This window comes from Zootoca vivipara, chromosome 2, assembly GCF_965207765.1.
Source record: "Zootoca vivipara chromosome 2, rZooViv2.hap1.1, whole genome shotgun sequence".
NCBI lineage: Eukaryota > Metazoa > Chordata > Lepidosauria > Squamata > Lacertidae > Zootoca > Zootoca vivipara.
In genome coordinates this window covers 1023926-1310665 of record NC_142584.1, presented here as the reverse complement: position 1 = coordinate 1310665, position 286740 = coordinate 1023926, and the positions used below count along the sequence as shown (strand labels likewise).

Sequence of the window (286740 nt, the reverse complement as noted above, 5' to 3'; positions counted from 1 at the left end):
GGTCTTTGACCCAGGTGAAATAAAGCCTAGTTTCGCCCCTGTCTGAGGGTACTTCTGGCCAGTATATTGCAAAGGGCATTAAAGTGTTGGGAATTCAGTTCCACCTTAAATTACAGACATGTAGCTGTTGTATGTCACATGTCTGTGGACTTCCGTTGTGTATAGCTTTTGCTTCTGCGCTGATCACGAAGGAGAGCAGACATGTTTTTCTCTCTCTTGAGATATGCTTAATAATTATGCCAACACCACGTCTTTCTCTCGCCTGTTGTTCCTGCTGCACAGTGGATCCTGCTGCTATAGTGTGCCCTGGCTTCTAGCCTGGGTTGTTATCTTAAACTGCACCGGAGCCCAAGGCTATAATCCCACCAAGAGGTTCCTTTGTGCAATCCCCATTTCTTATGGGTGGGAGCTGAGCAACCAAATAAGTTTCATAGCTGTGCAAAGATCTGAAGGGCAGGTCTGTGCCATTCAAGCCCAATGCTTGGCTACTCTGCTACATTGACGTGATATAAATATATTATGGATATACAGAATAGCTTCATCCTGAGCTGCTTTCTTGATGCATTAACACTTTTTTCGTTTTTATGTGTGTGATGGTGTTGTACCATGGTAACCTCAAGATTCGCTCTCTTGAAGCATAGACCTAGGAGGAGGAGAATCATTTGCAAGTGGGTTTAAAGTAAGTTGAGTCTAAATACTTTGGAAAAGCTTGCTAAAAATAACTAAGAAGCACAACAGATTCGTAAATCTACTTTGGCTTGTTTGAAAAGAGCTCTGCTTAACTCTCATGGGATGGCTTCTTTTTGGAAAACATGTGGAAGGGCACGTCCACAAGATAATTTTAACATAGAACGGCTACCGTATAACATCATGATGTACTCTCAAGTCAGGGGCTATTTACTATGGGTGAAGTGTACAGAGCCTAATCTGGGCTTGGGAGGTGTGTGTATGCAATTCGGATGCAAAGCATTTGTCAAGTGACAACTTTCCACAGTGTACATTTAACCAATCAGCAAATGGATTATCTCTGAGCCAAACTAGATGTTAGAAGGAAATGCATGAGCAGCATGTCTCCCAGTGGAAGTCCTAAAGCTGAAAAGGCATCTGTGGGAGGCTGTCAGGTTGAGCAGAAGACATCAAGGGTGGTGTGCTTAGGGTGGCCACGGAGTCCTACTTTACAAAGGGAAGTTCTCTATTTTGAAGGGCTGCCAGAAAGCTCCCCTCCCCATTCCCAAACTGCCTACCAGGATTTTGCAATTCCTCTTCTGGATTTCTGATGTAATGCAGAAGGATGGCAAGGAAGTACTTTACCACTTGGCAGGATGGTTGCTTTATAGGAGTATAAACCACCAACTCATAGAAAAATATGGCGGTGTGCATCATCATCGAACTAAAACATCCTTCAAATTTATAAAAGGCAGGAAATGTGTTCACTGGATGTGCCCGGTGGAGTAGAAGTACACCTTGGGTTTTAATGCAGGGTTTGTTTTTGGGAAGTGGGGACATCTATGTCAGCTGTGGAAGCTCTAGGCTCAACATGGTGACATGCCAGGGCTTGTTGTTTTTCATGAGTCCTCTGAAAACCTTTTGACTTCCCTGCCATAAACCTCCAGTCCCTCCACCCACATCCCTAAGGAATTAGCTCTGGCATCAGCTTTCTTTTCCTGACTTGGGTGGAGCTTCGCCTCACCCTACCTGCACTTTGACCTTTTTCTTTTAATCATGCAAACTCAGTCCCTTTAAAAGCAGGTGCACCTGCGCCCGGTTGCCAATTGACAATAGAGGAGGTCTGATGGAGCTGGCCTGTCACATCGAAGCCGATGGAGCGAGCTCTGCTACCCAGCCATCCCACTGCATACTTCACAGTTGATGTATGTGTCCCTATCCAGCCACCGACCCAACTAAGTCTGTGCAGGAAAAGCATCTCTGTTGCAAAAAGCCTTTGGGAGGGAATGCTTAACCCTTCCCCTTCTGAGATTCTCCTCCCAAATGAGTTACTCATGGGTCCAGAACCCTAAAGCAGCTTGTGCAGGGAGTTTTAGGGGGAAATGGGTAGGGAGGAAAGTCGGAGGTGTTATATTATTTATTTATTTATTTATTTATTTATACCCCGCCCATCTGGCTGGCTTTCCCCCACCACTCTGGGCGGCTTCCAACAAATACCAAAATACATTAAAATATCACAGATTAAAAACTTCCCTAAACAGGGCTGCCTTTAGGTGTTTTCTAAATGTCAGGTAGTTGTTTATCTCCTTGACCTCCGATAGAAGGGTGTTCCACAGGGTTCCCCTGTAGCTTTGCTTCTCGCAGTGAGGGAACCACCAGAAGGCCCTCAGCGTTGGATCTCAGTGTCCAGGCTGAACAATGGGGGTGAATATGCTCCTTCAGGTATATAGGACCGAGGCCGTTTCGATGGAGAGCCTTCCCCTGTTTGTTGCTGAACTTCAACTCCCATCATCCCTGACCTTTGACTATACTTGCTGGCATTGAGGGGCTTGTAGTCCAGCAACAACTGGAGGGCCAAAAGTTCCCCAGTTCTGGGTTAAGTATTTCCTTCTTCCGCTCCTTCTGTTCCGCAGCCCATTGTGGCACAGGGTTGCAGTATAACATGGAATTTGCAATCCTTGATATTTCCTTACAAGTCTTGTTTTCTTTTCTTACATATTTGCATCCCATCTTTTTTCATCATGGGACCCAAGGTGACATGTATGTGATGCACAGGCCCAGGCGCTGGGTGACCAGACCCAGAACTGCTTAGTATCAGCAAGGTGCTAGCTTCATAGAATCATAGAATTGTAGATTTGGAAGAAATCTTAACTAAAGCATCCACGGCAGATGGCCATCCAACCCTTGCTTAAAAACCTCCAATGAAGGAGAGTCCACCACCTTCCGTGGGAGTCTGTCCACTGTGGAACAGCTCTTACCATTAAAAAGTTCTTCAAGATGTTTGGTCACAATCTCCTTTCCATTGGTTCAGGTTCTAGCAGGAGAAAACAAGTGTGCTCCATCTTCCATGTGACAGCCCTTGAGATATTTGAAGATGACTATCATACCTCCTCTCAGTCTCCTCTTTTCCAGGCTAAACATACCCAGCTCTTTCAACTGTTCCTCATAAGTCTTGGTTGCCAGATCCTGGATCATCTTGGTTGCCCTCCTCTGCACACTTTCCAGTTTCTTAATATCCTTCTCAATCTGTGATGCCCACAACTGGACACAGTACTCCAGGTGTGGCCTGACCAAGGCAGAATAGAGTGGTGCTATGACTTCCCTTGATCAGGACACTCTACATATGTTGATGCAGCCTAACTTTATTTGCTATTTCCCCACACTATTGACTCGTGTTAAACTTGTGGTCTATTAAGAACCCTAGATCCTTTTCTAGCTCCTGTGCCTTCAGACCAGACGCTAGGATCAGTATGCCCCTCCTTCCCTCTTTTCATGATTTTTGGGAACAGCTTGGCTAGTTCCTGAGCCAATTGAAGCAATTGGCAGTGGAGTGAGGAGCTTCTCAGGGTGGGAACTAGGTGGGGTTCCAGAGTGACACAGGGTTTTGCTGTGTGAGACAGTGTGCTGGATTAGATGGGCCTTTGGCCTGAACCAACAGGCTCCTCAGAGGCAAGAGATGAGGCAAGGCAGTGCAATAAGCTATTCAGACTGGAGAGTTACAGAAGTTTATGTAGATAGGGTTGCCATGTAGCCTGCAGATGTTGTGGTTTCTTTGTCCACAACTCCCGCCCCGTCTCCTTCCTGTTGTGTGACACTTGCTCACTGCAGCAGCTGTGGAAGGAGTAGGGTGGAAGCGGGTGGGGTTAGAGGTGCAGATGACAAGACTGGAGGAGGAACAGACTTCGCTGCATTGCTTTCCTGATGCATTTGGGGGATTTAAATGTACAGGACAGATCTCTCTGGATTCTACCCTTGTAACCTTGTATGTATGAGTGAGTAGCATGGTACATCCTAACCCAGAAGAAAATAATCCTAGATTCTCCTTTTTCTGTCTTACTATATTGGGGCTGATTGGGACGCGGGTGGCGCTGTGGGTTAAACCACAGAGCCTAGGGCTTGCCTATCAAAAGGTTGGCGGTTTGAATCCCTGCGATGCGGTGAGCTCCCATTACTCAGTCCCAGTTCCTGCCAACCCTGCAGTTCGAAGGCACCTCAAAGTGCAAGTAGATAAATAGGTACCGCTACAGCAGGAAGGTAAACGGCGTTTCCGTGTGCTGCTCTGGTTCGCCAGAAGCGGCTTTGTCATGCTGGCCACATGACCTGGAAGCTGTACACTGGCTCCCTCGGCCAATAATGCAAGATGAACGCTGCAACCCCAGAGTTGGTCACAACTGGACCTAATGGTCAGGGGTCCCTTTACCTTTATATTGGGGCTGAGGGAGTGGGGTACTGATACCTGTTTTCCTCAGTCCTTTACTCCATGTACAGAGTGTACACTTAACACACTATTTGCATCGACTATTTATCTTCTAAAGTGTTGCTTCCTAGTGTGTTAGTCCTCCCCTCCCCCCTTAGAGTTTCCTAGTGGGACAAAGCTGGAGATCTAAGAGATCTGCTACAGGACAATAACAGGAGCTTTTATTTTACAGTATTTTAATTGATTTTATTATTTGCTCCTCCAGGCAAGGGTGTGCAACAGGCTCAGAGGAGGGTGGTGGGGCAGGAGAGACTATTGCTGCATCCTATTTTGCTGGTACAGATCTGTTAAATCTCCAGATTACAATCTGGCAGCTCTACTCTAGTTTTTCTTCTTGTTTACACTGGGAAGAGCTGCCCCCTGCTCCCTAGAGAGAAACGAAAAACTGCTTTAGTGCTAAACTTCTGTCCAGGAGTCCTGAATTGTTTGGTTAGGTGTCTTTCAAGGAGTTATTTGTGCTCATTTCCAAGAGCTGCAGTGTGTGCTTGAATTGCTCTTCAGCTGAGGGATGGTGTGGAACTTTGCCTGCTGATGTACATAATTTGAGAGGTGAATGTCCTCTGTGGAATCAAGCTTGCCATGTTTTGTTTAGATGTGCAGTCTTCTCTCTTAGATCCAGCTACAGGGAAACCAGCTTTTTCCAGCTGTGCATATAGGGATGCCGGGGATTCAGTTCAGTTCACATTTTAATACAAAATTCTCTCATCTGCACTTTCTGGGACATTGTGCAAAGAGAAACTCAGTTATCCTTAAAATGTTGCGCTTGTCTGAATTTGTGATGCAGTTCTCCAGCCAAGGAATGTGTACAAAAATGGTAATGGGTACATAAAAATTCATATGTTAGTGAAAATAATATACGAAATTGTATTGCATATGGGGGAATTACTTGCAAAAATGTGTATATTGGAGGATTGTATACAAAATTGTGTGTATCAAAGAAATAAACAATCTAATGCTGATGAGTTCTCATGAGCTTTTTTTAAAAAAAATGCAAACTGATGTGGAAATGCGGAGAACTCCATTTAAGATTAGAACAATTAAAAAAGCTGAAATTGACAGATTCGTCCACACCCTGGTGTAGAGAACCAGCTGATTGTAAACTCCATGATATCACTAACTCTCCCCAGAGACCACAAACAACAGCAGTTTTTCATGATTTTAAAAATGAATTCCTTGTCATTCAGACTCTGCTGGGCAACAGCATGGCACAAAGGGCAGCAGCAGCTCTCAATGCATAGGCAGGATAATAGGAGGTGCTGCTTAAGATAACGGGATCCTAAGTTATTTAGGGATTTACACACGAGCATCTTGAATTGGGCTCAGTGATGAACCTGGTGCAGTTGGGCGGATTTGCTGTGCTTTGTTCATTAGCTTTCTGCAGGGCATCCAAACCATTATCCTATCCATACCATCCTGAATTTTTCCTTTGCTCTTCCTCGTCCTTTTTTGGATCACAGACAAATGGAAGAATATCATCTGTGCAAGTGTAAATGCCTTTAGCACTACTCATGTCTTTTTTTAAAGGTGAGGTTTTAACATGGGCACTTGGCACTGGCCTGTTCAGAAAGTGAACTCATCATAGCTCAACACACATTCAGTATTACCTTTGGGGGGGGGGGCGTTCCATTTGATAACTGTTGTTTGGTTTCTTTAACCTCTTTTAATTATTTCTAGAATGCTTTTCTGGCATGTGTGTGTGTATGTATATATATATATGTGTGTGTGTGTATTGCTATAACACCATCACACTATAGCATTGTACATTATATAGCATTATAAAACTATAGCAACGTAATAATTTAACATTAACATTAACCCAGTATGGTGTTATAGTATTATACTATATGTGGGAAAGTAATCATTATCTTTAATTATCTTTTAAGATAATTTAAAACTCTTCATGTGTGTGTTGTTGTTTTTTTAAAAAACTAAGTTTTACTCAGAATCGACCCACAACAATTAATGGATCTAAGTTAGTCATGTTTATTCAATTCAGTGGGTCTCCTCTGCGTTGGACTAGCATTGTATACAGCCTTCAAGCCTCAAGGAGGTTATAAAATGGCTCATAGAAGGGGAAAGGGTTATAGTGAACTTAACTGGATGAAAAATAGTTGAAAACCTACTAATGCAGTTGAAAACCTACTAATGCACGTATGCACTATTGTTGTTATTGTTGTTGTTTGTTGTTGTTGTTGTTTTCAGTCTGAGCTGTTGAGGGAAAGGATGACATTCCACTTCTATTACTGCCAAGTGTTATAAACTGGACAGATTTGTTTTTCCAACTAGGAAATTTACAGACTTTGGTGATATTGTTAGTGACTCAATAAAACATCCCTTGGAAAGACTTTGCACTTGGATTTGTAAACCGATCCATTTTTAAATACAGGGTCAGTCACCTTTTCATAATAAGTGTCCTTTTCCCAAAGTAGTTCAGATTACAGTTTACATAAATGCATTGATACCGTGAGACAGAAATAAACTAAAGGAACTCATATATTTAAAAAACAGGTTAGGGATTATCCATCTCCATTTGTCCCTTTGCTTTCCTCTAGGAAAATCCACAGTTTAGCAATTGGGTTTTCAACGGATTGCCTTTAGGTCGGCAAAACCACTCATCCCTTGCCTAGAAAGCACAGAGCAAGCGGAAAACTCGGACCTGTGCTTTCTAGGCATGAGACAAGCAGAAATGTGGACCAGCCCTTAGTTACAACAGGACAGAATGCTAGCATCAGTTTTCTGTTCCCACTGGGCAGAGGCTTACCAAAGGGTTGGCCAGGTTGGCCCCCACTGACACTGCAGGTCCGGGGTTACACAAAACCCACACCCCTCCACTTTGGCTTGGAGTGGCTAGAAGGGTGCAAAGGATGGGGGGGCACCATCTAGCTCCTTACTAAGGGCACAAGGGAGCCTAGGTATACCTCTGCTGCTGGGTAAACTAATGCAAGAAGGTTTTCACCAGCTGCATAACCGCATGCAATGAAGGACTTAAGCAGGCCTTTGTGGGGAAGGAATTCCACAGGATGGGTGCTGTCAACAGCAATGGTTGTAGCCTGTGTCCTTAGCAATCAACAGATAGGTTACCTTTGCTGCCATTCTGAGGAACTTGCTTTCAAGAGAAATTTACCAGACTGCCTTCCTTTTTTATCCACCAGAACTGTTATTATTATTGTTATCATCATCATCATTATTTGCAGTGAGCTGGCAATCTTGGAATATTTTACAAGCATCTTATTAAAAGATGATCTCAGCTCACTGGTAAAGCATATGCTTTGCAGACAGGAAGCCTGATGTCCAATCTGTCCATTTCCAGTTGAAGAGAAGTAGGAAGCCAGAAACCTTCTCTTCCTGAGACCTTAGAGAACGGCTGCTAATTAAAAGTAGAAAGTGCTGATCCATTAAGGTATAAGTGCTGACATTAAGGTATAAGTCAACCTCCCGTGTTCCTATTGTTGATAATAAACACTGTCATAGATAGTCTATTTGGGGGGGGGTGATGTTGGGGGAAAAGGCCCTTCTTCAGCAGTAAACAAGACATTCACAGATTGGCCAGTGTGCCGTAGCGTCTCTTGAGTGTGGTGACAGCCAACTTCTACTTTTTCTACTGCAGATGACGAATTCCAAGATGTCCCTGTGGAGCCTTGTCTCTGACATGCCTCCAGAGCTATTCAGTGGCCTCTTTGAAGAATTCCCTCGAAGCCTGAGATGCCTTCTGGGGGACTGGTTAGAAAACCAGCCTTGGTAAGTCTGCAGAGGAGCTTTGTTCAAAAACAGCTTTGTTTTCTCCAGACTAACTCCCAGCACTGCTATTAATCTCATCCTGCACAACTGTTCTTCATATACAGATTAAAAGCCCTTGTAGGGCTTCCCCTCTTTGCAGTTTATTATTTTATTTATTTATAGAAATATTTGTATACAGCTGTATCATAAAAGTGTTTTACAGCAATATAAAAACATAAAACCAGTAGTTTTACCATCAGTGAATTAACTCAGGGTAAGATGTTCCCATGGGATGGCATCCCTGGACCATCTTCACATTTCAGGTCATAACACAGAGGTTAGGTCAGTTTTCTTAAAGAAGCTTTCCCCAACCTAGTAGCCTCCTGATCTCGTTGGACTCCCAACTCCCATTGGCTGCAGTCTGGGGAGGTCTGCTGAAATGGCTCTACAGCTGCACAAGAAGATTATGCAGGTCCAGCTTCTCCAGACCTGCTCCTTTGGCCAGACAAAGGCTGTAATGCTATTCAGGTTTACCTAAGAGCAAGTCCCATTGAAATGAAGGGGGGGGGCTTCTTTTTTCTTTCTTTAAAAATATTTTTTATTGATTTTCCAAACAAATAACAGTTATAAAACAACTGCAAACAGAACAACAAAGTGCAGTACTCCAGTTCCAAAAAACATACATTGTAAAACTTTTTATAAAAGAATGGTAATGGTTTATTGAATATTTACAGATAAATTGTAAACAGATAAGAACATTGGCAGGATTATTGTAATAACCTGCAGTTTCATAAGAGTATATATTTAAAGAAGTTGAATAAATGAGCAAATTAAACTAATTTGAATATGCAGAAGATATTAAAAGTAAATTTAAGGAACCACAGAAAGGGGGAAGGAATTTAAGTTTTGAAATGTCAAAATGATTGTAAAATTAGTGAAATGTATAAACCTGAAAAGTATAAATATTTATTTAAAAAGCCCGAAAAATATGCATTCTCAAAGTTACATTCCTGTAAACAAAAAAGCAGTCATTTTAGCTCCCTCAAAGGTAGGCCATTAGGTCCATAATCTCTCCCCTGTGCATGAATTTGTTTTATGTGTGTAGATCAGTGCACGCTGACCAACGCACAGTCTTCGCAGTAGGGCTCTGTTCCAATGGCATGAAGTAGTCACGACAAACCGGTAGATTCCTATCTGCTGCAGCCTTCATCCGCCTTCACAGTCGTTGTAACACACCACTTGTTATCATCCGCCTGTTCTGCCGTTGAGGACTTCTTGGATCATTCTTTGTCTAGCTCCTTCCCTTTGACCTTACCGCCTTGGGTGACCCTGCTGGGAGTATGAGATTCCCGACGGCTTCGCTCACAAGGGTCATAGGAACATGCAAGCCCACTCACCATGACATTGAAATGCAGAGTATTTGAGGACCGGGACTTTCACAGGGAAACCAAAATGCTTGCTTACAAAGCTATTGTACTACCAACCTTACTATATGCTTGTGAAACATGGACCACTTATAAACGCTATCTCCAACTGCTCGAAAGATTCCATCAATGGTGTGTCCGAAAAGTTTTACACATCACTTGGGAAGACAGGCGAATGAATATCAGTGTACTGGAAGAAGCAAAGATCACCAGTGTTGAAGCAATGATTCTTCAACATCAACTTCGCTGGACTGGTTATGTTGTGCGGATGCCTGATGTCTTCCAAAGCAACTACTCTATTCCAAACTTAAAAATGGAAAGCGTAATTCTGGTGGTCAACAAAAGAGGTTTAAAGACTGTCTCAAGGCAAATCTTAAAAAATGTAGTATAAGCACTGACAACTGGAAAACACTGGCCTGCGAGCGCTCCAGTTGGACACAAGGGAGAAATGTGCTAAGAGGAAGGCACGCTTGGCAAATCCACACCGTTATCAACTCCTGCCTGGAAACCAATGTCCCCACTGTGGAAGGATGTGTGGATCCAGAATTGGCCTCCACAGTCACTTACGGACCCATTGTTAAAACCGTGTTTATGGAAGACAATCTTACTCGGCTACGAGTGATCACCAAAGAAGAAGAAGAATCTCTCCCCACAGATACATGCGAAGCTGGAGGAAGGCCCAAATAACCTGTTTCTATTTACATAACTGAAAAGGGAAACCACACTTTTTTCATACTGGTCCTTCTTTGAGTGGGATTTACTTCTGAGTAGACAGGTATAGGCATACTCTTAGTGTTATGTAGCCTTAGGCTGTGTACACATCATACATTTCCCTTTTGAAATGAGGACCTGACAGCAATAATACTACTTGAGCCTAGAGAGGGCAATAATTGTGGGGGTGGGGTGGGGTGGGGGTGGTTATTTTTTTGTTTTGTTTTTGTCATTGATTTCATTATGTACTTTGTGGTGTTCTGTATTTTTATGTAAACCACCCTGAGGTCTTCAGATGAAGGATGGTATACACATTTAGATAATTGATTAATAATTTTGAAGACATTTAAAGAATCCTAGGAAAGCCACAATTCCCAGCACCCTTAACAAACTATAGTTCCCAGGATTCTTTGGGGAAGCCATGTGGTTTATCATGGTGTGTACAGAGCCTCAGAGAGTTGTCTTTTCTCCAGTGGCTGCCTGTATAGTAATGCCTTTGGCAAAAAACAAGAACACTCCATGTTTTGTTGCTTGAGAGAAATGGGGCCTATTAGGTGATGTGGTGGCTTGGACAAAATTCTGAAAAGGAAGGAGTGGGTGGATTTGGCTATTGGAATAATGACCTACAAGTCTCCAATTCTCCTTCTCTCTTTCTCAACCTGTCCCCGCTCCTGCTTGCCTGGTCTCCTCAGGGAATTCATCAACAGCTCAGACTCCTTCTGTGCTGTTCTTGCAGACAGGCTCCTGTCTGCCATGGTGGAGAGACTTCAAGACCTAGCCAACAAAAACTGCCAGACTGGTCCGATTCTTCAGGTCATTGCCAATATCGAGGTATGTAGGAAGCTGATGTCTGTTGAAAAAGGCCCACACTGGAGAGGGGCAGATCAAAACAGGGCCTTCCGCTGTGCCAATTTTATCCTGTTACGTTACCTTCTTGTCCCTCTTTGTGGACAACACAGCAGTTTGTTATACAGGAACACCTAAGGAAGTTGTCTTTTTCAAAACTTTAGGAAAGAGGCAGTAAGGATTGGGTTTCATCTGCTAGGCTTTGGTAACTTAGCAACAGGGTGGATTTGATGACTGAAAAGGGTTGCTGTCAGGATTGCTGAACACCTCCCCAAGCAACCTCAGGGAGGGCTTTCATGAGGGAAGGAAAGGCCCCAAGGCAGGTCACATAGATTGCAGAGCCCCCATGCACGGTTTCTGCTCCAGAGAGATGAGGCCATGAGCCTGGTCCACACATGTGGCAGAATTCTGAGGTGACAGAATGGATTACGCTACATCAGAATGGAGATGAGGGGCCCCAGTTTTGAATGCTCCCCAACATTTTAAAAACACACACCACAAAACTTCCAAGTAAGTAGAAAAGTGGGACTTTTCAGCCAACTAAAGTATCAGTAAACCCACTGAAATAAATGAGCCTAACTTAGCCATTTTAGTGGGTCTGCTCTGAGCATGACTAGCATTGGATACAGCCCTTCGTCAATTATGTGCTAAGTTTCCAGGCTTTTGAGAGCCAGTTTCTTAGGCAAGTTGGGACATAATAAACTCTGGTGGGCTTCCAGCTTGCAGTATGGATTCACTTTTGGGGAACATGGCCCACCCCAGCTTGTTGCCTCAGAGTGCCCTTCCTTCACTGGCTTCACTTCCCAGGGTCTCTAAGGCAGTGCTGGAGAAACTGTGGCCTTCCAGATGTTGCTGTACTCCAGCTCCTTTCAGCCTTTGTCAGCTTGCCCAACAGCCAGGGATGATGGGAGTTGTAGTCCAACAACATCTATAAGGCTGCAGGTTCCCCATCCTTGTCTATACAGCAGTTTCAGTCCATTCTTGTGATGGGGATAAACCATGGAACAACCTCACAGGTGGCTTGAGGCACAAGCATTAACAACATTGTCTTCTTCCCAATAATTATAGAATAGATACCGGAGAGAGCCACTGCAGCTGGTGGGGGCTATAAAAAGAATCTTAGAGGGAGAGCAAACAGCAGCCCAACAGGTAAGAGGATTCCCAAAAGTTGTTCTCTGCCACAGAGGCACTATGGTCATAATATCTCACCCTGTTATCTCTACATAACAGTCACCAATGACCATTGCAGACTAGTTCAGTCTGACCTCCTGGCAAGTGCATTTGCACAGCACCAACCTCCCCACTGCCTTGCCCCTTCCATTCTCCTTCCAGGTAAGCTGCAGCAACTGCGCTGCCAGGTAAGCCTTGACAGCTCCCCCCTGCCCACTACTGTGTGATACAATGAACGTGTTTTTGGTTAAAAAGCATGCTTAAACCTGACCACTTTTATTTTGAAGGAAAAGCAGTTGCAGCCCTTCAGCTCTAAGCTGGTTTGTGACTCCGCACTGATCCCCTGCTGGAAACTTCTGAAGGTGCTGTTTGTAGGAAGCAACATTTTCAGGGGCAAGTAGCAGCTGAGGAGAGGGAGATATATATATATTGTTGGCAGGGAACTGATGCAGGGGCCTTGATCCATCCAGCTCAAGAGCATGCTTGGGATCAGGGCCCTACACCTGTTTTCCCCCCTTCCTTCAAAATAAAAGAGATCGATTTAAGTACACTTTTTAAAATGTAACACCCGTGCCCAATGTTTACCATAAGTTCAGCCCCCAGACACAGTGGGTATTGCTGTTGTCCACTCTGACTTGGTCCTCGTCTGGTCTGGAAACCTTTTGTGCTTCAAGGGGAGCCAATGGATGAGCAAGGTAACGCCAGAGCCTAGAAACACTTGCCCATCCTGGCCAGTATTCCAACCTGCAGCCAAGGTGGTTCAGCATAGAGCAGTATCCCTCAGGGCAAAGGGCCACCTGTCCTATCCTGGCATCTCCTCACCTTTGCTCATCTTCCACATGGTCCTGTGTCAGTGTCTCCTGATGACATGGACTTCTGCCTGTGCCATCACAAACATTCCTCTCCTCATCCCCAGAGCAGTTTTTCAACGGGATCTAAAATGCTTCTGGGTTTTGTTTTTGGTCAAGTGAAGTATTCAAATACATCTCACTTTTTTTTTATTTAAGGTAGGCAGCCACCCTGCTTTATGATGGGCGGGACAAGATTCAGGGCTCCCACACTTTTACATCAGAATCAAATTTGCTGAACCAGCATTTGATTCATTGGCACATATGTCTATAACTTACTGCAAAATTGGGTTCACCCTCTGGGCAACCAACATGTTGTGATAGCTACACTGCAGGCAACATCTGTTTCTACATTGATCCATGCAAAATATCCAACATGTGGCGGCTGGCCCTTTCTTTCTTTTACATCTGGGCCCTCAGGCTGAGTCTCTGCTTCTGATTGCTGCCCTTTGCAGGAAATGTCACCACTGTTTTGCAGGATCACTGCCATTTCACTGCCCAGTCTACTCCAGTTCTGCAGTGTGGGACGAAGCAATAGCTATTTAGCTATTAAATATGTAGAAAATGGAAGCAGGAAGTGCTACATCTCACTTTTGCTTCTTATAGTTTCAGAATGTGGCCCTCTTCATCCAGCGCCAGCGGGAAGAACTGAGGTTTATATTCAATCTGCAGAAGCTGCAATACAGAGTGCAGGAGATCCAGGCACTCCGGGAGAGCTTGAATCAGATGAACAGCAACGCAAGAGGTGAGGAGGTTGAAATGAACACTGCCAGGTTTGAGGGTACACAGGGACAGGTGCCTTCTTCCACCACGCCCACCATCTCACTTTGGCCACCCTGTTCTTCTCTCTCCCTGATGCCGCCCCCTCACTCCTCCAGTGCCCTCATAGGCCCCACAACCCCAAAGGTGGTGCCCGGTTGGCTGAACAAACTGCCACTCTTGCATTGGGGTCAGAAATGGCTTACCTTAAAATGGCAGTTGTTCCATGCTAATGCTGCTGGCTTTCTGTGCTGTATGGGAACACCCTGAGTTGCAAAGAGTCCTGGAACTTGATCACTGTAGTCAGTCCTAATGTCACAATTGTAGAGATAAAACTGTTGAGAGGTGTGGAAGGATGGCATGGATGGGCAATGCTGATTTTGATTTCTTACTCCCCCTTCACCATAAGGTTACATGCAATTTAAACAAATTACTGAAGATTCTAGACACTGATAGGGTTTCAGAGAGAGGCTTCCCTTTCTAGCTATGCTTGCTTGACCACAAAATTAACCAGATCATCTTTTGTGACAAGGTTTGCCACCCTTTCAACCTGTAAAAACAAGTATGAAATCAAGGAGCTTATTGTGAACAAAATTTATTGGCATCCATCTCTCTCGGGAGACAATGGAAGAGTGCACCTTCAGGGGTAAAGTCAAACTGTTGGGAGGTTACAGAGCCTGCTGTGGCTGCAGAGATCAATACAGGAGTGACATGTTTTGTTGCAGCTGGGTCAGATGAAAGCATCAGGTTTTGCTGTTACAGATGCACCGTGGTGTTTCTTCCCTCTGTTGTCCTCTCAGCAGTCATTCCTCCCCTGGTCACTGCTGTGGGTACACTGTCTGTCTGTCTGTCTGTCTGTCTGTCTGTCTGTCTGTCTGTCTGTCTGTCTGTCTCCAGGCCCTGTGATCATCTGTGAACAAATATAATAATGGCTATCAAATAATACCACATTATTTTAGATTATTAAATATATAGAGAGAGTACAGGGCACAATTGTTGAGCAGTAATCATAGCTCCTAGTTAGGGAATTGGCGTGGGTTTTTTGGTCAGTATAGAGATAGCAAGCAAAATTCCAATATAATTAGACTTCTGTAAAATATATCTCATGGTGCTTTTTGCTGACCTGCACAAGCCTTTCCCTGCCACAAAGGTATATTTTTGAAACAGAATGTAATTCTGAACCTAGTCATGCACCCACACATTTTTCTGCTTGCCCAGCAGAAAACTGCTACGCTTTGCCCACAGAGTATTAGGAACATAGGAAGTTGCTGGGCAGAGCAATCATATATGCCAGTTATGCTGGGGAAAGGGGGGGGGAGAGACATAGTTACCATATCCTGCAGCTGTTGAGCTACAACTGGAGGGAAGGAAACAGAAATTCCTAAAACATCAGCCAGGCATGTAGCATCACTGCCAATGCCAATCAATCGGGCTGTGATGGTGGATGCCCACACGCCACCCACACATGGAGGGGGGTCAATGAATTCAAGTCACATAATTATAGAATTGTAGAGTTGGAAGGAACTGCGAGGGTCATCCAGTCCAACCCCCTGCAATGCAGGGTTAAAGCATCCATGACAGATGTCCATCCAACCTCTGGCACGCACTTATAGAACACCTCCCTGTACCACCACCACATACACTGATGCCTCAGCCTCCCCTCCTCTACACAGTCTGTGAGCTCCTCTGGCACAGACCACAACGACCCCACTGCTCACAAACCCTCAGGCACAACTGCATCTCAGGGTCCAGATCCCCTCATGCCACACAAGCACTCTTTGGACTGTGTAACTAACACAGCAGTCACACAGACCCTTTGGCTGGAAGCCTGCAGAGAGGCTACCTAGCTCTCCTGGGCAAGGGTCCCAGACCCACATTGCTAAGGAAGATAGAGCACTGGGAGCCCTAGCCAGCTCACTGCTAAGGGAACGAGGCTGGGAAGCGAGATATGTGAGTTCAAGCTCTTCCAGGGGGAGGCAATGACCCCACTCAACTTTTTCCATGCCTTGGAAAAAGATAAGTTACAGGTAGGTAGCCGTGTTGGTCTGAGTCGAAGCAAAATAAAAAAAAATATCAGTCTGGCTCTGTTGATCTGTTGTTTAACTTCATCAGGTGGATATTTTAGTTCTAAAAAGGTTTGCTGTAGATCTCTTAGGTGAGATTCTCTGTCTGTAGAGTTGGAACAGATGTGGTTATAACGTAGGGTCTGGCTGTATACGATGGATTGTTTGGTATGTTTGGGATGGTAGCTAGAAGCATGTAGATATGTTTGTCGGTCAGTTGGTTTTCTGTATAAGGTGGTGTCCATATGTCCATCCTGTATTTTTATAGTAGTGTCCAAAAATGTATTTCTTGCATAGATTGGTTCATTGTTAGGTTGATGGTGGGGTGAAAGTCATTGAATGTCTGGTGGAAGGTTTCCAGGGTCTGTTGTCCATGTGTCCAGATAATAAAAATATCGTCAATGTATCGTAGGTACAGGAGAGGTTTGGAAAAAGATAAGTCATCTTGGGGGCAAAAGAGATGGGGTTCTCTGGACTCAGACTCCCACTGCAAACGCCATGGAGCAGTTCCCTACCTGTTCAGCCATTGAAGCATACAGGAATCTGGCACATCATGGGGCCATTTGACTTCCTTTGGGTCACATGGGTTGCAAGAAGAGCCTTACCCTGGTGGAAAGAATCCGGGTCTCGCCAGCAGGAGGCTCAAGGTTCCCGTTCACTGCATTATTCTGGGAAACATATAGGGACCCTTTCCACAAACGGCACAGCTGAGCCAATTAAGAGTGCTGCATGGACCAAACCCCTGGCATTTGCAAGGGCTTACCAGCCCTTTGGCTCTCTGCTCCTGCTAGCAATCCACGTAACCAGTTTCTCCCCTTCTCCCATTTTGTCTCCCCCTCAGCTTTTGATCCATACAGTCTTTGCTCATGAAGAGCAGCAAATCATATATGCTTGTCAGTATCAAATTTATTGGTGGGTGAGGGTGTGTTGTAGACTGAGGAGAATGCAGCTGCTGCTTCGTTCTGCATATGGAGAGGCTTGTGACAAGCTGATTTCCATGAATTCAGAGAATTCATAGAATTGTAGAGTTGGAAGGGACCACAAGGATCATCTAGTCCAGTTCCTCCAATCCAGGAATCTTTTGCCCAAAGTGGGTCTCGAACCCACGACCCTAGGCAGTAAGTCCTTGCCTTTTCCTTCTGTGATAACTTAACTTAGGCCTGAAGTTCTTCTGCAGATGCTAATCGTGATTTTACAATCTTCAGTTCCTTTGCAGCTGAACCTTCAATTTTCACCACAGGAGAACCTGCAAGAAAGTGTGAGTAACCCATTCATGATGGTGGCCCATTCATTCTGCAGGCACCGTTCTTGTTTGATGAATGGATTTTGTTTAAAAGATTTATATCGTTCCATCACCTAGATTGGGGAGAAGGAACCTGTGGCCCTTCATAAGAAGTGAGCCACAGGAGTACTTTGCCATGGAAGTCATGGGCCGCACACTGCCTTGTTGCATGGTGTGGGGAGGAGCAAGGCCATAATTCGATGCCCCTTCCATCATTCACACAGCCTTCCCAAAGCCGGCTAAGTGAGGTGCCAGGCTTTGGGAAGAAGGCATGAGGCTCTGACAGGGTCCTAAAGTCCTCCCATCTCCTTCCTCAAGCTGCTTTGGGAAGAACCAGGATCTCTCACACCTCCTTAACAAAGCCCAGCACCTGGCTTTGGGAAGGAGGCACAAGGGCTGGGGCAGGGGAGTCATATGTTGCTGAGAACCTCCAAAAAAGGTTTCAAGGGCCGCATGCAGCCCTTTGGGTTGTGCCTTAAACCACCTTGATTTAACCTCTGGACACACAACATGCATGCAGATTGGTGCAGAATCATTTACTTATTTATATCCCTCTTTTTGGGATACAGGTCCTGTGAAGGTGACAAGTAACTTTCAGATACATTCTTTAAAGCCACAATAAATGATACCAACATACCATAAGTCACCAGGACCATAGCTGCCAAGTTTTCCCTTTTCTCACGAGGAAGCCTATTCAGCATAAGGGAATTTCCCTTTAAAAAAGGGAGAACTTGACAGCTATGACCAGGACTCTCCCCACTGGGCACTTGGTGGCAGATGGATCTGTGGTTGGGGGAAGTAGTCCACTGGGAACACACTCCAAGATCTTTTTTGCCTGACTCCCTTTCTCTGAGACCACCCCCCTGTTCTGTGGCACATCTGATTTATGCCTCAACAGCATTTGTTGTCTTCTTCATCCCTACCAACCTATTTGTCTCTTGCTTCAGTCTCTCCAAAATCTTCAAAATCTGTTCCTGAAAACAGCTAATGAGCTAGAAGGTGCAAAGAAAATGGTGCTGATAAGACTTGTGATCTGGAAGAGGCAGCAACAGCTGGCTGGGAATGGAACTCCCTTTGATGAGGACTTGGCTCCACTCCAGAAAAGGTGAGTAGTGCAGGGAGAGCTTAGTTAGTGCATAACTTCATTTGGGGAACTACTATTTTGGCATTGTTGGGAGTTTCTTCCAACTCAGGTTGCAAAGCCAGTCATATCGTTAGTGCTGATGGTAAGGAAGCTCAAGGTCTAAATGTGCCAATGGCCCTTTGGTGCTGCTTAAACAAACCCCTAAGATATAAAAGGGGCAAAGCAATCTCCCTTGTTGGACCAGTCTGTGTCCAGACGAGCCTGGTATATAGTTGTTGTGGTCTAAATTATTTTTACACGATATGCAGGACTGTGTATGTCCTGTGGCTAGAGCAAAACAGTCACAAGTGCTAGAAACTTACGTGCATGAGCCTTAAAGTTCTGACACTCTAGAGGCTGAATTCCTCACCTGGTACCACGCTGCACACTCCCACAAAATTGCAGCATCACATGCAGCCCTGCCTAAACTCTGCATCTATACATATAGCCAGAGAAGCCCTTGCTGATCAACTTGGGTGTTTCTCTAACCCAGGGATAGGGAACCTCGGATCCCAATACTGTAACTAAATTCAGCCCTCCAGGGCTCTCTGCCTGGCCTCTGGAATTTGCCTCCGGTCTCTCCCAAATCTCTTCCAGCCACACTCCTCACTGGGCCTCCTTTGCCCCTCAAATATCTTTGCCTGGCTGGAATGTGCCCTTGAACTCCAATCATGCTTCTTACTCGTCTGATGAGGGGTGTGCAAGTGTATGTAGAAAACTAGCCCACTTTACAAAGTTAAAATTCATTGCTCCACCCACTTTTGTCTCTGGTCCTTCCCACAACCGGCATGTGGCCCCCAGAAGGGAATGTGGCCCTCAACCTGTGACTACCCCTGCTTTAGCCTTTTGATAGACTTAAAGGGAGGAACACTGTTGCCGGTTGGTGTGAGGGCGACTGCAGCACCTTTTTGTCCAATCTGTTTGGTTCTTAAAGCTTATGTAATCTTGGAGGAGTTGTGGGATTTTGGTTGTTGGCAGGGGAAATTAACCCTCACCTGGTATGTTTCCTGGCAGGTTTGAAAGCATGGTGGACATTTGCTTCCAGCTCCGCCTGCAGTTGGTAGCCTCTGAAATTGAGCTGAGCTCTGAGCTTCAGGAACGCCTGGATAATGTATTTAGTGCCCTCGTCAAAAAGTAAGGATAATCTTTGCCAGAAGCACCAAAGCCATAGATCTGAAGAGAATCAGAAGGCCACTGAGAGCAATTGCTTGCCCCCTACCCACATACCCACACCTCAAAGATTGGCTTTCCCCTTACCAATTCGCAACAGGTTAAACAATGCAGTGTATGGTCACATCCACACAATACATTTAAAGCACAAAGCTTCCCTCAAAGAATCCTGAGAATTCTGGTTTGTTAAGGTGCTGGGAATTGTAGCTCTGTGAGAGTTAAACTACAGTCCCTAAGATTCACAGAAATATGATTTCCAGAGTGGTTTAACAACCAGTCCCTCTTTACAGGGAACTCTAGGAATTGTAACTTTACAACACCTCACAGCACCCTTAACAAACTACAGCTCCCAGAATTATTTGGGGGAAGCCCTGACCATCTAAAATGCTGCCATAGTGCTTTAGGTGCATGGTGTGAATGTGGCCTCAATGTAAATGTGGAATAACTGTTGCTGCCTCCTGGAGACTGGGACAGGACTCTTGAGATAAGTCCTTTCAGCCTTGAGATCTGTGCTTCCACCATTTTCTCCTCGTTCCTCTCCCCCATCACTGCCATTTAAACGCTACCCTTGGGTCTCCATACATTAGCCGGCAGAATTTAGTTCTAAAGAAGGGCTGCTTTGCGGGGGTGGAGGGGGAGAGTTACAGGCCACTCACACCAAGGTAGGCTACTGGCAAGTCCAATGCCACAGCCATGACATTCCTCCATAAATCACTCTTGTCTCTGTGCTGACAACTGGGGAAAGATAGATTGGTCATACTCTAGGGGCTAGTTTTGTTCCTGGCGCCTTCAGTTGCTGATTCTTCCTTTAGCTCCATGTTTTCTGTCCATCATACGGACTGGGGAGCAGGGAGAATGATGAGGCTGGCTGCAGCAGGGCTAATAGCCAATCCTTCTCACTGCTTCATGGCTCTCTGACCACTGCTTGTGTCTCCCCTTCAGCTCATTCCTGGTGGACAAACAGCCCCTGCAAGTTCTGAAGACCCAAACCAAATTTCAAGCCACCACACGCTTCCTGCTGGGCCCGCAGCTGCTGAAGTCTCCACACTCCTTCACGGTCACCGCTGACATTGTGACGGAGAAACAGGCCCGGGAGCTAGCTACTAGCCACCTTGAGACTGTCCTCAGGTGAGCGGAACCCTTGCAGCTGAACATGCCACTCTCCCTCTTGCTTTATTTCTCCATTTTAGCAATGTTTTGAGGTTTTGAATAATAGGCGTAGCAAAGAGGTCTGGTTGCCTCTCCCCCTTTTGAACAAATGTCTTTCCCAAGGTGAATCTGACATATTCTAGAGCGGAGATAGAAGACAAGAGACATGGTGAGCCATTCTAGGGGAAGCATTTCCTTTAAAACAATCCTGCCAGCCTTTCTGCCCCCATCTTACTCCATTCTGTGTCTAACATATTCCAAAGTCCTATTTCTGAGCATCAGTGGGGAGAACCCTCTGCATTAGGGCCAGGTAATATTTGCAGACCTCCCCCATAGCTCCTAAAGGACTTCTAGGGAGAGAGCTCACTGGGCAGGCTTATTTCTTGTGCCGCTTCCACATTGCAGGGGCCCTTCACTACAGAGAGTTCCTGTCCACAGGGACAGGGAACCAGATGTTGTTGGGATTTGTCAGTCTCAGTCAGCATGTCAAGGGTCAGGAATTATGGGGGTTGTGGTCCAGCACCATCTGGAAGGTCCACAGGCTCCCTTCTCTTGACATAAGTGGAGGTGCTGGTTTGGATCAGGTCCCAGCTCTGCTCCTATCACACCTTAGAGCAGGGATGCTTGAAGAGTTTGATGCCTCTGTTTTCGGATCCAAAGTGACCTGATCCATACCTCCTGGGCTAATGTGCAGATTGGAAGGTAATTATCCATCATTTTTCTCTTTAGATAATTAAATTCTGCTCAGCATAGACCCACTGAAATTTATGGACCCGTGTTAGTCTTGTGCAGTATGGGTCTACTAAGAGCAGGACTAGCACCGAAAAAACCCTGTTTCTGTGTTGTTTGTGTGAAATGTTTCTTTTTAAGGCTGACCAGGGCTGCTAAATTGATGGGGTGTTTGTGTGGGGTGGCCCCACCCACTCTGGCTTTGTCCCTGCTCTCTGCTGCCTGTAACCCCTGGCAGGTTAGCCATGAGGGAATGCTACTCATGGACTAAAAACTGTTTCCCACCCCTGATTTGAATGATAATTGCAAGTGAGGACCAGTGACAATTTGCAGAAGATGAAGAGGATGGGGCAATTAATGGAGTGCACTGATAACCCACCCCCGCCCCATTCTAGGTTTTGGAAGGATATTGGAAACTTCCTAGCCAGCCAGCCACATCCAGAGAAGTTTTGCAATTGTTCTTTAAATACATGTATTTATTTTTATTCTATGCATATGTACATAAAGCCACACATCTCTCTAAGCCCCCCCCCCCATTTTTGATGTGCAAGGCCAGGACCACCCAAGCGAGGCAACTGCTTCTGGTGGCAGATGTTGTGGGGGGAAACAGCAGCAAATAACTGGCTGTTCCTCCTAAGCCGCCATTTTCAGAGAGCTGTATTTGCAGTGTGGCTTGTCTTTGTCCTTTCCTAAAGTAACCTGCTGCCCCCAGGCACAGCAGAGAACGCTATCCTGCCATTGATGTTAAAGTCAGAGTCAGCTGTCCGTCCAGTCGGTATATGGAATGAGAGGAGGCAAATCTTGTCCTTTCCTGCAGGCAGCAAATTGTCTTGGGCCTGCCCTGTGCTTTTGCCCCTCCAGAAATTTGTTCACAGTGCTGTTCAGTGGATGCAGTGCATTTCACCTCTACAGGAACAAAGCCAACATCTTCTGCTATTTCAACTTTTAAGAGAAACAATTTTTAAAAAGTAAAAGGATGGCCATTCCACAGAAAGACCATTCCTCTTGGTCACCTGTGTTACATTTGTTGGTCTGATTCCAAGATCAGATTGTGATCTGTCACTCTGAAAATGTTGTGTTTCACCTGATACACCCACAATTATTAACCCCTAGCTCAGAATGGAAGTACATACTCATGTTCACTCTCTCTCTTTCGGTTTCAGTGAAAACACTGGAGAAATTCAGAACAACACAGCACCTCTGGAGACAAACGCAACAAGCAATGCCTGCTGTGCTCTCTTTAAGAATATGGTAACTACAGCAGTGGAGTGTGTGTGTGTGTGTGTGTGTGTGTGTGTGTGTGTGTGTGTGTGTGTATGCACACACTTGAATGCTTGCGATGGGAGGGGGAGAAACCACCCATGACGTTCGGCCCCCTGAGCCTCCCTCACAAGTTGGTGCTTCTCCCCTAGGTTGTATGTTTGGGAGAAAGCTGCTTTGAGGCTTTATACTTGACAGGGTAATTTTGTTTGTACAGTCATACCTTGGAGGTTGAGCAGAATCTGTTCCAGAAGTCCATTCGACTTCCAAAACGTTCGAGAACCAAGTCGCGGCTTCTGATTGGCTGCAGGAAACGGGTTTCTAAAGAACGTTTGCAAACCAGAACAATCACTTCTGGGTTTGCGGCGTTTGGGAGCCAAAACGTCCGGGTTCCAGGACGTTTGACAACCAAAGTATAACTGTATGTTCTACATACCCTGCTTTCCTTCAGAAACCCTAAATTGGCTTATGAAGATATCGCTAAAGCAATCTTCCATCCAGGCCACGAGCAGACTGCATCACACACATACACAGTTTTAGAAATGTCACAGCATTGTGTGCCATCAAACCATTATCCAGGATTGCATAGCTTTGGGTGGGGGTGAGGGACCTGTGGCTCTCCTACTCCAAGTCTCCAACTCCTATCAGCCCCCAGCCAGAATGGCCAACAGTCAGGGATGGTGGGAGTGTAATCTGACAACATCTAGAGCAAGGGTCAGCAACCTTTTCAGCCGTGGGCTGGACCACCATCCCTCAGACCATGTGGTGGGCCAGACTATATTTTGAAAAAAATAAATGAACGAATTCCTATGCCCCACAAATGAGATGCATTTTAAATAAAATGACACATTCTACTCATGTAAAAACACGCTGATTCCCAGGCCGTCCGCGGGCCGGATTGAGAATGTGATTGGGCCGCATCCGGCCCCTGGGCCTTAGGTTGCCCTACCCCTGATCTAGAGGGCCACAGGTCCATTACCAATGCTCTAAGGCTTAGAACCTGGTATATGCAACAGATACCTGCAGCAGGATGGGATGACGAAGTTATGAGATGATAGGAATAGGCTGTTCCATTTCAGATTGCAGGGGAATCTAAAAATAAAATAAAATTCTTGTTTCAAGAAGAAAATTGGCACAGCAGGGAGAAAAGTTCTAGCTAAATCCTTGCCATTCTGTGCTAGTTTTCTGCTTATTGGGAGTATTTAAAAAGAAGAAGAGCAGCTTCCTACATTCTGAAGTAAGGCACTCTGATCTTCCATGTCAGAACGCTACTTCCCCATTTTGTCCTTGTCCTTTTGTGTGTTTAGATGTAGCCGTAGACTCTAGTCTCTGAATTTGGACTCTGTGAACGATTGGACCACTGTAGCTCCATGATTCAAGATGGCTGTTGGATCAGAAACAGATAAAAGGGAGGCTGAAGTATGGAGTAGAATTTTCCCAAGCAGTAGCTGAAGTTGTTGCTTTGACCCCACAACTTTTGTGACATTTTCTAGGTTAGCCAGGTGTGATTTTGCCTTTCTCTTCCTTCAGCTCCTAAAGAAGATCAAGCGCTGTGACCGCAAGAGCACCGAGTCTGTGACTGAAGAGAAATGCGCTATCCTCTTCAGTGCCAGTGTGAGCCTTGGTCCCAACAAAACAATATTCCGCCTGCAGGTAACCGCCCTACTGCTTAGGTTTATCTCATTATTTGGCTTGCGGATTGTGGCCTGTTGGTGATTTTGTTGCACAAATGGATTCCACAGAGGCTCCAGAGATGACCCACTTCCTAAGTCGGAACAGGCTGTTCTGTGTGGTAGACATGAAGCCCCAACCCCGCTCAAACAAGGTGGCCTTGGTGGAAATGTTGATATCCCCCAAAACTACAGCCCACCTCCAAGCCTGCTCAGTTGCCTCAGGCAGATATAGAAAGAAAGGTTGGGGGTGTCCTTGCACATCTTTGCTGCTCCCCCTCCAGCTGTGGATAGGAGCTGTCACCATCTCAGTCATCCCCTGAGGGGAAAGATCTCCTCACCACCTCAGAACCAGATCATGGAACGAGCTCTGAAGGCCCCCCAGGAAACGCACCACTTGTTGCGTCCTGAGCTTATCACCCACAGCCACTACCTGGAATGAGTGGGGCAGTACTCCTCTCTGGCCTCCCCCTCCCCCCCGTGCCATCTTCAGTGTGCCAGGGCTTCCCCAGGCTGCCTCCAGTCTGGTGGTGTGGGAAGGGCCACCATTTTCTGTTTTGCCTCAAGTGGCAAAATTTCTTGGGCCAGCCCTGTAATGGGAGGCAATTTCAGATGAGCTGAGGGAGCTGTGGGCAGCAAAGGTTTTCTTGAAAATCTTGTAAATAAATCTGTACTGAGCCCCACATCTGAATTATACTAGTAGATAGCCCAGTTTCAGATACCTGGGAAAGGAAAAAAAGTTGCTCCTTTTCCTCCTCCCTTCTGAAGCCAACTCTATATTACACACACAACTCCTTTTCCACTTAAACAGGAGCACTCCTGTTAGGGACTTGGGGATACAGTGCAACATTTTGTTGCAGGTCACAACTTTTGGTTTCTAGAATTGAAAATTCTTCATTTTCGGCAGTGAATTTGGAGAGGGCTGTGGCTCAGTGGTAGACCATTGCTTTGCATGCAGAAGGTTCCCGGCTCCATCCCCATCGTCTCCAGGGAGGGCTGGGAGAACTCCCTGCCTGAGACCCTAGAGAGCCACTGCTAGTCGGTCCACTGGGCAAGATAGACCAGTGGTCTGACTCTGTCTGAGGCAGCTTCTTGTGCTTCTATGAGAGATATGAGGGGCAGGAAGAGGGCTCTGGCTGTAAAGAAAGCAACCCCCCTGCTAAAGTGTGCTTCCTCTTTCCACTTCTTGTGTTCCAGGCCCTGTCACTTCCTATTGTGGTGATCGTCCATGGCAACCAGGAGAACAATGCCAAAGCCACCATCTTATGGGACAATGCCTTTGCCGCTACTGTAAGTGACATGACATCAGCTGACATATAAAGCTGTCCATGTCCCCAAGGTGTAGAAGCACTTGTTGTTGGGGGCGGAATTAAAAAGTACGGTGTGACGTCAAGTGAAATGGATAGTTCAGCTGGTAGAATGTGAGACTCTTAATCTCAGGATTGTGGGTTTGAGCCCCGGTTTGGACAGAGATTCCTGCATTTCAGGGGGTTGGACTAGATTAGGGTTTCCCAAACTTGGGTCTCCAACTATTTTCTGACTACAACTCCCATCATCCCTAGGTAGCAGGACCAGTGGTCAGGGATGATGGGAATTGTAGTCCAAAAGCAGCTGGAGACGCAAGTTTGGGAAACTGCACTAGATGAACCTTGTGGTCCTTTCCCATGCTACCCTTCTGTGATTCCATTATTAGTTGCACTTGAACAAGGGGGTGCCCCACACGTGGCTTTTGCAAAGTGAAGAGGTTTGGTAACAGTACAATGTGTTTGTGTTTTCAGATGGGAGGGGGCACTAGGATGAAACCAAAACCAAAGCAAAATGCTTCTCATGTTATGGCAGTGATTTGGGACCCACTGCTGCCCCACTCCTGTCCACGCTACTGAAGCGGCACGAAACGCTCTGGGTCACAGGCTGTGACTCCTCCCCATGCCAGCATTATCCCAGGTTCTGGGAGGGCGATCTGTAGCATGCATGGACTTCTTGCACATGACCTGTAGCTTCTCACATTCGGGACAAAAGAAGAACATGGCTGGTTCAGACCAAAGACCCATCTTGTTCAGGACTCTGTTATGCCTATGAGAAGATCATAAGCAGGATTTCACTGCAGAAAATCTCTCCCCACTTGTGATTCCCATCAACTGGTATTCAGAGCCAGAGGCATATCTAGGCTACCTTGCACCCTTGGCCAGGAGATGTATTGTGGGAATGTTGTGGGTAACAGGAGAGAAAATATTGATTGATATAATCCTTCCTAACTCGCACTAGCAAGTTTCTTTATACAGCAGAGTGCATTCCCCCATTACACAGCAAGAAGCTGGTTGCAGACTCGCGTGAGTCTCTTAAGTTAAGAAGCAATTCAATCTGGCTTGCCCAGATTGGATATGTAGCTGATATGATCCCTTGAATCCCTCCTAAAAGAATAAAGACACAATAGTCTTATTCATAAGTAACAAAAAGTAGTTTTACCCACAATCAGGCAGAGCACAGTGTGATCCCTGAAGGCAGGCTTTAGGCTTAAAGTTACAAATATGTACAAATAGGTTTACCCCATATGGGAGATAACCTAGGTCAGTGGTTCCCAACAGGGGGTCCGCGAGCTATGCCAGAGGGGTCCGCAAGATGCTATTAGAATAAAAAATATATTAAATATATTTCGTATGATAACAGATTTTTTGTTTTGGCCGCTTCCTGCATGAGCAGAGTCTAGCGCAAAACTAGAATTAGATAGAGGCAGTAGTTCTGCTGTATGCCATTAGGTGGCGCTTTACAAACACTACTGTTTTGCAAAGAGGCAGCGCGCACATTCTACTAACACTCACCTCCCCAAGATGCTTTGTGCGCGTCGGCTTCATTTGTGCGCTACTGTGCAGGTACCCTGTCTTCTCCATTCCCCTCCCTCCTCCCTGGCGCGCGCTGCCTCTTTGCAAAACAGTAGTGTTTGTAAACAAAGCGTTGTTTTTCGCGGAAGCTACAGTTCGCGTAGTTAAAAATGGACCGTTGGTTAAAAAGTGGTTCATCTCATTAAGAACTGAAAATTAAAACTAACTGTATACTGATGGAGTACTCTGTTGTAACTGTAAAAATCGTATAAATATAAAATATAAAAAGACTCTTAATTTGGCTCTCACTTTTTAATTTTAGGATTAGGAATTAATGGGGGTCCTTGTCACGATAGCGGCTCGATGAGGGGTCCTCGAGAAAATTTTGTTGGGAACCTCTGACCTAGGTGAAGCAGGAAGTCCAAGTGAAGCAGGACGAAAAAGAAGGGAGGACGAAAAAGAAGGGAGGTGGCTGCATGAGTTGACCTTTTACCAGGTCACGCCCACCTACTAGTCACATGCAAAAGGAAGGATGCTCCAGCCAGGTGTAACAGGAAGCTCAGCTGGCTGGACCAACATTCCCCATGCATGTTCACTCTAGGCAAACAGGAAATGTTGTACTTGACTGCTCCAGAGTATTACACCCCACATGTATTGGAGTGGAGGTGTGATTGGGGGGGGGGCTGGGGCCTGTGTCCTTGGAGGCTAACCTAGCCACCCCCTAGGTGCACTTCTGTTCAGAGGCCTATCGCCTCTGATCCTAGAGGGAACATGTAGCCACCATGACTAGTAGCCATTGATAGCACTGTCCTCCATGAATTTGTCTAATCCCCTTCTAAAGACATCCAAGTGAGAGTGAATTCCATAGTTCAGTTATGTGAAGAGTTTATTTTACCTGCCCCAAATCTTCCTGCATTCAGCTTCATTTGATGTCCCCATCTCTCAATATGATGAGAGAGGGAGAAAAACTTCATTCTAGGCCAGTACTGTAATGTAACATGGAAGCTTAGTCCTGCCCCCATGGGTGCAAAGTAAGTGAGAATATTGGCTGTGCAGGGGAAGTTTGTAGGTAGGACATAATAGATTCTGTTCTTAGTTTGGGCTACTTCTTTGCTGTTATTTTGTGTGCGGTTGCCATTGTGAGGTGGGCGGGGAAGACCACAGAGTGGGAGAGACTATGGATGTACATTCTCCTCCTGCTGCTGCTGCTTCCGGTGGTTTGTTCTCTCTGTGTGTGTCTCTGTATAGCTATGAGGTTCTGTCTCTCTGGCTATTCCAGAATCGCATCCCTTTCATGGTAGCGGAGCGTGTCAGCTGGGAGTCCATGTGTGAGACTCTCAACCAGAAGTTCATGGCTGAGGTGGAGACAACTAAAGGGCTGCTCAAGGAGCACTTCTACTTCTTGGCTCAGAAGATCTTTGGTGACAGCAACACCAGTCCTGAGGAATTCCAGAAGCGCCAAGTGTCGTGGTCCCAGTTCAATAAGGTCCCTCACTGGGTTTTGTAAGGAGGGTGGGATGGCGGTGAGTGGGGCATCCCTGGTTCCGTTCCTTCCTTCCTTCCTTCCTTCCTTCCTTCCTTCCTTCCTTCCTTCCTTCCTTCCTTCCTTTACTCATTTGTCCATTTACAGGAGATTCTTCCTGGCCGAGGATTCACATTCTGGCAGTGGTTTGATGGGATTCTCTACCTCACCAAGAAGCACTTGAAGGATTACTGGTCTGACCGGTAAGAAAGCAACTGGATTGAGCCACTGTGTGGTGTAATTAGCCAGTAAAAGTGTTGGACTAGGCCTGAGGAGAACATCATGGGGTAACCTTGGGTCAGTCACTGTCTCTCAGTTTAGCTTACCTCACAGGGCTGATGAGGGCGAGGGTCCTCCAGGGTGCTAGGAGAAGGCTCTGTGGCACCACTTCTTAACTCGTGATCCCTAAACTGAAAGTCTGTCACAGCTGGTGTTTCCTTCCCTTTCCCAGACCTGAGGAAACTCACAGGCCTCAAGGTCATCGGGACTCTTCTGACTGGGGTGTTTCCAGGTGATTTGTTTGTTCAGCATTCATGCTGATTCATTTGCAGGAAGATTAGACTTTGTACTGAGCAGTCATTCTAATTCGCTTGTGGGGAGATGAGATGACATTTCATCAAAGCAAGTGATATTCCACACTTTCCAGTGCTCCCCTCCCCATCATTTTTTCTCATCACAAAAAGGCTGATCTTTTAAATCCCTATCCCCCTGCCCTTCTTTCTCTCTTTGTGTCCATCTGTCCCACACAGGCTCATCATGGGCTTTATCAGCAAGCAGTATGTTTTCAATTGCCTGAGCAATGCACCACCCGGCACTTTCCTGCTGCGCTTCAGCGACTCCGAGATCGGGGGCATTAGCATTGCCTACGTCACATACTCTCCGGACGGTACGGCTGGCTTCCTCTTGCCTCAGCTAGAGCTGTAGGGGGTTGTTGTTTGGGGGGGTTGATTCACTTTGCATTTATAAACGGACCTACCTAACTTGCAATTTCTGAAACAAAAACAACAACAAATTGAAGCACCGCGGTCTTTCGCCAATCACACTTCTCTGAATTTTGCAACATAGTTCTCCAACCACGAAATGTGCCCACTAGGGCAACGTGTGTATAAATGCATATGTGAGTGAAAACAGCATACAACAAAGCATTATATAAAGGGAAATTGTTTTGAAAAAGAAGTGCATTGAACAAAATAGCACACAAATATTATATTGAGAGAAATGAGCACTAACATGCTGCTAAATTTTCACAAGGACTTAAAAATATACACAAGCTGATGTGGAAATATAAAGAGCTGAACTTAATGAACTGGAAAAATGAGGAAGTGAAAGAAAGCAAAACCGACAGATTTGCCCCTCCCTGAGGATCCCCTGTCTAAGCCCCCACCCTAGAGTCAGAGGGGTTTGTTTTGTTTTTAAAGTCACCTTGGCTGCAAGCCATGCTGTTTGTCTGCCAGTGCTGTAAAGACTAGCTTTCTCCCTTGCTGTTCTGGTTTGGAAATGGATTTGTAGACAAGAACTTACGCCTTCAGCCCTGGTTCTGATTTGGGCAGGGGTCCAAAGGCATTCTAGCTTTCTGCCAGTCAGCTTTCAGTTGTGGGATTTATCCTGTGTGATTCCTGGCCCGTCCTCACAGTGTTAAGATAGGACTGGTGTCAGAACAGGGCTGGGGAATTTGAGGCCCTTCGGACGTAATAGAACTCCAATTCCCATCAGCCCTGGGCAGCGTGGCCAATGGTCAGGCATGATGGGAGCTGGAGCCCAGTAACACGTGGAGAGCCATAGGTCTGTGTTACAAGTGTTGCATTAACTGAGAGCAGGTTGCTTACAGGAGCACAAGGTGTCGGCACGAACATAAAATGTTGCTCCGTTTAGAATCGGCCCATTGAGTCTCGTATGGTTTTATTCCCAGTTCTGCTAACTGAAATCTTTTAAAGATGCCAGAAATTAAACTTGAGACCTTATGCATGCAAAGCAAATACTCTTCCCTGCCCCCCAACACCCACTCTGTCACAAATCCCTGACAGAGGCTGGCCAACGAAATGGTGTGAGGAACAGAGCTTATGTTATGGTGTGCTTTCTCTAGCTTTGTTTTTATAAGAAAATAATAACAATAATAATTTTATTTATTGTACCCCACCCACCTGACTAGGTTGCCCCAGCTACTCTGGGCAGCTTCCAGCAAAAATACACAAAAACACACAAAAAAATCAAACATTAAAAGCTTCATAAGAATTGCCTACTGGATCAGGCCAATGGCCCATCTAGTCCAGCATCCTATTCTCACAATGGTCAACTAGATGTCTGGGGAAAACCCACCAGCAGGATTTCAGCACAGGAGCTCTCTCCCATCCTGTGGTTTCCTGCAACTGGTATTCAGAAGCATTGCTGCCTCCAGCTGCGGAAGGCGTTGTCAAGGGGAACGAGCTAGTGAGTTTGTACCACATCCTGGGTACGGTCACTACTGGTGCTTCACTTCCTGGTTTTGTGGTGTGTCCCTCATTAAAGAGGAAGCTGCTTCCCTCTGAACTCTGCAGCATTTGAACAAACATCTCAAGGAGACGTGGGTGGCACTGTGGGTTAAACCACAGAGCCTAGGGCTTGCTGATCAGAAGGTCGGCGGTTCAAATCCCCGTGACGGGGTGAGCTCCCGTTGCTCCGTCCCAGCTCCTGCTAACCTAGCAGTTTGAAAGCACGTCAAAGTGCCAGTAGATAAATAGGTATCGCTACAGCGGGAAGGTAAACGGCGTTTCCGTGTGCTGCTCTGGTTCGCCAGAAGCAGCTTTGTCATGCTGGCCACATGACCTGGAAGCTGTACGCCGGCTCCCTTGGCCAATAACACGAGATGAGCGCCACAACCCCAGAGTCGGTCACGACTGGACCTAATGGTCAGGGGTCCCTTTACCTTTTACCTCAAGGAGTACTAGATTTCCTCTTGTTGAAGGGCTGGGGGAGAGTGGCTCCATCTTTAAGGGGTAAGGCTGCACTCCCTCCTCCCAGCTCTCCTCCTGAGGAGCTTACAGTGTGTCGCCACAGGAAAAAGCATGGAGGGCTTGTGGAAGCTGCTCTTACCCAGCCTAGATTCAGCCAGGGGCCCTCTTTTCTGTGGCATGGGCCTGGGGGCTAAATGCCCTTGGGACTCTTTGTAGGCCACACCCCTTGCCAACCCTACTCCTTGCCCTCCTTGAGTGCTTTTGCCTGGCTGAAATGTGTCCTTGACCTGAGATACTTTTGCTTGCTAGGATGGAGAAATTTGTGTGTGGAAACCTCTGTGTGGCTGGAGATAATATTTCCAGCCTGGTGTAAAGAGATAATATTTGCACTCATAACTCCACCTGCTTTCCCTCTGACCCCTCCTAACACATGGGCCTGTTGGGGAACCCCCCTGGTGAACCTGTCACCCATTAGTCCCTTAAGAGGAGCGGGAAATTTTTCCTACAGATGACTGTAGGACTGTGAGCTTGAACTGGGTGTGTAAACCCAAGAAAGTTGATCCAAGACGGCTAATGCTAAGCCTTCTCTTTTTTGCAAGAAAGGGGAAAAATAAGAGACACGAAGTTATTGGGGTGCATTTCAGCATTAATTATTAGCATTCTAACCCATTCCTAACTCTAAACTTAAGAGATAAAAGGGCCCTGCTGCTATAAGAAATGACAGGTATCAGAAATTACCTCATCACGGCCCAAGGGGATGAGGAGCAGTGGAATACAGTTGTATCTTTGTAGGAGCTCTGACCAAGAAGCACTGATGGACCTTCTGTGCCTCCGGGCTTGCACCAAGGCATTAAAAAAACAACCTTTAGGCCTGTGGTCTGAATCCAACAGAGCTGCTTTGAGAGTGTAGGTACATAGTTGGAGCTCAAATTGCCCTCATTTCTGTCTAAACCCAGCTGTTAAATACGTTTTGCTCTCACCAAATTCATGTAAAAGGGAGGGTTTCGGAGTAAGAGGGGATTCTGTGCTGGGAGAATAGAATTGGAGACACTTTGGGAAAGTACAGTGGTACCTCGACTTACGAACGACTCGGCAACCGGATTTTTTGACTTACAAATGGCTGCGCGCTTACGAATGTCTCGACATCTGGAAAAAACCGCGGCGGTTTTAAATAGGGATTTTTTGACTTATGAATTTTTAGATAGGGTTGCTTCGACTTATGAATTTTTCCGTTTCCAATGCATTCCTATGGGAAATCGTGTTTCCAATGGCGTTTTTCGACTTACAAATTTTTCGACTTACGAAGGTGTCTTCGGAATGGATTAAATTCATAAGTCGAGGCACCACTGTAACTAGTTCTGCAGTCTGAAACAGTAGAACTTCCTGCTATGCGTGAGGGACATTTGCCAAGGAAGTAAGATAACAATTCTTCTCCTGTGTGCAGTAGATTTTGGGAAGCTGCTAAATGCATTCATTTGTTTATTGCAAAGTACATGGTCAAAAATGCATGTCATGTTAAGTGAGTGAAACACGCAATGGGTCAGAAAGTGGAGGAGATGCAGTCCAGTCTGAGGCGGATTTAGGGCAGTGCGGCTGGTTCTCCTGCCCTGGGTGCTGAGCTCAGTGGGTGCTGCAGGGCGTTGCAACTATGATGTAGTGAATTGAGCAGAATGGAAGGCGAGAGGTTGAGAGGGGGCACCAAATGTTGGCCTTAGCTGTGGGAGGGCGGGGACCGTCAGTCTCCACAACTGCCTTATAGAGGCAAAACCTACCGAGAAGAGTTGCTGTGCTCACTAGGTATGGTTCCCCTGTGCAGGCCTTGTTTCTTCTAATAAAAAGTTAGCTTCACTTACTGCATGTGATTTATTGCTGGCTGGCTGCCTGACAGAAAGGATGGATGGCAGTGCTCAAGATAGCAGGCAACTGCTTTCTGCAGTGGACTGATATACTGGTTTCTTCCCACCTGGCTCAGGTTCCACTCAGGTGGAGAACATCCAGCCATTCACCACGAAGCAGCTGACCATCTGTAACCTTGCTGACTGTGTTCTGGATCTGCCGCAGCTTGAGATGCTGTATCCTGACAGGCCTAAACACGAGGCTTTCAGGAGAGGTGAGTGAGGGCAGGGGGAACTTTATTTGCTTTCAGCCAGAGGCACTTGACCTAAGCTTTTTAAGGCCAGTAGAAGGCCCATTATTTCATTTATTTCTTTATTTTATTCATTCAGTCATTCATTGCTGCAAAGTATTTGCACCTCAAATTCTAAAACAATTGGAAAATTGTATTCCCTTGTATATTTATTAACTTAATGGCAACATTCACAAGTCACAGCTGAAAACTAGCCTTTCCCCTGCTAGTCCTTCCTCCTCAGAATATCCACTCCCGGGCAAGGGGCTACGCTGCCCTTTCCAAGCCAGCCCTATCTTTTGATGGCACAACAGTTGTGCTTGCACTAGCTGAGCTCATCAAGTTTTTTGAGTCAGGCAATTTTTTAACCTTGATTTCTGTATGTGTATTTTTAGAGGGCCTCCATGGTTACCTCTCTTCTCCCCAGCCAACATATATTCATTGGGGCTGAGGTGGGATGGGCAGGGGATTCGCTGAGGTTTTTTGTTTTTGTTTTGCTGAACAAATTTCTTCCACTGTCGGCACACACTCATGTGTTGGACCATGTGTCCCTGGGGGCACGGGAACAGCGGGTGGGTTCTCCTCTCCTCCTGGGGCAGATGAGCCACCCATATGCTGTTTCCACTTTTTGGCCTAGCTCCCTCTGCCCTTCCCCCCGGGTCTGACAGGGTCTCTTGGGCCACTTGAGCACCCGATGGTTAATCCTGATGTACTTGAGGTAGTGGGATTGTGCGCAGTTTCTCCTCACCTCATCACGTGGCAATGATCCGCCAGCCTTGCCCTTTTCACTCTTTCCACCCAGGATGTGCAAGGGCTGAAGGGCTGTGTGTCATATGCACACCTCTTTCCTTCGCCCCAACCTGGACAGTAGCAAGCACCCCTTTTGTTATATCTAAAACAACAGAGACCTCGTTCCACCGAGGAGAGAAGGCCTTTCATTGGTGGTATCGTTATTCTACAGTAGTAGTTGATTGTTTTATCATTATTACTTTGTGAAAGTGCCTCAAATGGACATTTTTTAATGTTTCCCAAAAACACACAAACAATTGAACCAAGAATTAGAACAAGAATAAAACGAGCCACAAATGCTCATTTGTAATTGTCAGGGAACCTCCCCCCATCCTGCTGACCAGCACTTTGCCCAGTGAGAGCAGCAGCAGTGGGTCAGGTGGGGGAAATGAGGAAGTTAGCGGGGTGGAGGAGGCAAGGCTCAGCGATGTGGGAGAGCCCTTGCGCCGCCTTGACCAACAGGTGGAGGGGAATAGGCAGCCCCTTCCGGCGCCTGAATTAAGGCGCGCCACTAAACGTAAGGTCGGGAGGAGGCGTTTCGGGGTGCCTAAGCTCTTATGCTGGTCACACAACAGGAAACGTCCACTCCCAGATTCTGTGAGTGACTAGGAGGTCATGTTTTCTGCTATCTCTGCACTGTAAATATTATGCACAATAAAACCGTTAAAGACAAGCACAGACTTGGGCGTCTTTACTCGAGAGTAGCCGCAACAACACCATTGCAGCAATATATTAAAAAGGACATAACTCAGCCCACCCTGCTAAAAAAAGACGACCAGAAGAAAAGTCCATTGACCCTGGTTAAGACAGGTTAGGATGCCCCCCCCCAATTTAATGTAATTTTACTCAATATGGTTATTTCCTGTTTTCATGTCTCTTCATTCTTGCTGTTTGTACATGCAAATTTAAATAACAAAAAAAAATTCTTAAAAAGGAAGAGGCTAAGAACATACCCATGTACCATTCAAGTTATGGGTCAAAAGCCTGGGTTATCTTGGGATGTTGGGCAGAAGTCCAGCGGCATTTGGAGGGTCACAGGTTCCCCATCCCTCCTGTAGAGGGATTTAGAAATCACTGCGAATCTCATCTTATAGAAAAAGGGGGGAGGGTGATACCTGTTTGTGTGTTGAGAGGAATGAACACTGAGTGTGTTTCCTCCCACAGTAGACCCACCAAAGAAGAATAAAGAGTACCAGCCAGCGAAGATGAAGATGACCGTGGATGTGTAAGTGGATGGATTTTTACACTTCTGGTGAAAACTGCCCTGCTTCTTCTCACGAGGCTTTCTTGTCTTGGGTTGCAATGTATATGTGTTGGAAATATTTTCCTTTCCAAACTAGCAACCCTACTTCCCTAACAGGGTATTCCTAAATAGGTGAAAGGGCCCAGGGCACAAATATGCAAAAAAGTATGCATACGTTGATTTATATGTACAGATGTCACTGGGAAACTAAAAATAGTAGGTGGCAAGCAATATGCTCAGTATGGATGGGGAGAATTTTGATTCAGTTTACGTTGCAAAACAAAATGGCCTAATTTGCACTTTTTGAAACAATGAGAGAACCAGAGCACATTTGCATTTTTCTGAATGTTGCAATGCAATTGTAATATTTACAAAACTGCATATACTGAGATAAAGTGTTCATAAAAATGCATCTATTAGTGAAAACAACATTCACAAATGAATTATATTGTTGGAAATTGCTCTGCAAAAAAAATGTTTGTATTAGACAGAATTGCATACAAACGTGTAAGAGAAATCAACACTAAAATGCTGCTGAATTTCCATGAAGACTAAAGAAAAGCAGACCGATTCTGGAAATATGAAGAACTGTATTTAATATTGGAAAAATAAGAAACAGAACCAAAGAAGTACGAATTCTCCCATCCCTTGTGCTCAACCACTCTGTTTACAGGGGGAAAGTGGGAACAGGAGGTCTAGGCCTCACTGCAAGAGACTTGGGACTCCATCCCCTGGGCCACCACCTAGCCCTCCTGCTTCCCAACTAGCAGGCAGCGTCTTAATGGGATCAACAACTACTGTATTGACTAGAAGTTTATTGTTCTTGGTGGTTCATCATTGGTGTACATTGCACTTTACAGCATAAGCCAGGGGTCAGCAACCTTTTTCAGCCGTGGGCCGGTCCACCGTCCCTCAGACCAAGTGGTGGGCCGGACTATATTTTTTGGGGGGGGGATGTACAAATTCCTATGCCCCACAAATAACCCAGAGATGCATTTTAAATAAAAGCACACATTCTACTCATGTAAAAACACAGTGATTCCCAGACTGTCCGTGGGCTGGTTTGAGATAGCGTTTGGGCCATAGGGGCCTTAGGTTGCCTACCCCTGGCATAAGCTGTAGTCTTAATTAATTCATGGAGAAGGGAAATGAGGGAGGCCAGAGCAACCTCCACAGTTGGTCTCTGGCTTCTCTTATATATATTTTTGAGCATTTTGGTACTGTATTTAGATGTCAGAAACAGGGCAATGGGCAGATAACTGTGGTCAGATAGTAAAACCCTGATTTTGTCTCCAAACTGCCATCCTAATATGTAGCTTTGATTTGTATCCTAAAGGGTGGGAAATAAATAAATAAATAAGCAAGTAAATAAAGGTATTTTGATACCAAAACTATGTTGAATTTCAGACCTTGCTCATTCGCTGGTTCATTGAGTCACACCCCAGTCGGCTCCACGAGCAACCTTAGCATGAATCCTGGAATCCCATCTGGCCCTGCTTATGAGTAAGTGCTCTGCTATGGATCCTGCCATTTTTGTGCAGTAGCTGTGCATGTGAAACAGCACTAATCTCTGAATAACTTTCCATCATCTTCTTTTAGGAGTGGGGAGGGCCTGTGTGCACCTCACTCCAACCATACACTTATGCACATTTAAAGCACATGACCCCCCCAAAAAAAATTAATCATTGGAACTGTAGTTTGTTCAGGGCGCTGGGAATTGCAGCTCAGGGGGGAGGGGCTACAGGTGCAAAAGCACCACCATTGAAACTGTCCCAGATTTCTATAGGAAGGGACAGATAAACATGCAATGAATAAATAAGTAAATAAATAAATAAGGGTGGGTTTTTTATTATTATTACCCTCGCAGTCCCTTACAGCTCTGTGATTCTCTGACCCCAGCTCTGCATGTCCATTCCAGAGTTTGGGATAGGATCGGATCTCCAATCTGCTGTTCCTTTGGGATATGTTGAACATACCCTTGCTCTGTCTTTCCACAGTCCTCAGCTGATGATTGCACAACCTATGGGCATGTCTCCCTCCATCAGTACAACATACGGAAGTCCGAACTTGCTGCCGTAAGAATCATGCCCTGATTGCAGACATCTTTGCTTTGTGTGTGTGTGATTGAGTGTCAGGTTGAATGTTACAAATGCGCCCCACTAGGAGGCAAACACACCTGGCGAAACCTAGAGATCCGGGGCAGTGTGCCTGTTGTATATTTGCACTGCTCCTTTGCCATGTTGCAGCTCATGTGGCTACGCAAACTGCAACAGAACAGCAGGCTTGCAGCCCAGGCAGGCAGATGAGCCCAGGAAGCTGCAGAGGAACAGGACAGGCTGGGGCAGCTGTAGGAACTGCTGTGCTGCTACACACTTCACACCAGTGTTGGTTTTGGCCTCAGCAGTGTCAAGAGGTTGAGGAGGAGGAGGAGGAGGAGGAGGAGGAGGAGGAGGAGGAGGAGGAGGAGGAGGAGGAGGAGGAGGAGGAGGAAAGCAGCAGCAGAGCAGGGTGGTTGCTGAAGGAGCTGACCTGTCTTGTCCTTCCTGTTCCTCTTTGGCTTGTCTAGGCTGCAGTTTCGCTGAGCTTTATAAGGGGAGGGGGTGTTGTTTGACCAAGCAGGCAGGTGTCTGAGGCCAGCAAGGGAGCAAGGAGGAGGTACCGGTAACTGGAGGCGAATGGAGGCAGGTGGGCACAATACAACATAGGAGGCCAGATCACTGCAAGCCTTCCCACAGTGCCACTGCTGGAGGGGGAGGGATTTTGAATGATGGTCCTTGAGATTAAGTTTTCATCTGCAAGTGGATGCCATTTTGAATCACAATGGGCTGGACCTTTCAAGCTTACACTGATTTTAACCACTGGTTTCAAAACCATGCTGTGTTTCTTGGTTTTTTAGAATTCCCAAGCAATGCTGACTGCAAGTTAATGCATACAATATGAAAGCAAATGAAACAGCACCATGTGCAATATTAGCATATATGGAACCCAGTTTATATACCTCATCTATTCATCGAGAGACATTCGCTGCATTCAGTGAATGCATTTTGGCTCCTCAGCATAATATAGTGATGTTGGGAACATTCTATATATTAAATAAATGTATTTCTGTGTGCATTTTCCTAACACTAAGGCTACTGAGAGTTTTGCCCAGTTAAGCTACTGCTTCTTTTGGTTTTCCAATAAGAAACAGGTCGGATCCAATACTGCTTAGAAGGCAAAAGCCCTGAACATCATTATCAGCCCCACTAGCCAGCCAGCTTTAGCTTAAGCTATTGCTTTGTGGGAGAGTTAGAACAGGACTTCTAACCCATTAGATGCCCCTCCCAGATGTTGTTGTACTGTAGCTTCCGGAATCCCTGACCATTAGCCATGCTGGCTACGGCTTATGGGAGTTGGAATCTAATAACTGCGCACTCACATGCGCACACACACGTATGTTCTGTTCCTTTCTCCATGACTCTCAAGTTGGACATGTTTCCACTCAGTTCTTCTTTTGCTTCCTATATATAGTGAATTAATGGGCTACCCTTACTCCCTGGGAAGTCCTTCACCCCTTGGCTCAATGGATGCATACCCCATGCCTCATGACGTGGAAATGCCACTGGACTGCTCGCACAGTGAGAACTCCACATCCTACGCTAGGGATCTTTCGTTCCCAGTGCTACCAAATCTGATAAGGTAAGTGTAGCGGGTCATAGGCAAGGATAAAGGTTGAGGAAGTGAAGGCTCCTTCTCTCCACTGCCTGCAGTTGATAAGCTTTTGCTGTTGTGCTGCCTCCTCCTGTGACCGAGTGCCAAAGAATCCTAGGAATTAGTAGCTTGCAGCACAACCATTACTTGCCTTTTCATTGACCTACGGTTTGCAGCATTTCTTAGCTGGGAGCTTCTGAAAGGTTAAGGAGGTGGGGAAGTAGTTTAAATATATAATGTAGACATGCTCCGATTTTAGGAGGGCTGTGTGAGGGGGACGGTTGCAAGTGTGTGAGTAGGAAATTTAAGTGTATGGGATGATTCAGCAGCATGTGGGTGGAAGGGAGAGGTGGGAATAGGTCCGAGAGGGGCAGTAGTAGCTTTGATGGGCCTAACCTGGCTTCTGATGTGATTCAGAGTAGATGCCATGCTCAGTCCTGGAACCTAGTGAAGCCAAGTGTCTCTACAGATGGTGGGGCATGGAGACAGAGCATGAAGGAGATGCTTTGCCACTACTGTACATCTCTTTGTGGACATGTTTAAAGAGGGCTGCATCCTGCTTTTGCCAACCTTCTCTTTTCCCTCCCTAGGGTGCCTGAGCACATTTCTCCACCTTCTGACGAAGAGCTGGCCCATCTGCTACACCCCGAGTCAGAAATGAATTGCTATCGTCAGAATCTGGGGTGAACAGCATCAGTTCATAGCCTTTACATCTAATGCTTTGTGGGGGCTTTTATGGACCGCACAGCAATCACACTGGACATGCTCCCAGAGCAGTGATGGTTGATGCCCCCTAAATCCTTAGGGGGCACAGTAAGCTCCTCCCCTGGCTCCAGGCGTGTCCTCCCTCTCCAAGGACCCTCATATCCTTGCTTTAATCAAGGGCAGCTTTGATTCTGTGCTGGGCCAGATCAGCAAAATGATATGTTCTGTCAATGGATTCTTGCCAATTATGCCTATCCAGGGAAGTCACATAGGAAGCTGCCTTACTCCAGGTTAGACCATTATTTCGTCTAGCTCAGCATTTTCTACACTGACTGGCAGCAGCTCAGACAAAGGGCTTTCCCAGTCCTACATGGAGATGCCAGTGACTGAACCTGGGACTTTCTGCAGCCAAAGCTGGTGCTGTATTGCTGAGTTAGGACTGCACTCATGCCACTGCTTTGAAGCAGGGCTGAGGCTCACATTTGCTTGCTGCTTGGCACTGTCCTTTGGGGGAGGGGCCAATATAGCCCTGTATGCTTTCCTGCTTGCCAGCTGCTGCTGGAAGTGGTTCCCTTCTGCAAAACATGGGGTGGGTTTCTTTCCCCACCAGCAGCCCAGACAGAAGGGAGAGGGTATTTTTCTCAGGAACTACAGGGGATACTTCATTGGACTGCTGCTGCTTCCCTATAGCCACTTTGGGCAGGTGGGATTTCTCCACCTGGCTCTTCTATCTTGGGGCAGGAGAAGACTCCCAGAATTAAAAACCCACAAATGCCACTTCTCCCCCTCAGACCTTCTACTTTCGCCTGGTTGGGTGGGGCCCAGATCCACTACCAAGCGCATATTCCAGAACTATCCCATTCCCAAGCAGTGATGGTATGAATGGCTGTGAGAGACCCGGGTGGGGTGAAAATTCCCTGTCCTTTCTCATTCCTGGGGAAGTGTCTTTTGCTACTCCACATGATAACAGGATCTCACACCCCACCTTTCCCATTAGGTTCTCTGTTGTTCGGGCTCCACCCACCCCGTTTGCCAATGCCCCATAATCTGATCTCCCAGCTTATGAAGAGGTGGAAATAGATGGTAAAATAAGCCGTAAAATAAGACTTTATTCCAAAATAACAAAATAAATAATCTACTGTACACATTACAAAGGAAAGGGTGCTAATTTTCTCTAAAAAGACACCAAGGCTCTATGGGACAAGATGAGGAACCGGAAGCAAGAGCCTGTGGGTGCTAATGTTTGCCTCAACAGGATTTCATGGCCTTCCTTGGACAATCCATGTTTTGCACCTGTGTGTTCAAACAAAACCACACTACAGTACAATTAGCTTAAATCGTCAGCAAAATACAGAGCAGTCACTGTTCTTTTTTCTCCATCCTGACAAGCAGTGGTTATGCCAGGCATGAGGAGCCAGGAATCCTCCAGATGTGGTTGGATTACAACTCCCATCAACGGCAGCAGCCAGCATGAACAATGTCCAGGAGTGACAGGAAGTATAGCTCAGCAACATTTGGAAACCCAGAGGATCTCTTTCCCTTGGCGACACCATATTCTCTTGCACTGCAGAAATGGACTATGTTGCCTTTTCTTCAAACTACCCCAGACTACAGACTCACTGAAATCCATGAACGTGTCTAAGTTAGGCCCATTAATTTCAGTAGGTCTACTCAGTAAAATTTAAGCAGAATGCCACACGTGATGGATTCCCCACCCCACCCCAGAACCTTAGGGAGGTGTCCCCTTCCCTCCTCGTTTCCTGTTACAGCCCTTTCCTGTTACAGCCCTTCTCCATTCATGTGGAGAGGAGATGGGGCTGCATTCAAGAAAGCCCAAAGGAGGGATTAGCGCTGATTTATCTGACCCACGACACAATGCAGGATTGAGGCGGAACAATTATTATCTTTGTTTATGGCAGAAGTACAGTTCATGCATTCCTGGCCTCCTTAAAGGTCACTATAATCAATCCTCTGCCCCGGAAGTGGTTGAGCTCTACTAGAAATGTGTCCCATTCTCCCATTCAAAGATTCCAAGCGGTGCCGTGGGAAGTACTGCAGAACTTCCAGAACTGGAAATTAAACCACTTGTCAAAGTGGGACCCTCAAATAAATAGGTGGCATTTTCAGTGTCTGCACTTGGGGCCTTCTGCCTTTACCTGTTTCTCTATGGCTGCCTTTTGCTAGAATATTATAATTTATTCCATTTCTTACTCGGCCTTTGCCATAAGGTCCCAGGGTGGGTTACACCAATTTAAAAATGCAATTGTGCACCAGCTTCTTGCCTATATGCAGTTGCTCCAAGATGGAAGATCCACACAGCAACCCAGGGGCATTCAAATCATCACGTTCCCCTTGAAGTACCAGAGGCAACGCTGGTTCTGAGTCGTCCTGTATCGTACACCACCACCTCTTGGTCTTGAGGCTACTGGCTTCTCTCAGCTACTGGCTTATCTTCCTTGGAAGGAGCAAAAGCATTAGATGAGCCCCAAGAGTATGAGCTGATGGCCTCAGGAAAGGAAAGCTGCTCACAGTGAAGGAGCGAGCCTGACGCAGCTCCTGGATCCAACAGAGAGAAGACTCACTCGTATTTCCTCTCCCTTCAGGGGGCTACTGCAGATCACATAAAACTGGGGTGGACGCGGTAAGCCTTTTTCAAAAGTCAGTTCTAATTCCTGCAACTACACAATTTTAGTAAAGTAAGAAATTAAAAAACAAATCTGCTGCTGGAACGGGATGGAAGTGTAAATTTCACCAGCATGCCCCCAAAACTAATGGCAGTCACTAAATAGATCCATGTTGTTTAATTGGTCAAATTCTCGGACAGATTCCCTCAGGCAGGCATGGAAGCAAATACCTCTCAGGATTCCAAAACACGACTGAGCAGTGAATCAGTACCATTGGTGACTGATGTTGGAGCTATTTTGAGCATTGTATACGCAATCTACAACTGAAAGTGTGACAACCGATACACAGTAATGTAATTAATATCATGTCTGCCACTTGTCCATTTGCATGGCAGTGTGTGTGTGTGTGTGTGTGAGAGAGAGAGAGAGAGAGAGAAGGGCAATGGAGAAAATGTGTTGTATGTACACGTATGGGATGCAAGTGTAAGCCAGTGCGTTATCATAAGAAATTTGGATGTGGAAAGATAATCAATGCTTGTGACTGAGAAATCGAATGAGCTTTCTGTTCTATTGGTGTGGGGTTTCATGTTTTTATGGCTATGTACCCCAGAGTTCCAGGCTTCATGAGAGGGGAAAGGCTATGCGTGAGGCTGACCTTCCAGTAGCCTTTCACAGGGCAAAGCCAGCCACAGATTGGGTCTCCCTGAGCTCATGGCTATCGCCTGTAGTGAGGATGGCCCCCAACATCTTACATAGTTAATAGGGAGGGGGAGAGGCAGGTTCTCCATTTTGTGACGAGAACCAGGAGTAATAAAATGTGTTGTGCTAATATGGTAGCCTTGCTCTGTTGAGGAAACCAAGCACGCCTCCTTGTGGTGATGGGGAGAATTGCGCCCCTCTCCCCTGCCAGAGTCTGATGTTCAGGGCTGGTCGACATGTTATTGCTTGGCGACTGAGCCACAAGTCACCTGCTGCTCATTGCCGGCTGGTATCTGGTTCCACCTTAATGCTGTTTCTTCTAGCTTCAGCCTGTGCTGCTGGGGGCTGGCACCGCTCAGAAAGATTTTCCCCGAACTCTAAAATGAGAAATTGGAAGTCAGGCAGAAATATGCAATTTCCTGTCCTTGGCCTCTTTTTTCTGTTGTTATTAACTTCAAGCAGCAAGGCGCTCCTGCCACAACTGTGGGCTTCCCTTCAGTTGCACATCCCCACAGGCACAAGGTTATATGCTTAGCATCTGAGCCCCTCAGCTTTCCCTGCCATTCTCCAGTGACCACAAGGAAAGATCACCACATGATGATCTTTGCTGTCAAAAATTATTTTGCTCCTGTAAGTTTACACTTAGGGTGCTTCCAGACATTCCTGTTCTTGAGCATTCGTTCTGATTTGTTTGTGGGGAGGTTATACAACATCGCACCACCCAATCATTATCCCCACACTTGGCAGTGCATTTTCTTGTCGCATTCCTTATTGCAAAACATCCAACCTTTTGTGCAAGAGATCCAAATATGCTTTAGTTGCACAACCTGAATTTGCCAGTATTGTGACTGAATCCCACCCTAAAACAGCATCAGCTTGGAAGCCCCCTTAATGAAACAAAAAGTGTTTGGCAGGCACAAAATCTATGACACGCTGCTTTTATTCCTGCCATCTCCTTGTGACACAGTAATAACCAATATAAGGTAGCATGGTGATCTTGAGCTTAATATGGCTATTGACATTTTGCTGTGCCCAAAACTGCGTTTTGGAAGCCATCAAAGTTAGTCTTGCCAGACATTCATGTATTTTGCATTTTCTTGATTTAATGATGTCTTTCCTGGCTAAGCCCACCTAGGCAGTGTTTGTGAAGACTCCTTGTCCTTTCTGACTAAGCATTAGGAAAAACTTTCTGACTGTAAGAGCTGTTTGACTGTAGAACAGTCTCCCTTGGGAGGTTGTGGACTCTCCTTCCCTGTAGGTTTATCAGCAGAGGCTGAATGGCCACCTGTCATGGATGCTTTAGCTGAGATTCCTGCATTGCAGGGGTTGGACCAGATGGTCCCTTCCACCTCTACAATTCTCTGATTCTATAGGCCCGTTGCAATCCTAGCTGTGGTGCCCACTTATTAGTTTATCGAAGCTGATGGGCAAGGCTTCTCTTGCTACTCCAGGCCTGTGCTGCCCGATAAAGTCCTGGGAGAGGAAGCCTCTTACCTTGGCTCGGGGGCTTCCCTGGCAGGCAGGGGCTGAGCCGCCCAACCCTCTCATGCGATACCAGCCGGGCCAGACGCAGCCCTTCGTCCATCAAAGTCTGCTGCAGGATATGACGACTCCATAGTCCATGGGGCGGGAGGCTCAGAAGTGTGTCAGGGGCAGCGTTGGGGGGTGGTGTAAGCCGAGGACAGGATCCTGTTGCTGCAGAAAACAGGGAGGGGGAGAGTGAGAATCAATGGGGAGGTTCTTAAAGACTGGAATCACTGAGGGAGGCAGATTGAGTAGGGATTCTGCAACACAGATGTTCTTCCTTTCACACTCATGAGAAGGACGTGCATTCTGCAAGTGAGATACAGAGCAGAACCCTGTTCTTCAACTGGTGGGAGCAGCCTGATCCAAGGTAGATCGCAACAGGAATGCTAAGCACCATGCAAACATACGGAATGGGTCCCCAAATGCATGTTTGGGTCAAAAGTGGGTCCTAAGTCTAAAAAGGTTGAATATGCCTAGAGTAAAATCAGGCAACACTATTTCCTGGATCAATTTATGTTTGGTGGGACCAAAAATACAAGCGGAAACACACCTTCCAGCTTCTTTTCAATCCTGTCAGATAAAGAATTCCCTATATAGGGGAGCTTTTAACGTGTAATGTTTTATTATGCTTTTATATGTGCAGGAAGCTGCCCAGAGCAACTGGGGCAACCCAGTCAGATGGATGGGGTAGAAATAATAAAATTATTATAGTACTATTATTATGAAACTCTTGCATGCAATTCAACCAGGGCACATCAATAAAAATCACAGGGGGGAGGGAGTGGACCCAGATGATTTGAATAATTTAAACCATGTTTTCCACTGGCACTTCATGTATTTCCTAAATTATGCATAGTAATTAGTTGATCTAGTCACTAAAACCTATTAATCTACAACTAAACAGCACCTGCATTATCTAGGAGAAACCACTAAAGGGCACTGTGGTAACATTTGGAAGGGGACAGGTCAACCACCATGGTCTAGAAGACACATTATCCTCTACTCAGAAAACAGAAACCCATTCACATAAGCTGGGGATGTGACCAGGCAGGTCCCCTATTATGGTGGGAGCTGCTAAGGAGAGCAGGAGCAGCACCCCGACACTTGCGCAAGGCAGGGGCAGGAGCACATCACATGCCTTTGCAGACCTCTGTGCTCACGGGAACTCGGCTGCTGTTCAGCTGCCTGCCAACACGAGGCCTTGCCCCAATGAACCCGATCCCGTCAATGACGTCAGTTTGGCACCTCAGAACGATGGCACCCAGGGGCACCTCCATGCTGAGACTTGCAAAGCTTTGCTGTGCTCTTATCGGAATTGCAGGAGGAGTTGCTGGAATGCCAAATCAATAGTGGCGATTGAAAAGTGCAAAACAGGAAGGGGGAACTTGTGGTTTTGAAAGATGCTGTTGAACCCCATCTCCCATCAGACCCAGCTAGCTGGGTCTGGAGTTATAATCCAGCACTATGTGGAGAACCAAAGGTCAGAAAGGCTTAGGTCTTAATATGCCCATCTTTATTTTCTCTGGCTGTGTCTGAAGGTGAAGCTGCCCTGAGTCAGATCTGCAAAGCCCAGCACTCCATTCTAGCGTTACCCATCCTCTGGCTCTCCAGATGTTTAGGGCTACAACTCCCATCAGCCTTGGAGAATGATTCAGGGTGTGGGAGTCACAATCAAAACCGCCGGGTGGGGGGCAAGTATGGGAAGGCTGATCTACTCTGACAGGCGGTGACTTTCCAGGATCTCAGGCACATGTCCTGCTACACAAGGTTATTCTAACTCAGCCTTCTCTAGATGCTGCTGGACTCTTGACTCCCATCGGCCCCAGTGGCCACAGATGATGGCAGCTGTAAGCCCAACAACATCTGGAGCAGCAGATTCGAGAAGGCTGTCCTGCAAGACAGCTGCCCCGGGACCTTCTGCAGGTAGAGCGGGTGCTCTATCATGAACTATGGGATCCCTTTCTAATCTCTTGGAATCTTATGAGATTTGCCAAACAAGTCTTGGCTGCTTTATGCAGAAAGGTGGAATACAAAGTGAGTGAATAAAGTCTATGGATGTACATGACATGGTTTGCATTTCAGAGAGAAAGTTGTCATAGTTCTGGGAAGGAAACACAGGAATGAAAAGCTGGTTTTAAAGCCAACATACTGTATGTATATCCCTCTAATAAACACTCTGGGGCTGCTGGTTTTGTCAGGGTACTGAGAATTTTCTGCCCAAAATCCACAGCCCCTCTGGAAAACAGCAGTTAGGACACTGATAGCTTTTAGGAAACACAAATATGCCTAAAAGAATAGGTTTTGATACCGAAGGGTTTAAAAAATAAATAAATCAAAGCTCAATATATCTGTATTGTTTGGTGAGGGAAAGGTCTGTGCGTATGAAGAATCTGAGGGGGCAAAATGTGCAGAAAGCATTCAGGATGAAGTCAAAATCAGACAGAACTTAGTGCTGTTGTACAAAGTCTGTGGGCCACAGAATACGATTCCAAATTATGTACAAGTCAACACATGTTCCAAGTTTAGAAAGAGCAAACAAACATAGGGCAAAAGAATCAGAGCTCCAACACAAAGGAGGGTTATTTGAGCCTGCCTGTAAGTTCAGGAGACTTCTGGCCTCATAGTCAAAGGGCATGAGATCCGGGTGGCCTGTTCATTCAGCATTCATCCCAATTTGCTCACCCAAAGCTTACGTGGAGGTTAGATTATATCCAGTTTCTATTGAGCATTTGTTCTGATTTGTTTGTGGGGTTATTATATGACAATGAACATTCGTCCTGCATTCTTCCTGATTTCCTGGCATGGTGTTTTATATGTCCTCCTGTTACGTCATTTGTTCATCCCACACTTTTCAATACATTTACCTGTCACTTTCCAAGCCTCAAAAAGTCTGATACTTTTTTTAAAAGTGGATTTGTTGCACTAGGGAAACAGATTGGATTTCAGCCATTTCTGGACTCTAATCCATCAGGCCACCTGCCCCTCAGCTGTTTCCCTGACAGCTGGTCATTATATGAGCTACTATGTAGGAATTGGCGCCTGAGTTTGCTTTTTTCTTCTTCCCTCTTTGCCCGTTTCCTTATGTGTTGTGGTTTTTAGATTGTAAGTCTGTAGGCAGGAACTACTTTGTTTGAATTAACTGCATGTAATCCACTCTTGGAGCCTTTCTTGCTAAAAAGCAAGGTGAGGTAAAGGTAAAGGGACCCCTGACCATTAGGTCCAGTCGTGACCGACTCTGGGGTTGCGGCACTCATCTCGCGTTATTGGCCGAAGGAGCCGGCGTACAGCTTCCAGGTCATGTGGCCAGCATTACAAAGCCGCTTCTGGCGAACCAGAGCAGCACACGGAAACGCCGTTTACCTTCCCGCTGGAAGGTAGTTATCTACTTGCACTTTGATGTGCTTTCGAACTGCTAGGTTGGCAGAAGCAGGGACCAAACAAGGGGAGCTCACTCCGTTTCAGGGATTCGAACCGCCGACCTTCTGATCGGCAAGCCCTAGGCTCTGTGGTTAGAGGCTCGAAATAAAAATAATAAAATAGAAAATTGTGCAAACCTAAATTTACTTGCACCCGCCCCACAAAACAGTGACAGTCTTGAGGCACCCTAATTTACTACTCCATGCAGTTGGAACATTTAATTGGAGCTCAGTCCACTCACCCTGTGGGTGTCCGTCTAAGCTTTCGCCTGACAAGCTGGCTGTGTCTTCCTCTACGCTGGACCGGTACTGAGGAAGGAAGGGTTCGCAAACCAAGGGAAGTTCAGGACGGCTGTGCTCAGCAACCTGCTGGAAGGATAGGGGGCAGGCATTAAAGCTGGGCATATAGTCCTTTGGCGAAAGACTTTGCCTCCACTGTCAACACATCCCCCACTAGGTTTCTCAGATTCAATGCTGGAGACCATTCACTTCAAAGTGACGTGAAATGCATGCAACTGTTCAATGTGCATTTTATTTTATTTGCAAATGTCAGCTCAAGCAGAAATGGGACTGTGGTGTCTGGGGAAGGGAATTAATGCTCCACCAGAAGTTGATATGATGGAATCGTCCCACATGAGACTAATGGCTTCAGGGGAAGAGATTTTTCCCTCATGCATGGAAAGGTTAACCGCCCCACACACTGCAGCTGCTATTAAAAGATAAAAATGCACATTAGACCCCCGTACATATTTAATGACCTGTTTAGTTTGGCCCCTAATCTCCTGATGTCTCCACTGTCTCCTGTGTCCCCCCTTCCTAGTGCTGCAGTCCACAGAAGCCAACCTCTGCCGCTTGCTGTGCAGATGCCCAGAGCCCTGAATCAGTTAGGTTGGGGGAGGGGTGTTGGGAGGCAGGCCCAGGATGGGACAGGGCAGGAGAGGCCAACTGGGAGCTTTAAAGGTGGGTTCTCTAGCTTTGAACCTTGCTAGGTAAAGGTCAGTTAGAGCCAGGAAGCTTATCTGGGCAGAGGCTCCAGCTCGAATTGAATTGCCACTATGACCAGTACTTTTTGCATTTAATTATCCTCTAATCCACTGCTTATGATTCCACCCCCACATGTATACCTGCAGCTGCAGCTTACGTTACAAGGGAGGATATTTCAGAGATCTGATGAAATGGACTCTAAACTACTACTACTACTAATAATAATGATAATAATTTACTTACTTACTTACTTACTTACTTAAAGGTAAAGGGACCCCTGACCATTAGGTCCAGTCGTGACCGACTCTGGGGTTGCGCGCTCATCTCGCATTATTGGCCGAGGGAGCCAGCGTATAGCTTCCAGGTCATGTGGCCAGCATGACAAAGCCGCTTCTGGCAAACCAGAGCAGCACATGGAAACGCCGTTTACCTTCCCGCTGTAGCGGTTCCTATTTATCTACTTGCATTTTGACGTGCTTTCGAACTGCTAGGTTGGCAGGAGCTGGGACCGAGCAACGGGAGCTCACCCCGTCGCAGGGATTCGAACCGCCGACCTTCTGATCAGCAAGCCCTAGACTCAGTGGTTTAACCCACAGTGCCACCTGGGTCCCTTAGATTTACTTACTTAATTAATTAATTACATGCCGCCCATCTGACTGGGTTGCCCCAACCACTCTGGGCAGCTCCCAACAAAAAATAGTAAAATCATACAACTATCATACTATAAAAACTTCCCTAAATGGGGCTGCCTTCAGATGTCTTTTAAAAATCACATAGCTGTTTTATCTGTTTGACATCTGCTGGGAGGGCATTCCACAGGGATGGCCCTCTGCCTGGTTCCCTGTAACTTTGCTTTTTGCAGTGAGTAGAAGACCCTTGGAGGAGGACCTCAATGTCCAGGCTGAGCAATGGGAGTGGAGGTATACTCCTTCAGGTATACTGTGCTGAGGCCGTTTAGGGCTTTAATAACTAGAGATAACTAGAGCATGCACCACTCTGGCGAGACAGTCTGCGGGCAGGGAGGGTCTCGGCCTGCGTACCAGATGGTAGACAGCTGCTCTGGACATAGAATTAACCTATGCCGTGAGTCCAAAATGACTCCCAGGCAGCACACCTGGTCCTTCAGGGTCACAGTACACCACCACCTCTATGCGATGAAGACTTGCACATCTGAGAGTGCACACCTGCTGATGTTACCTTAACTCCTGAAACTAAGGTTGCTAAGTCATGGTCCAGATCACTCTCTAGTTCCTTAAACAGCTTGGTTCCACAGAGGAGGACACTGTCCCAACCTTTCTCACTACAGTCCTCCCCGACTCCTGATTCTCACCCATGGCTCCTGCCTGATGGAGCAAGACGCATTCTCACACCACCCCATTTGGTACCCGTAGGAAACAGGAAGTTATGGTGGGCATTAAGACTGAGAGAGGACCTGGGGAGGGAGAGAAACCATTTCTGTATGACCAGAGCAGCCATTACTGCATCTTCCTTCACCCTTATATGGTTGTTAAAAGAGCAGGAAGGTCATCTGAGTCACAACTATGCAAAGCCATCAAAATCCTGCAAACCTATAGGCTGGTGTGTTCGCAAAAAGTGTTGTGATTTGGGCACTGCAGCCACAATGTCAGTGTACTGTACCAATGCCATTGTACACATGTGCACACATTCTCTGGTTAGCATTCACACCCTCTACGGTATGTATCCATCTACCCACACCCAAAGGCATCCATACAGAGTCACATGTTCACGTTCAGCAGATATCTGTGTGAACTTGCCTAGATCAGAAAACACACCACTTGTACACAGATGCATCTGGCATCTTGACAGCCAAGTCTACTTTAACAGGGACCATCTTATGAAATAAGCCAAGGTTGGAAGACTCCTAGCACTGCTGAGCAAACCAGGACAAGAAGGAGGTCTTTAACACACGTGCATGCACAGATTGCAACATAACAGCCAAGGCTCGAGTAAATCCCTCTCCTCTTCACCTGTATACTCCTTATATGTTGAAATGCACAAACACAGAAGCAATCAGAAGTATATCTAGGGAGAACCCGGCCAAAAGCACCCTGGGGAGTAGCCAACTAAGTTCTACCCAGAGTAGACCCATTCAAATGACTAAGAACAACCACATTACGCCCATTGTAATAGATGTGCCCTGAGTAAAACTTGGTTGATTAACACCCTTAGTAGCTACGTAATGGAGAATTAGAAAAACACAATGGACATGGCAAGCCCATCTATTTATTTATTTCTTATACACCACATGTATGGGATCTCCCATGCAGCTTAGTGACCAAGTGGTCAGCTTAGCTGCTGCAAGCTCTAGCGCTGCCACCCCATTCCCTGCACACATGGAGGGCTGAAGAGCCCTTTGCATGGCTGTGAGTCATGAAGGCCATTCCCTGCAAGGCCTTTTTCCACCTGGCCTAGGGGGCAGGGCCCACACTCACCAGCCCCACTGCAGAGGCTCCTGCAGAGACCAGAGGGACATCGCTATGCCTGACAACAAACCCTAACTATTGGATTCTTTTGCCACATCTTTTTGTGCCTGCCAAACAGCCATGTCATGCTTACGATATTTTATTCTTTGTTAATTATGCTGTTTTGAATGTGTATTTTATATTTGACTTCACTTAGATTTTTTTTTCCTTTTGAAAAGTTTGTTTTTTTGTAGTTGACCTCCTTTGTAATGTTTTATTTTGAAATCTTTAAGATAATATTTTAGTTTTGTTAATTATGTTGCTTTGACTGTATACTCCATATTTGACTTTCTTCAGAAATGTTTGATTCTGGATTCTTTTATTGACGTTTTAATATGCTGCAAATTGCTCTGATATTTTTCTTAAAAATATAAAGCGGTATAGAAATGAAATAAATAATAATAATAATGGTGTCTTGCAGGAGAGAAAAATGTCATTGGGATCATGAGCCACACAGAATGAAAAGGGAAGCCAGTATTAGGAACAAGAATGTAGGAAGGTGTTTATATTGACTCAGCTCAGTCCATCTAGCTCAGGCATCCCCAAACTTCAGCCCTCCAGATGTTTTGGACTACAATTCCCATCTTCCCCAACCACTAGTCTTGTTAGCTAGGGATCATGGGAGTTGTAGGCCAAAACATCTGGAGGGCCGCAATTTGGGGATGCCTGATCTAGCTCAGTCCGGTCCAATTGCCCTCAGGATCCAGCCCGCGGACATTCTGTGGATCAGTGATTCTGTTTGTTAGTTGTTTTTTTTTCCTGCGCCACCATTTCCCCCCACACAAACACTGCAGCGCCTCCACCCTCCCTCCTCCTGGCTTCTCCCCATCCTGCGTAGTGCAGGAAAGGAGCTTGGCTGAGCTGCCTGAGTGCCATTTTGGGGCAGTGCCTCTCCGGAGCCAGCCAGCCCTTTCGGGGCTGCTCTGATCATCCCTCCGCTGCTGCCGACAGTCTCTGCCGCTCGCAAGGGCAGGCACAGGAGAGCACAGTGAGTGGCAGAAGCTGGCGGAGGGGGCAGCAGGACGAGGGGCCCGAAAGCAGCCCTCACAAGGGCAGGCACAGGAGCCACAGCTGGGAGAGCACAGTAATGATGGCAGCAGCATAGGTAGGCAGGGGGAGGGGAGAGGAGGGGCTGGGGGAGAGGGAGAGGGGAGGAGAGAAGCCCCCTTTGGCGTGTGTGTGCACGCATGCGGGGTCCAGCCTGCCGCAAGGTTTGGGGGATGGTGAAATGGCCCCCTCCCAAAAAAGTTTGCTGACCCCTGATCTAGCTCAGCACTGCCTCTGCTCTGACTGTCGACAGACCTCCATGCTGGCGGTCAAACTGGGGATCTTCTGCATGCAAAGCAAGTGCTTTCCCCTGGTCCATTTGTACCATATACTTGCCAATCTCTATGTGTGTTAACACATGAATCACCACCCCCGTTTATGCAGCAGTTTCTTTGGGGATCCACAGGGCTTCACATTCATTATCTTTGCAATCTTGTGCAGGCGCAAACTGGGCCTGGCTCTGCAGCTTACCTCCTGCTTGAACCGCTTGGCTTGCCCAGAACCACTCTCATCTGGATGCAGTCTGAAGACAAAAGACACCATGGAGTCAGAACACTCTGCTAGGTAACAGGCCAGGATTTTGTCCCTAGCCTGGGCACTGAAGAAGTCAAAAAGGTATCAAGAATGATTTAAACATACTGCCAGGTAGTGAGGAACTCAGCCATATAACGTTGCATGTATTCCTATATTTAAACTGAGCCCCTCACCTTAACATGCCAATTTAGCACATACAGAATTCTGCAGCCTGGGACGCTGCAGACATATTAATGTTGCAGGCACAGCAGCGGGGGACCTGTTTAAATGAGACCCTGGGCACCTACAATATCACACAGAAAAACTCTTTTTGGCCATTAACTTCCACATTGATTCCACTGTAATGGGAAACGACGACAACGTGTTGCAGTGGGTGTTGGATTTGTGCCCTCCCCTTTCCCTTTTGAACCAACCACAGTTCTCTGTTACATTGGGAATCTGTGATCTGCAGTTTGATGCTCTGGTTTGATAACTTGCCACAATTAGAAAAAACCACGGGTCCTCAAGTTTGGACATAACTGTGAACTGTAGTTGGTTCAAAAGTGAAGGCAGAAACTTTTGATCTCTTTGCACATGCACAGGAGGAGGAAAGGGGTGTGGAGGGAGGGCTTGCAAACCAGAGGCTCATGCAAGGCCCTGACCTTCAGTGCCAAACCATGGATTCCTCTTACATTTGAACCAGGCCATTCCATGAGTGAGAGCAGCAGCAAGGGCCATAAGCAGAAAGGGTGCCAGCATGTGCATGTACTGCACAGTCACAGCTGGGTCAGCTCCAGTTGCCAAAGAGTGCCAAGCCGATTTCCTGGGTGCCCAAACTACTATTTGGAGCAGTGGGAAAGCAGCTATTCATTTTTAAAGTTTCTGCCCTTCATCCAAACAGGTCCCGAGGCAGTATATAATACTAACAACAAGAACAAAATACAACAGAACAGGCATGTCCAACAGGTAGATCGTGATCTACCGGAAGATCACTGGACGTCTGTGGTAGATCACTGGTAAATCAGTGGCTCCCCCCAAAGAAGCTAAAAAACTTTGGCTCCCCTAAAAAAAGCTCAACATCTTTGCCCTGCACCCCTAAAATGACCTGAACCACCAAAAGCAGGGCTTTCCTTCCTAAAAAAAAAGCTCAACGTCACTTTCCTCTTCCCTAAAGAAGCTCAACAACTTTTATGTGAAACCCCCCCCCAAAAAAGGGGGTAGATCACTGCCAGTTTTTAACTCTGTGAATAGATCGCAGTCTCTTGGAAGTTGGCCACCCCTGCTAGAAGCAAAGCATAATCCATCATAAAGCAAACAGGCAAAAAGCAGATAAAATGCAAATGTAGACCTTGTAAAATATCTGGACAGTAGCAGCCAGTGTGGAGGCACAGGTGGGGCTCTGTTGCTCTCCTGGCTTCCCAATACTCAATCACTACCACCTGCCAAGAGGGGGGGGCGGGTTAAAGTTTCAGGAAGCTGGGCGAGCATTAGAGCCCCACCTGCGCCACCCCACTAGGCACTGCTCTATCTGGGCAATCAATGAAGTCTTAATCTGGCAATGAAAATATTCAAATGTTGACACCACTTGTCAGGGTATTTCAAAATTGGGTTGTCACTCCAGAAAAGGCCCTGCCAGTGGGTGAGATAATACAGGTGGACATCCCTTGGCAGAGCTCACTTTGTCGCAGGACCCAGCAAAGCTCAGTCCAGGTCTCTGTGATGTTGGGGCCCAAAAAGATCAGGGAAATATATTAATTAAAAACATTCTTCTGTCACTGAGCAATGGCAAAGCATCCTCACCTATCGGGAATTAGGGGGCAGGGCTTCGAGATCAGAAATCTGTGTTTCCAGATAAACAAGAGTTCTGGTTGTATTTACTTTTAAAGAAAGTAGACACCGACTCCTCCCTTCTTGCCAGTCTGGAAGGACAGCTGGGGAGGGTTCAAATAGAAGTAAAGGCTCTCCACCCTACCAGAGTATGCTGCTTGCTGAACCATCTCCCCACCCCTCCTCACAGCAGAGGCGCCAGTTTGCAAGGGCGATGGGGGGGGGGCAACATCACTTCAATGGCTGGCGGCTCCTGATCTGCCTCCTCTTGGCGCTGCCACCAGCAGAAGGCTACTTCACAGCAGGACGGATGAGGAGAGAGAGCCAGCCACAGGAGCTGCACTGTGCACAGCTCTGCGGTTCGCCTCTGCCTTTTGGGATATGCGGGGGGGGGAGGGCTCAGTCCCCAGGAGCTGGCACTCCTGACCCACAGTAGCATTACAGCAGGAGCCCACAGCCTCACTTTCAGGTAACCCCCCCCCCGGCCCCTCCCCAGGCTCTACCACTAGCAAGAATGAGAGGGTTTGGTTCTCACCTGGATCCCTTAAGTGAGGACAGGTAGCTGCTCTCCCGGGCCACCTGGCGTGACAGTGAGAAGAGCTCCACCCTTCGCAGCAGGAGGGAATTGTCCCGCAGGCAGAACTGGGCAGCAGCCTCGTTGATGGTGAGCTGGGAGGATGGAGAGGGCAGAGTGAGTCTCTGGGGAAGCTGCAGGAAGGGAAGCTATAAGGATACTGACTCCGCAGAGCTCTTGAGGTACAGCAAGGGGATGGTGTTGGACTCCAACTCCCATCGGCCCTACCCAGCATGCATGGCCCACGAGCACGGAGGGTGGGACCTGGAGTACAAAAACACCTGGAGAGCAGTGCATGGCTTACCACTGGGCATCACACACTCCACACAATCGCTTGCCAGTTTGAGGTCTCTTTTAAAGGAAAGCTCCCCATTGTAACAATGCTGTGGGGAAGACTGGAGGGGCGCTGGAGGGGTGAAGGGGGGAGGGACAAAGAGCAGCAGCAAGTCTAACTCCCCTCTTCTGTAACGATCCAGAATCAATATTTCATTACCGGTTTCTTGAATGAAAAATGCCTTTGATATACAAATCACCAGGCAGAACTCTGTTCATGCAATACTCCCAATGGGTGGAAAGGTGGAGGAAGCCATTTCAGCCCCCTGAAAGCCTACTCTGGAAGCTGCAGGGGACTGGGAGAAATGCCTTCCCACAACCCTTCCACCACTGGCAGCGTCTGCCGGATAAAAGCTCCTTTTGCTCAGGGAAAAGGAAGCCTGGCCCTAAGCTAATTGAGCTCCCTTTAGAATTGGAGTGCCCAAACCCCATTTTAAAAACGAAACAATGCAAACTAGCAGACATGCACTCCCCTTGTCACAAGGTCTTATCCCCACGCGCACCGCATGGGGCTGCTCCACTGCAAACTCTGGATCTGAGCCACCTCTGCTTGGGCCTGGAGGAGTCCCCCAGTCGGTACAGAACAGGGGCTGACAGTGAGCCATCCTGCCTCCCCACCCAGCCTCCTTGGCTCACCTCATGAAGCGTGAGCTGCTTGCCCTCGCCTCGCCGGGTCTCGCCTCGCCCGTAGATGGCGCTGTGGCGCCGGATCTCTTCCTCTTTGCGAGGGTCCCCGCTGTCCATCCGGAAGATGTGCCCCACCGCTTTGGCCAGTTTCTTGTTCAGCTTCATGAGGGTCCTCAGCTCGGTCTCGCCGCCACGGGGGCAGCTGCGCAGCAGTCGGTCCACACCCTCCGACACCGCCTGCGCCAGCTCTGGATCCAGATGCTCTGCAGATGAGGGGTGCTCACTGGGCGAGGAGGCCCCCCCTTCCTCTTCCGATTCTGGATTGCCCCACTGAATTGCCGGCAAGGGGGACAGCTTCTCTCTTGGATCCGAGGGGCTCTTGGCAGGGGAGGTAGCGCTGGCTTTGCTGAGGGTCTCTCCTGGGCTGGTGTGCCCGTTGGTCAGGGACTTGCGGCCCCCAGACTCAGAGATCTTGAACAGAGGGATGCTGCTCACAGGTATGGAAGGCACTGGCTGGTTGAAGAGCCCTGGGTTGGTGGCCCACTCCCGCAAGGCCTTCTGCAAGCGCCGGACGTGGAGTGGTTTGGTTGCCATGCCAACCAGGGCCATGATCTCCAGGAACTCCTCCTCGCCTGCCTCACACAGCTGCTGCACATCGTCGCCGCCCTGCTGGATGAAGGTCTCATAGTAGGAGAGGAGGTTGGCTCTCTGCAGAACACGATACAGCTGGAGTTCGCCCAGGGTACGAGGCAGGGACAGGGCCATAGCCAGTGGCCTGCAGCAGGGACAGAGCGTGTGGTGAGCCAGCAGAAAGGGTGGGTGAAACGGAGAGATGAAGCCATACCCTCTTGTCTTGCCCCCCATGGTTGATCAAAGCAGGGGGAGAGAAGGCAGGCATGGGATTGGTGGGCAAATGGAGAACATGTGCTAGGGCTTATTACCCCACAACCAGGTTTGGAATTATAGAATCATAAAACTGTAGAATTGGAAGGGACCAAGAGGGCCATCTAGTCCAGCGTTTCTCAACCGCTGTTCCGTGGCACACTAGTGTGCCGCGAGACGCTGGCTGGTGTGCCGCGACGTGCGGCGGCGAGAAGGGCGATTTGCATTGTCACGTGCCTGGCGGCCGCCAATACACAGCACTAACCCGCCGGAAAGCAATATTTTTCCTCCTCTTTCCCAAAGCTCAGTGCAAACTGAGGCCTGATTCACCCCTAAAAGGGGGTTCTTGTTTTCTGCAAGTGAATGGTTATGTACTTGCGTATATCTGCCCCTGCTAACACAGAGGCGGCGGCTGCTTTTCCCTTGATTGCACTGTCCCCATGTAAGCTATTAATTCACACTGAAGCCTCTCCATGTGGTTAACATACCACAGAAGATGATTGTGCAGAGGAAACAAGCACCACTTATCTGTGTGAACTGGTCCTAAGCAAGGAACATGCGCAGAGGAGGGTGACCGAGATTATCAAAGGCCTGGAAACCAAGCCTTATGAGGAACGGTTGAGGGAGTTGAATATGTTTAGCCTGGATAAGAGGAGACAGGAAAGCCATCTTCTAATATCTCAAGGGCTATCCCATGGAAGAGGGAGCAGGTTTGTTTTCTCTTTCTCTGGAGGGTAGGACCCGAACCAATGGATTCAAGTTTCAAGAAAGGAAATTCCGACTAAACATCAGGAAGAACTTTCTGATGCTAAGTGCTGTTAGCAGACTCCCTCAGGAGATGGTAGACTCTTCATCCTTGGAGGTTTTGAAGAAGAAGGCGGCTGAGCATCTGTCAGGGATACTTTAGTTTAGTCCATTCCTGCTTGGCAGGGGGTTGGACTGGATGGCCCTTGTAGTCTCTTCCAACTCTATGATTCTATGATTCTATTATTCTAGTCGAGATTCCTGCATTGCAGAGGATCGGACTGGATGGCCCTCGGGATCCCTTCGAATTCTACAATTCTGTGATTCTATAAAGGGGGTGGAAGAGACCTCCCCCTCCCACCCACTCCAGAGGTTTACTTCCCGCCTCCTTGCCACCCTGTAAAACATTACGACTGTGATTCAGATCATCATTAGTGATTGTGAGCCCAAGGCCAGAGTGTGGAATTTTCTCTGGATGAATTCACCTGGAATAAATGAGTGTCATCTTGCGTACCCACATCTTACACAACAACCTCCAACCGTAACACGCAGCCATCTTCCCATTAAAGCAAATAACTCGGCCCCCCACGTCACTTTTTCCTCTGCACTGTCATTGAGCCTATTCAGTGAGATCTACACAAAATGCATGCTGAAACTGGGGAAGCGTCGCAGCTCACTGGTAGAGCATCTGCTGGGTGTGCAGAATGTCCCAGGTTCAATTCCTGGCATCTCCAGGTGGGGCTGGACAGACCCCCTGCCTAAAACTCCAGAGAACCACGACTAGTCCGTGTAGACAGTCCTAAGCTTGAGGACCAGACAAGCTTGAGGGCACATGCCTTAGGGAGCAGGTGCTGGTGAGCAGGGAGTTGCAGTTGAAACACTGGGTGGCAATGCTACCTGCGCCATGCGGCCTGCCCTATGCCCCTCACATTAGCCTGTTGCCCTCAGGAGTGGCAAGGAATGCTGTCCCATTGCACAGTGTGGAACAGGTGTGCCATCTATGCGGGGGCCATGGGGAGCCAAGCCCCCCCAATTTTCAATTAAGGGGCCACCCTCCAAGCTCATGCATGCACAGCAGTGACAGCGTGGTGGTGTCATGTGGCTGCGGCCCCCTCAATTACAAGGGCAAAGCCTAGTGTGGAAGGAAGATTCAACAATGAGCCTTTTCAAAATTGGCATGGAATGGGAAATGGGTGGTGGGGGTGTTGTCTTGTCCTTTACCCCTTTACACACTTTGCACTCAGCCCATGGCATGCAGGGAGAGTCCTCTGTCCCTGCCCTGAATTGCTCGAAATGAAGGTACAAAACACACCTACAGAACACACGGCCTCGGTCCTGTACACCTGAAGGAGCGTCTCCACCCCCATCACTCAGCCCGGACACTGAGATCCAGCACCGAGGGCCTTCTGGCGGTTCCCTCATTGCGAGAAGTGAGGTTACAGGGAACCAGGCAGAGGGCCTTCTCGGTAGTGGCACCCGCCCTGTGGAACAGATGTCAAGGCAATAACCAACTATTTTACTTTTAGAAGACAACTGTTTAGGGAAGTTTTTAATGTTTGATGCTGTACTGTTTTTAATATTTGGTTGGAAGCCGCCCAGAGTGGTTGGGGAAACCCAGCCAGATGGGCGGGGTATAAATATATTATTATTATTATTATTATTATTATTATTACTACTACTACTACTACTAGCACTCCCCCCCACACACACACACACCACTGATGCACTACCAATAGCTGCAATGGGACCTTCTGTCTGCACTAAAACCAAGGACATTTCAAACAAACTCACATTACTTGGATTTTCTCTGCAAACTAGGAACAGGCCACACACAAACACATGCTCTTTGTCTCCCCTAAAACACACCCACGCACACTCCGCAGACACCCACTCCTTGCCCCGCCTTGGTCAAAATGGAAGGCATTGGGGGAGTTAGGATAGTTCTGTAAACTACCATACTCCCCCCCCCAAATATGTGTTTATGTGTGTCTTTTCCCTGGAGCAATGATACAGGGAAGTGCTGGAATGTGGAAATGTGAGTGATTGGGGGGGGGTGTAAGGGAGCTGGGTAATGAAGCTTGCAGGCAGGGGGGGGGAGGCATTGCTAGCTCAAAACTTCATTGCCCTCCTCCCACATCATGCTTCCTGCCAATACTCTTCTGAAAGGAGGATTTCGGACTTGGAGTTTATGGGGATGTTCTGCTCTCTCCAGCTGACCAGGAAGGTTTCCAAGTCCTTTTTGAAGCGCCTAAGAGACACTTTCCCCATCTACCAAAGACATTTAGCTCCACGATTCGCCCTGCCTCCCCCCCACCCCCAGATACTCATAGTCCAAACTCTGGTTAGGTGCATTCAGGATGATACAACACAACCTAAAAATACCCCTGGGCATAATTTGAGATAAGAGATTTGAGGGTGTGTGTGCTGGGGGGAAGATCCTTTCTGATGGACACGAACGGCAATACTTAGCCCGGGAACAGGGGCAGAAAAATCGCAGGCAGAAGTGTCTCTGAGCGTGTGCAGAACCCACGGTTCTCTCAGCTCGGAGCCCTAGCGGCTCATGTCAGGAGGTGTGCGTGCCTTCGCGAAAGCCTCGAGTCCCAGCACCTCTTCTCTCTCCCCCGCGCCCCCGGCCCGTTCAATATACGCTTTCACCACTGCTTCCCAAGCAGGCAATTCACTGAATAGATGCGGGAGCGGAGTTTTGGGGGAGAGACGAGAACGGAGGGAAACGACCCTCACCCCACCCCCCGCGCACCATGCAACCCGGGGGTGGCGCCCGCGGCCTCGGGGCAGCTTGCTCCCAATGTCTCCCCCCCCCCCGCTCCCCGCTTACTTTTGCACCCGCTCCGTCCTCGCCGCGACCTCGAAGGGCTGCTGGATTCCTTCGCAGGCGTCCCGGGGGGCGTGATCGTGGGGCATGGACTCCGGGGCCTTCGTAGCCTCGCTGGCGGCGGCGGCGGCGGCGCCTTCCTCTTCTTCTGGGCGAGAGGCGAGTGCGCGCCGGGCGTCGGATGGCGCCTGTCCTCCGGGGTGGCTCTCTGCGTCCGTCCGCGCGTCCGTCCCTGGGAGCTCCTCGGTCCCCTTCCCCTTCCCCCTCCTCCTCCCTTCTCCTTCCTCCTCCTCCTCCTCCTCCTCGCCTCGCTCTGCGCGCCTCGGCGCTGAGCCTCTGGCACGGAATCGCCTCCCACGCTGCCGGATTTACAATGGAGCCGCGGCGGCGGCGGCGGCGGCGGCTCCGAGCTGCTGCCGCGCGTGGGAGGCGTCGGGGGCGGCAGGCAGCTCCTGCCTCGGACCAGAAAAGCGGCAGTGGCGAAGGAAAACGTCGCCTCCTCCCGCCCCCTCCCCTCCGATCTGCCCATCTCTGGAAGGGCCCGAGCGCGCAGGGCTGCTGCTTCGCCCCACTCCTCCAATCTCCCCATCCATGTCTGTCCCCCGGCCTCCGCGCGCCTCCCGAGGTGTTTTTCGGGACGCCGTGCAAGGCGAGGAGGATCCGGCGGCTCCTGCTGCTGCTGGCTGTGGGTGGCGATGGCCCGGCTCTCTTTTCTGGGCGTTGTGGGTTACGCCCTGCCTGGGAGAAATTAGTGTGCGGGACTTTTGAGTACCTGGCAAAAGAGAAAGGAAGAAGTGCCTGGTCGGGGTTTCGTGGGTGGGGGTGTGCGTGGTCAGTATCCTGCACCCCGTCCGCCCTTCGTGCCAGGTGTGCACGGCTTTTCGTTTGCGTGAGTGCTTGGGTTTCACGTGTGCAATGTTGTGTTTGGAAGTGCAAGTGACGTGCATGGTCCCGCATGTAAGTGCAGAGGTGGGCGTGCTCCCCGCTATTGTGTGAACTGGACGTCTTTGGGTGAAGTGTGCCTGTTATCGCACTGTGAAGAATGGGGAACAAGCTTCCAAGGTTAATTGAAGGGTGCCGAGGCGGCGTGGGCGGCGGCGCGGAGTTTAGATGTGTGTTATAAAATTATTCGTTGTCAAAATCCTGCTGAATGATTTTAGTGGCCAGAGCCAGGGTTTTGTAACTGACATGGGAATAGCGTTGAGATACATGCTCCTCTTGATTAAAAATGCCTCCCCATGGTGGTGTCATTGTAGTTGAATGCATGGCCAAAGGAGGGCAGCTCTCTCTCCCCCCCCCCATCAAGTAAAACAATAGAAATACTTAACTGACTGACGAATCACGTCGTTTCTGCCCCCCAACAAAGTCCTGGCCCCCCCAACAAAAACCCTGGCTATGCCCATACAGTAGTTGAATACATTCAAATTTCCACTCTACTGGAAACAAGCTTAATGGATTATTCTTTCATTCCAATTTATTTTGGATTGCCTTTTTAAAAGCAAAATGGAATGCCTTAAAAGTTGTTGTTTTTTAATGACCTGATTGTGATAAAAGAACTACACTGGGGGAGTGGGGAGGACTCACCTGAGACTTTAATACCAGAGTGGAGACTTTAATACCAGAATCTAATAACTAATACCTAGTTGTTGTTATTAGACATTGGATAGCTAGCCCATTAAGAATAGGCTTTTTGTCCATCTAGCACAGTGTTATCTAATCTGACTGGCAACAGCTCTTTAAGAGTCTTTGACTGAAGCCTTTCATTTTACCTGGAGATTCCATGGATTGTTCAGAGTCTTGTAAAGATGTGCACTTCAAAATACAATATTTCCCCCCATAGAATAGCACGTATGCATTCGCCACTTGCAAGGTGCAGAAACTCAGCAATCACTCCATAGAGTTTTCTTTCTGAGCCATTCTGAAATTTGCTACTCGGCTTGTAGTAAATCCAATTCAATAGAAAAACGTACCTGAATTGTTTTTGATCATGTGCACTTGGACCTACTTAAGGCTTCATTTCACAGGGCAAAGTGGGTTTCAAATACTAAATGAAAATTAAATGAGCAAAGCAAGCATCTTCACCACAGGTAAGGAGAGTTTCTGATTGCAGACTTGAAAAGCTATGGGGAACTGCTGGGGGTTTGTGGGCTAGGATGGAGGGGCTATAATGTAAAGGGGGCTATAATGTTGCAACACTTATGAGTAGTCAATGTACGTATTGGGTTCAGTAAATGAGAGGAAAGGTCCATAGAACATAGAGGGATGGGTTGTATATCCACATGCATTTAGTGCATAAATGCCACTTTAATAGACCCCCATTCCTGCAGACTCCACCTTTACACTGCAGATGTACTCACACCAAAAAAAGGAACGCTGTACCTAAAGTGTAGCCATATGTGGGTGGGATTGGCCAGTTGCCAAATCCTGCCCTTTCACTTCAACATCTCAGCCTGTTCCACATAGCATGAAAAGAATGTGCATTTGTGTAAATATAGCTCAGTTGAATTGGGTGAGCATGTACAGAGGTTCTGGGGAAAACTTGACCCTAAAAGGAGAGAAACAACTTGAAGACCTAAAAGTTGCATCTAAAGGATTATCAGAATAAAATACATTATCAACAGTATTATAGGAACATAGGAATCTGTCTTCGACGCAATATGTTTGTTGGTCCATCTAACTCAGCAAGTTGACTAGCAGTGGCTCTCCAGGATTTTAGACAGGAGTCTCTCCTAGCCTTACCTGGAGCTTAACCGACGACCTCCTGCATGCAAGGCCATTGCTGTGCCACCCCTCCCCTATTCTGCCACCCCAGCTATAAGCTCCCTCTCAGCTCTGACTCCCACCTCCCTCCAAAGCTAAATTTATATTTTCCCCGTGCAGCTGGGAATTGATTGTGGGTTTATTTTTGCATCTTCTTTGCAGCACAGGAAATGTCCATTGTGGGTTTTATAGCAACGGAAGTTCAGCAAGTTTTTGCGCCACCCTTTCACTACATTTTGGGGGGCCCATCCCCTTCTGCCGTCCTTCAGCAGTGTCCAGGCCCAGAGAAACCTCCCAGCTTCTAAGCAACAGAGGCCCAGGGAAGTCAGAGCTATTCCCTGCATGCAAAGGAAGGCGTAGGCAGAGAGCTGCCTCTGTGGAGGCTGGATCCTCCTGACCAGCTTTAGCTGCTGAGAAAAGGTTTCTATTCAGAGAGGCCTGAGCAGTAACATATGGTTCCTACTGTGCAACCTCCCACGGGCATGGTGACAGCATCTTCCCAGGTGGGGGCAGATTCAAAGTGCTAATGCTCCTCAAGCTGGCCCACAAGCTATCCCATCTTTGAGTCCCACAACCTCTGCAGGGGCTCTGAATCCCCATCTGCCACCAGGGTTCCTCACACACAAGCCAGGGCTGAACTAACACCAGCTTCATTTCTTTAACCAGTTGTGAATAATGTTACAGAGCTAGGCTGCATGTCAGAACTGCAAGCCTTATTCATACAAGCAGGTGTTTGGGGAAAAAAAACAGGATTTGGGTTGCAATTCTATGCACACGTCCCTAGGACACTGGAGGACCTACATTTGAGTTAACATACCAATATGAGTTCAGAGTGTTCCAGACTCCCCTAAATTCCTGGACCCAGTAAGATTTAGAATTTAACCATTGCTTGTTATTAAACTGAGTGCTGGACAATGAATTCCTGAATTCAGTTTGTGGTAAAATATGGGCCACACCCGTTTCCTTATGAGGTAATCACCTGGGAGACGAGTCATTAACCAAGAACTAAGGGGAAGTAATGGACCCTTAAGTAAGCCAAGGAGAAGGGACCCTCCTCCAGCTCTGAGTTAGTTAGAAAGACCAAGATCAGAGTTTGGAGTAGTGTTTAGGATTGGGTTTTCAACATTGGCCATGATGGAAGATGGGGTAGACGGTTGCAGTCTGGTAAAGGCAGCAGTCAGTAAAAAACAGCAAGCTAGAGAGAGGGTCAGAGCCATGGCTGATGTCTGCCTGAATCCAGGGCTGCAGCTGTGGGAGAAGCAGGATCCTATTGGCGTGTGAATGCTGTGAGCCCCTCCATTGTAGGCTCAGGTCATATATATGTGTGTTATATAAACCATATATCGTAAAGACACCACAGACTCTGTTGTGCCTCATTTCCAAAAGGAAACGCAGGCCCTGGGTTAACATGCCTGGAACCCTTGGAATATTACACTGCTCAGAGACTGGGATGGCGTCAACAACCTAAGTGGCATCATTATGAATCAGTGACTCAGCCAGGTACCAAAGCTTTGCAGCTGGCCATGTTCTGGGTGGAAACAAGACTCTGGAAGGTAGCTGCTTACAGTATTTGTTTATTTGTAGGTTTATATCCCACCTTTCCTCCAAGGACCACAAGGTGGCATACGTGGTTCTCCCTCCATTCTCCATTTTATACTCACAACAACCCTGTGAAGTAGTTTAGGCTGAGAGAGACTGTGGACTCCGCTAGACTGGTAAAGAAAAAGCATTTTATATGTGCTGCATATGCAATATAACACTGCGACACCAGTTGGCGCTGTGGAATCCCGTCTTTCCATTTCAGGTTTCCCTGCATGAGTTTGCAAGGCATTTAACCAAATTCCTTCTTTGACATGTCTTAGATCCAGCCTGTGAGCTTGACAGTGGAGTAGGGATTTGAACTCTGGTCTTCCAGGTCCAAGACCATCACTCTGACAACTGCACCTTGCTGGCTGTATTTATTCCATGGGGGTTTGACTTGCAACTACAGTAGCACCTAACCGACAGCCTGCTGTTGCCAGTGGTTCTGTTTGAAAAGCAGCAGCGGAGAAAGCGCCCTTTAGTGGTGTGGGGTGCACTTTGCTGTGGTATACAGGTTGGGGTTGTAATGACTAGCACCTCCACACCCCAAGGCAGATGTGTGCACAAGCACAGACATCATGAGCACAATAACCCTGGGTGGGCCTGTTTCTTTTTAATATCATTGAGTAAGCAACACTTGGCAGTTGCAGCATTTCTAAAAGTACTGTCCTGAATTAATTTTAGCTCCCCAGTTAACCTTTTTATTTCAACTGATCAGCGAACATGGAGGTTGGAAAATGATGTGATAAATTGAAGAGTCCCATAATTAAATGAGACTGCAGAAACTCAGCTTTAAGAGAACATTAAATTGAGGTTCAAGGTCTAATTGAGAAAGACAGTTATGGTAAAAAGCGTCCTCGTTCGGCTGACATTTACAGGGTTGTTGTAAAGCTACAATCAGCCTTCCATCGGCACGTTTCTCAGTCTGCGCCTTCCAAACTGAGATACAGGAGGGTAATCGTTAGGGAGAGGAATTCTCCAATTCCAGTTCAATTTTTTTTAAAAAACAAAGAAACTAAAATCTTAACAATTCGCCATTGGGGGGTGGTCTGGATTTCCCATTATATCGCCTCCTTTGGGCCGCTCTCACCAGCGAGAGGTAAGTTTGAGGCTTTTAAAAAGGAAGTCGATAAATTCTGTTTTTCGCCTAAAGGACAGACTCCCGCCCCCGCTTCCCTCCCCCCACGCCCTCCTGGCCACACCAGCGCTGTGGTCGGACTTGCTTCCACGTGTTGGCCTCCCCCGCGCGGGACTGACGCACATCCTGCCTCCCACGCGGCCAGTGGCGCGCGACGCGTTTTGCTCGCGGGGCTTTCAGAAATGAGCCCGCCCACGCCCGGCCTCTCGCCGTCCATCCTGGCGCTGCAGGGAAGTTGGCACGGGGCGGGGAAGCGGGCGGGGAAGCAGGGAGAGAAGAGGGAGGGAGAGGGAGCAAAAGAGACCCTTCTTCCTTCCAAGCCTTCCACTCCCATGCTCAATAAAATAGCCCCGAGGCGTGGACATTTGGAGGAGCGGGTTACGCGGTCTATACCACTCCCCATACAGTACTCCAAAATGGGGAGCAAGCAAGTAATAACAGCCGATTTCTGGAGGTTTGGGGGAGCTGCAGTAGCAGCAGAAAAGATGGATTTTTAGCCCACCCTGCTCCTGAAGGCTCATCATCTAGTTCTTTTAACAGGCAGAGAGGCAGGCTTTGAGAGCGGCCCTGGAATCCCTTCAGCGGCGGAGCGTAGGCTACCGCTGCCCGGGACAAGGCGCGGAGGGAGTCCCCTGCGCCCCCTGGTCACGCCTGACCCGGAGTCGAGCCGCGAGAAAGTTGCCTTGGCAGCATCCTCGCGTGGCGCCACGCAGCCGATGAGAGGGACGGCGAATTTGCTGCCCACTCTCCTCTCTCCACCCTCGGGTCAAGTTTGACCTGGAGGTAGAGCTGCACGGTCGGTGCTGCCCCCAAAAAGTGCCTGCAGAGCGGTCCGTCCCCCTAGCTACTAAGTGGGAGAGCGCCTGCTTTGCATGCAGAAGAAGGTCCCGGGCTCAATAGCTGGAAGGCTGGAAAAAAGCTCCTTCCTGAAATCCTGTGAACTGCCCTGAGACCTCCAGGTATAGGGCGGTATATAAATTAAATAAATCATATTCATTCGTCATCCTGGTCAGTATAGATCAGAGATGGGAACGTCCAGAGATGGGAAGAGCATAGGTAAAGGTAAAGGGACCCCTGACCATTAGGTCCAGTCGTGACCGACTCTGGGGTTGTGGGCTCATCTCGCATTATTGGCCGAGGGAGCCAGCGTACAGCTTCCAGGTCATGTGGCCAGCATGACTAAGCCGCTTCTAGCGAACCAGAGCAGCACATGGAAATGCCGTTTACCTTCCCACTGTAGCGGTTCCTATTTATCTACTTGCACTTTGAGGTGCTTTCGAACTGCTAGGTTGGCAGGAGCTGGGACCAAGCAACGGGAGCTTGCCCCGTCGCGGGGATTCGAACCGCCGACCTTCTGATCGGCAAGCCTTAGGCTCTGTGGTTTAACCCACAGCGCCACCCGCATCCCTAGTTTCCAGTTAGTTATCCCCAAAATTATCAACTCTTTAGAGCTGATAATTAGAGTGATAATTTAGAGTGCCAGTCATAGATCTCTGCTACCGAGAAACTGTTCCTTTTGAGATGCACCCAATATGTATCATACAGGGTAGACCAAAATTTATTTTGAGGATGAAGGGGCATATAAACATCAGTTCTTCATTTGGGCTGCTCATGCACGTAGCTCTGTGTTGAATAAGGAGCTAGGAACCAACTTCAGCCACATTTCCACATGCTTGAGTATATGGCAACTCAAGTCGGAATAACACAGAGAAGTGGATGAGCTCAGTGACTGAGGTCAGACTGAGCTTGGATAAGCTCATGGTTTCTTGTAAGAGCTGGCCAGTCATGGGGTGTGCAATAGGACTGTCCTAGCACTTCACATCAGCTCAGTTTCCAAGCTATCCCTCCTCTCCCACTATCGCTGTGAGTGTGAAATTCCCTACCCAGGTGCAGCAAGCCAAGTGCAGAGCAGTGGGCAGCACGTGGGAAGGTCCTTGACAATTATGCTATTAAGAAAATATTTGGCATTAAAGAGCCGGGTCACGTGGGTTGAAAGGATGGGATTGTGAAGCATTTGCATCCCACATAGGCTTGTTGAAAAGGCTGCCGTCCACCCCCTGAGCCTTTCCTTCCCACTAATATGAGCCTCCTGGAGAGAATCAGAAAGGAAAAGCAATTGAGATCCCTTCTGAAGTAGGGTTGTTGCTTTCTTTCCTTACAAAGGCTCTTAGGCACTTGCTTAATTTCTCACACTCTGAAGCCAAAGACAAAGAAGCCTTTTCTTGCTTTGATGAATTTTACGCACGCAGGCACGCTTTAGGCTATTCCTATTGCTACCTTTTTGTGTGTGTGCAAAAGACCCAAGTCAGATATCCATCTATGTATGCAGCATTGTGATGCCTTTGTGGCACTACATCCCACTGTAGAGTAGCTATGCCTCTCAGTTATGAGCATTGCATGAAAAGCTATCTCCAGTTGCCCAGAGGAAAACATTGGGACCTTGGATGCTGCCAGTGTTAAAAACATCATAAACAGCCTTGTACTGAGGGGCAGATCGTTAGCACTGACTGACAGCAGCTCTCCTGCATTTCAGACCTCTGCTGTATCAGGAGATGCATTCCAAGCACTGCCACTAAGCTACATTTTGCATTTAAAGCAGGAGCACTGCAGCCCCCCCCCCCCCGAGCTGCACAACTGTCCTTGCTTAAGGTGTCTCAGCTAGCACTGGACACTTAACTCTAGGATGTTAATCTTGCCTGGTTCCTTTTTATTCCCCATATAGTAACCTTTTATAGCACTTATATAGCAACCTTTGAAGGTTCTCCTTTGAAGAAGAGATTTGCATTTACAGTACTGTATGTTCTTGTTGGGAAAGGGATGCACCAGGGGAAAGTGCAGGTAACAGTAGCCACTGTTCATTATCCGTGCAGTTATCTGTTTCATGATGTGCCAGACTGAGCACCCCAATCTCCTTTTTTGTCAAGTCACTTTTTGCAGCAATAAACCCAACCAGCAAACCAGTTCTAGAGTGGGACTTCTGAGAAAGCCATCTTGAATTACATCAGGCTGGACTATCAAACAGGTTGAAAGGATCCTTTCTCAGCTAGAATGTCCCCCTTAATTCTTGTGAGGTCTGTTGCGCTCCAAGGCAAACAAAAAACAAGGAAGAATCCCTGTCTCTTACCCTACCACTTTTTTTGGTCAAGGTCTCTTTCTCTCTCTTAATCTGACTTCCATCCTGTTTCTGAGGCCAGGGGCTCTCTCTTTCTGGACTGCTGGACTGGTAGGATAGTGATGTGACCTTGGCACGGGAACAAGGGCTATCCATAGACATATATTTTAGATAGTGTGGGTGTGAACATGCTGTTCTCACAGAGCCTTGACAGTCATTATCCCTGCTGGGGAGACTTACAGGGTATGAAAATAGGACAATGAACATAACAAAGCAAAAGAATAGATTTCACCCTGAAGTAAGTTAGTTATGCCTCTGAGCTGTTCATGTCCTCTCTCTGCAGACTGAGATTGCACTCCTAGAGCCAGAAGTAAGACCCATTGAAGTCACTGGGGTGTATTGAGTAGATAAACATAGGATTTCACTGAAAACCTGCATAATTACTTGGCAGTATGTTCCACCGAATCAAATGGGATTTGCTTCTGAGTAGGTTAGTTCAGGTTAGATTTATTAAATTTATGACCCACATCCTACACCCAAAAGTCCTGAAACAATTTAAGACTGCATAGGATTGTAATCAGACTCTTAAATAATGGCCTGAAAACTGATAAGCAGCATGAAAGTGGGAGAACTGCTTACTAAATAAGCAGTTTACCGTAAATAAGCAATACCGTAAATATTGCATCCTATCATGTTCTTAAGTTGCATAAGATAGAGCCTCAATCAATATCATTTAAAAATTCCGTGTGATCAGTACCACGTGCTGCTTGTCTCATGAGGCCCACTTGAGCTTATTTCTGAGTAGACTTGCATAAGATCAGGAATTCTAATCTGAGATTGGAACCAGGCAATCTTTATTCCAGATTAGTCAATCCAGAACACTTTTGGCTCTGGTTCTACCCATCATTGTCATGAGGCCCCACAGAGATTACTCCCCCCTCCTGCCATTGCCACCACCAGGGGAATGTGGTCCCCCACAAAATAAAGGTAGCCCATCTCTGCACTAGAGAAACAGCTAAAGATTGCTGGGCTTCTTGGAAACTATTATTTCTACATTGCAACAGTTACTGTTCTGCTCCACTCCTAACTTTGTATTTTTATTGTCCTAGCTTCTGACAATATGACAATGCATTACTGTACATCAGAAAATTATTAATTTATTTCTATAATTGTAAATGATTACAAAAGCAATAGGAAACAAAGCCCATTAAAATTTAATCGTTTAATATAATGTCATTTTTACTCCCCACTTTCAGGTTAAGTATTTCCAGAATTTGTCTTAGTATTTTCCTTCCTCCTACTGCAGGAAACACTGGAATTTCCCCATTCAATCATGCATCCATATTTTTTTACTTCACTGGAGGGAGTATACCACCACTCTTTATATTTTTGGAAAGACAATAAAGTGTATCCAAACTATAAAATGGACAATCCTGGGTGTAGCCTCTGGCTAGCTTAAGCATTTGTGTTAAATGACCCCCAACAGGCCTGCTGTCTTGGCCCTGGGACAGTGGGCCACACGCCGCATGCACACATGCGTCTGACATCAGCACACCCACTGATGTGTGCGTGTGACATCAGTGGGGCGTGCTGATATTTGACGCGCTTGCCGCAGGCGTGCTGATGTCAGGCGCACAAGCCCTAGTGGCGTGCACAGCCCCAGCACACAAAAAATTGCGGGTTCCTGCCCCTTCATGGGGAATGTGGTAGGAGCTGGAGAACTGAAGACTCCCCCCCCCCGACCAGGTGCCTAGGACCCCAAACCACACTTTTATGTAACAATGTTCTGTTGTGTTTTGAATTTTTTTTCTAAGTTTAGTGTGCTCATTTTTATTTCCTCTGGCAGTTATAGCTACAGGGAAGTGAGATATTGATTGAGATATTGGATAGTGGCAGCCTTGGCTGACACATGAGAACTGAAACCTATGTGATGTGAGCTAACTTTCAGGCGGCAACATAGCAACCAAGACGACCCCCGACTTTTGAGATTCGTCTGGGTTAAAAAGTAGTCTTATACACAGGAATATACTACTTCTTTTTTAAAAAAAACTTTTTATAAAAAAACTCCCCTCCTTTTTTTTTAAAAAAAGAGTGTCCCCAGATTCTTTGAAAAAAATCTGGTAACCTTAATTTAGTGGGTAGGTGTGGTTTTTGCCAGTATCACTTGAGTAGGTTCCCCTTAGAAGAAAAAAACACACCACACAACACTTGCTTTTAAAGTTTAAAAATAACATACGCCTTTTACTTGCTGTACTTGCTCTTGTCAGATTGAATGTACAGGACAGGCAGAGGATACTCATGTTACTGGAACATATTTACTTGAATTTGTTTCTGAGACTGATATTTACTCTGAGGCAGGCAGGCAGGCAGGCAGCAGCACCGCACAGAACACTTTCTGGCCTGGCAGTCAAAACTCACACGGGGCCACTTGATAGCGGAACTGGTGGAAATAGGCGGAGTCTGGCCCACAGCATTGGCCCTTCCTTCCGCCTGGCGTTTGGGAGGCACCATTCCCAGAGATCGGTGCTGTGCTTAAGCCCTTTCTCTGGTGCCAGCAAGCCCAATGTAGGGTTGCCATATTTCAAAAAGTGAAAATCCAGACAGAAAAGTTCTTCTTCTCGCAAAGAAATTGGACGTTTCCGAGCTATATCCGAGGGAAATCGGCAGAAACTACACTGCCGGCATCGGCTGCCATACGGCCGGATTCGTCCGGGATATTCCGAACACATGGTGAACCAGCAAGAAAAGATGATTGTAGTGGGCCCGGCGTGTACGTATTTTGCCCAGAAGAGAGAAAGGGGACTAGAGGCGGAGTCGTCTTCTTTCCCTCCACTTGGAGACATTGAATTTTAACAGTTGAAATCTAAAGCGAGAGCTGAAACTGCGACCTGTCACTCAGGCGGTTGCTCAGCAACGAGGTTCAACAGCTGCTTGCGCAGCGCTTGCGTGAAGCGAAAGTCGCTTCGATCTACGTCAGACATTCACCCTTGGTTGCTATGTTGCCGCCTGAAAACGGCGGCGGGGGCTTAGCTTTAAAAACTGTCCCTAAGGTTGGCTGACCCACAAGGTTCAAACCCTCAGAGCCAGAAAGTTCACAGAGTAACCTTGAGCCACCGTCTGGGGGCGGGCTCAACGTCGGGCGATTTGACTTTGTCGTTGGTCAGAGGGCCAGCAAGTCAATGTGCCGTTTTGCTGAGAGGCGTTACCTCACAGAGGCCGCCGCGGCGATAGGCTTGCTGGCACATCATTCAGCGCTACCGTCAGGCAAGACCTCCTCGAGAGTTGAATTCCCGACAGCGGCCGCGCTCGAGCATCCTGCGATTGGCTAATATCCCTCTAGGTCATGTACGGGGGAGGGCGCGTCGCGGCGAGCCCTGCTCTCCGATAGGTTGTGAGAGGAACCGCGGCGAGAAAGCGACCTTTCGGGATGGGCGGCGGGTGAAGGGCTGGCGAAGCGGCCATGGCGGGAGGAATGAACGTAGCCTCGGGGCGACCTAAGCTTTGCCGCCTCCTTCTCCTGCTCCTCCTCGGGACCATGGTCCTTTTGGTGCCGGTGTGTGGCTCAGGTAAGCGGGCCGGCGGGCGGGGAGGAGGGCGGCCCTCGTCGGCCATGGCGGGCCCCTTCCCCTCTCCCTGGGCGGCTACAGGGCGCGGAGCTGCTTCCCCCGCTGGCCCGCTTGTAGAATCACAGGAGCGTAGAGTTGGGAGGGATACCTTCCCTTCCCAAGGCAGTTTTTGCATTTATAGCCTGAACCGACCCATGATCTTCGGATGAAGGGCGCCATAGAGACCTAATAAATGGCCATTACTACTAATAAAAATAATATTTTGTAAATAATAACAAAATAATTCACACGAAATGTACAGTTTCGTTAAAATGCTGCAAATTCCACCCAAAACTAGACAGCATAATTGATCCGTGGTCTTGTTTGGGACGTGAAGGCAGAAAGGCGACGTGATTTGTTCCTGGGCTTTGACAGAAGAGGCTTTAGTTTGGTGTTTCCCAAAATGTTCATAATTAATTGACCAAAGAATTGGAGCTGAGGGACCTAGCTCTATGTGAGACAACTTTATAGTAATAGTTGTGTATGATAAGATACTACTACTACTACTAATAATAATTATATCCTGCTCATCTGACTAGATTGCCCCAGCCACTCTGGGCAGCTTCCAACGTATATAAAAACATAAATGTCAGGCACTAAGTTTCTGTTATTTACCAGAAAGTCTCAAGAGAGCAAACTGGAAATGCCAGAAATGCTTGGCTATGAATTTGGGGTATATTAAGTTTCCTTTAGCTGTAAATGATGGCACTCGTACTGTCAAGTGGCTGATTTGAACAGACCAGGTGAAAATTGTTGGTAAAAGGCAGGATTCACTAAACTTCTGACATTGCAGTCCTGTGCCTGCTAACTTAGGAGGAGGTCCAGCTGAATTTGATAAGGCTTTCCCCCAGCAGTGCCGTTTCCTGGGGGCTCAGGAAATCAGCGCAGAGTATGATTTTAAACAATTGAAAACAATAGCTTTATTCACATCTCCAGTGACTCTAAAACCTAAGTATATTTAACCGCATTGTGCTTGTTCGTCCCTTGCTAATCCTTGCCACTTTCCTTCATGCATGCACACACTCCATTGTGAAATTTAGTTTCTAACTTCCTGAGACAGGAACCTTTTTAGTTATTCTGCAAAGCAGCCTTCTCTAACCTGGTGCCATCCACATGCTGTTGGACTACAACTCTATCAACCTCAACCTGCATGGGTATTGGTGAGGGATGATGGGCACTGTAGTCAAAAAATTCTGGAGGACACCAGGTTGGGTGCTATATTCATAAAAGTATTCCCCCCCCCCCAGATTCACAAGTTACTTTTTGCATGCTTGTGAATTATTTGAAATTTCCTCTTTGTCAAGCACACACAATTTTTATAGTGCTTTGCAGAGTGTACACAATCAGGAGCTTGCCCTGAGGATCTTAAAATTTCAAATTCAGCATAGGAGAAAAAACCCCATAGTGGTATGTGTAGAAGGTCCTGTGTACATGCATGTCCATGAATGTGCAGACTCCCTCCCATTGCCCTCTATGTGTAGCTTTTGGGGCACCAAACCCTGTGTTAGTGGCTGCTTTTAAGTTGCCTATTGCAGTTCATTGGTGTGGTATAACTTGTGTGAAAATGAATAGTGATGTTTTGGGATTTTTTTGTGTCCTCTTCCTAATACTGCTCTCGGAAATAGTGCTTTCTTGGTATAGGCTAGAGAGCATCATTCTAGCACCTTACTGAATAGACTAATCCTGATCCACATTTTGTATAAAACAACCCAGTTCTCTCAATTCTCAGACAGCAACTCTGATTTCAGGCAAAGATCTTGCAAATGTCTTTAACGCAGTCCTTGGTTATTGTTTGAACTCAGTAGATAGAGTGTTGCCTCTTGAAGATCATCGCATGCGAAAAGAGAATTCCTCTAAGCAGTTTTGCTACACAAACAAGGTGACCCCAAAATGGCATGACATATGGACCAGAATTCAGGTAAGAAATGGAGTCCTTTAAGTTTCTGGCAGTTGACGAACCTCAGCTGAACTTTCTGTCTGCATACTTGGTAACAAAATTCAAGGGAACTAATCCTAGATTATGTAAATCTCTGTTAAGTAGCTACATGTAGCTTTCATAAAAACCTCCATTGTCTTTTGCTTCTCAGCATACTGGTTGGGAGTGTGGGGTGGATGAACGATATGGGGTGCTGTGTAAAGCATTTCTCAAGGCTCAGAATTGGAGCCATGCTTTCTGTTGAAGTGCTCTACTGTGTTACTGTGAAGCTAGTCTACCGTATATACTCAAATGTTTTCTCTGTGCCTTCTCATTCTGTTTCAAGCTGTATTATACAGGCGATAAAAGAAAATTTTATTCAAAAGAGTATTCTGTGTTACAGAATGTTGTTCATAAGTTCAGGCTTTGAGAAAAATAGGTTGTTATCATGGTTGGAGATGAAAGTCAAAGACAAGGTCATCTCTTGGAGCCCCGGTTATGCTGCAGGTTGATGTTGGTGACAAATAGGGAACCTGTGGCCCTCCAGATACTGTTGGATGATCTCTCCCATCATCCCTGACCATTGACTATGCTGCCTGTGGTTGATAGCATATGGAGTGCATCAACATTTAGAGGGCCACAAATTTCCTATCCCTTAGTTAGTTACTTATCTCTATGGGTAATGCAAACTCTCCATACACTATTTGTGATTTACCCAACTACAGAAATGATTGGCAGGTGTCTGTGCTTTCCCTACTGGAGCAGCTCTATTTTTTTCACAGTATTTACCAGCATTAAATAAACTGAGTTTATGTTTAAATAAACATACACTGAGTAGTATTCTTATACCCAGGTAATGGAATGTTGCATATTTGAGCTCTGATCCTGATCCCACTTAGCTGGGAGTAAACTCTGTTGAATTCAGTAGAGTTTACTTCTGAGTAGGGAAGGTTAGGATTATGCTGTTAGTCTTTCTTCCTTGCTGGGTAGTTGCCTTTTTTATTTGTGAGAGAGGGTTGACTATGCAGCCTCTGAAGAAGAGAAGTAAGGAAATAGAAAAGATTGGTTGAAAGTGGCACGATAGCCAGGGAGAAGGGACTTGTGATGTCATAGGCAAGGTCAAGTAAGTGCTCACATCACTTGAACAATGGAGATTCATACTTGTTGTGGCAATGATTGCAGTTACTATCACTGGTGCTTACCTGCTTGTGTCCTGGGAAACAGCAGCTTCTCTGTAACAGGATCAATAATTTAGTGATGACTGTTGCTCCTACCCACCCACTTGAGCCATGGTGTCTGGAAAGGCCCTCAGCCTTGAATGAATGAAATACTCACACAGTCTCTTGTAAACTTGTTTTGCTGCTCAGTTGTTTGCATAATGAAGTTCAGCATTGGAACTTTGGCCATCTGTCTCCTCATTCTCTCTCCCTGCCCCTTCCCCCGCCCCCATCCTGACCCTGATTTTTCCCTTTCTGATCCTGTTCCTTCAGGTGAATGCTTATATTTTTCCTTTATAATAATTGTACATTATACCAATCTTATCAATTTCCTTTGTTGGCACGCTTTCCAAAAGCCCTTTCTCTTCCTTGGTACTTTCCTCTGAACCAACCTGTCATTCATCTTTGTAGCATGCATTTCATAATAGTACACAAGTTTTGTGTTGTTTATTTAGATACCACTTGAGTGGTGATATTCTGATTTTTCTGTATTTTAATGTTGGAATCTCCCTTGTGGCTAACCCTTTCCCACCTCTGTCTTTTGCAGATACGAGTAAAAAGCAGCAAGATGATCCGAGTCATCCAGGTGGAAAATGAGGAAAAGCTTAAGGAACTGGAGGGATTCAATGTGTGGAACTACATCGGCTCCTTCTTCAAAGAGAAGCTCAATGACACCTATGTTACTGTAGGTCTCTACAGTAATAAAACTTGCTTGAAAGTTGATGTGCTTGAAGAAGGCTCCAATTACACCATCATCGTTGCTCGTAGTATGTCCTCTTTTACCTTAGTTGCTGGCTTACTGGGGAAACTGTCAGTTGTGAATCTAGTACTGCTAAATGCATTAGATAAGCTACTTTCTGATACTGTGAACTGCAGGCCTTCTGGTTGCACAGAAATGTAGTAGTGATGCGAGGGCAGGAATATCAGGACACTAGCTGGGCAAGTGAGTTATGTAATCTAGATGCTTTGTACTACATGTGGTGCCATAAGTAGGTTGAATACTAGGATCTCCTGCTGCTGTCAGAGGCTTCACTATGTCAGGTTAATGGAGACGTTGATTCATTTCGTGAGGGCCAAATAAGTCGCAGTGACCCACTGCATTCTGCTCTGGTCAGACCTCACCTGGGGTACTGTGTCCAGTTCTGGGCACCACAGTTCAAGAAGGATACTGACAAGCTGGAACGTGTCCAGAGAAGGGCAACCAAAATGGTCAAAGGCCTGGAAACAATGCCTTATGAGGAACGGCTTAGGGAGCTGGGTATGTTTAGCCTGGAGAAGAGAAGGTTAAGGGGTGATATGATAGCCATGTTCAAATATATAAAAGGATGTCATATAGAGGAGGGAGAAAGGTTGTTTTATGGTGCTCCAGAGAAGCGGACATGGAGCAATAGATTCAAACTACTGTACAAGAAAGAAGATTCCACCTAAACATCAGGAGGAACTTCCTGACAGTAAGAGCTATTCGACAGTGGAATTTGCTGCCAAGGCGTGTGGTGGAGTCTCCTCCTTTGGAGGTCTTTAAGCAGAGGCTTGACAGCCATATGTCAGGAATGCTTTGATGGTGTTTCCTGCTTGGCAGGGGGTTGGACTGGATGACCCTTGTGGTCTCTTCCAACTCTATGATTCTATGACCCAAAGTTAATTTTTTTTAGCTTTTTAACAAGAAGATGTAAGCTTTACTTATATGGTATTCTTCTGGTTTTAGTGATCTCTTACCATTCCATGTGAAAACCTATGTGTCTAGAATATTTTCTATTGCAAAATGGACACATGACACTCCTATACCTTATAATGTTTTCTAAAAGTAGATCCTATTGCTTAGTGTGAAATTTCAATTAATGGTGCAAATACCCATCACTTGTGAATGACACATATGCACTGATCCTGTATATATTGCACAGGAGCTTGGCCATTTCAGTATGCATGCACCGTTTGCAATTAGTGTGTGTATAATCTCAGAGTACTAAAGTTTAAGAGAGTGAAGTCAAAACTTGTTCATTTTTGTATTTTACTTGGGAGGGATGTTGATGGTGAGAACTACTATTTTAAGGGAAAGTATTAATTGCTTGAATGAGTTATGTTTTATGCTGTGTTGTTTCTTCTTGGTAAGTTAGGATGTAGTGTGCTTGTTCCTACAGTAGATCAGGATTCTTATATTGCTGCATAGGAACTTTGTACTCTGCCCTTTGAATTAATTCTAGATTTGCACAAAGAGTATAGGGTGGTTTTGGATGATGCCCTATGAAAGACAGGAAGCAGTCATCACTAGTGTTGTGTGTCTGGCAGTATTGCTATATGAAGCCTCATCATAAATGGGCACTTGGTCTGACAGCATTTGAGGTCATCTTACACCCTAATTCAGGCATCCCCAAACTTCGGCCCTCCAGATGTTTTGGACTACAATTCCCATCTTCCCCGACCACTGGTCCTGTTAGCTAGGGATCATGGGAGTTGTAGGCCAAAACATCTGGAGGGCCACAGTTTGGGGATGCCTGCAATCCAAATGATTTAGCAGCTCAAAGGTCAGTTCAACACAATGGATGAATTATTTCATTTTCTTGCAGCATTTGATCCCAAGCTCTTCGTGGTTACATTTCTGGGCCTTCTGCTGTTTTTCTGTGCTGACTTGATGAGCAGGTGAGCACTGTAATGGGCGGCAGAAATGCCAGACATAATCTACTGCAACCATCTGCTTGGCCTATAACAGCTACCATATTGATCTTTTCTGGCTAAAGCAATGGTAGTAGGTTATATGGTTTTTGTTTTAATAATGAAAGGGGTGGGGAACCTCAGACTCAGGAGCAAAATATTCTCCCCCATCCCAGGGCTCTCTGTCTGGCCCTTGAGACTTGGGACTCAGGACTCCCTGTCTCCAGCTGTGCCATGGCTAGAAAAGGACATGCTGCTTCTTTGTTCCACAGAAAGTTGCCTTTTGCCCTGCTAAATCATGGCTATGTTGCCCCCAGTGTCTCTGTGGACTCATGGCTTTGTGGGCTTTGCCAGAACAATCTCCACCTCCACATGGCAGGAACTGTGGCAACTGTAAACTCTGGCTTGTTACCCAAAGGCCAGCCAAAGGGTTTGGCTTTTGGTGTATTCCAGCCATTTTCCCTTGTTCTTGTGGCGTTGAATATTTGCTGCTCCTGACAACCTTTGTGGACATATAGATGTTATTCCTGCACAGCAACTGAAATAACAATTGTCTTTGCAGAAGCCCATTTTTCTTCTATTCGGCTGGAATAAGCATTGGCATGCTAAGTTCATTGCTAATTGTCATCTATGTAATGTCCAGAATGGTGCCCAAGGTGAGTGAAAGTACTCTTCTATTGACAATACTAGACTCTTTGGCAACAAGCATCCTGAAAGCCACGAGTTCAGAGTTCATCTTTCAAAATGTTTAAGCTTTAATTTCAAGTGCCTTATGCAGACTGTCCACGGCTTAAAGAACATGCGGGACACATTGACCACCCAGTCTTGGCTAGAGGGATTGTCTTCCATACAGCTTTGTTGTCCATATTCCTCCTTTCACTGTTTTAAGTTAGCAAGAGGAATAAGTGAGATGGCAGCAGCGAGAGGAGAGGAAGCAGGATGTACAGTGGTGCTCTTTCCCTTGCAAATCATAGAGTTGGAAGAGACCACAAGGGCCATCCAGTCCAAACCCCTGCCAAGCAGGAAACAGCATGCTTTGATGGTGTTTCCTGCTTGACGGGGTTGGACTGGATGACTCTCGTGGTCTCTTCCAACTCTATGATTCTATGAAATGAGGAACTGGCAGCAGTAATAATCATTGAGCCTAGAGAGGGGAATAATTGAAAATAGGAAAAAGAGAAACATTTGCTTGCTGTGGACAGATGAAAATGGCTCACAACATCACAAAAGTGGGATGTTTATTTCACCCTTCTCAATATATGGCTCTTGCCTGATATATAGTAGCTCAGAAGCACTTCAGTGCACGTTTTTGTTTGAATCTGGACTAACTTAATATGATATGTGCTTTACTACTGTGGTTGCCATATATTCTAGAAGAAAGTTAAATAATTTTTGGCAGTGTATGTGTTAGTGGGTATATTCCATTTTTGCTTGACTATATTCCGCCAACTTACCATATGCAAATTCAAATGTTAGTGGTTGTGCAACCACCTAAAAAATCCCAGTTGTAGTATTTTGCAATGTAGAACTCATGGCATCAAGAGCACAGTTCAAATGGTATATTTCCCTATGAGGAAAAAATGGCATTCAGCAAATAAAAATGCCCATCTTTGGACAAGTCTGTTCATCTGATAAGTTAAATAGCTGCTTGAATTGAAATTGCCTGTTACTGTGTTTCATATTTCCCACAAATCCTTGTGGAGTTGTGAAAAGTGTTTGTGTGTCCTTTGTGAAAGCATTTGGACCAAGTGCAGATACATAGTTCAGTGGGGTTTAAGTAGAGTGCCATGGCTGCCCCACCCCCTGCAATCCTTCATTCAGCACCAAAATTGGCCACTGTAGTCTAAGACTTGATTCTCATAAGTGGGTAAAATGGTAAACCTGTGTCTCAGTGGTATGCATCAAATGATTTAATCCTCTTCTATTAAAAAAGACCCTCTCCCTGCATGTAGAGTACTGGGAAGAAGGGTTCTAGTAGGGGCATGTTGTGTTGTCTGAGCTGTATGCAACCATGCATAGTACAGTCTACATACAGGTTTACCACTCCACTTGCTGTTGTGAGAACTAGGCCAAATGCTTCTCATCAGTCCCAACCAAAGAATCTGGCCTAACTTTATCTTGCCAGGCTATGCTGAAATATGCCTGCCTGCCAGAACCCAGCCATAGAATTTAAATTGTGCAGTTTGCATATGGTAACAACCTAGTAGTGTTGTGTGCCTAATTTAGGGCAAGCTGGATTGTATGCTCTGTTGAGAATGTGAAAATAGCTTGCTTGTTCTTTTTGTACCCTAGAAAAGTCCCATCTACCTCATGCTAGTGGGAGGCTGGTCTTTTTCTGTTTACCTTATTCAGCTGGTCTTCAGAAACCTGCAGGAGATCTGTAAATTGTACTGGGAATATCTGCTGGGTGAGTATTTCTTGACTTTCTGTGGTTTCTTTTTCATCAAAGCTGGTGCCTTAGGCTATTCATATTTTTGAGTGAATCTAGAATTATAGAATCATAGAACTTTAGAATTGGAAGTAGCACCAAGGGTCATCTAGTCCAACCCCCTGTAATGCAGGAAAATGCATTGCCTTCACACTTGGGAAATGCTTAGCCTCCACACTTCATCCTCAGCTCCCAATTAGCTTGAGTAAAGAGTACCTAGAGATCTAATTAAGGCAAATTTAGCTGCATTGATAATTGTTCACACCAAAATGACAGCTAAAAAGTGTTCAGCAAATTCTGCTCAAGTATGATTTGGAGTCAGAAATTTACAGAAATTTAAGTAAAACTGGTATTTGGATTGTGACTCCTAGTGGAATGAGGCACTGGGGTGGGAGTTATGGAGGAAAGAATGGCATCAGCTATACTTCTGGATATTGCATGTGTCTTGACAGCGACCTGCTTCAGGCTTCTAGTTATGCAGTCCTTGTCGACCGTACCAAACCCTACCTTGGATTTGATCTTGAGAGGTTTTTCCTTTTAATATCCCATGTGAGAAGAAGCACGCACTGAGCACAGGAGTCATTGATTTAATTACACTTGGTATGATGCAACCTTTCTAGATCAGCATCCCATTCATTTTAAGGCTTTTTGGTCCTGTCTTCCTAGAGCAGACTGTGTAAAAGACCTGAGTTCTTGCCTTTTGTTGCCTTCTGGAATCTGTTGTTGGCAACATGTTTTAATCCTCTTGCTGTTAGGGAACAGTCAATGTTTTCTATCTATTTCTGACTGATTTAGCACATTATTTTGCTTCCTGGGGTGGTGCTTCATTCATTAAGTCACTCACTATGAGGATAGTTTAGGCTCCAGATTAAACATAATTCTTGGAGTATCTCTTTATGCTTCTTCCTTTATTTCCTTTCCTTTCTTTGCAGGTTACTTGCTCATTGTAGGGTGTATCAGCTTTGCAGTGTGCTACAAATATGGGCCCCTGGAGAACGAACGCAGCATCAATCTCCTCACTTGGGGTTTGCAGGTTCTTGGCTTGCTTTTCCTCTACGCAGGCATCCAGATACGGCAGATCGCCATCGCGCTGATCGTAATTGCATTCTGCACTAAAAACCTGGAGTACCCAGTCATGTGGGCCTATGCTATCTACAGGTGACGGATGGGAAGCAGGGCATTACTCATCCTAGAAGGCACAATCCAATAATAGACATTAATAGACTAGTAGGATAAGGTGTGTGCTTGTGTTTGTGCGTATGTACTCAAAACACAGTGAAATTTCTAACATGTACGAGAGAACAAGGATTGCCTATTCAGAGATCACGTACTATATTTCATTCAGTGTTGGCCAAGTCTGTAGTTTATATCTGGATAATCAGAAGGTGAATGAATACTTTTGCATATGCATACAAGGAGTGTCTGGACGCTCCTGTAGAGGATAGTTGCTCAGAATGGGATGATTGTTGTTAATCATTTAAACACTTAAAATTCTGGGGCACTGTGCAGCAGTCTGCTGTGCAGCATATTTGACTGCAAAACTATCTTGTTTCTTTAATATATTTGTGTAAAGGAATGGAGAGGAAAGAGGAAAGCAGGCAAATTCAGGTACCAGTTAAAAGTTATAGCAAGTTTTGTACTTGGGTAAAGTTTCTTCTAATGACCAGTTGAAATAGGTGCTAAGGGGGCAGTTTTCAAAAAGGAGGACCCATTGACTGGATCCCAGCCAGCTCAGTGGGGTGGACCTCAATCGCAGCATTCCCGTGCCACTGTAAACCATAGTTTTACTCCTCCCTGATTCTCTCCTTCGTAAGGTGGGGCAGAAACAAACCATGATCCTGGCTTACTGTTGTATCCAAACAAGGATTATGGTTTGTTTTGCTCCAAAGTTTGCTTTCTCATCATGGTTTGTTTGAAGAAAACAAAACATGATCTCTAGTTCAAGCCAAGCCAAGGTTGATGGTTGATGCCAAGCCAAGGTTGTGGTTTGTTTCCTTTGCATACTAGTGGGGAGGAATGAAGCAGACATATTTACAGTAAGCCATTACTTATGGTTTACAGTGATGTTTGAACACACCCATTATCTCTTTTTTCCTCCCTCAGGTGAAGCCAGGTGAAATGGTAGCCGATGGAAACAGGTTGTGGGAGGAGGGGGAATAGCTAACCTAATGCTTTAGCTCCATGCAGCCTGGGTTGGACTGTTCAGCCTGGGTTGCGGCCTGTATGGTGGAAGCTGGGTTGAATTGTTGGTGAGCTTGCTCTGGATGTTGAGTGGCAAATATGGTCAAATGGATATGGTGTTTGAAACCATTAAAATTGGGATTTCATTTGCTGGATTGAAACATACCACTAGATGGTGCCTTCAGAGATTTTTGCAAGCTCTATCTCCCTCTAAAGAGGCATCATGTTTAGATGCCTGGGTCCTCCCGGTCTCTGTGTCTTTTCTTCTCTCAGGTGGGCCTATGAGCATAGCATATGAGAACATATATATTTACAATACCTGGCAAACCTCTGTTCAATTGAACTTTTTTACAGCAGTAAGACACAAGAGACGTAAGACTGCTCAAGGCATAAAAATTGAGTCTGGAAACGAATCGCCCTAAAAAGATAATCAGTCTTAAAAGACTCTTTGGGTCTGATGTAAGAAAGTGACACACATGTCTGAGGCCTGTTCAAATGTCTACCTAGTGTTCACTAACTCAAAGAATAACCTACCCAGGTTACTGCCAAATTGTTGTGCATCACAATACTGTCTGCAGTATTGCAGTAAGACTAGTGGGATAGAATCTTTCTGAAGAAGGTCTCGTCTTAGCCCAAAATCACAGTCTTGTGCCCTTTTGGTACAGACTCCCAGTTGCACCCTATTCTAGTGAAGCTCAAGAGTAAACACTGTTTCCTGAGCTGCTCAAGGGTTCTTGGAAGGCACCAGACTTTGTTGTTCAGACTTGCAGCTGCGACTAATGTCATTGCTATCCTAGCAGGAAGGTTTCCACAGTCCCAGAAAAGCCCAGCCCACCACGTCTGCTAACTGAGGAGGAGTACCGGATACAGGGGGAGGTGGAGACACGCAGAGCCCTGGAGGAATTGCGGGAGTACTGCAGCAGCCCAGAATTCCCTGCCTGGAAAGCAGTCTCCCGCATCCAGTCTCCGAAGAGGTACTGTCCAAGATGGTTAGAAGATGGGAGGGGAAAGCTGCATGGTGCTATGGGATCCTTATACCCTTTGGCAGCCTTCAAAAGGACAGCCTGGTTACACACTCAGCTACAGGAGGGAGGTGGGATCTGGGGTAGTTAAGGGAAAGGGTTTGAAGCTGGCTTACTTCTCTGCTAGTGCCACATGCCAGGAAAAACTACCAAGTGTGCATTGCCTTATTGAGTGCATGCTACACATGGGGACTGTTCCCCTGGCCACGCCTGCAGTTTGGACTTTGTCTGACAAATGTTTAATTGGCTCATGTGACATGCATTTCATGGCAGGCCATTAAATAATAGTCAGGCATCAGCTGGTTGCTGCAGTGCTCTCACTGCTCTCTGGTTTTTCCCCAGATTTGCCGATTTTGTAGAAGGTGCTTCGCATGTGGTCCCCAATGAGGCCTCTGTTCATGAGCAGGAATATGGGCTGGGAGGTTCTTTTCTGGAGGATCAGCTCTTTGAAGAGGAAGATGGAGAGCGAGGCTACAGCTTTGAAGAAGAGGAACATGTGGACACCTTTTGGCCCCAGAACCATCTGAATTTCTGAAACAAAGCCGGCTAGTATACATGCAAATAGATTGGTTGGTAATGCCCCTTGTTGACATGGGGTAGGAGTTGCAGTGTTGCTGCTCTCGTGTTACAGTGATCACATGTATACCTAGTCTCCTGTGGATAGCACATACAGAACAAGGTGTATATGCTTGGCAGACTGCACAAATGGGCTGGGGTTCTACAGGCCATTAAAGCCCTGCTGCCTACACTAAACAACGAACTGAACATGCAGTGAGCAACACGTGGGGCAGAGTCCTGGACTCAGTATCTTGTGGGCTGTGAGTGTGAATGAGGCTAGGCAACTGGGGAGCAGGGTGGAGTTGTGACAATCTATTTAAAACCTGCCAGTAATGAATTATTTTGCCTTGATTAGACAGGGGCTCCAGAGGAAGGGCTTAAAAACAGCAATGTGTAATGTCCAGCTGAGTTAGGGTTTGCCGTAAGGAACTGGTGTCATACTTTGTTTCTTGGAAGCCCAGAATGCTGTCGTCCGAGGTCTGACTTTTCGTGGTGTCTGTGGTGGTTAGTAGAGATGCTGCCCACTTGGTGACTCCTGTGCTTATCATTTGTTAGGCAACTCTCTCTTATGCTATCAAGCTTGATCTTGTGCTTGGCACAGTTCTTTAATGAACAGATGATCCACATTATGCATGCTTCAGCTCAAACAGGATTTTGTCTGCTTGCAAACAAGATGCAACCCATTTTTTTGGGTAGCCTTCTACTGCTTTCTGTGTTTTTGTTTGTTTTGAACTAGTTTCCTCCCAGCATAAGTTTGCCTCTGAAGCTGCTATTTGGTGTCAGAAAGTACCAACTAACTGATACAGGTACTATAATAGGATTTAACATGCCTTGCTACTTTCAAGCACCTGTTTGGCCCTCTAGTTACCACCTGGCTTTCAAAATTCTGACAGCTAAGTTGGATCCTCAGGGGTTTGTTCCTTTTAGCAGATGCAGCTTGGCACAATCTAATAAAGAGCTGTTAAATTTGATAGGTGACTAAGGCTATCAAATTCTACCACCTTTTTTACTTCCAGGGTAGTTCCTAAATCAGGAATTACAGGCATAATGGCAACCTGATTCACTTAGGTGTAGGTCCTTATTCCCATATTTCTTGAGCTTTTTTCAAATTAGTTTCTACAGAGAAATGTAGCAAAGGCCTACATTTTCAAAATGGTTGTTTTTCCAGAGATCAGTTGAATTGTATCTTTTAAGAGTGGGTGGTATGAGGCTGCATGAACTTCTTTCAGGAATAACTCCCTCAAAATAGTTGACGGCATATGACAGATTTGACTGCTTATATGTGCCTTATTTACCTAGTCTTGTAGCAATATGAGCAAACACAGAAAGGTGATAATAGCTGTCATGTAATGTGTTCTGGCTATTTTGTTTCTTCTCTGTAGCCTGATACTTGTGCAAATGCTGCCCTGTATATTTGGCAGAACCTGGTCAGCAGGATTTTTGGGATTGAAATGGTTCCTTTTCTCCATATTCAGAGATCATAAAAACAATACAGTTGATCAGAAAATGGGGAGAACTCCATGCTGTTGGTATACTTTTTGAGTGAATTTAGTGTTACAAGAAACATGGGACTATTTCTGAAAATTGCAACCCCCTGTCTGCATCCCACTGCCTTTCTCCAAAATGGTACAAATTATCTCATGCCCTGATGACACATTGCTGTACTTTCTCCACTATCTGCAGCTAGCGATGTGGAACACAGAGAGGAAATGGGAAAGCATTATGATAATGGGACCAGGGCAAGTTGTACTAGACTCTATGGGTAAGAGCGGGAGAGAAGAAATGTCATGGGGCTGGCCTTGGCCACTGCCTTCAGTTTTTTCAGGGCTGGGGAGAAAACTGCTGATGCCCTTCCCCTCCCCCCCGCCCCCTATTGAGAGCTAAACAGATTTGATCAGACAGAATCACCTGACCTTGTATATTTATGTTTAAAACTTAAAACAAGGGGTTTTGCTCCACATTCTATGAAACAGTATGTGTAAAATGTCCTCCTCCAAGTGTTACAGCCAATACAAAATGCTGAGTTCTCCAACACTGGTTAAAATTCACTTTGTTACAAAAGCAAAATACTTGATCTATGCAAATTGGGGATATAAGCCATTACGTATTTCTGGGGTAGTGGTGGAGGGAATACCTCCTAACTGTGGTCAAACTGCCTACAGACAGGTTTAAATAAGTGTGTTTCTCTTTTATTTCTCTGAGGTGGTCGGTATTATTTTTAGAGTTACTTTTAATGTGAATGTATTGATATGCCATCTCAATGCTTTGTCTTGTCAAGGTTAAGATTTTTAATAAAGTCTTTTTTGGTAGAAAATGAAACTTGTGATGGTGTGTGGGGTAGACAAATATTTCCACCTTCTTATGGAAAGTTTAGTAGAAACGTCTTTGTTTTTGTCTAAAATTGCCTCTTGATTGTTTCAAGCAGCTATTTGCTTGTTGGACTGCTCTCTAGCATTATGTACAATAAACCACTTGTGAGTTGGAAGCGTTATTGAAAAAGAACCACCTGCTCCCAAACTTGAGAATCTTCTTGCAGGTGGTGATTGCTGTTATTGCTTGATCAGAAAGGCCTGGTCGATGCTTCTTTATACAGCAAGCCTGCAATTTATGCGGATCTAACTTGTACACATTATTTTTTAGCCAAGGGCTAAAGGCACTGGTCAAGATGTAATTTCTGGAGTTATGGTGGGAATAATGTGCCTTAGGCATGCAAAGTCATAGGGGCTTTACAGAATAGTAACAGCACCCACACATCTAGTGTCCAAGGAAGGGTAGCAATAGCAACCCTCTTGTCAAATCTGCTCATGTTTAACCTTAAGGGTGAGAAATTTGCTTTTTTTTAAAAAAAAAAAACATACTAGCCCAAGGCTGAACTCTGGTGACTGAACTCTGTGCCCCAGACTAGTTTCCCTGCCTTCAGAGCATGGTGACTACAAAGAACTTCTAAACAACTCAGCTTAGAGACAAGATGCAGTTCTAACAGAAGGTCAGGCACACGTGTTCACTTGTATGTTTTTTTTAAGGAATCAAATTCAACAAGTGAGGTAATATAGAGTAGCCATATTCATCAGAAAGCACATGGGGGGGGGGAAGAGTAGATAGCAGCCCAGCTCTATCCTACACCCTTCTGTTTTGTCACACGCAGAAGGGTGGTCGCTACTGAGAAGAGGAAAAGCATGTAACAATAGAAGCTATTGGGATAGCCCTACCTGACTTCAGTTTCCTTTTTGGCGAGTTCACGGGAGACTGATGCCACAAATGCATGGAGGAACAGAGCATGCTATTACCCTGTTTCTCCGAAAATAAGACGTAGCCATAAAATAAGCCATAGCAGGATTTTTAAGCATTCAAGGAATATAAGCCATACCCTGAAAATAAGCCATAGTGATAGGCAGTTTAACCTTGTAGGTTAAACTACCATACTTAATAAATAAATAAAAATAAGACATCCCCTGAAAATAGGCCATAGTGGTTTTTTTGAGGAAAAATAAATATAAGACGGTGTCTTATTTTCGGAGAAACACAGTGTGTAAAGTAGCATCCACAGGGCTCCGCCTTGTAGAACCTGGACCTCTCAGAACTGATGGTAGCCTCCAAACGTACTTTATTTGCTACTAATTGTTTAGCAGACAGGTTTCCTGAGTAAACAATGTGGCAAGTTATGCTTAGGTGCAAACTATAATGGTTAAAACCCCCCACAAAAATGCTGGTGTAGTTCTAATTACCAGATGCAGTTATGACCTTTTCATCTTTTCCAAGCATTTCTTAGGGAGAAGGATTATTTCTTGAGCTGAATCCTTTTTCATTGTTTGGTGCCAGGAGATTTTCAGAAGCCAAAGAAAAACCACTCTTTAGGACTAATAGCAAGCATGTTATATAGTCCTCAGATTTATTGAATCCAGTGCCAGTGAATCATACAGAATCCACCCCCTGCCCAATTAAAGCACATGGCAGAGAATAGGGGAAACCTAGGCAACCACAGACCCCCTCCATGTAGCTCTCCCCATGATCTGCTAGAGAAGAAGCTGTAAGGCAATATGATACAGAGGGCAGGCTAAGGACCAAGCAAGTTTTAGTGGAAAAAAGAACAACCACGAGTGTCCCAGTGCCCTGTACCATTTATCCCTTCCATGCTATCTCATTCTAATTCTAGGTGTTGGTAATGGTGTGAGGTTGCTGTTCTCATCCTTTCCCATTTCATAGTGCCCTTGTGGGCTCTCTATGGTCATCTGTTTTTACAAAGTTCTCTCCTTTCTCATTTTTCCTATTACTTCTAGCTTGGTAAAAAGCTTTAGTTCAGCCCTAGTTCTCCTCCCCACACCCAGTATCTGGCTACTCATGTCTCCCTACCGGCTTAGGACATAGGATGCATGCAACATCTACTAAAAGTAAAGCTGGCTTAGGTGCCAGCTTATCTTTGCAGTGCAACCACTGATAGCTTATCCAAGAAAACATCTTTAGCCAGAAGCCTCCTCTTGGCCCATGTTGTGATGCAGCCAGTCCAGGCTCCTCCACCCTTCTGTAAATTATCAGATGCAACAGCTGTTCCAAGGTTATTCCAGGGAATGCAAGGTCCCAGCAAGGCAGCAACAGCACAATAAGTTAAAAGCAAATATTTGCAACAGTTCTGGTAGAGAGATTCTTCCTGGACCAGCATCTCTGCTGCTGGAGCACTCTACTCCCAACTGCTCAGTCGACATTGGGAAGCAGGCAAAGGGGTTTTTCTTCCATACCCTCCAACCGGCGGCCTCTCTTATCCACACACCAGCACTGGCCTCTCTTCTGTCCCTTGGATGCCTGACACTGTAGGGGGGCAACGATGTTAGTGGAAGATAAGAAAACTGTGAAACAGCAGCTTCTCTAGCCCGTGGATGCAGGCAATTCCCCATTTGTGCGCGGTCGGCATGCGCAAGCCACTCTGGCTCTGCAATGGGGTAGGACGGAGTAGGGTGGGCTTACATGCATCCCACTTGCACGGTGCCTGGAGCACAACTACACAGTGGGAGAGACTGGATATTTTTAACATAAGATTCTGGTAGGAAAGTTGAAGCCAAAAGAACCAGAACACTAAACCAACTGAGAAATTACTCAGCTTACTACCGGTACTCAGAGTTATGGCTTGCTATAAAAGCCCAAGAGTAGCTCACTGCCTCCAAGCAACTTTTCAGTATACCTGCTTACGCCTGTAGAACCCTTTGGTGTCACAGTTGGGAATGAAGATGTCTTGACCATTCTGGTAAAGTGGGGCCTTCAACTCCTGCAAGATGGCTGCCAGGTGCCTGCGGCAAGGAGCCTGCCAAACAAACAGAAATAGGTCAGTAGTTGTGGGAACCTGTGGCCTCAGATGTTATTAGATCCCTCCTTTGGCCGCAGCCAGCATGGCCAATGGTGAGGGATGGTGGAAGTTGTAGCCTAACATCATCTGGAGAGCCACAGGTTCCCTGCTATTGGATTGACCAAAGAGCTACGTATGATACCCATAGGTGGACAGAAGCCAGAAGAGTCGAGCAGTATAGTCAGCCTGGGTTTAACAGTACTTTAAATACAAGTGTTTGGGCCTGCTTTACAAGTCAAGGGTTTATACAGAAGGCACTGTATAAAAATGCTAGCATGGCAGGGAGAGATATGCTGGCTTCCCGTATAGGGAGGAAGGCTGTGAGTGTGTTAAACCATGAGGAAGTGTTCAATTACGAGATCCTTCTCTGGCTTACTGAAAATATGCAATCCCAGAAAGATTACACCTCATGCTTTTCTGTAAGTAGGAATTTGGTGGTGTGAGGAGAGAGAGAGAGAAATAGAAGCAGACAGTTAAGAGCAATAATGTGCAGGCTCCACAGTTCTTCTAGCATCCCTTTCTTGTGCAGGAAAGTCTGTACAGAGCAGGAAGCCAGAATGCCAGCAGGGAAGCACAGTCCCTTCTTTCTCTGGGTGGGGAAGTACAGGCTGCTTGCTCCACGTACCATATCATGCTCCTGTTTGGTATCACTGCTCAGGGAGAGCTGCTGTAGTTGGGTTTTGCCAACTGTGACCTCTTGCAGTGGATCCTGGCTCTGTAACAGGAGAGGCTCTGCTGTTGATTGACCGGCATGGCGATTCTCCTCCCAACCATCACCTAGAGAGATGGAAACAGGCTTCAGCATTTCAGTCACCTTCTTAAAGAAGACAAGGGGAGGGAGGGAGGACCAGCTGCAGGACAGCAGTTCCCAAACTCTCTCCAGAGAACAATGCTGAAATATTGGATGTATCCATAGTCTCTTCCCAACAGAATATGAAAACAGAAGATGAATGGAACAGTCAGCCTCTGTTATTTCTATCAATATAACTGGTAACATTTACAACCACCCCCCACCCTGTGCAGGGGGTGTGATTAAGGATGCACTGCATGAACTGCAGCTGACTGGGTCTGAGGAATCCCAGAAGCCCAGCCCTGCCTTGAGTCCTGTAACTGGGCAAAAGGGAAGCAGGACACAGTAGGGATGTTAACTAAGCTGCCCTGCTGTTGAAAGAAACATATCTGCCCATTGTTCTGGAAGCTGATAAAAAAATACATGTGTGAAACCCATCTAGCATTAACTGCAAAGTAAATGTGCCTCTATGCCAGCTATCAAAAGTTGTGATCAGTGAGCAATACCTCTCTAAAGATGGTGGGATTTGCAACACAGCCAAAGACTTTGATTAGTTTCTCCTCCTTGACATTTCAGAGAACCCTTGCCTGGTATTTTGCCAGATGCAGCAACTGGGACATACTCTGCACTTAGTCAAAGAGCTGGAACAGACATTAGAAGCAGCTCATCCAGAAAAAAAACCCCTCAGCCATGAAGCTACACTGCCCTGAAAGGCACGTAGGATAAAAATGTAAGAAAGAAATGTACACTGGAAAGCACTGTTTTGCAAACACTGTTTTTCAAATAACCATTTGTCCATCTCCAGCCAAGAACTAGCAGTGTCCAAAGGATAAATTTTTTAAAGCTAATATTCTCCAGAAGGTAGTTTTGGAGGAATCTTAACAGTCACATGCATTTCCCATTTTTTAAACATATAAAAAATCCTAATCTAGTTATCCGTATCTCCTCCAGCCCCATGTTGTTGTCACTTGGGACAATAAGTGCTGAACACCTCAGTTCTCCCTTTGTGACCTCAACCAGAATGGAGGCTAGCTGAATTCACATCCACATATATTGTTGTCAATTTATGCTTTTCTGGGGAGGGGGGTCAGGACCTTACCCCAGTTCTGCTTTTTACTGTAGAATTTACAGAGGAAATAGATGTATAATGCAGCCTTTCTGTCCCCAAATTCCAGCCACTTACCATTTAAGTGAACATTTCTGTACACAAAAAGCACCTGAGACAAAAACCAACAACAACCAACCAACCAACCCAACCCAACCCTGTTTTTGTTGGGGGACTTTTTTCTCCCAGGCAGCTTTAATGTACTGGGGGGAAAGAAGGTTAAAAAGTCCCATTGGGGTTTTCGAACAAAAGCTGATTTAGGGACTGCAGAATTTTGCATAACTGACTGGCATCAGCAAGTCTGGAATAATGGAGAAACTCACCAAGTCTGGGCATGTCAAAGTAATAATGACAGATAATTTTAGTATTATTTGGAGCAGTTTTAATCATTATGAAGGAACATGGATTTTTCCCACCAGCGACAAAGCCATACTTAGAATCATAGAGTTTGGAAGAGACCACAAGGGCTATCCAGTCCAACCCCCTGCCAAGCAGGAAACACCCAACACTCTTTGGTGACAAATGTGACTATGCTGTTGCATTGACTTCATGTTGATCTATGTATTTGTCCTGAGGCATTGGTTAACTGAAAATGAAAACACTTTAAAAATCTGCCCAAAAGGCAGATCCAGGAAGCAGACTTAAGTGCCCTTCTGACACAACATGCATGGCTTGGTTTGGAACATCTCTGTAAGTTAATCCCTTTTAAAATATGTTTAATGCACCCCCACCTCCACCAACATGGCATTGAGGGTGGCCAGGAACTTCTAGGTTTCCCAGCTTCGACTTCAGACTTAAAGGAAAGCTCAGTGGGCAGGTTTAGTTGAGAAAACTGTTTGGCTCCACCATCCATGAGACCCAAGTGAAACAGACAGCTTCTAGTAGTCAATAATGAAGATGTAAAAATAGCTCTGCTAAAAAATTCTGCACATGAATGATAACACATGAATAATACAACACAATCATATACACATTACCCCTTACAGCAGCACACAGAGGACCTGAAGATTATCAGTGGTCATCTCTATAGACACATGCAGAGCACATTACAGATTGTGAGCATTGACAACCTGTGGATTTGCTCCACAGCTGACCACTGGCTCAGCTCTCAAATGAGACTTCTGCATTTTCCACACAGCTCCTCAAGGGGGCAGCAGAGTTTCCTTGCATCAACCCATTTCCTGTGAGGTCCTGTACTACTAGTAGCTCCAATTCAGTCTGGATTGTACATATAGCACCCTGGCTCAGTCAGTGGAGACCATTTAAGGCTACTGAAACGGCAGCAGCAGGAAGAAAGATGGACAAAACCTACTTAGTGGGCTATAATGACAAGTTCCACGCAGCACTGAAAGGCAAAACAGGTTCCAGCCATAAAATATTAGCATGTTTATGGAGGCTACATCCATATTTATTAGAGAGCATGATGAATCTAAAAACTCAGGGTGCTTGTAGGCTGCCCAGTCACATACATGTTTAACTCAGAAGCAATTCACAGCGATCAGTGGGACTTGCTTTCTAAGGATGAGTAGAATTGCAGTCTTATCCTGGAAAACTCCACTGGTGTCAGAAATGGGGCTTCCTGGCTGTGAAATGCTAAACCATTTTCACCAGTGATTAACCCAGGATGCTGCATCAGTGTCAGGCTTTGGAGAATCAGCTTCCTCCACTGTGGCCGTAAATGAGCAGATCAAATGAAAGGGAATTCTTACCAGTTAGTTTCTTTAAGAAACACAGTGAAGGACAAAATAAAGCATCTAACCAGAATGGTGTGCTCCCAATTAAGGTCACTCCCCCCTCCGTCCCTATTAATCTACGTCACTCCTATGTTTTGTAATCTGAGTTTGTAGCCTCTGTGCTTTCTGTTTTGCCACTTTCTGAGCTCTCTGGGACTTTGGGGGAGGAGGGGTGGATAGTACCCAGAGACTGTCAATCTGTTAACTCTCTCTCTTCTCTCTTCTAGTGTTCCTTCTGCTAGCTGTTCCCCATCCAGTATTTCCCAGCTTCTGCCTTCTGAACTATGCCCCTCTGCAAACCACTGTTCCAAATCTATAGTGTCCTCCTGCTCCTGGGAAGATTCAGGATCGGGGGTGGTGGTGGTGGCTCCCACCATTCTTCCTTAGTGCAGCCCTCCTCAGGACAGTCCCTGACAATCAGCAAGTTATCCACAGGATAAATTTACCCAGGTGGTTTGATCAAATGGAATAAAGGTTCAATCAATTAGCTACAAAGCCCCACTTAGCCTAGCATAAACAGCAGGCAGATGTTGGTTAAGTGTTTTCCTAACTGCAAAAACAAGGCATGGGTAAAATGGCAAAATAGGAAGAGAGATGTATGCATGAGTTACTGAAGGTCCCATTCAGACTCACAACTGGTCTAGACTCTACACTGCTTTCATCTTTCAAAAACTACTTTTGCACTAATAGGGTCTAAAAGTTTGATATTAAAAAGCTGGATTTTTTTAGTATTCCAAAGGATTTGTTGGATATTGCTCTCTAAGTCAGCTTCTGCAACTCATGACCATACAGTAAAATAGTGTTCCTAAATTTTGACCACTTGTGCAATCCTCTGCATGTTTACTTGGACATTAAAACTCTTTAAGTGTTTAAGGATGTTTATTCCCCAAATAAGGATTGCAGCTTGAAATGCAGGTTTATTCTGATTTCCAAACAATGTTTGGCTGTAGTAAATGTTTCTGAGCAAGGTTTGATGCTCCTCCTCCTTAGAATGTCAGGCTACAAGTGTATTACAAGGACAGAAAGCTGTCATAAATTCATGAAACAATGTTCAATGCTACATTTGTAATGTAAAAAACTGATTTCTCACTTTTGAGTTTGTCGAACTGCCAAGAGGCCTGAATAAGGTTGCCATTTAAAATATTTTAAAGTAGGAGGTGGAGGAAGATGCACTCAGTGCCTCTTAATCATCAGGACAGTGGCATTCAGTGCTTCTTAGTCATCAGGAGCGGAGTGAATTTTACAGGCTCAACACAAGCAGTTCTCCAACCACAATCCCTCAGCAGAGGGAAGGATTTGGCATGGTCTCCACACCTCCAATATCCCTTCTTACATCTGGATTTTATTTTGAGAAGAGAATGACAATTTATTGCACAAGCCATTTGAGGGACACGCTGACCACAATTCCTTGCTGCCAACTGTGGTTTTCATCTTCTCCATATTAACAAACTGTAAGAGATCTTTTTTATTTTTATATCAGCCAGAACAACTGAGGCACCTGTTTTGCATGTTCAGTGCCAAGCTAAGCTCAAATCTGCATACCTTCTACAAAATGATGATAAAGGAACTAGACATTACGCTGGAAATCCATTGCACTGGAAGTGCTACCAAGCTAGCTGTTTTCTCCAGAATTTACATAACTTGCTCACTTGGGAATGTTGGAGAATCCAGATGATGTTGGTATGACATCATTCTGTTCCAGTGTTCTCTCCGTTGTCCTTTTGACTTTATAGGCCTAGTTCACTGCAAATTGTCTGACGTTTAGTACAATCCTAGTGCTATCCTCAACTCACCCAGCACAGAGGTTTGCTCCATGAGGCAGCTGTTGCTAAGGCTGGCAAACACCAACATTTCTGTATTTCTTGGTTGCACTGCCACCATTATTGCCCCTGCATCTATGGAGCTCTATCGAAAAAGGTGAGAATTCTGCATATCACCTGTTCAGGAGAGCAAAATAGAATAGATTCAGACCTGCTACTTTTCCTCCCAAACAGCTGAAAGGCAGGATTTTAATCTGCAACCGTCATTTTTTAAAAAATGTTAAAGACCATGGGCTTCCCATATTAATTTGTCTGTGCTTTAAAATCTTCTGCTGATGTTCATTCTCCAGGTACCTCCTTTATCAGATATTTGCTATTCAACAGCAAGGGAGAGGGCTTTCTCAGCAGTGGGACCCCAGTTATAGAATGCCCTCCCTAAAGAGGCTCGGCTTCCACTAATACTGCAGTCTTTCCCGTGCCAGCCAACATTTTTATTCACACAGGCATTTTAAATTTTTTGTTTTATTATCATTTTATGCTATAAACCGATTGTATGCCACTCTGAAATCCAAATGAGTTGAATGGCAGCAAATAAATGTTTTAATAAATAAGACCACGGAGTGGGGTGGTGGTGGAGGCAATGTCAGGGCCATATGCCAGGAATCAGGGTGTATGGCAGGCATCCCCAAACTGCGGCCCTCCAGATGTTTTGGCCTACAACTCCCATGATCCCTAGCTAACAGGACCAATGGTTGGGGAAGATGGGAATTGTAGTCCAAAACATCTAGAGGGCCGCAGTTTGGGGATGCCTGGTGTATGGGATGTTAGGAGAGGGATAGTACCTCTGGTAGGGGACCCGCCGTGCTCCTTCTGAGTTAGTTTGCCTACTTTTGGTCCCCACCCTGCACTCAGCTCTCTCGCCTGTGGCTCCTAGAAGCTGTCGGCATGTGACAGCAGCAGCCACACCCTGGGAACGGCTTCGATTGGCCAGCTAAACCAGGTGAGGGGAGCCGATGGGTGTCAGACCCTTGGCAATTTAGGGACTTCCCCTGCATGTGAAAACAGGGTCAGGTGGATTGAATGCATGAGACTGATAGTGGGTCCAGTGGTCAAGAAGGCAGTTTCTGCAAGTGCTGAAGAGGGAAGTGAGGGGCAGGTGGGGTTTTGTCAAACCTGAGAAGGGAGCCCATCTAGGAGAAGGAAAACTCCGGTCCTAAACCTCTGCTGCCTTGGGAGCAGAGGCATTTTTTTGGGGGGGTCCTGTAGCCCCAAGCACAATTTTGTGAGGGGGCACAACCTACAGCAGGCTCCTTTGATCAGAGCCTGACTGAGCGAGAAGCAGCTGTGCCTTGGCTGTGGCACTCATGCCTGTCTGCAACTCAGCCCTGGGTCAGGCCTGACCCAGAGAAGGAGAGCAGAAGGAGAGTGGGCAGCAGCTCCCCCCCTTCTCCCCTGGACTGTGGCACCTGGGAGGGCACCCTCCAGCCCCAGCCCCCCTGGGGGCGCACCCTGTGCAGTGCAGCCATACACTCTGCCACTGCTTGTGAGATACCTTCAGGAGAAGGAAACGGCTATGGAGTTTTTGTTGTTTAGTCGTTTAGTCGTGTCCGACTCTTCGTGACCCCATGGACCAGAGCACGCCAGGCACTCCTGTCTTGCACTGCCTCCCGCAGTTTGGTCAAACTCATGTTCGTAGCTTCGAGACCACTGTCCAACCATCTTGTCCTCTGTCGTCCCCTTCTCCTAGTGCCCTCCATCTTTCCCAACATCAGGGTCTTTTCCAAGGATTCTTCTCTTCTCATGATGTGGCCAAAGTATTGGAGCCTCAGCTTCACAATCTGTCCTTCCAGGGAGCGCTCAGGGCTGATTTCCTTAAGAATGGATAGGTTTGATCTTCTTGCAGTCCATGGGACTCTCAAGAGTCTCCTCCAGCACCATAATTCAAAAGCATCAATTCTTCGGCGATCAGCCTTCTTTATGGTCCAGCTCTCACTTCCATACATCACTACTGGGAAAACCATAGCTTTAACTATATGGACCTTTGTCGGCAAGGTGATGTCTCTGCTTTTTAAGATGCTGTCTAGGTTTGTCATTGCTTTTCTCCCAAGAAGCAGGCGTCTTTTAATTTCGTGACTGCTGTCACCATCTGCAGTGATCAAGGAGCCCAAGAAAGTAAAATCTCTCACTGCCTCCATTTCTTCCCCTTCTATTTGCCAGGAGGTGATGGGACCAGTGGCCATGATCTTGGTTTTTTTGATGTTGAGCTTCAGACCATATTTTGCGCTCTCCTCTTTCACCCTCATTAAAAGGTTCTTTAATTCCTCCTCACTTTCTGCCATCAAGGTTGTGTCATCTGCATATCTGAGGTTGTTGATATTTCTTCCAGCAATCTTAATTCCAGCTTGGGATTCATCTAGTCCAGCCTTTCGCATGATGAATTCTGCATATAAGTTAAATAAGCAGGGGGACAATATACAACCTTGTCGTACTCCTTTCCCAATTTTGAACCAATCAGTTGTTCCATATCCAGTTCTAACTGTAGCTTCTTGTCTGTGGAGTACCCCTACAGAAATCCACATTTGGATGGTACCTTGTATGCCTTCTGGCAACTCCTGCAGCCCAGCTGGTGCCAAACATATTCCTTTGGACCACATCAGTGAGGCAGAGAGGGAGTTTGCCCAGGACCTCCAGACACACTGCTCAGGCTTGCGCCCTGAGGAGGTCACTTCCGTGCTACTAATGCAGTGGCTGATTTCATCTCTCAAGACAGATGGATGCCATCAGAAGCCAGGAATCTCATGGCCTGATGAGCCAGGAGATTGAATGGACGAGACTGACAGTGGGTCCAATGGTCAAGAAGGCAATTTCTGCAAGTGCTGAAGAGGGAAGTGAGGGGCAGCCTCGGCTGTTTCCATGGATTGGATGTGTTCAACTTCAGAGAGCATCAGGAACAGAAGGAAGTAAGAATGCACAGTATCAGCCTCATTATATGCAGTATAAGCCTCTGGACTGGCCAGGCCAGGCCTATATACTAGAGCCAAGGTTAAATCCCTGGTCAAAAGAAACAGTCCCTGTTGCACTTTCAGGATCCAGGTTAACTGCTTACTTGTTGTCCCAGGGAGCCTGGGAGTTGGATAATAGACCAAAATCTGCATTCTGGTCTGACTAGTTATAGACCCCAGCTGGTCCTGAGCAAGATTTTTGAAAAAAGAAAATGCAGGGCCAGCTTCTCTCTTTGTCCACGGCTCTCTGCGTGTTGTCACAACACAAAGGATAAGAGCCAAATTTTGCTGGTTAAAAGAAGTACCCATGTGAGTTGCCCAGCATCTTCCCATCATGTGGCAGAATGGCTCCTTTTCAGCTTGCTAGAGGAAAAGCAAAACCAAGGACACTTGCAAGTAATCCAGTTTGCAGATTGCGGCTCATTTCATGCAATCAAAGAAAACAGACTGTTGTCGGCAAGGGCCCAGGAAGCAAGCAAAAACGTGTTTTCAGAGGTTGTGCTCCTGTGCAGAGTCAGGCACACTGCCAGACATGCTCACATCTCCTCCTCTCCTGTTGCCACAGATCAGTACTAGCATTTCAAGAGTTGTGAGGCACAGTGTCCTTAAATCACAAGTCTAATCATAAATCCAACTCATAAAGTAGGTTCGTGACAAGGAGCTGCCAGATCCAAACTTTACTTGCACAGTATATTAGTTTTATAGAGTTGAAGCCCAGCCTCTTCTTCCCAGGGTTCCTCTGTCCACCACACAAAACTAGTGGATTCTTGCAGTCTACAAAGGGAAGCCATAAAGAACTGTTTGAGAACCCTCCCCAGAGAGAACAGAAGGTGCACCTCCAGGTGGGTAGAGATGATTTTGCAGTCTTCTTCCTGCAAGACAAGGTTTGGCACTGCACCCACTACTAGACTGAGCGAAAGGTGACTCAGGCCTGGCATGAGAGATTCTCAAGGGTGTGCGTCACAAGTCTAGGGATACTGCAGATTCTCCCCATCCCATCCCAAAATGTTCCTGACAGTTTTGTCCAGCAAACACTGATCTCCTCTATGGCCTTAAGGTATTCATTCCCAAACCTGAGGAGCTGCTTTCACAACAGCCCTTTCACACCCTTTTGACCTAACCAATTTCAGGGGTGATCCCTGGTGTTTATACCTGGGTTGGAGGGGCTATGGAGGCTTCTAGTCCTCAGGATGCATATTGTTAGGTCCAAGTTACCAGAGAGGTATCAAAATGTTTCCAAAGTTGGAACAAAACATGAGCAAAGAACTCAAAGCACACACATTTCAAAAGTATCTACTCCCGCTGCACAAACATGATTCTAAATCAAGTAACTAATTCAGATTCAAATTCTGTAGTTTAAGCAGGCACACAGGAAAAAAATCTATGAGCCCTTGTGGCTATTATGCTTCAAGGCTAGAAAGAGAAGCACCCAGCATTCGCTACCCAACACCTGAAAGACTTCCCTTCCCTTTCTGACCTTGAATGTACATTTTCACAATCTTCAATTTTGTTTGGGGCATAGAGACTGCTTATATTAATATATAGGTTTAAATCAGACTGTGTGGACTATTTTCATTCTTAATGTGAGCTGGCGATGTTTCTTCTTGTCTTTACTGTATTTGCAAAATTAAACAAACACAAAGAAAGAACACTTGAATCCCACAGTGGGAGAGCAGGGAGAGGAGAGCTGACAGTTTCACTCCATCACCTTCGCTGCCCGCAATCCTATGGCTCTTTACTTGGGAGTAAATCCCAGTGTGTTCAATAGGGTTTTTGCTCCCTTTGCGCTGAGGATCTTACATGTGGAACTCGATGAACGGCTAAGTCATCTCCTGCATCCAATATGCCCCCAACCCCCCTTTATAGTTCCTCACCCTCCATACTTTATGATCACTTGCATGGCAATCTTGGCCCCGCGATATTTCATAGGATAGAATTGCAGAGTTGCAAGGGACCCCGCAGGGTCATCTAGTCTAACCCCCCCCCATGCAGGACTCTCTACCAAAGCACCAAGCCGCCTTTTGCGCCACCTCGCTTCCACGTTTCTGCTCCGGGCTCGCTCAAGCCCGCTTGCAAGGCGCGGGCCCTCCACTGCACTCACCTGCCGCGGGCGCCGCCTTCGTCTGGTTCCGGCCGCCGCCTCCTGCCACGCAGACCCCCTGGCCGCGGAGCAAGGCGTGCAGCGGAGTGCGCTCGCCGGGCCGAGGGACGCAGCGCAAGCCTGGCGCGCAGCCCGGGGTGTAGACGCCGCACGACTCGCCCAGTGCCCGCGCGTCGCAGCCCTTCTCGTCGCAAAGAGCCTGGGCGTCCCTGTCGAGGGATGCGCGGCCGCCCACCGACGCCGCGGAAGCGCAAGCGGCGCTGGGGTGGCCCTCGGCAGCGCCGCCGCCTCCTGGTCGCCCTCCTGCCGCTGCCGCCTCGGTCAGCAAGAGAAGCAGCAGCGCCGTCTCCAAGCAGCAAGCCGGGAGCATGGTTGTCCGCAGGGCGCCCGATGCCGGAGCCGCTTCCCGGTCAGAGCCTCTCGAGCGCCGCGCGGCAGCCCTTAAATGCGTGCAGCGCCCAGCGCCAGCCCCCGAGTTGCCGGCCTCCTTCCGCGCCAGGTGTGCAGCCTGCCCGGCTGGAAGGGCGCCAGCCAGCGGGGTGTGGCTGCGGGCTACCGCGAGTTGGCTGGCAGCTGGGGGCCACCCCACCCCACTGCACCGCACCCCGCCGCCGCCTATAATGATCGAGGCTTGGCGGCGCGCTTCCAGGCGCACTTCGCTGCGCGGGAGCCCCGTCCAACTCCCGGCGGAGGCTGCCTTCGGAGGAAGCGCGCGCGCCAAGCGCCCAGTTCTGCATATTGGGGGCTGCCTTACGAGCAAGCCGCTGAAAACCTGTGCGGCGTCGTGCTGAATTAGGAATTGGAGAAAAGACCCCACTTCAGAATCCGGCGTAGCTGGGGAGGGGCGCACACACACACCGCGGGGAGCGGCACTTATCGCACTCGAGCCTCGCGTTTCACCCAGGAGTGACGAGGCTCCGCGCTGCCCGAGAGGGCACCCTAGCGCTTGCGTCTGCCCGCTGCCTCCCTCTCAGGCTGCCGCCCTACAGCTGAGCGGGAGGTGGGGGGCGGACTCCCTGCAGGCCCCTCGCTACTCAAAGCAACGCGGGCCTGCAGGGATACTGGCGCGCCCTGGCCGGTCCTGCCCCAGGGCGCCCAAGCGGCTAGCTACGTCACTGCTTATACAGGTGAAACTCGGAAAATTAGAATATCGTCGAAAAGTGCATTTATTTCAGTAATGCAACTTATTATTTTTTACTTTTAATTTTTACAAATGCTTTCTTTTGGAAATTCCACAGTAATAAAACAAATACAGTTACAATAATACAAAAATAAACATTGCCATTACATTTCATTAATTACATTCCATTTATCATTGACCCGCCTAACAACAAAGAATTACAATTACAACAAATAAAGGCTTGACATATCTTGCTTTGCATGTCATGCATCTCTCTCATATATTGGTTTCACCTTTTAAGTTGCGTTACTGAAATGCACTTTTCGACAATATTCTAATTTTCCGAGTTTCACCTGTATACGCTGCGAAGCGCTCTTTCTCGATCCAGCCCACCTTGCGGGGGGTGGAAACGGGGAAGAGTGGATGGAATGGTTAAATAAGAAGGAATCATGTCTAGAATGGGCCTACAAAGCAGCATCCTTCTGCACACTTGCTACAGAGGAAGGTCACCTCCCCCACTTTAAAGAACTTCCTTCAAAGTAAACATGGACACGAATCCCGCTGCAGCTTCTCAACTTCTGAACCTAGGCAGCATGGAGACCCCATGTGCATGCATGTTCACATGCATGGGCGTAGCCAAGGGGGTGCAAGGGGGGTAGCTGCCTCTCCTTAAATCAAGTAAATAAATAGAAATACTTAACTGACGGATTGCATTGCAGATATCTCGGTTCTCCCCCACCCCCCCAACATAAAGCCTGCTCCCCTTTAAATAAATACTGGCTATTCCCATGTTCACAGGAAAATCCCATTCTGTTCAATTAATCATCAGTAAATGCAACAGAAGTATTGCTTTGGAATTCCAGGCAATCAGAATTTGGCTTGGTTTTTAGAACAAAAGTAAAAAAAAAACAAATCTCATTCTTAAAGCAGAATATTTTATCATTTAGAACATATCCACATGCACCCACACATTTAACCTTTTTAAATTTGAAGAGTAAGGCAAAGATAACAGTCCCAAGTCGCAGTCAAAATAACTTGCTGCAGTGGAAGGAACCCAAAAGCCCAATCTAGCCTGTTTTGAAATAAAAGCTAAGATGCAAATTCAGCAATTATGCTATTGGTGTCTATCTCACCCACCTGAGCAACAGCCCAGTGGATTAGAACACTGACAGTGCTATCTACTCAGAAGTAAATCCCATAAAGCTGAATGGGGCTTTCTTTCCAGATAAAAGAGGATAGCATTGCAGTGCAATATTCCCATTTTGTTTGTGGGAAAAACAGAATGAGAAATTCTTGCCTGAAGCAGTTTTGGTTTCTCACGTTAGAGAACACAATAATCAGCCATTGGAAAATACTGACTTTTATCTGATGGGACTGCCACGTTCCCTCCCCTCACATTAGTCCCTGTACCTTAAAACATCCAAAATGATAAAAAAAAATTAACAAGAGGCTCTGTTTTCCTCCATGAAGGTTTTGTGAAATTGCAACTTTCAAGTCATGTGGCAGTGAAGTCGAGGTACCGGTACTTCTGAGCCTTCAACTGTGCTGAATGACTGGTGTGTTAAAGGCAACGCAGCTTGCAAACTGTGATCAGGAACACTTTACCTATTGGATTTCTGCCTGTCACAAAGCTGTTAAATGCATGGGGTTGGGGAAGAGAGACAGGAGTTTCAACCTGAGTGCTTGTTTGTGGTTATAACTAACCATCAGTTAGTGGGAATAAATTGCTGACACTTGTAACATCTGTGTGCTGAAGGATGATAATTAGGTATCAGGGCATTACAACCACAAAATCGAAGCATAAGGCTTGAACGAATTTATTTTCCCCCTTTTATTTCATGCTCTTTCCTCTTTTCCTGCAATTCTCCAGTTCAGCTCCTTTCTCTGCAGCTGTGCAAACCACCTTTTAAAATCTGCTCCTGTGCCTTTAACAGCAGGCTGAATCTTCTGGGTATGGAAATATGTGGCAGGAGCTTTGGCTGCAATCCTAACCATGTCTGTGGGTCTTACTGCCAGATCAGTGGGTTAGGATTGCAGAGCTTGTGTGTCTGCTCAAGGTGAGTCTTTACCAGAGCTCAGTTGAGCTTACTCCTAAGTAAATGTAATTTGATGTCATTTACCTCCAAACATGTCCCACTATGTTCATTGGGTCTTCCTGGAATGTGCATAAAAGATAGGTTAAGACACACTAGTGAAAGTTGTCCCTTTTTAACTTAGGACTTCTGGGTTACCGATTTAGGCATGGGCTGCAATTTAACTGACACCCACTCATTTGTCTAAGAAGGTCAAGGCAGAATACACGGGGTTACCTTGCTTTTACCCTCACAACAACCCTGCAAAGTAGGTTAGGCTGAGAGTTAGAGGAGTCCGCCTCCCAAACTCCTCCTGTTTGACTTAATGTAATTATTTGGGGATGATGTCGAAACTATTTCCAAACAAAAGCCGTCAATGAGCAAAAACTTCCCTGCTCAGGGCCCTTTTGTGTGTCCCCTTTTTGGGGGGGGAGGGGAAGAGATTGGCTCTTCCTTCCACTCTTAAAATTTTATTCTGTTTGGATCCAGGCAGAATGCTTGGAATACTTAAAGTTTCCAGTCCATCTCTGTTGTGTAATTCAATTGCCCAGCTATTTCCCTTCTTGGCTGGTTCTTTCCAAAAACATGACATCCATCACTTGGGTTGTTTTTGAAAAGTTGCTCTTAAGACTTAGTGTTCCTGCTTGGCAAGCACTTACAATGTACAGGGGATGAGGAACCCTTTGGTTGCATTACCTGTTCTGTGTGGGGAGTGAATAAAGCTAAGTGGTTAGAGCGGAAGAGAATATCCTTCTGCATAAGTTTTGTATACAGTGGTACCTCGGTTTATGAACACAATTGGTTCCGGAAGTCTGTTCATAAACTGAAGCGTTCATAAACTGAAGCGAACTTTCCCATTGAAAGTAATGGAAAGTGGATTAATCCGTTCCAGACGGTCCGCGGAGTAACCGTTCATAAACTGAAGCGAACTTTTCCATTGAAAGTAATGGAAAGTGGATTAATCTGTTCCAGACGGGTACGCGAAGTACTTAAACTGAAGCGTTCATAAACTGAAACATGGGTGTAATTGGTTCCGGAAGTCTGTTCATAAACTGAAGCGTTCATAAACTGAAGTGAACTTTCCCATTAAAAGTAATGGAAAGTGAATTAATCCGTTCCAGATGGGTCCGCGGTGTTCATAAACCGAAAATTCATAAACCGAGGTGTTCATAAACCGAGGTTCCACTGTATAATAATGTGTATAAGATCTGCAGGAATTTCTGACTAACAATCCATTAGGTTGCTGAAAAAAAGAATGTTTGGGGGGAAACCAGGAGTGGAATTTTGTGTGAAAGGATTTGTGACCTTGGTTTCTTTTGGTACCCATCACAAATTCCTGGGGTGAGCTTGTGTTCAGCTGCACCCTGTTCCTGAATTCTCAGCACATGTTTGTCTGCCTGAGTCACTACTTTGCTTCTGGCTTTGCTTGATGGATCTTGGGATCCATAGCCAAAGGAGAGCCTGGTAGTCTGCCCACTAAGGGCCATCTAGGTCCGCATCTAGGTCCCAGATGCTTCTGGGAAAAAGCCCACGAACAGGACATGTAAGAAACAACCCTCCTCCTGTCCTTTGTACTTGGCATTTGGTATTCAGTGGAGTACTGCCTCCAGGGGAATCTTGCAGTCTTCACCACTGATTAAGGCTGCCAACTGATCAGAAAAATGCAGCTTTGGCTGCTTGTGCACCTTCAGACACCAGTTTGCATAATGTTTCGCAGCATGGAGATTAAATATTATCACCTGCTAATGTTTGTCTGGACATCTGGCTGCTGTTAAAGAAACTGGGACTAGCAAAATGGTGGCAATCCTTGGGAGCAGCACACAGCTGGATTCAGGGAGATAGGATGCAATAGAAGACATGGCTCTAAAATAGGGCTGCCAGATAACAGCCCAACTGGTTCCTGTGCCTTTTGAGAGGTTTGCTCTCAATAATTAGGTAAAGCTTTTCATGGCATGAAACATAAATCACTTGCGAATGGCTCCAGGTCAAGCTGCAGACATAACCAACAAGGTGCCTCTCCAAATGGTATTGAATTCCCAATTTCCATCAGCCCCAACCAAAATGGCCAATGATCAGGGATGATGGGAGTTAGAATCAAACAACACTGAGTTAAACGGGTACAGGAGCTACAGGAGCCACCTTAAAAGTTGGCAGCCTTGTGCTAGTACCTCTAGTCCAGGTGCCAGCAAACTTTTCCATCGGGGGGGGGGGCAGTCTGCTGTCCCTCAGACCTTGTGGGGGGCTGGACTATATTTTGAAAAATATAATTACCCTCAGGCCGGTCCCACAGCTGCCTCCGGACCTGGAGGAGGAACGCACTCTGCATGCACTCAGGAGCGCGTCTCGGCGGCACCTGCTCATTGGCGTTGTTGACGAGCAGCAGCTGCTCCATTGGCCCGTCCCCACGGAGCTCCCAGGCGCGCCAAGCTCCGAGTGAAGTGTTGTGTATTGAGTCAAAGGATTTTATTACTATTGTTTGTATTTGCATTAGGGTAAAGTAACTGCCTTTTGGTTCCAGAAGGTACAGCTACTATTGGTTCACTTAAGCTGCTGTATTTGGATCCTCTGTCTTATTGGTTTCCTCCAAAAGGCAGCACTGTGATTGCCTGATATTGTTCCCTCCAAAATGAATCCCTTTCTAGTTAGTCCCCCGTCCCTATAAATGTAGCTTTCCTCTCCTCAGAGCTCAGTCTTGTTTGCTTTAATAAAGAAGTGTTACTAGAGAACTGTTTCCAGCATATTATGTCAAGAGAGCTGAAATCACAAACCCCACACCACAACATGAAGCGCCACGACATGCTTGTCATGATGCCCATGGCGTAGCCCAGACCTGCCACCCGCCTGCCAGCCTCTCCATCCTCAGCCGTGATCAGCGAGGCTTCGGATTGGTTGCAGGCCGTGCCAGCATCGTGGAAGTCAGTCCCCATGTGATGAGGCGTCCGCAGCGCGCGGGAACTGACCGACCGAGCAGCAGGGTCCGTGGGGCAGATTTACCGTGTTGTATGAGCCTGGGGGGCAACATCCAGCCCCCGGGCCTTAGTTTGCCAACCCCTGCTCTAGTCCTTGTGCAGAGGAGGGAATATTGGCAGATGCAGTTTGACATGTTGGAGTCTGTTGGCAGAAGTGGGAAAAGCTGCAGGTACCCACATGTTCTCTTCTGCCCTTTACTGAATTCAGTCACCTTATAGAGGCTCTGCAAAAGGATGGCACCCTTTAAAGCTAAAGCTATCTTTCAAACTCCTTTTACTCTGCATGTTGCTCTTGCACAATCAGAAAAGATCATCACATCCCTGTGAGTGCACATGCCCTTTTATAGCCTTATAACAGACCTTTGCAGCAGCCTTTTTGCACTCCCATAGGCAAAATTCCAGAGGAATCTCTGCTCTTGACTTTTGGCACTTGATCGCCCATGTACCGGGAAGGAGATGCAGCTCTCAGGAGTCTAATGGAATGCTCCCTGACCTACGGAAAGGGAGAAGGCAGACAAGATGTAATTTTCAGGAATGACCCTTGGAATGGCAGCCTCTGCTCTCCCCTGGTGGAGTGGCAGCGTTGTTATTGGGCCCAGGAGAAAAAGGGCTGGGGAAAACTCATGGGGTGGGTGGTGCCAAGGCTGTGTTGGAAGCTCATCAGGAATTCTATAGCAGCGTCTCCCAACCTGGTGCTTTCCAGATGTTTGTTCAACAACAACTTCCACCAGCCTCAGCCAGCATGCCCAGTGGTCAGGGATGATGGGAGTGCTAGTCCAGGAACATCTGGAGGACAGCATGTTGGGGATGGCTGCTTTGTAGTGATCCTTAACCCTTCTGGGACTTGGCCTGTTTAGGGCTGCTGATGGTTTGTGGCCAACAGTTAAGACCAGGCATCCCCCAACTGTGGCCCTCCAGATGTTTTGACCTACAACTCCCATGACCCCTAGCTAACAGGACCAGTGGTCAGGGATGATGGGAATTGTAGTCCAAAACATCTGGAGGGCTGAAGTTTGGGGAAGCCTGGTTAAGACTTTGCTTACAGAAGGAGGTGTGCTTAAAAAAGAAAGACATATAGCCTTGTCCTGTTCTTTTAGCTTCTTTATTGTGTATATATATATACAATAACCAGCACTTCAGGGTGCTTGCCAGAGGGTTGCATGTTGTTTTTGAAAGCTAATAAGGTTGAGTAAAAAAATTCTGTTACCATGAGGGTGAAAGCTTTAATAGTTTTTGTTCATTGTTTTCATTTTTTAAAAGTGAAAAAGCACTATTACCCCATTAAAAATGAAAATAAATAATAGAAGGAAACCAGTGATTAAATCTCCACTCCCACTGCACCTGGAACAGAATCTCATAGTAGGGCATTTAAAGTGGCTCATTAAGACACTTTTCATTACTTAAGTCTCCCAATGAAGTCAACATAGAGTAACAAAATAGGCGGGCCCTGCAAACAGGAAATCTTAAACATTGGAAAGGGGATTTATACATAAAGTAAACATTAAAGAAGGTTCTTGGTTATGTGGAAGAGCATTGCTGGACAGGACAGTGCAGCACTATATTAAGCACCCTGTGAAACCTCCATTTTAATTGTACTTCGAGCAAATTATAGAATAGCAATGCTACATCAGCGAAGACAGGGCTACAGTGCAGAAACAACAGTGGGCAAAATTTTGCTTCTGCATTCCTGGCGGAAAGCCAAGGAACAGAGAACTATAGCGAAATGACCCAAGGTCATAAAAGAGCTGAAAATAGAGCAAATTACCTGCATGTAATGAGTCTGGCTTCATTTCTGCAGGATATGTATTCCTCCCTCCCTCCCTCCCTCTTAAGTTACAATTCACTTATGCACCAGAAAGCATGGAAATATTAAGTTAAGGTGCCCGCCTTCACTTCCGCAGTAGGTTGACAATAACTTCCACCGTGTATTGTACTCACAATTTATTCCGCATGCACTCATACTTTCCCTTGGTCTTCCAACTTCAGTATTCTTCACCTGCTGATTGGTGGCAACACTGTTGGGGTTGGTGATCTATCACACTTTAATAGGATGTCTGTTTTTGCATCCTCAATGATGTTCAAGGGCAAGGAGCCTGTTTCCCTCCAGATGCTGTTAAATTACAGCTCCCATCATCTTACAGGGCCTTCCTTTCATCTGTTTCAAGCCTCTCAGTGGGCTGTTGGAAGAGGTGCTGTTAACGAACAGTGGTTATTGATTGGATCCTTTATTTAATGATTGACAGCTATTGCACTCTAGGGATAAAGGCTGCTGCCTCAGTGAAAGAATTTCCCCCCCAGGTTTATGCTGCTAGATGGTGCACATCCAGCTTCTAAACTTTGGAACTGGGGTCCCCTTATGCTCCTTGCACTTTCTGAGCTCTGCAGCACTGTGACGTGTCCTTCCTTTACCCAGGATAAGCTCCCAGTTCTGCTATCCTTGCCTCTGAGGTTTGGTGAGTTAAAAACGGCTGTAGAGCTTCAAGTGGTACTACTGCTGAAGTTCAGATAGACTGCTCCTGTTCAGTGCTGTTCAACTCCCCAGCCAAAAACAACTTCCTGGCAGCTGCTGCCAAGTATCATAATCTAATTTTCTCTCCACCCTCATCAATGTTAAATGGCAGAATGCCCTTTACTGTGGAAGGCTGCAAGGAGAAGGCTATTGGAAACCTGCAAATGATGTACTCTGTCCTGACTACACCTCTAAGCAAACAGATGTTTGGCTTTTTACCTACCATCTTGAAAACAGGCTTAATTGTACTTTTTATAGTATAACACAGGCATCCCCAAACTTCGGCCCTCCAGATGTTTTGGCCTACAATTCCCATGATCCCTAGCTAACAGGACAAGTGGTCAGGGAAGATGGGAATTGTAGTCCAAAACATCTGGAGGGCCGAAGTTTGGGGGTGCCTGGTATAACTCATTCAGAGCAGGGCCTACCAAGATTTCCTTTGGAATTTTCTCCTCACTTTACAGCATGTCCACCCCACAAGTATCAGTTCTACATCAATTTTATTTTTGCGAATCGGCAGTGACAGAGCATATGCTTTGCATACAAAAACTCATAGGTTCAATCTCTGGTATTTACTTGGCAGGGTGGAAACTTCTGCTTAAAATCCTGCAGATGAGCCAGTGATCCGACTGGTTATAAAGGACCTTCCTCTCTACCCCTCCCCTTCCCCCTGAGAACCCAGACTGAGTACTGTATTGCACTTTTGTGAAAGTTCTGTGATAGTTCTCTGGTTAAGAAATCCTGCTCCTGCACAGAACTTCAGTTCCCATCCAAGGGTCCTCCTAGGGAACAGGAATCAGTATTAAACCAGTTCAAATCTTTCATGTAGATATGCCAGATCATATCTGGAGCATGAGGATGATGATGATTGCCCCCCTTTCCCCCAAACAGGGACTCAAGGCGACTTACAGATAAAAACAACAGATAAAACAGGGAAAAGCCTACGATATATGTACAGTCATACCTCAGTTTAAGTACGCCTCGGTTTGAGTACTTTCAGTTTAAGTACTCTGCGGACCCGTCTAGAACGGATTAATCCACTTTCCATTACTTTCAGTGGGAAAGTTCGCTTCAGGTTAAGTATGCTTCAGGTTAAGTACGGACTTCCAGAACCAATTACTGTACTTGGCAGCCATCTGTCTGTCTCAGCAATGGAAGAGTGCAATATCAGAGATAAAGTCAAACTGTTGCATCACCTGCTGTGGCTATAGAGAGAGACCAATACAGGAGAGGCATGTTTTATTGCAGCTGGGGCAGAGGAAGGTGTCTGGATTTGTTGCTTCAGATGCACCATGCCGTGATTTGGAGTGTATGAGTGGCCATTTAAAGGAACAGGTAGGTAGCTGTGTTGGTCTGAGTCGAAGCAAAATAAGAAAATTCCTTCAGTAGCACCTTAAAGACCAACTAAGTTTATATTTTGGTATGAGCAAGCTCATACCAAAATATAAACTTAGTTGGTCTTTAAGGTGCTACTGAAGGAATTTTCTTATTTTGCATTTAAAGGAAAATCCCTCCACTGCCCGGATAGCTCAGTAGCGCTTCATATTTTTGATGTGAGAGTTGAAGTGCATGACTAGATGTGTCAGCCAGCTCATTTGGGTCGAGCGCGGTGCCGATAATGCCAAGGGCACGGCTCGATTCCCACACCTCCAGATTCCCTCAGGGATCACGTCCAACTGCACGATTCTACAGCAATAACAACCTCTGGCGGCGGCGGCGGCGCTTCCCTGCTTACGTCACAGTCGCGCTCGCTCAGCCTTCTTAAAAAAACGCGCCAACGTTCGCGGGAAACGACGTCACGCCCCCCCCCATTCCTACCTCCTTTTCCTCGCAAGCGAGGAGCCGGCGTGAGGCGGGGCGAAGCTTTGCGACGCGGCGAACAGGGCGGCGAGCGAGGAAGCGTGAGAGGGAAGGCGGGCCCACGGAGCCCGGATGTTGGCTGGGCGGCAGGAGACGCGAGGCGGAGAGGAGGAAGCGGCAGCGGCCGGAGGGAGAGGCGAGCGCGGGGAGGGGCGGGGCCCATGGAGGGAGACCGAGGGCGTCTCGGGGTAAGGGCTGCCGGCGGGGGGCGGGCGCCCCCTTCCCCCTCTCCCCTGTGGGGCGGGCGCTGCGTGACATCCCTGGCTGGGAGGGAGGCAGCGAGGAGAAACTCCGGGTGAGTTTCCAGGCGCCTGGCGTCGAAGCGGCCCAGCTGCGCTCAGGGGCGAAGGGCAGGCCCTCTGCATGTATCGCAGAAGCACTGTTGCTGCTGCTGCCGCCCCCTCCTCCTTCTCGGGGGTGGCGGGGCTGAGCCCCCCCCTTGCGTGACATCGAAGGTCCCGCGTGGGAAGGAAGCCGTGCGCGGCGGGGGCGGAGCCTATTTGAACCCTCGTCGCCTGGCTCCTCCCTCCAGGAAGGGCTTCTGAAGCGGCGGCGTTGTCGCCCCACAACCTCCCCGCGAGGTGGGAAATGCGGCCGGCCTGCTCAGGAGGCTCCTGGGTGAGCTTCGTCTCCAAGGAGAGGGGCTTCTCACTGCTCTCCCTGTGCTCTGGCCTTGATGTCTGCCCGGGGTGGGAGAGGATGGGCCTCGGAATGCCTCAGTAGAGCGGGCTGGGTTTTTCAGCTTTCAAATTCCGAAAAGGAGGGGTGCTAAAAAGTAGTGATATGACTTGGCAGCTCAAAAGATACTTTGGTCATTTAGTTTTGTGTGTAGAATTGCATAGAACTCATTTTAAATGATTGCTAAGTACTTGCAGTTACATTATATGTTATATGTTATTATTTAGCATTGTGTGACGTTGTCAGAAGGTGTTTTCCAAAAGCAGTTACCTGTACAGTAATGTACTTCTTTATCAAACATATCAAGCCAAATGTTGCCCAACCACACAGAAAATAGCAAATTTGAATTCCTCACAGCTAAAAACATATTTTCAAGACCCCTCACTGAAGAAATTTGTAAACATTAAGTTTCATCCCCTAAATTGACAGGTCCTAATACCACAGACTGCTGGAAATTGCAAGTGGAAAATGTGCTGCAGCACTCCTTGTGGACTTCTGCAGGTGTCTCATTGTTTGATTAGATGGGGCTCTGGTTTGATCCAATGGGTCTTCTCTTCAGTGTTTGAAACTCCCATTGTTCGGTGCATTTTGCAACTGAGAATATCATTAGCGTGAGCAGTTTTCTGAGCTCTGGGTGCAGTACAGCGCCTAAGATTTCAGATTAAAACTTCAGCGTGGAAGCAAAGGAGGACTTTTTCCTGCCTCTCCACTCAAGAATAATAGGGGGGGGCAGGGGAAGGACTAGAACATGTGAAAAATGAACATAATATTTTAGCTGCAGCTCATTCATTTTCAGCTTTGTATTCTTTTTATTAAAAAATCACGCCTAGACATTCTGTTGTTGCACCCATAATCTGGGTTTAAGGTGCCATTTAGTTCCTAGCTTTCATCTCTCAGTTCCCAATGCTGTTCCTCTTAGGTTGCATTCTAGCCACCACATGACTCTGAGTGGAATATCGAGGTTTCTGTGGACCGTAGATGAGTTGTGGCTGCCCCGAGAAAGTTGGAGCATGTTCTAAGCAAGCACCACTAGCAGAACAGGTGTGAAGGCACACCTGTTTAGCCAAGCATTTCTCCATAACCTGTACTTTGGATTTTATTATTTTAAATGTCATGCTTTTTTTAACTTTGGTTTAATGCATACAGGCAACTCCACATTTGCATAGGGGTTGGTTCTGAGACACTGTTCTGTCCCAGTTCTGGTGCCGAAAATGGCGCATGCGTTAGTTGTCACATGTGCCTCTTTTTGTGGGAAGCTGAGTAGTTGTCAACTTAATAACTGAGTTGTGCAATTGTACACTTGACATTTGATTGTGTAATTCTGAGTTAACACTGCTTGGTGCAGGATTAAGTAATGGTAATCAGTTTGCTGCAGTGGCTGGAGCAACTTGGTTGAAATGGATGCTGTTGAGATAACATCACTAACTGTTGGAAACTGGTTATCCCAAGTATCCCACTCCTGGTTTTCTAGTAGATTGTCCATATCTGTCTTGGAAGCTTCATGACCAGCTGAGGGTTTGAACCTTGTTTTATTTTGTCCAAACTTGTTCCAATAGGGATTGGGGAGCAGAAATGTAAACCATTATTAGTAGCAGTGATGATGATGATGATGTGTGTAATGGCTGCTTGCTAACACAATAAGCAGAACTGATGCCTATAGTATATTCCCTGGAACCTCTGGATTCATGGCAATGCGGCATTTTCTCAGTTCAACATGGACTTCTTTTTGAACATGATCTTCTCCCATAGGTAGATCCTTACAGCCATAATGGATGATTTAAACCTGCACTACAGATTTCTGAACTGGAGGAGAAGGATCCGGGAGATCCGAGAGGTGCGAGCTGTTCGCTACCAAGAAAGGTTCAAACATATCCTTGTTGATGGAGACACATTAAGGTAATTTTTGGTGCTGAGAAAGCCGAGGAATCTATTTTGGACTTTTGAAGAAGCACACTTTGCATTTATTAGATATTCTTACAAGAATATGATAATATATTTAATATTTATATCCCGCCAATCTGGCTGGGTTTCCCCAGCCACTCTGGGCGGCTCCCAATAGAATATTAAAAACACGATAAAACATTAAAAACTTTCCTAAACAGAGCTGCCTTCAGATGTCTTCTAAAAGTCAGGTAGTTGTTTATTTCCTTGACATCTGATGGGAGGACGTTCCACAGGGCGGGTGCCACTACCGAGAAGGCCCTCTGCCTGGTTCCCTGTAACCTCACTTCTCGTATGTGGAATAAACTCAGATCTACAAGACAGATGGCCTAGTTGTTGAAACAATCAGAGCACCAAAAGTTTTAAACTCCAGAATGGCTGTACTGGATTAAGAATATTTCTGTGTGCACCAGAAATTTAATGGCATTTAAGCCCCACCTCACTGCTGACTTTCCTTTTTATAAAAAAAGAAAGAAAAAAGTTCATAGATCACTCTCCTTCTTTAGTGACCCACTTGGTACAGCAACTTTGCTGTCATTTAGAACAGGTTGGTCAGCTGACTGAGTGGGTCAGACCTAACCATTAAAGCAATTTTATCTCTCTTTGGTAACTCTCCAGACAACATATTAAAAAGAAAATATTTCTAAGTTGTAAAATAAAACCGAAGTTCTCTAGTCCTGAATTATAGGGAAAGAAATAAGTGTTTTAAAATTGGAGAACTGACGTCTGGGTCATTTAATTCCTTTTGTGGCTTTTAAACTCTCCTGCCCTGTAAACCAAATGTTGAAGGTCTCTAAAGCATTGAATTATACACCTTTGCTGAGGTCAGTTGTAGCCAGATCCCTCTGGATGTTGTTAGACTACAACTCCCATCAGCCTCAGCTAGCATGTACCCGTGGTTAGATATGATAGGAACTATAGTTTATCAACATCTGGAGGGCACCATGTTGGCTACCTCTGGCCCAGTTATTCTGTCTCCAAGTGGCTTCTAGCCTAGTCAGTGTCATGAAGAAATACCGTATCAGTAGTGTAGAGATCTTGCTCCAGGAAGGAGGTGATTGCTGAAGTTTAGGGCTTTACTGTTGATAGTCCCTTGCTTCTTTTGTCGTAGCCTCATATCTAGGCCTCAGTTTTCTTACCGGTATTTGCTTCTGCTTCTAAAGCTTTTTGCATTCTGTACTTTGATTAGTGGAGAAGCTGACCTCATATCTTTTCTGCAGTTACCATGGAAATTCTGGTGAAGTCGGCTGCTATGTTGCTCCTCGCCCACTGACCAAAGACAACAATTATTTTGAGGTAACTTGCTCAGCTCTCTTGACAATTGGGAGGCATCTTTTTTTGTTTCTTTTTTTCTTTTTGCAACAGGTTTGGAGCAACAGCATTTTGATAAATGCTGTTAACTCTGTGGTTTTCACTTTTTGTGTCTTAACAGTTTTGTTTTCTGTTGCTGCTGAGGGCCAGGCTAGAACCAGCTGTTTGGCAGTGGGTTAGGCTGGCTTAGGAGGTTCTCCTTCCTTTGGATGTATTTAAGGAGAGCCTAGGCAGCCATTTGTTAGAGATGTTGTAGTTTCACGATTTCTGCATTGAAGGGAAAAAGTCAGGTATGACAAACATAATAGTGGGGGTTGGGTCAAGGGAAGAGCTGCTAATGATGGTAAACATCCTAGAACCACCAAGCTGAGTAGAGCCCAGCAGCAATGTATGGTGGTCTACTGTGACCTTTAAACCATCTCTCAATGCTGCTTGTAAACAGAGTTGTCCTGGACATGGCAGACCATAATACAGTATATGGCTGACAGGACTGCATTTGTATTGATGGGTCTTAGAATGTGTAAAAACTCATTCTAGGTAAGTTGAGGCTCTGGCACGGTAAGTCGTTGCTAAGCATATTAAGGGCTCCAAGCAGTGACAGAGTGTTCTTTGCTGGTGCCTGGGGTGGGTGGAGTGCGCCGCCAGATCGATGCCTGCCCACTGGAGCTAGCGGCACTGTGCTGCGCTGTGCCACCTGCCTGGCCATGGCATTGGGGAGCCTGACTGGCCAACACTGCTGACGCCACCCTACTTTGAGGGGTGCATTCACAGCATCCTGCAAGTGCAGTGCCATTTTGTGAGACTCGTAAAATGGCACAGGGCTGGCAGGGCGTATGCCTATTGCGTCCTTCTGAAGCCATCCTCCATACATAGTGGGGAGAACTGTTTTTAAGAGCATTTGAGTTGCCTTTGACAGTCTGTGCGTGGTAGAGAATCTGGCAATTGATGCTAAGGCCATGTCATGTCCTTACGCCATTGGCTCAGCAGGATTCATTGCCAGTGGGGTCATTGTGCTAGCAAGTTAGTGGGAAGGGGAGAGCAGATTCCATTCTCCAGATTTGGATCTTTATGTAGCCAAAATGGAGGTAGCAACTGATCAATGGTCTTGGGCAAACTCAAGGTTTGCAGAAATACTAAATAATCCTTAGGAGTGCCCCCCCCCCAAACACCACAGCCCAATGATGACTGAACATTCTTCATGAGGATGAAATGCTGACAGACTTGTGGGGTGGAGTGGGAGCAGAAACCTGGAGCAAGTATGCCATGGAGTGTCCTGGAAAAGGGGCCTTGGTAGAATTTTGCACTCTTAACCACCACATTTTGTTGCAGATCCCACTTGTAATATTTACCGGTAATAGCTATTTGACCCATTCTCCACATTCTTGTGAGCAGAGAGATGTGTGGTCCCAAAAGGTAGATAATTTCACGATAGTGGGCAGAATCAAGTGTGGTGTGAACAGACTTCAACTTTCCCTACTTTCTCCTGCACTCCCCAGATCTTCTCTGGAGAGTCCCCTAATCCCCTAAGCAGATTTTGAAGATGTGCAGGAGAGAGGAGAGGAAGGTGAAGTCATGTTGCTCAAGTGGATGTTCATTCTGCTTACACACAGTTGGATACAATCTTAGCCCAGGGGTTGGCAACCTAAGGCCCATGGGTCACAAGCGGCCCACGGGGGTCATTTAACCTGCCTATGAGCCGCCCCCGAACTGAGCCGCTCGCTCAGCAAGTCCCAGTGCACTGCACTAAACCAGCGTAGCGCGATGTGGGGCTCGCTTCTGTGGTGCCGGAAATCGCGTCTGCACAGACGCAGAAAATCGGGGTGGGGGGTGCGCAATCTGGCCCACAGCGGGATCTCCACTAGAGTGAACCAGCCCAGGCAAGGTAAATCTTGCCGACCCCTATTCTGAGCCATTATAGAGTGTGTTACGGAGTTTAAAATGCTCTTGTGTCTTATGTCTGAAATCTTCATAACAAACCCTATGCAGGCATGTCCAACAGGTAGATCGTGATCTACTAGTAGATCACTGGACGTCTGCGGTAGATCACTGGTAGATCATTGGCTCCCTCCAAAGAAGCTGAACAACTGTGACTCCCCTAAAAAAATCTTAACATTTTACGTCCCCCCTGAAAAAACTCAACAACTTTGACCTGAACCTCCCCAAAATGGACCTCCTTCCTTCCTAAAAAAAGCTCAACAACTTTGACCTGAACCCCCAAAAAGGGTGTAGATCACTGTCAGTTTTTAACTCTGTGAGTAGATCGCAGTCTCTTGGGAGTTGGCCACCCCTGCATGTCAGTAGTATGCCCATGTTGCAGATGGAAAATTTGAAGTCAAGAGATTAGTACCTTCCCTAAAGTCACCTACATATTTTTTTTGTATGAGAGATTTGTGCCGGGAACTTGTTCCTCTTAGTTCATATGCTACAGTGACTCTGCTATCTTGTCATGTCAAATAACATTTCTCACCTCTAGTCCCCAATATTATTTATTGTTACATTCTGCACAAAAGTCAGCTTGTTTTAAAATCTACTCAGCAACCCACACATGTTTCCTTTATATACCAGGCAGGAAACCGGCCCTCTTCCTTGGAGGAAAGTCTTGGTACTACTGTCTTGGTACATTCTTTCTTCCGTCTTGTTCCTAGGTGTCAATTGTGGACAGTGGTGTGCGAGGGACCATTGCAGTGGGGCTGGTGCCTCAGTATTATAGCCTGGACCATCAACCCGGATGGCTACCGGATTCAGTTGCCTACCATGCCGATGATGGCAAGTGAGTTAACTGCTTACCTTTCAGGAGCTTAAGAGCCATTCTGCATGTTTTTCCTTCCATGGGTGTAAGAAATAAGTATGGCCAGTGCTTTGTTTCGGGGGGGGGGGGGAAATGCAGGGGGACGCATTATCCCTAAACATTTGGTGAATCTAAGTTTGGCCTCATTGAGGGGCAGTATTTCAATATGAGTAGGAAAATGAGAGTACCCCAAACATTTTTTTTTTAGAAAAAAGCACTGACTGGCGGTCAATTGATTCAGCAGAACTTGGTTGCTTCAATTTGCCATTCATAAAATCCATACTTTTACTTGCTTTTAGGTGATGCACATGTGCCATGACTGGCTCTCTCCTGCGTTTGATGGAATAGAGCAGGGGTCCCCAGACTTACCGGGCTTCGGGCCGGTGCCCGCCGCGCCGACCGCGCGGCGGGCCGGCCCGCAGGGGAGTGCGCGTGCAGCGGGCCGGAGGGCGGGGGAGTGCGCGCCCGTGCGCATGCGCACACGCACACGGTCGGGGAAAAAATCGCTGAAAATCGCTTGTGCGCATGCGTATGGGCCTCCCCCGACCCGGAAGTGCATCGGAAAAGACCTCTTCTGGGTCGGGAGAGGCCCATACGCATGCGCACAAAGGATTTTCGGCGATTTTTTGCCGATTTTGAAGATCGCCGCCGCGCCGCGCGCCGTAAGAGCGGGCAGCGGGCGGCAGGGGTTGTCGCGGGCCGGATTGGGAGGCCAATTGGGCCGCATCCGGCCCGGGGACCGTAGTTTGGGGACCCCTGGAATAGAGGGTTCTAAGATGAAGCAAACTCTTAGTTTTTCATTTTAAAATGTTACTTTGAAATGTATCATCTCATTCAGTGACTACCCACCTGGTAGATCAAATGAGTTAAGCAAGTTATCTTATACTTTAGTTGCCTAAACATTGCAGCCACTGAAATAATTCAATGTGAGCTCTTAGGTGTAATAATTTCATGTATATCTGATACACACGCGCGCGCGCGCACACACACACACACACTCACTTATGTGAGGGAAACTGGAATTAGAAGCAGGTTTCCAGTGCATTTACAGTAGGTAAAATACCCACATTTTGCAAGGTTCACACATGGTGGTGTGCATTCTTTATTTCCCCCTCCGCTTCTCCTGGTGACAGTGTGTATTTCTTAAGTGTGTATTTGCATCTGAAGGTCTTCTTCTGCTGCACATACCGGTACCACCATAAGAAGGAAAGTTGGTGGCCCCTGGAGAGTGATGCCCTGCCTGTGAAATTCCCTCCAGGTCTGGTGTCTGCTTTGTTTTCATTTTGTTGCTAGGCAAAGACCTTTCCTTTCCCAGGTTGTTAACATTGCTAACTTTTAAAGCTTCTAATTCTTTTTGAGTTGTTGTGAGTTCCATTGCTTGGAATTGTATACTGTACTTTGCTTTCTTTTTCTTTTAGATGACTTGTGGTTTGTTGGCTTTTACTGTTTTGAAAGCTGCCTTAGGAATGCTGATTGGCCATTGAAGGCTGAGGGTATATGTTTCAGAAATAATAAACAATTTTTAAAAGAGCTGCCAGGGCTTAGGTTCCATGGGAAAACTCTCTTCCCCTTACATCATATGCTTTGAAGAGTTGTGGCTCCTCAGTATTGAGGCACTGTGTGCCCATGCTTGCATGCACACGGGACTCTTCTCAGAGAATCTGGGTTGCTTGCTACAGCAGCCATTCTTGCTTGCTTGCAGATCTTACTCTTGTGCTTGAAAGCTCCATGGGGTTGCCATTCTGTGTTTTGCAGCACAGAGGGGAGAGGAGGGAGAGTGATCAGAGTAGTTGCGTGTGAGGAGAAACCCTGAAGAAGGCATCTTGGAGGCTTTGCAGGGCCTGACACTCCCCCATTTTCAGCAACCATTATTTTAGATTTGGAGTTGCTATCCTCTGGCCCTCCAGGTGTTGTTGGACACCGCCCATCAGCCAGCATAGACAGTGGCCAGGGATGGTTGTTGAAGTTGAAGAACTTCTGGAGAGCCAACTGGATCCCCTGCTCTAGAATCTTGGCTTGACTGGCATGTGTCTGGGGAGTTATGTATTCTATTGTTTTTTGGGGGGGGCAGTAAGATTTACTCCTCTCATTTGCCTCATCAGCCCCCCCCCCAATCTTCTTTAACCCTTGCTTAAAGTACCACAGTGGTACTGGGAAGGAAATCAGTCTTTTTGGTTTCTGAATCTGTCTTCTCCCACTCTAGCAGTGGACTGCTGTAGGATGTTGGTGCCTTTCTGATACCATTGTGTAAGTAGCCAATTCTAGAATACAGATAAGATAATAGGGCTGGGATTCTGGCTATGCCCTCTTTTCAAGGGAACTTTGAAGGATCACTTGTGACATTTCTGGGTACTTCTGTTTGGTGAGGAAATGGATAGAACTTAGTGTGAAACCTTAAACGGTGAGCTTCCCAAACTCAGAGTGTTCTTTAAGATTATAGACCTGTTTACTGTTACCCTATTAGTCTTGTGCATCATAATATTGTTCATTTTTCCTTGGATAATGACACATCCTGCTCATTAAAACTTACTTCAAGATCTGCTTGTGTGTTTACCCATCCAGACTTTACAATGGCCGAGCCAAGGGCCGTCAGTTTGGGACAAAATGCAGCTCTGGGGACCGGATTGGCTGTGGGATTGAGCCAGTGTCTTTTGAAGTCCAGACAGCTCAAATATTCTTCACCAAAAATGGAAAGAGGGTGAGTTTGGTAGCTTCTCTGTTGGGGGTTAAAGGAGGCATTGCCCTGGGGCACATCATGCAGCAGCCTTGCTAAAACTAAGCAGGTCTGGGTCTAGTCAGTTCCTGAATGGGTGGCTTCCTGGTAACCCCATGGAACCCCAAGGAAGAAAGGTGGATATATAAATGAAACAGAAAATATAATATTTTCCCCTCCCAGAGGAGCTTCCCGGAGGCCACCTATTGAGTTGATGAATGAAATGAGATTTGACCCAGGAAAATCCTGGCTTACGTACTTGGAGTCATCTGTCACACATTAAAAGAGAATGAGGTGATGGAATCCTGGACTGTACCCACCTTGATTTGCGAGTGGAATTTCATTTTTTAACTCTTTCCCCATATAAAACAATCCCCTCCTTGCATGTAGAGAACTTGGCACATCAAGGGGAGACCTACGCTGTACCTTCTGATAACCTTGCTAGTTATCTAAATACAAAGGGATTTTTTAAAATCTCCCCCACAACAGCAGTCTGAAGTGGTACAGTCCAAGAACTCTGCCAACTCACTCTGCCACTTCATTCTGTGTAATCTGTAGAATGGTTCTATGCCAGTTCACTACACTGATGTGTTCTGGAAAACAGAAGCAGCACTATGTATAACAGAGAGATTGGCTTCCTCCCACAGGTGGGCTCCACTATAATGCCACTTTCCCCAGAGGGGCTCTTCCCAGCTGTGGGAATGCACTCACTTGGGGAAGAGGTCAGACTCCATCTTCATGCGGAGCTGGGCAACGAGGAAGAGGACGACAGCATCATGATGGTGGACAGCTATGAGGATGAATGGGGCCGACTGCACGATGTGAAAGTGTGTGGCACAGTGAGTGAGCATCTCTTGGAGGGCTGGGGTGTGATGGATCTCCTGGGTAAGACACCTGTGCTTTGGGGGAAAGCCTCAAAGACCCACCCAGAGAGCAGCTACTTGCTCTCTGGAGTGTGTATCTGAGTGGGAGGGAGGGGTATCCTATCCTCTGTAGACTTGTCCAGCCCTATGAATAGTTGCCATTCATCCCAGCTGCAAATTTGGGTGATCAGTTCATAAACAAAGTGACGCCAACCAAAAATAGGGTGGTGGTTTCTTTATGCTTGAGGGACACTCTAGATAAGGGTCTCCAGCTGCTGTTGGACTACAGCTTCCATCATCTCTAGCTAGCAAGACCAGTGGCAGGGATGATGGGAACTAGTCCAAAAATAGCTGGAGACCCAAGTTTGGAAAACCCTGCTCTAGATATACAGTAAATGTTTAACTGTCTATGTTTAAAGCTGCTTAAACAACCTGGTAAGGAATGCTGAGTCTTGAGGAATTATGGGGTGTTGAGTATCCAGTTTAAGGGTGTGGGAAAGAGGAAAGGAGAAAGGAAGGAATAACAGGGAATTGGCCTCCCTAAGTTCCCAATAACTTTTTGTAAGTATATTGAAGAGGGGATTAAGGTTGGGGGAGATGGTTCAAAAAAGTAGATTTCCTTGCACAATACAGGGAACGTCAGGAGTCAGGAAAGGAAAAGTGACCCCTTTCCCCTCTCCAGACCCACCCTCCCCCCAAACACAGACACACAACCACCCCAAGTTCAGTGCTGTCAGGCAGCACTAAATCAGATCCCTCTATGTCTCCATAGCACAGCCGGGGAAGGACTCAAGCAGGACAGGACAGTCAAAGTGTCTTCTCTCCCTGCTCCTACTCCTCACTTCCCTGAATAGCACAAGTTCTGAGCTGACCAGAACCCTCCATAGCTTGTTCGGATCAGGATGCTTTGCAAAGTTCTGTTGCAGGCTCTACTTTTTATTCTCTGCATGTACCTTTGATTATTGGTTGTTGAGGACAAATTGGCAGGGGGATAGGTGTGATTACTGTCCTCTCCTGCTTTATGAGGGTCCCAGTTTCGGTAATAGAATGCCAGAAGCATTTAGATGCACTGTTGGCCTTAATCTGGCAGGCTCATTTACATGAAAAAGACACGTACCTTTTTTCGCTTGGTGATGCAGATCTGCAGTCATGTTGGGGACTTAACCATGTGGAGTGCATAACTCTTGCTGGTATCTCTCAGCTTCATTGACTGGTGGGGGAGATTCAGTACAAGCTGAAATGCCATGTCTCTGTGTATTTGGAGAAGTTGCACTTGGCCTAAAGCCAGTTGGCACTAACCATTCAGCAAAGCATGCTCTAGCGCAGAGGTTTTCAGCCCTTTTGAGTCCATGGCTCCTTTGACCAAGTTCATTTTTCTGCAGCACCCCTGTGGCGCTCAGGAGTCCAGTAATGTCACCCATTGCCTGCAGAGCTGGCAGCCTCTCACCATTTTTTGTTCCTTCAGCCTTCTCTCCTCTCCCCTCCCCTTGGGAGTCCTCTGGGCAGCCGCTACTGCTGTTCCTGGTCTCTGAGCTGCCCCGCCCCTGTCCCCAAAGAGATGTGTCTCCTAACACTGCCCCACAGGGGCTTGGGACTTGTTTGTCCATTCCCGACAGCAAGAGCTGGCGGACTGACAGGCTGGGCCCCCCTGCTTGCTTGCTTGCATACTCCGAGGCTGCCTCAACTCCTGGCAACCAGCACTCCCTGGCCAGGCCCAGAGGCACCATTTGCCTGTGGAGCTTGTAGCCAGGACTGGTGCAACAAACAGCCACGCAAGCCTTTGGGAGGCAGAGACTTGAGAGGGCATCAGAGGAGGGAGGGAAGCAAAGAGGGACAGAGACCAGTGTTGCCCATGTCACATAATTCAAGGCACCCCAGGGTGCCATGATACACTGGTTGAAAACCACTGCTCTAAGGTGTTGTCAGGGGACCACCAGGGGTCAGCGGAGAGCCTGGTGGATCAGAGCGAGGGCTCTCGGAAGCTGCCAGAGCCCTAGCGTCTGGCAGCTTCCTCTGGAAGGTGGGACTGAGGCTCAGGAGGAGATGCAAACCCTTAGGGATGTTGTGGAGATGGGAGCTTCAGAGGGAAAGTTGCAGAGGAGGAGGCTCCACGAGCCACAGAGCCGGTCCCTCAACTGACCAGCTCTAGTGGAGAGGGTGCTCCACCAGCACCCTCACCCCAACAGAGGAGGGACCAACGGAGGAGGTTCAGGGTGCCCTGGGGGTTATGCTGGCAGAAATCACGAAGGGAGGTGCTCCTGGATTCTGAATCAGATTAGTACAGTCATGCTTTTTGATGCTCTGTCTTGTACATATTATGTATATAATAAAACCCTGTAAAAACCAAGCACGGGGTTGGAGTCGCTTACTCGTGAGGAAGCTACCAACACCATTACAGGTGTGGAGTGTACGGCTTTGCTCCTCTGAATTCTCTGTTATTCCAAAAGTGACCTGATTTCCTCATGGGATAGCATATGCTGCCAATATATACTGATTGCTGTGCAGGATGTAGAAGAGCAGAATAACTAGTATGCTGAAGTGTGGCATTGCCAGGAGAAGGAAAGAGGGTCTGCTTGTGTGTATGGGAGTGCTGGAATAGGGAGTGGGTGGGTTGGAGGTGGGTACAGGGCTTAAGGGTGCTGACAAAATAATGGACTTGTATGGATTTAGTGATGGATCTTGAGCCTGTCTTCCCTCCTTCCTGCTTTATTTTCAGACTGGCCTCTTAGTTTGTGATCAGTTCTTTAGAAATCAAAAATAGAGCTGTCTGGGCCTGAATCTGCTCTACATCTCCCTCCAGTGAGGAGTGGGTGAGCAGCCCAGTAACCCAACAGCACCCTTCTTGCTTGCTCTCCTCTCTAGGGGCCCTGACTAAGCACTTTGTGCCCTGAGACTCCTTGTGTCCTTGTTTTAGAAGCATTTTTTTCTGTCTCTTGTGGTCTCAGATTGATGCTTGGCAGCATGTGAAAGAGAATCTGCTGAAATCCCAAGGGCTGGACAGAGTACACCAGCCTTCCCTCCCTCAGGGTGGTGGGAGAGGAAAAATACAGCCTTATGTCTAAAGTGAGATGTGTTTTTCAGTCCTAGTTTTTTGGGAAGTGGGGTCCAACTGTCTACTAAGCAATACTTTGAGCACATGCCTCATATGCTCTGTAGCACTCTCCCCTTCATATATTCTGACCCATTCTGGGAGCTCTGCTTTCAAACCTCCTGTTCCTTGTATTCACACCACATTCTTTCACTTAGTTTTTGGCTGGGTGCCTCCCAGATGTAATGCTGCAGCCCGTTGTACGAAGTCAGGGTGAGGAGCCTGTGGTGCTCCCATATGTTGTTGGACTCCCAGCTTCTTTAATCTCTACTCAACATAGTCCAGTGGTCAGGGAAGATGAGAGTTGTAGTCCAGCAACATCTGGAGGGCCAAAGATGCTCTGCCCCTGTGCTAAGTGGTGGTGATTCCTTGTGACGCTCTGGAGTTGAATATCCACATTGTCTGTTGTTGGTTCTGCTGCAAAGGAGGCTTTGGTGAAGATATTTTGGTTTAATCCCTTGCTAATGCTGATTGTGCTATTCTTTTCTCCCAGAATTTCTCATCTGGCTTTCTTATTGCTGTTCAACAAATGAAAGCCTAGCTCTCATTGTGGTGGCAAACCTGACTGCTGGTGTGATGTAGATCTGTATGGTCCAGTCTACCTACATACAAAAAAAAACCAACAGTTTTTTTTAAAAAATATTTCCCTGTATATAGAAAACAGAATCTTGGGGATGTGCAGAAGATTTTATTTATTGTATCTATTAAAATCAGTTCGTGAGAATTAGGCTGAAATAATCTTGCAGTATGTGCCTTTGAGTTCACTGAATGTTCCTAGGATGAAGAGGTGGCCTTGGGTGCCAAACAGGCATTATATCAAAGTTCTGTACTGGAGTCATTTTTAAATGGCTATGTAAGAACCTAAAGCCTCTGATGAGTTACTAGTTGATTTGGTGTTGTGCCACCTAGAATCTTGCTCTATGACACTAGTTTGAATTCAAACTCGGATAAAAAGTTCACTGGGTGACCTTGGCCTAGTTCCCTTCATTCAGCCTAACACACCTCACAAGCTTGTTGTGAGGCTAAAATGGGACAGAGGCTTATGATCCTGACACTGAGTTCCTTAGAAGAAGGGTGGGATAAAAATGTAATATTGTTGTTGTTGTTGTTTAGTCGTTTAGTCGTGTCCGACTCTTCGTGACCCCATGGACCATAGCACGCCAGGCACTCCTGTCTTCCACTGCCTCCCGCAGTTTGGTCAAACTCATGTTCGTAGCTTCGAGAACACTGTCCAACCATCTTGTCCTCTGTCGTCCCCTTCTCCTAGTGCCCTCCATCTTTCCCAACATCAAGGTCTTTTCCAAGGATTCTTCTCTTCTCATGAGGTGGCCAAAGTATTGGAGCCTCAGCTTCACGATCTGTCCTTCCAGGGAGCACTCAGGGCTGATTTCCTTCAGAATGGATAGGTTTGATCTTCTTGCAGTCCATGGGACTCTCAAGAGTCTCCCCCAGCACCATAATTCAAAAGCATAAATTCTTCAGCGATCAGCCTTCTTTATGGTCCAGCTCTCACTTCCATACATCACTACTGGGAAAACCATAGCTTTAACTATACGGACCTTTGTAGGCAAGGTGATGTCTCTGCTTTTTAAGATGCTGTCTAGGTTTGTCATTGCTTTTCTCCCAAGAAGCAGGCATCTTTTAATTTCGTGACTGCTGTCACCATCTGCAGTGATCAAGGAGCCCAAGAAAGTAAAATCTCTCACTGCCTCCATTTCCTCCCCTTCTATTTGCCAGGAGGTGATGGGACCAGTGGCCATGATCTTGGTTTTTTTGATGTTGAGCTTCAGACCATATTTTGCGCTCTCCTCTTTCACCCTCTTTAAAAGGTTCTTTAATTCCTCCTCGCTTTCTGCCATCAAGGTTGTGTCATCTGCATATCTGAGGTTGTTGATATTTCTTCCGGCAATCTTAATTCCGGCTTGGGATTCATCTAGTCCAGCCTTTCGCATGATGAATTCTGCATATAAGTTAAATAAGCAGGGAGACAATATACAACCTTGTCGTACTCCTTTCCCAATTTTGAACCAATCAGTTATTCCATATCCAGTTCTAACTGTAGCTTCTTGTCCCACATAGAGATTTCTCAGGAGACAGATGAGGTGATCAGGCACTCCCATTTCTTTAAGAACTTGCCATAGTTTGCTGTGGTCGACACAGTCAAAGGCTTTTGCATAGTCAATGAAGCAGAAGTAGACGTTTTTCTGGAACTCTCTAGCTTTCTCCATAATCCAGCGCATGTTTGCTATTTGGTCTCTGGTTCCTCTGCCCCTTCGAAATCCAGCTTGCACTTCTGGGAGTTCTCGGTCCACATACTGCCTAAGCCTGCCTTGTAGAATTTTAAGCATAACCTTGCTAGCGTGTGAAATGAGCGCAATTGTGCGGTAGTTGGAGCATTCTTTGGCACTGCCCTTCTTTGGAATTGGGATGTAGACTGATCTTCTCCAATCCTCTGGCCATTGCTGAGTTTTCCAAACTTGCTGGCATATTGGGTGTAGCACCTTAACAGCATCATCTTTTAAAGTTTTAAATAGTTCAGCTGGAATATCATCACTTCCACTGGCCTTGTTATTAGCAATGCTTTCTAAGGCCCATTTGACTTCACTCTCCAAGATGTCTGGCTCGAGGTCAGCAACCACACTACCTGGGGTGTACGAGACCTCCATATCTTTATGGTATAATTCCTCTGTGTATTCTTGCCACCTCTTCTTGATGTCTTCTGCTTCTGTTAGGTCCTTACCACTTTTGTCCTTTATTATGGTAATCTTTGTACAAAATGTTCCTTTCATATCTCCAATTTTCTTGAACAGATCTCTGGTTTTCCCCATTCTATTGTTTTCCTCTATTTCTTTGCATTGCTCATTTAAGAAGACCCTCTTGTCTCTCCCAAACTTGAAGCTCCCCAAGTTCTCACATGGGATATTGGTAGGGCCATGTCTACTCTGGCCACAAAAATTAATGTGCATAAGCGTTCTAATTCTGCACCAGGGAAATCTGACTTGTGCAACTGGTGTGGTTTTTGCAAACGGAGAACCTCTTCATGGATATTACTATTTTATAAAATGCTACTGGTTTTGCAAGTAGTGAGGAATGGCAAGGAGTCACAGATTTCCATTGGTGGAAAAAACATTAAGTCTCCTCTCACATTCCAGCTGCTGTAAGCTCTAGTTGTGAGTTGAACAGCAATATGCATTTTCTTGCCGTTACTTAAAGAATTGTGGCACACACCTAGTCCTGGATATTGATATTCATGTGAGTTGGGTTTATCAGCGTATTTCAGTCGCTGCTCTTGCATTCAAATCTCTGGAATGTTTCTTGCATGGCTGTCAGTGTTGACCTAGAACCATCTGGGCCAGATGTTCACTCAGCTTCATTTGTGAAAGCTTCCAGTGATAGATTTGCTTATCTTGCCTGCTAAAAGTGCCCTGTTGCCTAATGCTGTCGTTGTTAACAGAATATAACTTGGGGTGGGTGGGGGAAGGGCCATCTATAATTTTAAAATTGTTCTCATTCTGTCCTTCCCATAGCAGCCATAAGGGAGCCATTTGGCACCCACATACCCTTCAGCAGCCCAGTGTGTATTACTGAATCCTGCAGTCTTCTATGCATTCAGAACAGCAAGTTCTTCTGACCCTGATAGCATTATTATCCTTGGAAACAAGTCATGGTTGGGGAGCTGGTGGATAACATGCATTAAGTGCATAAAGTATATTTCCTCCCCCCCCCTTAAAATTATATTTTATTGAACAATTTCAGAAAGTGATGTATTTGATATATATCAAGCATGTGTTGGAATACATGCAATTGCATGTATATGGAATACTACAATTGCAAAATGCATAATATATGATAAACCATAATTCTGGGACTCACTAGGAAATCATCACTTAAAATTCTCAAGGTAATAAGAGAAACACCAAAAAAGCCTTTTCATCTCTAACATGGAATGCTTTAATGCAATATTAATATAATGCAGAGTTCATAAATTAAACAATATAAAAATCTTTTCCATTTCTATCTTAGGCATCAATATCTGCTTACGCAAATGATTGATGGACATTAATTTCTCAAGTTTTCATGCTTCTTGAACTTGCTTGATAAGTTTATGTATAATGGCAAAATTCCAAAATTTATAAAGCCTTTCCCCCACCATTGTGCAATGCAGTTTTTTTTGTTTGTTTTTTGCAGATATAGCAACTGCATTACTTCTAGTGAGACAGGGAATGCATTATGGAAATAACACACACTGTGGAGTCTTGTCTTGTGGGCTGATCTTTAGGAAACCAGTGTTCTATAAATCTGCAAGTTTCTATACAACTTTGTGTGACACTTTCAAAAGGTTCTGTTTAAGGCTGTGTGTTGCCCACTTCCTGTATCCCTGCTTTCTTTAGGCCCCTTCTGCAGGATCTCTTCAAAAGCTTTTCTTTTCTGTTGAATCAGAGATGATAAACTAGTGGCAGGCAGGCTGCATCTGGCCCCCAGCACCACCATTAAATCTTAATCCAAGGTGTGGTTAACAGAAGAACATTGTTCAGACAGTTTCATCTGTAATGAAAGGTTTTTGTTTGTTTGTTTTAAATCTAATAGGGTGTAGATTTTTTGTATTGCTAACTCTTTTGCAAAGGACTGTTGGCAGTTTGCCTCTTAAAGTGGTCTTTCCGGAAGCTCATTTGTTTTCGTGTGCAGCCTGCACCCAAGAAATTGATCACATATGTCCCCAGACATTGGAAGCAGGTGATAAGATTGACTACTGCAAGACGCAGGGAAATTCTTTTAAAAAATATTCATAGCAAGAAGCTTGATGCCAACCTGCCTTTAATAACTCTCCTAATAGCCCCAGGGTACAAGGATTTATGTGCATGCAAGTGAATGTACTGGTGTGTGTGTGTGTGTGTGTGTGTGCGTGTGTGCGCGCGCGCTAGTCGTGGAGGAAGGTCTTCCCGACCTCTGCAAAGCAAAGAACATGAGTGGCCATACATGTTTGTGAGGGGAGTGAAGGATTCCTCTCAAGGTGATGCACACACTACACTCAATATTTCAAATGTGCTCATGAATCCAAAAGGTTGGCCACTCCTACCCTAGCATAAGAACACAGGAGCCTTGTAGAGCAGACCAAAAGTTCATCTCATCTAGCATCCTGTTCTCACAGTGGCCAACCAAATGCCCCTTGTAAGCAGGACATGAGCGCAAAAGCACTATTGCTGCTTGTGATCCCCAGCCACTGGTATTTAGAGGCATGTTACCTGTGATATGGGGGTGTTACACAACCATCATACACAGCCACAAATTCATGGAAGATAGCCTGCTGTTAAAGCTCTCCAAACATATAGGATTAAAACTTGCCTAACAGGCATGACATGTTCTATGGTGGTTGAGTGATGCCACCAAAAAGGGCCTTCCTGTGGCAAGTTACTCCCCTTTGCAGCTGTAGCACATGCAGGTCACTGCCACATGAATGGATGCCATTACATTTTGAATCTTAACACGCTCCCCACCCCCAGTCAGCCTGGAACACAGAGGGGTGGAGACTCACACCCTGAAGGCAAAGGTTGCACAGTGAGTAATGATGAATGTTACAGCCAGGTTGGGCTGTGTACCTCCAGGAGGCTTCATGGTGACAAAAACATGTGCTCTGCCCTGATGCTTAAATTATAGAGGCCCCCAAAGCTGTTATCTGGAAATGAACAAGCTTCACAGAGTGGGGTGAAGGCACTGCAGCTTTTTCCTTTGTAACAAGATGCTGTCCCAGGCTCTCATCTGGTGTTCTGCAGTAGAGAACATCTGAGGACATGCCAAAGAGACATTCCAGACCTTTTTTTGAGAGAGAGCCGGCTGTTCCACCAGCAGATTAAAACGGTGACTGGAGGTCATCCCCTTAAAGCCAATATTGCTTTGGTTGATGTATTTGCCCCAACCAAGACTCTGGGTTGTCTGCTGTTTCCAACTCTATCCTGTATACTGTCTGGCTGCTGCATCATACCACAAATGTCTGAACATTGTACTCCTCTGTTAGACAGAGCTGGAAGGGGAAAGGTAGGATGTGGCCATGTTAATGGGATCTGTCGCCCTTCGTATTTTTAAAACGCCTTGATGCTTTTGGCTTGCGTTCTTCCTCCTTGTCTCCCTCCCCCCAATCTCTTGAAGGGAAGAGAAGCAGTGGTAAAACAGATAGCAACACAAGAAAAATGTTTGTTGAGTCATGACCACCACACTGAGTGCCTTTATTCTATAGCTTTATGTTTGGTCCTTCTATCCAAGAGAAATTGGAGTGCATCTTAATGTTCACATAAACTGGCTTGGATCCTTAAATAAGATAAGGAAGTTCATGGAAGGAAACTTTCTCATGCCTCTCTCCCCCCCCCCCCCAGAAGACTCCCTGAATGGTTGGAATGGACCCTCCTGCACAACAGGTAATGCTTTTTTCATGAACTTCCATAAGTTAGGCTACAATTCTAACACCACTTAATAAGCCCTATTTAATTCAGTAGACATACCGTGTTGCCCCAAATATACCCCCCATTCCAACTGTTAAAAGTTAAAGTTCAGCTTATATTTGTGACTTTACACCGCTGGCAAAGCAGCGTGGCTCCCCTCCCCCAAGGAAGCAGTCCAGGACTGCCCACCACTCCCAAGCCAATCAGTGTTCTTAGCTAATTTGGAAGTTATTTGGAATTCTTCCTGTCATTTGAGTTGCAAGATTGCTGAGACTGGGGTGCTTAGCTATAGCAAAATACCAACTGTGGTGTGCTCCTACCCAATTGTTGTGCCCCCCTTTATCTCTTGAGCTGTCCTGATTGTCAGTTAGGCTCCACTATTCTCTATCTGTTACTTCGTTTTAGACTGCCTCCCAGCACCACCATGATTGGAATTGGCATCAGTTTGGCTAAGACTCCCTCCAGGATTTTTGTTGTTATTACTGCTGTTTGGACTTTATATTGACCCAAGAATTAATGGTCCATCCTTCAACTACTCCTTAATATCAGCCCCTGGGGTCTTTGAGTACATTCACTGACAAATGCCCTTTTGCTGTGCACATCAGGAAGGCTAATCCTTTTGAGGAGCCAGGTACTAGAAAATAATTCAGTGATCCATTTGCCTTTAAAGTTATTACTCAGTTCCTTTAAAAAAATTAAAATGTGTCAGGACAATTTTTGGTCCAATGTGTACTGGGGCTTTTGACAGGCTTCCCCAGGCCCTTTGACCTTCAGTGTAACAACTCTTAATATCACCAGCATTCTGGTTTTCCCACCATTGTTGGCTAAACCAACTCAAGGAAGTAAAAAACCAAAACAAAAACCTGTGATTAAAAATGTCAAATGTTTCACACACATAGAATAAAAAATTAAGCAATATAATATTTAAAGCAAATGTGACTGGATGTGCACTGCATTAGAAGGCTGCAGTTTTTTTGGCAGAGCACCACCTGTGCCAGGAATCGCAGTGGGGAAAGTTGTTGGCATTCATGAGAGAAGGCACAGAAAGAGTTCTGCTCTTCTCCTCTGTCATTGGTGCTTTAGCATAAGTTGCCTGCCCATCCCTCTTAAAATTCTAATCTGGAATCATAAGAACTAGAAACTTCTTTATTTTTCTTTTAACAATACCTCTGATTCTCAGAAGTCTGGTGAAAGTACAAGATTTTTGTGTTTGGTGTGTTCTTTGAAACATTTTGCACTGGATTGAAGTTTGACATTTGTCATTTATGAGGTGATGGCAGCCACAGAGAAGAATAGCTTCCTTCTAACAAAGGTGAATAGAAATAATTGGATTCACCTAGGTGACTCAGCAGAATAAGTCTCACAAGCTTACATTTGTTGCACAGATGGCCCTGATCAATGGTCCTGATATGGAGGGTCAGGACTATGGGGATGGTAAGTTGGCTTTAAACAGTTAAGTGTAACTCCAAACTTTGCATATTTGATAATGAAAGACACCATAATATATGGTGCATTGGCTTGGAGCTGGCCCTGTCTTATTCAGGATTCCTTGCTTCCATCTACCCCACCACAAAATGGCCTTTGCTGGAATTAACTTGGGGTTCATTAAGGACGAATTTTTCTCAGCCTGCCCTGTAGAGTCTGATCTGCCTAAATCTGGAATGTGCTACCAGTTTTAAGTTCCTTCAGCTGTTGTTGGCTGAGCATACGGCTCATGTGACCAGCAGAAAGAGCGGGGCCTACATCTGCTTATCTAAGAGGTTCACCTGTTTGTCTTGGATGCTCTCGTTGCTTGGCCAACATGTTGTTGCCTTCATCTGCTGGAAGCTTCCCCTTATAAACTATGGTCTGAAGTAAAATGCCATCAGGAAGGGCTCTGGGTGGAATTACTTTTTCATAATTGTGAGTCTGGTGGAGGCGCAACTTTGGGCTAAGTGTTAAAGGGGAGACAGGCCTCTGATGGCTCACCAAATCCTTTTTTTTTGTGTAGCTTCACAAGTAGTTGGGGTGGTTAATAACAGATCCTCCCATGTTCAGAACTAGTATATCCTCAACTTACCAGATACTAGGACAGACAGACAGAGTGCCTCTATATTTCCATTGTGCCCCAGTCTGTGAGCTTCTCAAAGATATTTGGCTGGGAGAAAGAATGTTGGACTTTGGTGGACCTGTGGTATGATCCAGCAGAATTGTTTGCACATTCTTAACCCTATGACTGAAATGGAAGCCATTGCCCACAGATGCCTTACATAAGCCCTTGTTTTCTACATGCCTATCCCCTGTCCCAGTCTGAGATGTGGACCTTCCCTGACCCAGACAGCTCCCCCTGCTCCCTGCAAGAACATGGAAGCCAACCATTTACATTTCCTCTCTTATTTCAAAAATTATCCTTTGCCTTTCCCCACTTTATATAGCTGTTCCCACTCCTAGGGTCTTCTGTCATTCAAGATTTAGGTTCCTTTTTCATGGTTAAAATGGATAGTTGCCTTTTCTTCTGAGTAAGCTTAATTTTTGTGTGACTACAGAACCCTCCCCCAAAATGCTGTACTGTATATAGCCTTTGCACTGTTGATTTAAGGGGAAGGTATCTCATGTGCCCTCAGATAATTTTACCCCAAACTCCTCTAATCAATATGCTCCAAGGCTCTGCACACATGCCAGTCACAGGTAACTTTGTGTGTGGCTATATTAGTCGAGAAATGTATGGGGGCGGGAAGAGAATTGAGCATAGGTGGAAGAATTGTTAGCCATTCTAGGCTGTGGGAGAATTTGCCACTCTGATCCTGGATAGACAAAAAATGATCCATGGAAACTTCTCACAATGCAACTTTACCAATGTATAAACAAAACCCACACCATCCTGATTGTGGAGCAACACCAAAAGCATGTATTGCTTATGGTGATTTGGAGTTAGTTAAGGGTGTTTAGATGAGACATTTTCAGACCACAGAAGTGATTTGCAGAAACGCTCCTTTCCTATTTTTCTAGTGTGTGAAGCAGTCCTCTGAGATGAAGCCCTGAACTTTCAAAAGATGTACAGAACTGCCTATCCTGTGTTTGGACCCAGCCAAACGGGTTGAGGACTGCTGGATCCTTCCAGGACAACCTCTTTCCTCTTTCTGTCCTTTGAATTGCAGTGCCAAATTCACCCACATAAACTCCCTCTCTTTCCTGGCTCTTTTCCTGGCCTGATGGAAAAATAAAATGCATAACTTGCATTCTTCCTTTGGACAATTTAATATTTTGTTTATTAAAAGCCCACTCTTCAAAGGCTGGGCGTGGGTTTTCGGCACGCTGGCAGAGTGGGAGGTAGGCCTGGATTTGCCGTGCGTCTCTTGAAAGTGAGTGTGTGTCTGTTTTTTCAAAACTGGTTGTCTTGGAATTTTGGATGTCTGAGTTGCAGTAGCCTGAGGCCATCTACTTTCCTATGGTCACCCTCCTGTAGTGTTAGAAGTCTGTCTCTTTTTTCTTTCCCTTTCCCTTTTTTTTTGTTAACTAGCTTTTGAGTTTGTACTTGGTGGAGTCATTGAACAACACTATTCTCAGCTAGGAATTTCCTCTGGGTTTTTTAAAAAGTATTTTCTCCTGTATATTGCGTTACGTCCCACTTCAGTGTGTTTCGAAATCCAGCAGCATTAGTTCTTTTCATGAGTCTGTTTTCTGTCCTTAGCAAGTAAGCCCTGAGGTAAAATTCAGCACCACCAGGTCTTGAGGGCAGAAGTCAGCAGCAGTTTCTTTCAGGCATTCAGTTAGTCTTCTCAGGACAGTCAGCATGGAAACTCTTTCCTAAGGGCCAGTCTCCATCCAGCCTTTGTGCTGGCCTGTTGCACCAAGGTGGCAGCTTGCAGTTTTTGGTGGAATTGCCACCCCTTTTTTTCTAGGGAGCTTTTATCTGTGCCTTTAACAGCTGTGTGACGAATAATTTACAGGTGCAGCTTTTCATGAGGAAAAGAAGACTGGAAAACATTGCCTAGTGAACTTCTGCTTATTGTGCTGCTAAGAAAGGCATGACAGTGTTGCTTAACAGTCTGTTCTTCTTCAGGCCACTGGGAACTTGCTGGCTCTTTCCTATGTTTTCTTGAAATATTAATGAAATCCTTCACCCCGGATGCCTTTTTAGAATCCTGTTTTTGAGGAAAAATCCTTAAACTTGCCAGGAAAGTGAAGTTATGTGACCTGAACAGACTATGCAAATTATCAGTTTTCTGGCTGACTTGGTACAATTTCCATTCTGGTTATAATGAGAGAAGGGAAATAGACTATACAGAGGCTGAATCATTTCACCTCTTCAAAACACACCTCATGACAACAGACATTGCCTTTATATGGTCTAAAGTTTTATTTTGAACATGATAGGGGCTAGAAACTTTTTTTAAAAAAGATAAAAACTCAGACTCCCAGGATGTTTAATCTTGTGTCAAGTTCAGAAGTCTACACTTGCATGTCACATTTGTGGAGATGCCATTCATCTTCATAGGTTTTTCTGTGAGAAGCGCACCTTGTCAGCGCATGTCTCTGTCCAGGTCCGCTTCATATAGTATGTGTTGACACCAGGTCACTTTTCCTTCCCACTTCCAGAAACATATGCACAGTGACTCTATCAACAGTACCAGTAGGATTGTTGTTATTTGTATCGTGCCCTTCCTTCTGAAAGGAGCCCAGGATGACATGCAATATAATACAAATGCAATCATAATAAATCAGAACAACTTAAAACAACAATAACAGAAATATATGTTGCTAAAAATTCTTGGATAGCTACAGCAGGTAAGGAATATCAGATTGATGACAATCCCTTGCTACAAAGGTGTGTCTCCAAAATATGTTTGATTAGTGACAGGTTGAGTGGGAGACTTTTATGGGAGGGAGTTCCACAGAGAGGACTTTGTCCTGTGCCTACTAGCTGTACCATGAACCAGATCTGAAGGTACTGGGTAGCTAGTACTGGAAGAGGCTCCTCTTTAAGTACTTGGGCCACATGCAGTTTAGAACTTTAAACATGAAGGCCAGCACCCTGAAAGGGCTCAGTAGTGTGCAGCATTTCAAGCTGCTCCACTCAGGAGCTGCTAAGCCACATTCTGCTCCAGCTGCAGCTTCCAGGGACACCTCATGTAGAGAGCATTGCGGTACTCCCATTTGTCTGATTACTAGGCCATGGGTTACTGAAGCCCAGGTTATCTTAAGCCCAGAAACAGTCAAACATGAGGTGTACAACAGGTTTTCATCTGTGCCATTTATTTCATTCTATAAATCATCTCTACCGTATTCTGCATCTGGTAAGCTTCTTGAATGCCTGTGCTTCAGTTAAGGCACAGGGAAAGCCCTCATCAGGTAACGTCTGCCTGCCCCAGGGCTTTTTCAGATGAGAGAAAGGGCAGCCAGTCGGGGGGGGGGGGGCTGCAGGGTGCTGGATAATTGTTTACTGGGAAGAAACACCCCCACCCCACCCCAGTCTTGGCCACCTCACAACAATAAGCTTAAGACTCCCACCAAAATTCTAAAGAAATTCTGAAGTGTCCTGAGAATGAGGCAGAAAAAAACTGAAGCCTCTTTTGCAAGGGAAGAAAACTTTTGAGAAACTGGATGGCGTATTTCAGCACAGCGCTAGGGTGGCAGGGCAGCACAAAATAGAAGCTTGGGGCCACGAAGATCAGGTGAGGTGGGGCTGCCTGGCCCAAGCCTGTTCCTGTTTCAGGCCTTCTGTACTTTTGATGACTGAATGGAGTTCTTAAAAGGCCTGCCATTAAAAGGGGATTAAGGTGCTTTCTAAAGACAGCCCTGGCAAGTGATTCATCGGGGCTAGGAGTAAACACACATTGCATATTTACCGTTTGTCTGCTCTTTTGCCTATAGCCAAAGGGGCTCCAGGATATATGCCTGTTCCTGCCCTAGTTGGTCATATTACTTATTTTCTTAAATTTATATCCCGCCTTTTCATCTTGCCAAGGAACTTAAAGTGACATACATATGGTTCTCGAGACCAGACCTGCTTAGTTTCAGCAGACTGATGCCCATGTACTTTCTCATTGATTGATTTGGGGCTGGCCCATTATGGAAGAGTAAGGTGGCCTGCCACTGGGGCAGATTTTGAAGTATAATTTAAAGGGCAGAAAATAAGTTTGCCTTTATTTGCATTACATGCCTAGATCCAGAATTGAAATGTCGTTTTTAGGACGACCCTAAAGACTTAGCTGATAGTCAGGGATGTTTGGAGTTGTAGTCTTAACAACATCTTGAGGACACCACATTGGCTACCTCTATTCTATAGGGAGATGTATGCTTAAGAATGAATATTGTACTAAAAACTTCACTACTAGTATACTAGCTGTATTCGGTATTGGGACATAGAGCTAAACATGGTCCCTAAATGCAGTTCATACGTGTAGTACTAGTCACTTGCCCAAGGAAGCTGAATAGCACCCTAAAATTGTCCACTGGCTTGAAGAGAAGTCAGCACCAGCAGTTAAGACTAGTCATGTATAGATGAAGGAGTAAGATAGATGCTTGTATTTAATCCAGACAAGATGCATCCATAAGAGGCACCTTCCCAATCACTCAGTGATATTTACCACCTGGAAGGGAAATGTAGCACAAGAACATTAGTTCAGTATCAATAGCCAAGTCAGACCAAGGTTGAATTTCCTGTGCTTCCCATTCCTCTCATTGGAATTCTCACTCCCCCAGTCTGGTTTGGCATCTGTTCTTATTGTTAAATTGTTTAGTTTAAATTGTACATAAAGCCACCTTCAATAAAACTACTAATAACAATAACAACATCTGAAACTTGCACAAGAACATCACATTTAAGAGTTGTTCTTCCTCCAGGATAGATCGTTGTCAGAGTATGTCACTCCTTATGTCGAGCTGCTTCCTGTTCTAGCTGCTTGAAATATTTGCTTTGTGCTTAGATGGATGAGTGGTTCTTGGAATCCTATGGCAGCAGTGCGGAAAGCTGGTGGAAAGGGTCAGTGATCTGTGTTTTTCCACAGGGCTGTAGGAGCCAGGAAAGATTAGTTCAATATGTGGTTGTGCTTCATGAGGGGTGTCTGTGTGCATGCACACCCATGCCCTTGGGACTAAGATACTTCATGCAAGTCTGCAGTAGCTGTTGGTCACATCATTGCTGCAACTACAGCTATAGAAGTCCTGGTAGAACAGTGTTAGCTCGATGATGGAACATCTAGCAGTGTCAGTTATACCAGGGGGTGCATGATATCCTGGAACTCAATGCTACCATATATTTTCTCAGTTCAACTCTTTGTTTCCTTCACTGCTAAAAATTGAAGTGGTAGAGGAACACTGGAGGCAACTGAGCATGATCTTCACTGCACATGCAGAATAAATTATGCAAAATGAGAAGATATGTGAAAAAAGTTCTTCCCTTTTAGCACTTGTAGCACTTTTGAAACCTCTGAAAGACTCTGCTTTGAAAACGGGGGTACGAAAATTTGAAATGTACCTGGCAGAAAAAGGGTAGAAAAAGAGGGGAGAAGAAGGTCTTGTTTATTAAAATATGGTTTGCTTTTACCGTTCAGTGGTGCCTCGACTTACGAATTTAATCCGTTCTGAAGGCACCTTCGTAAGTCGAAAAATTCGTAAGTCGAAAAACGCCATTGGAAACGCAATTTCCCATAGGAATGCATTGAAAATGGAAATATTTGTAAGTCGAAGCAACCCTGTCTAAAAATTCGTAAGTCGAAAAATCCCTATCCAAAACCGCCGCGTTTCCCCCCCCTGATGTCGAGACATTCGTAAGCACACAGCTGTTACCCCCATTCGTAAGTCAAAGAATTCGGTTGTCGAGTCGTTCATAAGTCAAGGTACCACTGTATCTGTATATGTTAAATAACAATGTGAGTCCGCCCGCTCAATATGCTAAAATAAGGAAAGCATAATGATTTATTTTCCTTATGTTATCTAATTTCACGATTTTGCTGCTCATGGCATTGCTTCCTTATCTATATATATAAAAATGTAGGCATTGCACGCGCAGAGGTCACAGCCTTTCTCCGTAACCGCTGAACCAAATTGCATCAAATTAGGACAAAGCGTACCTTGCCCATCAGTGAAGGATCTGGCATAATCCCCCCCAAAAGCACAGCTTTCATACCTTAAATAGTGATTAAATGCAAAAAAAGTGGCGCACATATTAGACATCACCAGCAAAAGCTCTGAAGACTCCAGCAGCATCCAATAAAAAGGCAGATTGCACGCTGTCACCAGCAAAAGCTCTGAAGGGCGGCACCAAATAATGACATCATCAGCCAAGCAACTGAAACCACCAAGGCGGCCATTACCAGACCTCTAGGCCCCTGCCAGGCTGCTAGGCCCCCACTAGGCCCGGGGGGGGGAAGAGAGGGAAAGCGCCTGGATCACAGGCCGCAGCACAGCCTTTGTTTTATGTAGGCCCCTGCCAGGCCCCCACTAGGCCCGGGGGCGGGGAGAGGGCGAGCGCCTGGATTGCAGGCTGCAGCATGGCCTTTGTTTTATGTAGGCCCCTGCCAGGCCCCCACTAGGCCCGGGGGGTGGGGGAGATAACCCACAGCAACGCACTTGGGGGCACGGCAAGGGGTTTTTACTTTAAAATTTAGCAGGCGTTGTGTCACATGCGAGGCTCTCGTGGCCATTTTAAGTAAGGGCCGTTGTGCCCCTTTTAACCTAGGCTTTATACTATGACTGATTGCAAGCCTCTGCGTCTTTAAAAACAACAACAACCATGCACTTTCTCTCCCCAGTTTAAGTCCTCGGATATTTGCAGTGGCCAGCCCCCCCCCCCGATTCACAATTTCTTACCTTCCCCATGCCACTTCCTGGGTTTTTTTATTGAACCGAACAGCTTGGGCGCTTCGGATATCGCCTTCTGTTGCTACGGGGCTGTGGGTCTTCGCTATTTGCCCCCCCCCGGTCGGGATTACTAAAGTAGTTCTCTGGGTTCTCTGGGTCACCTACTCCAAAATTAGAAAATCCAAATAACAAAAACACACACCAAAAAAACCCCCAAAACATACGGCAACGCCCAAATCATACAATACCCACCAAAATAAATGACAACCCAAAAATGAAATTAAACAATAACTTCTGCTTCTCATGTTCTTATTTCAAATTTTTAAAATCTAAATATATGAAAATGTTCACGATGCGTGCACAGGGGCCAATGTATGGAGATACAGGGGGGAGGGGACAACATTCCCCCGGGAAAACAGAGGGAAGGGTATCCTACCGAAACACAGGGATGAGCACAGGGGGGTGGAGGGAGGAGGGGTGGGATACATCATGGATCGGGACAAGGTGGGGGGAATCACAGGGATGACCCACAGAAACGCGTGGCCGGGCCAGCTAGTGGTATATATTTGTTTTCAGAATGATTCCATCCATCCTTGATTTTTTCCACCTGTAATGCCAGATTCAGGGTGGGGTATTGCTGGATTTCCAGATTTATGAAATCTTTGTGGCTATAAACATAATAGTATGTTTTCTGTATTAAAAACATTTCAATGTTTTTCTTTAATGTTGATCTCCTTAAGTACTGAAATATCTTGAATACTGGAGACTTGCAAAATAAGATGAGGATGTTTGCCAACTGCATGTCTTAGACTCCCACTTTATTTATTTATTTATTTATTGTTTGTACTAATAGCCCACTCTTCAGCAGGGCAGTTTATAAAAAGTACCACAATTAAAACAGCTACAATGCAGAATTAAAATTCATTTGTTGTTCACATGTTTAAAATTTGAGGAGGAAAAAATGCTGCCTCATCTGGATGTATTTCAACTTGTTGAAGAAAAGTGGTCTTGCATGTTTGAGATGCTTATGCACAGAAATGGATATTCTGTACAGTATTTGCAGGGATAGGATTTTCCATATCATGGTTTCACACCTTAGTTTGTCTTTAACTGCTTGTACATGTTTTAAAGGCACACTGATTAGCTAGCTACCATGCAGCCATTCAACCAGTAGCTTGTGTTCCTCATAGTTCTCTCTCCATTGCCGACCAACTTGCATTCCTTTCTCCGTTTGACACCCCTTTTGTTATTCTTTTCATGTATCCATGATAATTGTTTGGAAACCTGATGATTCAGGATGATTATCATCAGCTGTGAAAATGTGGTTTCTGTTCCAGAAATGAAAAGTGCAGATTCTTGTGATCCTCCTGGAAAACAACATTGGGCTTGATGGACTGTCAGGTCTGATCTGGACAGCTGATCATTGTGTCATCCTTTTCTCTGCAGCTCTTGGAGTACGTGGGGAAGGGGAAGAGCATAATTGACGTGGGTCTAGCTCAAGCTCGGCAGCCGCTAAGTACCAGGAGTCACTACTTTGAAGTTGAGATCGTAGATCCAGGAGAGAAATGCTACATTGCACTGGGCTTGGCTCGAAAGGTAAAACTGTGGTGGGGGAAAGAGTGTGCTGTGTTGTGTGCTTAATAGACCCCCTTCAAATGCCCTGCTCAGGAGTGCCTTGCTCTGTGGTGCCATCTCATGTGGATGGGGACTGATGAAGAATGGTATAGCATGCATGATTACTTGCATGCTCAATGGAAAATTTCCGCTTGCACATAGTCATATGTGAACGAGGTTATAGTATGACACCAGACTGGAACTAGAAAAATTATTGGTTCTTACATATTCCCAGGAAAGAGCTCTGCAGTGCCTGGTGTCTTTTGCAAAACAAAGAATGGTTGGAAGTTGGAAAAAAACCTGAAGCACTTGGACGCTGGCTTTAACTTAGTCTGTTTGAGGCTTCTTTGTGAGGTGGAATGACACAGTGACTGATAGAAATTATGCAAGCAGCATGGTGTGGTGAGGCGCTCTACATGTTCCAGCTGCCACATAGAAGCCATTTCACACATAGTGTCATGGTCATATTGCATAGGTATGGTGGCATTTTCCTGCAAACTCATATTTGCATCAATGAGGGAAGAGTTAGATCTCTAAGCTAGCCTCCTCCTTTTCAGGACATTCCTCAGTGCAAAAAGCCACATGATATCAAACAAGTGCTTTTGTGGTGCCCCTGGCAGTTTTGTGTGTTGCCATGGGACAATCGCTTTGGAGAACCCCAAGGGTCTAGATCATTTTTTGGTTCCTCCCAGCCTTGGGGTTCTCTGTCTTTTCATGCTTCTTTCTCCTGCACAACTTCTGCTACACAGATTTTTCTGAGCAAGGCTCTCTTATTGCTGAATTCCAGATAACAAATTAGAAGCAGGCAGGATTGTTCTTTGGGGCTGGTTTGGCGTCTGTCCCTCTTCCTTTCCTGTCTGATGTGGCCATCTGGTTCTGTTGTTTGCCTCAACACATGGTCTGGATTCACGTGGCTGGGTTGGCCTTCAAGGCCGCACCATTCCATTCCTTCCTCATCTTGCTACAGCGAGCAAGCAAATCCCAGCAGCCATACAAGATCCAAAAAAAAAACAACCTGGATCAACTTCCTTTCACCCTCCCTTGAGTTCCTGCCCCCACAGGAGGACAACTTACCCCCTAAACAATCTATTGATTCTACACCTGGTGTGGGTGTGTTGTGTGACCACCAGAAGCTGTTTTGTAGGAGACTTGTTTCCAGATCAGCTGGAACCCAGGGACTACCATGCCAAGTCTGAGTCTCAACCAATAGGGTGTGATGGCTGAAAAGTAATGTGCAGGACTCATATTCTTATACAAGTGTTTCCAAACTTTTGTTAGCTAAAGCACATTCTTTTTTCCTGAATTAAAATTGGAAGCACCTCAGATTTTCCCCAGAAAGATTTTGCATTTAGCGCATGAAATAGTAAGAATTACCTGCCTTAGATGAGCCCAATGCATACATTTCTGCATGGCTCACTGATTGTAGGTAATTCTGCCACTTTGGGCATTAGGAGTACAGATGGGGGAGGATCTGCCTACAGTGGAGGTGGAAAGGCCAGAGCAGTAAATCACACAATGGGGGCAGCAGCAGCAGCAGCTTTTCTGGTTTCTGGATTTTATGAGCTCCAAGGATATGCTTATTTCTCTTGGCACACTGGTGTGCCCGGGCACACAGTGTGGCAGTTTCTGTTCAAAAATTAAGGTGTTTCAACATTTAACCAACACTGTTGTGTCTTAAAACACACACACACACACACACACACACACACACACACACACGTAATGATGCGTATATGTGCTTCCCATCTTTTTAAGAGATGCTTTTTTGATTGGAGCTGCAAGCACAGTTAATGCAGATGTGGCATAACTCTTGCCTTAGCTGCCTTAATTCTTGTGGAGCTGGAGCTGCTTAAGACATGCTGGGTCTAAGATTAGCATTTGAAATTGCAGAGCACACAAGAAAGTATACATTTCTTACAAAACGGGCATAAAATTAAGGCATGTTGGTCTGGTGTCATCTGCTTGTGGTAAAATTACTCAGGTGGGTCCCAGGGCTTTGAAGGATAATATCTGCAGTGCTCTTGTTTTGTACCAACTGAAGCTTTCCAGTGTGATAAGGAACCACTTTAAATGAATGCTAATACTTGTTAAATTAAAGGACACGGTGTGGTTAGAATCGAAGATCTTGCAGCATCTTTTCCTTAGACTCCTTGAACCCTTCCTTAGTCTTTTTCTTCTCCTTTCCAGCCTAGTGAGAGAGGCACTACCAGGTTGTTAAGCTCAGGGAACTCCATAAAGTGCTGCTGAGTCACCATAATGAATGCCCTGCTGGCTGGAACACTGAGTTTTGGCTATTCCAGCAAGGGTTTTTCTTCCTCCTCAGTTTTGTGGCAGTAAAGCTTTGTGGGTCTAATCCCGAGCATTAACCTGTCCATGCTGAGTCAGGGTTCCCCAGAGCATTGGGATGTAGCCCTCTGAGGTACTAAGGTAAATGCTCTGGGGAACCTTGACTCAGCATGGACCCCTGTCTCAGTGATCATATCTTGGTGCTGAGGATAGCTCACTTGGTAGAGCATGAGACTCTTAATCTCAAGGTTGTGGGTTCAAGCCCCACATTGGGCAAAAGGTTCATGCATTGCAGGGGCTTGGACTAGATGACCCTTCCAATTCTATGATTCTATGAACTGTGTGGGTGGGAGGCAGGAATCAAGCGCCTTTCAAGTGGAAACCCCTTTAAAAATACAGTATTGTCAACTTGTCATTTTCCTGCTGAAAGACCCTTCAGTGATAAAATTGTAATGCTGCATGATTTGCTCTGCTCTGTTTCTCTCTTGTTCCAGGACTACCCAAAAAACCGGCATCCTGGCTGGAGCAGGGGATCTGTGGCCTACCATGCAGGTGAGTGAAGATCTGCAGTACGGCCAAGCTTAGGGCACAGTGGGAAGAGCGGTTTGGTTTGGTAGCTAAATGATGTTTCTTGATTTACTTGATTTGGTATATTTCCTTCCTCCATTTTTCTGAAAGTAGGAAACTGAACAACAGGTGTCTAAATCAGCAATAATAAGAAGTTCAATAGAATTGTATGAATGTAGCATATTTAAAATAGCATCTTGTCTCCTCTCCACATGCCTTCCTCAAAAAGACTACGCTAGCTATTGATTGATTGATTGATTGATTGATTGGAGGTCAGTTGAGGTTTGAAGAAGGCATGTGGGAGAGTTCTAGAGATGTGGTGTCACAACTTCAGAGGCCCTTGTTCCGCACAGCCAGCAAGTGAATATATGAAAGCGAATATATGAAACCCACAGATCAAGGTTCTCCCCAATGATCCAGGAGTGCAAAGAGGGTTGTTTTATGAGACCAGGCATAGTCACAAGGAGATAGGCCCTAAGCTGTTTGGGGATTTTAAATTGCAACATTTGACTTGCCACCAGGCTTTGGTGTAATGCACATTCTGCACTACACAAGCATGAAATAGGAACAACTGAGCATCTTGGGAATCTTGGCAGCTACTTTTGAAGGTATCCCTTCAGGATGTGAATATGCTTGAGAATATGTGGATAGTACACTAAGCAGGACAAATCCCAGCTCTGCTGTGACCCATGGGTTACCCATTTCTCTAGCAACTCACATCACTAGGTGGTTGGACAAATGAAGGAAATGTTATCGACCTGTGAGCTTTATGTTTTAGGCAGGATTGTATACTCTCTGCACCTGTACAGTACCTAGACCTTTTGGAACTTAGAAAATAATAATAGAGAAATAAAGATTATTCTTATTTTATTACAGCCAAAATTCTATGACTAGTATTCATTCATCACAGAGAGTAAAAAAGTATATGCATCTGTATAATATATTCTGCAAACCAGGGCTAGACATTGTATTACATCTGTACTGATAAAACTGTGATTAAGGTAGTTCCCCCAACTTTACAGCTTCTTTGTTGCAAAGTGACAAGATGGCCTTAGTGGTCCCTCCATCTAAATGATCTCTATGAGCAGGACTTAGCTTGGTAGGAGATTTCACTATCAGGAATCTTTGCCGGGGTTAACAGGCAACGAACTATGGTTAAGTGTTATGTTTGCACAGGGTGGTTTCAATGAGAAAATAATTGTCTGAAAAAAGAATCTATATGACTCAAAACAGTGGATTGGATAAACTGTTCATGGGGAGAGGCAAAGAGCTATGTAAGCTGCTAAGAGGTTTTTGCAATTAAGCAGTATAGAAATCCTGTTAAATAAATAAATGTGGGAGACTGAAGCTCCATCAACTGGAAAACCTTATCAGATTCCAATTCCCTTCTTCTGTGCCTGTGTGATCTCACCAGGCCAAAGGGCTAGAAACTTAAGAAAAGCAGTGATTCCTGTGAATTTGAATTCTGCACTTACAGTGATTCCGATTCCTGCTCTTGCAACAGATGGTAAAGGTAAAGGTAAAGGGCCCCCTGACCATTAGGTCCAGTCGTGACCGACTCTGGGGTTGCGGCGCTCATCTCGCTTTATTGGCCGAGGGAGCCAGTGTACAGCTTCCAGGTCATGTGGCCAGCATGACAAAGCCACTTCTGGGGAACCAGAGCAGCACACGGAAACGCCGTTTACCTTCCCGCTGTAGCGATACCTATTTATCTACTGGCACTTTGACGTGCTTTCAAACTGCTAGGTTAGCAGGAGCTGGGACGGAGCAACGGGAGCTCACCCCGTTGCGGGGATTCGAACCGCCGACCTTCTGATCGGCAAGCCCTAGGCTCTGTGGTTTAACCCACAGCGCCACCCGCGTCCTTCAACAGATGGTAGAATGTACATAATTTTACTTACAATATTGCTAAAGCTCTTCACTATAAAAAGAATACAAGACAGATAAACAATTGGTGCCTCTGGCAACTGTCCACACTTCTTTGAGAAGCCTTTCTCACAATTTGAGATTTGTTGCTATAAACCAAAGTAAAAAGATTGCCTGTTCCTCAGATACGGACTCTATGGCCAGCTGGCTGAGGCAGATTTGCTTCCTATGAGAGCCAGAAGCATCTCAGCTTCTCTAGCCTTGATCATCTGCCACAGATTTGGCCTGTGATCTCTTCTGTGTAACCTTGAAGTGAATGCTTGTCTCCTTTTCAATGCACTCTTGATTTCACTCCTCAGTCTAAGTGGTTTGAAGTTGGTGGTGAGAGCCATGAATTTGAGTACACTTGGGAGCTTCAACATTCGTGCTCAGGCTGCCTTGTGTGAAGTGGCCCATGACTTCACAAGAGTGGAGGAAGAGTTGGGAGGCAAGCATATGAGATAAAATAGCAGTTTGTTTCATGAAGAGTGCTTAATGTGTTTGTACTAAGGCAGCTCTAGGCTGGATTAATAAAATCCATTCATCCTTCTGTGGGGTAAAGGGTCTTCTTGGGTCTTCAGCTACTGCAGGGCTGTCCAACTTGTGACCTTCCAGATACCATTGGACTACAGCTTCCATTATTTCTGACCATTGGCCATGCTGGCTGGGACTGATGGGAGATGGAGCCTATCAACATCTGAAGGGACACAGGTTCCCTATTTCTGTATGGAGTACAATAAAGGAGCCCACCAAGAGTATTCAAAGCATATTATTGAGCAAGCTCTCTCTATTTTTTCCAGAACAAGATGGGAAAATTATTTGCCTTGAGGATGATCCATGGTTGAAATGCATTGGACATTCATACTAAACAAACTGCTACTTTTTACTACCTGTGTCGAGCTTGCCTCTTCCCTCTTCTGATTCTGAGTTTGGTGCTATCCTCAGTACTCTCTTGCCCTGTAACTTCATGGCCACCATGAGGCTGTTTTGGTATATATGTGAGCAAGCACACCACGCAGGCTACATGTTCAATGCAGTTCCCTCTTTCGTTGGGGTAGGATGGCTTTGGTTAAGGAGCTCTTTGAAACTTTTCTGATGCCCTGGACTGATTGTTTTCTGCAAAGAATAACAGCAATTCAGCTTCAACCCAGCAATTCTGCTTCATTGGATGCTCCTGGTTTCTATTATGAAAGAGGGAGAAAAACTCCCTATATACTTTCTCCATGGCATACATAATTTTACCAAGAGGGCCTTCTCAGTAGTGGCACCCACCCTGTGGAACAGTCTCCCATCAGATGTCAAGGAGATAAGTAACTATGCAACCTTTAGAAGACATCTGAAGGCAGCCCTATACAGGGATGTTTTATTATGTTTTTGTATCCTCTGGAAACTGCCCAGAGTGGCTGGGGCACAAATAAAATAACATCATCACCATCAGCAACAAAAACAACAACACACCTCCATCATGTTCCCCTCCCCTTACTTGCCTCCCCCCCAAAAAAAACCTATTAAGAAGTGTGTTAGTTTACCAGAGCCGACGCGGCTTCTGCTTGAGTGCAGAAACCTTTTGCAGCCAATCGGATGCCGCACTTTGGTTTTCGAACATTTCGGAAGCTGAGTGTGCTTCCGGAACGGATTACATTTGACAGTACTAGTTATTGCGCCAGTTTGAAGGAGCATTCAAAATAATATTCCCACCTTCAACGTGAAGTCCACTGAACCAATTACGTCTTATATTGCTTTATTCTGCGTAGAGAAGGCAGCCTGCATCTCCTTCCTGGAGTGCTTGCACAGCAGCTTAAAGAGAAGGTGCATTAAACCTCCCCCTCCCCTGTAAGGCCATCCCTCATCCTTCTTTGCCCTGTAGGCGTTTCCCTCTCCAGCCTGCTGTTTAGATTTCCTTGCCTGTGCCTGTTGAGCAGAGGGGGATTCCCTAAAAGGCACTCTTGCTGGCTGGCCTTCATTATTCTAGACACACTCTGGAATGTTTACACAACATTATTCCCAAAGTTTCCTTGGCAACATGGGAAAATATTTACTGCCCTTTTGCTGAACAAACCTCCCTCCTTCATGGAGACAAAGGACCTTGGCCACATGCCTTTTGCTCAGGGCGCCCGCATCCGCTGCATAGCTGAACTTGGAGAGACAAAGTGAGCGCCAAGGCCTTTCAAGTGGTCTGGGTCCCCCCTTCCCTTCTCCCTTTTCTTCTTGTCTGCCCAGAGGCAGGGAACTGTTCGGACCACCAGGTTCTGAACTGCCTGTCTTTGATCATGGGTGTCGAATAGTGTGTTTGCCCTCTCTGGCCTGGCAGGGTAGTATGCCTGATTGTTTGGCCCTGGAAGGACTGCATGGTGAATAGGCATTATGGGAAAGTTTCTTGGCACTTCAAGCCCTGGGGAGGCATACTTAGCCATCATGCCATGTGTGCTTTAGGAGTTGAAACCAGGCTCTTCACAAATCAAGATTCATAGATAGTTACCTCAGGGCTGTTACCCTGAGATGCACACTCCTGACTTCATGTACAAGGAATCCCAGATTGCTTCTGGCTTCCTGGAACCATTTCTCAGTTATGAATGTCATGCTAGGGTTTTTTGATAGTTGAGTTAAGAAAATTCTGATCACGTTAAGAACTATGTATACTTCTAGCTTGTATCTACCTCTGGTTCATCCTTTGAATGTGTAAAATTTATGAAACATGAAATCAAAAAACGAAAAAACATAGTGAGTTGTGGGGTTGCCTCAAAGGTGACCATGGTTTAAATGAACTTTCAGCCTTGCTGAATGGATTTCCAATCTCTGATGACGAACAAGATCCCGCATTGCATATCAGCACTTTTCAGTCACTATCCAGTTGCTTGCTTAATGAAGAAATGCTGAACTTTCACCCTAATTCTCTGCATCTCACCTTTTGTACTTAGCATCTGACTGTCAGTGTCCTTAATGGCATTGGAATAAAACGGCCTAGAAAATAGAGCTGAGCTGAACTTGTATGACTTTTGTGGTGGGAGAAGCTTTCTTAAAACAGCTAATCTAATTGCATGAAAATCTTAAGTGTTTCTCTGATTTTTGGTCATGTTTTGGATACTAATCACAATAAAACCCTGAAGCTGATGTTTCAGGTTCCAGAAAACTGCACTCCCATAGCTATTAGTCCACAGCTCAGCAGAGCTCCCAAGATTTGGGAACAAGAGAGTTACGCAATCCTTGAGCTTGTCTGAGTAAACACTGGGAAGCCTCCAAGTGAATTGAAAGTTACGCAGTCCCTTTATATCTACTCTCATCGTCCCTAACCATGGAACATAGTGGCTGGTGCTGTTGGGAGTCCCATAACTTCTGGAGGGCCACAGGTTGCTCACCCGTGTGTGTGTGTGTGTGTGTGTGTGTGTGTGTGTGTATAGATATGCTCTATTTTTCATACATACATACATACATACATACATACTGTAACACCCCCCTCCAAGCTCAAGCGATAAGGCATGGCTTGGGTGGACAGTGTGGCTTAGGGGATACCTGTGGCATCTCCACCTGAGCTTTTGAGACATCAGCATTTTGCTTTGCTGGCATTGTGGGGGCAGGCAGGGACACTCAGAAGTCTCATGTGCTGGTTGAGGTCAGCATTTTCTGCCAGTTTTGTTCCTAGACTGCATCAATGGTGCACCTTTTCTCTTTTGCAGATGATGGCAAGATCTTTCATGGGAGTGGAGTGGGTGACCCCTTTGGGCCTCGCTGCTACAAGGGAGACATTATGGGCTGTGGGATCATGTTCCCGCGTGACTACATCCTTGACAGCGAAGGTGAGTGTCTAAAACTTGGTGAATCATGATACTAAGTAAAGCAAGCAATAAATACATCACAATGGATGGCTCTGAGTCATAACATGCTTGTGTGAACAGAGCTTGATTTGCATTGGCAAGTTTCTGCAGACAACTTTTAGGAGACATCTGAAGGCAGCCCTGTATCAGGAAGTTTTAATGTTTGATGTTTTATTATGGTTTTGTAAGTGTTGGAAGCTGCCCAGAGGGGCTTGGACAACCCAGCCAGATGGGTGGGGCATAATAAATAAATAAATAAATAAATAAATAAATAAATAAATAAAGTGTTAGGACTAATCTATTTTCTCTAGTACATTGGATAATATCACCCTGACAAATAGATCCACAGGATGTGTTAGCAAGCTGAAATCTTTGCATGTTTATATTGGTCATCTATGGTCTAAACTTGTGTGTGTGTGTGCGCGCGCGCGCAGATTGGGGTGGTGGGTTTTTTAAAACCTAACTTCCGTAAAGCCTCACTTTTTGGCTACTTAGAGGCAATTTTTAGTTCCACTGGTGGCGAGGCAGCTGGCTCATTTACAAGCCTAGATTAAACTGGTATGGTGGCATTGTGATAACGTATCTTCGTACTTTCCCCACCTGGTCCTTCTACTGTGCAAGATGACCAATGTTGCCATGTTTCTGAAGTTACTCAGCTGTTGGCCTCACTTTGCCCTCTTCCCTGAGGATTCTGATGGGCTCCCTCTTCTCTAGAAGCAAGAGCTCTAAAGGTCCTTCACTGCCAGAGGAGTGCTAGACAGAGAACAGGGTAGGGAAGCTGTGCTTACCATTAAGGGACTGGAGGGAGGAAGCTCACTTAGTGGCTGTAGATCTGAGCCAGAGGCAATTTTCTGGCTGTCAAGCCTACCCTTGGAAGGATTTTCCTGTAGTGGTTGACTGGAGTGCATGAATTCATGGCAAGAATTATATAGGGCTGTGGGTGCCCTACAGGTGACAGTGATGACAGCTGGGACACGGTGGCTACCCGGGCCAAACCGCGAGGCGTGAGGAATGTCCTTTACTTGCACCAGGAAGCTGAGGAGGAGGAGGAGGAGGAGGAGGAGGATGGGGAAGACATGGAGCAAGAACATGAAGGCAAGAAAGTGGTGGTAAGTGCCAGCAAGGGTTGCTGATAAGACTAACTTCTTTCTGTCAAGATCGAATGGAATTAAAACACATCATTTAGAAGGGTGGAGCTGTCCCTTTCCCAAATTAGGAAGGGCTTGAGAAAGTAGAATGGCTTCTATTTGGAAGCAAGAAACAGAGCAGCCTAAGATCCCTTAGGAAATGCATGTGTCAAGTTTATTGGTTGTGCCCTACCCTTGCAACAGCCTTCTCCAACAGGGCACCCTCAAGATGTTTTGAACTTCACCTCCCATTAGCTCCAGCCAGCACAGTCAGGGTTCAGGAATGAGGGGGCTTGTACTCCAGTAAGATTTGGAAGGCATTGGGTTGGGGAAGGCTACCTTGCAACTTGCACATTACCAATGTTCATTACCCTTCTGGTTGCACTCCTTCCACCTGGTTGGTGACTTGAATAATTCTGGTTGCAGAATGTAGGTTCCCTTGGCATATAATTCTGACTGTTTTATTTTCCGCATATTAGTGGTTCCACAAGTAGCTTTCACCATTGAGCAGGTAATACAAGAGTTTTAGAAGATACTTGATCACAAACAGGGTTGTGAGTATCGGTATCTCACTTTAACATTTAACACCTGCAGCTCTTGGCTTCCTAGTCTTTAATGGCTGCAAACATAAATATGTGGCAATAACTTTTGAAATTCTAAAACATAAAGCAGGGAGGGAAGAATAAGCACACTTTTCAATGATCTGGGCATTTTTTTCTCATTAGTTGCTTCTCATAATGTGTAGCTAGAGAAAAACTACTTGCATTTAGCAAATTTCTTCAGGCCACAGAATCTTTTAGAGTTGGGAGCTTTAGCCCCCCCCGGGGGGTGGGGGGGTTCTGAGGTACCAGAAGGTCTAGCTTTGCAGCCACAGAGGCTAGAACATTTTATTCCTTAGAGTATAACGAAATGTCTCCCAGGATGCTGAATTCTGTGCTCCCTGACACAGTTCTGGAGGATCTGGTAGCTGCCTTACCCTGGACAGTCCAGTGCAAAATGTGGGATCCTGCCCCCTGAACATGGTGTTGACTTCATAGTTAATCACATGGTTACTGTCATCTTAGTCCACAGTCAGAAGGCAGGGTCCTACCAGGCAAGGGCTCAGCCACTTAGGTTGGCAGCTATTTCATACGTCTACCAAGTGTTGCCAAGGGATAGGTTACAGGCCTCTGACAAGCAGCTAGCTTGTCCAGCCCCTCAGGAGTTTCTGCGGTTCATCACTTGGTTTGGTTTATGCAAGTTTTCTCATTGTGTTACCCTGGTGGCTGCTATTAGCAATGCTCCAGGGTGGCTTTACTCCCAGATTTGGGGTCACGAAGAACTTGAGATCCCAGTGTTGTGCCAATATTTGAGTTCCCATTGCTGACATGCACTGCTGGTAATGTTGGTTTGTCAGTGTCTAGAGCAAGATGGGCAATAAGCATTAGGCAATAAGCAATGCCATGTGGTATCTCTTTATATATTGTATTACTTCAGACTGAGGGTTGGGAGGGGGTGTCAATTTCTGAACATTCCCTGATTTTTTGGGGTGGGGGGAACAGAACTCTCTGCAGATACAAATCTAGCAAATCAGCTAATGTTTGAGTTAGTACCTTTCCGCTAGCTGTGTATGTGGAAGAAGACCTTTCTAAAACTGAACATTCAAATGCTTAATCTTCCCACCTGCAGCCTGAAATGGTGCAGTCCAGCAAGATACATATCAGGTTACGGTAGCTGTTCATGCATGTTCATGTCTCAGAGATTCCTTTATGCACAAGCTGGGCTTGTACTTGCTAAGAACTGGTTCCTTGACTTATAGGAGACCCTGGATTACAAATTCCTATTAATAGATTTTGGGGGGGCACTGGACTTTGCTCTGACGGCCTGGTAACTTGAATAGAGCTGGATAAGAGACTTTAGTCGACTGTCTTAGGTTGTCATAATAATAATAATAATAATAATAATAATAATAATAATAATAATAATTTATTATTTATACCCCGCCCATCTGGCCGGGTTCTGTAGTCTTTAATTATTATTCTTTTAAAGCAGAATTATTATTATTATTACTCTTTTAAAGCAGATTTTTATATTGACTTTTTCAGTCAACTGAGTTTGCAGAAGCTGATCTAATTTTGTGCGTTGTTTGTTCTTAAGCACATAACAAATCAATCTACCTTTTGGAAATTTCATCCAGAGCCTGGTTCTGAAGGAGGAGAATCAATTGCAGAGCTAAACTGCACTGATCTAATCTGAAGTCTTGTGTTTTTTTTTCTCTCTCTTTCCACCCCTTTCCCCTCCCAGGTGTTCTTCACGCGCAATGGGAAGATTATTGGCAAGAAAGACGCTGTGGTGCCGTCTGGGGGCTTTTATCCCACTATTGGGATGCTGAGCAGTGGAGAGAAGGTCAAGGTAGACCTGCACCCACTCAGCGGCTGAGAATGAAGGGGTGGGGGGAGCCTTTCCCTGGGACTGGCCTGTGGTTCAGGTTGTTCTCTGTTGGACTTCCAGCCTCTGCCTCCAGGGGCAGCATTTTGTTTGTGGGGCCATATAGATATCTGTCTAGCTAACACCACCTGAGGCCACCTATCTTGGTCCCCCCCCCCAATAATCCTATGTGATTGCAGATACTTTTGGCCTCCTTGTACCATTGCTGGATCAATCCTGAGGCTCTTGTTCCCAAGCAGGTCTGGGATTAATTACTGGGACAGTGTCCCGCGCTCTTCCCAATCACAATGTTCCGAGTCTGTGTGGCTCTCGCTTCTCAGCTTTTGAAAGAGGGGCTGGGATATGGCCTGGCCTCGTTGCACTCTGAATGCAACGGGGCCCTGTTTTGCGATGGAACAGCACAGCGACGCTTTACCACTCCTGTGCACCATATTGCATCAGACATTTGTTGCCCCTCCCCAGCTGCAGGCCAGCCCCACAACATCTTGCCTTTCTGGTTTCCCTGCAAATCCCTTTGCCACTTTTTAATGCACACTTGGTGAAAATCTTTCTTGGACTGTATTTCCCATGTGTGTTGTGTGCACCTTCCTGTCACATCACTTGTTTAAAGGAGGCGGCCTTCCATCCATGAACCTAGTGCCAGTCTGGAGGTGTGTTGTGAGGGCGCCCTGCCTTCTTCCCAGCTCCCTTTCCTGAGCCATTGAGATCCCTCAAATAATTGATGCTGGACCCTGGAAGGGTGGTGCTTGTCCTGGGTGCAATGCTGCTGCAAACCTGTACTGCTGCTACTGCCATTTTGTGAGTGGGAGCAAGCAGAGATATGGGACGTGATTGTAAAGCATTTTCTCTTCCTCCTCCTCAAGTTAATGAGGCTGGCCCTTGATGTGTAGGCCTGCCCTTGTCTTCCTTTGATCTCTAGGTCTATTGTCCTCTGCGTTGTGCTTGCTGTCTTGTAACCTTACCTGTTTTGGCTCTGAGGTTATTCAAAGGCTCTTCAGAAGTGTAAGAATCTGCCATGATGTCACTTGTGTAGGTGTGGCTAATCTATGGCACAAGATCCTTCATCCTTGGGGGCGGTAAACAGGGGAAGGGCAGGCCCCTACACTAGCCCCCCTGGCACTGTTGCTGCTATTAGTTTTCTCAGAAGCTGGTGGTCCTGCAAATAGTTGCACTGGCTCCCTCTTGTGGTCCAGTTACCTGGCTTTGTTGCAATTGTACTGTTTTTCAATAGGTGGGTTGGGAACATAAGCATCCCTTTGTGGTTCGTTCTTGCTTGAATGTTGATGTTGTGCCAGCAACCACACCAGACTCTTTGGAAATGTGACAGCACCTTCATCTTCAACCTTAATCCATGCTGCTGTTGCAGACTTCCACTAGTGGCTGCTTTCTATCACCAAAATAACCTAATACTTGAGTGGGATGCCAGTGAGAGAGAGTTCAGCAAGCTTTGCTGTTGCAATCCTTGGAGAGAGCCAAAATACTGTCACCCTGCACCCTGTTTGTGCAGCCTGCTCTTGGGCTGTGTGAGCTGACGGTTGTCTGGTCTGAACAGAGCCTCCTTCTCTCCAGCTCTGCATGGCACCGGTTCCTGCTGCATCGCTGTAGAAAGAATCTTTATACATCCAATAAAGTTGAAATGTCCATATTTATCCAGCACTGAAATAAGCTTCTGTGTTATTTTTATAATGCTTCACTACATCCTGGACCCATTCTTCATTGTTTGGACCTTGGGGCCCTTCAAAGTCTACTATTCTATTATTTTAAGTGTGAGCTGCATGTGAAAGTGGCCTTCTCCCCACCCGACAGTGGCAAATGTGCATCATGATGTTATTGAAGTGGCAAGCTGTATCTGTTTCTGTGTATGGAATTGGAACGTCTGGAGCTAGGGCTACCTGCTGTTTCTGTCACTAGTTGGAGCACAGCCAAAGTGTGGCCATAACCTCTTTCTGGTGCTAAAAGCACAAGGAGAAATTCAGATTGCAACAAAGGACCCCTGCGTGGAGAATCTCCAGGCCTTGCCTGCACGCAGCCTTTGTTTTCCTCTTCCCAAAGTGAGAAGCTAAACCAGACAATGTTTGAAAGACAGACACAGGTGCCAAATAACAAAAGTAGAGCAAGCACCTTGGTTCCTTTCCCCACCCTGTTGGGTGTTAATTTTAAGAAGTAAACAGAAGTTGTGTTGCCATTTATACACAGAGAAGAAAAATACAGATATAAAAAATAACCAGGCTTAGTGCTGCAGCTCCCCCCTCCCCCCTATATATAGATATATATTATCAAGACATCTCTAACATCCATATATAAATTCTTTAGTAGACAAAAATAGATCTCTGTACTAAACCCAACCTTCCCCCCACCTCAAAGATTTGGGGGCTGAGCCCCATTTTCTCCTCTTCTACTGATGTGTTGTTTTTAATAATATTGGTGGCTTCTTTGCTTTGTTGCATAAAAAAGCACACACACACACACACACACACACTACCAAGCTCAGCTGTTGCTCTTTTTCTACTTGTTTACATATGGCACCCACCAGTGAGCAGCAGCAGGGCTTAGTGGATTGCACCTAAGAAGCAGCCTAGAAATCAAAATGGCAGCAATTGTTCAAACGATTAACGGTGGTCAAAAGGATGAGTTGTCTCACAGGGCTTTGAGCCTCTGGGAGATGCACTGAAAGCAGCATTTCAGCAGATGCGTGTTCTCCTGTCATGGTATTTCAGTGCTGGAAAAAAGGTACAAGAGAATCTTGTGTTCAAAAACATACAGCACTTGCAGACTGCCAATACTTTCAGGTGGGATTCAGTTGCATACTGGCAAATTAAGGTTGCTTGATTAAAGTGGCTTTTTGTGCTCTTGCACAACAAGCCAACAACAAAACACCCCAGACTTTTCGTACTAAGGTAAGTCATGAGAAAATAGGGAAGGGTAGAGTAACAGTTCTTTGTTGCGGTATCACGCAAACTCGCCACAAAGAAATGCTCAGTAAAACAGCCAATGTTTGCAAACATGCAAACAACGACTTAATAAACAGGTCATCTGAAAGCAACCACATACAACTTCAAAGATATCAACTGATTGGTCCATAAATGGCCACTCCAATTTTCTCTTCATTGCTTCACTGGGAAAAACTGCCTTGTCTCCCTTGCACAGCACTTTACATCTGTGCCCTGGAGAGAACTGGAAACTGAGCTCAAAAGGTGCTTCCTGACAGGTTCTTACATGGGATCAGTGTTGCCCATACATGCACAGGTTCTGCAGCAGCTGCAACAAAATAGTAGTCCCCCCCCCCCCCCGCTTCAATCCATTTCTTCCCCTTTTGCAAAAAATCTGATTAAAAAAACACACCTGTTGGCTGTTTGTAATACCCAAATTACCTATTTGCAATACCAAGCCTCTGTCCAGAAGCGCCCACAGAGACAGGTCCAGATGATCCAGCCGTAATCCATGTACTCCGTCTCACTGCACTCCTGAGCTAGGAGCAGAATTCAGAAAACCTGGTTCTTCACTCTGCTAACCCCCAGGTTACTGCTGCCTTTAATTTTAATCAGAATATGAGAGCAGTTGGTCCCATTCTCTGTGCTCTGGTCCTTTCAGCACACATTGCTGCTGCCACTCTCGGCTCCTGCCACAAGGTAACCTGGTAACTTGAAGACCAAGCATCCTTACTCAGGCAATACAGCAGCTTCCCAATGCTTCCCACTTGACCCCTCTATCACATACTAATGCCATAAATGCTGCTCCATTATAGAACTAGGAGAAAGGTAACTCGCCAGAGACGTTATGGACTATGCATCTCCTTTACACAATCAGTGCATTTTCACGCATGACTCTTGCTGCAATGTGAATGCAAAGCCGGCATTGGTCAGTGTTGATTTGCATTACAAATCTTTCTCCCACTGATGGCCTAAAATGGTGACCCTCCCATCCCATGTTCCCCTACTGCAGTCTGGGTTCTTTCCATTTTGGATGCTGTTTACATCAGGAGCAGGGATCCCATGAGCCCCCAGATATCTCTGGACTACGGCTCTCATTATCCCTGCCCCTTGGCTGTAATGGCTGAGGCTGATGGGAATTGGGGGTCCGATAGCTTAAACTCTGTATGTAAGAGATGTGAGTGAATTGCCCCTCTTGTGCTGCTCAATTCTATTCAATATGTAGACTGGATTAAGTTGAAGGGTTGCCTTATAATCCTATCCAGAAAGCAAGGCCTTCATTCTAAATGGCAAAGGGTAGTGGGAAAATAACTGAAACCCACACCCAAGCTTCAGAGCCAATGGTGAGAAAGACTGCCAGGCTGATAAAATATGTTGGTACAGTACAGCAAAGGATGAAAGGAAGGGATGTGGCATTTTAAAAGATAAGAATTCTAAAACACCCAAGACCAGCTTTGCAGCCATAGCTTGAGTGTTTTAAACAGGGCGGACAGGCTTCAGGCTTATGAGATCTACTTCCATTTTTTACTGAAACCCTGACATCCTCTAACCACTGTCACTGTCTTTCAGACACACACACACACACAAATAACACTCCAGGTAGCCCCCTGCCCATCTCCTTTGTTTCAGTAATGTAACACTGGGAGGGGTGTTATTTTCTGGTTGTCAAACTTGGAGTCACAAATACTTTCTGATCTACTTCAACACATCCAGAAAGCTAACAGTAGAACTGACTGCTGTCCATCAAGCTCAAAACTTCCAAAATGGATCACTTATCTTACCATGTTGAGTACCTTTCTTCACTAATGGAAGACAAGGTTAGTACTTGATAAGCCTGAAGGGTATTTATAGCCAGGCTGGACTGATCTGCATGATCAGAAGCAGACATGGGGCTGGGACCTCTGGCTGCTGGTTCTGTGCTGCAAAATGGCACACATGCCCATATGCAAGGGGGCTGCAGGAGTGGGGGAAACAGCAAGTAGGGGGAGAGCTTAAGCCCTTCACCTGCCCACTAGTCTCCCCAACCCCAACCCCAACCCCAACCCTGGCAGACATATCCCAGGTACTTTTCTCACTTTGCTGGGGCTTTGACCCTGCAAACAGCACCCTGCCTCCTTTCTGTTGCTTTGCAGCAAAGAAGCAAGAACCAGATTTCCCCAGCCAGCATGGTGCTTGCAAGCTGGCCCTTAGGCTACCCTTGGGCCTGCTCAGAGAAATTCTAACCTCTTCGTCTACCAGGATGGTACAAGATGCTGCCTCTTAATGGATGCAGACAGTTCCACATATTCATTGCTTCCAGATGCCTTCAGTTATGGTTGTGCTGCAGAACCTTGTCTGAGCTTATGGAAAAAATCAGCCAAATGTTTAAAGCTGTACAGTCCTTTTTCTAAGTTGTCATCGATTGGTGCTTTGTCTGCTGGTAGGAAAACGCAGTGCAATGCAGACTCCTGGGGTCCAGTGAAGTGAGTGCAGCCTTGGCATCCACTCCCCCTAGAGCCCTTTTTGCTGGCCAGTAGGTGGGGGAGAGGCAGAGGAGTAGAAAACCCCCTAGCAGTGGCTCCACCTAGGCCTGTCAACCTGCCCAATAACAGCTTCTTCCCGCATCACACGAGCAGCACAGATCAGTGGTCAAGGTAGAGAGGAGGAAGAAGATGCCTGCAGAGAGCTCCGCAGCAGTGTCCCTTCATCTCCGGTGAGTCCCCAGCATAACCTTTGTGATGAAGTTGACAATGGCCGATGCCGGTTGCTCAGGGTCTAACTCAGCAAAGAGGTGGCAGACGTTCTCGCATGGGCTGCCTTGCTTCTTGGCCACAAAGCCAAAGATCCTGGAAGAGAAAATCACTGCTGAATATGTGTGTGCATATGCATGAGAGATGGTCCTGGTACCCATTTTAATTGATTCTCCCTCATCCCCAACTCCAGGCTGGTTAAGGCACCTGGATGCAGCATCAAAAATGGCAAGTCAGGGCTCAGCTCTCAGGACCAGAATAAAACCAAAGAGTTTTGGAGGAAAAAACCCACACATTTTTTTGTACTCTGTAAAGGTAAAGGGACCGACTCTGGGGTTGCGCGCTCATCTCGCATTATTGGCCGAGGGAGCCGGCGTATAGCTTCCAGGTCATGTGGCCAGCATGACAAAGCCACTTCTGGTGAACCAGAGCAGCACATGGAAACGCCGTTTACCTTCCCGCTGTAGCGGTTCCTATTTATCTACTTGCACTTTGACGTGCTTTCGAACTGCTAGGTTGGCAGGAGTTGGGACCGAGCAACGGGAGCTCACCCCGTCACAGGGATTCGAACCGCCGACCTTCTGATCAGCAAGCCCTAGGCTCAGTGGTTTAACCACAGCGCCACCTGGGTCCCTTTGTACTCTGTAAAACACTGTAAATAATAGCAGCAGTAGCAATAGCAGTAATGTAGTAGTAGTAGTAAAAATAATATTAGCAGCAGTCTCCTGGACACACAGAGGGGCTCTATTCCTGTTAAAACAATGGCTGACAAGACCTTTGAAAAGTTAGCCACATGACCTTTGGCCTCCCCAATGCTTACTTGGATGTGGTGCCATCTGGGTTAGCCCACCTGCAATTAGAGACAGACAGACAGAATAATGTCACATCAGAAAAAGTATATTTACCATCATCCTCTGAGACAAGCCTTCAACAACCCCCTAAGAGGTGACCATTCAAAGCAAACACACAGCATGCTTTGCTTGAAAGGAAGCCCTTGGGAAGCTGATCACCTTTTAACTAGAGCAGATCTTTATGTCAGTTTAAGTAATGCCATCTTCCCACCCACATAAATTTAAAGGAATAAAAGGAATAGTAACACAACATGCTTTAATGCAGCTGTTTGGTTAATAGCAACACACTCCAAAAATGCCAAGGAGCTCCCTCACAATTTATTTAAACTCAGATTAAAAGGGCAGAAGTTTAAGAAACTGCCTGTGAGGTCTTTTATTTGTTTTTAGGTATTGGGTTTATGAATTCCTCTTCCTCCAAAAGAAGCCAGAGTGATGTACAATAAAATATAAAACAACAAAATACTTCAACAGATAAAACGCATTACAAATCCCCAAATCTCTATAAAATAAAAAAATTATTAAAACATTGTATCACTTGCTGATGTTAGGCATTAGACAACAGAAGCTTGATCTGTAAAGGTCTGGGCAAACAAAGGCACCTTCAATAGACACCTGAATGCAAATAACGATGAGGGCAAACCTTACTCCAGGTCATTCTAGAATCAGGGGGGGTCTTGCTATCCAATCTTGAACCATGAATCCTACTGGGGACCATAAGCAGAGACAAACCCACTCCACCAATGTTAGGAATCACGTTGGCTGGCCTTGGAGAAGGTGCTGCTTCGGATACTGGTTCCCAGGGCTTTATAAACCACGATCAACACAATGACAACAGGCCTAGGGAAGGTGGGTATGGTTGGCCCGAAAAGGCCTGGTGGGCCTGATCTGGCTTGTGGGTTGAAGGTTCCCAACCATTGTTCTCAACCAAAGTGATTGCACTTTCCACCCTAGGGGGTCTTTACAACATACAATTCCACACAAACTCATTTATCATAACCATGGTCATTTTATTAGTCACACTAGCAAATACCCACAACCACTTATAATTAGAACCTTGTGAGCCCACCAAAGTAGGAAACACAAATATAGGACTCTGCTACATCAGTAAAGAAAAATAATGTTAACTGTGCTATAACACTGTGACACCAGATGGCGCTGTGGAGTCCCATCTTTCGGCAATGTGATTTCCCATTATAAGGTTTACAGTGCTGAAACTTTTTTGATGTGTCTAGATCCAGCCATAGTCTCTACACAACAGCCTCTTCTTAGAACTCATCTTACATTTCCCCCAGAGGTCCAGGAAAGATCGCACAGACAAGCCTCTATAGAAGCTCCTCCATAACCTCAAAGCTACAGCTGTAAAGGCTCTATAGAGAGAACACTGACAGCAGACTGGCGTTCTCTGAGTAAGGCACAAGCTAAGCAAAAGCCTGTGGCAAAGCCAGGCTAAGCTGCTGGTTACCTGCGGTCCTGAGGATCTGTGCTACAGAAAGTGACGCTGCTGACAGGATAATGGCGCCGGAAAAACAGCCTGCGGGTAGAAGGAAAATTTCCTGAATCAAGAAGGGAGGAGAGGTACAAAAACCACTGTGGGTTTCTCATGACAACAGGAAGAAGAAAATACATGGGAAGAGCAAAACCTATCAAGATGGGCAGGGAAGACAACAGCACACTAGGAGGAGAGGAGGGGCTTGGCCCACAGGTATCCTGGTGCCCCTAGAGCAGAGGCAGGGTGACTCACTTTCTCTGGTTGTCTGTGAGCGTGATGCCCTGGGCTGACACCTTGAAGTGCACGACACAGGCAGAAGCACGGGGAGTGGCACTCAGGGTGCTGGTGGCTGCCTTGGCCACAGCCTGTGGACCTGTCAGGGACTCTGTTTCCACAGAGCTCAGGTACAGCACACTGCAGGCTATAATTTGGAAGAGGGGAGGTGGGGGGGGGAGAGAAAGAGATCGGTTTTTCCAAAACTTTGCAGCTTCCATAACCACACAGCTGAGACCCCATCTAGTTCCCCATCTGCTCAGGCTTCCAAACACTTAAGAGAATCCCTTCCATTTCATCCTTGTTTGATTTTCCGCTTGTTGAAACCAAAGTCTGGATTACAGTGATGCCTCGCAAGACAAATTTAATTCGTTCCGCGAGTCAATTCGTTTTGCGAAAAATTCATCTTGCGAATCGCAGTTTCCCATAGGAATGCATTGAAATTTCTTTTTTGCCCATAGGAACGCATTAATTAAATTTCAATGCATTCCTATGGGAAACTGCGATTCGCAAGACGAATTTTTCGCAAAACGAATTCGTCTTGCGAGTCACCATCAGATCGCAAGACGCATTCGTCTTGCGAAAAATTCGTCTTGCAGGGCATTCGTCTTGCAAGGTACCACTGTAGATGTTAGCGAGCCTTGGTTGGGAAGAGGCTGTAGTGGGAAGTGGGAAACGGGAAACGGGTTAAGCAACCCTTCCCTCAATCACTTCTTCTCCCCTGCGAATTTCATCCTCTCCCTGCTGCTTTGCAGCTTTTCAAACAGTGACGAGGATTCCACGGCTGAATCTGCTGCTGAATGCCTACAGACCTCCTTACCTATTTGTGACAAAAATAGCCTAATATATCTTCCTACTTGAGTGACACTGACCTCTAGTGCAATATCCAGCTTCTTGTGCATCTCAACTTCCACGAAGAACAAAAAACAAAGGTTTTGTTACTTCTATTTTTCAGTTTTAATTTGTATACCATCTTTCTTTATTGGGATAGCACAGTCACTGGAGCATGGGACTCTTTTAATCTCATGGCTGTGGGTTTGAGCCCCACATTGGGTGATCTAATGCAAGTAAGTCATAATAATGGGGCTTTCTGTGTGGTTCTGCATCCCTTCACCTGTGAATAATATCAGAAGTGGAATTCTCTAAACTGCTGCTGGTTTGGGGGGGGGGAATGAACACACACTGCCCTCTCTCTCTCCTCTGGTACTGACCTGCTCCCTGTTTCAGCAGATCAGCAGCTGTGCTCATGTTGGTGGGGACAGCCAGCTCTGTGCTCTCCTCCACAAGATCTGAAAAGGGGGAAGCAAAGAGAGAGACAACACTGTCTAACATGCACACAGTGGTTACAGCATGGGGAGCTTGCATGTGGTGAAACAAGGTTCAAAACTTCAATCAGCTGTAAAGATTACTGTGCCACCACACCTGCAACCCACCTTTCTCTTAAGAAGCCCATGGCAGAAATTTAACTTTACAGCAGGCACCCCCCCAACTGCGGCCCTCCAGATGTTTTGGCCTACAACTCCCATGATCCCCAGCTAACAGGACCAGTGGTCGGGGAAGATGGGAGTTGTAGTCCAAAACATCTGGAGGGCCGAAGTTTGGGGATGCCTGCTGTAAAGTTAAATTTCTGCCACGGGCTTCTTAAGAGAAAGGTGGGTTGCAGGTGTGGTAAATATGGAGCAGCCAATGTACCATCCCCAGATTTTGTTGGATTCCATCTCCCATCTTCCCTGGCCAACCGGCCGTGCTGGTTGGGGCTGATGGAGACCAGACTGTTTCCAGAAGGACAGTTTGGGGTGGGGGCACTAGTCAGGCATGCTCATTTATCCCCTGCAGTTCATGCAGCAGAAAGCAATACAGCTGCCATCAACCTTAGCATTTAATGAAGTACTTCCAAGGGTGGAAAACCCTTTGCAGTCATCATCTTGTAATCCTTACAACTGTAAGGTACATGAAATACATTACTTCAGGTGTGGGCCTGAGTGGCTTAGAACCACCTGGTGAATTCATGAGAGTCAAGATCTGACCTTACTGATCCATAGCTCCATCTCTGAGCCACCACACTGCTTATACCAGCATGGGAAACAGGAGCTGTAAAACTTGGCAGCATCCTAACAGTAGATGCACTGAAATCAATGAACCTGCTAGTTTGTACAATAATTTCCATGGTTCTACTCTGAGTAGACATTACCGTGTTTCCCACATTTTAAGACACCGTCTTATATTTATTTTACTCAAGAAAATAAGCCATAGGTGGGGTGTCATATTTTTTTAATTAAGCAATCTACATTTTGACCTTTGGAGCTGGGCGCACGTCATACTTTTTCACAGGCGAGCGTGGTCAGAGCCAGGAGCGCGCCTAGTGCTGCCCGCGCTCCTCCTGGGGCCGCCACGCTCAACTCCCATGCCCAGCCAACCCAGAGACCCTCCCTCATTGCCGCGGGGCATTTCTTTTCATAGAATCATAGAATCTTATGATTCTATGCCTCTTTTCAGGAGGAGGAGGCAGATGCCCGGAACCGGCTGCTGCAGCTGGGCCAGGCGGAGGCGAGGCCGCTGCTTGCCCCTGGGGGCTGCGGAGGCGGCTGGGCGGGGACAGCCGGAGCCCAGCCAGGTAGCAGCAGCAGCGGGAGGACGAGTACGGTGCTGCTGCTGGCCACTGCAGGAGAAAACAGGCGCCCGAAAGCGGCGGCTGCTGCAGTCCCGACAGAGCGCGGAGCAGCGCCGCTCGTCCGGAGGCAGTGGGACCCAGCAGCAGCGCCGTCCTCATCCTCCCGCTGCTGTTGCTGCTGCTGCCGGGCCAGGTGGCTCCTGGGGGTCGCAGAGGAGGCTGGGCGGGGACAGCCGGAGCCCAGCCAGGCAGCAGCGGAAGGACGAGGACGGCGCTGCTGCTGGCCGCGGCAAGAAAGCAGGCGCCCGAAGGCGGCGCGGCTACTGCAGCCCCGACAGAGCGTGCAGCAGTGCCGCTCCTCCCGAGGCAGCAGGACCCAGCAGCAGCGCCGTCCTCATCCTTCCGCTGCTGCCTGGCTGGGCTCCGGCTGTCCCCGCCCAGCCTCCTCTGCGACCCCCAGGAGCCACCTGGCCCGGCAGCAGCAGCAGCAGCAGCGGGAGGGTGAGGACGGCGCTGCTGCTGGGTCCCACTGCCTCCGGACGAGCGACGCTGCTCCGCGCTCTGTCGGGACTGCAGCAGCCGCCGCTTTCGGGCGCCTCCTTCCTCCTGCTGTGGCCAGCAGCTCCTCCCGAGGAAGCAGGACCCAGCAGCAGCGCCGTCCTCGTCCTTCCGCTGCTGCCTGGCTGGCCTCCGGCTGTCCCCGCCCAGCCTCCTCTGCGACCCCCAGGGGCGAGGCAAGCAGTGGCTCGCCTCCACCTGGCCCGCTTTCGGGTGCCTGCTTCCTCCTGCCGTGGCCAGCAGCAGCACCGTACTCATCCTCCCGCTGCTGCTGCTGCCCGGCTGGGCTCCGGCTGTCCCTGCCCAGCTGCCTCCGCAGCCCCCAGGGGCGAGCAGTGGCCTTGCCTCCGTTGGGCCCAGCTGCGGCAGCCGGTTCCGGGCGTCTGCCTCCTTCTCCCGAAAAGAGGCATACAACCTCCTCCTCCTGCTGCGGCTAGCATGCTGTGTCCCACTGGCTAGCTGGGCGCTCGCGGTTTCCGCGCAGCGCGGAGGTATGGCTTATTTTCAGGGGGTGTCTTCTATTTAACAAATACTTTAAAAGCCTGCTACGGCTTACTTAATGACTACGCCTTAAAAAGGGGGAAACACGGTAGTTGGATAAAACCCAAGCAGCAGAGATAATGACTTGCCTGGAATACCCACGCCCCTTTCTGCTTTAATGTGGGGAAGCTTACAGGGACGCTGCCATACAAGGCATTATATTTGATTGTTTCGGGATTTATAGCCAAACTACATCCCCACTGCACCCAGATCTCTTGGCTCCCGAAAGCCTCTTGAGCACTTCTTACCTTTGCTTGGGATACGGAGACGGCAAGGCAAGGAGATGGGGGTGATGGAGTGCTGGGACACCAGGGCTGGCAAGCTGCCTGCAAGGAGAAGAGGAACAGCCATGGGGTACAGCACTGCTTCTCCTGCACAGCCTCCTTACATAACAAGCACCCTCTTCCTCCCTCAAACCTGGAGCACTGCTTAACCTTCCTAGCAAAAGCGTAACATATTTTTTCTAGATGAGGATATCAGGAGTCTCCAGGAGGTAGCGCCCACTTGCCCCACAAGGTACATAATAACATTACGAAGAGCCCAGCTGGATCAGGCCAATGGCCCATCTAGTCCAGCATCCTGTTCTGACCATAGCTGCCAAGTTTTCCCTTTTCTCGCGAGGAAGCCTATTCAGCATAATGGAATTTCCCTTTAAAAAAGGGATAACTTGGCAGCTATGGTTCTGACAGTGGCCAGCCAGATGCTGGTAGGAAACCCTCAAGCAAGACCCAAGCACTCCCCCCTCCTGCTCTATCCAGCCACTGGACTTCAGAAGTAATACTTCATAAGTATTACTGCCTCCAACTGTTGTGGCAGAACACAGACAAACACAGACATCATGCTGGTAGCCAATGATAGCTTTACCCTTCAAGAATTTGTCCAATCCTCTTTTAAAGACATCCAAGCTGGTGGCTTTGAAATTTATCTGCTTAGGTATGTGTGTAACTTTTTACATTGCAAAATATAAATGAGAATGTGCCAGGTGTATGACCACCTCTTTTTCTTTATCTCAGTCACTCACCAAAATGGGGCTCATTGTTGCAGCCTTTGATCTTCACACCCTTAGGTCCTGTCTCAATCAGGAAGTGACGCACCAACTGTTCAGCAGGGTCGCCTATGGAAGGATGGAGAACAATCTTGGTTGGTTTCTATTTTTAAGTGAACTTAACTACTTTAGAATCATAGAGTTGGAAGAGACCACAAGGGCCATCCAGTCCAACCCCCTGCCAAGCAGGAAACACTATCAAAGCATTCTTGACAGATGGCTGTCAAGCCTCCGCTTAAAGACCTCCAAAGAAGGAGACTCCACCACACTCCTTGGTAGCAAATTCCACTGTCAAACAGCTCTTACTGTCAGGATGTTCTTCCTAATGCTTAGGTGGAATCTTCTTTCTTGTAGTTTGAATCCATTGCTCCGTGTCCGCTTCTCTGGAGCAGCAGAAAACAACCTTTCACCCTCCTCTATATGGCATCCTTTAATATATTTGAACATGGCTATCATATCACCCCTTAACCTTCTCTTCTCCAGGCTAAACATACCCAGCTCCCTAAGCCTTTCCTCATAAGGCATTGTTTCCAGGCCTTTGACCATTTTGGTTGCCCTCTTCTGGACACATTCCAGCTTGTCAGTATCCTTCTTGAACTGTGGTGCCCAGAACTGGACACAGTACTCCAGGTGAGGTCTGACCAGAGCAGAATACAGTGGTACTATTACTTCCCTTGATCTACATGCTATACTCCTATTGATGCAGCCCAGAATTGCATTGGCTTTTTTAGCTGCTGCATCACACTGTTGACTCGTGTCAAGTTTGTGGTCTACCAAGACTCCTACATCCTTTTTACATGTACTGCTCTCAAGCCAGGTGTCACCCATCCTGTATTAGTGCCTTTCAATTCCCCCCCCCCAGTGTAGTACAGTGGTGCCTCGCTTAACAAATGCCCTGCTTAACGAAATTTCCGCGTAACGAAAGGTTTTTTCTAGCGGAGGTTGCCTCGCTAGACGAATTCGTTTTATGAAAAATTCGTCTAGCGAATTGCGGTTTCTTTCAAGCAAAGAAAGAGATGGAAACTTATCTATGTATCTTCCACTTAACCACATTCTTTCGGGGTTCATGAAGTTAAGAAAACACAAATACAATAAAAACTAAACCTATTGATGAAGGGGGGGACAGGAACACATAATACGAGCACCAAGATCACATAAAACATTGTGGCTTAAGAGCCAGCAATTCAGAACACTCTTGACGGGATAAAAGGCTAAGGAAGGAATTGGGTAGTCTGAAGAGGAGGGATGGGCAGAGGAGGGAAGGAAATCTATTAGCCAGCCTTCTCAGTTATCCCTCCGTGTTTCCTTTCTCACCTGGACATGGTCAGGGCAGGGCTAAGAGGCACAGCAATGTCAGAAGCAGCTGTGTTCATATTGTGCGAAGCTGAGAGGAGGCGTGCCTGTCTGTCAGTCACAGATGAGAGGACAATGGACAAGAATGGGCAAATTGCCCATCACTCTTTGTCTTGGGAGGCTGGAAAGGTTTGCCCAAATGACAAGACCCTGCCCTCTTGGCCTCACTGATGTGGTTTAAAGGAAAGCAGAGCAATATGTTTGGCAGCAGCTGGGCTGTAGGAGTTGCCGGAAGGAGGCGTACATGGTGCCAACCAACCATCTTAGGAACTCCATATTTGAGTAGAGGTTTACTCTGTAGCCTTTTCTTCTCCCGAAGATCTCCTGCGAGGCAGTGTAGGTTGAGGATCAGAGTTTTCCTTCTAACACTGCAGCGACTGCTTGGGAGGCGGGTACTTTTTTTGCATGGGGCTGTAGCTACTGCTGCAAGTCAGGCAGTGCTGTTTTTTCGCTTTTACCTTTGGTGGAGTGGTTGATGCTGTTGGGTGGAGGTGTTGCCACTTTCAGAGCCAGGCCGTAGGCCCCCTGGAAGGAATTACTGTCCCGAATGAGGAACGTCCCAGGCTCCTTGTCCTTCAGAAGGGCAATGGCTGGTCAGGAACAAAAATGTAAGTAAGCATCTTGTGTATGCAGAAGCTTGCACTTCTGCCAAGGCAGGGTTAACCATCACACTACATTATTATTCAGAATGAGGCCCAATACCACCTGGGATCCTGGTACTTCGTGTAAAATGGACACCCACTTCTTTAAAGGTGCCTGCTGCTCACGGGTTATGATGGCTGCCTCCTCTCCAGCAGACAGGAAGCACCATTTCCCCCAAACACAGGAAATACAAAAAAAGGTCAAGTGTCTGCTATTGCATACATTACATACAGAGCCGTAGCTAGGTGATCTTGAGCCCCTGGCAGAACCATCCAGATAGCGCCCCCTAGCCACGGACAAATTAGCTCTTCTTTCCGCCTCTCCTTCATCCCCCCTCCACCCATTCAATTCCTCATGCACTTCACCTTGTAAAGATTTCTTTTTGTAATGCATTCTGATTGAAGGAGACCAAAACAGAGAGAGGACACAAAGATGGGGAAGGCTGATCTACATGATGGTACATAGGTGTCTCCCCATTTGCAAGCTTTTATAAAAATCTATATAAAAAAAAGGAGGTAGCTAATTTTCAGGAGAATATAAATTTAACACTGGATCAGACTGAGAAAAGTAAACTAGATAGCAAAATTACAATAAAAGAAATAAAGGACGTAATCAAGGAATTAAAAAATAGCAAATCACCAGGACTAGATGGCTTTACGGCCGAATTCTACAAGGAAATTACAACAACTTTTTAATGGTATACTAGAAGGGGAAAAAGCCCCAGAAACATAGAGAAAGGCAGAAATAACGGTAATCCTAAAACCAAACAGAGACCCCAAAGAAGTAGGTTCATATAGACCCATTAGTCTATTAAACCAAGATTATAAAATCTTCGCCAAAATCATGGCAAACAGGTTAAAAAATGCCATCCCCAAAATTATAAAAGAAGACCAATATGGATTTGTTAAGGGTAGAAATATTGCCCACCCGATTAGAAATATTATTAATGTATTACATCACGGACAATCAAAAAGCTTGGGTTATTGAAATTAGACGTCTTTAAAGCATTCGATACACTCTCACAGGAATTCTTATGGGAAATAATGACTAAATATGGAATAGGAGAGGCTTATCGGTTTGCAATACAAGAACTATATAAAGATGGAACAGCAGTGGTAAGAGTCAATGGAGAACACTCCCAACCCTTCCCAATACGCAGAGGTGTTCGGCAGGGCTGCCCTCTCTCGCCATTCCTATTTATAATGGCTATAGAACAACTAGCGGAAAGAATAAGAAACTGTGGAAGGATAGAGGGTTATAAGATCGGGAAAGAGGAGATGAAAATTAACTTGTTTGCAGATGATATTATTGTAATCATAACAAATCCCAAGGAAGGGATAAAAGAAATAAAGATAATATTAGAAGATTTCGAGGAATACTCCGGATTAGGGGCAAATATAACAAAATCAGAAATAATGTACTTTAATGTAAACCTACCTGAAAAAAAAGAAATAAATAGCATAACAGGTATGGGCCTGGGTTCTAAAAGAATAAAATACCTGGGTATTGAACTCTATAGGAATATTAACAAGACCGCAGAATTCAACTATAAGAAGACATGGAATAAAATACTAAAGGATATGAAAAGATGGAGAAACAAAACTTTAAGCATTACAGCTAGAGTCAAGGCTACCAAAATGTTCTGGGTCCCCAAGCTAAGTTATCTTTTCCAAGCCATCCCACTAGAGATAAAAAAACAGCAATTGGAACAATGGAATGGTGAGATAAGACAATGGATATTCGGAAGTAAAAAATCAAGGACACAAAAGAGGTTTGTGTATAACCACAAATCAGAATTAGGGTGGGGCCTCCCCAACATTTATAATTACTATGAAGCCGTCCAATTAAAAACTTTACTAGAAATTGGAGCAAAAAATAAACAAAAGTGGATCAGATTTGAGGACGAGGCCAACAACGGAGCAGGAAGATTTGGAATCTTCACAAATAATGTTAAGGAAGATCTGAAATCTGCAATAGGACCCAGGAAATTGGCATTAGGCATATGGAGGAGATGGCAACCTATATGGTTAAAAAGGATCTCCCTGTGGGCACCCTTAGAAAGCATATACGAGGCAATAGACGACCCCAAATGGTGGAAAATTCTTAGTGCTAAGGGATATCACATAGTCCAAGATATGTATAGAGGAGAGTCCTTAAAGTCACTGCAGGAAGTAACAGAGAACATAGGTAACCAATACTGGCTAAAAATTGGAGGGTTATATAATAAAATTCTTAAAGCTCAAGAGATAGGAAATATGAGAGTAGAAGAGCCAATAGAGGAACTATATAAACAAATGGAAAAAGCTAAACAAGGAATGATAGGTAAAATCTATAAGAGGATGATTACAAATAAAGAACTGACAACCCAACTTATTCAAAAGATGTGGAGTAAAGAAGAACAAATTAGCGAATCAAAGGTCGAAAGGATAATGAAAGGAATAGATGAGATTAAAGTAAGCAAATTTAGGGAGCTCAAACTAAAATTCTTTCTAAAATGGTATAGAACTCCGGCCCAGCTAGCTAATATGATACCAGGATTGAACCCTAACTGCTGGCACTGTGAACAAGCCAAGGGATGGTTCTCCCATATGTTTTGGGAATGCCCAGAGGTAGGGGGATTTTGGAATAAAATCCTTAAGGTTGTTAATGAAGTTTTTAAAGTGAAGCTACCTATAGACTTCAATCTTATGACAATGGGTATACTAGGAAACACGGCCATAGAGAAAGGTGACCAGCATACCTTCAAAGCAATGATACTAGCAGGAAAGGCAACAATAGCTCTAGGTTGGAAAGATAGAGAAAAATGGACAGTAGAGGTCTGGACTAATTATCTGTTTGAATTTATTCAGTCAGACATCGTGGCAGTAACGTCACAGGATATGACATGGAAGGCCAAGTCTACTGCGATAAGGACCAGATGGAACCCCCATCTTCAATGGATAACAACTACTGGACCAGAGGACATTCAGTGGAAATTAAAGACATTGTGCCCGTGGCTGAGGACAACTGTTTGAACCCTTCCAATGGATTATGGGTGGGGGAGGGGGTGGGAAGGGAAAGAAAAAATGGTACGGGAAATTAAACATTGGAAGGAGAGAATATAATGTATGTAAAAATTCTCGTACTTCAATAAAAATCTTTAGGGAAAAAAAAAGGTGTCTCCCCATTTATGCACGGGTTACGTTCTGGGCCCCTACGTGCATAAGGGAAGTCGCATAAAGTGGGTAGCACCCCACTTTAACAGTGAGAAGGGCATGGGAGCCAACTCCTTGGGGCCAAAGTTCCTTCACCCCCCCCTAAAATATTTGAAGATCCCCCCCAATTAATGGGCATTGCCATTCAAATAGTGTGTGTGTTTGATTATATAGGGTGGTGCTTACCTGCCCCCCCCCATATATTTTATTCAAGTTGGCACCCTTGAAGAGGGTGTGCAAAAGGAGGGGGGAGTGACTCTGGAGTAGGCAGGCTTTGAAGCTGGGACTCTCCCCCCGGTGCCCGGAGAGGCAGGTGCATGGGCAATGAGGTCGGCCAGGCAGCACCAGGGAGCGAGGCTGGTGGACCTTCCCAGCCCCAACCCTGAGCAAGGTCCAGGAGAGGCAGAGCCGGTGCCTCACAACCAAACAGGATGGGGCGCTTGGGGTGCATGCAGGCTCCCCTGCCACGCTGCTCAGCCAACCCAGATGCCAGGAGGGGCCAAGGGGCGAGGGGGGGCAGCTGAGAGCAGGCACCACCCAGCTAGGGGTGTAGCAAGGTGGGAGCGGGCCACTCCCAGCTCTGTGTTTTGGGGGGCAGCGCAAGTGCTGGCGCCGGCACCCTGCTATGTAGCATGCATGCGCAGCGTCGCTCGATAGTGATGCCCCGCCCCTGGGGGCACATCATGTTTGCCGCTCCGGGTGCCCCAGCGGCTTCCGATGGCACTGCGCCCATCTGGGCTGCGGGCAGGGAGCACTGGCTGGACAGGGTGCCTGGCCGGAGGGTCCCAGCAGCCAATTTTAGGTCCCCTCCTCGCCTGCACCCCTGGCAGGGGCCCACCTCACCACTCCCTAACTACGGCCCTTATTACATATGCTATTACAGTGCAGAGACATTTTAAATATGATCACCCAGTGGGGAACATGAAGTTAACATCAACAGTCACAACTCAAACGGACACATATTTCACCGTGAATTAACTGAATCGCAAGAGAGATCTAGACCAGTTCTTGAATTAAGCGCTGTTTGATGCTTTTTGAACACAAGGTTGGGGGAGCCTGCTCTAGACCAGAGAATATGTCAAATACTGATTTTGTTAAATCCTATCCAAACTAGGCAAAACTGCTTGGGAATTGTGTACCTTGATCCCGGGACAAATGAGGCTTGTACCAGAACTTTGATGTGTCTTGGACAAATTTGACGCTAACTTGGTTCTCTTGCTGTGAATCTGGAAGAAAAAAGAAAGAAAGATAGTGTGGCTCTCTTTACAAAAGGCAGGCGAGCAAAAGTGTTAGGAATGGCTTTTAAAAAGTGCAACATTAATACTAACACAAAATATTTTTTGCGGCCCATTAAGAGTGTTTGACATGCTTGCAGGCCCTCCAGATGTTGCCTGGCTACATTTCCCATCATCCCTGCCCATTGGCTGTAACACTGGCTGAAGTTGATAGGTTTTGGAGTCCAACAGCCCCTGGAGGGCCACAGGTTTCCCATACCTGTTCCAAGTGACCTTTACCACAATCCTATAAAGTAGGACATTATTATAACGGGGAAGGGTCATAGGTAGAACACAGGCACCAGTCCCAAGTTCAATCTCTATTCAAAAGGACAGGTAAGGATTCCAGAGAGCTGTTGAGTTTCAGAGCCGAAAATATGGGGCTAGATGAGCCAATGGCCTGATTCGGCATAAGGCAACTTCATGTCCTCATTACAGTATTCCCAAATCAATGGGGTCTGCGGCTTGTGAGGAGCGCTCGCAGGAGCTGGGTATGTGTAGCCTGGAAAAGAGACTGAGAGGAGATATGATAGACATCTTCAAATACTTAAGAGCTGTCACATGGAGGAGGGATGATGCTTGCTTTCTCCTGCTTTGGAGGGTAGGACTCAAACCAATGGCTTCAAATTGCAAGGAAGGAGATTCTGACTAAACATTAGGAAAAACTTTCTGACAGTAAGAGCTGTTCAGCAGTGGAACAGACTCGCATGAGAGGTGGTGGACTCTCCTTCCTTGGAGGTTTTAAAGCAGAGATTGGATGGCCATCTGTCATGGATGCTTTAGCTGAGATTCCTGCATTCCAGGGGGTTGGACTAGATGACCCTTGGGGTTCCTTCCAACTCTAAGATTCTATGATTCTGTTCACACAGTAGTTTATAACATTTAAGACCAACATCAACAGAATAGAGTACTAAAACTAACAAATCCCAGCCGACAGCTTTAGATGGAATGAGGAAAATGGACTTAGATTCTTGAGGTTGCTGGAGTGCCATATTTTATTCAGTCTGGACCCTGGGTTTCAGTGCTAAGCCCCAGGGAACTTGGGTTCAAAAGGAAGCCTGCTTCTCCTTACAGCTAACACCTTTTTGAGATCAAGGCCTCGAAAAGGGAAAGCTTGTTGGTGGGATGGAGGGAAGTCATGAGCTCGGCAGAGCGGCAGGGAATGAGATTTGTAGGTGTATGTTGGAAATTATTGTTTATAGTGAAAATTTAATAAAAATTATATTTTTAAAAAAGATCAAGGCCTCTACTGTTGAGTTAGAAAAACCAAGTGTCAGAGCCTTCCTCACAACAGAAACCATTTCAGAATGCTGGTGCGGACTGCCGAATGTGGAATTTATCCTGACTTCTGATGTTGAATTAGTCTCTCTCAACAACCATGTGTTGCATGCGGTTGTGTGGAAAGAAAACCCAACGTGAAAGCTGCTACTCTACGTGACTGGGACACCTGATTCTGACCACGTGAAGCCCCTACACACAAGCAGCAGCTCACACATTGGGCTTTTTTTTACACAACACATGGCTGTTGAAAGATGATGTCTGGAGTGAGCCTAGAAGCCAACTTCACACTTAACCCCCTGCAGGTGAGTAACACATTAGCTGGGCTTGACAGATAGCCTTCAACCTGATGCACATGAAATTTTTTCACAGGTGGGAGCATTCAAAACACACAGCCCCCACCTGCATCCTGAACTGGTACAGTCCAGGGAACGAGGACCACCTCGGTGTCCTACATCCAAATCAGTTATTGAGATACTCAAGGGAGCTGCAGAGCAACTGAGAGCTGGAAGCAGAGGGTCGGCATTTAGGAAGCCAGAGCAAGGGGTTAAAAATGAGACAGTGGAGCCAAATGCCACACCAAATACCTGTTCTAAGAACAGAGCTGTTAGCTGGGCCAGGTGTGTTGCCATCAGGTATGCCAGGTGCAAAGGTGACGTGGTGAGCGGAGCCAGGGCTACGGCCAGGCGGTGAGCTCCTCTCCCAGTTCCTGGCTGCCGGTATGTGATGCTTTTCAGGCAGTGGGGGCTGCTGTGGCTCGCAGAGTGGATCCCGTTCGGAGAGGCTGCTCTCTGCGCCCGTGTAGTAGGCTGTTGCAATGGGAAAGGCCGGGGTGGGCGAGCCTTGTATGTCTGCGGAACCATAGCCAGGGGCTGGCGGCTGGACACTGACTGGGTAGGGCCCGAGAGAGGGGCTGCTGTTGGGGCACCGGAGAAGGGAGCTCACCTCAGCCTCATTTCTCTCACAGTGCAGCTGCCCATTGTAGGCTGCTGGGATCTGAGGTGAGGCTGGAGCACTGGACACACTTCTGCAGCCGGGAGGAGGCTGGCTGTAGCAAGGAACCCGTAAGCTGCTCCTCGGGGCCGGTCTCTCCATGACGGGGCTTAGCTGAGGCCGCGAGGCTCCCTCGGCAGACGATTCGCAGGAGACTGTCATGGCCTGGAGGCTAGACCTCGCCGAACCGTTCTGGTGTGGCTGGTCCTCTGCCGGGACGCCATGTTTGGCTGTGGGTGAGGGGGTGATGTGTGGAGGGCTGGAGGAGCAGTGGGTGCGGGAGCACAGCTGTGGCGCTTGGAGGCCTGGTCTCAGAGAAGTCCCATTGGCCTGCGGGCGGAAAGTTGGGAGGTGTGTGAAGGCCTGCATTGGGGTGAGCATCTGTGTGGGGCTGCTTGAAGAACCAATCTTCTCTGGGCCTCTTTTCCAGCTAGGAGAAGCCAGCTCTTCGGGGCTCAGCCGCAGCATGTTTTCAGGGGGGTTGGTGGCCTTGTTGCTGTGCTTGAAGGTGCCAGGGCTGTGAGAGAGAAATCATATTATTAATAAACCTTGACAATAGCATCTGGCATGCCCAGAAAAAGATGTCCATGCTGGCAAGCAGGGGAAACGCCACAGCTGTTCAAACTGGTCGTTGGGTGGGAGGGACCAAAGTGTATCCAAGGGCCACAGATTACTCTTTGGGCTCATCCACGCTTCTGTTTGTCCTGATTTCTAGCCATGGGTCTGAGAGGTCCTTCTTTTGTCAGCCACTTTCCCTGGGAAAAAACCATGTTTTCTACGGAGTCAGAACAAACGTCAGTCAGATTTTCTGCAGTTGATGTTTGTTCTGATTCAGTAGTAAACTGCAGGGGCTCCAGGGAAAGTGGAAGGATGAAAGAAAAACCTCTCGGACCTAGAAATCAAACGGCAAACAGAAAAAAAACAAGGGGCAAACAGGAGTGTGGAGTGCCCTCCTTCGAGTTCGGTACTGTACTGCCTTTCTGCCCAGTGAGGATTATCAAGGTGGCTTATTTTTTTGGGGGGGGAGGGGTGAATAGAGCCTTGCACATAATGCACACAAGATTGACTGGCTCACAGTATTGTTTTACTAGCTCAGCTGAGCAACCACCTCAGGGATTGCAGAGTTATTCTGCCTCATGGCCTAGAGGCAGTTCTGAACTTATCAGGAGTTGGCAAATTGTTGCTTACACGCTTGCAATAATAAGAGTTAACCAGAAACATTAAAACCCATTGACCAATAGCTACTATAATAAAAACTAGGCAACAAAACAGCTGTTGGGGTTATTTAGAGTGCATGTGCAAAATGTGGAGTTCTGAGGCTTTAACTCAGGCTTCCCCAAACTAAGGCTCAGGGGCCGGATGCGGCCCACAAGGCTCTTTTATGTGGCCCCCGGCGACCCCCGCTATTAACGGGAGCATCGCAAATAGTATGTGCACATGCATCATTTTTCGCGTGCTTCCAGGCCGGAGGAGGCCCATGCACATGCGCACAAGCTATTTCCGGTGTTCCGGCATCCTGGACGTGTGCCGGAAATCGCATGTGCGCATGTGTACGGGTGCACGCTCCCGCGCTCTCCGGCCCACAGCACAATTGGCGCTGGTGGCACCGGCCCTCAGCGAGGTAAGTTTGGGGACCCCTGCTTTAACTCTTCCCCTACTCACCTGTCACCCTGCTATGGTTCACATCCAGAAGAAGAGTCCTACACCTACTGCTTTTGTGTTTTTAAAAGTCGTTTGCTAGTCACACTAATGGCATCTTGCTAAGTTTGGTCTTCAGCTTGAGCACCTTGCTTGTCAGAGCCAGGTTGATTGCCCAGATGCTCTGCCTGAGCCGCCTGAGAACATGCCCTGGTACACACACACAAGGCAGCACTACCACAGTGGCTGCCAGTGGCAAGGGAATACTAGACTGTCTTTTAGGGAACATTCCAGACCTTTTCACCAAGGAACTCATGAAAAGCTTCAAAAAATGTGATACGTTTTCTGGAACACAGTTCAAACAACGGCTCTACAGGTAAAGTTAATCGCTCTACACCAGGGGTGGCCAACTCCCAAGAGACTGTGATCTACTCACAGAGTTAAAAACTGGCAGTGACCTACCCCCTTTTTGGGGGTTTGGGTCAAAGTTGTTGAGTTTTTTCAGGGAGGAGGTAAATGTTGAGCTTTTTTAAGGGGAGCCACAGTTGTTCAGCTTCTTTGAGGGGAGCCAATGATCTACCAGTGATCTACCACAGACGTCCAGTGATCTACTGGTAGATCACGATCTACCTGTTGGACATGCCTGCTCTACAGGATGATGATTGACAGCTGGCTTTGACTTTGAAATAGGACAGAAAGATTTCTTAGAAAGAGCCACAGGTAGGAAATGTGTGCAGGCTTCTGTGTGGTGCACCCACCTGTCACTGCTGAATACTGGACTGCTGGTGTGGAAGGACGTGGGAGAGCCAGAGGTGTCTGCACAGTGAGCCAGTATCTCCTGGCGATGGTGCTGAAGGGAGATGGGGCTGTCATGCCAGAGCATCATGCCGTCCCTGCCGTCTTGCATCCCTGTGGAAAGGAAAGGAGAGGAAATGCAGACAGTCTGTTGGACTAGCACAAAGCCATTCCGACGCATTCATATGGAACGGATCCCAGATCCCAGGGCCTTGGGCACATTGATCGCTTTTCACAGGATCTCTGCTGCATAGGCACTGTGGCAACAAAAGCCCAGCATTTGATAGCTGCCTCTGCTCTTGCATGGAACCCCTTGGATATATTTAGTAGTACGGAGTAGTGGTTAGAATGCTGGGCTTGTGGGCATCTCGGGAAGGGGAGAAAGGAGGCAGTTGCTGAGAATTGGGAAGATTATGGCTCACCTTTCAACTCAAAAATGAAAGCCAGCAGCAAAGGGTCCACAATCTTTCTAACTGTTATTTCACACATGCACGGAGTCTGTAAACTGTTATTTCACACATGCCCCCAGAGTCTGTGAACATTTTAAAAATTATTCTCCTAATGCAGATGAAAGTCTAAAATGATTATACCCAAGTTGTGGAGCTGTGGCTCAAAAACCACAAGTTACTGTACACCAGCACTGCAAAGCAAAGTGACCCAGTGTTATAGCCCATTGTGCTAAAAGGAGGGGGGAGTTTGTACAATAGTGTACAATAATTCTGAAATGCAGTCCAGTTGTGCTACCTAGGTCTGGGTTTTTTAAAAATAGAAAAAAGAAAGGGGGGCTGTGAAGCTGATTGTAGCAGCAGTGCAATTAATTAGGCTGTGTATACACTCCTGTTTACTCTGCACCCATTGGGATCTGACCTCCACACACACACACACCAGGTTTGGGAAGTGGTATGTGCACAACATTAGCTGTCATTTATCTTGTATCTATCCTGACTTGCCTTATAAAACATCTGTTTTGATGCGCTTTTCCCCACACCAGCTTCAATCCAAATGTAGAAAAAGAACCACCTAGTTGCCTTCTAAGCCTTCCATGTTTACATAGCCTTAAAGGCTGGAGGGGACCAGGGGGAAAAACGAGGGTTTCAGCAGCAAGTAGAAGCACAATGTCTGGATACCAGGTCTACCTGTTTGGCAATAAAGCTGTATATACAAGTAGGTTTCTGAAATGCGATGGGGACATTTTTTCACAGTGTGCTTTTGTACATAGCAGTTTGCGCAATGACATCATCTGTGCTGTCTGTACAAATAGCCAGGCCTATTTTCAGACTAATGCACAAAAGTGTTCTCTATTGCCCTCCCCTCAAATTAGTGATTCCACAGACCATACATACACAGAAACAGACACAGACACACACACAGACACACTCTTTCAAAAGAGACGGTCTGGTGACTGGTGTGCAGATAAACTGATATACAGAAAATATATACTGTATATTCCTGCGTATAAGACTACTTTTTAACCCAGGAAAATATTCTCAAAAGTTGGGGGTTGTCTTATATGCTGGGTTGTATTTCTTATACGGCGAGTATATCCCAAACTCTATATTTTAACTGGAAAAGTTGGGGGTCGTCTTATACGCCCAGTCGTCTTATACGCCGGAATATACGGGTATATAAATATACAGAAGCAGCTGAGTTACTGTCCTGCTACTCTGCATATTTCATTTACAGACAAGGTAAACACGGTGAGGTGAAGTCCAGCAACATCTGGAGGGCCACAGGTTCCCTGTCCTTGCACTAAGGTTTCTGGACGTTCACCCTTGCCCTTTTACTAGCACAAAGAACCACACCCCTTGTTCCTCTCTAGCCATGTGATACAGCACCCATAACTGCTGAGCCTGAAATCCTTTTTTTTGGGGGGGGGGAGAGGAACCCTTGGCTATGAATGCCCAGGATGCCTCCTGCATTGGCTTGGGAATGGAGCCCCCTCCCTGCCAGTCACACTCACCACGTTGCCTTTCCACAGGTGCTGGCGGGAGGAATTCATCGCTGCTCTCCGGGGGCTCATATCCTTGCTTCCTGGTTGGTGGATACAGGGGGCTGGTTGGCGAAATGGAGCCGGAGTGGGGAGACCCAGAGTACCCAGAGACAAGGCAGGACTTGGCTGGGCCCCGGCCGTAGGGGTAGGGTGGCCCTGGAGGGTAAGGGGGGCCATAGCGGGGGTAAGGAAAAGCCTCAGCATTCTCTTCCATCACTTTGGGCCTCTGGTGGGCTGGGTAAGCGTGACCTATGTGACCTGCCACCACCTTGGGCTCAAAGTTAAAGGTTTGGTGTTGCCCATGGGGCACAGGGTGGTGCCCATAGGTAGCAGGCATTAGAAGGGGCACAGGCTGCCCTTCCCGGTGGAGCGGGTGATGAAGCAGAGACGGCCTTGCGTTTTCCACCCCCCACAGATCAGAGTCCCGGTCCAGGCGGAGGCTGTAGAAAGCAGCGGTGGGCAACCTTGCCTCTTCACGAGCCACCTCTTGGCAATCTTGGCAGGGGCATAAGAAAGTGGGTGGGTCCTCCAAGATGAGCAGCTCCTCCTGCTCCCGCCGGCTGGGGCTGTGAGGTGGCAGTGTCTCATGGCCAAAGGGGTAGGTGTGGGGCGACTGTATGCCCTCGGACAGGGAGCGGAACACCCGCCGTTTCTCTTCATACCCCTCCGGGTGCGCATGAGAGGGCCCACCATTATAGAGGGGCTGCCTCCACTCCAGAGTCCCATCTGGTCTGTAGTAGACCATGTTGGGAGGCCTCTCAGGGCTGCGGGAACGGTAAGCAAGGCGGCAGGAACAATGGCGGGCCAAGCCAGAGCGCTGAGCTGGGTAGGAAAAGTGGATTCCTGGCTGACCTGGGTCTGAGAGCTCATCTTCCAAAATGGCAGTTTCTCTCTCTTTGGTAGGAGAAGGGGAAATGGCATGGGGACAGCTCCCTTCACTCGGTTGCCGAGGCTGGACACCAAACCCCCCCAAGAGCCGGTCTAGCTCCTCCTTCTCGGCAGCTGTGGGCTGTGGCCTAGACAGTGGCGTGCTCTCATCCGCCTTCTCGGTCAGCAGGGAGGAGTGTCCTGAGTCGCTGCTGATGGACAGGAAGCGCCCACCTTGCTGCGGAGGGGACTCTGGTCCGCTGGGGCTGCCATTGGTAGAGGAGGAGAAGCTGCTCAGGTCACCTTTCTTCTTGATCCGGGCATAGAGGCTTCCGTCAAGAGGGCCCCGGGTGTGCAAGACATCTGCAAAGGACAAGTGAAACAACCACTCAGGGAAGGGTGTGGGCGATGCAGAGCAGTAGGTGAGATCGGCATTCACACAGCACATGTGGCCTGGAGTCCCCCCAGCAAATGGCTTGTGCCTGTGTGCTTGGAACATGTTCGTCCAGGTGCCTCATGCTCTACGCTCATGGTTTAGTACTGGGGATGAGTAACTTTTACATCAGGCGTGGGAACCTTTTTGGCTCTGCGGGCCAGATCCTTATTAGGATCTAGCCTTGCAGGCCAAATTTGACAGGTGGGTGGGGCTGCCCACCAAGTAATTGGACGCTTCAAAGTTCTGCATTCAGAACTTCAAAGCACCACACTCAGCTCAGGCATCAGGTGTGTGAGCAAGTTCCCCATGGGGCTCTCCCTTGCACATCAGATCCAGATTTTGGCTCAACAGCCCATCAGCCGCTGGGCAGAAGAGACAAAGTCTGCTTTCCCTTGCCAGTGCACCCTCAGGAGCACACTTTAAGGCTTCTGATGGTGCATTGGCAGTAGAATCTTCACCTGCCTCACGCCTGATGATATCACCTATGGAATCTATATGTTTGACAGCTCTTGCCGTCTTTTCTCCAGACAGTGGACTGGGGACCAGAAGCATATTCTACCGCATGAACTGACCACCTTCAAGAACAATCCTGCACTTTTAAAAACTTGGCCCCATCTACCTCAGAAAAGCATGGTTCAAGTAGTGAAATATATATTGTGACTATGAGTTTGTGCTCCAGTTCCTCAAGTAATTAAAAAACTTTTTTTAAAAGAAGTTTGTTTATTTAATTGAGCAAAGTGTGTATAAATGAGCAAGCCTACATATGTTTCTTTAAAACAGTGACAAAGAGGCGAGCAAGCACACTCGATGTGCAAAGAGTAGAGCATTGACTGGCAAGTGGCTGTTTGTTGTACAAGTTATGGAACCAGGTTCCTACAATGATTAAGAACCTGCTTTGGCCGCTTTTAAAATCCTTTTATTTATTTATTATTTATAAAAAAGTTAAACACCACTGTATCATTAAAATATATCACAGCAGTTTATAACAATATCAAAACATACAGTTAAATCTTAAAAAAAACCAAGTTAAAAGTAAAAAAAAATTAAAAATAAACATCAAGCCTGTCTTCATCCCATGGCTGGAGACAGATGATTAGAGCTAAAACTGGTTTGAAAGCAGGGTTGCCTTTTGTGGGCTGTATCAGACTTTTATCTCAGGTAATCAGGTTTTCTAGGTTCCTTTATTTTGTTTCAAAATCCTGGAAAACCAATTTGGCCAGAAGCTACAGTGAGCCAAATGAAATATGTGTGAATATTGCAGAAAGCAAAGCCTCTCTCTGAAATCATCTTCACCTCTCTTAAGAACTACTGTCTCTCTTCTGCCATAGCTTTGGTTTAATGAACATGCTGAAACAGAATCAGGCCTTGTCCAGTGTGTGTGTGTGTGTGTGTGTGTGTGTGTGTGTGTGTGTGTGTGTGTGTATGTGTGCATGTATGTGGGGGGGGGGTTGTCCACTGGGGCCTGTGAAGGGTACATTTTCTTCCTCATATGTACACCTTTCTGAGAGGCCATTACTCATCCATCCATTGATCAAACTCATCGTTATACTTTATTTTCCAAATTTATGGCACTCTTTCTCCACAAACAAACACATTGCAAAAGATGGCCTCCTTTCTCTAAATATCAGCTCTTGCTAGGAAGGAAGAAGGAGTTTTATTCCATCCTGTTGACATTTTTTCTGGCATTTGAGGCAGACGTGCCACAACTATTAAATTCCCATTTGCTTACTCCCTTCGGTATTTTATTTATTTTAGTTCTTAACGAGTTTACTTTAAGTGGATGTTAGGAGGAAACTGTAATCAGGGTTGACTGCGTAAAAACCAGCTGTTGGGATTACAGCTCCCAGGGGCAAAAAAAGTCACTTTAGTCCAGATGTGTCTGTGCTGGGGCCATCATCCTGTCCAGACTGGGGTTTCAAACTCTGAAACACCAAATTTCTTTAAAAATGAAGGGAGAACTTTGAGCTCCGCTCACCCACTCAAAGTGTAACCAGCGCAGGAAGTTAAGATGAGCTGACTGAATTGTGGCACACAGCTCAGACTTGAAAGAAGCCTTAGAGCCAACAGCAGAAAGTTGCCTGATGCATCCTTGTGAAAACAAAAGCAAATCTCAATATTGTCCACTTTTAGATATCAGCAGAGTGTACAGTGCTTAGATATAAGCATGTGTGTACGGTTGAGTCACATCTTATGTGCATTAATCCTATGTGGTTTCAACTATATGCATTTGGCTGCAGCTCCAGTCCAGGATCCATTCCAGAGTTTTTCTTCTGGCTTCATCTCTCTGACCACCTTCCTCTTCCTCCCTTCCACAGGTGGAGTGAGGGGAGGCAGCAGAGACACCAAAAGGCTCTTCTCTGCTCCTCTGTGCCCCTGCCTTGTCAGCCAGAGGAGGAGAGAAGACCAGAAGAATGTAATTTTGCCTATACACGATTTTTGCATATGCACACTGCCTTGGAACATAACCCCAGCGCATGATGTGACTCAACTGTACATCTTAAAATGCAACAGCAAAATTCTGTGCCATGACAACCAGACTTCTGCATCAAGAAAATCTCAGTTCTGCAAATACCAAATCCCGGGTCCAAGTTTGGAATTGCAGAAAACACACACACACACACACACACACACACACACACACACACACACACACTTGCCCAAGTAGCGTGGCAATAAGGGTGTGAGTGCTAGGAAGAGACTGCAGGAATGTCTTGCTGGGATTAGTCCCCGTGTACCTTCCAGGCTGTCCTCATGGTGCAGGTTGAAGTTTTCATAGGAGTCCCAGCGCACTATGGGATCGGAGATGTTGTAATCTACTGCAACAGCAGCATTGTTCCTGTAGGTCTCACGGCCTGGGGAAAGAGACAGGAAGGGCCAGGGAATCTCAGCGTTAGAAGGATTAAGTGCATTCAAGATAACGTATGGAATGGAATGGATAGCGTATTCCCATGGCTGCACACCAGTCAGCAGAGTTATAAAAGGATTGTGGATGTGCATATTTATTTAACTGTATAACCTAGGATTTTCTGTAACAGGCTGAAGCATGACTGACAATGTTTTTAAAAAGCCTCATTTGTGGGTTTTTTTAAAAAACAGGATTCCCACATTTCTGTCACTCTGCCCAAGAGGGGCCTATGAGGATAGATCTAGTCAAGTGCATTTCTTCATTTTCTACTGTGCCAGTTAATGGTTACCTTTCATTGCAATGGGGAAAATAAAACACTATAATTGGGAATGACATTGAAGTAAAGGAAAAAATCTGGCTACCCCCTAGACCAGGCATAGGCAACCTTGGCTCTCCAGATGTTTTGGAACTACAACTCCCATCATCCCTGACCACTGGCCCTGTTAGCTAGGGATCATGGGAGTTGTAGTTCCAAAACATCTGGAGAGCCAAGGTTGCCTATGCCTGCCCTAGACTTTTCCTCTGTCTCTGGTCAGCATCCTGAAGGGGTGTGCAATTATGCGCTCTCTCTCTCTCTCTCTCTCTCTCTCTCTCTCTCTCTCTCTCTCTCTCTCTCTCTCTCTCTCTCTCTGTGGTGGCCCCCTGGTTATGGGACATGAGCCCTTTCCACTCAACTCTGGTTGACACTCTTTCCCCCCTGTTTCATTGCCAGCTCAAAGCGCATCTATTTACCCAGGCATTTATGCAATATCAGCTGTGAGTTTGTTTGGACGGAGGAAGTCACTCTGCACCTTTGAAGAATGGTGCTCTTTTCTCTGCTGTCATTGATGTTGTTTCAAAATTTGATGCATTTACAGATTTAAAGTTCAATATTTTATTCTGCTGGTACCCTGCCGTGGAATTATTTTTGATGTAAGGCAGGCAGGCAAGAAATATTTTAAATAAACAAATAGATCAGCATGCAGAGCATACGGAGGCATGCATTGTACAAATGCTCCCCCCCTTCTCATATATCCTAGTAAGGTGGTTTTTAGTGCTCTTATTCTGCCTTTCTTTCAATAAGCTCAAGCTGTGTACCTGCTTCTCCAAACTCATTATATCCTCACATTGGCCCTGTGGGGTAGGTTAGATTGAAGGATAGTGACTGGCACAGCCACCCAGCCAACATCATGATTAAATGGGTATTTGGGGATCTGTGTCTCCCTAGACTTAGTCCAACACTCCAACCACTACATCAGGCATCCCCAAACTTCGGCCCTCCAGATGTTTTGGACTACAATTCCCATCATCCCTGACCACTGGTCCTGTTAGCTAGGGATCATGGGAGTTGTAGGGATGCATGCACTACACCTTGTGGGACATCTGCCCCTAAATCCCCTGAAAGCCCTGGGGTCATCACAGATGTATTAGAATGTCGTGTTGATTGACCACTGGTTTTCAGGGATATTAATCAATTCTAGTGACAGTGAATTCAAGCCATCTGGATTCCATTTTGGAGTGGCAGTTTACCAATCCCCCCAAATAAATAAAATAAAGGCTTGATGTGCTGATCTTGCTTTTCTCCATCTGCACAGTGGTTTGTCAGGGATTCCCTCCGATTCTGAAGCTTTATGGAAGCTAAGGAAATGTGGATCTCATCAGCACCTGGATGAAAGGCCACTGGGAGCTACTCTGAGATATCCCACTGGCAAATGCTAAAATTTTGGCAGAAGGTTCCCAAATGAATTATCTTTGAAGTGAAAGAATGTAAGACCCACAGTCACCACCCCGCTGGCCAACAGAAGACTTTAAATCGAAACTATACTTCTTATGGTTTTCATTCCACACGATTAAACCTCCCAGTCCATGGTCTGCTTGCAGTTTGCCTCTTTCCTTGTGGGTTTCATTGCCTAGTTCTGCCCACCCTCACTCCTGTAATCATGGTATACACACAGCCCTGACCATACAAGGAAATGGGAAGCTTATGGCAGAAGGAAATGCTTTGATCCCCATCGACAGATGATGCTCACTCATCCCCCCCTTCACCACCGGCAATATTTGCAGAGCCAAAAGGAGTTTCTATTGGTCTGGTGGTCTAGGGGAAGGATCACTCTAAGCAAGGAATATGTTACCCCTTGCCCGCCCCCCAAAAAGTGCCATGGTACTTTAAGATGCTTCCAAATGACAACATTTCTCTAAAGGCAGATCAGCACAACACACCAAACACACCTCCCTTCACCAGCCATAAATTGTGGCCTTCCAAGATGCTTGATAAACCACCCCAATTCGTGCAGTCCCAAGAGGGAAGCAAAAACACAAGACAAATAAAAAACCTTTAGGAACATCTCTGCTGGATCAGACCAAAGAAAGTTCTGTTTTTATTTACTTCATAAAATGGATTCCATAAAACTGCCACAATTTTAGTTTCTCAAAGTGGTCAACTAGGTGCCTATGGGAAGCCAGCAAACAGGCACTGAGCACAACAGCATTCTCCCCACTTGAGATGTCCAGGAATGCTGCCTCCAACAGTGGAGGGTAGAGCATAGCCATACCCTCCATGGATTTGTCTAATCCTCTTTTAAAGCCACCCAGGTTAGTGGCCATCCCTACATCTTGCAGGAAAACTACAGCTCAGCTGAGGTGCCCTACATGGACTGGTGGTGCTGCCAGCTTGGCTGGGCTTGCTCTAAGGTGGGTGGGCACAGATTCTGGCACTTTCCTGGTGCCACATCACCAGTGAAGCAAGAAGGCACTGCAATGTTCTGCAGACTAGTTTGAAGACCCCCCACATACTCACAGACATTGACAACAGATAGCAGGCAAATTCCTGCTTGTCTGGGTTGCTTTGTTTCCCAAATGTTCCAGTTTAAATTGGTGTCCTCCTCCCCGCTCTTTTCCTTAATACATTCACATCTCACCTTTCTTATACAAAACTCAAGGCAGTGCATGTAAGGGTCTCAGGAAGTCTCCCATCTAAGCCAGATCAAGGCTTGCTTAGCTTCAGCAAGGCTGCCACCTCTGGCTGCCACAAGCCAATGGGGATGGGGCCAAAGGGCAAAGGTGGGTGGACCTGACTTTTGGAATGATCCAGGAGGTGTTTGTGGCATAGTTCATGGTACTGCCACCATATCCCTCCAACTCTGTCATCCACCCACCTTTAATTTTCTCAGGGCTGGAAGAGAAGACAAACTCCACACTCGCTTCAAATGGGAACCGTTCATCTAGGGAAAGAAAACAGGGAAATGAGATGAATAGCCTGACTTGCACCTGGGCAGGAGTGATTACCTGCATCACATGCCATGTTCACGCAAACACTGGCTTCAGTCTTAAATTCACTTGCCCTTCGTCTAAAACCCGAGGTTGTTCTCAAGGTGCTTCCTGTAGTGGAATCTTGCAAAACTAGACTCTAAGAGAGCCACATGTTCAGCAAAATCTTGGCCTCTACAACTTAAGGCTGAATTCAGTTTCTGAATGCTTCCTTCAAGTAAAAAAACTCCTTCATGGAGATAAATAACGCACCAGGGAGAAAATGTTCTGGCCTACCCTCCTCCTCAATGTCCATGGGCAGCACATTTTTCACTTGCAGGGACAGTTTCAAAATGTGACTCCTTCTCTTTTAAGTCCTAAGTGGTACAGCCTGGGATGGACTCTACCATGGAATTTTGCTGAACATGCAGACCACTCCTTGGTCTGCTGCAGCAACCATAGGAAGAGATTTTGTGGCAAGAAATAGGTTCTTGTCTACAAAAAACTCAGACTGAAATAAATTAACCGTACCAGACTTTGAGTAGATCTGGTGAAATTAATGAACAAGACTAAGTTGGGTCCATTAATTTCAATAGGTCACCTCTGAGTAAAACTTGGTTGAATGCCACCCTTTTGTTTTTATTTCTTGTTGCCCAAGGATTAGGCCTCTTGCTCTCACCTCTCCAGGCTTCATCCAGCTCATCTTTACTAAACCACAGTTGGGTGCTGTGGATGGTGCAGGTGTGGAACTGGACGCGGAACACAACATCACGCTCGGTGCCCTGGAGCTGCTTATGGTAACATTTCACCTAAGAAAAAGGACGGGAAATGAACATAATAATCACGCAAGGCATAGCTCTCCCAGCTGGCAAGCAGGCTCCTGCTACTACCCCACCATACACAGCTGTCTGGGCACACTCAAACATTCACATACACCAAGCCCACAGATTCTGTACACATTTAGCACCATTATTTTCATGGTCAGGGAACATGGACGGAAAGTACTTGAGTTGATTCAGAATATAGGAAGAGCCTGCTGCTGGATCAGGCCATCCAGGTGCCTGTGGGAAGCCTGTATCCAGATTGAAGATGCTGGACGATGAGTTCTCTAGAGATCCAGTAGCAATTATTTTATATCTTCAGCCAAACTGGAAGAAAACTAAAACTCTAAGTGTGTGGGGAAAAGATGAAGTGATGAATCGGCTAATTACAGTTAGTAAGGCTGTCAGTGTTTCCTAGGAGTGTTGGAAATTGCTTGAGAAAGAGATGAAAAGAAGACAAAGTTCCAACCAGAAAAGAATGGCCGATGAAGATGATGGACTATGACGAAATGGCGAAATTGACTGGGAAAATCAGAGACCAGGAAAAGCAGAAATTCAAGAAGGAATGGGGGGAAAATTAGAATCTATTTAAGAGAACATTGTACCTTGGCAGGATTAGAGTAATACTTGTAAAAGACAAAATATAATGGAAAAGTTAATACTGTAATAGATTGGGGGAGGAAAGGATAAGTTGAATAAAAAGGGATTGACAATGAAAACCAGAGAAGGGCGGAGGGAAGTAAAGGGATTTGGAGAATCCTAAATGTGAATGTGATTGAAATGTTTAAATTGAAATTTGTTATGTAAAATTTTTAATTTTTTTTATAAAAAGGAAATAGCTTGAGAAAGAGCCATCGCTACTCGGGGTACACCACTCCCCCTACATCAGTCATCTCCAGTCAAACAGATTTCATAATTTTTGGAGACATTATTTTAAAGTATGTAAACCTGTTGACCAGAGGCAAAAGTGAGGTGAGCCTGTAATCTACAAACAATACTTATGAGTCACCTTCTCTGGAAAAAAGAGAGACAGATTGGATCATTTATTTGTTTTAGATAATGATGTCAGAATCTCCACAGGGCTATCCAATGTGGTGGCCTCCAGTTGTTAGACTCCAACTCCCACCAGCCCCAGTCAACATGGCAAATGGTCAGGGATGATGGGAGTTGTAGTCCAATAATATATGGAGTCCACTAATCTCACTACCCCTTATGTAACAGCATGTTCTACATTTACAAAGTAGGAGTGCAGACTTGGGATCTCTTAAACAGCTAAAGAATAGTTGCGTTTCTGAGTCTTAATTCTTCCTTAAGAACATAAAGAAGTGCCTTGCTGGATCAGAGGTCCACCAAGTCCAGCCTTCCAACCTTACATCCTGAGTTCCTGCCATCACTCACCATGATATCTCCTTTCAAGAGCAAGGCTGGCTCCAGGCTGATGCAGAGCTTCTGAGTTCCACCAGAACCATGAAGACTGCTGTAAGACAGGAAGAAACAGAAGGACAGCTGGGATGAAAGCTCCAAGGAGATTGGCCTTTATCTATGAAGAATTCGGAGGGTGACCTAGGCATTTGCCCTAGGCAGAACCCACTCATACTCACTAGATCCCAGACGTGTATACCAGCTGCATGGACTGGTAAATCTTCAAGAAGGGTTGATAACCTGGAAGAGGAAAGATAAGGACATAAGAGAAGCCTGATGGGTCAGGCCAACAAACTCAATTCCTTCTTCTTCTTCGGCAATCACTCATAGCCGAGTAAGATTGTCTTCCATAAACATGGTTCTCTTTTACGACCGCTAGGTGGTGACCCCACTGGGCGCGGTAACCCAGTCAGGGGGAAAGGGAGGCAGACTATGTTTAGGGCACCTTTTCTAGCCCCTTCCCCTTTTCGAGGTGAGCAGAGTGGATCCTAAAAAGGGCTGCTCAGTCATGGATACAGCTGCCGAGCTGCTCAACTGCCTTGTTCCTTGAGTCAGAACGACTGAATCTGTATCCACCGCCCATGTGCCGGTTCCTGACTAGGGACTTTTGGGGTTTGTGTTGGGTTTTGGAAGATGCCTGTGCGTGAATTTGTTTTATGTGTGTAGATCAGTGCACGCTGATCAGTAGGGCTCTGTTCCGATGGCATGAAGTAGTCACGACAAACTGGTAGATTCCTATCTGCTGCAGCCTTCATCCGCCTTCACAGCCAAACTCAATTCCTAAGGAAAGTTGGGCATGTGTATGTAATTTGGTGACCCTACTGATTTTCAATTCTAGGACCAGTACTAACAATTCCACACCTACACCATGTGGAATCTTCTTATTCACAAGGCCTTACATAGGTCAAATGTACACCAGGACCAGCTTCCCTGCCTAAACAAAGAGTTTATTCTACAACCCCATTTCATGCATATGGGGTACAACACTCAGATCAGAATGTATTGGAGAGCATACCATAATTAGCACAATAACATGGGGCTTGAGTTCTAATTCTAACATTGTGGGTACTCCTTGAATTGTGACCCTCTTGAATGGTTGCCTAGTTTACCGGCAGATGAACTAGCCCTGTATACACACTCACACTTTCTCCTATGTTTGTGTCCTAGCACACGCTTAGGGACATAAGAGCCCTACTGGTGATAAAAGCATCGTGTTTGCAACAGCAGCCAGTCAGATACCTCTGGGAATTCTTCAAACAGGGCCCAAAGGCAACCCAAGGCTTCTGAATATGGGGTTCTCATTTAGGCAGCCTAACTAAGAGTCATTGAGAGGTGTCTCTTCCATAGATTTGTCTCAGATTAAAAGCCATCTAAACCCATGCCCCCCCCATCTTGTGGCAGTGAATTCCCTAACTTTATTATAGTGTATTGCTCTCTTTACTGGGCTTTAAGTGCCATTGTTTAGGTCAGTGTTTCCCAACCTTGTGCCTCCAGATGTTTTGGGACTACAACTCCCATCATCCCTAGCTAGCAAGACCAGTGGTCGGGAATGATGGGAATTGTAGTCCGAAAACAGCTGGAGGCACAAGGTTGGGAAACACTGGTTTAGGTAGCCATCCACCCACAAAAGGGAGGTTTCAACACAATTAGAAACCCCCAAGTACAAAGAAATCTTTTTTTGGGGGGGGGGATGACGACTATAAAAGGCGAGGGTTAAAACAGCCCACCAGTGAAGTCACGAAGCATATCCAGCAGGCACAGACTGCTGACAGCTTTTGCGGGGTGGGGTGGCAGACAAAGGGAATGGGAAAAGGAACCAAGTGGGGTGTGTGGGTGGGTGTCACACTGCAACATTTTGTTGTAGGTCCCACACGTGAAGAATTGTTTTCTGAACCAGCTGTCGATCAACATAAATGAGCAACTTCAAGATCTAGTGTTATGAGAGAAAGCAAAAAGTCTCCCTATTTTGCGCTCTCCATGCTATTCTCAATTTTATAAAAACCCTACCAGGTCAGTCCCCCCCCCCTCTTGTTTTTTCTCACCCTTTTGGTCTGTGTAAACTCTTGTTTGACCTGAAATGGTGCTATGCACAAGTGTTCACACAAATGCGTGCAAGAACAGACGGGGGTGGGTGGGTGCAAGCAGGCTTTTAAGCCATGCCCAATATGCCAGTCTTGCATTTGAATGGGGAGGTGTATTTTCTGGACATCACCTGCAGCACTTACCTCCTCCAGCTCCAAAGGTAGGGATAGCCGGGAGAAGAACATGGTGCAGAAACAGGGTGTTGCTGTTCATCTTGATTGTGCCTGAGAGTAGCCCACTAAAATACTGGATATACCTGTCCACAGGGAAAAGAGAGAAGGGTCAGCCACAGGGAAGAAATTCTGGGTCTCAAACCTACCTCCTCCTTTACCCCTTAGCCTCCAAACCCCGTTTCATAATAGCAGCCAAGAGCTTCAAAAGGTGGGAAGTTCCTGGGTCATACCACATCTGACAACCCATGGGTTGGGAAGTGTCCCAAAGCAGACAACATCTCCACAATGAGAAAATCAGCATCTTGGCATACAGGTGTATGTATGCCGTGACAGCTGCAAGAACTCTGATCGCATCCTATTGGAAGAAGAAATACCCAATATTTTGGAATGGCAGGAGAAGCTACTTAGCTATTTAGACCTGGATAACCTGACCAACTCAATTAGAGGGTATTCTAATAAGAAATTCCATCAGAACTGGGGGGAAATTTGGAGAGTACACGAAGGGACAGTGCCCCCAGTAAAATCTTGGGTTTATTTCTAATACCTCGTACTGAGCTGAGATGATTTAATTTAAGCTGATAAAGTTGAATGATGGTGAATTCTTTTTCTCCTTTTTTTCCCTTACAAGTTATGATGTTATTTGAGAATTATAGGATATATTTATATAGGGTTGAGGGGAAGCAGTACCAGAGCATAGCAATCAAAGAACCTGAGAGGGAGGTAAGTGGAAGTCGAACATGGGAGGAGGAGATATAGGGGAATAAATAAAGGTGTAATGTAAATAGAAAATTAAGAATATAGCTGAAATGTATTTTGATTACTTTGATTTTGGGTATGAATGAATATTTGAATGTATGTTTTTTGTTTGTTTTTGTTTTATGATGATTATTATTTTTTATATTTGAAGTTGTATGATATTATTTCTATTTGTTATATTATCATTATTTATGTTTTTGTATGTTATTATTTTTATATTATTGCTTTTGTAGTGTGTTTGTGAATGTATTTTAATTTGAATTCCAATAAAGTTTATTTTTAAAATTTAAAAAAAAGAAAAAAAGAAAAGAAAACCAGCATCTTGGGGAGAAAAGCTGGCTACAATCTAGATCCCCAATATCTAGTTATGTATGTATAGGGACCTTTTGTATGTGCATATAGGGGGAAATTCACCTGTACCACGTGGGAATTCAGATGATTCAGTTGGGTTTGACAGCTCCAAAACCTCCAGGCTTCATCAGGCTAACAGGAGGTTTACAACTAGCCCCCTGAATCGTTGCCACTCTTCCATCTTCACTCTCCATCTCCACATCTCTGCAACACAGCGTAGCAGCTACTACACCTGTCCAGATGACCAGGTCTGCTTGGTGGGAGCACAACAGCTATGCAGCCCTGTCAACAGGCAAGTGCACTGGGACTGGGCTGTCCTGAGGGATGGGCAAATCTATCACTTTTGGTTTCTCGGTTTATCATTTTTCCTTTCTTAAGTTCAAGTCTCCACATCATGAAATCCATTTTTCAATTCTCATGAAAATGCATAAGCATTTTAATACAAATTTCTCCTAATACACATTTTTGTATGCTGTTTTGCCTATCATACACATTTTAGCAAAGCAATTTCTCCAAATATAATGCATTTTAATGCTATTTTTACTAGTACAGTGGTGCCTCGCTAGACGAAATTAATTCGTTCCACGGGTCTTTTCTTATAGTGAAAAATTCATCTAGCGAATCCCATAGGAATGCATTGAAATTTTTTTTGCCCATAGGAACACATTAATTGAATTTCAATGCATTCCTATGGGAAACCGCGATTCGCTAGACGAATTTTTTGTAAAACGCATTCGTCTAGCGAGGTAACCTCCGCTCGAAAAATCCTTTCGTTAAGCGGAAATTTCATTAAGCAGGGCATTCGTTAAGCGAGGCACCACTGTATATGCATTTTTATGCAGTGTTTACCCTAGTATATGCATTTTTAAAAGACATTACACAGGGCTCATCCACACTTCCACTTGCCCCATGCCTTGCAAGCACGGGTCCAAGTCACTTTCTGCTTGTCCCGTATAATCTAGGCAAACATCCGAGCAGTTTTGTCTTTGCCCTGCTACTTTCCCCCAGAAAATCTGCTCTTTGGTGCTAAACAAACAACAACTGTGGGAAAGCAGATTGCCGTTTTTTTCCAATTCAGCATTAAACCACAGGTTTTCCCAGTGGAAAGCAATGGGGCAATTTTTTTTAAAAAAGGATTTTTTTATTAAAGATTTCTTGAATTACAAAGGTGTGTGCAGTGTCTCTCATATTTTTATATGTATCATTTTTGCAAATCAGTTTCATTTGTTAAGACAGTAAGAAGAAAGAGGGAAAATGAGGTAGATAGGGGGTGGGAGGGTAGATGGGGGTGGGATTAGGTGACAATGTTTCTGTTTTGCTTAATATATGTAGGGCTTGATGTCAGCTTTGTTTGTGTAGGTTCTCCTTTATTCGCTTGTGTTCTTTTGATGGTGAGAGAGATTGGGGTTGGCCAAGGGTGTAGTTGTTCATTTGTGATTGGCTATGATGATCTTTGTTTTCATGTGTGAGTGGGGTGGGTGGGTGTTTTGGGTCAGGTTAGCCATACTGATTTGTATGCTGGCGGTAAATTTTTGTCATTATCTTGTTGGGCTGTGTGTGTGATAAAGGGGAACCATACCAGGATGAAGGCATCCTCTTCTATTTGTCCCCATGTCAGTTTCAGCTTGTTGGTTAGTTTTTCTAGTAAGGCTGTTTCCCATACTACTTGGTACCATTGGTCCATGCTTACTCCTGACAGGTCTCTCCAATGTCTGGCTATGACGTTTCTGGTTGCTGAAAGTAGGTGGGCTATCAGGTCTTTGTGGTCTAAATGGGCATTATTATCTTGGAAGATGTTTAGTAGGGCCAAATCTGGGGTAATTTCTATTACTTGTTCGGTTATTTTACATATTTCTCGTATGGTTGTTGCCCAGAATAATGGCATTTTGGGGATGTGGATGTGGAGGTATGTACCTGTGGAGGTGTACCCTCTCCAGCATTTTGGTGAGGTTCCTGGGCATATTAGTGCTAGCTTTCTTGGTGTTAGGTAGCACCTGTAGGTGAGTTTTAGGGTAAGTTCTTTTCTTTTCATTGATATGGATTTAAAGGGGGGGGGGGTTTAGACCACATTCTGGTCCATTGTGTGGGGTTGATTTCATATACTATGTCATCCTTCCATTGTCTTTTTATTGTGTCTAGGGGGTTTGTGGGATTTTTGAGTAGTATTTTGTATATTGCAGATACCATTCCTTTGCCGTGTCCTTTTGTCGTCAGGAGGAGGTTTTCAAAGGTTGTCAGGGGTCTAGTTGCTGCTGATTTTACTGTTGGGTTGTTTAGGAGGGCATGTAATTGGTGTTGTGCTAACCAGGGCATTAGGATGTCTTCTAGTTTGTCCTATATTTCTTGTGTTGACAAAGGTTTGTTGTTTTTATAGAAGTCTATTAGGCGATGTAAACCTTTGGTTTGCCAGGTTTTTATCTGGAGGTTTTGTGCTGCATGGTGGAATAATGGGTGGTAAGCCAGGGGAATTAGTGGGGTTGGGGTTGGGGATAGTTTGCTTGTTTCTGCTTTCCATGCTTAGCAATGGGGCAATTTAAAGTATGGATGAGCCCTTAGCTGGAGAACTGCACTGCAAAATTCGGAGAAGTGCAACTTTTGAAGGATGGCTGTTTCGTTTGTGGATTGTTTCAGAAAGTGCAAACCAGGTAGATTTGTCTTTAAATGTGAACTGAATTGAATTTTTCCTTTGTTCCTAGCTATCGCACCTAACACTTTTGCATATTCGCTTGGTTCTCCTACCAGCACTTTTTCTCTCCCTGAGGATCCTGTGGATTTGTGAGAGTAGAAGGGCACACTGGATAGTCAGAATGGTTTTCAGGCACAAGGGCTTCCTATCTAGTGCAACCTGCACACAAACAGATTCACCCCATTTCCGTGTTTTCCTCTAAAGTTTCTCACAGCACACCCCTGCAACGCCTTGACATGGTGCATTTCCCGCCCATCCTGCAGCTTATTTTCACATGCATGACAGCAGAGGAAGAAGGGAAATTGGGGTGGGGGTGAAGCTGCAGGCCTCACCTCTTCTGGGAGGGTTGCAGCGAAGCAGCCACCTTGTCCTCGCAGAACTTGCGCATGGTCAGTGTGCTGAGGGCCTGGTCTGCACTGAGGAGGGAAGAAAGGAAAGAGGCCAGTGGTTACATGCATGCTGCCCCCCCTTAGGAGTCTCTGTCTTGAGCTGAAGATAGAAGCCAAGGAGAGTTACGGCCTACCACACACAAGTACAGCTCCCTCCCCGCATTGCTTGGTACCTTGCAGAGATTTTGCTGTAGTACATATAGGCTGCTACGATCACGCCAGTCTTGCCCTTATTGCCCTGGCACAAATAGGGGAAGGAGAGAGAGAGAGAGAGAGAGAGAGAGAGAGAGAGAGAGAGAGAGAGAGAGAAGGCATTAAACACTGGGGCTAGGACCATAAAATGCAGCAGCAGCAGCAGCAGCCTAGGAGTGCAAGAAGTTTCCCAAAAAACTATGCGAACCAACTCAGAGGCAGGGGGAGAGACAGAGGAATGACTGTAAGAACCCACAGAACATGACCTGCAGAAGTCAAATGCCCTTTCCCCAGTCTCTGGTGTCTTTGCAGTCCCCTCTGTCTCCATCATCCACAGCCACTTCCCCTAAATGCCCATCTATAATGGCCGGGAAAATTGGGGCATTTTCCTCTGCACCTTGCAGTGAAGCACAACCACGTGCTGTGGGTCTGAGTTCAGCCAGGTCTCCATCGCTTTGCAGATGGTGCAGGTTTTGTCCAAAGGTGGGGCGTGGAGGTCTGGCCAGCCAAAGTCTTGCACCTATGCCGGGAAGGAGAGAGAAGCATTAGGCATTAAGGAGGCACATGCGTATACAAAGGCAGAACAAATGGAACCAGAGTTAAGAGTGTCAGATTGTATTTTATTTTTTACTACAGAACAGGCACGTCCAACAGGTAGATCATGATCTACTGGTAGATCGTGAGGTGTTCCTGGTAGATCCTGGTTGACTTCTGGCCCCTCAGTGATCTACTTACAAAAAAAGAGAGCAACCCCCCCCAACTTTGGCTTCCTAAAAAAAGCCCCACAACTTTGGGTAGAGCACAGTTTTTTTATACAGTACTGAGAATAGATCACAGTCTATTGGGAGTTGGACATTCCTGCTATTGAACAATGGGAAAGAGCATCTGCTTTGCATGCAGGTTGTCCCAGGTTCAGTCCCCAGCATCTGGTAAAGACTCTGGTCTGTAACCCTGGAGAGCCATTACTGGACAATAGTGGACGGTGGAGTGGCATCACTTATTTGACCTCCGGGAGGAGAGTTGTTGCGGTGCAAGTGCACTGGCAGAGCCAATCCAGTGGTCTTCCACCACACTGACCTCACTGCCACCTCGTTCTTCCTCCTCCTCCTCCTCCTCCAATCCCACTAAAAAGCAGCAGCAGCAATATGACCAACCGGTGAGCAGCAGTACCCCACCACAACACCTGCTATCTCAGTCAATGTAGAAAATAGCTGGACCAACACAGCACAAGGCAGCTTCTTGCGTTCTCTATATCATGCTACTGGAAATCCAAGTTTAATTATGAAAATGTATGTGCAAATCAAACGAATCTGTAGCTTACCCTTCACATAGCTACAATTCCTAGCACCCTTAACAGACTAAAGTTCCTAGGATTATTTGGGGGGAGTCATGTGCCTTAAATGTGCGATTTGCATACAGGCAAAAGTGACAGCTGCAAGCTTGACTCATTGTCTGTTTACCTTGTGTTTGGAAAGGCACAGTTATTTTGCAAGTTTCCATCATGAGAATGTTTGAGACCCACCAGCATAGCTTCAGTCGAAACAAAACTCTGTCCCCCAGGTCAATATAAGCATTTGAGGCCCAACCCTTCTCTCTCTCTCACCTTGGGGTTCAGCCTGATGATGTCATGCCGCTTCTCTGACAGGTTGAGGAGCTGTTGACACAAAGAGACATCTCATTGGCCTCTGTTACTCACAGTGACCCCCTAGCACAATTACCAGCCAGCCAATATTGTACTCATCAAGCCAGTATTTCTCTGCCCCTCACCAGCATGAGCTGCAAAACCCCACAGATTCTAACCTGGCTCTGCCTGCTCTAGTTCTGCCACCCACCCTGCTGCCCAGGGGCTCTGTTTCTAAATTAGAACATTGGCAACCCTTCCCCACCCTCCCATTCCAACTTTTCTCCCCCTCCCCAGACCAGTTCCATCCATCTTCTGTGCTCCCTGTTCCTTTGCAAAGCCCACAAGATGCAGAAGTGTGTTTGTGCAGCCCAGAAGAATACCCACAAGGGTATCTGCATTGGCAGCATGCATATTTCCAATGCCATATTTCAGGTAGGAGACTGAACTGAGGAACAGGGAGCACAGGGGGAATTCCAAGGGATGAGCTATAGCTCAGGGGCGGATCATTTGTTCCGCATGCAGGGGGTCCTAGCTCCTACCCTGTGTCTCCAGATAGGGCTGAAAAACACCCTTGCCTGAAATCATTGCCAGACAATAACTGAGCTAGATGTGCCAATGGTTGGGCACAGTATAAGAAAGATTCCCTGTGATCCTATGCTGAGCATCCTGTGTCTACTGTAGACTGTATGGTGCTCCCCATCTCTCTAAGAAGCAGGCATCCCTCAACACACACTTAATCCCAGGTATCCAGAAAGGCTCACTTTTTGATTTCAGGTGCCCACCCTGCAATGGCCCCCTAATGGGTTTTTTTCCCCATTGCCACCCCGACTTCCCTTGGCTTCCTTACCATGTACTTGTCCTCATGCTTGGATTTTAGCATCTGGGCCACCTCCCGAAGGTTGCCACGGTAACGCTGCTCCTCCAAGGCCAGGGGGAAGAAGACAGAGATGATGCGCTCAGTGATGTAGGTGAGGTCAAAGTCATACTTGCGTTCCATCACGTGGTCTAGGCTGAAACTCCTAAAGGAAGGAAGGAAGGAAGGAAGGAAGGAAGGAAGGAAGGAAGGAAGGAAGGAAGGAAGAGCTGAGGGGAAGCAAGCCATGATTGTTTTCTAATCCCCAAAGGCCCAATTTACCACACTGCGGAAGGGACCAAAGAATAGAATAAATGTTGATGGAAAAGAGGGGATTTCAGAAAAGGTGTCCCAACATGGTTTCTAATTTGCCAATTGGTTATTCATGATGTTTGTGCACAACAGTATAATGGCACTGTCAGGCATTTTGGTTTCGCATGGGCCATATAGTCCATTCTTCAGACTATAGGTGCAGTTGTTACACGTCAGCTCAGTGCCTGTGTACAAAGAGATCCCCGTAGGTCTCAAAAGAAGCCATGGGGCTCACCCACTTTTCTTTTTGTGCCCTGCTTTCTAGGCCCAGGTCAGGGATTTCTAGGTCTGTTTCCAAGTGGGTGGTTTTTTGTCATGCCGTTTTCCCTGGGAAAACCAGCTGTTTACCGTTGAATCGGAACCAGCGGCAATCCACAGAAAACCCAATCAACGTTTGCTCCAATTCAGTGGTAAACAGTGTGCTTTCCCAGGGAAAGTGGTGGGATAAAAAACACACACCACCCACTTGGATGCAGACCTGTGCCTAGGAAGCAGGGCACAAAAGGAAGTGCTTCCTGCCTCTTAGAATTTAGCTGAGTGAGGATTAGATGGTGATATGGGTGAGATATACTAATCTCCGTTTTCTGACATTCCACTGATGAAGCAGAAGTCCACCATATCTTAACCCCATCCCCAATGTTGCTTGAATTAAGCAGGAATCTATTCATATACAGGCACTGTTCCGGCTGAACGTGGCCAATCAGAATTGGTTGGAGCATTCCAGACACATGCCTTTTGTAATCACAGAATGGTATTTAAATCAGCACCTTCTCCAAAGCACAAATATGCTGCTTGCAGAAGTTACAGAATAACTATGGGTCCCAAAGACAAATCAACGTGACTAGAATGCAAAACCTAAATGCAAAACCCTTACCTGGGTAGCGTGTTCCGTTGCTTAGCAGTGTTGAGGGACTTGGTAGAGCCCTGAAAAATAAATGTGGGGAGGGAGGAAGTTGGGGGAAAGCCATCAAAAAAGCACCTCCAAAGCAAAACAGCAAGCAAGAATAGAGTGACTCTGATTGAAAAGAGCCATGAACAGCATGCAGGAAACAGAGAAACATATTTCTTTCTATACATTGCTCTAAAGCAGGAGTGTGGCCAATTATTATTTTTTGTCTGAGAGCTGCATTTCCCCTTGGCCAACCTACCAGGGCCCATATGCCAGTAGTGAGCACGTGGACTACATGGGGGGGGGGGCACACACCGTCATATATTTGCACCCTGGCATACAGTTTCCCCACTCAACATGGGTGTTTTTCTTTCAAAATGAAAGCAGCCTGCTTAATAATGCCGTTTGCGAAAGCACAAACAATGTAACATCTAGTTTGTCTCAGAGTTGTGAATGAGGAAACCCTGTTCTGAATCTTGCTTCTTGTGTTAACCCACTAGCTGGCTTCAGCCTCAGTTCCCCACCTGCAATATAAGGGCTAATAATATGAAGGGAACAGGGTAACCATTGCCATTACGAAGACTGATGGGCTGAGAATGATGGGCCTTGATTTGGTGGATGAGATTTGTAGAAAAAGCAAATAGGTTTAGGGCTCTCTCCTTCTCAGGCTATGCATCTTAAAAACAAAACATAATGATCTTAATCTTTCCCCCCACTCAGATTAGCATGCATAGATAGATAGATAGATAGATAGATAGATATCTTTAAAAGTTTTTATCCCTTCCATCTTAATTGGCTCACCTTGATAGAAATGTGTTTTTTTAAAGTGAACTTAACAGGTTCACTTTCGACAAATCTAATAAAAAAATGTCAGGAATATTTCAGACTTTATAAATGAGTTATCCAGCCATTTGCAGGAGCTGGAAGATGTACCACAAAAATATTTATCTTCAACCCAAACATTGGCTGATTAACATTCTATGGCCTTTTGAATGTGTTTGTGAGAGAGAGGGTTATTGGTCTGTTCTTGTTTTATTATGTATTCTGTGTTCTCATTTTGTATTTTTTATGTTGTGAACAGGCCTGTGATCTTTGGATGAAGGGCAATATACAAATTTTAATAATAGTAGTAGTAATAGTAGTAATAATTTATGTTTAAAGTGGTAGCATGCCACTTTAATTAGCCATGGCTTTCCCAAAAGAATCCCAAGAAGCACAGTTTTTTGAGGGTGCAGAGCTTTATTAGGCAGCCTTTATTCCCCTCACAGCATTACAATTCTGAGAGTGGTTTAACCATCTGTCTTTGCAGGGAACTCTGGAGCACCTGGAGGAAAGAGACGAAGGTCGCCTGGAGGCAGCTGCAAAGCCAACTATCCTCTTCCACATCAGCATTTTTAAAAAGAAAGAGGGAGATTAGAAGAAGTTAGAGAGAGGGAGAAATGAACTCAAGTTATGAAACAAATGCGCCTAATTTGCACTGAACCTAATGCGATTTTAACGAACGAGTCATGAAATGAATAAAGACCTTTTAAGTAGAAAAATGAATGTAATTACAAGAAGAAGAAGAAGAAGAAGAAGAAGAAGAAGAAGAAGAAGAAGAAGAAGAAGAAGAAGAAGAAGAAGAATGCCCTTACATGCCCTTCTTGATTACATTTCAGCATGGTGTCTAGAAACACAGTTTTCAGTCACTAGTGAATCAAACTTTAGACTGGAAAGCCCCGCAGGCAGAGTTGAGAGAGAGTTTGGAGAAAGCAAAGTCTTACCAAATGCTCAATACGCCGGACTGGAGCTGTATTCCTCCTCTTGACAAAGGGAGAAGAATGGGGAGAAGGAGAGTGTTTAGGAAAACAAAACAAAATCACAAAGAATAGCATTAAATGCAAGACAGCACCATGCAGCTTCTATGCCTGAGAAACCACTCATGAGACTCTCCCCAACTGCAGTGGGGGGGCCTGAAACTCATTCCTTGAACCTTGATCCTCAAACTGGAGCTGAAGGAGAGGTACGCAGGGGCAATATAGCAACACTACATCTTCCTACTGGGACAGCCCTTGCCAACCTGGGGCCCTCCATATATTTTGGACTACAACTCCCATCAACCCTGAGCATTGGCTATGCTGGTTGAGACTGATGGGAGTTAGAGGTACCCCTAGAAAGCGAGTGAAATGGAGCTACTACTGATAATGGCTTCGTCATGTCAAATTCTCACCCTCTTATTAACCTTAATAATTAACCTTATCCCCCTCTGATGTAATGAATGTGCATTTCCACAGCCCTACAGCCCATGACACCGAGTAGGGAAAGCAATGACGTCACAACACAGGAGTGGGTTTTAAAACATATTATAGAAGGGAAGAGGGAAAACTTGATACAGGAGTACTATTTTCAGTGGCAGGTCCTAAGTTTTTAGAAACTTCTCATACCCTCCCTAAATAAACTGCAAATTCACAATTTAAAAAGAAACAAGAACAGTATGCACATCCTTGTGTTCTCTGCAATTTACACGGCCATTCTTTCCTTGATCCTAAGGTAGTGAAGTTGATACAAGAAGATAGCTTGATAGGGCCCAAGCAGATCACATTATCTGGATGGGGTGAGGGCATTCAGCAGCTTGCCATGTCCTGGCAACAGGTTTCAACAAATGCACTCACCACACAGAGTGTGGCACCACCCTCTAGCAAGCCTGATGAGCTTGCCTTCCCCTTGGGGTGGGAGGATCTCCAACAATCCCCCAGCTTGCCCCTCGAGAAATTCTGCGAGGAGCTGGAACTACCATTTTTGGCTTGGTCAACAAGCCCAGCCAAAAATTGTTGACCCCTGCTTGGGAACCCTTTGCTTCGCATGGATTATTGCAGCCAGAAAGGCAGGTTGCAATCTTTTAATGTCAGCACAGTCAAAAGAATGTATCGCCGTGCCAAACACAAATGACTTACAATTTCATTGTGTTGAGAAAATGGCCATGTGGCCCGATTCCTGCCCTCCCCCCACACCTTGGTCACTGAATGGACAGCTATTAATAAGTTGCCGGCCTGGTTTCTCTCTACATTTCCTGGAGACTACTTGTCTCTCACTTCCTTTACTGTCTGTTCAATTTGGGACAACCTGCGAGGGAAACAGAGTCTGCCCTCAGGATTGGGAATAGGCGGTGGACTTTTGCTTGCACTTCATAGAGAGGATACACCTGTTCTTTCAAGCTCATTGTCATTGCAGCAAAAAGCTGGCAGGCCACCTTGATATGTCTTTATTTTAATTTGTTTTGTAATAGAGAAAGCAGTTACAAACTTCAAAAAAGGACGAATAGAACAAGGAAAGGCATAAAAAGGACAATGCAATAAAAGAGAGAAAAGTAAACAATACAGTGGAGCTCCAAAGGATTAGCATCACATACAGCTTTCTTACTATCTCGACTTCTCTAAAAACTAACATGAACCTCCATTACAGGGCTGAGGGAAAGATAGAGTCAAGGAACCATCCACCTCCTAAACCAGGAGCTGAGTCTCCAGAGTCTTCCTGACCTGTGAGGTCACTAGAATACCATTGCTGATCCCAGATTCAAGGCAAGTTAAGGTCACAATCAACTTGGGAGTGGGGTGGGTCTGCAAGGCCCTCTGGAGCAAGCAAGTTGGACAGCCTCTTATCTGTAGCTTGGCATTTCTGTGAAACATTCCTGTATGCTAGACAGGAGCCAAAAACACCATGGTGCTAACAAAGGTGGCTTTAACTGGCCCTTCTTGCACTGGGTGGGGTAGAACACCTCCCAGTTGCTAACAGGTTAGCTGGCAGGGAAGGGCTGCAACTCCCGTCTTGGCCCTTACAGAGAAAATAGGCCCATCAGACGTCAGCAACAAGGGAACGCATCCTCTCAAGTTGCATTATTAACATTTCTTTCATTCCCTCTTCAGTGGGAGATTTTGCTTCCTGCTACCATTAATCTTGTCTGGTTCGTTGCAGTTGTTTCACATTCTCACAGCAGCACTTATGAGCTTATGAGCCAGGCTAGTACTGTTCCCACCAGGCTGTACATCCCATTTCACTACCTGAGGCGAATCAGGACATGCTGCCCTGTCCTACCATTGCCTGGTGTCCTGCCACCACAATTATCGATCACTGCTGCCTGCACCATGTGCCCTGCCAGAGAAACATCACCATCATGGCACCCATTTCAGGCAAGATCATGCTCAAAATAGCCCTGATCTTGGCAGAAACTGGTGCCAATGCTGGCGCCATTTCTTTGCTGCTGCTGCTGCTGGAGGTGGTGTGGTGCCCGTGAAAATGCTGCCTCGGGCTTCTGCCACCTGCGGCAGTAGCCTCACCCTGCCTAATGGCTGGGCTGGCCTTGGTTCCCACTGCCAAGACCAAGAAATAGAACTTGTCCAAGAATACACAACAAATTGAAAGCTCAGCTGGGCTTTCAACCCAGGAAACCACCTCTCCCTTCCATATTCCCATCCACGCATCTATACACTCTGAAGAAAGGACTTTCCTTACTGAGTACTCTCACAAACCTCCACAGCAAAGACCCACCTATAACCTCAACTGCAATTTGGCTCATAAGGAATAGCTCATCAGAGAACTACTTCATCAATGGCAGGTGATGGTGATTGGATGGAATCCACCCATCTGCCAGTATTTAGCCTTCCTGATTGTGGAACATCTGCCCCCCCCCTAAACTGTGGGACTCCAACTCCCATCATCCCTGAGACCATTGGCCACGCTTTCTGGGGCTGATGGGAGTTGCAGTTCAACAACATGTGGAGGGCACAGGTTCTCCACCCTTGCTTTAAGCAGCAGACTCACCCCCTGTGATTTGCTCATATACAATCTTCTCTCTAGGAAGGCACTCCTGGGCAATTCTATAATTATATGAATGAACTGTAGATATGGGGCAGAATCTGACAATGCCTTACCTGTGGCCTTTGGGGGCTTCTGGTATCACATACACCTCTCCTGCCTCATCCTTGGTAGCAGTTTTGTCAACATACATTAATTTATCATCATTTTAAAAGTTCAAAACAAATGTTAAATTGGTTGGGAGTGTGCAAGACAGACAACTCAATCTATGTTTGGTTTGCCAATGTCTGCCAAAGCCTCTGCAGAGGTGAAGCCAGGTGAAAGACAAAAAAGCATGGTGAATTTAGAAATATAGCTGCATGCTGCCATGCTATGTGCAGAATTCCCATCCTCACTGAACTAAAACACAGCAGACAGCAACTATGTAGGGGATGGGGAAAGGCCACAGGTAAGGCATAAAACATACAGTGGATGGCTGGACATCCACACTTACCAGTTCAGGAAGAGGGAGGGGCTGGCAGGATGACGCTACCTGGAAATGAGAAGAAACAGAGAATGAAAAGTCCGACTGCAGACCCCTGGCTGCTCAGCTGGGAGGCCTCCCACAAACAGGGCTTTGCAAGGACCAAACCACCCCTCCCTCTCTCCATGTTAAGGAGTGGTGGGAGTGGAGAAAGACTCTTGCTCAGCTCCTCGGACTGCCTCTCTAAGAGGCAGGATCTGCCTCTTTTTCCCATCAGGGTGTTTGCTTTGGACTGGGCTGGGCCCTTCCACTGACGGCGCACACATAGGCAGCAATTCATCATGACTGGGAGGCAGAGCGGGCAACGCAGCGGTGGGGGCTCTGCTATATATAGAGAAATGTAAACAGGCTGCACCCCACACCCAGGAGGGAAGCACAGGGAGGCTATTCAGCCCTGCTGCTCTTCCATCTCACCTGGTGAAGCTGCCTTTGCATCCCTGGGTGACCTATGAGAGAAGAGGGAGGGACCAAGTGCCATCTCCTTCATCTTCTACAGGTTCTGGCATTGCTGCTTTCAGGAGACAGAGAACCCCATCTCCCTTGGCAGTCTGATCTAAGTGATGGGGCCATGTCTCCTTCATGGATGTTAAAAGGTACAGTAATGGTAAAGGGACCCCTGAACATTAGGTCCAGTCATGACCGACTCTGGGGTTCTGGCGCTCATCTCGCTTTATTGACCGAGGGAGTCAGCGTACAGCATTCAGGTCATGCGGCCAGCATGACTAAGCCGCTTCTGGCGAACCAGAGTAGCACACGGAAATGCTGTTTACCTTCCTGCTGGAGTGGTACCTATTTATCTACTTGCACTTTGAAGTGCTTTCGAGCTGCTAGGTGGGCAGGAGCTGGGACCGAGCAACGGGAGCTCACCCCGTCGCAGGGATTCGAACCGCCGACCTTCTGATCAGCAAGCCCTAGGCCCTGTGGTTTAAAACCCACAGCGCCACCCGCGTCCCTTATGGATGTTACTAGCAACAAATAATTGAGTCGGAATTTATTAATATTTGCCACTGCAATTCAACTGCTGGCTTTCACTCAACACGCACACACATGAATGTGCATGTATGTGTTCTTGAACAAATAAAAACTGAATATCAGAGTAGAGCTAACCATGACAGACAAATATAATCCTGAATGGCCATGGTACTTCGTTAGATAAAAGCTGTTTCACGAGGGGGCAATTTGGAACAGAGAAACATCTGTATGCTTAATGCTTTCCTTGCCTGCCAATTTCCCCGCTCCCCCCCATGCCCCAGAGACTGTTCCAGATACATGTTTATATGAGCGTACAAAAATCAAAATGTGGACCTGAAATAGGATAATGCCACTTTTTTTTTTGAAGTTCTAAGCAGAACATTTGTGAGCTAAGCAAACACTTCTACTGAGAGGATTCATTCGCTTCCTAATAAGAATGCCAAATATTAAGAGATGTACATAAATGACCAATTCCTGTAAATAGGAAGATTCTGTTTTACCTTTCCTTTCATGTAAAATGCCCTTTAAAGCAGAAAACAGGGAAGGTTTTATTTAACATCCTGAGGACAGAAAGAGGGACCATGTGGCTATACCATTAAACCTCCCCAAATGAATTATGTTTTAATATTAGATATACCACTCTAACAAAGAGCCATTTATATAGATTGCTTTTTCCCCAGCTTGATTTTCCAACATTCTTTGATGAATTTGGCTGCTAGATGGATTCAAACCAGTCCAGATATTATTCAGAAATATTGCTTCCTTATTGCAGGGGTACCTAACCCGTGTCCTGGAGGCCTGATCAAGCAAATTTTGCTGGTCCCCAAGTACCCCAACATTTGGCAGTGGCAGCAAAATGAAAAAAAATAAGGTATGATTGGGGGTTGGGAGACAGGTTCCCTTGATGGTAGGGATGGGGAGAAATTCATCTCAGTTTGCATTTAAGGTTGAATTTATCAAAATTGGACTTCCTGAAACAATACGAGAACAGATACACAGCCATCCTTCAATATTCACACTTAACTGGATTTTGCGATTTAGTGCTCCAATCAACTAATGTTTTCAAATATGCATATATTAAGGGGAAATGTATATAAAAATTAACAGATTATTGAAAATATCATACAGAAAGCATTATGTTAGGAGAAATTGCTTGCAAAATGTGTACAAACTGCAGACAAAAAATGTGTTTAGAGGAAATGTGCACCAAAATGCTGAGGAATTTTCATGAGGATATGTATTTTTAAGATGAGGAAAAACGAGAAACAGAGAGATCCTGTCACCCCTACCTGATGGGGATGCAAACTGCTGGTCCAAAGAAGGTTAGGCCACATCCCTGCTTTACACAACAAGCACCTTTATTTATTATATTCATTTTAAAGCATTTATTTGCCACCTCTCCAAATCAAAATTCACCCCAGGCATCTTTCATATTAAAATAAGGGTATGTCAACAGCAACTGAAAAAAGTAGAGCCTTGAAACTCCCAAAGAACAGTTCAATCAACAGGTTCTGTAAGCATCATTCATAAAATCAGCAATGAATAATCCCCAAAACTGAATCAAGTTGCTTATCGAAACAGTCAGATGAAACACCATCTATATAGAATTTTGAACAGATTCTGTCACAGGATTTGAAGTCTTAAAATTCTCAAGCTTCTGCCATGGGATCATATAAGTTTGAGTAATACGTAGGTTGCGTGTAACAGGAAAAGTCTTTGTGTCATGCAAGGGAGAGCCACCAGCTCATCTCTCACAGTCTTTTCATTTTAACCTTTCCACCCTCCACGATGCCATGCTTTGTTGTAAGTTCCAAACAGGTTCTGCAAAGTTTTAAAGACCAGGTTCAGAACTGTTAGAGGGAATAGGTTTATGTGTGTTCATTTTGTTAAACTTGCGAATTTTAGTATGAGCACTGAGTTTTGGAGTTGCAACATGTAAACAAAAAGATAAAGGTAAAGGTAAAGGACCCCTGACAGTTAAATCCAGTCGTGGGCGACTCTGGGGTTGCGGCGCTCATCTCGCTTTACAGGCCGAGGGAGCCGGCGTTTGTCTGCAGACAGTTTTTTCGGGTGATGTGGCCAGCATGACTAAGCCACTTCTGGTGCAACGGAACACCTAAACCAGAGCAGCGCACGGAAACGCTGTTTACCTTCCCGCTGGAGTGGTACCTATTTATCTACTTGCACTTTTTGGCATGCTTTCGAACTGCTAGGTTGGCAGGAGCTGGGATTCAAACCGCCAACCTTCTGATTGGCAAGCCCAAGAGGCTCAGTGGTTTAGACCACAGCGCCACCTGCGTCCCTTTTAACATGTAAATACCCCTTATCTATTTTTCCTTATACAGCTGCCCCCTTCATGACAACATATCATTAATCACTTAGTGATGAAATCACCAAAATGATGTAGAATCAGATCAGACTCTTAGGCTTCCAACCTAATTTCAAAATACCACAGGCAGGAAGCACTTGGGATGGGAAGAATGAAGTGAGTGTCAGAAACTCTCTCTCTCTCTCTCTCTCTCTCTCTCTCTCTCTCTCTCTCTCTCTCTCTCTCTCTGAGAGAGAGGGTGGCAAAGGAGATGTCAGAAAAAAGAAAAGTAGGGGGGCATGCCCACTTTGGGTTATGGTTGTGCCCACTGCTGGATTCAGTCACACCCACATAAACTTAGCAGCCCCCTACATATTGCCCCCATAAGCAATGCGGCTTTGACAGAAAAAGAATTCCCCTTCCTACCTTAGACAAATAGGAGCTGCAATGCTTTTGGCACACTTGTGTACATGTGTAAAGCTTTTCCATGAGTCACACACAGGAAAGGAACGGCTGCATTTTGGGGGAAGGGGAGGATGATTTTACCACCACGCACATGAACCCTGTGCTTACATGTTGGAGCCCAAGGACAAATTGCCTTGTGAGATGTAGACCTTCTGTGCATCATCCTTCCTTAAGAAAGAAGCTCCCTTACATCTTGGTCACACTCCATACTAAGGAGAGTTTATTTCTGTTCCTGGGCTACATTATGAAAACTAAGTAAGTAAGAGTCAGATGCTCCCATGCTGCACTGCAATCGAACTTCCAAAGCAACTTCCAAACTAACATCAGGCAACGATTCTGGTTGTTGGCGGGAAGAGCCAAGTGTCTTTTGCAAGGGATAACTGATCCCTCTGCACAAGAATGTGCTGTGCAAGAGGAAGAGGTATTGCAGGGGGTTGGACTAGAAGACCCTCAGGGTTCCTTCCAACTCTACAACTCTATGATTCTATTATACTAATAATGGAACTGTAAAGTTAGAAGGAACCCCAAGGGTCATCTAGTCCAACCCCCTGCAAAGCTGGAATCTTTCTAGGGCTCAAACCCACAATCCTGAGATTAAGAGTCTCATGCTCTACCCACTGAGTTCATGAGTCTTTTATTTTTAAATGCAAAACACATTGCCTTAATGGGTCCTATGTTTTTTTTCAGACCTGGAAAACTGTGGGGCTCAATCAAACCAAGTAGTTTTGTCTGGGCGGGGTGTCAAAGCTAGTTGCAGCTCCTGCCTCTGTCCCATCATGTGGTGTAAAACAGAAGGGCTGCAGCACTAAGTGGCAGGTCAGAGTGCCTTTGTCAAACCAACTATCAACACAACTGAAATTACACTGTGTGTGTGAACAAGGGTGCAATTAAGTAAACAGACAAAAGAGGTGCCTGCTGCACATGACGCAAGGTAGTCTTTTGTGACCTCTGCCTTTAATTAAAGAAACAAACACCAAGTGGAGTGGAGAATATCTTCTCTTCTGAAGCCTGGGGGTGTTGGGGGGGCAGTTTAATTTGTCAGATTATTATTAGCGCTCCAAAAAACAATCAATAAGCATTTTGAATCTAATCAGGTCCTTGTGACCTGCTAGCTGTTGCCCCGTGAATGACTTGCCTTTTGGGGCAGAAAGATGATTCCCCACCCTTTTCTCCCTATCCTTCTATCTAGAACATCTAAACTGCCTCTTGAAGCAAAGCTTGGGAGTTTTGAATATACAGATTTTATTTTGTGGCTGAGCAGGCATCTTGAATCCTGGGGGGTAGGACACACCTACCTGGTAGGCTAAAATTATACAGCTGATTGTACACCCTCTTGGTGGTTCACAGCTGGGTTAACATTCAAACTGGAACCAGAGTTGAATAGCGTAGTCCTATCACTTTCAAATCCCAATTCCAGAAATTACAGGGCTGTGAATTATGGGTTGAATCCAATGTAGCGCTAAGTAAAAGTTGTTCAGTTAGAGCAAGGATTTATGCTCATGCAATGGAGTTTTCTCATCGCACACACCTTGCTCTTCTTTGAGTTGCCCTCCACAACCTTCCTGAGCAGATTCAAGGGTGCAGGCAAGCAGAGAGTGTGGAAAAGTTCTGCTGCACATTCCTTGCACTGATGGAATGAATGCAGTTTGGAGATTTTTATGTATTCACTGCATTCTTGTGAAATTTTATCATTTAGGTGACTGCTACCAACTGACAAACTTGGCCCATAGGGAGAGAGGGAGGAAGGGAAGGATTGGGCCCTCCACCATGATCCAGTTCCCCACCCCTGCTCTCTTACATTCATCTACTCTATTGCTTCAGAGGCTGAAAAAAGGGGTAAGGATTATGACTTGGAATAAGAGACCTAGGAATCAAAGACTCATAATCCACCCCTCTTTCCCTTCCCCACACCTTCTGAAGTTATGTTTTACACCATTATTGATGGAAAGTGAAGTCAAGAGCAGGAAACAGGAGAAAAAGCTTAATAGTCAAAACAAAGAGACTCTTGTAGCACCTTAAAAGACTACGGGCTCATCCAAACCTCTGCTTGTGCCATGCCTGGTCAAAACAAAGAGACTCTTGTAGCACCTTAAAAGACTACGGGCTCATCCAAACCTCTGCTTGTGCCATGCCTGGAAAGCACTTTCTAGACACAGGTCCAACTGCATAGCTGCCAATTTTTCCCTTTTCTCACGAGGAAGCCTATTCAGCATAAGGGAAAATCCCTGTAAAAAAGGGATAACTTGGCAGCTATGGGTCCAAGTGGTCTACCCCTTGCCCCATTCCTTTCCAAGTTAAAACCCACTCTTAGCAATAGATTGGAACAAATGGCAATCAATTTGTCGTTTGCTCCAGTTGAGCTCTAAAGAGCAATTTCCCCCAGCAGAACGAGAGGAAGTGTGGATAAGCCCTAACTTAAGGGAAAGCTTCCAGGAACTTGAATCCATCAGATGCTCCAGAACAACTTGGAGCAAGGCTTTCCGTTTGGATGCCCATTTTGTGGAACAGCATTCCTCTTCAGATTTGAGAGGCACATTTCCAGGAACAATTGAATACTTTTTTTTAGGTCTCTGCTTTGGGTAATTATTTGCATCATTTTTCAAACTGTTCTACTTTGTTTTTCTTATAGGATTGAGATTTATGGGGAAAGTGATTTAATACTAATAACACTAACAACAAGTTAGATGGGCATCTGTTAGGGGTTCTTTAGTTGCAATTCCTGCATTGCAGGGGGTGGGCTTTGGGCCCTTCCCTCAAATTCTATGATTCTAAGTCAGTGTTTCTCAACCAGTGTGCCTCCAGATGTTTTGGGACTACAACTCCCATCATTCCTGACCACTGGTCTTGCTAGCTAGGGATGATGGGAGTTGTAGTCCCAAAACATCTGGAGGCACACTGGTTGAGAAACACTGTTCTAAGTATCCAACATAATAATAATAACAATATACAGTAATAATAATTTATTATTTCTACCCCACCCACCTGGCTGGGTTTCCCCAGCCACTCTGAGAAGCTTCCGACAAGAGATTAAAAATGCATTAAACACAGTGCTAGGTGAACATTCTGTCAGCACAAGGATTTCTGTTTGTGCAATAGAATATTCTCTCCCTCTCCTTCCTGTTCTCCCCTTAAATCTGTTCTACCGGTAGGTGTTTCTGGGTTACATGCAGGGGAAGGGGAGGAAAGTCCCATAGTGCATGTGGAAATCCTTGCACTAATGCGACACAGGAGCTGAATACCACCAAATGCTGCTACTAGTAAGAATACATGTAAGCATAGAAAGGGGAGAAATTAACAGCAGAGACACAGGAATGCATCTCCAGTTACCTTTTTTGTTTGCTAAAAGCAGCCACAGGGTTGGATCAGCATAATGGCAGAGGGCATGAGGGGATCATCAAATGCTTGCTCCCCTGCTATGGCCCAGATCCAAATCATACACGCATACTTTGGAACTATGATTAGCCGTGGAGGGGAAAACATTGGGCATGTCATGTCTAATTTGGCCCTCAGAACAAAGTCCAACAAATGTAATTTTTACTCACAGGCAGACCTATAAATAGTCATCCCCAAGATGGCCGGAAATAGCTTCCTAGCATCCGAAGCTTTTTAAAAAGTTAAGTCTTTGCTTTCAGCCACACATCATTTTAACAGAGAAATGTGTGGGCCAGCAGGCTAGTAAATGCCTGGTTCGCCCTGCCCCCCATTGCACATGATGTGCATATGACGTCACGTGACGCTGGGCCTCCTCAATGTGGGGGGTAAGTCGGGACGCTTGATCCCAAGCATGCGCACATGAGATTGAAACCTCAGTGTTGCAGTTTCAAAAGGACACAACTAATGACCCTTCTGCTCTGATTGATTTGGAGACTGGAAGCAGATTAAAAGGATGTGGTAGCCTGAGTAGTCAAAAAGAACTCAGGATAATTCACCATCCATTTACCAATCTCTCTACTCATATTCAAGTTTTCTCCCACTTCTGCAAATGCTCGTGGGTCTTTAGTCTGGGGCTCGCTCTGCTTCTCATGCCCCACATACACATGCCCCCTCTCAGACAGAAACGGCCCCCAATCTTTAACCTTCTCCTGCGGTTCGGTTGTGGGAAACTTTTGGGATGTGGAGCAAGCGTGTGAGTGTGTGTGTGCGTGCATGCATGCACTCTCTCTCTGTTCTGGAGGAAGCTTCTTGCCTCCCCCTCCTAAGCCCTCTGGCTTGATCCCTCCAGCAAGCCCTGGCCTGGGAAAACATCTGGACCAGCCCATGGGAGGCAGAGGGGAGGTCGCCAGGATGTGGGAAACTCTAGCAGGAAGTCTAGGCTGTACATCTCAACAGGCCAACTGCACAGCTAGCAGGCCTCACAGCCCGATGAGCTGGGCTGCTTCTTAGCAAAAGGAAGACATTGCATTTTTATGGCACATCTGCAAAGGATAGACAGGCCTCTGAGCTTGGAGGGGTGGGGGCTTTGTACTCCCCTCCTTCCAGATGCCACAGGCAGCAGTGTCTGTGTCTGTGTGTGTGTGTGTGTGTGTGTGTGTGTGTGTGTGTGAAGCACAGAGCAGGAAAGGAGCTTAGCCAGGTCCATGTACACATCAGTCCTCAAACCTGGGCTGCCTTGGATCTCAAGCCTTCCCTATGCCTCTTCTAAGGACCTATGCATGAAGGAGGTGGTACTAGAGAGGTTGCAGGGGATCACATTTTTGATGCTCCTCTACATTAAAGGAATATAAAAAGTTTGATTGAAAGCTCTAGACTCCCTTCCTTGAAGCCATAAACCCAGGGAGGGGAACCTCAGGCCTGGGGCCCAAATGTAGACCTTGAAGCCACTCTAGCTGGCTCTCAGAATGCTCCCCAGGCTACACCCATCACTTGCCCAAGTGTTTTTGAATGACTGGAACATGTCCTGGGATTCTGAAAATGCCCTTAGTCTGCCTGGACAGAGAGGAGTGTGTGGGAGCGTGCCTACTGGACAAAGGTAAAATTTGCACCCCTGCTCTGCCCACCACTGACATGTGGCCCTTGGGCTGAAAGGTTCCCTGCCCGTGCCATAAAGGGTTAGGAAACAGGTTGTTTGAAGGATGGCTTGCAGCCACATGAACCTGCCCAGGCTTTGAGATGGCTTCTGAGCTCTGCTTTCAATTCCTCCATCAGGCTGACAGGCATGAGAAACAGGATCTTTGCCGTAGTGGCCTTGTATTCTTGGAACTCTCCCCCAAAAGAAGTACGTATAGCCCCATCTTAATCAACTTTTTAAAAGGACCTTTAATTGATGGTTTCAGTTGAAAGAACTGCACGCTGCATTTCAGATTGTGGCCATTTTCCTGTTGAAGTGTATTTTCTTTTTCTTTAAATCACCTTTAGTAAGCTGTGATGGGAAGGCTTACGTGAGTATTTTAAATTAAAGTAAGTTAATTAAAACAAAAATCTCCCTGCATGCAGAAAATCATCGCAGGAAGCAGCAGGCTGAGCTTGATCCCATCTTCCTGATGCACTGCTTTTCTACTGGCAGGGAGTTTTTGTTTTTGCTAGCTAGGGAAGCATTCAAAAAATGTGCCCCACCCACCCTGCTCACCCTCTCCAGAGGCTGACAGAGACTAGATGCAGCTTTTGGTCTTATCCCTCTCATGAGCTCACAAGAGCAAAGCAGTTCCAGATGACTTTTGGACGCAAGCCAATCCACTCGCTATAGGGGAAGGCAGAACGTGACATAAAGGGCATATGGCTTGCAGGAGGGGTGGAAACCCACACCGCCTCCAAGTACGTTCATCTGTCAGGCTCTGTGTGTAAGGAAAACCCACCAAAGGGATTTGCAGGGCAGCATTCTCACTGTCCCTGATGCGTCCCCTGAATGGCCTCCCGCCAGCCAAAGTCCAAGGATGAAACTCTCCCCACTAGGGAAACAGCGGAGGGGGAGAGATTCCAGGGAGGAGACTGCAGAACAAATTGCTCTGGACGAGTCACGCAAGATCTAAGCCATATGCCGCTGGGGAATCTTGGGCAACTTAGAGAGAGAAGAAGGGGAGACTCCACATAAACAGCAGAGGCAAAAACTTACTGAGCTTTTCCTTCCAAGAGCTATGCATTTCATACTCCACTCACTTCTCGGGTTCTGCTTAGAACAGCCTCCTGCAACCTGGTGCTGTCCAAAGGTTGGGTTATGACTTGCATCAACCTTGACTGTCGGCCATGCGGGCTGGAGCAGCAGGCCAACAACATATGAGGGGAAAACACTAGGTCGCCTCCGAGCAGCTGAGAATGTCTTCTCCTCCGAAAGAAAGAAAGAAAGAAAGGGGGGAAAGACCCACACTTTCTAGAGGCCCTCCCCCCGCCTTCCAAAGCAGATTTTCAGGAGAAAAAGCAGGTTTCGGGAGAAGAGGAGATTCAGCAAAAATCATCTCCTTCCCTGTTCTGCTAATAGAATTCTTCCATGACTGGAAAGAGCCCTTGCTTTCACAGGAGGCAAAGTCTGGATCCAACCCAATGTACACTGTTGTTGTAAACTGCCCTGAACCTTATGAATACTAATGTTAGGACTCCCTTATTGCAGTAGACAGACATATCTGGAAGGCCACAGGCCATGAAGGCAACAATGGCTTTCTTTCCTTGCTTATCCCCAGCGTCTGGTGCCCAAGATGGTGTAGTGGTTTGAGCATTGAACTAGGACCTCTTCTCAGCCACAAAGCTCGCTGAGGGACCTTGGCCCTGTGACACACATACACTCTCTCAGCCTAACCCATCTCACAGGGTTATTGTGAGGATGAGGCAAAGAGGGGTCATAGAAGAACCACAAATGTCACCTTGGGTCACCCCGAGGAACGGCAGGATATAAACATAGGGAGGAATTCAAGGCAGCTTTGTGGCAATTGTTCCATCAGGGCAAACATTTCAGCTTGCCAGATGGAGCAAATCCCTCCCCCCCCTCACATCTGCTGTTCTGGGGGTTCTCTCAACACCCCTCCCACCAAGCACAGGCTGCACAGGGGAGGAAAGGGGGCAAAATCCACAAGCCTGTTGCAGGCTTCCGCTCCTGGGGCTGGTTAGTTGAATCCCATCCACAATAAACAAAAGAATACAGCAAATGCCTCCCATTTACCTATCGTGGCTGAAACCTGGTCAACGGGCAGCATATAGGTCAATGAATGACTACATCATAACAAGTAAATGAATAGATGTGCCGCATAAATAAATGACAAAATAATAAATAGCAATAAGTAAGTATGGTCCCTTCAGCCGCGATGGGGGTTTCTACCATAGCTGTCAAGTTTTCCCTTTTCTCACGAGGAAGCCTATTCAGCATAAGGGAATTTCCCTTAAAAACCTGACAGCTATGGTTTCTACCCACTTTATCATCCTTAATCCCTCACCTGAAGCAGTGTCCACTGACCAGCACTCCTTCCGGGGACTGCTGCCCCCTTGTGGCGAGGGAAGAACACACACCTCTGCTAGCAGAACCATGCACGCCTCCAGCCCACCTGTTGAAAGATACCATTCTACACAAGGTCTGCTGCGGCAGCTCTTCTCCCTGCTTGCAATCCAGCGATCGGTGCCGGCTTTTCTTCTTCTTCTCTCTCTCTCCAACAGTGAGCCTCCCAAAAGAGACACACAAGGAAACCAGAGGCCCCAGCTGTCTCCGGTGGATGAGGAGCTAAGCCTACTCAGCCCTCCAGCCTCCTATCTGTCCTCCTCCCTTCCCCGCATTCTCCCACTTGCTGTTGCGTCTTTTCTGAGAGCAGAGCTGTGTTTGCAGAAACGGCCACTGGTCCTGCTATTTAGAAAAGGGGAGGGGGGAGGACTAGTCCCAGAACAACAGCAGCTCGGAGTGAAGTGGCTTCTCCTCCAGCTGCAGCCCTTGGCTCAGTTCCAAGGCAAACTCCGTTCCATAATTACACAACTTCGAAGAGCGGCCCCGTGTGGGCTTAAAGGGCCAGAGGTCTGGATCTCACAGGAGTCGCAGGGTCCGACTCCAGGGCTCATAATGCGTGAATAATGGTGCACAGGAGTGTGGCCAAGGTGGGCCTAACCACAAAGCCCCACTGGAAGCCCCAATGAAAAGCAGGTGCACAATGAAGAAGCCTTGCTAAGACTAAGCAGGTCAGGGCCTGATTGGGTGCCCAAGCGAGAACTCTACATGCTGTAATAAATGTGCTTGGTTTTGTTTCTCTTTAAGACTGCAAGATTTAGGAACATAGGAAGCTGCCACTGCAGCATCTAGCTCAGTACTGTATGTACTGGGGGAAACCACCAGAGAGGAATTCAAACGAATAGCCAGCACGTGTAGAGACAAAGTCAGAAAAGCTAAAGCACAGGTTGGCTAAGAGAATGGATAACAATGGAAAATACGGACTTGCTGGATTTAGAAGGACACGACAACAGATTTGGTTGGCATGCTTACCTCTGGTACGAGAAAGTAAAAGTAGATAAAAGTTTTACAAATCATGTGTTCAAAAGAGCATTGTATGAGGTATGGGAGAGAAACCAAGCGCTGTTGGAAAGAAAGACCTCATGGTGGATCTCGCCAGTGGAGGTCTTAACTGTAAAAAAGATAAATATGGAAGGGAGAAGAGCCCCATATGAGGAGATTTTGATGAAATCAGATAGAGGATGGAAATTGAGGCCATATGATGAAATTAAAGAAGTTTTAACAGGATGGCTGCAATACCACCAAGTAAATTATGTATTTTCAAAAGATAAAAAAGTAGGTTTTGAGGATATAAGGTCTAAATTTCAGACAGAATTGTTGGAAGGCAGAGTGAAGTTGTTGTCAAAAATGTATAATTTCTTGTTAGAATGGTATACTAAAGATGAAATGACAAAGGAGGTGAACCTAGCAGTTCGAAAGCACGTCAAAGTGCAACAAGTAGATAAATAGGTACTGCTACAGTGGGAAGGTAAACGTGCGCTGCTCTGGTTCACCAGAAGCGGCTTTGTCATGCTGGCCACATGACCTGGAAGCTGTACGCTGGCTCCCTCGGTCAATAATGTGAGATGAGCACCGCAACCCCAGAGTCGGTCACGACTGGACCTAATGGTCAGGGGTCCCTTTACCTTTTACTGTAATCCCAACCCCATCTAACTGTGAGTAAACCCCATTGAATTAAATGGGACTGACTTCTGAGTAGTCATGGTTAGGTCTGTCACAGCAGAGCTGATGGAGTGAGCTCTACTTTCCATCTCCCACTGACAAGCAGAAGGGGACAGAAGGATCACAGCCTTAGTTGCAAACAGAGCCAAGTTTAACTGACAATGTGAATGATCAATAGATTAATTACATGCTATGCAATCAATAAACATATGTAAAACTATGCAGTTATGCTATCTGAATTCATGATATGGAGCAGGGGAAGAGTAGAGGAGGGAAATGAAAGCTAGAAACATAGGTGTAAAGGAGCATAAAATGAATTGAAACAATAGTCATTAACAGTATTTTTTTCCCAACTAGATATGTCCTCCTAGGTGCCATTTTTCATGAAGTTTGAACCATTAGTTCTCCAGCCATTTGAACTAGTAGCTACCATTCTCAAGTTCATTCAAATGATAGAAAATAATATGACATAATTTGCTTGAGTTTTATAAAAAGTATTTGCTAGAAATCTATTTGAAAATAATAATAATAATAATAATAATAATAATAATAATAATAATATTTATACCACGCCCATCTGGCTGGGTTTCCCCAGCCACTCTGGGTGGCTCCCAACAGAACACTAAAAACAGAATAAAACTTTCAACATTAAAAACTTCCCTAAACAGGGCTGCCTTCAGATGTCTTCTAAAAGTTAGATAGTTGTTTATTTCCTTGACACCTGATAGGGCATTCCACAGGGCGGGCGCCACTACCGAGAAATGTTTGAATGAATAGTTGGGTCTCGAGCCCTGAATAATTATGTTAATGGTCAAGGTTCTACACACTACCTGGCATAGGTTCATACTGGTGGTTGTTTTTGTATTGTATTGTAGAGGCAGCATAGCCGAATATGAAAAGTATAGAGAAAAGCCATCCTCATAAGCAATTCATCCTATAATAAAGTGGCCGTTGGGACTTGGAGCACAAAGACTTCAGACGGGATAAACCAGGACCATGAGAGAGATTACATGCTTGCATATACACAACCATACAACAACAAAAAAGTGTGTGGCTTCCCCTTGCCTCTGCTGCACTGTGGAAGGATCTCTCTCTTTCCTCCTGGTTTCTTCTCCGTTAGAGGGGAAGGAGAGGAGGCAGGCGTGTGCCGGCGAAAGGGAAAGGGAGGGTAGGTGGGTGTGGATAGAGAGCGTGTGCGAGCCGCGAGTGATGCGGCTGAAGGATCGTTTAGCTGTTACTGAGGAGCGAAAGCAGGAGGGCAGGCAGGCGGGCGCACCCACGGGGGAAGGGGGAATTAGTCCCTGGAAGTGTGTGTGGATATTTGGGGGGGGGGTTGGAAGGGCTGCTGCAACTGGGACCAGCGAGGGGGGGGGAGAGAGAGAGAGAGAGAGAGAGAGAGAGAGAGAGAGAGAGAGAGAGTAGAAAAAAGAGGGTGGGAAATGGGAGGGGAGAGAGGAAGCTGAGGAGGCAGCTGGCTGGGGCGGGGGGGCAGGGAAGGGACTGAGGGGCTGAGGTGGTGGCGGTGGGTGAGCCACCGGGGGGGAGCCCGTAGAAGGGAGAGGAAGCCTTTTGGGGGGTAGGCGGGAGATGTGAAAAGCAAGCATTGAGGGGCCAAGGAACGGGGTGGGGTACCCCCCTACATATCCATCTTCAAAGCAGCGAGGGGGGGCGCCTCTTTTGGATAGAAAGGTGTCGCCCTCTGAGGAAAGCTGTGCGGGCGGCTCCCAACCAAATATTAAAAACACAATATAGTATTACACATCCTTTATAATAAAGTGCAAGTGTCTCTGCGTCCAGTCCCTGTGTCCGAGGGATTGCGCTACTGCGCATGTGCCCCACGGACAGCCGTTGGGACTTGGAGCGCAGAGACTTCGGACAGCCAGGCGGAACTGTTGAAGCGGCGGGTGAAGCTCTGCGCATGTTCCCGAGGTTGCTAGAGCAACAGGTCTGTTCTAGCACCCGTTAATTTAACGGGCTTCATGATACTAGTATGCAATAAAAATTAGAAGCAGTTATGCTACAGGTACCATTAGGCATGCAATTCTCAAGTAAATGTATAGAGTATTTTTTCCTTAGGCTAGTCTACAGATGCATGAAGTCCTTGGTGCTTTACTTTATATTCACTTGCTAAATACTGAAGCACTAAATACTTTGTGGACTTCAGCATCAGATCAGTGAACACAAGACATGAACTAGCACAAGGTGGTTCTATCATTAGGCAGATAGGTTTGAAGCTGCTCTATCTCCTTGCAGAGGATGCAATCCTAGGTGAGAAGTGAGTCGTTGCAAAGTAGCTTCCTGATATTTTTGAGTAAGACCCGATTGTATAACTCCTGCTATTTCCATAAATGATATTTTTACTAGAGGCTTAGGTGAATTGCTGAAACAGGCACACAGCCTAAAAGGTAAATACAAATATAGGTATATATTGCTGTTTTTAGGGCAATTTACTGTTTGCTTTGAGCCTTAATTCAAATATCTGAATAGTTATTTTAAAATTCAGTTTACATTGCTAGACATCATGTGAGAGGAGTTTTTCAAAACTAAATCAAGAGTTATCTTAGGTCCACTACCCTGCGACAAGCTCAGCTCTCTGGCTTGGCCATCTTGTCAACTGAAAACAAAGTAGCAAAAGGAATTGATTTTGATGATGTGATTTCAAAATCTGCAGAGAACAAAGTTAGGAAAAAATGGTTTTAAGTGCTTATGCTCACAATGTTAAGTAAATAAACCAGAAAACAACACTTGCAACTGTAAATATCTTATCTTATTTTTCCTTCTTTTAATAATTTCAATGTGGGGGGAGGTGACAAGAAATTTACCGCACCGGGTACCACCTAACTTTGCTACACCACTGATTGCAATGTGGCATTGCTGGGGAGCGGGCCCAGAGAAGGGCGTGACATGGGGAGATTTCTAACGGCCCCATAAGGCTGGAGGGTCACAATTAACCCACGGGCCAAAGACTCCTCACCCTCGCCTTAAACCAACCCTAAGCACATAGAAAGGAGACAACCACATATTCCTACCTTGTATTAACTCTGCCCACCCCACCTTCCGGTTCTGCTTCCTGTGTGTCAATTTCAGGTTGGAAGCTCCTCAGGGCAGGGACTTGCCCTCTTGTGCTCTGTAAAGCGTCATGATATGGCTGGTGCTATATAAAGAATGGTGATTATGAGGATACCATCCTTCAAACTGGGAACGGAAACCCCAAAATGGTTCAGATCTTTCCACCCAGGTGGCTGACATTTCACAAGTGCAGGCAAAGGCACTCTGTATCCATTTTAAAACAGGGCATTTTGACACCAAATAGTCAAAACATAGGACACAGTGGTGACCTCATAGTGGAGGCATGCGCTCGCCAGCACTAAGCTAACAAGACCCACACATAGCAAGGAGTGGAATGGAATGTCGAGCTGTGGGAGTTTCTGCTGCTGCTGCTGCTCCTTCACACACTTGAACGGGCCCTTGTGGTGGGGTGGGTTGGGTTTATAAAACTCCCAAGGAACATACATCTATGTGCACAGAATGCAAACTGAAGTTACTATTATATGCCACTAAACAGCACCGTGACCCCTATTTTTCCTACCAAACTCCTCTGTGCTCTTACCTTGGCTTCACATTTCTTGTGGCTTGCCACTTTGCACACTGCAAGGGAAAAAAACATGGAAAAGCTATTCCAGATCCACAACCTTAAAGATGGACTCTCTCTGATGTACCCTATACCTTATTGTTAATTGCACAACAGTAAAGCACACTGAAGAGCACTGTGTAAAGCACCACATTAAAGGTAAAGGTAAAGGGACCCCTGACCATTAGGTCCAGTCGTGACCGACTCTGGGGTTGCGCGCTCATCTCACATTATTGGCCGAGGGAGCCGGCGTATAGCTTCCAGGTCATGTGGCCAGCAGGACAAAGCTGCTTCTGGCAAACCAGAGCAGCACATGGAAACGCCGTTTACCTTCCTGCTGTAGCGGTTCCTATTTATCTACTTGCATTTTGACGTGCTTTCAAACTGCTAGGTTGGCAGGAGCTGGGACTAAGCAACGGGAGCTCACCCCGTCACAGGGATTCGAACCGCCAACCTTCTGATCGGCAAGCCCTAGGCTCAGTGGTTTAACCACAGCGCCACCTGGATCCCGAAAGCGCCACATTGCTTCCTTTTAATTCTGCTGTCCTGGATGATCTTGTTAACCAAATGACAACCCTGGCTTCTCTGTTTTTAAATAGATGGAGAATTATTCAGATTTACTGGGACTTTTGCCTCTCCACTATGAAAGATAAAGAAGACTGGGACAGCTCTTACCTTTACAAACAAGACCCTGGGTCTCAATGGATTCCTTGCACACAACACAGGCTTTTTTCTTCTTCTTGAATACTTTCTCTTTGAAGGCGTGAGGCTCGGACACCTTCCCAGGCTGAAATGACAAACACAGGGTCGGGAATTTAGTATGGGGCATCGCTAAAATAAAAATATCTGTTCATTACACAAATAGATACCACGGACTGTGAAGCCACAATGTAAAGATGTGAAGAGAACAGCTGTGCTGCTGTTGAAGGTACTAAAATGCAGACATGTTACAATGCAAAAGGAAGTGAGGGCTGCTCCATTTGGGCAAAGGGGGCACTGCCCCACCAACCTGTCTCCTCTAAGCAAGTGCCCACCTGCCTTCTCACTTACATCCAGTCCAGAGGATGGTTATGGCTGCCAGTTTCCTCCTCCTCCTCCTCCTCCTCCTCCTCCTCCTCCTCCTCCTCCTCCGTCTCAGTCTTGTCCTTGTAGAACTCAGTAGGGAGGAAGATGGGTCCAAAGCTAGACCTAGTTGTCTCTGCCTGTCATTGGCTGGCTCCACGTACTGTTAGCCTACTGGCCTCCCACCCTACCAGCTGCCACTAGAAACAGGCACAACTCACACTCACTGTCACACTTCTGCACTAATTCCTTACACCTTCAGGTAGATGTTGGCACACGCCCTTTGGAAAACAAAACAGTGTGCTCTTGCACAACAAACCCACATCCAATAAATAAATACGTAGGACTTTTTTTACTGAAAGAAGTGTCAGAAGACTAAAGTGGAAGGTGCAAGATAACAATCACTTGATGGCTGGATCATACTATAACTTCCGTGCAAATTTTGTTGGTTCATTTTTTTAATGCAAAGCTAAATAATTCACACTTCCCGAAACGATGCATGAACACAGCTACAGTATTCTTCAAAATTAGCACTTCTACAAACTGCTATGTACTATGTACAAAATGCATATGTTAGGAGAAATTGTGCATTAAAATGCATGCATTAGTGGGGGAAAGCCTCTTAAGGTGGTACTTGACATCTACAGTTTTTATACGTATTAGATTAACAAATAATACACTTCATTGTAAGCAAAGGTACTTTATACCTTATTTAGTTAATGAAAATATTCTTTTAGAATTGGTTGATCTAACCAGCTAAGGTTGTAAAGCTACACCCACTTACAAGGAACTAAGCACCACAGAACTCAATAAGACTTACTTCCAAGCAAGTTAAACTGTTGCAGCTCTCAACTAACTAGAGATGGATCTGATCCAGCAAGACAATCTTTATACGAATTAAACACATTCAGACATACCTGCTGGAGAGGAGAGCATTTCTGTGTGCGTGTAAGGCCCAGACTCTTAGAATCATAGAATTATAGAATCAAAGAACTGTAGAGTTGAAATTGAAGAACATGAACAAAATCAGCCCACTCCTTTGGGGAGGTCACCCCACCCCCGCAAAAAAGTCCAACGACTACAATGAACTTTTGTCACATATATATAACTTTGCTGAACATTCCTCCATAAGCTGCAGGCCCAGCCTAATCCTCTACAGATAGAAGGAATGTGCATGCTAAGGGTCCATTAGATCAATCTTCCTGGAATGGCGGGTGCCAGGTCAATGTTCAGTGTTCTGTTGGAACGTGGAAGAAATACCTATGCTCATTTGGAATGTAGCATCTCAGACTACATGGACGGAAGATAGCTGTGATTTCCCTCCCTAATTGAAATTAGGGTGAAAAGCAGGTGCACACTTTCACCTTGAAAGTGACCAGGGGCTGGGCGTGGAGGGGGAACAAAGCCCACTGCACCAGCCAAATCCTTGTCGCTGCAGCCAGGCACAGGGCACACAGTTCACGGGGCCGCGCTGCACTGCCTGCCCATGCATAGGGGAATGTGGCTGGCCAATGCGACCCTTGGCAAGGGAGCCAGGGGTGCACCAGCAAGGCTCGGCCCTGAGGCCCAGAGACCCCCAGTGGCAGGCAGGGTGGAGATCCCTTTGTGGGGGCGCCTGGTTCATGCCCCCTTAAAATCATGTGCCTGGGGCTACAGCTCCCCTAGTCCTCCCCACACCATGCCCCTGCCCTGATGAACAATTTACAGGAGGGCTCGATTGGAAAGGGCCACAGCTAAATGCTAGAGCATTTGCCTTGCACATAGCAGGTCCCGAGTTCAATCCCCAGCACTACCAGGTGGGGCTGGGGGGGGCACTCCTTGTCTGAAACCCCAGAGGGTCATTGGCAGTTAGTGTTGATGGACCAATTGCACAGTTAAGGCAGTCTATGCTGAAAATGGCAGCACGGGGTAAAGTCTCCTCCCCTTTCTAAAACATCTTGTTCAACTTACACATGGTCATTGCAAAGCAATTTTCCCATCACCACAAGCATCATTCACAGTGGGATAATGTTGGGACGTAGGTAGTCCATACCAGACATTATCAGTTGCAGCACCACATTCTTGGCAGCATTTTGTTTACTCCTTACAAGATATATCTTTTTTTAAAAAAAAAACCCACCATGAGTGCTGGGATAGCTCAGTTGGTAGAGCTTAAGACTCTTAATCTCAAGGTTGTGGGTTCAAGCCCCATGTTGGGCAAATGATTCCTGCACTGCAGGAGGTTGGACCAGATGCCCCCCTGTATCCCCCTCCAACTGTAATTCTATGATTCAGTTGGCTTCCTGTGGTGCTTTTATTATTGCTTATTTGTTTCAGCTACTACTCCTATGACTTTGCTGGAGGCTGAACTTTTGTTACAATGGCTTTCAGGTGTGGTTTTCTTTTGTTGGACTGATTCGTTGTAAATTGATTTGAGTGCCCCTGGCAGAAAAAAAAAGACATCTAAATGTATACAGAAAAACAAGCAAACAAATACAGGTCAGTTTGGCAGTGCCCCTATATGCTTTGCTTTTTTAAACTTGGCTCACTATTTTACTCCTTAATCAGCTTTCTGCTCGCCTTGAGGTCTGAATGGCGTAGTTTGCTTTTTCATGTGGGATGCTGGCATATGGCCAGTTTTGGCTCATGGCAGGGGGACAAACTAGGTGGTCTTTTAGGGGTCTTGCAACCCTTCCATTCTTATGAATGGAACTTTGAAGAGAAATCATCACCTGGGTATGCTTAAGAGCAACTTAAACAAAACCACACTATTTTACTCCGGTTTAATTAAACTGGAATAGCCACCACTATCACCATTCTTGGCTCTATAAACAAAAGTGAATCTCCTTTCTACACATTAGTAAGAACTGAAAGCTGGTTTGAGGAATCCCTGAGTAATATACTTCAAGATGTGACAGTACTAAGCTGCAATTTGAATACACCATAAATACACAAGTTGCTTTGCAATTTTATCAGATTAACCTTGTTTTGGCTGATGTGGAGGGCTGTGTATACAGTGGTACCTCTACTTATGAATTTGATGCGTTCTGAATGCACATTTGTAAGTCAAAAAAAATTGTAAGTCAAATCCCATAGGAATGCATTGGGAGAAAAAATTTGTAAGTAGAAGCAACCCTATCTAAAAATTTGTAAGTAGAAAAAATCCTATCTAAACCGCATCCAAGATGGCGGATGGAGCTCCATTTGTAGGTAGAAACATTCGTAAGTAGAGTTATTCGTAAGTAGAGGTACCACTGTACAATGCCCTTCCTTCTCCCTTCTTTAAAGCAACATATTTGTTCCAAGGAAATTCTGTGATATAAATTATCCGAATCCAATTGTGTCTACTTTATTGTTGTTCTTCCATTATTTTGCATAATTCATGTTTCTTTGTTCCATTTTAATTTATTCTGAAACTGAGTAACAATTTGACTTTAATGATGGCATATACAGGTAATTACAGTTGCATGAATGCAAATATTTCCTTGACCATAGCATATAATCATCATTCTGTAATAAGACTATGCAATCCTCTGTGTGCCTACACAAAAGTCTATTGCATGGTATTTAATGGGGCTTACTCCAAGGTACCCAGGGACCCAGGTGGCGCTGTGGGTTAAACCACTGAGCTTGCTGATCAGAAGGTCGGCAGTTCGAATCCCTGTGATGGGGTGAGCTCCCATTGCTTGGACCCAAGCTCCTGCCAACCTAGCAGTTCGAAAGCACGTCAAAATGCAAGTAGATAAATAGGAACCGCTACAGCGGGAAGGTAAACGGTGTTTCCGTGTGCTGCTCTGGTTCTCCAGAAGCAGCTTTGTCGTGCTGGCCACATGACCTGGAAGCTGTACACCGGCTCCCTCGGCCAATAATGCGAGATGAGCGCACAACCCCAGAGTCGGTCACGATTGGACCTAATGGTCAGGGGTCCCTTTACCTTTACCTTTACTCCAAGGTGATTGCATAAGCTGCAGCCTAATTACAAGGTTGACATCAGTAGAAGCATGCATCCTATTCCAATAATTAACAATTAATGATTAATTTTCATTAAAACAATAAGTATTCTGCATCTGTTAATCATGGTCAGACATGAGGGACAGACGCTCAAGCGCTGTCAACTGGAAATAGTATTGTGCAACATCTCTAAGCTTTGGAGACCCAGCATTGCCTAAATGCTTTGAAGCATATCTTTGCAATGAAGAGAGCTAGAAACTTGAAGGATGAGAAATGGGTGAAAAGATTCCATTCATCTTTCTGAAAATGGTATGAGTTTCTCAGGAAGCTGAATTCTGTTTCCAGTATCACATTCTGCTGTTTATCTGCAGTTGTTCAGAACTGAGCACATTCATTCTTTGAAAGTCAAACTCAGCTTGTTTATTTCTGAAAATTCCAAAAAGTGATTAGAAGGAATGAATACTTTCACCACAATTCATCAGTAAGAGAGAGTGTTTCTTCTCAAAGATTTGCGATGTATAAATATTAGCAATGAACATTATATATAAGAAGGAAAGGAAAGTATTCCTATTCCCTGACTACTGCTGCTGCTGTTGTTATTGTTTAGATATCTTACCACACTTCATCATGAAGTCCCAGGGAAGGTTACAACAATTTTAAAATACAATATTCAAATGCATTAAAGTAAATTATATTCAAGAGAACAGTACAGTCTAGACCAGGGGTAGTCAACCTTTTTATACCTACCACCCACTAATGCATCTTTCTTGATGGTAAAATTTCCTTACCGCCCACCAGTGCTTGATGGAAGGAGGATTCAGCTTGTGCCGCAGAACCCCCTACCGCCCACCTAGAATCCTGAAACGCCCACTAGTGGGCGGTAGGGACCAGGTTGACAACCCCTGGACTAGACAGTGCTATTCTTTTAGAAAAAGAGGTTCTGGAACTCACCATGAACACCTCCCTCATTCTCTTAGAATGGCAATGGCGCCCATTTGAGAGGCACTGGAACTCAGTTCCAGAGAGTTCCTGCTGAAAAAACGCCCTGAGTCTAGAGAATAATATGTAAAGGGTTGTTTTTTTTACAAGCACCATTCCATGATAGTAGGAATTCCTCAGCTGACAAGTTTTACAAATAACCTTCCCTAGCCTTCCCCCTTCTCAGCGCCCCCCTCAAAATCCCCATTCCTGGAGTCTGAGGGCACTGAAGCTTGGATTACCCAGAAATGCAACAGCTGTCCTGCAGGAAATGGAGTTGCATTCCAGTCATGCAAATTGGGGCAGTGTGTGTGTGTGTGTGTGTGTGTGTGAGAGAGAGAGAGAGAGAGAGAGAGAGAGAGAGAGAGAGAGAGAGAGAGAGAGAGAGATGATCAACCCAAGAAGTTTTTTAACAAGCAAGGGGGAACAGACACATGTGTGTGAGAGGTGTCACAACAAACACACCTTCAGATACTGGGATCTGTACTCAGAAAGAATCATACCTCTTCCAAAGAATCTCACCAGCTACTGAGTTTCCTTGCCATTAATGTTGCTGCAGTTACAATACAGTATAGGCATATCCTATGTGCCTTTGACATGTCACAGAGGAATATAGGGACATGATTGCAAATTGACACCTCCTTTCTCAGCCCCATATCCCGCCCCCATATTTCTCAGCCCCATAGGGACCCAGGTGGCTCTGTGGGTTAAACCACTGAGCCTAGGGCTTGCTGATCAGAAGGTCGGCGGTTCAAATCCCTGTGGCGGGGTGAGCTCCCGTTGCTCGGTCCCAGCTCCTGCCAACCTAGCAGTTCGAAAGCACATCAAAATGCAAGTAGATAAATAGGAACCGCTACAGCGGGAAGGTAAACGGCGTTTCTGTGTGCTGCTCTGGTTTGCCAGAAGTGGCTTTGTCATGCTGGCCACATGACCTGGAAACTATACACCGGCTCCCTCGGCCAATAATGCGAGATGAGCGCGCAACCCCAGAGTCGGTCACGACTGGACATATGGTCAGGGGTCCCTTTACCCTTTCTTTTCTCAGCCCCATATCACTTTGCGAACCACACACCCCTCTGCTATAGCATGTCGCTTAAGGCTCCTTTCTTATTTGCTTTGCTGCTGTATGTGGTATTCATTTATGCTGCAATGGGGCCCTCCAGATGGGTGTGTTTTTGGATGGCTGTATTCTTGACACAATAGTGGTGGATTTGGACTGGACCATCCACACTTCATTCCACTTTATCTAATTGCTCTGCAATGCTTCCCCAATGTTACTGCATTAGTGCAGTCAGAGGGAGGAGAAGCATTGCACTGTGGAGATATAAAGCAAGACCAAAACAACAACAACAACAACAAACAAACAACAGCAATAATCCTGGAACATATGTGGTATACAAAAGTTGCAGGATCTTAGCAGGAAGTTACAGGATATGCACTGATTCGAAACAAAGCCATGTCTGCCCCAAAACTTCTGAAGGCACGAACGGTATTGAAAGCAGGTCCATGTACAACCGTCCCCACTGGCACCATCTTCAGAGAGCTCTGGGGGCCTGGGCACCCACAAAGCTTTTGCTGTGGGAGCCCATCCTCCACCCCCCACTGCTACCACCACCTACCGCCCGCCGCTGCACACTGCCGCATTACCTCTGGTGCTCCAGAGGCAACTGGACCAGGGTCTGCGCTTCCACCATGGGGCCTCTGTTGGGACCGTGGTTTTTCTTTGGTTAAAGAAAGACTACGATCTTGCAATAAAATTGGGCACTGCAGCAACTTCCCTAGAAGGAAAAGTGGCATATTTGGTTCAGGGGGAGGAATGGCAAATAAGGAGAAGTATAATAAAGGTTTATAGAAATTGCACATGGTGTGGAGAAAATGGGTGGAAGTTTCTCTCACTCCCTCATCACACAAGAACCTGAAGTGGGAGATTTAGAGGGCAGTGTTATGGTAGGGTTGCCATACGTCTGGGAATTCCTAGACATGTCCTCTTTTTTTGGGGGGGTCCTAGATGTGGGTTAAACCACAGGGCCTAGGGCTTGCCGATTAGAAGGTTGGCAGTTCAAATCCCTGTGACAGGGTGAGCTCCCATTGCTTAGTCCCTGCTCCTGTCAACCTAGTAGTTCTAAAGCACGACAAAGTGCAAGTAGATAAATAGGTAAGGTAAACGGCGTTTCCGTGCGCTGCTCTGGTTTGGACGAAACGGCTTTGTCATGCTGGCCACATGACCCGGAAGCTGTACGCCGGCTCCCTCGGCCAATAAAGCGAGATGAGTGCCACAACCCCAGAGTTGTCCGCAACTGGACCTAATGGTCTGGGGTCCTTTTACCTTTTTACATGCCCACCTGGAGGAAATTTTACATTTTAAAGCAAATGTCCTGGACTTGGGGTTTAAAAAACAAGAACAGCACATACAGCTCTGGTTCAGGCTCTGGCGCAGGCGCCCCGAGTTCTGGCCCTGAGCTGAGCAATTGCCCTTTAAAAAGCAACCCTTAAACTATGGGACTGGCTACCACAAGCTGTGGTGATGATCATCAACTATAATAATAATAATAATTATTATTATTATTATTTTGTATACTGCCCCTCATCTAAAGTCCACAGAGTGGTTCACAACAAAAATACAAAATGAGAACACAAAATACATAATAAAAGAACCAATTAAATAGCTCCCATCCTACAAACACATTAATATTTTTTATCAATTGTGGACTGCACATTTTAACCCAGAACTAGGTTCCCTAACTACGTACTTCCCCTTCGAGCATTTAAATCTAGCTGTGTCAATGCTCCCATCTTCTGCAGTGATGACTCCAGAAGCTCTACCTTGTCATTTGAACCCTTCCTCACTGGGACCAATAACTACAATGTCTCATTTCTCATACCTGTCTCTATGTCTCACTGGCTTCTGGCTCTTGTGAAATGAGAAAAGCAACTACTTTGCATGTCATCTTCCTGGTACTTTCAATTTTCTATAGGGAAACTGGGTCTAAGATTCCACCTCATAATTCCGCATCTTTGCTACAGGAGCTAAGCAACAAAATTACCTTTTTCTCCTTTTTTTAAAAGGATTTGACAGCAAGTTAAGGCTATTAGTAGCTAGTAGTCCTGACAGACATACGTGCATGTGAATACAAGTCACCAGGAATCACAAGTGGGGAGTGTGCTGTTGTGCTAAGGTCCAGCTTTCGGGTTTTCCCATAGGCATCTGGTAGGCCACGTTGGGGAGCAGGGTATTGGACTGGAGAAGGCTTTGGTCTGATCCAGCAGAACTCCTCTTAGGTCCTAAGCTGCTGCTCAAAATATAGCTGCTGAGCTATCATGGCAGGCTGTGCACGACACGTTTGGGGCACTGAATTGGCCTTCCATCTGTCTATACCATTACAGTATAAGAAAAATTCCTCTAACTCCCTTATGGGGTTCCTCCAACCACTCATCTCTGACCGATCATGGACTTAGGGGACTCAGTCAGGGGCAGAGGAAGGGGGGTGCGATAGGTGTGGGCCGCCCAGGTGTCACCACTGAGGGGGGTGACAAAATGCCGGGCGACACTCACCGCGGCGCCTGCAGCGCGCCCGAACCATACCTCTCTCCTGGGAGAGACTTGAGCACCCACAGGCTCTACACTGCCCAAACAGTCTACCCACTGCCTCCCCCCCCCCCAGCTGTAGGGCAGCTGAGTGTGAGGAGGCAGGCAGATTCCGGAGGCCCTGCAGTGCACCCCACCCCTACGGGCTGCTTGTCCTGCCCTCGGCGCACCCCTATGGGCAGCTTACCCCACCCCTGGGCACGCTGCCCCAGGCGCCCAAGTGGCTTCCTCTGCCGCTGGACTCATTCCCTTGGGGAGTTGGACAGCAAAAACCAAACCCCGTATTTTTTCTATAACAATACTGCAGTCTGTCCAAAACATCTGGAAGGCAACCGGCTGGGGAAGGCTGCTGTAGGGACTTGAATCTTGAAAGCAGAAACATTCACTCCTAGCAAAAAAAGGATTATTCAGGCTGCAGAATTTGTAAAGTGGGGGTCAAATGGAGCACACCCAGCCCCTAGCGGCGGCGGGAGTTGCACCCTGCTTAAATGAGGCCCGAAGGAGCAGGAACGGGCAAAGCTGCCCAAATGGCAAGCCCGCATTGCAAAGAAGGAAGGCTTCCTGGGACATGTAGTTCTTTCAAGGAGAGCTGAAGAGGGCTCTGTTTCAAAGTGTGTGTACATAAGCCCTACTGAATGAGCCAATTCACACTGGGCCACAGCATGGCCGGCTGGGCTATAAATAACCATGAATCGCCTGCTTTGTTGCAGCAGGGGTTCTTAACTGTGAAAACAAGTTATCTGTTTAAAAGGGCAAGACGCAGGAGCTGCTGGCCAGCCCAGGTGAGAGGCCAAGGGGGCAGGAGCCCAGCAAGAAGCGGCTTTTTGAAGCTCAGAGGGGAAAGACCTCCTTCCACCCCACCCCCCCAAAAAGTAAAGAAACAATCTGTGTGGTGAGAGCCAGTGTGTTGTAGTGGTTAAGAGCGGTAGACTTGTAATCTGGGGAACTGGGTTCGCTTCCCTGCTCCTCCACATGCAGCTGCTGGGTGACCTTGGGCTAGTCACACTTCTCTGAAGTCTCTCTGCCCCACCCACCTTACAGGGTGTCTGTTGTGGGGGAAGAGGGGAAAGGAGAATGTTAGCCGCTTTGAGACTCCTTCGCGTAGTGATAAAGAGGGATATCAAATCCAAACCGAACTCCTAACAGATGAGCAGGAAGGACCTGCCCTGTGTCGAAACTGATAGGCTGATCTGAGAGTCACAAGCCCCAAATCAGCAGACATGGTCAGATGCTTCTCGACTCCCGATCAATGCAGTCAACAAGCACGAACATCTTCACCCGACCTCTGCCAACCTGGTGCCCTCCATGATGGCAGCTGTAGTCAGTGAAGGCTGGGTTCGCCTTTTCCCCAACCCACCAATAATCCGTCACAAGCTTTCTGCAAGGCTGTTTTTAAACGTTTGTTCCCAGCCCTTTGACATCTCCAGCTGAGCTCCAAAACCAGAATAAAGCCGGCTGGGAGTAAATTGGTGTGGAGAGCGAGCGAGAAAGAGAGAGCGCATTTTCAGTGTCACCTAAGGGAATAGGTTGTGGGAAGTTCTGCTTCTGGCAACGTATTCTCCTCTCCAAAAGCCCTCACCTGCATACTCTCTGCCCCTGCATTTGCTTTCTCAGTGGATGCTGAGCACTCATTTGCCCAAGAGATTTATTGATTCTGCCTTCACTCCTGGAAAACCCAAGCTGCAAATTGCTTTTCCACCCTCTTTCCCAACAACACAAGTGCACCCCTTCCTGACGCAGTTCCATCTCTTCCTCATGCAGCCTCACCTGGGAATGCAGGCAAAGGGCTCTTTGCCCCTCTGTTGCTGCCTCTGCTGGGTCAATTCCAAAGGCTCTGCCAAGGTTTTTTCCATGCACACTTCACTTTCTCCACCGTGCCTGCTTGGGGCACAGAGGAGAAAATCCTTACCAGTCTCTGCTCTTGTTTTTTTTTTAAATAATTTTTATTAATTTTTAGAAAAAGAAAACACATACAAAGTATACAACATAAACTCTGTCCCTTCATTTTCCCTCCACCCACAAGCCCACCTCTGCCACCAGTGAGACCCATGGGTATTGGGGAACAAAGGGGTCCATTTTAAGCTGGGTTTGACCTCCCCCCTCCTTCCTCCCCCCTCATCCCCCCCCCTGCCACTGAGAGGACAAAGGCGGAGGATCTCTGGGGATTGGCTTATCCCCCAGCTATTTCTTCACTGTACTGGAAAAAAGAAAAACAAGGAAAAAAAGGGGGGGGAAGCAAAAATATAAAAAGGGGGAAAAAAAGGAAAGAAAAAAAAAGGAAAAAGGAAAAATATTAATGGCTTCCACGACTCTCCTCCTCCTGGATTTCCCAACCTCTTTACATAGTTATGGCGGGTTTTCTAATCCAATTCAGAATCTTATTCTTATAATATTAACACAATCCTCCTCCTTCTTCATGCTGTCCCCCTCTGAGCCCCCCCCCCTGCCACTGGGGTAGCCTGAGGAGTCCAGTAGTCAAAAGGTTCCATTTTTGTGTCTGGGTTTCCCTCCACCCTTCCCTCTCCCCTCAAGGCACCCCCTGCCACTGGGTACCAAGAGTAAGAAGGGGGAGACAGGCAGTTTTCCACCCAAACACCTCCTGATCACCAAAATTATTCAAAAACAAACTCTAAGCATATTTCCTCAGCCATTCTTTTTACTCCCTCCAGAAAGCTCTTAACCTTAAACTATAAAAATCTCTCCTCCCCCCCCCAATGTCCCTCCTCCCAATTGGATCAGCATATCCTTTAACAGGCCAAGATTCCGACACCGTTGTTCATAAACAAAAAAAAAGTACCTTAAACTAAAATTTTTACCCCACACCAATTCTTTCCCACATCCACTTCCAGACCTCTGCTCCTCCCTCTTTCTGCCTTTCCCTCCCTTCACTAACACCATTCAACATTTCAGTCTCTCCAGGATTTTCACTTCCATCAATCTTCTCTTCACTTTGCTTCTCCTTGTCGGCCTCATCTCTTTGTTCTGATCTTTGTTTTTCATCATCCAACACATATTTTTTATGGTCTGAATCAGTCTCCAAATTGTCCTCAAATTGTTGCTCCTCACACACAATCTCATAATCAAAATTGTCCTCTAAATCTTGCTCTTGCACCTCATTCTCCTTTTCTGTTGGATTGAAGCTTTGCCTTTCCTTGTAGATATCTTCCCATGTTTGTAGATAGCCCAGCACAGCCTCCTGGAAAGCTCGAGAGAATTTTGTTTTCATAGTTCACTTGACCACAGGCAGACCAGAGATAAGGGCAGAAGGGTACTGGAAAATTCCTCTCTACCACGTTGTCGGCTCCATCTTGGCTGTTCTTATCCTTTGTCTTTAACCTCATCAGATTTCAAATTTACAGTCCACTTAAATCCTTTTAAAACCTTTTGAATCAATTTTTCCAATTCACAGGAATAAAATCGTCTTTCTTAGTCCTTTAACAATTTGACAGCTTTTGACAGCTGTCAAAGCGTCCTCCCCCTTGTTGCTGCTGAACCTCAAGGGGCAACGACACCGGGGGCTGGGGAGGTTTGGAAAAATCTTTCTTTCTCTCGGGTCCGCAATCTTGAAAGAAGTTTCCCCTTTTCGGCTTGGGAATATTTAATGCGCCTCCCGATTGTCCATTTGGAAGAGATCGGCTTCCGTTACTTTAGGATCTCTTCCTATCTTCAAATTTAAAATTTTTAAGATCCGAATGGAGATTTGACTTACTTTGAAGAAGTCTTTTATTTCCTTGGAAGAATCCGCCGCTTGCAGGCTGAGGACTCGGAGCTTCACTTCAAGGAGGTAAGATGAAACCCAAAAATGGCTCCCGCGACTCCACTCCGCTGGCTCTCGATTGCTCTACTGAGCTCTCGGGCAGCAGAGGATTCGCGTCCAGAGCAAACAGCTGGGCACTATGTCACCGGGACTCTCTACCCGGTGTTTTTTCGGGGAGTCCGCTCGCTCTGCGGACTTCCCCCCCCTCCATGAAGCCAGGGACTTCGGAGCACGAAGTCCCTGCGTCCAACTTCACCAGCGCGACGAATCGGAAGCCCAGTCTCTGCTCTTGTTGTTAATGTGGGCAGAGCTGTGCTTGAAAAGTCCCTTTTGCTGTTGCCTTCTTGGCTCACAGGGGAGAAAATGGCCAAGCGGGAGTGTCCTTGTGACATTGGAGGCTGGTTATGGAGACCTTGGGGGCTGGGCTGGACCCTGGGGGGGGGGTCTCAGTTCCAATATCTGATGTGTAGCTTCCCAGAAAGCCCCTTGTCCCTTCAGAGGCATTTCATAGATGGTAAAGCAGGGAGTTCCCAATATATAGGAGGCGAGTCACATGGAACCCCGTCCAAAGTTAAATTCATTTATTCCACATTTATTCTGTCCTTCCCCCAAAGGAGCTCAATGCTGGATGCATAGATCACCTCCACCCACCCACCCCATTTGCCCTCACAAGCCTGCAAGATCGGTTAGGCTGAGGTTGCAAAGCTATTATTCCCAGCAACTTCAACAAACTAATTCCCAGGATTCCTTGGGGGAAGCCATGTAGCTACATGGTGTGGCTGTGACTTGAGTAGGGATTTGAACTTGGATCTCCCTGGTCCTTGTCCAGCACTCTAACAATAATGCCACAATAAGTGCTCCCTGTCCCATTCCCAGTATAGCTTTTACACTACCCCCTTAGCACAATACTGTATGGACTTGCCTATCCCAATAGGGGCTTGCCTACATGCCCCTATCCCATGCTTGAGGCATTGCAGTCAGCTACCTAATTGCCAGCATGCATGCTCATTACAAGGTCCTAAGCCATGCATACACTGAAATGCATCAAATGCCCCAGGCCCTTGAGTATGACCTACTTCCTTTTTTTACAAACAAAACCAAACCTCTTCTGCACCACACACTATCTCCATGCTAATCTGGAATAATTACCAGTGAACACCATCATGAACATGGTTTAGAATTTATACTTTACCCATAGCAAATTATGCGCTGGGAGCACAGGTGTTCTGGTGAAGCTAGAACTGTGTGTCTCACAATTGAAAGGCCTCCTCTGGATGACCTGCTTATTCGGCATTCAACCCAATTTGCTTGTACAAAACATATGCAGCAGATAGACTATATCTGGACTTTATAGAGCATTTGGTCTGATTTGTTTACAGGCAGTTATACAACTAAGAACCATCCTGGTTTGCTTGCAGGTGTTTATATGCCTTCCTGTTAAACAGAAGTGGCTCACCAGGTAGAGTGGCATGCGACGGCAACACTTGCTTCACAGCAGGTGGGTCACTGTTGCTTACTGGGAAGAGGAGGGATGAGAGGGCAAGGAGATTGGTGCAGTGCAAACACAACAGCAGGAGAACCAGATTGGTTCCACCATTGCATTTGCACAGTGCCAAACCTCCCCTCTCCCTCTTAGTACAGCACCTTTTACCTTTGCTGGTTTCCACACACACACACACACACACACACACACACACACACACACACACACCTAAATCTTTCCTGGGTGTTCTTTTGGAGCAGATTTGGGAAGGTGCAGGGGCAACGCAGGGTGGAAGAGAGAGTGTAGAAGTTCCCCTGCATGGGCAGAAGTTGCTACGCTGGTGCAACTACTTTGCTGGATGCCACCCTTTGCAACTGGCATCCAGTCATCCATGACCTCATGGAATGGAAATTCTACCATGGAAGAATTAAGCCCTGGTACATCCTCTGGTTTTGCCTCAGTGTAATGGACTAAAGACAGGGACCCAGGTGGCGCTGTGGGTTAAACCACAGAGCCTAGGGCTTGCTGATCAGAAGGTCGGCGGTTCGAATCCCTGCAACGGGGTGAGCTCCCGTTGTTTGGTCCCAGCTCCTGCCCACCTAGCAGTTTGAAAGCACATCAAAGTGCAAGTATATAAATAGGGATTGCTCCAGCGGGAAGGTAAACGGCGTTGCTCTGGTTTCGCCAGAAGCGGCTTAGTCATCCTGGCCACATGACCCGGAAGCTGTCTGCGGACAAACGCCGGCTCCCTTGGCCTATAGAGCGAGATGAGCGCCGCAACCCCAGAGTCAGACACGACTGGACCTGATGATCAGGGCCCCCTTTACCTTTACCTTTAATGGACTAAAGAGGCCTTACACACACAGGAGCAAAAGGTGAACCAAAGAGACTGGGTAAGGAACCTTTGAAAGCATCACTAAAATGCAGAAACTGCTAAAAATAAAACAAAACAGTGTGCATTCTAGAGATGGGGGGATTCAATTCAGTTCATTTTGAAAGGAGAATCTACCAAATTTGCACTTCCCAACATGCACGCTTGTCTGAACTTTACAATGCACTTCTCCAACCGCTTTCACAAAGATGCATATACATGGGGAAAATCCTTGCACAACAAGGGTGTACATTAGTAAAAACCACATACCAAAAAAACATGTTTATATCAAGAAGTTTGCACTAAAATGTTGGTTATTTATTTTTCATGCTCGTGAAAATTAAATAAATCACAAATTGCTGCAGAAATGTGGAAAACCAAATTTAAGACTGGGAAAACGAGAAACAGGGAAACAAAATGGTCTGGTTCTTCCATCCTAATATGCACATATACATATGCATACATATGCATGGTCCATGGGGTCTCGAAGAGTCGGACATGACTAAACGACTAAACAACAACACATATGCATACACACACACAAACACAGCTAGGCATCTTTGCAATGGCAAAGTCAGGTACCTAGTATCTCTTACCAACATGCTGAAATCTGCACCAAGCTGGGGAAGAAAACCATCTGTCTGGATGAGGGCTGGTCCTGGCCACAGCCTCTGCCGGCGGGCAAGGAGGTTCACCAAAGCAGGAACTGGCTGGGCACAGTGACTCTTACATAATCAGGGCCCACAAGGAGCTGCTGCAGCATCCATTCCCCCTCCTTCCTTGCTCTCAGTGAGTCCAGAACAACATGTTTACTCACTGACTCAGCCACACAGTGCCGTGCAATGACTGCCCGCTATTGTGTGCCAGTTGAGAGGTGCTTTCCCCAGCTACACAACATCCCAGTCATGTGAAGGGTTGTGTTTACACTGCTATGCACACCAATCCAAATCTGGTGCCAAAGGAACAGAAATCTTACAATCTGGGTAAGTTATGGAAATTAAAAGATAGCCTTAGCAGAACCTTTTTATTGTATGGCGAGTTAAACTCCGGAGGCGTATTTGGGAATATGACAACACATTGACTCTGTAACTCACATGACTCATGTTTTTATTGTTCATATTGTTATACTGTAATGCATTTCCTGGAAAAATAATTGAAAATTGAAAATCCTATTGTTGTTGTTATTATTAAGAATCCAGAATGGTATGGCAAGGCTCAGGAAGTGAGCTTCGAAGGGGATGGAGATGACTGGGAATAGATGGAAGCAGGCAGGCATTAAGGGAGGTGACTGAATGGTACAGCAGCATGCTTCAAATGTAAGTGGTCCAATCTCTGGTAAAGGTAAAGGGACCCCTGACCATTAGGTCCAGTCGTGACCGACTCTGGGGTTGCGCGTTCATCTTGCGTTATTGGCCGAGGGAGCCGGCGTACAGCTTCCAGATCATGTGGCCAGCATGACAAAGTCACTTCTGGCGAACCAGAGCAGCACACGGAAATGCCATTTACCTTCCTGCTTGGAGTGGTACCTATTTATCTACTTGCACTTTGACGTGCTTTCGAACTGCTAGGTTGGCAGGAGCTGGGACCGAGCCACAGGAGCTCACCCCATCGCAGGGATTCGAACCGCCAATCTTCTGATCAGCAAGCCCTAGGCTCTGTGGTAACCTACAGTGCCACCTGCGTCCCCCCAATCTCTGGTATCTCCAGTTAAAAGTATATTGGGTAGCAGCGCTGGGAAGAACCTTCTCCCCCTGAGACCCTGGAGAGCTGCTGCCACTCAAAGTGCACAGCACATGCCCTGAGGAAACGAATGGTCTGATTCCTAAGAACAGAAGGGAAAGCCCTGCTGGATGAGGCCAATGGCCCATCCAGCATCCTGTTCTCACAGTGGCCACTGTGGAAAGACTACAAGCAGGGCCTGAGGGCAAAAGCACACTACTGACTTGTGTTTTCCAGCAACTGCTCCTAACACCCTTCTTTCCTTAGGGCAGTGTAAAGGGCACAAATTAAGAAAGATTAGTGCAAAGGGCACAAATTAAGGAATTGGAGATTTGGGGGAAATGATGTGTGCAGGATGAGCACTCTGAAACCAACCCAATGCTCAGACAACTCAAACTTCTGAATACGGTATATCGTTTCCTCTGACCCCCACCCCCACCCCAGTTTACAGGCAGCCAGGAAAGATAGAAAGTAGAGCAATACTGAATCTATCAAAGGAATAAAAGGTGGCAGATGCCAGAAATCTAGCTGGTGTTTTCTTTATCCACCCAGTAAAACATTTCATGGGAGTGGGGGTGGCATTTGGTTTCTTTTACAGGGCCCTCCAGACTGAGATTGTAATTCTACATGTCACAGATCCAATAGCAGTGGATGCACAGTGGTGAATTTATACTGGACTATCCATGCATCATTCCATTTTATTAGGTCTGCAATGATTCTCCAGTGTTACATATTATTGCCATCAGGAGAGACCCCCCTGCACTATAGTACAATGAAAGTATTACAAAAATAAACACACACATAAACATACACAAAAACCCAGAACATTTGCGGTATGAAAAATGATAGGATTTCAGCAGGAAGCTGCAGGATATGTACTGAGTGGAAATGAAGCAGTATGCAGGAGGCATAAACAGTATCAAAAGCAGGGTTGAATATGACCCCCAACACCATAATGAGGACAAATCATCATGAATGCACGAGAGTGTAATACAGTATGCTCAAACCATCTTGCCCCAGTGAGCAATCTGGCCACAATTGGAGGTGGGCTCTTCTCAAAGTAGCCTTCCAAAAAAACCGAGTTGCTGACCAGAGCCACAGATCCTCCAGAGCAGGGGTGGGGGGACCTTTTCACCATGAGGGCAATATCCATGCCAGTGCTGGAAGGCGTCAGAGGTACCGGTAAAAGTGAGTAGAGCAACAGCTATGCAGTTTAACTTTGTTGATTTGTTACACACACACACACACACACACACACACACACACACACACACATTCTTCATCCAGGCAAACAAGAGAGATTTATCGGAGCTCAATGACTTATTCCAGCCAGGCAAAAGAAACTCAAGGAGGATGCAGGGCAGGGCTGGGGAGAATCCTGGGGGCCGGAAAAAGAGAGCTGCATTGGCCATAATCCCGCACAAGGCCTGAGGTCCGCAGCTCCTGCTGCTGAGTGTACCAAGACTATGTAGATATGTCCTATCTATGACAATCAGCTAATTCATGGGGACCTACAGCACATTATCTCTGACCACCTCCTCCTGCATTGCTGTAGACGAGCTTTGCAAGGGATGGGAGGTTCCCATCCAGCGGAACAGAGTGTTCCATAACTCAGGAAACCAGATGGGAATTGGTCAAGGCTTAAGAATAGCAGGCTGGGCTCCAGAGGTCAGGAACAGGACTTTTTTATTTTATTTTAAGGATCTCTCAAGATATCAGTGCTTTTAAAACCGCTTCCCCAGCACAGCTGACAGTTTGAGAACAAAACTAAATTCTGCTTGCTTCATTGTGCCCTGCAGATCAGTTTGCTGGAAATAAACACACACACACCCCATATAGCTCATCACTAAAACGGAAAACCAATACAGTCCATTTCCCTTTCCTGCTTTACAATTAATGCCATTTCCTGGTTCTCACCCACCCACCTCTTTCCCCTGGTGTAGATTTCCCAGCACTGCTTGGAATGAGCTAGTGAGCATGTGGGAATGTCTCAAGAAGCTGGAAATGTGTTCTTTTCTTTGGCTTCAAAACCCTATGCATCAAATTGCTGGTTAAGCAAAACCCCATGTTTTGCACATGAAGCCTAAATCAAAGGCTTGGAAGTCTCTCTGAAAGACTGTCACTTTAATTACATTCCCAGGAAATTCAACATAATTGTTCAGTAACAGCTACCACAATGGTGAGAGGATTTTACAATTTCAATACATAATAAGTCGTAGGGCTAGCCACCTTTCCAGCTCAATCTTACTCATGTTTTGCAAGGAGGAATACAAACACTTACTGGAACATTAGGTTTGCACATCTAAAGTAGATTAAAGCGCTCTGTGGCTCTAGGGCAACTAATCCACTTGTTAAAAAAGAACCTGGCTTTTGGGAAAGCAACAATAATTGCAAGGGAACACACATTTGAAAAGCATGGAATGAACAAATGACTAACAGGAAGATGTGTGAACATCCCACAAGCAAATCAGGATGAAAGCAAGATGAATGCTCATTGTCATACAACTGTCCCACAAACAAATCAAAATTAATTCCTTCAGTAGCACCTTAAAGACCAACTAAGTTTTTATTTTGGTATGAGCTTTCGTGTGCATGCACACTTCTTCAGATACCTTTCGTATCTGAAGAAGTGTGCATGCACACGAAAGCTCATACCAAAATAAAAACTTAGTTGGTCTTTAAGGTGCTACTGAAGGAATTTTTTTATTTTACTTCGATCCAGACCAACACGGCTACCTACCTGTAATCAAAATTAATGTTCAATATAGACTAGATATAAAGTAATCCAATCCCCGTGTAAGCCTTTTGCAAGCAAACCAGGGCAAACCCTCAATAAATAGGTAACCTGGGGGGGGGGGTCCTTTGTGGTTTGGAAGGTGACTGGAAAATGCACTGAAAAGTGTGGGATGAATTATTAATGGGAATATGTGTAAACACCCTGAAAGCAAATCAGGATGAATGCTCAATAAATACTGGACAAAGGGCCCATCCAAAGCTGGGTTTAATGTGGATTGTGAACCACCTGTGTCTCCTTTATCTCCGTGTGACATTTTCCTCCAACTACTTTTTCATCCCCAAATTTGGAGAGTCCCTATGCAATCGAGGTAGCTTCCTTAGTCAGATTTTTCAAAGCATAGGGCAGTGGTTCCCAACAGGTGGTCCGCGGACCCCCAGGGGTCCGCGAGCTATGCCAGAGGGGTCCGCAAAATGCTATTAGAATAAAAAATATATTAAATATATTTCGTATGATAACAGATTTTTTGTTTTGGCCGCTTCCTGCATGAGCAGAGTCTAGCGCAAAACTAGAATTAGATAGAGGCAGTAGTTCTGCTGTATGCCGTTAGGTGGCACTTTACAAACACTACTGTTTTGTAAAGAGGCAGTGCGCGCATTCTACTAACGCTCACCTCCCCAAGATGCTTTGCGTGCGTTGGCTTCATTTGTGCGCTACTGCGCAGGTACCCTATCTTCTCCATTCCCCTCCCTCCTCCCTGGCGCGCGCTGCCTCTTTGCAAAACAGTAGTGTTTGTAAACAAAGCGTTGTTTTTCGCAGAAGCTACAGTTAACTGTATACTGATGGAGTACTCTGTTGTAACTGTAAAAAAACGTATAAATATAAAATATAAAAAGACTCTTAATTTGGCTCTCACTTTTTAATTTTAGGATTAGGAATTAATGGGGGTCCTTGTCACAATAGCGGCTCGATGAGGGGTCCTCGAGAAAATTTTGTTGGGAACCCCTGGCATAGGGAATCTCTGGATTTAGGGAGTAGAACGTGAAGGGCAACAATATAGGGACAGTCACATGAACGAGGGGGAATTAAAGCAGATACAAGGCATTCCCAAACCACATTAAACCCAGGTATGGACAGGCCCATAGTCTAACCACCATATAAGCTTTGTGCAAGCAAAACAGAATGAATGCTGAATTCATCAGGCTGTCTGGAGGTGTGCATAGGACTCCAGCCAGGTAGCTGTATCCTATACATCAGGCATCCCCAAACTTCGGCCTTCCAGATGTTTTGGACTACAATTCCTATCTTCCCTGACCACTGGTCCTGTTAGCTAGGAATCATGGGAGTTGTAGGCCAAAACATCTGGAGGGCCGCAGTTTGGGGATGCCTGCTATACATGTTTTTTTTAAGTGTCACCGAGTTCCAATAAGCATGTTCAGGATTACAACATTAATCCATTAATCACAGATTAAAATCCTGACACACGCACACACCCTCTCAATTAACTGGTAAACCTGACAAGAAGCAAAAATCCCAGGACCAGCAGCTCTTGCCACACCGCTGTGCCAGCTCCAGCCTTCCTGTCCCAGATCAGTTGAAAAAGAAATGTAAAGAAGGATTTCCCTTCTGGTCTGCATCCAAACCCAGCCAATGAAAGTTATGAAATGTCAGCATTTCCAACCCAAGAGAAACTGCTTTTTGCAGGTTCTCCAAGGGAATACTTCCCACTTCACATATTATGGCTTATAAGCATACACTTAAAAGATGAAAATCACAACCCTAACATACAATGTGCGGGATTCACCTAATGCAGCCCATCAGTGATAGAGCTTCACAGGGACTCCAGCTCACAAAATGGGCCTTCCCTTCTCCTCTCTCCCCTTGCGCCCCCTGAGGGAGGAGGGGGAAGCTGCAATGTTTGCGCTGATGGAACATTTGTGTGATGTTGAGTTCTAACCAATGGGCCTACTCTCACCATAGAGCCAAGACTGGCCGCACTCTGTCAAATGAACACTCAAGGAGTAAATGCAGCCTAGTTTGTTGCCATGCTAAAATATGAAACGGCCTAACAAAGGCATCTTCATTGAGGTCTTGCAATATGCAGCAATGTATATCAATGAGCCAACAGTTCAATTCATCCATGACGATTAAATATATTTAATCATTTGACAGCAGGGAACAGCTTTGCTTCATTTGTTTACTTGTAGAGCCTCACAAAGTTAGTGATAGCTGCCCAGGAGCTTTCTCCTTTTGCAAGCTCCTACAGCGACACCAAGAAGCTGGGAGTCCCTACCACTAGCTCCTCTGTTCCAAGAACCCCAGCTGACGCCTAACTACAATATTGCACTGGTGCAAAGATGAAGGGACTCTTGACAGGGAGAGAATTGGGCTCCTCCTTCCATCCTGCACCTGCCACAACTGACTCATGCAAAGCCTTGCACACTGGAGCTGCTCCAGCACAGCTGCATCATTCACAGTAGCTACACTTGTGCAAAACTGCACTCAGGTCTCGCATAGCCTCTCCACAAAGGGCCACAAAGCTGAGCAAACGTCAACCGAAAGCAACTGCTGTGTGTGTGTGTGTGTGTGTGTGTGTGTGTGTGTGTGTGTTGATGATTGGATGGCTGAGCCCTTAGGGTCATTTCAGAAGGACCTAGACCAGCCTAGATTTGCAGTCTCATTTCCTGTTTACTCAGCATTCCCAGATCTTCTGGAAAGCTGGCTAGAGGATTTCCCTGCCAGGGGAGAAAGGCCATGCCTAATGAACTCTTGGTGGAAAAACATTTTAAAATAAGCCTATGAACAAAATGTCTGCTGCTGCTGCTGCTTCCTCAGTCCCTCACAAGACGGATCAATGGTCTGACTCGGTATAAGACAACTTCTGATGTCCCTGTGTACTTTAGGCAACAAAAGGGGTGTGTGTGTGTGTAAGGGCAGGTGGTAGCTGTGTCCCCCACACACAACACAAGACCCACATCCTAGGGATGCGTTACACACACCATCACTTCACTTCAGGGCTTGCAAGTGAATGTGCAAACTGGCACCGTGAAGTAATTCTGTGTTTACAAAGGTGAGAGAAGAAGAAGAGTAGAAGAAGAGTTTGGATTTGATATCCCGCTTTATCACTACCTGAAGGAGTCTCAAAGCGGCTAACATTCTCCTTTCCCCTCTTCCCCCACAACAGACACCCTGTAAGGTGGGTGGGGCAGAGAGACTTCAGAGAAGTGTGACTAGCCCAAGGTCACCCAGCAGCTGCATGTGGAGGAGCAGAGACGCGAGGCTTCCCAGATTACGAGTCTACCGCTCTTAACCACTACACCACACTCTCCCACATAGAGAGGTGTCTATGTCCCACCTGCGGGGATCTGATCTCTGATGGTGCCTTCAGTGTGGGCAAGCCATCATTGCTTGGCATCATGGGAATCCAGTGACTGTACGTGTGCAAGCAAACCAGAGCTGTTTTTGTATCACCAGAGTACTTTAAAATCAGACATAGGGTCATAGGAAGCTGCCTCTTCCCAGATCACTTTAGAAAGAGAGAGAAAGAGGAAACAGGGCTGCTACATCCTGAAGATGCATGTTAAGAAATGGCTCAAACAGGCTGCTGCGGCATTTGGCCCACCAGCTTTCACCCATATAGCATCTGGGATTTTAAGATCTGTGTCAATAAAAAGCAAATGTCAAAATTGGTTCCTAAGCTTCTGAACACTATCCATCAGGCAAACCTCTCAGCCCCATGTAATTTAGTTTCATTAGGTCCCTTGCAGTACCAAGGAGAAGAAAAAAATAAAAAGTCAACTGCCCTTATTTTTAAGAAGGGGGAAATATTTCCTCATACTCCAGAAGAGTAGTCACATTAAGTCAGCTGAAGAAGAAGAAACAAGCAAAACAGATTCTTTTCATAGTTTTCTAAAGAGACAGACAGAAATTCTTTTGCAGTAAACAGTATGGGGGCAAGCAGAAGTGGGGGGGCCAACTCAGATCAGGAGCACCTTCTGGAGCGGGGAACAGAGGAAGTTGTTTGTTTGTTTGTTTTTACTGTCAGACCAGAGGTCGTCCAGCACAGTCTACACTGTTTCAGACTGGGAACACTCCTAGTCTTACCTGGATATGCTGGGGATTGAACCTTGGGCCTTCTGCATGCAGGGCAGGTGTCCTCCACAAAGCAGAAGCTGAAGCCTTGCCCCTCGGGACCCTGAAGCTGTTTTTCCTTAAAGTAGTATGCTTTTTTAAAAAGTTTATTAAAATGTGTTGTTTGGCCCTAACTGATTCACCCCGCCATGAGCTTTTGCAGGCTACAGCCTATTTCCTCAGTTGCACAACAGGGGCTTCCAGACTGCTGCTATTTTGGGGGAGGGGTGGAATTCAATGGCATGCCAGCAAATTCAGGTTGTGCAATTAAAACCGATTTGGCATGCCCCCCCCCCGACTTTTTGCAATAAGGAAAGCAATAGGGAAACACACTTAAAAATGTGTGCTCATAATTGCTTGGTGCAACGTCATATAACCTCTCCAGAAACAAAAACATAATGAATGCTCAAAAAACAACAACCCCGAGGCTGCGTAGGCACCACACATTTAAAGCAGCCTGAAAGCACATGACTTCCCCCAAAGAATCCTGCAAACGTGTTTCCTCAAAGAATCACAGAGCTACAATTCTCAGCACCTTTAACATACTACAGTTCCCAGGATTCATTGAGAGAAGCCATGAGCTTTAAATGTATGGTGTATCTGCAGCCTACGTTCCCCGCAAGCTTTGTGCAAACAGATCAGGATGAATACTCAATAAATGGGCCACCTGGAAGTGACCTGAGAGACTCTGGACAGCTTGCAAGAAAACCCCGCCTGGCCTTTTCTCTCTTCCCCTTGCAGTGCCTGCCCTCGGTCTCTGTTGTACACCTACCCAGCGGCCACTTGGTACTCGGGTGCTCTCTCTTCTTCCCAGCACTCTCAGAAGAGTGTCCATGGTGTTTCGGGGCTTCATGGTTACAGATGATGGTGACGGCACATTAATCCCACAATTGCCTTGGAAACACTGTCAGGTTGGCATTGCTGAGTACAAATCCACATAAGAGGCACAGGGGCCTGCCCCGACTCATGGCATCAGTGGCTGTGGCGGATCTGCTTTATCCAGCTTCCCAAACCAGCTCAGCCCTTGGGAGTGTGCGAAAGAGGAGGATGTGGAGCTGGAAACAATGAGGCAGGAGCCAAGGCTGGGCTGCGAGATCAGGCAGGCAGGCAGGCAGGGAGCTGCTGTTTCCTGCCACACAATAGCTCCTTCCCTTTGCGTGGAGGTAATGGAAAAGGATGGACCGGGAAGGAGGGACAGCTGGGCCTGGCAGAGAAACAGGGGAGCCCAGGTCACCCCTTGAAGCCAGGGATTGGAAAAAGTCTGGCAGAGAACTCAAAAGGGGCAGAGGCTACAAAGCACCCCATACATATAAAGCACAAAGAATTGTGGGAGCTGTAGTTGATCCCTCACAGAGCTACAACTCCCAGCACCTGTAACAAATTATAGTTCCCATGAATTTTTTGGTGGGGGAGGGGGAAAGGTGTTTTAAATGTATAGTGCAGATGCAACCAGAGGCAAACACGCCACAGTGTGGAGCTATCCAACAGGTTCTGATCTGAAGGCATCGGTTTGCTCCTTGGGAGGGCTGGAATGCCCCTAGCCCAAGGCTTACACCAGGGGTCAGCAAACTTTTTCAGCAGGGGGCCGGTCCACTGTCCCTCAGACCTTGTGGGGGGGGGCGGACTATATTTTTTGGGGGGAAATATGAACGAATTCCTATGCCACACAAATAACCCAGAGATGCATTTTAAATAAAAGGACGCATTCTACTCATGTAAAAACATGCCGATTCCCAGACCGTCCGCGGGCCGGATTTAGAAGGCGATTGGGCCGCATCCGGCCCCCGGGCCTTAGTTTGGGGACCCCTGGCTTACACTATGCCCTTTACAGTGTTGAAGGGAGATTCAACTCACAGTCCAGAAGGTGCTAGGCCTGTGCACTCCAGCTGTCCCAAAGACCAAGTGCTGTTGCCTCAGCATTGACTCTTGTCTCCACAAAGCCTGTCAATAGAGTGCTCCTCAGAGGCACTCTATAATGCTGCTGGATAAGCCTTAGCTGAGATGCTTGTAAGATACTGAAGCATTCAGCCATAAGTAATGGATAGCTAAACAGTAAGAATATAAGACAAGCTCCGCTGGATCAGAAATCTTGTTCTCACAGTGGCCAACCAGATACTCTGATGAGAAGCCCTTATGCAAGATATGAGGACAAGAGAATTATCCTCCACTTCTGACAGGGGAGGTAGAACAAAGCCATTGTGACTAGAGGCCATTGATCGAAAAATCCAGCATGAAATTGCCTACTTCTTTTTTAAAACCATCCAAGTCAGTGGCCATCACAACAAATTCCATAGTTTAGCTATGGGCCATGTGGAAATGTACCATATAGCGAAGCGATAGCCACATAATACGGAGGGGTTTTTACTTTAGAAACTACAGTACTACAATACCCCACTGGGAAAGCAAAGAGTTCTGTTCTCTCCTTTTGTTTTTCCTCTCTGGGCAGAACACTGCTGACCAGACACTGTCCAGAGAAGAGAGAGTCTGCCTTTTCCATGTTTCCAAGGCTCTTTGCTGGCCTCTTTCAACAGTGGGTGGGTGTTAAAGTGAGTCAGACCAGAGCTGCCTTGAGGAAGCTGAGCTTCTGCCATGGAACTGGGTCAAACGGATGCAGCCAGTATTGCACAGATGATTTGGTCACAATGCAGGGGAGAGGCAGGTGGGGGGGGGGACACCCAAGGCATTCACAACTTTTTATTTAGAAGCGCAGTGCCACGGACCTCCAATAAACAAATGGCACCCTCTTGGCACACCAGAAGCTTGCATCCATGTAGCTCCAGTCCATTTCCTCCTTTCAAGTTTCCTAATGAAACACACAAACACCAGTTTGAAATGGAGCTATAAATTCAGGGTGTTATTCGTAGCCAACCCTGGATAACAAACAGCAAACAAAAGAAAAAAAGTAATAGCGGAATTATATTTTGTCCCAAATTCTAGCATGACGCATCCTATAGAAAAAACACATCCAAGTTTAACCATGCCCAAGGTTCAAAGCCAAGCCTGTGGCAAAGCAAGGATTGCATTCCAAATTCACCCCAAACCACCACTGAATTAGCAGCTGTCACACCAGCGAAGAGGGAAATGAGTCAGGCTCATTTGGGGCATCACCTGCTGTGGTAGAGCAAGAGCGGATGAAGTTTTGAGCCGAATTCTATGCCAGGGGTCCCACCAATGGGGTGTGGGTTGGAAGGGACTGTCACAGTATCTCTCTATGTCACTGTGACACCCACATGCTTTCCAGACTATGGACTTACCCAGACTGCATTTTGTGTCACATTTCTAGGGTCAGGTCAGGGCTTTAAAGTTCCATGTCCAAAAAGGTTTGTTTGTAGTTTTGGTTGTGTGTGTGTGTGTGTGGATGTGGATCCTGGCACTTTCTCCAGGAAGACCTATGTCAGGGGTGGCCAACTCCCAAGAGACTGCGATCTATTCACAGAGTTTAAAAAGTGGCAGTGATCAGGTCAAAGTTGTTGAGGTTTTTTTAGGAAGGAGGAAGGCCCATTGGGGGGGGGGGTTGGGTCAAAGTTGTTGAGTTTTTTCAGGGAGGAGGTAAAATGTTGAGGCTTTTTTTTAGGGGAGCCACAGTTGTTCAGCTTCTTTGGGGGGAGCCAGTGATCTACCAGTGCTCTACCGCAGACATCCAGTGATCTACCTGTTGGACATGCCTGAACTATGTATTACTGCTGAATTGGAGCAAATGGCCCTTGGGTTTTCTATGGATTGACATTTGCTCTGATTCAGCGGTAAAACATGAGTTTTCTTTTTTGGGGGGGAGGGGGGGAATAAAAGCATCATTTGGACCTGGAGCTTAAAGTTGCAGCTCTGTGCCTGGAAAGTGCAGCACAATATGAGCTCTCTAAGATGATCTCTCTCTTATTTGATTCCAGCAAAACTTTTAACTCTGTTGCTGTTTTACATTACTGTCTGTTACTTCCCCTCTTCTGGGTTCTTTTAATGCTTTTATTAAAAAAAAACTGGTAAATTGTTATTATTTCATTATTTAAACTGATGGAGATTACTGCTCTTTTTCCCCCTTTGGATCATATCTGCTGCACACTGTGAACTGTTTGAGCATCTCTGCTGCTGGAGTGGAAAGTGGGATTGAAATTTCCATTAAAATAAATGTGCTCATTGTCCTTCAGAAGTGTCTCTCCTCCTTGGAAAACTCACGTGCTGCATGGGCTGAAAGAGTTCTTGTCTTACATTGAAAGGCCTTGCATTGTACAAATGCTGCCTTTTCCTCCTGTGGTGACTTGACAGCTATAGCAATGTTGAGGCACTTTAAAAAGTTAAAAAAAAATACTCACAATAAATACTTTTAAAATGAGTTGCTTTTCTACCACTTGACCTCTAGCAGGACCCGCAGCAGGCTTTCATCTTTGCTTCTGCTACTCTGAAACCTCTTTCTCACTGCACTTCCAAGTGGTGTCCAGTGTGGTGTCATGGTTAGAGTGCTGGACTAGGACTTAGGAGACCCTGGTTCAAATCCCTACTTGGCCATGAAGCGCACAAGAGGACCTTGAAACAGTCACTGCCAATCAGCCTAATTTCCTCACAGGGTTGTGAGGATAAGATGGGGAGATTTTTGTATGTCACCTTGAGCACCTTAGAGTATAATGTAATAATATTAATATTTTTAGGTGGGTTTCAGTTCTGTTGGTAGTGGCTGATTGGGATCACAAGAATGTTAATCTGCTTATGACATTCATCTCTTTCAATTTTCTCTCCCTTATATTTTTAAATGTAAGACGCCTGGAGTAACAAAAGATTAGTAAGTCCAAATCAATGGGATATTGTTTAGGAGTGGGTTGTTTGGGAGGAGGTTGTTGCTGTTTGTGATATTGATTTTTTTGTATCTTTATTTTAGATCTTATTATGATTTATGTGCAAACTGTTTAATTTGGTTGTGTACTTTTTATGTTTTATTTATTGTAACTACTTTTGTTATGTTTGTAATTATGTAATTTTTTCATGTTGTAAGCTGCCTTGAGCATGGTTGTGAACTATGGAAAGGTGGCACACAAATAAAATTATGTGTGTATATACATATACATATATATATGCATGTACGTATTCCTAGCATCATATACTGACCAAACTCAGGTTGCAAAATGAAAGTGGATTTGGAGCTTTTGTGCAACAGACACACACCACACACTAAAAAAACAGAGGACTTTTTGCAATAAGGAAAGTAACAGGAATAATAGTAATTTTATTATTTATACCCTGGCCATATGGCTGGGTTTCCCCAGCCGCTCTGCTTGATGCAATGTTGTATCATCTCCCTCCAAAGGAATTTGAACAAATGTTCAATAAAAAGCCACCATCATCTAACCTCCCCTCCAAACTCTGTGCAAACTAATTGCGGTGAATCCTCAACAAACAGGCCATTTGGAAGCAACCAGGGCCTCTGAACCATGATCACCATATTTTGTATTTTTGTGCTTTTATATTGTAAACCTCCCTGTGACCCTCGGATGAAGGGCAGTATATGAAAATTTAATTTTAAAAATAATAAATATTGCAAGGATGGAAAGCCTGACTACAACTCCCATAATCCCTGATCTTTGGCTATGTCTGCTGGGACTGAAGGGAGTTGGAGTCCAGCAATATCTAGAAGGGCCACAGGTTCCCCCAACCCTACCATATGGCAACAACACAATCTTGCATTCCATCTTTAAATGTGATGAGGCTGTAGGAGACAAGGCAGTTCCAGCTTCATCTAAGATTCTTCTACCTGCCTCCTTGTTACTGCAGGACAGAATTATTTTATTCTTTTTTTAAAAACAACACAAACCCTTATAGATTGCAGCTGATGGGCAGCACCTGAAAAACATGTTTCTGATTAGAAATGTGTGCTGGGGGTGGGGTGTGTGATCCTGGGCAGGCTTTCCATCAGTCAAAGCATGATACTTTATTTACCCCTTTCCCCACCACTAACAAGAAGACCAATACTAAATTATACAAAAAATAAGCAAAATATATGCAGATCTGCACAAGCCATTCAGCCTGCAGGACCCAGTTTTTCTTGCTGCATAACTTAAGTTACCTTGAGGCAGATTTCATATATGTACATACATTTATATACAAATCACCCAGAGATCTATCAGTAGATCTCTATCAGATCCCAACTGGTCTTCTGCCAGACCTGATATACACAAGCATCACTTACAACTTTTCCCCAACCATTAATGCCAGGATCCGCTTATGCCAACTCACCATCTCCCTGCTGCAAATGAAAGTGTTATCAGCCACCCACTATAAAAGGGATGTAAAAACATTCTTCTCATTTTTAAGGAGCGTTTTAGGGATTACTCAGAGCTAATAAAAAGCACATCTAACTATTTGACAGCTGGGGAGGGCAAACCGACCAAGTGAGCAGGCCAAAAACAGTGAGCAAGAGTCTCAGTTGCTACTCTTAGCTTGGCCTTGCCAAATCAGAGAGATGGAGATGAGTCAGCCATGGCCTGTGAGTGGCAGCTGTGGAGGCAAGGTTGTTACAAGCCAAAGCGCCACTGAGGCGAGAAAGCAAGCACTGGACCCAAGAAAGCAAGCACTTGGCCTTGCTGCCTGCCTCTTCTGCCACACACTGGCTTATCAGTGGATTTGGTTATGCTGAAAATGCACACACATTTAAGTTCAGCGTGATTAAGTGACAGAAGCCAGCAGCTGGCACTGTTTGTTTGTGTGTGTGTGTGTGTGTGTGTGTGTGTGTCTGTCTGTCTGTCTGTCTGTCTGTGAGAGAGATCAGTAACAAAATTCCAACCATTGCAATGTGGTGTAGAGACAGGACCTTTTTGGGGGTGAAATGTACTAAATACTCATACCCTCCAACATGTAGTGTCTTAAAACCGGAACGTGCGTCTTCTCATCTGTGCTCCAAAGACACGCTTTTTTCGGTGCCATGCCCTCACAGCACCCAAAAACATGTGTTTGGGGTGCCACACAAGATCACAGCCCCCCCAAAGCGCTGATCACGATTGCACGACATCACAGTGCCCAAAATGGCTGCCGTGCTCTCGCAGGGGGAAATGAGATGTCCCAGTTTTTCAAGGATGTTTGCAGGGCATGTATAGTCAGACACATAAGAACTTAGGAAGAGTACTCCTGGATTAGGCGAAACGCCCATCTAGTCCAGTATCCTGTTCTCACAGAGGCCAACCAGATGTCTGTAGGAAACCCACAAGCAGCAGTCCTCTCCCCTGATGCAGTTCCCAGCAACTGGTATTCACACAGTGATCTACGACATCAATCACTCGCGATCTGCAGTCCATTGGCAGTAGGAGTACAATATGGGCATGTCTTTAAGCCAGCAGCCTATATTCAAAACTTGACAGTGCCAAACTACCGAAGGCTGTTCACAAAAGCAAGACTGAATGTTTTCCCCTCTGCAGTGCTGGAGGGCAGGATGAGAGGAGTACCCTACCAGGAAAGACTGTGCTCGTGCACCCATGATGTAGATTCTATAAAACACATTGTGCTGCACTGTGGGAAGTTTGAGCAAGCTAGGGCTGAAGTGATTTCACCCCTGCTAGCCTTGCTCCCAGGAAAATCAGAGGATTTCTATATCAGGTTCCTATTGGAAGACCGGTCAAATGCCAGAACACTAGCAGTGGCAAAGTTTTTATCGGTGGTCACAAGAACTAATGTTTCCTACTCCGAATTTGAGTAAGATGTCTGAGTGGTTTGAGGGCGGGGTGTCCTAGCTGTGTATCGCTTGGTAACGAATTGTTGGGTCTATGGACCGTAATAAAGATTGTTGTTGGTATTCAGAGGCAGACAGTCCCTGACAGTGGAAGTAGAGCTTGCTAGCATGGCTAGTAGCCACTGATAGCCTTTTCTTCCATGGATTTGTCTAATCCTCTTTTAAAGCCAATCAAGTTGGTGCCATCAGTACTTCTTTGGGGGAGCAAGTTCCATAGTTTAAGTACAAGGTGCGTGAAAAAGTGCTTAATTTAATCTGCCCTGAATCTTCCAACCTTTCAGCTTCATTGGATGTCCCCAAGTTCTAGAAACACGGGGGGGGGGGGACCTTTTATATCCCCATCTCCCCACCGTGCATAATTGTATACACCTCCATTGAACAGCACCCCTTGGGAGGGTCCCATGCCATGAGATCCAGGCTTCCCACTGTCAGCGGTGGATGGCAGGGTTTGCTGTCATGGTGATACTGTCACGCAAGCACATCAAAGAGAGCATGGCAGCCAATCATTTATATGTCAAAGTGATGGTGTGTACTTGGGGCAATGCATTGCATTATCCACTACCTCCAGCCTGGAGTGGCCTGGCTTCTGCAGACAGGAACCATTTCATGGGGAGATGTAGTACAGGCTCTACAATCAACAGGACCTCCCTGTCTCTGAAGCCCAGAAGTCTGTTCTGCAATACTGTACTAGATCTCATGCAGATCATTTAATCTGGATGCCACTGGAAACATTTGCATCTACTGTGGCTGAATTATATGATTTGTGCTGATCAGCCTCATCACTGCTCCCTTCTGCTGTGGATATGATTTTATGTTGTGATAACAGAGGAACAAATTCATTCATAACAAAGCAGGGGACAAAACTACAACTATGTGAGGATCAAGCCTAGTAGTGGCTAATTCACAATAAATGCTTAAGCACACAATTTCTCCCCAAAAAGTTTGGGACTATAGTTTCCCCCTTTCACAACTGCAATTCCCAGCACCAAAACAAAATTCCAAGTATGTTAGTACTTGGCCAATAAATTATTATTCTATTCTATTCTTACAGTCCCCAGAATTCTTTGGGGGAGGTGATATGCATCAAATGTGCTTCAAACGCATGATGTGGATCTGCCTATACTACCTACTTAGCCTGGTTCCATCACCTGTATGAGTTTTGTTTCTTGGTCATGTTGGAGTGCGAGAGAATCTTGGGAACCACCTTTAAAAAAATTCTTGGTAGAGATACAAAAACAGCAACATGGTGCCACTCTTACACAAACAGGGCTGCTAAATAGTCATATCATTTTAAAAATAGTCATATCATTTAAAAAATAATATCGTTTTAAACAAAAGTGAAACTAGACCAGCTTGGGTTTCAGCATAACTGCTGAGGCAAGAAGGAAATGATATGGCTTCATAGGGGGACTGAACTGTGAAAGCTGTTCCCTTACAACCATACAAGCCAAGACTGGTGGCTGCAGCTCAGGACTTTGTAAACTGTCTTTCCTAATGAAGCAGGAGGCAACAATTCAATAAATATGCCCCGTTATTTGATCAGTAGGATTAATTTATTGAGATGCAAGACACACATTCTTGTTAGCGTCTTAAGCAATGTTGTCTCCTGGATAGTTCAGATCAGTATTGAGCAAAGACTGGAGTTACAAGCAATCCCTCGCAACTCTGGCCATATACAGTGGTACCTCTGGTTACGAACCTAACTCGTTCCGGAGGTCCGTTCTTAACCTGAAACCGTTCTTAACCTGAGGTACCACATTAGCTAATGGGGCCTCCCGCTGCCACCACACAATTTCTGTTCTCATCCTGGGGCAAAGTTCTTAACCCGAGGTATTGCTTCCGGGTTAGCGGAGTCTGTAACCCGAAGTGGCTGTAACCCGAGGTACCACTGTACAGGGCAAGAATACATGGCCGATATAGGGAGCTGCTCTATTTTCCTCCCTGCCAAGAATCCTGGAATTCTAGTCTGTGACTGGTACAGTTCCCATGATCCTTTGTGGGGGGGCATGTTTAGTTGGCAGCCCTCTTAAAATGTCAAAATTGCACTGGGTGGTGGATCCTCCCTTAGTGGCAGCTAATCTGGTACAATATTTTGGACACTGCAAAATCCCCTATCATGGGAAGACACACAAACATAGCCCAAACATAGCTCATTTACCAAATACTAATGGTCACAAATTATTTCACAGTTTGTACCCCTTTATCGTCTTCGTTTTTTAAAGGGGGTGGCGAACCTTTATCAGCACAAGGGCCACATTTCCACATGGGTGACCTTGGGGTGAGGGAAGTACATGCCTGTGGTGGGAGGGGCCAGAGTGGGCGGAGCAATGGATGTGGCTACCTTCCAGTCACACAAAAGTCAGAGGTACACACCCCTCTCCGCTTGGGGAGGGGAGCTGCCTGGGAGAGGAGCCCAGGGAAAGAGCATGTGGCCCAAAGGGCTAGAAAGAAAAGCTGAGGGCTACCTTCCCTCGCCAAGGCTGAGCTCCACCCCACCCACTCCCATTTTATGCATACAGTATAAAGTATATCCAAGGCTGTTAGACTGTTGCTTTTCTGGCCTGCTTCCGTGCTTCCTGGCTGGCCACTGTTAGAAAAAGGATTCTGGATTAAGCAGATCCATGGTCTGATCCAGCAGGGCTGCTTTTACATACTCACATTTAAAGCACTGGCTTCAGCATGGGCTTTCTTGCAAAGTGAAATGAGTTGCTAGCCTCCTGCAGACCCATATAAGGTAGCTAAGGCATATTTTGTTTGTAAAATATTACAAGCCATCCTTCAAAACCCACATCTCCAAGCTGTCTAGTGACGTCAGAAGCTACCCCTTCCAAAAGGCCAGCATCCCATCAAAGCTCCCGTCTGTACGTCATCTTCCCCTTGTCTGCGGCTGCCTTTTGAAGCCTATTTGGTCCATCCACGCCCCCCACTCCCAGAGCAATCCTGTGTCTCCGCCACAGCCTTAAAAATGGGGAGAAAATTGTGTTTCCAGCCATTGGAGCTGCTCCCCCTAACCCCACGCGGTGTCACAAGCAGTAAGGGAAAGGAAAAAGTTCCCAGCTTACCTTCATGGATTCTGATGGTGTCTTTGGATCTCGGTGCCCTGGATTTGGGGCTGGCATCTCAATGCGCTGCAAAACTGGTGGTCGCCCCTGAGCTGGCCTCCATCTAAAACCCCTCTGCCCGATTCTTGCTGAGAGAGAAGGGAGCTGCAAACTTCCTTGCAGTAAAGAAACCTGAGTGTCTCTTGAGCCTGAGCAGAAACACACCCTCCCTTTTCTCTCTTCCCTCCCTCCCTCCCTTCCTTCCTCCCTCCGTCCCTCTCTGAGATTTTTCCCAGCCCCTTTCCCCTACCCTCCTAATGCAGGGAATGATGACCACCCCCAAACTGCATTTCCTGCTGAAAGTATGAAATCTCGTAGAAAGGGGGAGGGAGAGAGAGGAAGAAAGAGAGGGAAATCAGCTCTTCCAGTTAACAGCTGCTGCAGAAAGCAGTGAGAGTTGATAGCCGTGGGTCAGTCAGTGTAGCAACGGCCCATATAACGCACAGATGAACCATGCTGATTCCATTAAGCAAGCAGAAGGGTCTGGTCTGGGGGTGGAGGGGAGCTGGCCATGTCTGGAAATCACTCTTCTCTAACTGGTTTATCCCGGATGGGTGGGTCTGATTGGGCTTATTCAGTGTAGAAGGAAAAGGCACTTCATACATTCTGCAAAGCACTCTGCATTTTTATTACTTTGCTTGCTCATTTCAAGGCTGAACCCATACTTTTTTTTTAGTGGCTTTGGTAGGATCTAAGCTCCAGTTCTAAACCACTGAGCCTAGGGCTTGCCGATCAGAAGGTCAGTGGTTCGAATTCCTGTGACGGGCTGCGCTTCCGTTGTTCGGTCCCAGCTCCTGCCAACCTAGCAGTTCAAAAGCACATCAAAGTGCAAGTAGATAAATAGGCACCGCTCTGGCGGGAAGGTAAACGGTGTTTCCGTGCTCTGCTCTGGTTTGCCAGAAGCGGGTTAGTCATGCTGGCCACATGACCCAGAAGCTCCTTCGGCCAGAAAAGCGAGATGAGCGACGCAACCCCAGAGTTGTCCACGACTGGACCTAATGGTCAGGGGTGCCTTTACCTTTAAGCTCCAGGTCAATTTAACCCACGTGGGGGCCAGGTTGGGGAGATTTCCTACATGGTTGTAATTTAGGACAGGCCTGTTGCTTCTGAAGCAGAGTGGGTCCAAAACACTTTCAAATAGGGTTGCCAGACTCAATAGAGGACAGGACTTCTGTGCCTTTAATTGCCCTGCTCTCTTTTGAGTCTGGAAACCTTAAAGAGAAACCAGCAGACCCTTTGCTTGGAAATTAAACAAAGGGTCTGCTGGTTTCTCTTTAAGGTGTCCAGACTCAAAAGAGAGCAGGGCAATTAAAGGCACAGAAGTCCTGTCCTCTATTGAGTCTGGCAATCCTACTTTCAAATTGGTGGCAGAATCAACTCTGGTATATTAGAGGCCATTCATGGGCTGCTCGATGGACATCCTAGATTTTGGCTAAAATCTGCTGTGACCTGGGAGTCAGCTCTGTTGACCCTAGCAGGACTTACTTAGGAACAGGCTTGTTCTCCAGCAAACAAGGACTTTCCAAACTCACTGCTGGACCAGATGACCTTTGTAGTCCCTTCCTTCTCTACAGTTCTATGATTCTATAATTTTATGATTCTATACACCAGTGTTTTCTATGCAATGCTTCCTGCATATACCCCCAACACTGAGTACAAGCGCTGCACACTCCCTCTGCCCCACACCCATTCACTCTTTAAAAATAAAAGTAAGATTGTGGCCCTTACAGCAGCAAAAAAGGGGGGGGGACTTCAAAAGTATATAAGCAACACCCATTGAAATTTCAGAAGCTAGGGAGCTAGGATAGAGAGATTAATTTCTGTTGGTCAGAGGCAAAGCTTCAGTGATCCATGATGAGCAAAAGCTGAAGAGGTTGTCTAAAACTGTCAAATAGATGCAATTCTGCCAAATCTATACAGGTTGAACGATTTGGTTTTCTGGGCAGTTTGGATAACATTAGCGCAAAAGGTTCCATTTTCAGTACGGAGAACATACCAAACCCTTGCTAAAATAAAAATTGCCTGCCTTTGAATTGGACCATGTCATGCCAGGCACTTTTACCAGCTGCATGAGCTATAGCAATTGTTTGTTGTTGTTTACTCATTTAGTCATGTCCGACTCTTCGTGACCCCATGGACCATAGCACGCCAGGCACTCCTGTCTTCCACTGCCTCCCGCAGTTTGGTCAGACTCATGTTGGTGGCTTCGAGAACACTGTCCAACCATCTCGTCCTCTGTCGTCCCCTTCTCCTAGTGCCCTCCATCTTTCCCAACATCAGGGTCTTTTCCAGGGAGTCTTCTTTTCTCATGAGGTGGCCAAAGTATTGGAGCCTCAGCTTCAGAATCTGTCCTTCCAGTGAGCACTCAGGGCTGATTTCCTTCAGAATGGAAAGGTTTGATCTTCTTGCAGTCCATGGGACTCTCAAGAGCTCAAGTGGCTTGCCAGTTCCTTCTCCAGGTGGATCACATTTATTCAAAACTCTCCACTATGACCTGTCCATCTTGGGTGGCCCTGCATGGCATAGCTCATAGCTTCTCTGAGTTATTCAAGCCCCTTCGCCACAACAAGGCAGTGATCCATGAAGGAGAATTAGAAAGCAATTAGAAAGTGATAATACTTTGTGCTTTGAAACAGGAGTGCTGAGCCCTTGGCTCTCTAGTATGATGTTGTTGGGCTACAATTCCCATCAGCCTTAACTAGGACACATACTGGCTAGGGTGGATGGGAGATGTAGTTGAGCAATATCTGAGGGCCAGAGGTTCCCCCACTCTGCTTTAAAACTTTTACTCTGCCAATGATGCTAACCTTATTAATTATTGGGAATCAAGGAGCTCTCAAAGGTAAGGGAACAACCCATACTCTCTACCTCCTCCCCTCCCCAAGGCTCTGGTGACCCTCTAGGCATGAAGCGGAATGAAAAGATGTTAGGCAACATGCACACATGTCTGAACCGTGACAGGTTGAGGCTTTAGATGGGGAACATAAGAAGCTGCCTTTCATTGAATCAGACCAGCTCGGTGTATCTAACACAATACAGTCTGCACAGAGAGACCATCTTTGCTGTAAGTCCTGCAAGTCCTTTCCCTGGGTTGCCTATCTCTTTCCATCTGGTTTGGGAGGGCGGGGACCTCACTGACTAGCTGTTGCTAGAGCTTAAGCGGCCAGAGATCAGCTTTGCTGTGAGTCCTGCAAGACCAGCTAGCTAGGATGCTTAGAGGCTGCTGGGTGTAGAGGTTTTTGTTGTGGTTAATATTTAGTTGTGGAATTGCTGGATTTTTGTTGTTATTGATCCAAGGCTGCCCAATGAGTTGTCAGGGCTAAGCAGCTGTTTGAACCCAGGTCTCCCATATGCAAAGCCAAAGCTCACAAATTCAGCTGTTGAGAATGAATGGTCACGCTTCTCATTTTACATTACCTACAATCACAAATTCCTCTCAAAGAACAGTAGCCAAATAAAAGCAAGTAGGAAGCAACCAATTACATATAGAATTGCATCCACTTTCCATGCAGAAGGTCTTAGGTTCAATCCTAGGCCTCTCTAGTTTGGGCTGGGAGAGAAAGAAACCCTGTTGGAAATGTGGGAGAGCTTCTGCCAGTCCATGTATATAATACTGGGCTGGATGGACCAATGGCTGGACACAGTATAATACAGCTTTCTAGGTTCCATTTTAAAAAAAACAAAAAAATCCAACAGCATTCAGAGAAGTGTGCCACATCCATGGAGTATTTTAATGGACCCCACCAGGGTTACCATAGTCTGTTTGGGGACTTTGGTGGTGACATAAGGAAATTTTCTCCTGCTGCACAATGAGTAATTGCACACTGAACAGCTTCCCTTGTGCTAACATGGAGCCTCCCAGGGGCTCCATGTTAAGAGCAGCCCCCCCTGTGGTATTTTCTGTAGCCTGCAAACCAGCCTTGAGCAATGCTCTTGGTTGTTGTTGTTTTTTAAAGCAGCAGAAGTCCTGGTTGGGCCCATTAAAATTCCACAAAACTGAAAGGTTTTACAGCATACGGTAAGGCTTCCCCCAAATAATCACTGCTGCACAGCCTCAGCAGCTTTTAATCAGATCCTGGATTTAGCTAACTTCTAAATCACCCCCCTCTAAAGAATCCTGGGAACTGAAGTTTATTAAGGATGATGGGAACTGTAGCCCTATGGGGGGCGATCTACAGCTCCCAGGATTGTAGGTGTGGGTATGTAGGTGCTTTGAAGGCACTTTAAATATTTGGTGTGTACACAGTCTAACAGGTCTCTCTCTCTCTCATGTCTGCTCCATTTGTATTTGTGAATGAACAAGTCCTTTCCCACCCATCTCCTATCTACCTACATTGAATTCTCTGCCGCCTCCACACAGATGTGGACCCTTCAGTACTGTACTACCAGTGCAACATGCCTAGTGCTTACTATGACTCCCAAGTGGCCTTCCAGTCCTCAGCCTGGCCTCTTGTCCTCAGGCAAAGGAAGTGCTGATAGCACTCGGGAGACCCACACCCTTTTCCTCCCCGGGGCTCCGGCCCTTGGCAGAGTCCTCCCCTCCTTTCCTGAATCCTTAGTCCAGAACCAGCTGAACCAGGAAGCTGAAGGCCTGAGCACTGTCAGGAAGGAGAAGGCACTGCAGGGCTCAAGAGAAAGCTGCCTCTGGCTCATCTTGTTGATTTTCTGTGCTCATATACTGCATTCTTATAGCGACCAGCATGCCAGCTCTTTTTTTCCCCCTTTTCCTTTTTCCTTTTGAAGAGACATCAGGGCTTCATTTGGACCAGGGAATGGTTCTAGGGCAGTGATGGGCAACCTTTTGAGCTTGGTGTGTCAAAATTCGCCAAAAAACCAAGCATAACTCGGGGGTGGGGGGGTGGGTGTCACTTTGAGGAAAAAAACCATAATTTCGTGATATTTATAGTTTAAATAACAAAAATGTATAATTGTAATATATAACTGTATTTAATAAACCAAAAACTAATTATTTAACCAAACCAAAAACTCCTTATTTATCACAAAGTGCCCAGAGTTGTTGAGCTTTTTGGGGGGAGCTGCTAACCAAAGTTTTGGAGGGGTTTTTTGGGGTGTGTGTGCAAAAGTTGCTTTGCTTTGGGGGGGGGGATGCCCCAAAGCTGCTGTGCTTTCTGGGAGGGAAAGAGAACAGAAATAAATGACGAATAATACCTTCGCTGGAACTAACACGCAGCACCGACATAGTCTGCCAAAGCGCCAAAAAACCCAGCACAGAACGGGTTAAAAAACAAACGCTGTTACACCCAATCATAGTCTGCCAAAGCGCCAGAAAAAACAGCACAGAAAGGGTTAAAAAACCAATCTCTGGCTACCAGCAGCAACAACAACAACAACAGGATCTGGGTTTTAACAGCGGAGACAAGCTGTAGGAGGAGCAGGAGAACAAATTGGGGGGGGGACAACAACAACAGCGTGAATGGGCCGATGGGGCACGTGCCAGCAGTGAGGGCTCTGCGTGTCACATCTGACACGTGTGTCATAGGTTCGCCATCACTGTTCTAGGGACTGCTTTCAGTTTCAGCACCATGACTCAATATGAATGGACAGAAATGTTTCTGAGTGGGGAGAGGGCTCTTGCACTTCGCTCCTGCTTATCCCATTGGTGCATCTGCTTGGCCACTGTGAGAACTGGACTGGATGCTGGACTGGATGGGCCACTGGCCGGATCCAGCAGGGCTCTTCTTAGGAGTGGGTGCAGAGTGCTTTCTTTTCAACATCAGTCAATAACTACTGGGAGTATTCATTCACATTGGGGCTCCCAGATAGACTGGAGCGCTGAGTTTTTCCTCCCCTTCTTCCTATACCTGTAGTATTGCCACCTGATAGAAAGAACAAGCCCAGCCTGCTCTGGTGCTGTAACAGCATCCTGATCTGCAGACATTAGACAAGGAGGCTTTTCATAGCACAAAGATAAACAAAGATGTTATGCTGCTGTTTCTCCTGTTTAGAAACAAAATCCCGCTCATTTTAGCTGTGTGATGTTGGCTTTCTAATCTGCTTTCAGAATCACTTGGAGGGGATTAGTTATTATATAAATATAGTGGGGGTTTTTTAAAACTACCTTCTGCTGATAAAGAAATAGGAGCAAGGGAGGGTTTGTTTAACATAGTTACAGGGCTTCTCTCACACATAGTGTGGGTTATGAACTGGATTAAAAACCTCCCCTATGTTTAACAAGGTCTTCAAAAAGAAATAGAAACTGTCTGTCAAGGAAAGACAATTACTGAAGCCTGCATAATTTTGTGGCATAAGCACATTTGCAGGCACTTGATTGCTTTGAATAATTAGTCGTGCAATGAGCTACACATGGCCCTTAAGCCTTACCCTGACCACTCAAAATGTTAATAATATTCTCCTACTATTGCTCCGCCTTCAGGTTTCACTACAAATTTATGACAAATTCAATAAGGACCAGAAACTTTTTCATTTAAAATCAAACTAGATTCCCAAGATGCTGAATTTTGTTCCCAGTGCCAATTTCTGGTGTGGATATTCTACAATTCCATTATGATGCATGAAAAAGCCCAAATCATGTGTCCATACCAGTGGTGGCAGACCTATGGCACACGTGCCAGAGAGGGCACTCAGAGTCTTCTCTGTGGGCATGCGTGCCATCACCCAAGCAGGGGGTGGGGGAGGAGGAGGAGAGGAGGGCTCGCACGGGCCGTCCAAAGCCTGCGGCACCAGGGCCTGGCAAGCGAGCGAGGGGCTGAGCAGGCATTGACTTTTGATGCGCCAGGTCCTCCCGCCAGTCTGTTTCTCCTACTCGGGAGTAAGCCACCTTGAGTTCAGCAGGGCTTAACTCACAGGTCAGTAAGCATATAAATACGGCAACCTGAGACAGGGCTGCTGAGTTTACATGTTTGCTGGGCTCAAACAGCAGCTGAAGAAACGGCAAATAATAATAATAACAATAATAATAGACAACGCCTGTGCGTGAATGTGTTTTATGTGTGTAGATCAATGCACGCTAACAGTCTTCGCAGTAGGGCTCTGTTCCGATGGCATGAAGTAGTCACGACAAAATGGTAGATTCCTATCCGCTGCAGCAGATAATAATAATAATAATAATAATAATAATAATAATAATAATAATAATAAATTCTTTATACCCCACCCATCTGGCTGGGTTTAATTATTTATATTTATTTGTATGTGCGCACACGAACAATCATTATTATCTCATATTAAAAATTGAAAGAGGGTGGCTCTTAGTACAGCCCTCCAGTGTACGCTAGTGGCCAAAATTGTGGAACCTTCTGGAAAGGTATTTCTGAGGTTTGATGGCTCATAACCCCACTTTGTTTTGGAGTAATACCAGTGCTTTTTTTTTTCTAGGGGGACGCATACCCGTAAACATTTGTGAATTTAACGGGTTAAGAAATTCACTATATTTATTTTTCCCAATTTGAACTGTATTTATTTCCCCCCAGTGGTGATTTTCTTGAGTCAGAATGAGAGTACCCCTAAACATTTTTTAAGAAAAAAAAGTATTGAGTTACCCCATAAAATTATATATCAGTGGAAAGATATTTTCTTCTTATCTTTCCATTGATATATAATAATGAAGAATGTAATGCAATAACTTTTATGAAGGATTATTTATTACAACAGCAGTCCTAAAGAAGAAACGTGTAACACACAGAAAAAAATCAGATATACAGCTTAAATTGCCATGTTGGCACTTTGCGATAAATAAGTGGGTTTTGGGTTGCAGTTTGGGCACTGGCTCTCTAAAAGGTTCGCTATCACTGGTCTATACCATGATGGTAATACTGTACAGAAAATTCCATGTTTTTGCTACATTCTCTTAGGTGAAGATTAGAGTACTCTCTTCATTTGCTTATAACAGAAAGAATACTGCCCCTTCTTCAAATATCAGTGTATATTGAGTCTATTCATCTCAATTAACTTCTAGTGTTTAACAAGGCCAAAGGGGTAGCAGGGAACCCTCTCACAGCTGCTGTGGAGAGATCATGAATGCCTTTGTGGAAATCAGAGCGCGCCACCTTCTGGCCAGGTACCAAACTGCACTGGGAAGAAATGATGCTGGAAGAGAACGCTTTTCCCGCGCTACCTGTCTTCTCTGGAATGCCTATCATTTGTCCAACTCAGTTATTATCCAGATGACAATACTACCAGGCTGCTGCATTGCACAGTGTTTGCCACCCAGCTTTGTAGCCATTTCTGCAGTGATGAACACAATAGCTTTGGAGTGGCAAAGCATTATTGGTCCAGGCAGTGAGGGTGATGAAAGATCATTAGTAGTGGGTGGTGTCTGGGGTTGCACCCTTCCCTTATAGCTGGAGTCTGCTTCGTTAAAAAATAAGATGTAGTGATATCATGCTGGTTATGCACTAAAACATGGGAGCACAAATATACAGACAGCTCCCCTACTTTCTACTTTCCAGTTTTGGGCATTGAGAATAAAAAGTCTTATGACATCATAATCAGTGTAATGTATTGTTACAAAGGCTACACGCCACCCCCAATATCTGCCAAAGAGTAGGTAGATTCCAGGGTGTTTGTTCCACACGCTAAGCCAGAAGTGGAGCAATTCTTGGACAAATTTGGGCTGCATAAAATCCCAGAAGAGAACAAATCCCTACTGTCTCAACAGATATCAACGCAAGAAGTGGAATATGCTATACAACAAATGCAGTCGGGCAAGACCCCAGGACCGGATGGTTTGACAGATGCATATTATAAGACAATGAAAGATTGGTTAGTTCAACCTTTGAAGGATTTATGCAATGAAATTTTGAATGGAGGAGAGGCCCCTGAATCTTGGAAAGAGGCTTACATTACTCTGATACCAAAACCGGACACGGATAGAACGCAAGTTAAGAATTATCGCCCAATATCCCTACTTAATGTGGATTATAAAATATTTGCTAACATTTTAGCCTCCAGATTGAAAAAGGTTTTGAAAGACTTTATACATCAAGATCAAGCTGGCTTCCTTCCGGGGAGGCATTTGAAAGATAATATTAGGAATATAGTTGACATTTTGGAAATGCTGGAGCAGAAGATAAACAAAAAAGCCATTCTTATGTTTATAGATGCGGAAAAGGCGTTTGACAATATTTCTTGGCTATTTCTAAAAAGAAATTTAGAAAAAATGGGAATGGGCAATGGTTTTCTGAATGGAGTAAAAGCAATCTATTCAGAGCAAAAAGCTAAGATAATCGTGAATAATATGGTGTCAGATGAGATTAGAATTGAGAAAGGTACAAGACAAGGGTGCCCTCTCTCTCCTTTGCTTTTTATATCGGTCCTGGAAGTCCTGCTTGACAGGATTAGAAAAGATGATGAAATAAAAGGTGTAACTGTAGGGAAGAGACAATATAAACTTAAAGCCTTTGCGGATGATTTGGTGTTAACTTTACAAGATCCAGAGTCCAGTGTACAGAGGGCTCTGGAAGTTATTCAAGAGTTTGGAAGGGTAGCAGGTTTCAAATTGAATAAATCCAAAACTAAAGTACTAGATAAAAATTTGAATAAGGGAGAGAGAGAGAAATTGCAAGAAACAACTGGTTTATCTTTTGTTAAAAAAGTGAAATACCTTGGAGTGTATATGACTGCAAAAAATTTAAATTTGTTTAAAGATAATTATGTGAAATTATGGAATGAAGTTAAGAAGGATTTAGAAACGTGGACCAACCTGAAATTGTCTTTATTGGGCCGTATAGCAACGATTAAGATGAATGTATTGCCAAAGATGTTGTTTTTATTTCAATCATTACCAATAATTGAAAAGCTGAGTTGTTTTAAAGAATGGCAAAAGGTGCTATCAAAATTTATATGGCAAGGGAAGAAGCCAAGAATCAAATATAAGATATTGACTGATGATAAACAAAGAGGAGGCTTCTCTCTACCTGATTTTAAAATTTACTATGAAGCAGCTGCCTTTTGCTGGTTGAAAGAGTGGTTTACATTGGAAAACGCTGATATTTTGGACTTAGAAGGTTATGATAATGTTCATGGTTGGCATGCATATGTGTGGTACGATAAGGTTAAGGCCCATGGAAGTTTTAAAAGGCACATTGTTAGAAATTCACTGTTCAAGGTTTGGTCCAGATATAAAGATTTATTAGAAAGAAAAACGCCAAATTGGCTCTCGCCTTTGGAGGCCAAGGTTCGCAAAAGATTAAATATGGAGACCGGTTGGTTGAAATATAGAGATTTGTTGATTCAAGATGGAGACCAATTTAAATTAAAAACATATGAGGAGTTGAAAGGTAAATTGGATGATTGGCTCCAATACCATCAGATAAATGAAGCGTTTAAAATGGATAGAGTAATTGGCTTTCAAATTGAGAGGTCAAAGGTGGAAACAGAATTGTTAGAACCTAAGACGAAAATACTTTCGAGAATGTATAAATTGCTGCTAGAATGGCATACAAAAGATGAACAAACTAAAAATGCTATGATTTTGTGGGCAAAGGATGTGGGACATAATATTATGATAGAGGATTGGGAAAAGTTGTGGAAGGAAAATATTAGATTTACTGCGTGTAGTTTATTAAAGGAGAATATAATGAAAATGATGTACAGATGGTACCTTACACCAGAAAAGCTAGCAAAGATTTACCACAACAATGACAATAAATGTTGGAAATGTAAGAAAGAAATAGGTTCATTTTACCACATGTGGTGGACATGTCCACTGGTGAATGACTTCTGGAATAAGATTTATAATGAACTTAAGAAAGTGCTAAAAGGCACATTGGTGAAGAGACCAGAGGCATTCCTAGTGGGCATTGTAGGGAAGGAGATTCCCAAGAGAAAGGTATCCTTTTTCATGTATGCCACTGCAGCTGCGAGACTGTTGATCGCTAAATACTGGAAGCAGCAAACGTTACCAACGATTGATGAATGGCAGATGAAGATGATGGAATTTATGGAATTGGCAGAGATGACCGGACGAATCCGTAACCAGGGAGAACAAGCAATTGAAGAAGAGTGGAAAGATTTTAAATTGTATTTAAAAAAATACGCTAAAGTAATATTTTAAGAATAGAAATTAAGTGGTAAATAAATCTGTGGATTAGGTAAAAGAGGTTATTTTAGAATAGAAAATAAGAACTTAGTATTAAAAGTGAATATTTAGAGGTAGAATTTGCTAAATTGGAAGTGTGTTTGAGAAACACAGGGACGGGAACCCGAGGAGGTCCCAATATACACTGTGATAAAGATAAGTTATATAGTTTTCTATTTTTTCTTTTTTATTTTCTGATTTTTTCTGTTTTTCCTGACTTTTGTATTTTTGCTTTTTTGTATTTCCCCCATCCCTTCTAAACCTTTGTAAATCACTTTTCTATTGTGAAAATCAATAAATATCTATCTAAAAAAAAAAAAAAAAAGAGTGCTCAATCCCCGCCCCGCCCCCGTCTGCTCCGTCCCACTCCAAACTGCACTGCCAATGACTTCCCACTCATGGGCGTAGCCAAAGGGGGCAGCTGCCCCCCCTAAGATCAAGTAAATAAATAAAAATACTTAACTGAGTTAGTTAAGCCTGCCCACCCCCAACATAAATCCTGGCTATGCCCATGTGCAGTCCAAGGTGGGATGGGGGGGGGAGCAACTTGGAGAAGGGAAACTGGAGGAGGGCAGAATTAAGTCTTTCCCTCCTCTGCTTTCCCCCCCCATCACTCCCACTCTCCTCTAACTAATAGCTTCTCATTTAAACAGACCATTGGTTGCCACCACCCACATTTGGGCCTAAGGCAAACCTTCTGCTGGCTGTGGTTATGGAGTGGAGGGGGAAATCTGCCTTCAAGTACATTCTTAAAGAGAGAGGAGAGCATCAATTCTGTGTGGCCGGCTAGCTATGGGGGGCATTTCAAAAGATCAAGAGCCCCAATGTTCTCTGCTTGTTACCTTTCCCAGTTAATCTTTGGTGGTGGACGAAGAAGATTTTAATCCACATTTGAATTGACTCTTACCCTCAGAGAGAAGTTAATCCTTACTTAAACCACAACCTTTTACAAGATGCACACAGTCTGGTGATGGGGATGCTGCTGGCTGTTAAAGGGTTAACACAGCTATTTGGGTGAATGGAGAGTTGACCTCTGGCTGTTCCCTTGTGATAGGAGGAGGAGGAGGAGGAAGGGGGGATATTTTGGCAGCTTCCAACTGTCTCGCACAGAGGTCTCATATCCCTGTGTGATTACAGGACCCCCCAAGCAGACAATGGCTCATAGGGGCTTGGAGCAGTCACTTACTTCTTTCTCATGCCTCTTAACGTGAAAGGGGAAGGGGGGAAATAAGTGGGGTGGGAGTGGAAAGTGCACTGCAGGAACTATGAACAAGTTGCAGTTGCTGGGGGTTACAGTTGTAGGTTTCCCATGGGCATCCGCTTGGCCCCTGTGATGGCAGGATGCTGGACTTTGAATCATAGCATTGTTGAGTTGGCAGGGACCCTGAGGATCATGTAGCCTAACCCCCTGCAATGCAGGAATCTTCCGCCCAATGCCTGACCTGAGATCAAGAGCCTCATACTCAGTAGGCTGAGCTATTCCTTTGGTCTGATCTGGTGGTACTTGTCTTATTGCCCTGATCTCCCCTGCTCCAGATGACCTGTTCATTCTGCATTCATCCTGATTTGCTTATGCAAAGTGTACGTGGTGGTTGGAATCTGCCTGGTCTTCACTGAACATTTGTTCTGCTTTCTTTATAGCAGCACAGTTATATGAAAATCAACATTAGTTCTGCATTCACCCTGATTTGCTTGTGAGGCCTTTACAAATTTCCACATTAGTAATTTGTTCATCCCGCACTTTGCAAATAGGGTTGCCAGACTCAATAGTGGACAGGACTTCTGTGCCTTTAATTGCCCTGCTCTCTTTTGGGTCTGGAAACCTTAAAGAGAAACCAGCAGACCCTTTGTTTAATTTCCAAGCAAAGGGTCTGCTGGTTTCTCTTTAAGGTTTCCAGACTCAAAAGAGAGCAGGGCAATTAAAGGCACAGAAGTCCTGTCCGCTATTGAGTCTGGCAACCCTATTTGCAAACCAATGGGGAAATGCAATTGCTATAAGAATGTAAGGTCTCAAATATATAAATTAAATGTTCATAAATTTACAAGGCAAATACAGACGTGAGTATATAAACCACATGTCTGAAACAGTTCTCTGGTTGGCCTCTGCTATTTTCTCCTACCGATAGGGAACCCACTTGGATACCCCACAAGGGAAAAGGAGCAGGTTTTTTTTCTACATCACATTGGAAACTGCAAAAAGTCAAGTTTGTTTTGAAATAAAAAAGTTGATTTGTTGTGCAAGGGCAACAGCAAATGTTAATCTGCTTTAAATGCAGAAACCTAAATTTTCGGTATGCACTTGGCTCCTTCATGTAAAACAGGGGCAGTCTGCAGCCACCCATACACTGTGTAGAAGTTACCATTTACTTTGGCTCTAGTGCACTTATGGTGTTTGGAGCCATATCAATCCTGTGGTTTCTTGAGAAATACTCCTGTTTGATGCGCTTCCATCCAGTCAGGGGCACCTGAGACGGAGTGCGCTCACTGTTGCCACCACCAGGCAGGGGCACAGTGCAGAGGGTGCTGTTCACTATCTGCGCCCTGTCCCTGCCTGGCTCGCAAGCGCCTGCCCGCCCATCAGTGGCGGAAACTGGGTGAGTGCAGAGGGAACAACTGGTGTTGACAGGCAGGCACTAGCCAGGCAGGGGTGGGGGCAGGGCAGGCATGAAGGGTGCTTTTCACCCTCCGTGGCCCGCTCCTGCCCTTGCATGCCAGGCGGGGGCAGGTGTGGGAGCGCAGAGGTTGCTTTTCGCCCTCTGCCCCCTGCCACTGTCCAGCATATGGGCACCCGCCTGTCAGCTGGTGGGCAGGAGTGGGGCGGGTGGTGTTCACCCTCTGTGGTCACTCAGCACCCAGCAGCTGATGTGCACATGGTTAGCACTCTCCAAGATTCTGCATCTGGGGCCCAGGCCTCCTGCACCCCCCCCTTGACACCACTGTATCCAGCTCGGAAATGGAAGCCACAGTTAGGCTGAGGTGTGTACATTTGAGACAGACATTGCACATGCACAGGTGAACTGGAGCTTGGTGCGCAGAAACTCATCAAGGAATGAGTATTGGATCAAGCCATTCCCCCCGCCCCGCCCCCTTCCTGGACTGTACAGCAACATATGATTGAGATGTGAAACACAGCAGGGGAAGGGGGGGGGTGACCTTGATGTGTTTCAAGTCACTAATGTGTACATGGCTGGCCTGGAGGGAATGCTTATTCTGGAAGGGGAAATTGCTAGGTAGGAAATGTTGATGAAGATGTATACAAATACCGTCCATGCCAAAGCAACAAAGTTCTCCTTCACAATACTGAGCTGGTGCATATGCTGTGATGACATGCCAGGAGGGCTTTTTTCACCCCTTCTTGTAGCTTACTGGCAGCTGTTGAGTGGCATCCCCCCCCCTTGTGACTTTGGCTCTCCCCTAAAAAGAGCTCAAGAACTTAGGGTTGTGGGAGTTCCTTTTCTAGAAAAAAAGCACTGCTTTAAACAGCAAAAATGGGTCTGATGGGGCCTCTCTCTCCACTCCCATGCTGTCTCATCCTGGCAAGACGACAATATTTTGGCTACGCCTATAAAGTTCTGTCCAGAAGAGGGAGATTAAACTCTCTGGAGAGGAAGAATTGGAGTGGTTTGGCTGCACTGTCAGTATCATTTATGTTTGGTTTGTTGGGTTGATTGGCTGGCACAATTAATTAATTAATTAATTAATTAATTACTTGCAGAGATTTTTTTTGTTTTCCGTTTTTTTAAAAGGAGGCTTTCTTAGGGAACTTTAATCTGTGCTATCCCTTGAAGGAAAAGGGAGGGAAGGTAGGTATGAGAAGAGTCAGAGGTTTAGAGATGACAGATATCCACACCCAAAAAGAGGGTATTTTTAATATATAAAAAAGAAGGGAAAGGAAGTGGCAGGGACACATGGAGGCAATGTAGGTTTTGGGGGGTTCTTTGTGGGTGTTTCCAGATGACCTGTTTATTGAGTATTCATCCTGATTTATTTGTGGACAGCTTGGATGACTTTGCTTCAAAGCGAGGGTTGCCACACCCTTTCCACTCCAGTTTCCCTGTCACTTTCTGTTAAAAGTCCAGTTTTGTAGGGAAGTGGTTGAATCCCACCTGAAAACAGAGGTGACCTGAAGCACAGTTTGTCTCCTCCTACCTCACAGATAAGCATGCCTGCCTGCTGTTTGAAGTGGCAGGAGGAGCTGCCTCATGTAAAAGGTTGTCTATGCAGCATGCGTATGGTGCTGGAGGAGACTCTTGAGAGTCCCATGGACTGCAAGAAGATCAAACCTCTCCATTCTGAAGGAAATCAGCCCTGAGTGCTCACTGGAAGGACAGCTCCTGAAGCTGAGGCTCCAATACTTTGGCCATCTCATGAGAAGAGAAGACTCCCTGGAAAAGACCCTGATGTTGGGAAAGATGGAGGGCACTAGGAGAAGGGGACATCAGAGGACAAGATGGTTGGACAGTGCTCTCGAAGCTACAAACATGAGTTTGACCAAACTGCGGGAGGCAGTGGAAGACAGGAGTGCCTGGCGTGCTCTGGTCCATGGGGTCACGAAGAGTCGGACACGACTAAACGACAACAACTGGGATTCAACATGGAAACATGGAAACATGGTAAAGTGGCTGAGAATGACTGATCCAGGTCACTCAATGACCTTTGTGATTGAGTGGGGATTAGAACCCTGGCCTCCCTGGACAAGTCCAGCTCCCTGATTAACCACTGGTCCATATTAGCAAATGTCAGTCTTTGGTGAAACCGGTTTTTTCTTTTCTTTTCTGAAATGTAGCTCTAATGGTCCAACACACATTCCTGGCCCTACCATAATAAAACTCTATTTATCTCAGCAAACAACCTTATTAACTGAGGACCAGGAAGGAACCATGGCCAAGGAAATTCTTAGTTGTATTTGTGAGCTGTGGAGAAGAATGTCTATCCTGTGAGCAAGTGCATACAGGAGAGTGGCAAAGAAAGCTTTGTATAATAGACTAAATGTTGCCTTTTGTTTTGCAAATGGTGACTATTGCATGTAATAGCCTGAAAAGGGAATGTTTTGTTTAGAAAGCTTATTGGTCTTGGGACACTGATTGCAATGACCTGAAGTGCTTGACAGGAAGAGAAGAAATTCCTTTGTATATAGCTAACCATGAATCACCATGTATGTTTTTTTTAGATGTACAGTGGTACCTCAGGTTAAGAACTTAATTAGTTCCGGAAGTCCGTACTTAACCTGAAGCATACTTAACCTGAAGCGAACTTTCCCATTGAAAGTAATGGAAAGTGGATTAATCCGTTCCAGACGGGTCTGTGGAGTACTTAAACTGAAAGTACTCAACCTGAATCTTTGGAGGTCTTTAAGCAGAGGCTTGACAGCCATATATCAAGAATGCTTTGATGGTGTTTCCTGCTTGGCAGGGGGTTGGACTGGATGGCCCTTGTGGTCTCTTCCAACTCTATGATTCTATGAAGCGTACTTAAACCGAGATATGACTGTAATCTTTATTTTTTGTTAGCCCAATTTACCCTCTTTTCCAGGAAGAGATAAAAACATTGTAAATAATGTATGTAAGCCACATAGGAAAGAAGGTATTAAGGATGCTGATAAAAACTTAACTAGACAAAACATGTTAATAGGTAAAGGTAAAAGAACCCCTGACCGTTAAGTCCAGTTGCGGACGACTCTGGGGTTGCGGTGCTCATCTCGCTTTACTGGCCAAGGGAGCCGGCGTACAGCTTCCAGGTCATGTGGCCAGCATGACTAAGCCGCTTCTGGCAAACCAGAGCAGCGCACAGAAACGCCGTTTACCTTCCCGCCAGAGCGGTACCTATTTATCTACTTGCACTCTGACGTGCTTTTGAACTGCTAGGTTGGCAGGAGCTGGGACTGAACAACGGGAGCTCACCCCATCGTGGGGATTTGAACCACCGACCTTCTGATCGGCAAGCCCTAGGCTCTGTGGTTTAACCCACAGCACCACCCAGACAACTGGTTGAGCAATAAGAGCCAATACCTTGAAATATTCTCCTGATAGTTCAGAATCTCTCTCCAGGATTTGGAATGAGATACACATCAGAATTTAATGAGTGTGATAGGATAGAGACAGATGCAGGATTAGTAACTTTACTGTCTTCTGAAGGAAAAGTGGGGCAAACAAATAACAATGCTTTATCAGAAGTAAATAATAATTACAAGTATATACCGGTATGTTTAGTACTGCCACCTGAAATATAATTCTAATTTAAAACAAGTTTTAGCCCTTTTGTGCTCAAGCTCTAGAGATCTTGAATTGCCTTGGCAAGTTTGGGACTCTGTAACATTTCAGAGTAGAAGGCAGGTAGCTAGAACAGTAAATGGAATGGTTTTTTGAACTTCAGCTGCAGGAGAGAAATAGAGTTTTTGGAATATTATTGCTTTGGCAGCAGCTGAGATTATGTACACGCACCAGCCTTCACTGATCTGGTCCCCCCCCCCAAGTGCTTGGAAGTCCAATTCCCATCAGTCCTAGATGATGAGAGTTGTAGGCCAAAGCACCAGTTTGGTGAAAGCTAATCCACACACATGGAGCAAAAAGGGGGTGATAAAAAGGATTGCACTCCAGACAAGTGAGGGATACCACTTATGAATGTCTTCCCCGTACTAAATACAAAACCTCCATTCAGCTAGAAAACTAGCACATTGAAGAGAATAGTTCTAGCCCAACTCTTTACCAGATGTACTACTTTTCTATTTGCACCAAATGTGTAGGGAATCATTCAACAACCCCCCCTCCCCCAATTGAAATGGTACAATCTGTCTACACCTGAGTTTCTGGCATGGAGTGTTCAGTCCAATTTATCAGCAAATGTAGAGAATCAGTTGCTCATGAATCAGCCATTTGCCCAGCAAATAGGATTTGGGGAAGTGTAGCCATAAAACTCTGCCAGCTGAGGGGAGGTCAAAGGGTGGGCAGGATAGTTTTCACAGTGGGCCTTGGCCCATCCTTACCCTCCTATACCTCCCATCTATGATGTCAATGCATCTGGACTGGATACAATACTGATGAGCCGTGGACTTTCCATTTGAAAAACACAAAGAGTCTTGTGTCCCCTTGAAGACTAAGGGCAGCTCTGAACTCAGTCTTTGGCAGGGAGGAATTCAAACACATGCTAGGATATTTAGGGCCACTTCAGACAACCTGTTCATTCAGTATGCATCCCAAAGATTATGTGGTAGTTAGACTATTCCGGGTATACACTGAGCCTTTGCTTTCATTTGTTTACAAAGACAATGAGGATTCATCCTGCATTCCTCCTGCTTTGCTTGTGGAGTCTTCCCATTAATTCTTTGTTCATCCTAGACTCTTTGGTGCATTTTGCCATTTCTTTCCTAACCACAAAAAGTCTGTTTGCTTTAAAAATAGGTTTGTCGTGCTAAGTGACCGAGTGCTTTAATCCCTTGAAAATTGTAGTAGAATGAAGACATGATTAATGGGAAGATGTATAAACACCCCGCAAGCAAATCAGAATGAATGTTTATTCTCATATAACAACCCCTACCTACCCACCAACAAATCAAATAAAGACAGGATATAATCAAACCTCCACTCCACATAAATAAACTTTGTGCCAGCACATCAGGATCAATGCTCAATAAAGGCAGGATATAATTTAACCTGCACGCCAAATATGCTTGTGGAAGTAAATCAAGATAAATGCTCAATAAACAGGTCATCTGGAGGAGCCCTGAAATGTACTATGGCATGATATTTGAAACACTTTTGCTCTAGTGTGCTACTGTTAATTGAGACTAGCCCATATTTCCATGCTGAACTGAAACAGCAGTACAGTTACGTACTTAATCCATTCCAGAGGTCCATTCGTAGCCAGAAACCACTCGTAACATGAGGTGCGCTTTCGCTAATGGCGCCTCCCACTGCTGCTGTGCTGCCGGAGCGTGATTTCCACTCGCAGATGTGCTTCTGTTTTGGTTTTGCTCTGCTCCGTAACCCCGACGAGCCCTGTGCCTGACCCTTTCTTTGAAGGGGCTGGGGCATAGCTGCCAAGTTTTCCCTTTTCTCGCGAGGAAGCCTATTCAGCATAAGGGAAAATCCCTTTAAAAAAGGGATAACTTGGCAGCTATGGGCTGGGGGCCCTCAGTGTTCAGAGGGCCCCTGCAGAACATCAGAAGAATCTTAATCCTGAGAGAAGGTGTTGCTTCTGACACACACTGTATATTTAAGGCATATTTAAGGTGCATGATTTTGCCCTTCCCCTCCTGAATCCTTAACAGTGCCAAGGATAGCAGCTCTGTAAGTGATGAACTACATTTCCCAGGGTACTTTGGGGAGAGCCACATGTTTTAAATGTGTCAGTGCTCCGGTACCTCCTCCTTGGGTAAAGGCCAAGATCCATGGCCAGAGGCTTGCGGGGGTGGGGTGGGGGACCTGGTTCCTTTAACTGAGGAATCAGGGACTGGATGACTCCTAGTTTGGCTGATGGAGATGTCTCACAGCAGGGACAGGCAAATCCTTTGCTTGGTTCACTCACTTCCAGTCAAGGGCTACAGTCCAAGCCATGCATATTGCAGTTTTTTTTCATTGTCTCAGGCAGGGGGTTGCAGCAGTTTGGTGTGTGGGAGGGTTTTTGAGCTGCTCATCACAACTGAATTCCAATAAGAAACAAGGCCTCAGGAATTCCATTTCCAATTTCTCCTTTTCTACTTCAGACAAATGAGACTGGGAAAATGAGTGCAGCAGTCCAGGTCCTGAGAGGCTTGGAATCATCTCTCTCTCTCTCTCTCTCTCTCTCTCTCTCTCTCTCTCTCTCTCTCACACACACACACACACACACACACACACACACACACACAGAGAGAGAGAGAGAGAGAGAGAGAGAGAGAGAGAGAGAGAGAGAGAGAGAGAGAGAGAGAGAGAGAGTTTGGCTATGTTAAACCTAATAGTACAGCTTTAAAATCGTACAGCTAAGAACAGCAGGAGGAGGCAAAGCTGGCTTCCCTGACGCCTGACATTTAACTTTCCAGAGTTTCTCATTAACACAAGAGACTGAGTTTCCATGCTGGACCAGACCCACCAAGGGTCCATCTACCAGGCATCTTATTTCCCCTGGTGGCCAGCGCACAGGTGGGGCATGAGGGCAATGGAGCCCTCTCTCACTGTTTTTCAGACTTGGTACACTCTGACCTGTGAATCTTTGCTGACGAAGAATTGTCGAAACAGGGCCTTGTCCTGATTTTTTACTGGAAATTATTATTATTATTATTATTATTATTATTATTATTATTATTTGCCTACTATACTGGGATTGATTCCTATTTGAACTCTTCATCACACAAATAAAACCTTGTGAAGATATATTTGAAATCCATTTTTCGTCTGGCCCGAGTTCTTGCAATTTACTATTTATTTTTGCTCTCGGAGGTGTCATATAGCCATCACAAGTTGTAATCACAGGTCACCTTGTCTAATCTTATTACAGACTATGTTAACAAGTGCCTCAGGTCAACAGGTACAGATTGACAGGGCCCTTCAGATGTTGTTTGACTACAAGGGCCTCATCATTCTTGATCATTGGTTATGCTGGCTGATGGGAGTTGGAGTACAACAACATATGGTGCTCAACCTTTGATGTACAGGGTTTTTTTAAATAAAAAAAATATTCTCCCCTTTTTACTGTTTTCGCGCGCGCGCGCGCACACACACACACTGTCCGTCCAGGAATAAGACCTCTCATTTTCAGCTTTAGCATCTTGCAAGCACCATTTTGTGAACTGTTTTAAGGCCTGGGACTCCCCTGCCTGCTCCACTCACGGTGCTTGGCTCCCTTCACTTTCTTGAAAAAGGGTTCTTGACCCAGCTTAGCATGTTGGCAAGCAGTCTAGACAGAGGCAGAGCAACCTGCTCTAGTACCCGGAGTGGCGGTCGTCCCAGGGGAGCATGGCACGCGTCCCGGGGGTATGTGCAGCGAGCGGCATGCACCCCGGGAGGTGGCACCAATCATTTGTCACCCCTCCTTTGGAATGGCAACCGGGGCAGACCGCTCCCCTGCCCCCGCCTTGGAACGCCTCTGAGTCAAGACAGTCTCTAGGAAAAAACTCTTACAAAATAAAAGTAGTTTCTTGCAGAGAAGCACCAGAAGATAGCGTACATAGCAAAATAAAGAGTATTTCAGCAAATGTTTTACTGCTTGGGCTCAGGTGGGCAATAAGAAGGAGGACTCAAGACTTCTGAAAGTCTCTTAATCAAACAATTTCAAAGTGTCCAAGATGGCACAACACAGTGAATTTACCCTTTAAAGTAGCCCAGCCTCCTCCCTTTCTCCCCTTGGCTGCTCCAGACCAGCAGTAAGAGCCCATCAGCTGGGGCTGGTGCATACCCTCCCACATCCCGGTGAGGCAAATTGGGACATGACCTTGATGGAGGCCCTATCCCCTCTCACTCCCCCCCCCCCCATATGACTGGTCGCCCACCGCCATTGTACTTCTGGCGCAGCTTCCAGAAGTAGGAAGAGGAGGGGGTGGCACACAAGCACAAGGTTTGAGGCCAAAAAAGTGTGTCTTTTGGTCCCGCACTCTGGCACAGTCAGAGCATGGGAGCCAAAATGGGACACCCCAGGATACAATCAGAAGCCGGGGCAGCTTCTGTAATTCTGGGATGTCCCACTTAAAACAGGACAGTTGTGCGGTATGCTGATGGAGTCCAACACCTGCGGAGAGTCAAAGGCTCCACACCCCTGCTGCATAAGGGTCCTTTGGCTGATAAAACCAAATCTGAATGAAATCAAGGTGCAGTTCGCAGCAGAGCAATGACTGCATAGGAACATGGGAATTTGCCTACGTAATCTCATCAGTCCTTCGAGCTAAGTGTTGTCTGCACTGACTGACAGCAGCTCTCCAAGGTTTCAGGCAGGGTTGTCTCTCAGTCCTACCTGGAGATGCCGGTGATTGAACCTGGGACTATCTGCCTGTAGAGCAGGTGCTCTGCCACTGAGCTATGGCCCTTCTTCTGAAGGGAGGTGCCTACGCCAGGGGTCAGCAAACTTTTTCAGCAGGGGGCCGGTCCACTGTCCCTCAGACCTTGTGGGAGGCCAGACTATATTTTGAAAAAAAATATGAACGAATTCCTATGCCCCACAAATAACCCAGAGATGCATTTTAAATAAAAGCACACATTCTACTCATGTAAAAACAGCAGGCAGGCCCCACAAATAACCCAGAGATGCATTTTAAATAAAAGGACACATTCTACTCATGTAAAAACATGTTGATTCCCGGACTGTCCGCGGGCCAGATTTAGAAGGCGATTGGGCCGCATCCGGCCCCCGGGCCTTAGTTTGGGGACCCCTGGCCTAGGCTTTCTGTTCCGTGGAGTGGTCCGCCTGATTCCTATGGGGCCGTTAGTGGAGAATGGCTCAAAGAAAAACAGCTACTCACCCAGACTCTTTGAAAACTTAAAATGTCCCATCTTGACAATGAGATCATATATTCATTCCCCCGGGTCTTTTTAATTAAAGCAGGAGGCATGTCATAAATGACATCATATACCAGAACTGAGTAACCACGTTTTTGCTATGTAACCAAAAACCGATTAGCATGAAAAGTCAGAATCCCACAAGGCAGGCAGCAAACAGAGCACGCAAGTCTGGGTGTGTGGGTAACAGAAAGGATTAAACAGAGGAAATGCCAAATGCACACGCATCTCACACTGCTTTGCTGACTACCCAGATGGAGTTCTGGGAACTATAAAATGGTAGTAGCCCATGTCCAGCCGACTCAGGAGAATCATATTACAATGTAAGCAATCCACAAAGTGACACAGAATTGTCAGGACAAGACAAGATGTTCCATGTGGCATTAGGACGCTTCTCTGTGTCAAAGTCTCCTCCTCTTACTCCAGAACGCAAGAGTCCTTCTTCACACAGCGCAGTTAAACTATGGAACTCGCTCATGTGGGAGGCCACCAGCAACCTAGATGGCTTTAAAAGAGGATTAGACAAATGCATGGAGGGTAAAGCCATCAACAGCTACTCACCACAATGACCATGCTCTGCTCTTGCGCTCAGGTCCTGCCTGTGGGTTTCCCACAGGAACCTGGCTGGCCGCTGTGAGAATAGGATGTTAGACTAGATGGCCCATTGGCTGGATCCAGCAGGGCACATTTTATATTCTTATGGCAGGGGCTGATGGGAGCTGGAGTCCAACAACACCATGTTGGGAGAAAGCTGCTTTATGCTCTTCAATAGCCACAGTGACTGATCCCTACACCGATCTTCTCAAAAACTCTCTTTCCCCTGCCAATCAGCCCCTCCAGAGGCTCCTTCTGTTCCTCATTCACATGGATTAGGCGCCTGTGGGTTGGTTTGTTTTTTCGCCACTTGAGCCAATCTTTCTGAGCTGTGCTCATACCCAACTTGCTGCCCTTGCTCTGTCCAAAAAAATCCCCCCCACCAGAAGTTTTAACCTCAAAAAATGCAAAGAACGTCCTCTGAATTGGACTAAGCCAACAAGCACAGAGAAACAGAAAGGAAAGGAAAGAAGGGAGAGAGGGGCTTCTATAGCAAGCAGCAAGATGGGAGGGGTGGCAGAGAAAATAACATGTCCAGTTCAGGAAGGGAGGCAAGAAAATGTAGATGCTGAAAGAGAGGGTCTGGTCTGACAAGCCATTTCTTTTCCTGCCCTGACAGCAGAATTGCTCTCTCTGCATATCTTTTGAGGGCATTTTTTTGTATGTAACAGTGTACACGCAAAGGTGGGTGGGGAGAAACACTTAATAATTTTGAAAAATCAAGTACATTTAAACAAGGTAAACACTAACCATGGGCGGAATTCAATGTGGCACTATTACAAATATTCCATCTGCACAAGCTTGCTGTTCGGGGGGGGGGGGGTGTTCCTTCTGACTCCATCCCCTGGAGCCAATTTCATGAGTGTGGGGAGAGGCTTTTGCTGATGGGGTTAATTAGGTGACTCTTGTCCTACTATTCCAGAAACCTTGCTAAATCCACACATCATAATCTCACAATATTCCCAACAAAGCATGTGGATTTAGGTTTCCTTGTACCTTGTTGCATCAGCCCATTTTTAAAGAAATTTGTCTTTACTTCTGTCTACCCACTTTGACCTTGAATCATTTTAGTCTTGAATCATTTTAGTCAGTTTAGCCTTGGAAACTATATGCCAAACTTTAGCCAGGCAATCATCCAGGGTTGGAGATCAAATTATATTCCAGTTATAAGCAATAGCTATACAGGCTCTTTACAGGTCAATAAGAAAAGGGACATCTCTCTACTAACCATTGGTACTACTGTACATCTTCAATATAACAAAACAAAATTGCTAGTGGATCCATTGGTAATATATGTCCCCTACTTGTTTCAATTCCTTTAATAACATCAATCCAAAGCTTCCTTATTTGGTCCAGAAAATATGTAAGATGTCAGCACTGAGCATTTTACATCTCCAGCATAAACTGCTCACTGTTTTATAAACACAGGTAAGACATCTTGGTGTTACATGCCTTAAACATCTCTCTGCAGACAGTTTAAATCACACAACACACCCACCCTGGCAAAATAATCCTGGGGACTGCTGTGTAACCCCCCCCCCCACGGAGCTACAATTCCCAACACCCTTAGCAAACTACAGTTCCTGGGAATCTTTTGGGGGGAGGGGTGTGTTTTTAATGCATGAAGTGTACACAGTCGTCGTCGTCCCCCAGCACCGCCTTACTGGCTCCAGAAGCAGGGGCCAAAGATGGCTGTTGCCTCCGGCTAGTGGATCTGCAAAGTCATGGAAAGACAGTGGTGTGTTTTTTTTAATCACTTGGGTTTGTTCTACCGCCAGAGAGACAGAAGGTGCTTGTGAGATTTTTCTGCTTCAGGTGATAAAATAAGTTATGTACTCTACCTTACGTACTATACAAAGAGGGGGAAGGGATTTGCTGCTCTTCCTCAGGCTGGCCTTGGGCTGGACCTGAATAAAAAGGGATCAGAGAAGCTAGACTTGCAACTGGGCTGCTTGCTCTCAGCAATCTCAGTGGCCTTGTGACCCACGCTTAAGGAAACTCCTGGGATGCCTGCCTGCCTATAAGCCTATTACCAATTACATAGCGTCTCACATTTCACAGCTGAACAGACACTCTTGCGTGCTTGAAAATCTTCCATTCTCACCTTGAAGATCACTGCTAAGCTCCTGCCTGCCCCGCCCCCCCCCCCCCGTTTATTGCCCATCACTAAAGGCTCTTCATTTGCTCTGTAATATAGTTCAATCTCTTCCAGGGGGCTTCTAAAAAATAAGTCCTATTGAGTCTGATGAGCTTTACAGTGCCAGATAGGGATGGCTAGTGTCTCAATTTTGATTTCTCTCCCTCTCATTTTTTAAATCCTAGGTTTAGAAATGTAACAAAGATACATGCAATTAAAAAAAAAGTATGGATGGAAATTCATACACGTTTTCACACATATTTCTCCTAAGGCCAGATTTGGCCTTTGGGGCTGATGTTCACCACCCTGGGTTACAGGAATGCCAGCTCTGAAAATGATTTACTCCATTTCTGCATCAAAGTTCAAAATAGCAGAACATTATTGTTTTTTAAAGACAAATAATTAAGAATCAAGCCAGAGAAATTTGGTCCCTTTCTCTGCAATTTTCTAAATGAATTGGTTGTGGCATTTTTATTCCACTCAGCTTTTAGTGTACAGGTGAAACCCGGTCGTCGAAAAGTGCATTTATTTCAGTAACACAACTTAAAAGGTGAAACCAATATATGAAATAGATGCATGACATGCAAAGCAAGATATGTCAAGCCTTTATTTGTTGTAATTGTAATTATTTGTCATTAGGCAGGTCAATTATAAATGGAATGTAATTAATGAAATGTAATAGTGATGTTTATTTTTGTATTATTGTAACTATTTGTTTTATTACTGTGGAATTTCCAAAAGAAAGCATTTGTAAAAATTAAAAGAAATATTAAAAAAATAAAAAGTTGCATTACTGAAATAAATGCACTTTTCGACAATATTCTAATTTTCCGAGTTTCACCTGTATTTTAATCATACCAGAAGTTGCCTACACACGGTACATCTAAAGCACATTCCCACACTACCACCAATAAGAATCATGGGAACTGTAGTTTACCCCTCAGAGCTACAATTCCCAGCATTCTTAATCTGCACTTCCAGGATTCTTTTCGAGGGAGGGAGGGAAATACGTTTTAAATGTGTTGTAAATGTATGGTGTGGGATACTGCCTTGGTCTTACCAGTTTTCATAGAATCATAGAGTTGGAAGAGACCACAAGCAGGGCCGTCTTAAGCGCCCCTGGCGCCATGGTGCGCTGGATCCCTCCGGCGCCCTCCCGCCCAGTTTCCCAGCGCGGCGGGCGGGTGGGCGTAGCTGCCAGAGGCGCTGCTGCGTGGCGGGCGGGCGGGCAAGCACAGCGCGGTTGCCATGGGCGCAGCTGTGCGGCGGACCGGGCGGCCAGTGGGTGGGTGCAGCTCGCGGCACCCTCCTGGCGGGCTGGCGCCGTGGTGCCCTGCGCCACCCAGCCTGGCCGTAGGGCCGGCCCTGACCACAAGGGTCATCCAGTCCAACCCCCTGCCAAGCAGGAAACACCATCAAAGCATTCCTGACAGATGGCTGTCAAGCCTCTGCTTAAAGACCTCCAAAGAAGGAGATTCCACCACACTCCTTGGCAGCAAATTCCACTGTCGTTTTAATGCTGTGGATTTATTTATTTTTATGTAACAAGTCTTCAATTGCTGTAAAGCCCCTCAAAGCCCCTCTTTAGGGCCAAGAGGCAACATATAAATTTTTTGGTTTCATGTATTTATTTATAATTTTAAAAACCCCATATTGATACATGTTCAAACAGCAGCACTAAGGAAACAAAACTGACAGCTGTCTACAATTTTAGAGATGAAATGAAATCTCTCCCCCATTCCCTTCCTTGAATTCACACCTGATTCACATATGGCTAACAGGGGGCATTTGATTTCATAAGTTTCAGGAGACACTTAATGTTTTCATAAGAAGATCAGAAGAGCCTGGCTTCTGGGTCAAGCCAAAGGTCCCTCTGGTCCAGCTTCCTGTTCTCACAGTGGCCAGCCAGATGCCCCCAGAGGAAGCCCGCAAGCAGGACCTGAGCACAAAAGCATTCCCTCCAGCTGTGATTCAGAGGCACACTGCCCCCAACAGTGGAGGTGGAACACAGCCCTCATAACTGCAGTGACAGCCTTTACTTTTCTGCCACATCCTTTAGCAGTAGAGCTCTTCCATTCTGCAGACGCCATTTCCCCCTCTCCCACAACACCCCTTTGGAAAGTGCCGTTTTAGGGTAATTTAGGGGCAAGGGTGGGGCAGCAGTAAAGTAGCCACCTGCAAGATGCTCCCCATCACCACATGCAGCAACAAAAAGTTTTTTGTTTTTTTTGGAAGGGAAACTGCAGTTGCTGCACAGTTACTTCATAATAGGTCAGGACTGTGCACAGCTAAGGAAAGCTTTGCCCCTGTCATTCCTAAAGGTGTCTGCAATGATCTTTAAAAAGAGTGTCTTTTGGCCAGAAACCTCGTTTCACACACATGGGGCATAGTGGCAGATTCAGCTGTTCTCTCAATGCAAGAGAGCTGTCCTCTCCTGTCAGATGCAGTGAGTGGACCACTATACTATAATTCTGGGGTGAGTGGGTTGTGGGGCAGGGTAGGGACAGATTCTCATACAACCCACTTGTTCCCATTTACCAGTCCTTCTTTTCTTGCACCTCTTCCTTGTGAAGCACTGCCACAGAATGTTAGAATTGGAAGGGGACCCTGCTTAAGGCAGGAGTCTTTCAACTGCAGCATCCCTGGCAGACAGCTATCCAGGCTTTGCTTGAGCACCTCCAGCTGCAGAGGGCCCTCCCTCACCTCCTGATGCAAGTCTGCTCCACAAACTCTGCTGTTTTCACCCTGTTCTTGAAAGCAAGCCTGCTTCATCTTCTATGTGACAGCCCTTCAGCTATTCAAATACCGTTATCACGCCTCCCCTTAATCTGCTCTTTTCCACACTAAAACATATCCAGCTCTTTCAACCACACCCCATAGGTTTCCATGCCCCTGTGATCAACATCAACCTCTGGAGGCAATGGACTTTCTGAAGTGTGGTGTCCACAACTGAGAACAGTTGTCCAAACAACCCACTTTGAGAAGAGCAGAATACAGAGCTCCCACTTAGCCTTAGCCTCTTTAGTTAGCCTTTCTATTTATTAGCATGCATACATATCATATATACCGTATTTTTCCGTGAAGAAGACTAGGTTTTTTTTACTTTAAAATTATGTGAAAAACTGTAGGTCGTCTATTACACGGGGCAATTTCCCCCCTATTTTGTTAAATACACTCTTGAGGATTGCAGCCCCAGGCTCAAGTTGGGTCTCTGGAAGTTAAAACTATGTGGGAGTGGGATGAAAACTGACTCTAGTGCACATGCGCATAAAACGGCCGGCACATGGACACTAGCACCGATGTGCACCTTTTCCCTTCCATCCACCCTGCCAGGAACTGCCGAGTGCTTTATTCTAGCAGAAGCACAATCACAGCCATTGTGAGGGTTCAGTCACTCTGACTAAAGCTCTCTTAGGAACTGTTTACTAACACACCCTGATTCAGGAACAGCAAAAAAAAAAAGAGGCGTAAATGAATACAAGAAGCTCGGAGGCAGAAGTAGGGAACAGAATAGGCGGCATTGCACAGAGACCAAAGTGTCTCAGCCTCTATGAAACTTTGGAGATGAATTCATTCCATCCACGCTTCTAGCCAGAAAGTCAAACACACACACATTTAGACACTTGTACATTCATGCCCCTTGCCATCATATGCCACAAAACAGCCAGCGTCTCTGGCTGAATAATTTTAATGAGATGACGCAGCCTGTAATTCCATGCTTGCCTGTGCAGAGAAAGAGGAAAGAGAGAGAGAGAGTTAGGTAACACACCTTGGTCAACTGCATTCTTGTGGCGCTTCTTGGGCTCCCTTTCCCCCGGGGTGCAGAGCAGCAATCCGTTCCCCAACAATCGGACCCTCCTTCCCAGCCCATACGATCCTTTCTGCTTCCTCTCTCTCTTTCTCCGGCAAAAGTTGTGGGTATTTTTCGCCCCCTTCTCTGGATCTTTGGAACTGCCTTGCCTTACAAACTCCTCCTCCCTGTCCCACTCTTTCCACCCCCTTGCTCTCCATCTCTCTCTCACACACATACACATACACACAGTCTTAATAATATTTAGCTCAGTGCCAGAGCAAACTCAGCCATGCCAGAAGAAGCTGTGTGAGTTTGCAAAACTGGGCCTGTAAACAGGTGGCAAAGTGGAGCCCCCTGAGATGTAGGTAGATTAGTATGCCGTGTGTGTGTGTGTGTGTGCGTGTGTGTGCGCGCGCATACAGAGAAGAAGGTCATAACCTTTTCAGGGAATAACATGGAGAGGGAAACGCAGGGGGAGATGACATATTGTTGGAAATGGGGAGGGTGCCTTGTCAGAACACATGCACTCCAAAGAGCATAACGGGATAATTGGAAACATATTATCC

At 46.0% G+C, this 286740-nt stretch overlaps 6 protein-coding genes and 1 long non-coding RNA gene across 40 annotated transcripts in view; 3 read left to right on the top strand and 4 right to left on the bottom strand.

Annotated features, from left to right (window-relative positions):
- The window catches only part of STAT6 (signal transducer and activator of transcription 6), a 76108-nt gene extending 34787 nt beyond the window's left edge, over window positions 1–41321 (top strand). Inside the window, exons 1-21 of one of the 4 annotated variants that reach the window (XM_035102105.3) lie at window positions 554–679; window positions 8031–8161; window positions 10968–11106; window positions 12190–12270; window positions 13746–13884; window positions 17167–17219; window positions 18191–18348; window positions 19381–19500; window positions 20479–20664; window positions 22578–22665; window positions 24205–24327; window positions 25542–25634; window positions 28443–28649; window positions 28794–28888; window positions 29435–29571; window positions 33588–33725; window positions 35694–35754; window positions 37180–37275; window positions 37770–37847; window positions 39283–39450; window positions 40053–41321. In XM_035102105.3, coding sequence (XP_034957996.1) covers window positions 8031–8161; window positions 10968–11106; window positions 12190–12270; window positions 13746–13884; window positions 17167–17219; window positions 18191–18348; window positions 19381–19500; window positions 20479–20664; window positions 22578–22665; window positions 24205–24327; window positions 25542–25634; window positions 28443–28649; window positions 28794–28888; window positions 29435–29571; window positions 33588–33725; window positions 35694–35754; window positions 37180–37275; window positions 37770–37847; window positions 39283–39450; window positions 40053–40149 — 2388 coding nt within the window. In that variant the 5' untranslated portion in view covers window positions 554–679 and the 3' untranslated portion in view covers window positions 40150–41321. Of the gene's footprint in view, window positions 1–553; window positions 680–3811; window positions 3939–8030; window positions 8162–10967; window positions 11107–12189; window positions 12271–13745; window positions 13885–17166; window positions 17220–18190; window positions 18349–19380; window positions 19501–20478; window positions 20665–22577; window positions 22666–24204; window positions 24328–25541; window positions 25635–28442; window positions 28650–28793; window positions 28889–29434; window positions 29572–33587; window positions 33726–35693; window positions 35755–37179; window positions 37276–37769; window positions 37848–39282; window positions 39451–40052 lie in introns of those variants that run through there. The other 3 variants (XM_088662787.1, XM_035102087.3, XM_035102095.3) reach the window with 3 other exon arrangements.
- Window positions 41257–61612, bottom strand: NAB2 (NGFI-A binding protein 2). 2 transcript variants are annotated; one of them, XM_035102124.3, is made up of 7 exons: window positions 61284–61612; window positions 56831–57596; window positions 55823–55956; window positions 53419–53470; window positions 48676–48802; window positions 44985–45185; window positions 41257–43867 (listed from the first exon to the last, which is right to left on the bottom strand). In XM_035102124.3, exons 1-7 carry the CDS (start codon window positions 61367–61369, stop codon window positions 43767–43769), a joined length of 1467 nt encoding a protein of 488 aa, XP_034958015.1. In that variant the 5' UTR covers window positions 61370–61612; the 3' UTR covers window positions 41257–43766. The 2 variants fall into 2 exon arrangements, with proteins under 2 accessions (XP_034958015.1, XP_034958022.2); XM_035102131.3 differs by having other exon boundaries at window positions 48676–48799; window positions 61284–61589.
- Window positions 61613–72446: 10834 nt separating this feature from the next.
- Window positions 72447–87765, top strand: NEMP1 (nuclear envelope integral membrane protein 1). Of its 4 annotated transcripts, none has more exons than XM_088662801.1 (9): window positions 72447–73437; window positions 75282–75394; window positions 77156–77375; window positions 79173–79245; window positions 79820–79913; window positions 81550–81664; window positions 82618–82843; window positions 84667–84840; window positions 85231–87765. In XM_088662801.1, the coding sequence occupies exons 1-9, from the start codon at window positions 73332–73334 to the stop codon at window positions 85421–85423; spliced, it is 1314 nt and encodes a 437-aa protein (XP_088518927.1). In that variant the 5' UTR covers window positions 72447–73331; the 3' UTR covers window positions 85424–87765. The 4 variants fall into 4 exon arrangements, with proteins under 4 accessions (XP_088518927.1, XP_088518926.1, XP_034957968.3 ...); XM_088662800.1 differs by having other exon boundaries at window positions 72599–73437; window positions 84664–84840; XM_035102077.3 differs by having other exon boundaries at window positions 72832–73437; window positions 75279–75394.
- Window positions 87766–89314: 1549 nt separating this feature from the next.
- Window positions 89315–102257, bottom strand: IGFBP6 (insulin like growth factor binding protein 6). The gene is made up of 4 exons (XM_060272181.2): window positions 101273–102257; window positions 91407–91558; window positions 90620–90739; window positions 89315–90249 (listed from the first exon to the last, which is right to left on the bottom strand). Exons 1-4 carry the CDS (start codon window positions 101640–101642, stop codon window positions 90136–90138), a joined length of 756 nt encoding a protein of 251 aa, XP_060128164.1. The 5' UTR covers window positions 101643–102257; the 3' UTR covers window positions 89315–90135.
- Window positions 102258–111890: 9633 nt separating this feature from the next.
- SPRYD3 (SPRY domain containing 3) lies at window positions 111891–155805 on the top strand. 19 transcript variants are annotated; one of them, XM_088662791.1, is made up of 11 exons: window positions 111891–111938; window positions 114234–114376; window positions 115642–115717; window positions 118378–118502; window positions 121083–121218; window positions 121881–122072; window positions 141849–141998; window positions 144797–144854; window positions 150449–150568; window positions 151538–151695; window positions 153997–155805. In XM_088662791.1, the coding sequence occupies exons 2-11, from the start codon at window positions 114249–114251 to the stop codon at window positions 154129–154131; spliced, it is 1278 nt and encodes a 425-aa protein (XP_088518917.1). In that variant the 5' UTR covers window positions 111891–111938; window positions 114234–114248; the 3' UTR covers window positions 154132–155805. The 19 variants fall into 19 exon arrangements, with proteins under 19 accessions (XP_088518917.1, XP_088518919.1, XP_034957930.3 ...); XM_088662793.1 differs by having other exon boundaries at window positions 114230–114376; window positions 121881–122060; XM_035102039.3 differs by having other exon boundaries at window positions 114230–114376.
- LOC148686686 (uncharacterized) lies at window positions 145720–148687 on the bottom strand. Its single transcript, XR_015948343.1, has 2 exons — window positions 148473–148687; window positions 145720–147890 (listed from the first exon to the last, which is right to left on the bottom strand). It is a non-coding gene; the product is annotated as an uncharacterized LOC148686686 (long non-coding RNA).
- Window positions 155806–156266: 461 nt separating the features above from the next.
- On the bottom strand, window positions 156267–286308 carry TNS2 (tensin 2). Of its 9 annotated transcripts, XM_088662784.1 has the most exons (30): window positions 286151–286262; window positions 257091–257241; window positions 222748–222859; window positions 222052–222089; window positions 205591–205629; window positions 202070–202108; window positions 200292–200341; window positions 199100–199271; window positions 198232–198282; window positions 197026–197148; window positions 196610–196674; window positions 196380–196463; window positions 192225–192337; window positions 190179–190239; window positions 189976–190054; window positions 188436–188565; window positions 187666–187731; window positions 184362–184478; window positions 180294–181553; window positions 178297–178447; window positions 175495–176417; window positions 173495–173581; window positions 168978–169109; window positions 167143–167235; window positions 166370–166447; window positions 163624–163701; window positions 162392–162560; window positions 162113–162181; window positions 160620–160649; window positions 156267–159895 (listed from the first exon to the last, which is right to left on the bottom strand). In XM_088662784.1, the coding sequence occupies exons 2-30, from the start codon at window positions 257145–257147 to the stop codon at window positions 159754–159756; spliced, it is 4608 nt and encodes a 1535-aa protein (XP_088518910.1). In that variant the 5' UTR covers window positions 257148–257241; window positions 286151–286262; the 3' UTR covers window positions 156267–159753. The 9 variants fall into 9 exon arrangements, with proteins under 9 accessions (XP_088518910.1, XP_034957788.3, XP_088518908.1 ...); XM_035101897.3 differs by lacking the exon at window positions 257091–257241 and having other exon boundaries at window positions 286151–286308; XM_088662782.1 differs by lacking the exon at window positions 286151–286262 and having other exon boundaries at window positions 257091–257245.
- Between the last annotated feature and the right edge of the window lie 432 nt (window positions 286309–286740).

Coding starts and splice junctions, on each gene's coding strand:
- NAB2 (XM_035102124.3), bottom strand. CDS start 61,369: ATGCCCCACGATCACGCCCCCCGGGACGCCTGCGAAGGAATCCAGCAG. Junction 48,803..53,418: donor CCAAGCGGTTCAAGCAGGAG/GTAAGCTGCAGA, acceptor CTATCCTTCCAG/CAGGTTGCTGAGCACAGCCG. Junction 45,186..48,675: donor CTTAGACGGACACCCACAGG/GTGAGTGGACTG, acceptor TGTTTTCTGCAG/CAACAGGATCCTGTCCTCGG.
- SPRYD3 (XM_035101995.3), top strand. CDS start 112,391: ATGCGGCCGGCCTGCTCAGGAGGCTCCTGG. Junction 118,503..121,082: donor TACCATGCCGATGATGGCAA/GTGAGTTAACTG, acceptor TTACCCATCCAG/ACTTTACAATGGCCGAGCCA. Junction 122,073..141,848: donor ATGTGAAAGTGTGTGGCACA/GTGAGTGAGCAT, acceptor TTTTCTCTGCAG/CTCTTGGAGTACGTGGGGAA.
- NEMP1 (XM_035102069.3), top strand. CDS start 73,332: ATGGCGGGAGGAATGAACGTAGCCTCGGGGCGACCTAAGCTTTGCCGC. Junction 77,376..79,172: donor CACCATCATCGTTGCTCGTA/GTATGTCCTCTT, acceptor ATTTTCTTGCAG/CATTTGATCCCAAGCTCTTC. Junction 82,844..84,663: donor TGGGCCTATGCTATCTACAG/GTGACGGATGGG, acceptor TTGCTATCCTAG/CAGGAAGGTTTCCACAGTCC.
- IGFBP6 (XM_060272181.2), bottom strand. CDS start 101,642: ATGCTCCCGGCTTGCTGCTTGGAGACGGCGCTGCTGCTTCTCTTGCTG. Junction 90,740..91,406: donor CCAAACAGGAGCATGATATG/GTACGTGGAGCA, acceptor TTTGTTTGGCAG/GCTCCTTGCCGCAGGCACCT. Junction 90,250..90,619: donor GGTTCTACAGGCGTAAGCAG/GTATACTGAAAA, acceptor GCCCCCCTACAG/TGTCAGGCATCCAAGGGACA.
- TNS2 (XM_035101897.3), bottom strand. CDS start 286,252: ATGGGCTGGGAAGGAGGGTCCGATTGTTGGGGAACGGATTGCTGCTCT. Junction 222,860..286,150: donor CAAGAATGCAGTTGACCAAG/GTGTGTTACCTA, acceptor TTGTCATTTCAG/CCTGGGAAGGTGTCCGAGCC. Junction 162,561..163,623: donor TCTGCTGAAACAGGGAGCAG/GTCAGTACCAGA, acceptor TCCAAATTATAG/CCTGCAGTGTGCTGTACCTG.